The sequence below is a fragment of the Phalacrocorax aristotelis genome, chromosome 16 (assembly GCF_949628215.1).
Source record: "Phalacrocorax aristotelis chromosome 16, bGulAri2.1, whole genome shotgun sequence".
Lineage (NCBI taxonomy): Eukaryota > Metazoa > Chordata > Aves > Suliformes > Phalacrocoracidae > Phalacrocorax > Phalacrocorax aristotelis.
Genome location: NC_134291.1, coordinates 11,579,917 through 11,843,338, shown reverse-complemented (window position 1 = coordinate 11,843,338; position 263,422 = coordinate 11,579,917). Strand labels below are relative to the sequence as shown.

The 263,422-nt window shown below is 40.1% G+C and overlaps 1 protein-coding gene across 2 annotated transcripts; it reads right to left on the bottom strand.

Moving 5' to 3' along the window:
- Positions 1 to 29,656: 29,656 nt before the first annotated feature.
- Positions 29,657 to 237,163, bottom strand: CA10 (carbonic anhydrase 10). 2 transcript variants are annotated; one of them, XM_075111227.1, is made up of 10 exons: positions 236,818 to 237,163; positions 235,686 to 236,171; positions 197,752 to 197,826; positions 154,612 to 154,754; positions 75,953 to 76,138; positions 43,841 to 43,936; positions 41,706 to 41,778; positions 34,266 to 34,420; positions 31,751 to 31,925; positions 29,657 to 30,893 (listed from the first exon to the last, which is right to left on the bottom strand). In XM_075111227.1, exons 2-10 carry the CDS (start codon positions 235,744 to 235,746, stop codon positions 30,871 to 30,873), a joined length of 987 nt encoding a protein of 328 aa, XP_074967328.1. In that variant the 5' UTR covers positions 235,747 to 236,171; positions 236,818 to 237,163; the 3' UTR covers positions 29,657 to 30,870. The 2 variants fall into 2 exon arrangements, with proteins under 2 accessions (XP_074967328.1, XP_074967329.1); XM_075111228.1 differs by lacking the exon at positions 236,818 to 237,163 and adding an exon at positions 236,631 to 236,730.
- Positions 237,164 to 263,422: the final 26,259 nt, after the last annotated feature.

Genomic DNA, 263,422 nt, shown 5'->3' with positions numbered 1-263,422 from the left:
GGGTGCAGTGATTTCAGTGCTGCATTTACAGCAAGGCCCAGCTTCCTGAAAGCTGATTTCTCAACCTTGAATGTAATTGTCACAGACAAACAAAACCAAACATCCCCCCCGCGAAACCCTGCAAAGCCCCCGCAATGTGCCACCACCTAATACCCTCCACTAAAAAAGCAGTTGTGTGCTTGTAACTTCCCCCCCCCAAATATATATATATGTGTGTGTGTGTGTATATATATAGATAAAATTTAATTCCCAGAACAGAATTGTTTCTGTAGAGGTGAGGAAGAAGAAACATGCTTTCTATATAATTTCTGCAAATTGTTCATACTCTGAATGTTGAGCTGTTTATAAAGAACAACTACAATATACCTCTAAATTTACTAATTACATTTTGGCTATATGCCTTGAAGTAAAATGACACACTTCCAAAATACACAGCTTCCGTAACTGCACAAACAAGTTGTTTTTTATAGTCCATTTCCAATGTGATTTACCATCCAATACATCATCTGTCAGTGTGACAGTGACAGCATTTAATGAAGAATATCAAAGGGGGTAAAATTTTAGGCTTTCCAGAATCTCCTAGGGTTACTTTTCTATTTATTTTTTTATTTTATTTTTTTTCTTCATTTTCTTCTTGAACTTACCACAAAATAATATAGATCATTTTGTGCTGAAGGGTTTGCTTGTTTCTACGTGCTATAGCCTGTCATGTTATCATGGTGTTGACCTCAGCACATTTTATTTATTTTCTTCAGACTTGGTGAACTACTATATGTGCTATTCAGTAGCTGTCAAATACAATAGGATCTGATTGATGAAGGACAAACCTGCTTCATAGTCCTCCTCCTAAAGAGTGTCTTCAGTGATTTAAAGGGCACTTAAAACTAGGAACAACTCTTAAATATGTGTTCTGGGGCCTTAAGCAATTGATAAGAACAAGCAGTTGTGCTTGGTAAAGAGGTAATAGTGTTAAGCTTTGTCATTTACGATTTTTCTTCCGTCTACATCTGCCCTCGTCTCTGCATCCCAGGACTTGGATTTCAGGGTAAAATAGATTGCCAGCTTAACCAAAAATGCATGATAGAGCTGGTTTTTTTAGTTGGGCTTTTTTCGCCCCTGCCTTTTTTTCAGTAACTGCTGCTATGTTTGGAGCTGACTCTGAAAAATCAGCTGGACCTGGAATGGGAATAGTTTGCTTTCTGTAAAGCCACTGCAATGTTCAATTAACTAATAATACATATATTTAAAAAATCAATAAACTGCTTTGAATGACTCTGTAATGCTTTTGATGTTTAAAACATTTGAAATCATGCAGTGGTCATCATGTGTAGACAAGACTATGAGGAGCGCTTTAAAATAATGCCAAAAGGAGTACTGTATCTTCATCAAGATCTTCCTTTTTCTGAAATGTATATATTCAAAATGTGCTTTTTGAGACAGATCTTTCCTTTGTTGTTAATGCAGTCTTTATTAGGCTGACAGTCTATTTTACCTTAAAATCTACCTGTATTGTACATTAATATTGTATGTACAGCAAGCGTAAAGGTAATTATCTGCTCATGCATGCGTATAGGCTAAGCAGAAGTCTGGGTGAATCACCACGTTCAGAGCAGCTGGCAGAGCCCGCAAGCAGCCATGGGGTGTTTTGAGAAATATTTTTAACTTGTACCTGTTTCCAATTAATCAGTGCAGAGCCAGGAGGGCTTGTGAGGTACTGCTAAAGAGGGCTTCTTCCACAGATGTGAACAGTGCCGGCTTTATCTCCTGTTACTGGGAACACTGTCAGCATTGAGTAAAACTTATACTTTTAAGAAGCTTTTTTTTGTTAAGGAGCTTAAAGCAGATGCCTTCTGACTCTTCAGCAGTGTGGAGAATGCTAGTGTGCTACCGCTCACAAGGAAAATGGCAAATATTTTAGAAGTTAGTTTCATTTGCGTGTTGCTGTACTTGTCCTCTGCCCTGTCGATATTTTTATTCACAGCTGTAAAACTGACTAGAATGTTAAAGAGGGGAGGAGTCCTCATCTGAATGAACAAATGTAGGTTTTAATTCAGCCTTTTAAAAATTTTTTTTAAAAAAAGTATTGGTTACAATTAAGGATGCTCCAAACAGCTTTGAATTAAGTCATCTGGCTAGAAATCTGGAGGCTTTCTCTTTTAATTTCTGAAGTAGTAATTAAATCTTCCCCCCCCCCCCCCCCCCCCTTTTTTTGGGGGGGGAGGGGGGAAGGAGGGGGAAAGCCTCAGACTTCTTTAATGAGTAAATGTATTTTGAGTTTTGGAAGCCTTATGAGTAGAGAAAGGCTAATATTTTAACCTTGGCTGGTTTTCCTGTTGCTTTCTCACCAGAAATTTAGTTAAAATGAGTGAGAATTTCTTCCTGAGCGTAGAAATCTAAAGTGTCTTTCTGTACCCAGTTTTTGGTAACATTTTGTTCTACGGCTAGATTATAATTTAAGTTCCTATTATAATTAGTGTCATTTGATTTTAAGACTGTTAAACCATTAGAAATGCTCTAAGAGCTTAGAAGATTACGTAGTGTTTAAGCCAGCTGGCAAAAACTAAAAACGGAATATCTGTTGTGACGGTCTTGGAAACAGCCAAGTCCCTTGCTTGTATTTGGGTGGTTTCTAAGGATTCCAATTCCTTCACAATAAGGTGTATGAGCCATTTTAATTGGAACATTTTTACATTGGGAAATGTTTTTATTTTCTATCTTGACATTTTGAATATTTGAGATGAGGAGAACTTTCAACAAGTGGGCTGTTTTCCCCTTGTAATTCCCTGCCCGAAGGTACCTTTGTGTATACTACACTGAGTCGTCTGGTGTGCTGATATTTATTCAGCTTTTCTTCTGTTGGATAGGCCTGGCAGAGCCAGTATGAATGAAACTCTCTTGAATTTCTGAATGAAAGGAAATCTTATATCACAGAAATGAAGCCAAGCTGGGTAGTCGTATTCAGCTTGGTGGAGGTGCTTGGCAAGTAGATTTTGCTCTGTAGTTCAGATGGCTCAGGTGTTATTCATGCCCCTGGCTCCTTATTCATAGAAGCAATTCCTCTGAAGTCAGTAACATTATTAATGTGAGTATTCCTTATTTTGTGAAGAGGTAAATTCTCAGTTCATTCCACTGCAAGAATAAAACCTTTGCTTATTTATTTGCATATGTGGGAGGGCTAGCATTGGTGCTGCTGTGCATCTATTTTATCCACTTGAATTTCTCTGTAAATTATATGTGTGAGACTGGTTATTTGTCAGTTGTAATCCAGGCAGGTCCTGAGCTGCTTTTGTCTTATGGTCATGCACAATCAATAATAGAGCGAGCAACTCCTGACAACTATTAAATGAATTTTGGCCGCTTTCTGTTGGCAAATTGCTTGTGAACAGATGGCAAAATTTTAAGATTTAGTCAAACATCAAAGTTTTTCCTATTCTGCCACCTGAAACAATCAGATCTGAAGCCAGTTAAGTGTAAATTTACTGCCAATGTGTGGTGGAATAATTTATGCTCTTCAGTCTTCCAGATGACTTGAATGCATAAAAAATACCAACTTTTCAGCAAAGGAAGATTTTATGAGAGTTCAAGTTCCCTAGCGGTTAGCTTTGTGGCTGTGTCTTGGGTAGTTCAATCTGTATTTCATGAACTTTGATTCCCATGCTTTTCAGTATACTCTGATCTAACTCCCACTGAATTAAAAACCCATTACCTTTAATGAAAAATGCATTTATTTAAGTTGTTCAGTGTATATACCATTTCTGTGATGACACACATTGAGTCTCTGAGGCACACTTCACAGGTTGGGTGTGATGGACAGGAAGAGAAGGGTAAAGTGCCCTGTGCCCTAGAAGTCCTGTCTGAGCTGAGATGTATTTTTTGAAATAAGGTTATTTATTGAAGTTTCTTAATTACTTTGTATTTCACACTTTGTGAACAGGATTAAAATAATGGGATTTAAAGTTCTTAATGTAAAATTAAACAAACATTTTACTCTAGTTCTGTAAATCATTGCATATTAACCCTGTTATTCCTCAGTGTATTTCTAGGGCATCATTTCAGACCTTTATTTCCTCACACACAGTCAAAATGGTGCTCAGGGATACAGCTGATGCAGGTAGAGATGCCCTGCTATGTGATATTTTGATGAGACTTTTGGATGAGAAGAGAAGCAAACAAAGCCTGGCAGAGGTGGTGTGTTGCATAACAGCATTGCAAGGTGTTACGGAGCAGTTGGCAGCAGGACCTGGGCCCTACCTGAGCTCTTTCACTCGCAGCTTTGCCCAAGACTGTACTTGGCAAAATTCTTCAGTGAGATAATTTTAATTGCGAAGTATCTTTGTATGTTTTTTGGTGGATGGGATTTTTTTGCTGGTTTGGTTTGGGTTTTTTTTTGCGGGGTAGGGGGTGTGGTGTGGTGGTTTTTTTTTTTTTTTTTAAATTAGTGAAGAGAACAGAAAACTTCTGAGGAAACAAGCCCTAATGTACAGTCAAGGGAGAAATTGAATTTAAAAGTGAAACATCTTTTTGTACATTGTGTACATTTTTGTGTTTACATGGCATTTTATCAAAGATCATAGTCTCCATTGCTGATATCATTGAGTATGGAGCCATTTGTAAGATAATTGTAAATTACATGTAGTCGCTGTAGGGAAAGTAATACGTGTGACAGGTGCATTTAGATGAGGCTGGACTTCAAACTAGAGGCTGTATTGGTAAACTAAGATACTGTTTCAGTGCTGAAGGTGACACCACCGTGGAGATGTCAAGTGCGAATTACCCAAAGCAACTAATGATGTGTATTTCCATTCTCTCTCGTTCTTCTGTGGACTTTGAAGAATCTTAGTCTTTTAAAATTCTAAGATACATCTCTGACTTGCATGATAAATCTGTGATTATCTAATCCAATTTATATGGTAAGAGGGTAATTTCTTTATCCTCTGCGTAACAATTCTTGTCTGTGATTTGTTAATTCCCTGTGGAGGATACATTGTTTTATAGGGTGCTTAAATCTGATTCTAATCTAATGTAAAATCTAAAAGAACTAGGAGGCTTATAAAATTATGCTTGAACACTAGCAATAACTGTATGGATTATGTTAAAGCAAATTGTAAACATTTTTTTTCTGCAACACCATAATGTAATAAACATAGCACTAATGATCTTGATAAACTTTAACTTATTAAGCCTTGATCACTGTATTTCAGATGGTCTGCACTGTGCACAGGAAGGTTGTGAGCGAGTGGCTTAGCTTGACTGCATGTTCTGCAACACCCAGAAACAGTCCTGGGATCTGATTTTCCAAGGAAGATTGTGAAATAAGGACAGGGGATTGGGAGGCTGAGGAAATGGAGACATGACCCAGCCTTGTGGATCATCTGAGGGTGGGGGATCTGGGTTTGAGGAGAGAGAGAGAGGCAATAAGGGGGAGTAAGACAGCATGAATGTGGGGCCCATGTTGAAAAGATGAAGTCTTTGGGAAGGCTGTGGAAAGTGGTCTTGCTGCGTGTTTTGGGGAGCTTGTGAGATGGGACTTTTTTCTTTTTTTGGAACTACCTGTTTTAAGGGCAAAGCAGAGCCCTGTGTCCAAGTCTTGCTTGGATTGCTGCTGTCTCACAGGTCATGAGTACAACCACAAGCCTGTGTTCTTCCAGACTGGTATTTAGAGCCTCTAGTGACCACACCAATACTGCTTCTCTGTCTAGCAGTGTTCATCTTCCTTATGAGCACATGCACATATTCAGCTGTCAGCTCTTGACTTTCCTCTTCCCCTGTCTCTCTTCAGTTGTGCCACATGTAGGTTGTACAAGATTTATCTACTTGTCCTAGGCTGTAGGATGAAGGCACCTTCAGTGCTGCTGCTGATAATGCAGAAGCATCTGCCATGAAAATATATGTGTGTGTCCTTGGGGGGGGGGGGGGGTGTGTGTGGGAGAAAATTATAGGGAATAAAGTTATAAAATTAATGGGTTTTTTTTCTAAGAACTCGAGTTGATATGCATGGTCATAGCGAACTACACATACCTGATATATCTTGTGTGTGGTGAGTACTGCTTATGTGTGTTCTAAACATAATTGCATAAAATAAAACCACAGAACAGAAAAAATGGAGAAAATAATGCTATTTTCAGCACAAATTCAGAGTCCATGTTGAAAACAGCAATCATTTCCTGAAACTCCCCATCTAGCTCTTAAATATCACAAGGGCTTTCAAAGAGGGCACTGATCTTACTGCTGTGGTTCTAACATGTGGTGGAAGAAAGAGCCATTCTAGCATTTAATATTTTAGACAAGATCATGCTTTCAAGTGTTAGGAAGCTATTCTGAAAGAGTGGTGAGGTAAGAAGGCAACCAGAGTCTAATAATATTGCAGATCTTTTTGTGCCTGTAACTGCAACATTTTTCCTGCCCTTCTGCAACTCCTTGTGCCTTTCTATTTTTCAGCTGCGCATCCAGCACACACATAGCTATCTGTCTTTTAAAACAGGCTGAATGTAGCGGCTAAGTAAGCTTGCTAGCCTATAATCTAAACATGCTCAGCACATACTTCCCTGTTGTCGTTCTATTACTAGGCATATGCTGTAGGTGAATGAAACAATGGAAAGAGAGCTTAAATACAGAAATACTTAGATTGCAAAAAGAGATCTGTAATTGCAGGGAAAGACCTTTAACTACACAGGGGCTAAACTTTTGCTGGAAAAGATGTGGCTCTGTCTTAGGCACTGCTTTGAAATGCTGCAAAAGGTCATGACTTCTTGTAGTAAAGTCAAGAAAAACCAGGCGACTTTGTAAGTGACTTGCACTTACATGAAGTCTTTGATTTGAGAAGGTCAGAGCACCTGACAGATATTAACAAAGTCTCACAACCCTGCTGTGACACAGCTGTACGGCCTTGCCCCCATCTACAAGATGGATATTACCCAGTGTAACACACCCAAGTGTGTGATGCGATGGTCTTCTGAGCACAGCGCTATTGAGAAACTTGCAAAATGGGAAATTCTTCAGAAGTTTGGACATTTTCCAATAAGTCTCTTGATTTTTCCTTTTACCTTTTTTAATCTTACACCCCCTCCACCCTCCCCCAGTATGTTCTGGATGGAGTCTGGTTTGCCAGTGGTCTTTGATTAGCAGGGAAAACAGGTCAGGGAAGGAAATGTAATGATACTTTGAAAGATATAATAGATTAAGATTTAATCAGACATTTTTTGCCTTTTCCTAGCATTTGTTGATCTAAACAAGTCTATCGTTGCAGATTCCTTACAGGTGTTAAACACCTTATATTTTATTTAGATCACATTGCTCAGCCTTCCTTTTTTTGTCTGTTTATGTCAATTGAGACTCTGCTGTTATTTCAGTCTGAAAACCTGAGGAAGAACTAAATGCGTAGCAGCAGTCCAAAATGAGTACTCTGCTTCATTTAATCCCATCACACAGCCATCATAGTTGAACAAAGAGGTGTATGTACTCTTTCTGTCAAATCACTGAAGCTGTCGTTTCGCTGATGCTGTAAGGTACTGAAGGTGGCACTTCTGCTATTTGTGTCTGTGCTCATTCTGCCCCATCCTTCGTGCCAGCAGAGGTTTTTACTTAGAGGGCCAGGTTAGAACTAAATACATATTTTGATGGACTTACTTTAATTTGGTTTCCTCATCTAACTTGCGTGTCCATCAAATGCCTCTTGAGATACAAGGGTCTGAGGCAATACTGAACAGTTTGGGGAGGGGGTAACTGGAAAAAGGCTGTCGTCAGAGTTAAAAGCTGCTTCTAAATTCAGTGTTGGCTTATGCAGTTTAAGGTGTTTCCCAAATCATTGCCTTGAAACCAGAGGAGCTGTCATGGGCCAGGTCTGTCCTGTAGCTACAGTGATACTTGTGTACGGGAGCTGAGTGAAAAAGATAGTGATACAAAGGGAGAAAAAAAAAAAACAAGCAGAAGTTGCTCTATGCATAGAGCTCTAAGGAGCTCTAAAGGGGTACCTTGTTGTCTGACAGTGGAGCATGATCAGTTCCTCCTTCCTCAAAGATTATTTGCTGTGGTAAGAAAACCGATGCTTACATATATTGACTTGAAATCTAATCCATATGTTCTTTGTAAAACAAGTCCTCTGAAAATTCTTATTGCATACAATAGAAAATGAGACTTTGAATTATTCCTAAACATTTAAATTCCCCTTTGCATCAATATATTTTTACTTCCTTTGTATAAACTACTTCATAAATTAATTGCCTTATTAAAGTATGCTGGCTTATAGAAGTTTATCATCTTGTTGTACCTGGTTTTGCTCATAAACAACACTAAGCACACTGATTTACAAACGCTGTAGATGACTTATCACGGGTGAATGCAGCTCTGTGTTTTTTTGTGGGACCTGTTTGGATTGTAGCAGGGCAGTAGTTCACCTGAATACATTGCTACAGCGCTATCAAATTCATGTGGTGTTTGTGGGTTTTTCTTGCAGCTCATGTCTCTCTTTTTTCTCTGTGTGCTAAATGTAACCCCTGGCTGTTTAGGATGAACTGGAAACGAGGCTGGAAATGTATAAGCATATGTTCCTTAAATGATGATTACAGACAGTAGTTTGGCAATCAATTTTCTGTACCAATGCAATTGTTTTGAAGCCAGATGGTTATCAAAAATCCTAGCAAACCATAACACTCATCGGTTTGCAAGATTTATTTTCTAGTAAATGATCATGCTCTGTATTTAAAAACAGAAAAATGTGGTAGAAAATCTCTACGTTGATTTAGTTTGGGCCATGTCAGAGGTTTCTGTATGGAGAGTCTAATGTGGCCCTACTGAGACAGGCGTAGGTACCATCCACCGTCCACCTTGCTCTGGTAATTTATGCAGACTCTGGTGTTGCACTGCTTGGTGTCCTCTCTTCACTTAAGGTACACCATGGGCTCCAGTATCACACACTGCATGAAGCCTGGATTTGTACTGCCGAAAGAAGCTTTATGTACATCTTAGGACACCCGATTTTTCCTTCTCCTGTGATTCTAGGTACCTTCACATTTGTATAAATAACTGTGTATAATAAAGATGGCCAAAAGTTAGAACAAAAGGTACTTAATTAGCTTTTGGAACAGCTGAATGTCTGATTACAATGTACTGAGCCATTATTGCCTTGCAGCAAACCAGAGAAACCTTGATGTAGTCAATTGCTATAGTTACTGCATGGGGCTTTCTGTTTAGTTAATGAAATATGTTGATATATTCATGTACATTTTGTAAATGCTAAAACAATATCAAATCCCCTCTTACTAAAGGCTATATATTAAGGATGTTGCAGGTTGTTGAGACTTAGTTCACCAACATTTTGGTGTTTGAGGACCCTGTACGCCACATTCTACGAGCGTCAAGAGAAACAAGATTACAATGCTGAAGTGGGGTTCAAAAGTAAAATTTATTGCAGTAGCATCTAGATGTGACTGTGAAATTGAAGAGCTGTTTGCTTTTTTGTTTAGGGACCAGAAGTTTTCCATTCTTGTTACGTATCTGTTTCTTACTGTGACAAATTCCCTTTTGAAGTAGCTAATGAAGTAATATTGTCCAGTATGGATCAATGTGTATCTCCTACACTTACTTCTTTTGAGTACTGGGCACATGTATTTTCCATTTAGGGTGTCTTGGGTTTGATCTTGCTGGCCAGTACTAGTTCTATAAAATCAGTGTGATGTAAAATGACGCCCCATGTGAAATTTAAATTTCTGAGAATATTTGCTCGGTGATTCATTTGTTCTTTATATATAAAATTGGTCAAATACCATGATGCTAGGAACAGAGTGATGACACGTGCATTGGGCACATGAATTCAAGGGCATAGCTTGATGTTTTTAACAAAACAGAGGGGTTTTTTAAGCCCTTGCCATACCGAGCATAATTATGGTTACTGTTGGCTCTTATAAAATTCAGACTTGTTAAAGCTGTCACTAAATAATATTCAGTTTTGACTGCAACAGGAAAAATATTTATGTTTATTGTTTATACATATCCCAAAACAACAGCCACCTTCTGTCTCTTTTAGGTCCCTACTTATCCAAACATTATGTGACAGTACTGGCTTTTTCCTAGAGTTTTAATATTTGAAAGAACTGCTGCATGTTTTTCCCCTTAAAAGAGAATGTAAGTGACTGAAAACCATCTACCTTTCAGTTACAATAAAGTGAAGATTTTTATCTTCAGTGGAAACTTTGAGGGAGTGACCTCCTCTGTTTTAATTCAAAGAAATGTGGACTGCAGGTTCTTGGTATCACATGGGCTCCAAGCCCTTAAAAATAAAGGATGTTTCTATGCTCATGACAAAATCTGATGCTTTATGCCGGGGAGAGTACAGGTGCTCAGCTCTAATCCGAGTGAGCGCGCGAGCACTAAGGAAGCTCTGGGTAGCACTGTGTTTGCAGCAGGATGCTTGATGGTTTAATGTCATCCAGGTGTGTGCCTGAGCGTATGCAGAGGGACGTAAAGGAGCTGCTGCAGGGGAGGCTTGGTACTTCCAGCTTTACTGTGGGTTTTCTGGCTAATATAAATGAAGTGATAAACCATGTTGAGCAAGTGATTTATAGCAGGTTGGAGTCCAGCAGGGTGATTATATCTAGCACTTGAGGGAAGCAGAGGGTATGGAAATAAATGTGTCAGAAATATAATTAAATGTTTTGTGCTGCTGCCGATAGATGCATAATTACAAACACCACCAACATCACCTACCGCAGGGAGGGAACAATGAACAAGGCTCTGTTTGTAAGCTTACTTCTGGCTCTATAGGAATTCCCCAGCTTTTCTCTTACCTCACATTCCTGCTGTTTTTCTTTTTAATTGAAAGGGAATAACAAAAGGTTTTCTCTACCACAAATACAGAGTAGATTAATTCAAACCTATGTGACTTTTTCATAAAACAGTAAACCAAAAATGAAATCACCACCAACCTGAAAACAAGCCATTAGCTGTGCTGAAGGTGTAACCCACTGTCTGTTATGTGCTTTGGGTTTCTTTGCCGTGGCTTTAACCTGAGCAGTGCATTTGGATACTAAAATTGAAAAGCTGTCCTTGCTGAATGCAAATAAGTGATGCTGCCCTTTTGAATACTTAATTAGATGACAAGCTGAACTATGACTTGAAAGTATTGTGGACCCTGGAAGTCCAGTCCTTCAGCTCACAAATACTTGAATGATCTTATTCCAAGGTCGTTGCTATGCTGAATAAAACATTTTTTGGTCGTTTTGTGGTTCAGGCCACAGTCAGTAGTCTAAGTGAAGGCAAGATTTAGGCTTTTGGGAACATCTTTCTGTCTTTCTCTTCACTGTCCATCATCTATGCTTGCAGTTCAGCAGCCACCCAATTCTCCTGTTTGCAGGATTTTTCTGTTCTTGTTTTGAGTTTCCAGGCATGTTGGAATGAATGATACTTATCTGGAATTCTGGCAAATTAAAATGCACATTCAGTCTTTGCGTAACCTAAGCCCATCCTTACCCAGGATCCATCAGACTGTAAAAAAGTCTTTTTGGGGTGACAGTGGATGAGCGTGAACACTAGGGTTTGGGACTAGCCTTTTGATTAATCGGAGGTGGGATCTTGATAAACTAACTATAGTCACCACACCTCTGGTATTACAAATAACTGGCTGAATCTTCTGTGAATCTGACTTAGCTATTGTCCTTGAAACAAAGATACGTGATGATACACTGTAAATGTTTGACCAAAATGTACATTTAACACCTTTTTTTTCCACTTTGCTGAATGAGTATTTCCATAAATCTGGGATAGCGTCAGTGCTTCTGAAGATTTAAAAGGGAGTAGTATTTTTACTCTTCACAATTGCTGAAGCAGCTACTATTTCAGGGAAAGTTGGAAAAATATTTCAATTATTGTGAAGTCCCAAATTAAACAAAGATGCTACATCCAGCGCACATACCTTTGATACTAGAATGGCAATTTCTGCCTCCCACTGGCATGGCACCTTGAGTTCTGCATGAACAATGATTGATTATATTTTAGATTATGGTTAACTACCCTAAAACCAAGGCGATGCATAGGTAAAGATGCTGTATGTTAAGTGTTTTAATGCCATAGAAGTGGAGGATTTGAACTGGAGATTGAAAGGTGAACAGGTCATGACATCCTATGCTTAAATTTCTCAGCGCTTTGAGGTAGAACAGGAGGGTGTGTGTATCTCAAGCATGGGCTTTTTTTTCTGAAAAGCTTTTGCCACGTTGCTCTGTTTTGGAAGAGGATGGGCGGGATAAAGGTGTTTTAGCCAGAAGTACATTGGTCGTGGTATTTATGGTTCATCTGCTGCCTTACCTCTTAGGACACATCATTATTTCACTACTCAAAGAGTGATTCTAAAAGGGTGTGTAGACACCCTAAACCCTTGTCTTTCATCATCTTCCCTTTGAAGAGAAGGACTAGATCCTTGCAAACTGTGTTGTATTTTTTTCCAGTAATCATTTGTAGCAATACTGAGCACCTTCAAAATATGCTTTTAAGGTGTCAGTTTTGCTACAACGCCTTTTGATTCACTTTGCAGCTGTATTTACTGAATCCTTCAGCAACCAAGAAAAGTTGGCTTCAGTGTTAATTGTGTTATTGAGTATTACCCTGTATACTTACTGGTATCCCAGGCATAACTTCAGTATATCATACAGTTGCACAGACTTATAAAAAAATATCCACTGAAGTTATGGCACGCTTCAGGTCCTTTAGTCACAAGAGACATTGTACTCAGAACGTGAAAATCAATATCCACTCCTCATTCCTTACTTATCACGTCTGTTGTTCAGGTATTAATACTTAATCATTAATTTATTCTAATGTGAACACCATATAGAATTGATTTGGTAGGATATGACATTCCTGTTAAAGGTAACAGGATATAATAAAAAATATTTCTACAATTTGTAAAATACCCAGCAGGTTAAATGGCTACATGTGCCACTCAGCTGATCTGCTTGGTGAGCAGGAAAGAAGAATGTGAGATGTTTGGTTTTCTTCCTTACTGAAATATCAGACCTAGCTGGATTAAATCATTCATTTTCAGCATTCATTAAATTATACTGTGACAGGAGTTATGTTCTGCTGAATTAAGGTGACTTAATTAGCTGCTGCTTAATGGCTGAGAACTTAAACCCTCCTTTAGAAAAACAAGTGGCGAGAAAAAAGTGTCCCACAACATGTTTGTGTGTTTAAAAGAAGTAATATAAATCATGTTCTATAGGGATTTTTCCTTTCCCACCCCCCACATGCCATTTACTCTCTATAAGCGCCTTTTATGCTTTAGTGGTGGTTACATTTGTTTGTATAATGAAAGAGTGATTGTAGTTCAATAATATTAAGTATTTGCTAGACTCTGCTTCTCAGAGAAATTATATGACCTGCCCTTTAAAAAACAAACAAAACTGAGTAAATGTTTACCCTGAAACAAATTGAAGAATACTATTTTTTTTTTGATCCTCCAGATTATTTTTGCTGGGGAATCAAGGTTGCATCCCATGGGGCTCAAACCTTAACACTAAAAATGTTATACGCATCAAATCTGTGGGGGAAATTGAGGACACGAACTATTTGAAAAGGCAATATATACAGAATCACAAGGAGAAAAAGGAGATAAATGCAGAAAGCAAAGAAGATTGAAGGTCAGACTGATCATGCTTTCAGAGTAAGTAAAGGAAAAAGGTATTAGTGGCAGAGATTTGAACTTTCCTGGAGACATAAGATTTAAAAGCCTTTATTGAAACATCAGTTCTTTCCTCTATGCTGAGAGCATGGAAATCCTTCTCACAGATATGCATAATGTCATCAAGTAAGGAGAGATTTAGACAGCGACAGCTGTAACTTTTTAACTTACTTTTTAAGACACATTGGGGTTAGCTTAGATTACAGAGATCTTTAATCAGAAAGAAGAGATTCAGCCAGATGTTGATCCTAGCAAACTGTCCAGCCTGGACTCTTTTCCCTTCCATAATGGGATCAACGGCTGCTACTTTACCTTAACGTGGTCCACAATGTGCTCCCATGGATGTCACAGCTGGCACAGGATGGAGGCCTTTAGGATGGTTGTTTGGGGTTTGTTTGGGGGTATTTTTTGTCGCTTGAGGAAACAATTTTTGGTTTTAAGCAATGTGTTCAACATCATCTGATCAAAATGCATGTTTGCTGTATTTTGGAGAGCTCTGGCCTTTTTAGCTCTTGCTACATCCTGTTTAGCTTAAGCTGTCTAGGTTATTAATAGTAAGGCAGTCAACCTGAAGTCCTTTCTCAGGTAATGCTTGCATGACATACATTTATTGAGCTGAAAAATAAGGCCTTTGGGGGTGTTCCAGAGATGACATGTCAATGTTGGGCTGGGACAGAGCGTGAACAGAATCATTTCCATTGCATTTAATGCATTTAGTCTAAATGAACTCACAAGAAGGTGTCCGCTGTCATTTCCTCTAAAAAGGAAAAACAGCAAACCATTGTCACCATGAGGGTATGATGGGTTGGAAGTTTCTCCATAAATATCAGCAGCTGTTTATTACAAACATAGCCATCTGTGGTAGAAACTGCCGTGCATATGTGTACAAGCCTACAGTGGTTGGTTGTTAAATGGTCAGAAATGATCCACAGTAACTCTACAGATTTTCCTTTCAACAGAGAACGATGGTGACTATTGAAGTCACCAGGAAATGGTAAATATTCCCCAGAGCTGGCATTTTTTTCAGTTTGTCACTGAAAAATAAAAATCAAATTTCAAAAAACATTTCTCTTAGTAGGTTTATTCTCATGTTGAGAAAAGCTATTCCATGGAAACGGCTTCATGTCTGAACAAACTCTACCCCACACCTTTATAAATAAATGAAAGGAAAATGGGAAGATTTGATTACATGTGAAGGCTCATCCCAAGTGAGATTTTTCATATTGCTAAATAATCAACTTGATTAGACATTAAGATTACTAACAAATTATGAGTGTTTTGTAGTTGTCATGACCAGTTCAGTTTCAACTAAAAGGCTATTTTGTTGTTGAATTATTGGTGTTATCCTTGAGGACTAGCCTGCCTCCTTCTCAGCTGAGCATCTTACACTAGTCCCTCTTTCTGCTACCTGGGCATCTACTGCCATATGGTTTTCAGCTCTAGTAAATCTGGTATTTGGACTCTGGTTATATGTTGCAGTGATTCTTCATCTAAAGAGTTGTTTTGAGGAAATATCACATACATTTCTGTTTATTGGCTGTTGAAAGGAAGGAGGAATGCATATTTTTGCTCCCGAAATTCACCCACAGTATTTTTCATTATGGTAATATCTGTGATGGGGATTAGTAAACTAAGAGTGCTAAGATACAGTATTTATAATACAGAATCATAATTTTTCTACTGCATGAAACTGCAGAGAAAGTTATTTAATAAAATAATCCACTGAGTTCTCATCTTCCTAAGTCCTGGACCAAAAAACTGTGTGTTGGTTAAATGCCTATGGGCCATTTGAAAATAAAGCTTCATTGGAAAGGAGCAGCTAATGGTACTTGTTGTGGTTTAATCCCAGCCGGCAGCTCACCCCCACCCAGCTGCTCACTCAGTCCTCCCTGGCGGGATGGGAGTGGAAGGCTAAAAGTGAGAAAACTTGTGGGTCGAGATAAAGACAGTTTAATAGTAAAGCAAAAGCCGCGCACGCAGGCACAGCAAAACAGGGAATTAATTCCCTCCTCCCCAGGGGCAGGCGGGTGCTCAGCCGTCCCCAGCACAGCAGGGCTCCATCGTGCGTAACGGTGACTTGGGCAAACGCCATCACTCCCAACGCCCCCCCCCTCGCTCCTCCTTCCCCCAGCTCTATGTGCTGAGCATGACGCCATACGGTGTGGGACACCCCTGGGGTCAGCTGGGGTCGCTGTCCCGGCTGTGTCCCCTCCCCACCCCTTGTGCCCCCAGCCCCTCACTGGTGGGGTGGGGTGAGGGGCAGAAAAGGCCTTGGCTCTGTGTAAGCGCTGCCCAGCAGGAATGGAAACGTCCCTGTGTTATCAATGCTGTTTTCAGCACAAATCCCAAACACAGCCTTGTACCGGCTACTGTGAAGAAAATTAACTCTATCCCAGCCACAACCAGCACAGTACTATAACAGAAATAAATTTAAATGCATTGTCTCTATTTAATTTATTTACACCTTAAAGGATAAACTGTCTCATAATTTGAAAAGCTTTGAATTAACCGAGGGAGAGAAAATAAACACACAAAAGGCAGCTTCTTGACAGTCTTGTCAATACACGTTTGGAGCTGACAACATGAGAAATTATGGTATCAACCTAAAAAATGAAAATCCTCAGGGCTCGGAAAACATGAGATGAAGATGATAGCATCTGTATGCCAGAGCTGTGATAGATGAATCCCCCAACCATTATGGAATAATCAGTAACTGTCACATGCATGGCACTTTGTGTGTTTGTGTGTAAAAATATATATAAATACAAGTTATAATGTTTTGAGCAGGAGGGGAGAGAAGAAGAATTGCTATCTCTCTATTAACTTTGGTTCCTTAGCAAATGGGCACATGGGTGGATACAACAAAAAACCTCACAGATTTAAGAGAAATCTGTAGTCAATTTTAACTTGCATAATACTGTAAAGCACAAGGTAATAACCTAACAAGCTTTTCAGAAACATGTTAATCTTGTACTTTAGAATGGTATGCAAATTGTGGAAAGGAACTTACCTCAGTTTAGAATTAAAAACCACATTGGAATATACAAGGAGAAGCAAATTTTCTATTAAAAAAAATGAATAAATGTAACTCTGCTTACAATGCCCAGCTGAACTTCAAATATGCTGGCTTGAGGGATCTTAAGTGAGGACATAATAGTGATCTGACGCTGCTGTTTGTTTTAAAAGCTGGGCTGTTTTTAGGTTTATGTACTGTAGCATAGGTATGCCGTGTGGGTTTATACAGGAATGTTCTGTTTCACCCAGCCTCTAAGTCTTCACGCAGGTTCTGCAAAGTTTGTAGGTGCCTGGGGTTTGTCACCTGGGAGAGTTTCTTGAAATAACTCTTGGCTGACTCAACGAAGGTGGAGAAAAAAGGGTTCTCAAGGGTGGGTGATGCAACTTCAGCTTGGACAGTGTTTGTATCTGATCTCTATTAGTTTTTGTTTTCTGCCTTTAGGATTTGAACTTCTGCTCATCTGCTTTGCATGACAGTTTCATAAAACTGAAGACATCCTGCTTCCTTTCCAGGTGACATGGAGTTGAGGATACAGTGCTGATTTATCAAGTTTCAACTCCCTGCAGGTAACGTTGCTTCTTTCAGCAGTTCTGTTATTGGGATTCGTGAGACTCTGTGGTCAAATCAGGATCACTGCTGTGGGAACTGGAGAGCCCCCTGTGAAGTGTAACAGGTTATGGTGTCTCTTTCTCTTTGGCCTCTTCTAAAAGAAAGGCCAGGCGCAGGATTTGACTACCTTGCTGGGATGTGACCACAGATATCCCATGAAAGTCTGAGGGAAGAAAGCACCATCAGGTTTGAGGCATTCTTGTCTGTAACCCAGTCACTGTGAACACTGGCTAGTCTGAGCTCACATTTTTATGTTTTTCCTCTTAGACTCAGCAAGCTCCTCCACAAACCTGTATGTCCATGATACTTTATAAATGAGTACAAGCAATGTGCTCGCTTTGGCTCTAGATTCAAGTGTCAAATGAACAAACTTGAATATGAAGGTTTTGCACAAGTCGTCTCCCTCGTGTTTTATATTATTAGAGAAGATGAGCGTGGTGCTTCTGTGTCCTTTCCCAGGTCTATGAACATATCGGGTATGTGAGAGAGGGGATGGGCAGTGCAATGCCCTGGCTGCCGGCTGGCCACATGTCAGTGATACAGGGTGTGTCAGTGCCAGTGATAAGACCCTGGGTTATTTTTCATTCGTTAACAAGCGTGCCAGCAGCGTACGTGATGAGGTGTGTTAATTTTAGCTTGTTGTTTCTCAGGCATTTGTAGGCACACAGGAAGTTCGTGTGCAGTGTCTGGGGTCTTAGTGCCAGTTTTTCCCGTTACTGTACCCGGGTGGGCTGCGAGTGTTCTCTCACTGCCCCTACGTCTTGCATTTCTGTGTCACCTTCCATTCTTTAGAAGCACAAAACAGTTTGTGGATTAGAGGGATTTTTCCCGGTGGAATCAGATGCAGATACTTCTGGGGTGCTGAAGTATATCTGGGAGAAATGGGTGCTTCATCTCTTGCTTAGATGAAGGGGAAGCAAAATGCAAGGACATTAATTTCAGCCTTGAACTGCAATAGTAATTGTGCAGCTGCTGACAGAAAATAAAAACAAAAGTAACTATGATGGTTCATGAGAAAAGGCCTTCTCTGTCTTGCCTAGGTAAAGAATGCAATAAATAATAAAGCAAATAAAAATAATGCTTGGGAATTCTGGAGGTGTCACTATTTACTGTAGGATAGCTCAATTTTAGAATTACATCATGCACATGCTGTAGAGTATTAATTAAGTAATTGTTCACAGTGAGGCATTTTAATGACTGTGGTACTTCATACTTTTCATTCTTCAGTAAGTATTGTTCTGTAATTTGTATGTTATCGCACTTGCATATTGTGTAATCTCTGTAAAGTGACTGTCAAAAATTGATCATTGCTGAACTTGGGCCTTCAAATATATGAAAAAAAATTGGCAACATTTGTCTCATGGCAACGGCTCTTCAGTGCAGTGAAAGATGATACAGAGGTCTGAAGAAGAGATTTCTTTGTTTCACTAAACATAGGACATCCTTGTGTACACGGTTTTGTATTCCACTTCCCCTCAGGAAAGCGTCCCCCAACTCTAAATATTGTGTAGACATGAATATTTCTTAAAGGTACTGCTAATTAAGCTGAACTTACACTGGGCTTCTTTTTAAGCACTGAATTTGCACACTTTTTCTATTTGCTGTCAGACATGGTTAGTTCTGTCCTTCCCGTATTTTGCCAGTATTAAATAGCCTCCTGAAAGGACACTATTCCATGTTAGAATGTTAATAGAAGGATTTGTTACCACCTTACTTGAGTTATTCTAAGCAACATGACACATGAATAACTACTACTGGTTTTGTTTTACAGTTATTTCATTTTGCTGTCCTCTTTCTTTAACCTTACATTTTTGCTTTTAAAGGAACATTGTCCTTTTCTCATATTTTGTTTATCTTGCTGTTTGTGGATTTTATGAAAGCCTCTTCTAGGCTTTGATGAAACAGGCATTGGTATGCTTTGATTTTTCTCCCTCCTCCCTCCCCCCCGCTATCTGATCTTGCTCAGCGAGCTTTTCAGTGTGCTTATCTTTATGTTCACTGTGGGGAGTGAGAAGATGGAGAGAAAATACACAAGTGGTGAAACAGAGTGGAAATGGAAAACAACTATTTGAGGGTGCAGCCTGGGCACAGAACTTGGTGTTAGGCTGGAAGTAGTTTTTTGAGTAGCCCTGTCCTAGCCATTGAAGTCTACCTCGGTTACCTCATCTGGAAAGGGCAGTATGTCATTTTCGAGGCATCTGGAAAATTAACATCATTATCTAAACTCTAAATATTGCTATCTAAACATTGCTGGCTGTATTTTGATAGCTCAATGCTTGCTGGTCAGGCAGATCTGGCAATTCCTCATGGCATTGGATGGAGATTAAGGTTTTGCTCTCCGTATCCCTGGAGGTATTGTTAAAAAAAAAAAAAGGGGGGGGGGGAATATTGCATGGCTGCGGCTGAGCTGTGAATCTATCCAAAACTTTATAAGGCCTTCCATTGCTGCAGTATCTGAATTGTTTATGTGGTTGTTCTTATATCAACCCCTCTCTATTGTGCTATGGTTTTATCACTTTTTTTTTTAGGTGTGAACAGAGACATAAGAGGGGGCAGTGATTTGTCACAGATTGCACGTACAGCCTCTGGTGGAACAAACATCTCACAAGCCCCAGGCAGTGGGGAAGTCCCAGAAAGCTGATTACTTCTCTTGAATGACCATATTTCCTACTGCCCTGCTGTCAGCTTCTCATTCTGCTCAGTTCGCCTTATAAATAACACTAAAAAAGCGGAATATTTTAAAACATGGCTTCTCTTGTTGAGCTCTATTCCCATGAATAATACTGATGGCTCTTGAGGCGAGCCAGCCCTTTCAGTTCATTTTTTTGTATGGTACATACCCTGGGTTCTTTCCCCTTCCCCCCCCCACTTGGATTTTTCTTTCATCAATGTTTCTTTTTCTAAAATGTTAATCATATTTGATCTTTCCATAGCTTGTAGGTTACTTTAAAGTTGAGGAAAATTATGAATATTTTCATGAATTAATGTCTCAAATTAATGTTCTCCTCACCACTGAAAAGGGTACCAGAAGTTTATGTTAGTGTTTTATCTGTGTGTTAATATGGCCCAGCACTTACTTTGACTGCCGGTGTTTCTAGGTATCAGTTAGAAGATATATTCAAAGTGAACTTGATTTCCAGTGACTGTGCATAATAGATGGACATATGCTAAACATAATTACATATTTTAATGCACTAAAATGCAAGTATGATTGGGGATATTTAAGCAAAGCTCGGTGAAGAACTATGGTAACTATCTACGCTAATTGCTCCAGATTTCATTGTACCATTAAAGGCGTGGTTGTTTATATTGTAACAACATGATCTGTTTTAGGAAGAACTTGCAAAAAGATGGCAAGTAATTGTAAGCTTTCTATGGCTAGTATTATTTGTAGCTGTATTTTTGTAGCAACACAGTGATATCCCTATGCTTGTGGCAAGTGGAAGAGTTCCAGTAAGATATAATTTATATTTATGAAGAACTTATTTTCTGGAAGCATAACATTTTTGACATAGAATGGGTCAGATTTTTTAGAGCTTCACGTAAGCCTTGAAGCTTTTGTTCAAATCGTATAGGGGAAGCTGTTCACGGAAGAGAGGCTCTAACTGGCAAGCAAGTACTGCCAAATAATCCTTGTCTGAAGTTAGTGTTTATAAAAGGTTAAAATATAGAGGAAAGGGTTTCTTTTGTTTCCTGAATTAGCCGGGTGTAGGGCCTCAGTAACAGACCTAGACATAGACTCTCTTAAATTTTTCTGTCCTTTTTTGCACGGATTGAGCTGGAAAGACTGATGTTCAGAAACAGTGCAAAGCTGGCAGCTGCAGCAAGGAAAACCCGGTCAGTGTGAGCCTCGCGCGTCTGGGTTGTGAGGTTATCACAATGCAGAGAGGAATTTGAGCTTCAGGCTACGCAGGATATAAAGAAGTTCAGTGTTAACCTTCAAATAGAGACACTTTAAACCAAATTCAGCCAATGGCTGGTTAAAAGTATTTCCAAATACCCTTTTCTATGTATATGGTGCATTTAATGTGTGAATAGACTTAGGAAGTAGATGTTGCCACAGCTATTTCTTTTTTTTAAATAAGCTTCTGTAACTTTTTTTTAAAATTTGGAAAAAAACAGAAAGGAAAACAAACAAAAAGCAATTTGACATAATTCTGAATTTCAGCAGTATGCCACTAAGCCATAAAATAAGCAAAAGGGGTTTTTTTTGTCCCTGTGTTCGTTCTTCTTTTAAAAACCTATTCAAGGTCATGGTTTGAATAGAAAAGTAATTGGATTTGAGACACCATATGTTGTGGGATGCTTATGACATCCCTAATGAATGTTACAGGGTACTACTTCTTCCAAAAAATCGTCGACATTAGCATTGAAATGACTGTTGACATGAAAACTTTCATTAAGAGAAACATCTTGAAGTCAATTTTATCTGGGTGTTTTTTTTTTTTTTTTGTCCTTTCTTCCCCACATCATAAGATGCTGACTCCCGAAATGCAAAGGGGTTGCTTACCTTGCTAAGCTCCTGTCACAATCACTCACCAAACTTTACTGCCCTTTCACAATACCTTCTGATTCACAGTGACAAATCCTGGACTATAAAAGCAACTAGATTCCATTGCCGCGTGTCTCTTGTTAGTCATTTCACAATATTTATGGAGCTGCTTGCAGAGAACATTATTCCTGTGCTCTGTTTTGTAAATCAAATAACGGTAAATTCTATTAAAAGAAAATATATTTTAAGGCTGTAAAGTTTGGAGAAGTATTTGTTTTGTGTTTGTCCCTTTCAGCGTTTTTGGCTTTGGGAAGCACAAAGGTGACACCAGCTATGTTACCTTCTTCCTGTACAGTCTAACTTTGAAGAATCCTCTATGTAAGGAACCTTATATCATTTTCATTAGGCACATTCTTCCTCCAAATGCCCCAAACAAGCAACTTCCTAATTAACTTGTGAAAATTTATTATAAAACTGCAAATAAATAACAAATATGAGGAAAAAGAACTTGATACTATTATTCTGAGATATTAAAATTGAAGAGGTAATAAAACTTAAAAAAAAATTCACTGCAGCCACACAAACAAATATAATTAGAAAATAAAGCTGTTACAGTCTAAATGATCTAAGCTCATTCCTGCCTTTAAGATATTGTTTCCTTTCTCATCAGTTTTATGTGGGTAGCGAGATCAGTCCTTTCCAAATCACAGTGCAGCATGAAGTAAGATGTAAATAGAGCACTGAGAGTTTTGTCATTACTGAGTGCCGTTCCTCTGAACTTGAACTAGGCCCCCGATTTCCCACGTCTTTTGGTTACACGGCTGCGTGCACTGCTTGCGTGCCCTGCTTGCGAATGAAAATTGATTGTCAAAACAGAATATGTAGTCTGTGCTTCTGCACAAACACTTCTGTGTTGGAAATCAAAGTCAATAGGTGTATATAAACACTACGACAGAGGTAAGGAAGGCCAAGCTAATCTGCTTGTTCCTAATCCCTGCTTTGCTTGTCCCTAATCCCTGTTTTAGGTGTAGGCAGTAGGACAGGCTAGTAGTAACTAGCTTTTCTCTCCGATTTAGCTGATACTGAAATGAGCATGATGAAGACTAGCGTGGACCGTATCGAGGCATGGAGGCAGGGAAGCAAAAACCTAGTGTTGTGCCTGGATATTAGCAGTCGGTGTGATCTCTGTTTCGCTTGATTTGCAGCGCAGCGGCATGGTGAATCACAACTGCACACCCATATATCAGCTTTGTGACGTGTTTCTGTGGGCCAGGCAGTCGGGCTGCTGGAGGCTTGCTTGCTTTCAGGCTTTGCAGCCTCAGGCACTGGTCTGTGCAGACGAGCCTCCTGTGACACGTAGCTCAGGAGAAAGCATAACAATCCTGAGCACCAGTCACAAGGGTGGGCTGCTAGATTGCCGTGTAACGGTACGAATCCTTGCTAGAGGCACGAGCTTGCGATTTGCCCTTAGCTTGAAGGTAGCCACGTTTCACATGTGCAGTGGAAATCCTGACACTGCTGTAACTGCTTTATGGGCCAACTTCTTTTATCTAGTTTAGAATTTTTATTTTTAAAAGATAGGTCTAATTACTCTTTAAACAGAGGATGTGAAAACAGGGCTCTAAATGATTGGTGGGAAAATTACACCCCTGCCCTGGGAATTATTATCTTGCTGTGCATGGCAAGTACGTGGGAACAGAAGAATCTGAAAGACACACTAATAATCTGAAGGGCTGGCTGAGCTGCCAGAGCAAGGATGACCCGGGGGAGGACAGAGGTGGGCTCTGAGCTGAAAGCCAGCACCAGGGCTGTGCATCCACAGTGAAGCTGTACCCCAAGTGCTATTGAAACCTTTGTGCATTGCCTCCCTGGGACAGCGTGGTGACAAAACAGAGGCGGAGCTGAATGGTGTTGGTCTTCAGTAGAAATAACCTGTTTATTAGAAGAATGGGTGAATTTCACCTGCTTTAATTTCTTTCACTTTTCCCTTGGCTTTATCAGCCCACCAAAGAGCAGAGGTCCATTAACATTTCAGTTCAGATCATTTAGATTCCCTACAGAAATCTTACCTAGGGTAACAACTGTGTCCTCTGGCATTTTCGCTGCTTACAGGAAAGTATGTCACCTATGAAGGAGTTCTCTCTATTTGTGTGTAAGACAAGTGATGTGTAAGAAGGTGGGGGAAGAGTCGATTCCCAAAATTTGAAGGCTGGAATTATTCTGTACCTGCTTCATCATTTGTATTCTGAATTATGCTGGGATTCATCAAGACTTTTAAGAGTCAAAGTCCTGGTTGTCCATAATTTGGGCTAGGTCATTTAAGATCGCAGAAGGGGATGTTTGCTTTTGTTAGTTCACGTGCTTTGAGGAGAGGCCATGTAGAGCCATCCCTCTTGCCGCTGCTTACGGTACAACAGAGTTTCAGTGATTTAGTTTCTAATGCAAGCGTTTCAGCTGGCCATCTGTGTTGGAGGAACGCGGGCAGCATTTGGGTGAGATGTTTGTCAATGGAGTTCCATTTCTGTAAATTTTTCTGCAGGTCCTAGAACACAGATATAAATAAATGTTTAATGAACGAGGCCTCCAGTATGGCACAACTTTGGTATGAATATCTGAAAATGTCACTATTATTCATATTGCTGTCAAATTTTAAATATGCCTGAAAGAAGGCAGAAAGCTGAAATCCGCTCGCTGTTACATTATTGTATCATTAAGGGAAAAATTCAGGACAGAGGGAAAAGATGGATCTTTTCCCCTTGTGATTCTCCTGAAGTCTGTTTTCTGCTGTTATGCTTATGACTTTCTATATTTTCTTAACACACCTTCATGAGATTTTTTTAATCACATATTTAAATATTAATATGGTGTTTCCTCATCATGTTGACATTTACCCACCTCTTTACCATGTATAGTTTACAATCACTTACTCATCTTGCAAGTTAAATCTGGCAGTTATCCCAGAGGCTTCTAGGCTGTGAGTCTGAAGCGCTAGTGTCAAAGAGGGGTTATCTTTCCCTATCAAACGGTCAACTGCTTAAAAAAGAAAAGAAAAAAATAAAAAGAATTGAAAAGCATCTTGTGTAGATGTAGACATAAATGGCCACTCCTCATCAACTTGATGATGATGAATTTACTAGTCCTGTTTGTAGAACTTCATACTTGTTCCTTTCTGTTATTTATACTCTGGGGGGGGGAAACGCAACAGTTTTTTCGTAGTTTTCCCAGTGCTATTTTTTGTCTCTTCCCAAGGACTCAGTGCACAACCAGGTGTCACAAATTTCCTGTGATTTCCCCCCCCACCCCCCAGCCTAGAAGTAGTTAATCTTCTCACTCAGTTCTGGCTCTTCCCTGTCCTCTCCTTTTTCCTCCTCTTTCCACTATCTCATAGTTTAGCATGCCAACAGATTTTAGTGTAAAGGATTCTGTTTAACATAAACTGTATGACTGCAGCCAACGGACCCTTAGCCAAAGTGGGGTGTTTAAACAAACCTTTAAGTTTGACTCAAAACTTGCATACCAAGCTCAATTTCTCAGATCTTTACTTTCCCCCCACCTGAGAAACACTGCTAAGGTGGAACAAAAATAGCAGGAACCATCTAAACCATCTAAAAATGTGGAGTGTTCTGAATCCTGGCACTTGCGAGGTGTTTGGAGATGAGGCACTGTCAGCAACCCATTCTGTGTGCCCTTCTAAGACATGACCCCGATGCAGGTGAGTTGGCTTGCACCAATTGTATTTACAGTGGTTCATCAATAAGTCCTTCCTCATGATTTGTACTTTGCCCTCTCCTTTCCTCAGCTAATCCTACCGTCATTGTAACTAAGAGCGAGGTCTGCCTTGCCCTTTGGACATTAGCTCTACATAGCTTAAGTTCCAAGTAGTCTCAACTGCAACATACGTGTGCAGCAGGACAGCAAGCGAAGCAAAGCCCGAGGGACTTCTGGCAGACTGAGTTCTTTGCAGAGCCCTGGAGACAGGTTCACAAAATCACCTGATACAGCACTGAGGAGGCACATCCAGAATGGAGTCGGGGGACGGGAAGGACATTCTGGATGTGACTCAAGCAGTGCTTTCCCTTGATCAGGCAAAACCACTACACCTGTGCATTTGAACATATGCCCTGGATGCAAATACCTGAATGTCTCAGAAAATGAGATCTCCTTGCTACGTGTTGACTGTCTCCTTCTGCTGGGATTTGCCAGCTGAAGTTCATAGCCTTAACCTTTGTTCTGGGGCAACTATAGTATTTTGCAGCTGTAACTTTGTTCCACTTGGATTTACTTCTGACTCTAGCTGTTTCTTCCTGTACATGTGGAAGCACCTGCCTAAATTCATAAAATGTGTTGATTTTTTCTGTTTTTATAACACTTCTTCTAAAGATCTTATTTTTTTTTCTCTAAATACTGAGGGTTATTTTCCCATCCTTAGAAGATTTATTATCCTGTTTTTCATTTTCTGCTCTGAGTGTGTTTGACACATCTTTAGTTATTAGAATAGAAGCCTGACACTGTAGGAAACAGAAAATGTTTGCCTGCGTTATGTTTCACATTATAAATGGTTCTTATTCTTTACAGTACAAACAGGCTCCTTGAATAATTTTACAGTATGCTGTCGAGAACTGCGGTAAGCCATTTGCTAGTAAATCAGCATTTCTTACAGCAGACTCTCTATGCTTTGTCAGCCATTATATCTAGGGAATAAAATCGGGGCGGGGGGGGGAGAGGCAAAAAACAAACCTCAGAACATGGAGCCGTTACGGCTGATCTCTCTGAAAAATTTATACTGTTTTGAGTATAGGAACCAAACATCTGGGATTTTTTGGGTAGCGCCCAGTTCTAAAGCTTTGAGATATACAGCAGAACATGCGAAACATCTGCCTTTTTGCTGCATTTCTGGTATTTGCAATAAAATATACTGATCAGTTACAGTTTTCACTTCGGTTCTTGGCTTTTGGGGAAGGTTCAGCTCCTCAAAGCAGCGGCTAAGGGAAGTTTCAGCTTTATTTTCAGATTGTGAAAGAATTTCAGTGTTGTTAACCCTGAGTACTTTAAAAAATAGAAGAAAAAAATGAAAGGCCCTCCTCTTTAATATTAAAGGTAATGAGGAATACCTTAAATGTTGGAGGGGTTTTGCTTTCTGGTCTTGGCCTTTCAGGTGCAATCATACTCCACTTTCTAGCTTGTCTTCAGCAGTTAATTTTTAAGTTCTGATCTTTGCTGGCCAACTTACCTTTTTGATTGAATTGCTCGTCTGAGTGTGAGTTTCTGGATCAGCCGAGGAGGCAGCAGCCTCGCGTGCCTTCAGGTGGAATTGTTCCCAGCCTTGCTGGACACTGCCAGTGCCTTCATCTTGGGTCTTGGTTTTTCAGCACCATTTCCCTTGCACACACACCCACACACACACCCCCCCCTTCTTTCACAGTGTATACTTCACAGAGAAGTGAGATGTTTTAAATGGTGAGAAAGGATGGGTTTTGATTCATAGGAGTTTTATAATAAAATATCCAAGCCTTTAGGCAGATCCTTGAGATGTTTGCTTTCTGGTTCAGCTTTCAAGGCTGGAATGGAATGGTGGAAGGACAGAAATGCGTGTGATCTGTAGGTACAATTATGCTGAAGGTCTTTGCTTTCTGCCTTCATCCCACTGATCCTAGTTAGTTGTTAGTTTCTGTGTGGAAATGAACTTTCCTTTTGATTAAAGGAAAAACTGATCTTATAAAATTTGGCTATTGCACTTCTTGGAATATGGCTTGAAACAGAGGCTTTTACAGTACTGTAAATTTGAATTTTCTCAAGCTGATTATCATCAAATGAGCTGGATAAGTTTGGTACCTGGTTCAGTATCATATTCTTAACCATGGTAGCAGAAGATCAAATCTGAGCATTTATTCTCAGTATTATAATTTTAATGTCTGTTATCATTGTGGCATGGCAACCTCGTCCTGCCTGTGGTGTTGAGGACGGCTGCCAGGTTTATATTCACTGCCAGGTAGCTCATGCCTGTGCTGAGCCTTATCACAAGTGAAGAATCTCACTCGTAATCTGAATGGCTCGGGCAAGGATGGTATCGCAGCCACAAATTCAGCTCCTATTCCCGAGTACTGAGTACAGAGCTCCATGTGCAGCCAGGCATCTGGTGAGCGCTGCGGATAGAAAGCTCTCAGGTTGGAGGGATTACCGCATGCATGTGTGGCCGTGCTATGTAGACTCTGAACATCGGAAGATTGTCTCTGGGCCAGCTGTTTGATACTGAAACCTTATCTTTTTGCTTAAAGGCTTTGTGATAAGGTGTGGCTCTTTTTGGATGCTTGGTGTCTCTTGACACAGAGATACGTGCCTGATCTGAAAAACTGGAGCTAGATGTCTAGATTTGAGCACTAGTGAAATGTGAGGAACGTGCAAGATATTTAATTCTATGCTTTGGTTTGGTCTATTTCTACTGCAATTTATTATTAAAACAAAAACCTAAACAAATCATGGCAAGGTAGAGTTAATCAGTTCACCAAATTGAGTTGGAAATGTTGACAAATATATTTGCAGTGTCCCAGTATGATTGCTCCATTTCTCTATTTGCAGGACTTCTATACTGCAGCCTCACCCTATCTGAAGCACAGCATGACTCCTTCCTAGGACTAGTCCCTTCTATCATATATCTCCCTCCTCTTAAATCCCTTCAAACAGCTTTCAGTAAAATAGAAAATAGGTTTTATTACTTATTAAAAGCTTTATAATGGAGGTCTGGCTTATCTTCCCTACCTTCTGTCGCTGACAAGCTTGGATCAACAACTGCCAGATATTTGTCCAAAAAATACAGACTGAAGTATTTTGGGCTTTGTCCTCTCAGTAACTTTACTCTGTAATCTTAACAATCCTAGGAGAAGCTCAAAAAAACACAAACCACCCAAACAAGTAGTGGAAACAATCCCAATACCACAAGTTAAAAAGTTATAGATCACTATGGCAACGAAAAATACTAAATGTGTATGACTTGCGTAGTTTTTACATATTTTATTTTTTTTATTAGCCAGGTAAACCTAAGGTGATAATTTTGCTTTATTTCAGCTGCAGAATTTGACAATATTAATCTACAGTGTAATAGTCACTGCGTGACACCTCTCTGGTTGTGTTGTGGATTTTTCAGATCGCTGCGCAGGCTTGAGCCGGTATATGGAAGTAATTTGAAATGCTCAAAATGAAATAACTTGAGGATCAGGCACTGTCTATCTGCTACCAGGGCAGGGGTCATCAGCCCAGAACCCTGCTCCAAACACAACGCGACCGTGTCACGGCCCATCTAGGCCAATCTCTGCCCTCTCACTAGTGATTCCTCTGCGCCTTTCACCGAGCAATTGAATTGTTGGCAACTTTGGGTTCATTTACAGGTTTCAGTCTACATCCATGTACCTACTTTGAGAGTCCCCTGAATGCCAGCCCATGCATGTTTTCGCTTTCCTGATAACTTTCCCTTTCACGTCACGGATGAAGCCACACAAACTGTCATGTTTCCAAACCGTTGTCTACAACATAGGCTCAAGGGTTCCCTGTCTGATGCTACCTGCACTGTTCTCTTCTGCCAGAGATGAAACAGTGTGTTTGCCACGTTAAAGGCAGCTGGCCTTGCAACACCTGTAACTTATTTACAGTGGTTCAGTTCCCTTTCACTTCTTGTAGTGCCTGTTATTCCTTTTGGTATCAACAACTCATTGGTCAAGCAAGGTGCTTCCTAGCTGCATCTTATTTTCTGTGACCTTTGACATGTTATGGGTTATAAAGTGAGCATTAGGGGGGGAATAGGATAGGTCTGCCCCCTTTCCAGATTAAAATAAAATTAAAAAATCCCTTAATGTGCAAGAAGGTCAAACGTGCGCTGTGTGAACTTGTTAAACACATTTATTGAGTTCTTGACAGTAACCAAACACAGTGAATGACCATTATAAACAAGAAAAAAGGCATTCGCTTTTATTTGGTCAGCTCCTGCTTTATCTGTAAAGAAAATATATCCCTTTCCACCACCAATTTACAGGGTTGAATTTGTTTGTCCCAGTAATGGATTCAGCAGGGGAAATGGCAATTTTAAACGGAGATGTTTCAACTGCTTTCAGCTTCTGAGCCCAGCTTCTATTAATGATGGACCATAAAGTGGAGTTAAAGTTATACTAGCTTTAAGTGAATTCCCAATTGCCATTAACTCACTTAAATTGGCTGCAAACAAATAAATGAAGTAAAAAACCATGGAAAAGAAAAAGGGAAAAACCCCACCCCAATCCACAAATAATGCAGCCACAAGTGGTAGAGGCATATTATTTCAGAAAGGAAAAAATAAATCAAAGCAAGTTTACTAAATTAATTTGTTAAACACATTTATTGAGTTGTTAATAGTAACCAACACAACGTATGACCTGTTGTAAAACAAGAAACAGAAAATGGATCAGTTCTGATTTTGGCAAATCCTACTACAGATATGTGACGAAGAGGGAAATATTTCAATTTCCTTTATATTCTGCAGTGATATATTTACAATACTTATCTCTCGAAGTCTGTCCCTTTTTTAATTAAATGAACAGAAAGATCATAACCTAGAAATAAGTCTCCTCTACAATCTTCTTGTTCTGTCTTGTCAGTATCCATTAATGATAGTGAAATAATGAGAGCTTTCCAAGGATTACTTGGCACACAGAACACAACTCCACTTTGATGCTGTACCGAGCCACCTTTTCTCTTTTTTTTTTTTTTTTTTTTTTTCCTTTTTTTAATTTGAGGGAGGGGGGAGAAGAGGAAGAATTTCGTATGTACAAAGGCTGAAAAGTCTTTCTTTGTGAAGCTAAATTGTTCAGGAAAACTGTATCAAAATCGTAATCACACTTACTGTAATGCTGTCTTTTTTTAATATTTTTTTTTTTTTTATTTACCACCAATCATATGAATGAATTTTGAGTTGAGTTTCCAACATGGCAGCTCTTTTCCTACAGCACATTTGCATGTGCTGTCGCGAACCCACAGAGAGTGAGGTTGGGTGCATTCTAGATTATGTCAATTCACAGTAGTAGCATTCCACTGAGGTTATGGGTTCTGCCTGCTCTGTCTTTCTTACTTGAGGAGCCATTCATTTACTGAAAGGAGAGAGAAACAAAACAATCAATTAAGCTTTAATAAACTCCAAATATGAAACTGGCTGGATTTAACACTGTATTAGGCACTTAAACAATATGTCTGGAAAAGCCAGGAGGTTCAGTTTCCTCCTCTTCCTGGAAAAGAATTAAGTCTGAGTGACTGTTTCTTTGAAGTACTGCAACTCAGTCACCAGCCCTGCTGCTGAGGATGTGCTTTCTTTTCCACCCTTCAGTAGGACTCCTTCATAACCATAACATTATTGGTAAGAAGGCACTTTTACACCACTGTTGCAAGTAATATAACTGTGTGTGCATAGGCTAAAAGATGCATAAGACACATTACAGCTCAGTTGTGAGCCCACAGCTGTGGCAGTGTAAGACTCCACCAGCAGGAGACCGGCTTGGTTCATTTGTTTAATGTCCATTGCTTTCCAATTTGGGTGTTTGTTACGGGTGGTGCACCTCCAAAGTGAAATTTATTCTGTTGTTTGAGATCAGCTGTCACCAAGACTAGCTCATCCCCCCTTTTTTCTTTCCAAGGTGGGTAAAACAGAGCAAAATGCACTTTGTAAGGTAAGAAGACTTTTAAAATGAGGCTAGAAAACTGAAGGCCTGTCCTATCTGCTTTTAAAAAAAAGTTTAGATGCCCCAGACTGTTTTTTGTTATGCTTTTCCCGCATGTTTCTGGGCAAGTTTCCTCATCCATTTCAAATATGTCATGTTTGACTCATACTGTTAGTCCCCTAGATCTGGAGCTTCATCTGTTTTTATCTGTATGCTTTGTTATGCCCTTGGGTTTCTCAGAGAAAAGAGCTCAGTGTAAGCATAGAAAGGATTATTCTGGAGGTAGAACGTACCTCTATACTGTAGTTTCTGTGCTCTATTGTTTGGACAATCTTTTCCCTGTAAACTAAAGTTGATATTAGTTCGGATACATCGATTGTTGAGAGGCTGGACTGGTCTGAAATTGTCGCTCATGCTCAGAAATATCTGTGATGGCTGATTCTGGCTTAGCAGTCGTAAAGAATGCATCTATACAAAATACAAAACAATGGGTTTTAGTACTGGTCTTTCCTGTAAGTAAACAACATACAACACTGTTCAATAGACTACTTAATACATGAAAGCTAAACAGAATTTCAGTGAGTGTGGTCAGAGGTGGGTTGAAAGAGTTAACCTGAGGTAAAACTGTTCTTTCCGTGGTCCTCTGTTTCTGAGCCCCATTTTAAACAAAAGTAACTAGTTTTGTGTGGAGTAAACGGAAATGGTATGAGGTGTCCTTGTCTGATCAGGAAACAAATGGAATACAGAGTACTGGATGGCAGCAGCTGGTTCAGAAAAAATGAACTTGATGAATGACAAGAGCTAATTTCCTAAGTTTTGTAGCTATTAGTGTAGCTCCGAGTTGAGAAGACACAGTTTTGGATGATGGTGCTCAAGAACCAGGTATGGCCAGTTGGGATGGAAAGGAGAACTGACGGAGTCATGCTGCTGAAGTAATTAAATTAATGATGTTAAAAAGTGAAATCCTCTCTCCATTGACAGGCCTGTCTTGCTACTGCCTCTGCTGTGTCTACAGTGTTCTTCTGGTAGACTCTGGCCTTCTCTAGAGATGGTTTCACAGGTCAGCAGAGAGGGAATTACTGTATCATCCAGGGTTTTCAGTGTGCCCAGCAGTGGTTGGATGCAAACTACAAGCAGACAGCAATGGTTCTTATGATGGCTACATAACTGTGCTAAAAGCATGTTAATTGGCTTAAGTCAAAGAAAATCTCTCAAATTTTTTATGGGAAACTGGAGAGAGAGGGGAAAAAAAGAAATGCTGCAATTCGTAAATCAGAAGCCCTCAAAATATTTTGCCTTAAAAATATGAAAAGAAAATATTTTCCATGTCAGTGTACCATTTCACAGGTTTGGTTGTGGCCTTTAATGCTTAAATGGGGAAATCCAGTCGCTGGGTTTTACAAACTGAAAATCTTTAACAACTTCCAGGGAAAACTTGTGCATTACTTTTTCAGTCTGAGTACAAAATGTAATTATTAAGTATTGCATGAAATCAATTTGCAGCACTACTAGTGGAGGATGTAACTAACCAGTAAAGCATGACAAGGAGTAAGTGTCATGAGATTATAACCCGTAGTTACTCGCATAGACTCCAGAAATATTCTACACCTTGTTTTGTACATTAATGCTGTAACTCAAAATGTTGCTTGTGGGAAAACGTTCGTCTCCTGCTTGAAAAGTTCAGAACGTACAGCGTGTCTGCCTGCGCTCAGCTGTGCCGTTCTCCCAAAGTGCCCATTTAGAAAAGAAACAAAGTACTTTCTCTGCATCTAGACAAAATTGGACAGAAGGAATATCACAAAGATAAAACATCTCTCGGGCTTTTAAAAGTCATCTTATTTACAATGTTAATATGATTTTTAGATCCCAAAGTAATATTTAGGGTTGTTTTATCATTCCTCATTTAATTTCTGAGGCCAGATTGCTGCATGCTTGGGACAGGCAGATGGCGGTTCAAATATTCCTTCAGGATTCTAGTATGCAGGAGAGTAGGTTTTAGCTCAGCTCACGGCTCCATAGGCAACTCATTGATGGAAGCTCTGGAATAGACTGCAATTGGTGGTAAATTTGTTGTGTTCTGATGTTAGGCCTTGGATTGTAAGCGAGTCATGTAGAATATAGTCTTTATGGCTTTCCACTGGTGTGTTACCTCAACAGCATAATTTTGACTATGAAATTAATTGTGTTTTCTTTTGCATGATTTATCCTGCTGCTTTCTAATAGAGGCTTCAATTTTTCAGTCTGATTTTTTTCTGAAGACATTTGCAATGTCTATCCTGTCATTCTATACCAGAAAGCACTAGCTGATTCTTTTCAAGAAGGCCCTATGTATTGGATCTCTGTCACGTTAATGTGCTATTGATGTGTATTTAAATGGCCACAAGTCTCATTCACAGCTTGTCTGTTTCTCTCTGACCTAAGAATGGTCTCTGTTACACTTAATAACCTCAGTTATTTTTGTACAACACTGCTGTATTTGTTTTACAATTCCCATATATCTATTCACAAAATAATTTAGGATGGAAGAGGCCGCTGGAAACCATTTGGTTCAAACCCTCACTGAAAGTAGTGCCCACCTCAAAGTACATTTGTGTGTGTGTAGATACTTAGGGAGCTCTAAATAGTTAATATTTTTATTCTGCCAAAAAGCTATTCAATGCTTTTGCAAACTGTATAAATTGCAGGCAGAGATCCCTATGGCAAAAGGTTGAATCTGATTTTGTACGTCAAGCTACAAATATATATGTTTAAAATATTATTCTGTACATATATTAGATTGAGTCTTTTTAAAATTATTGTTATTTTTACCTGCATCCTTGTTATGTAGACAGGCTTGTTCATTATTATCCAGCTTGCTGTTTCATAGCAGGGTGGAATTGTCATTGACCCATCATACGTAATGAAACTAGACGTCTCTGGATAAAGTTCCTCAATATTAAGCCCCTGTAGTAAGTATGCATCATCTGGAGAATAAAGAAGGAAAATAATTGAGATAAAACCATAGGTTCACAAAAAAAAATCCCACCCTTTTTATGTACAATCTTTATTCCAGCACATCATCATCCGTTTTACCAAAATATGATGTATAATGAACACACATTCCTGAACACTCCAGCAGTTTGGACAAGAACAAGTAACACGAATCCAGCAATCCCTCTTGGGTTGAGTTCTACTCTGAGATGCCCATGCCGACCTTCCGTGATTTTAGCACAAGCATTCCCGTTGAAAGTCTGAATCATGTTTAAGACCTAGAGCTAAAAGCTTCTTGAAGTTGCAGTTATTGATTTAGACGCAGCAGCCTTTGGAGAATGTTGACTAACCATATTTTGGAGTGATTAACAATTCCTGCTCAACAAAGCCTTGGGAAGGCCAAGAGTGTTAAAACTTAATTGCCCTGCTACCAGAGGAGGAAGTTAAGGTTAATGCATGATAATAAAGCTGCTCAATGAAGCCTGCTGGCCTTTCATGTGCACAGTGGGGGTGGATGCAGTGCAAGCTCGCTCAGAATGCTAAAATCGGGGTGAAAAAGTACGCTTGAAAGCAGCTTACTGTGGTCCCTGCTTCTATAAGTCTCCCTGGGAATTAATGAGGTATCCCTCTGCAACAGAATTCACTCTGTGGACATGTACCAAAATATAATGAGATATGGTTATGTCTTTCAAAATTCATCAAAGTTCCTCAGCATTTTCTATACTACGTGCGCTATTTCCCTTGTGTAATGCCAGCCCTACAATATATTTGGCAGTGCTGTCAAAATTGCAGCTCAGATTTTCCTGCGAGATCTTAGGCTGTAGGAGTTCCTTAATAGGAAATACTCAGGGATATACACACTTTACTTCTTATATGCTACTGCTATCACGAATCTAGGAGAAAGCTGGGCTGGTTACAAGCCATAATGTTGTGAAATCGCTCCATGTGCTTTCGCTTGCATGTGGTGTGTTCAATATGGTTCATTTGCAGAGAAAGCGCTAAAATGCAGGCAAGGAAAGCTGCATATTTAGGTGTGTTTCCCCTTTCGATGCACAAGACGAACTGCCATTGATCTTAATGGAAGGCAAGGGAGACAGTACAAATAAAATAGTAGATGCTGCTCAGACTAAAGAAAAATGTTGAAAGTGTGTCTTTTGCGTCAGTGTCAATAATTCAGGCATTTCTGTTGGATTCTCTGATGTTTTTCATGTATCATTCACTGTAAGTTCAAACAGGTTTTGGTTTTGTGGGTTTTTGGTTTTGTTTTTTCTTTTTTAAAGCTGATAAACAGTTCCTCGGCCATTGGGAAAAGATTGTAAATGGAACCAAGGGAAGAAATATGAACTATCAAGGAAGCATATAAGAACAAAAAAGAAAAGAGTAGTTTAACTTGAATTTAACATCTATAGCTGAAGGACAAAACTTAGGTGAGCAAAATGCTTGTCTCATACTATCTAATGGGAAAAAAAAGGACTGCAGACGACTGTCTTGGGCAACAGAAAATCAAAGAACACAGGCAAAGCAAATGTGACCTTTTTTTTATTTTGACATAGTGCACTCAACATGCTACAGGCTTCTAGGGTAGCGATGTTAGTGGCTACGCCATCAGTTAAAGTGTCAAGGTGAGAGTGTAACATTTATACCACATTGACCAGTGCCTTGCGGTTATGTCATATTTTAAATGTGTTATTTTACGAAATATAATCTTGGCATGCCCTTTCAAGTTTTTCAGAAATACAGCCTTCTGCCATGTTTTTGTGCTTCGAGCCAGGGTAATTGCCATGCTGTGCAGCTGGATCCTCAAGTAGAGCGGAAGGTACTGTTGGTGTCTTGTAGGTGGCTGGCTGTCACCTTTTTTAACATGCTCAGCCTTCACTGGCCCGTGGCCTGGGACACAGAGTCTTTCTAAACCCAGAATTTTCCAGACAAAACTGCAAAACCATCGCTATAGTGTTAGAGCGAAAATGCTGTTAAATTTTAACAGCTAGAGATGACTGAATACACCTGTGTCCTATTCATTAAAAACATTATTTGCAGTGCAGCAGTAATTTTGCCAGAATTACATGAGAGGAGAATGAATGCATTTTTTTCAAGCCAGTGCCTGTTTTCAATGAGTCATCGCACATTTTTCCCTTTCCCACATGAACATCCTGTTCATTATTTATGAACCATGGAGAGTGGTGTGTTAGCTCCAAATGGCACAGAGTCAGTCAGAATAGATAGTTTCAAACTCTAAGGACCAAATCTGCTTTTTCACACCTGTATTGACTTCAGTTGGGCTAAAATGATTTAAACAAGGTAGAATTTGCCCTGAAACGTTTACGAGGAGCTGGAAAGCTAAGTAAAGATTAATACAGATGAGGGGTATTGATGCTCTATATATATTTTGCGTGCGCCACATTCTAGTTGACTAGTTTGTATTTGGAACAGTGCACAGATTATTAACAGTAGGACTGCTTATCAAATAGAAGATACAGAAACAGATCTATTGTGCTAGCATTAATGCAGGTAATCGTGGGTTTCGGAGTTGCCTCGCATTGCTTTAATAGAGAATATAATTAATTAGTTTGATATGGGTTTCTAACTTTTGTCTGTGGAGTTAGTGTTTAGTCATTCTCGGAACATAATAATGCTCTGAGGGTGGAATATGGCATGTAACAGTGTGGGCGCAGCGTGGGGCACAGTCCTCCTACTCATTCAGGCAAGCCTGACGTATGCTAGTGCTCTCCAGATCAGGAGAGGTGCCCTCTTTAGCCTTACTGAGCTTCGGATCAGCTGCTTAGGTTGCCTTGTTTTTGCATACTGAGGACCTACAAAATGTGTGGCCATCTCCCCCACCAGCACCCAGCAGTGAAGCGGCTCCAAACCTGGTTCGTTGCCTCTGTCTTCACTCAGAATATGTTTTAAGGAGAGACAGCGAATTATGCCAAGTGTCAAAATCCATCAGTTGTGGTTAATGGGAAACTGGAGAAAAATATCACTTCAGGAAAAGGGGGAGATAGGGATGAATGAAATAATGAAATAAAAGTTTGGTCAAGTAAAAGCAGAATTTATTCGTGCCTGTATATGGGTTATATTCCCACGGGAAGTCAGATGGCTCTGTGAGAATGGCCTGAGAAGAGACTCCAGAATAAGCATTTGGTTATTGGCATTTTTCCCATGAACAGCTCTGCGGTTTCCCTTTCCCCACGTCTTGATACAGGTTTCCCATTCTGGAACTGAAACAGAACTGGTGGGTTTGTGCGAATACTAGACTGCACCAATTGAATGTCTTGTTTTATATTTATTGCAATATGTAGTTCAGAATTGTCAAAATCACCAGGTGTGATCTCTTGCCAGTATCAAAATTCCTTTAATAAACCCATTCAGCCTTCACTAGATTTTCAGCATCGTTCCTGTCTCCAGCCCACATTGTGTTTATCTTGATCTGCTTGTGCCTTAGGGTGATTTCTGAACTCATGAGCTCTTCTCTATACAAATTAGATTTCATATTCGTTTACATAAAGGCCTTGACTCTGACAATTTTCTTAGCAAATGATGGAAATCCTCTTCTTTTATCCCCCTATTTGTAACAGGCGCGTGGGGTTTGCTTTTGCAGCAAATTCCATGTATGTTCTCTTTAAAACAATAGTAATTGTAGGGAATATACTATTTACTGAATGAAGAAAGGTCCATTTGATTTGGAAGTTCATACCATGCTATCCAGAAAGGGGAAAGTACAGTCCTAACCAGATTAGATTTACAGGGTGAGGAATGTCGTAAAGGTCAGTTTTTTAATCCTGAAATAGAGTTTCTCCATTTACCAGCCTTCACAAGGTAGTTAGACCCAGCCTGACAGAGACTTATTCTGAATTGCTGAGGTTAGTCCCTTAGGGCCTGGTTTGAGACTGCTGAGCTTTTACTGCATGTGACAGGAGCTGCAAGAGCTCAGTCCTTCAGAGAACACACTGAAACATGAACCTTGAGAAATTAATAGTCTCCTATTTCCAGAAACTTGAATCTTAAGCTTTTTCTGGAAAATCTCTGAAAATGGGAATACTTTATTCCCTTATACGTTATCTATAAAATAGCTAAAAATTGAATTTGAGGAAATTCAGAATTTTACAGCTCTTCTGCCTAGCTGAACCTTCGTCAGTATTTTGGTGGAGAATGAGAAGCCCAAATTTTCATATGGAATTTTGGGAATCTAAAAACGTTAATTCTTTCCAATGTTAAGCAAACACCGGATCAAAGCTAAGGTAGCATAACTGTTCTGAAAGACAGCTAACTTACCCCCTCAAATGTCCTACTTAAAGGGGAATATTAAAGCAGTTTTTCTTCAGAGATGTTCACAGAGCTTCTGACTAAAGCCTGTTTGAAAGAACACTTGTTTCAACCAGTTCACAGTAGATTCTTTGGGCTGTGATAACAGAATAAAATAAGCATTTAAAATGCGCTCAAAAATTCCTTGGGGTCCACTTCACTGTAGCCATTAATATCTAAAAGTAGAAATTCCCCTTTTAATGCGTTTTGCCCATGGAAATTCCATGCAGCAGCACAGATAGCTCTTAATTTTGTTGCTGTTCTTTAAAAAAAGTACTTTAGTTACGTTAGTACCTGTCCTGACTCTGAACCTATGCTCCACTTGCTGTTCGCTCCGTGCCCCTACTGGGCACCCTGGCGCCGGTCATTTTGTCAGCAGCCTGCTGAGTACTGGCTTCAGGAGTGGCCCCTAAAGTACAAGCTACGAACTCCAGCTGCTAAAAGCAGAGTAGAAATCTTCACAATGTAAGAGGTAAAATTAGTTTTCAGCAATGATGCTATAATCCATCACGCCAGACAAGTGCAAAATTACTTTCAATACTTTCACGTTCCCAATTTACACAAAAAAATTCCCAGTCAATACTTGTTACTACAGTAAGTAACCCAGTGCCCTGCAGAATGTTATGTGCGTTGTATCTACCGAGGATTTGACTTTGAGAGAAACTCATTAGTGGTTAAAAATTAAAACTGTTCTGTTAATCATTGATTTTGCAGCCTATGTTATGTGCTCGTCTTCATGGGAAATTTCATTTAGTAAACCCAAATTAGATGTGATTGGAATTGCATTTTCCTTCTAAAGAGGCAAAACAACCAGCGAAAAGTTGTAGGATGCTGTCAACTCCAGAGGGGAGGAGTGTTCACTTGGAAGTGCAGCGTACAAATTGTACAGCTCCGTATTGGGAAGGTTTGCTTGCCTGCTGGTGTGGGCGACGGCTGCTTGCACGCTCAGGCAATAGGGGAAAGATGCTGCCGGTGCCTTCCCGCCCTGTGGAGCTGTATGTCCCCAGTCATGGCCTCTGCTCTGAGCTACCACAAGTTGTCCAGGCTTTGCTCTGCTGGCCAGCTGCTGTAGCATGTGGGCTGAGGATGGGTAAAAAGAGGCAGGAGTCCTTTCTTCTTCAGTGTGTGAGACCTGTCACAGTGTGAAGGTCTGTGCATGTGTACATGGGGAAAAGCAGCTTCTCAGTGGTGCAGTCAGAGATCTTCTGGCTGGTCCCCAGCCAGAAGCCAGGAATAAGGAATATGGGAGTGAGAGAGCCTGAAAAAACACATACACTCTTTATGATAACTTCCCATCTTTAGGACTCTGCAGCAGCACTGGTAGGCAGGAAGCTCCTACAGAACAGTATTGCTGTGTTTTTGCATGGAATTAAGACAGGCAGTTTAAAACCTGAGCTAATGTCCTGCTTCTTCCAAGCAAAGATGACACTGCATACTGATAGAGCAGTCTGGAAAAAGTGTTCTGAGGGGAGCCTCCTGTCGCCTTCCTTCCTATAGTTATAGTGGAGAACAGAGTTTTGTCAAAATAGAGGCCTCTTATTTAGATTAAAGATGTGACAAGATTTGTTAACTGTAGGGTAAAATTAGACAAACATCAGTGGGAAGAAAGGTGCATGTTATAGGCCAGGAATTATCTGCTTCAGAATGGGCTTGGATGGGCTCCCTCGTTCAAATTTGGTGTTGTATGGCAAGACTTGAAATCTTTCTAGTGAGCTCGTGTTCAGGAATTAATGGGTAAAATTCTTTGCTTTCGCTTTACGCTGGTCTCACATCGCTTTTTGTTTTCACAATCCTGGCTTTGCAGGGAGGGGGAAAAGATGGAGTCTGTGGAAAGAAATCAGACTCTGTGCTCTGGGGGCGTGTACAGAAATCTCTCCAACCCCTTCCATCATAAACCTGAGGTTCAGTGAATTTTCTTGAAGTTAAAAGGACATTTGAGATTTCCCAAGTTTCAGATGCAAAGTTCTCTGATTAACGCCATGTTGTTGGGGGGTATATCGTATGATGTGCCTGATTTACATGGAGGTAAACCAAGGCAAACCCTAGTAGAGTTGTGAACCGAATCCTGGAGTCCTGACAACCAGTCTCATTCCGGTTATTGTGAACAACTCTGTCCCAGATTTCATACACGAAAGCAGAATTAATGACGTTTCTGTAAACAATGACTTAACAGTTTTCATAATAACAGCCGAAGGCTGAGTTTTACATGACTTATTTTTTCAGTTTGCTGTGTACTTGCTGAAATTTAAATTCTGGTATCATTTAACTTACTTTATCAACGTTACATCTGCTTGGAATGCAAGTGAATATTTGACAAAGGGAATAAGGTTTTCATTACTTTTTTACATAAATTTTTCATTACTTTCTCTAAACTAGCCTAACTTCACTAACATTTAAGCTCCAGTTTTCCACAAGCTCAATATACAAACATGGAATGATTGAGCATTATTAGTTAAAGATTTTCCAAATGTGAGTACAAGAAACATAGATGCTTTGTTGACGATCTCTTTATATATCCATTAAATACAGCAATAGTTGAACAGAAATGTCATAACTTTTCTGTACAAAAAGAAAGCATCAATGAATACCAAATCCACAGCTGATGATGCAGCATCTTGGCGTAACTTGATTTGATATAATCCAGGCTGCTCCACACGTTACCTTTATTGCTAACAGTAGGCAGTTTCTCCTGAGTATTCTGTGTGAATACAGTATGTGTATTTGTTAAGTATAATTTCATTAACTTATTGCTTGTTCAAACATAAAATAGACTTTGAAGTTCAAAATTCATTTAATGCACTGATGACCTTACTAGATTTTCCAGGTTCCCAAACTTCTCGTGCAGAGTTGCTGGCAATACAAACTTTGTATTTTTTGCCCATAATGAACTGCCTCTTGTTTCAGTGCATCTCTAAATACGTTATTTGATACTGAAAGCATACAGCTGTTAGCTGTAGTAATTGAAAAGGAACTTACTTTTATACGTTATTCTCGTGATGGTGTCTCTGTTAAGCATACGATTTAGAAATGGATTTGATGATTCAGACACCTACAGAAGAGAACACGTACAACGTCAAAATCTTCTCACAAACATTTCCTTTCTGGAAGCGTAGCTGTTCTGTGCGCGCGCACACGCGCTCAGTCTCTGCTGCCACTCCAAATTGTTTCTGCCTTTTTTCCCCACTGTTGTGGGAAGAGGAAATAAGTACTTAAATATTTTTCTAACAGAACTTGTTAGAAAGTTAATATCTACAAATAGATAAATAAATAAAAACAGGGAAGGGAGAACAGGATGAATGGAAATTAATGCCTGAATACTCGTGTGAGAACAGGTTTCTTCTCTAACAGCTCTGACGGGATATGCAGGTGGTTAACATAAATAGGCAGAATTTTCATATAGTATTTATTATTTTTCTGTTTATTAAGAAATATACTTTCCTTGCAGCAGACTATTTAGGGTGCAAATAAAATCTGTCTTCCTGTTGTTTTACGTACCAATATGAAATGCCTAAATTTCACCCACATGCACTCATGAATATGTATATGTACATGTATACATACACATAAAATGTTCTGCCTACATTAACATAAGAATACCTGAGGAGGATTCAGAGGAAAAATGATAGAGGGCTTAGAGGCATTGCTGTTGTGTTGGGGGTTTTGGGGGGAGGGATGAGGGGGTGTATGTGTGGGAGGTGTGCATCGACAGTATCATTGTTGATTATCAATGATAGTTTAACAAGAGATTTTATTGCACTGCAAATGGCAAAATTATTACTGGTTAGCAATAAAATCAGTGTCACACTTTTTATGGAGACATTTTAGTAACTCTGTAGCTAGCCTTGTAATATCCTACCTACCTTTCAATTATTCTGTGGGGTTTTTTATCAGACACTGGATACTGCTATTATACATCTAGCATTTATCCAGAATGAAATTAATTTACTTAGAAAATGGAAAGCTTCACAAAAAGTTTAATTAAGATTTAGAATATAAATGGGCTATTGGACAAACTGCAGACTAGCTCTGTTTGACAGGCAGCCTTCAGGAAAATTCAGCTCAGGTTCCATTTTATGGAAATTGAGGTAGTTACTTCCCCGCTCAGAAGTTTTGCTAACTACTTTGGATATTTAAAATCGAACGTTTCTTTTCAGGCCAGTGAGAGAGGCCTAGAGAAAAATATGGTGAGGCAGATACTAAATTTCGTTGCTGATTCCAAGAGGCATGCAACTCTGCAAGTACGAGTGATGTGTTACTCAGGCAAAACCGGCACGCTGGGCGATCTGAAGGCTTGCTTCAATCTTAGCCCTTTTGTGCGAAACCAAGTCAGATCGTTGGGTTATAATACAATACATTTTAGATGAAAAAAGGTAACCGAAATTTCTTTCTTAAATATTAGATCTGTATAAAGGGGGCAATTTTTGTATCTAATTATTGAATATTCTCTGTGAAATGCATATTTTAATTCGGAGGTTAATGCTTTGTCAGGAACTTTACCTTATGAAATGGGATTAGAGCGTACTAAAGGGAATTAATAGATATCCAATATGTAAGGCCTGATGATGAAAGCTATTCACTTCAGCAGGAAGCACCGATTCAGAAATATATGGGTTTTTTAGACTGATGGCAGAATATGAACAACATTTTTAGGGAAAAGGCATTCGTCATACAAAATGAGAGGAAAGGCTTCTCCAGTGTAATTAGGGAGGTTTGCGTAAACTGTAAAGTCCTTAGTTCAGTGCTACGTTGCTGTAATTTACAGACCTAACTATGCATCCTGAGCCAACAGGATGGAGATTAAAATATGACAAAATATTCACACGTCTTCCTAGCTCAGTGCAATGGAAGATATTGATTACACCTTTAATGTATTCACTTTCCTTACATTACATTGTAACCGACTTGGAGTAGAGATGATGTGTTCAGTTCCTAGGACGACGCTGGCTCTGAATTCTGGATCCAGAGCCTCTTTGCTAGAGTATAACAAGGAGCCTAATTCCTAGATTTACATCTAGGGATCTATCCTATGTAAATCTAGGGATTTACACCTAGCTTATGGGAAAAGTAGTCCATTGTCCATATAGTAGGTATTGATAATACTGAATACTTACTTTCATAAATATGGAAACTACCACCAACCCGTTAGGACTCTTTGCAGCTTCTGTGACATTTGTGTACAGCTCATGGTTATAGTGGATTAGTTGAACCTAGAACACAGGAAGGGGAAGATTACAATTAAACAGTAGCAAGTCATACCGTGCACTGTTTGCAAATACTCTCTCTACACCAATTGGTTTGTATTAGGATCTTGTCTATGCTTAGGGTATTTTGTAACTGCAATTTTTCAGAGGTTTGCAGCACGCATGATTTTAATAATTTCAGTCACCATCTGGCTCCAACTGGCACAGGACCAGCATGTTTTCTTCTAAATTGCCAGTAAGTGAATTCACCCACATCAAGTGACGAATTGCACTGCAGGGGTTGACATCATTTCCCTGTTGCAACAGCACTTGCCATGGGCATCAACTAATCTGTACTTCTCAGCCTCAAGCCAAACACAGAGGAGTCAGGGGTTGGAATATTTGAAGAAACATATGGGATACAGGTTTGGAACTGTTTAAACCAGTACTCGCAGAATTCAAAATAGTAATATTCATTGGCCTCAGATTTTACAAACTCAGTTACAAAAGCTCCTACAGTTAGGCACTTACTGTATTATTGTTAACCAGGTTTTCCTTAGCTCCTACAGATTTCCTGCTGCTTTTTAGTCTTATGATTTGCTGGAACTTCTAAATTATGAAGGCACAGTTCATCTTTCTCCCTGCATATGTAAATGTCTTGCCCAGAACAACAGTATTTGAACTGTCTGGGATCACTAGACACTGTTACCATTTACATTGCAATTTGTAGGCTCGCTTTTTTTTTTAAAAGATGAACAACTTTAATGAACTTGTGAGTTAGAGCTAAGTACTTCTAAGAATTTGAAAGGCCAGTTAACTTTATTTAGCCTACAGATAGCTTTCTTAGTGTTCAGATGTCAATTAGAAAAGTAAGGTCATTGTTCTGGCATTTTCAGAATTGCAGCAGCCTGATGTTTGTATTTAAAAGTCAGGTGTGGGCTCCATGTGCTGGCACGAATCTAAAGGCTGCCCACTGAAGTTTCTGGACTTACATACTGTGAACAAGATCAGTATTAACTCTGTCTACGTCTGGTAGTCTCTTCAACTGTACAGATGCCAAAGGCTAATACTGCCAGTAAAGAAATTTCATCATACTGTGCTTTCCATGTTTATAATCAGGAAAAAAAAAATCCTCAAACCCACTGAAATGGGGTTTAGTGCCTGCTTTGGTGACTTTGTCTTTTGGGTGAATGCAATGCCTGGTGCTTCAGTAGTGAAACACGACTGCAAGGATTTCTCTGCAGGAATGACCTCTTTACATGATCTGCAGTGCACAATCAAGTTACAAAGTCTTGCTTTGCCATCCAAATATGTATGTCCACCACCGCGCTTCTAGTAGTGATCTGAACTGTAACAGCATCCCAATTTATGTGTAACCTAGACCATTATTATCTCAGTCTATGATAAGCTGAGAAATAAATGATGCGTCCAAACTCTGGGGGTGTTCAGACAGTTCTATTTCTTATGCTCTGCCCTGACTGCCAAATGTATTCTTATAAATAAATTACTCAGAATCAGACCTTATTAGCCTTCCTAACATAAAAATCTACTAAGCATTGTCCCTCACCACCCCCCACATCCCTTAGCGATGCTGTTCTAGTGCTGGATATTGATGTAAAAAGGGATTTTGGAAATTCTGAAAGAGAATATTTGTGTAAGATGAGGTGGTCTTTGGCACATAGCTTTACTCTTTACAGCTAACAGTTCACAGACCAAAAAAATAAGGTAAGGGTCAAGATCACTGCCAGAATGTGTTAATTTCAGCTACTTTTGTCCTGTCTGGATTGGGAGCTATTGGTTGACCTTTTTACAATTCACACAGTAGGCATTTTTTAAGGCAAGCAAACAAACCAAACTGGAACGAAAAAGTAAAAATGTCAAAGTAGCCAATGAAGTCATCTACTAAATTCTGACAGCTAGGAAGCAGGATGAATGCAGTGTGTTTTCTAAAGGTCTTGTAAAGAATTAATGAGAGCATTTACTCTACAGCACATAGTGGTTATAGGCTCATTAGTCATCGCTCTGTGGTGCTGCTGCACTTCGATAACATCATGGTTCGGAGGACTGCGCGCTCACTGAAATTTTTAGGCTTAGTAACATATTTTTCTTTTTATGTACAACTATTTACTATGGCAGCCAGACTAACTTGTGAGTTATCAAGGAAATAAGTGATGAAATCTGCTTTAGACTAGAATTCCTTATGTACAAAGTGCCGTAGCACGTAGCAGCGTCCCGGCTCTGTTGGAAACCTCTCTCGATGTCAGAAAGGGACACAATCCACTCCGTGCAAAACTCACACCCAGGCTGCAGGCAGGCAATAGGTGGTTGTGGGAATGAGTTAACAGACTTGAACTGATTAGAAATTAGAATTATTTCTGTTGCTGATCTATAAATGATCTCTCCACCCTGCATTGCATTGTCTTTACAACAAAAGTACTTGTCTGAGAGCTTTGGAAGCACTGGAAAACCAGTGGTTTTCGTTTCAAGTTTCCCACTCTTGCGGGTTTGTGTGCCTCTGCCCCATTCCGCCTCTCCTTATCACTTCTCAGTTTGGTAATGAACTGTTTTGGAGAGTGTGCTTGACAAATCTTGCTTCACTGTAGTTTGAAAAGATCCCCTTGCCTTGCTAGGTATTATTGTTTCCCCAAGATGCCAGTGCTGAATGAAGACAGACTTTTTTTTCTTCTGAAACCTGTCACTTTCTCTGTGTTAGAGTTGCGTCCTTCCTCCCTCCACCCAAACTAAATTTAAAGCTGTTTCCATGGCACCATGGTTAAATTCATTATATTTTTCCTTTTTTTTTTTTTCCTAAAAATTGACAATGTGTTGTGGTTTAACCCCAGTTGGCAACCAAGCACCACAGCGCCGCTCGCTCACCCTCCCGCCCCCATGGGGTGGTAGGGAGAATCTGAAGAGCAAAAGAAAGAAACCCCATGGGCTGAGATAAGAACAATTTAATAATTAAAATATAATAACAATAATAGAAAAAAATTTAATGAAAAGGAAAAAAACAAGAAAGAGAGAAACAAAACCCAGGAAAACCAAGTGATGCAACTGCTCACCACCCGCCAACCAATGCCCATCCCATCCCCAAGGAGTGATCGCTGCCCCCCAGCCAACTCCCCCCAGTTTATATACTGGGCATGGCATCATATGGTACGGAATATCCCTTTGGCCAGTTGGGGTCAGCTGTCCTGGCTGTGCCCCCTCCCAGCTCCCTGTGCCCCTGCCAGAGCGTGGGAAGCTGAAGTCTTCGACTTAGCGTAAGCACTACTTAGCAACAACTAAAACATCAACACTATTCTCACCCTAAATCCAAACCACAGCACGGTACCAGCTACTGGGAAGAACACTAACTCTATCCCAGCCAAAACCAGGACACCATACAATGAGACATCATTTTCAAAGTTTCTCATACGGAACAGACTAATTTAGAAAAGTACAAATGAATAAAGATGCCTTAGATATAGACTATTACATGCAGGATAAAAATCATAATTCCTCATTAATTTTCTTCTTTTGAGAATAATTTCTTTAAAGTTGCCTGAAATACCTGTAATCTTACAGTCTGCATTACATATTACTAGAGTCTTCCAAGAAAGTGAAGCTACACATAAGTAAAATTGCTCATATGTGAAAATCTCACTTTTTCAAATAATGATCGTATATTAAAAATGAAGTCAAACAAGAGCAAACTTGCAATGCTGAAAGTACCCTTTGATTTGAGTTTGAGTTTCAGGGCTCAAACACAATACAGAATCTTGTTATAACCTATTGATTTTCTTTGGAAGATTCCCCCTTTAAGATTAATTTGCCGTAGAACAACTGATAGCTCTTTGTTTTCCTTGAGCTATAGAAGTTCTATTTTTCAGGGAGGAGAATTAAGATTAATTACTCTCTTTTAGCTAATGAAAACGCAGATTGTGCCCTTGTTCCGTCACCCCAGAATGTGCATTGGACCAGGAGGAGACACAGCGCTTTTTAGACACCTGAGCTTGGTAGTGTAGGGAACGTCAGCAGGAGCTGCTGACAGTACGTTAGGGGTAATCGACTGGGCACACTCTCCTCAGCCTGGCAGGCTGTGTCGTCGGGGCAAAATAATACAGATAGGCTGATATGATTGCTCGCGTTCTGGCTGCTGTGGGGAAAACATCTAATTTCCCTTTCCCAACGCACGTGCGTGTGTGTTTATAATGGTAATAACCCGTTCCTTGCCTGTACTCTGATAAAGTTCAGCCCTGTGCTCGTAGTACTCGTATTGTTAGTGCTGGTTTTCTTCCGCAGTTTCTCTCGATCCTTCACCCAGCTGAAACGTGCACCTTTGGCAAAGATATTTTCTGTGTGGTATTTGACTGAGGCTCTTTGGATAAGCAAAAGGAGGCAGTTTGCTGGGTTGATGGTTATGGGTGCCAAAAATTCCAGGGACTCTTTCAGCAATCTTTTAGCAATTTTTTAACTTGGACAAAGATCCTCTGTGAATTACAAAGCTCTGATTGACCACGTGTGCGTAACCCTTTTATAAATGTTAGATCACTGTGAGATGTTCTGCTGCAGTGAGACACGGAGAAATATGAAGCTGAGGGAATTTAGAGTATCGCAGTACTTCACACACAAAGGTTTCCATAGTCCTCTTGGGATTAATGAAATAACCTTTATTCTCACTTGGAAGTGTTATAATTGAGTGTGTAAATGTTTTGCTTTGAAAATGACAAGGGATCTGAACCACGAAGCAGGCAACAGCTAATCTGTAACTGTAATATTTGTATTATGCTGTGCCGCCTGATAAACTGTTGGGATACCTGATTGAGAGCAAGCACAAAACATGTTTCCAGCACAGCAGGGAACAAAAGCAAATGAAATCGCTCAATAAGACGAGTTAAATATTTGTTTTGATTTAGAGTCCTTGTAAAAAGCAGCTAAGATCTCATTAAGGAAAACAAATTGTACATTTTTGTTTATCCAAAGTTTAATAAAAACAGCAAAAGAAATGTAATTTCTGCATGGCAGGTGTCCAGTGAGGAAAATAATTTTAATAAGTTGAAACCTATTAATAACAACAGTTGATATTCCAGTGTTAAAATACAGTCACTCTCACAGGTCTTGTAAAACCCCTTGGAAAGATCAGTAATGTCCTATCACCTAAGAATTATTTATGGTATTAATTTTGTGGATCTGAATAGGTATGAGAGCTGAGGTCCTCATTTTGTGAAAGAAATGAGGTTTTTAAATGCCCCCTGGTTCTAGGATGGGTGATTTGTATAGCTGACAAAAACATTTTTAGATTTGTCTTAAATTAAATATACCCTTCTGTGAAGCAGGAGGTAGAGCCCCGCTTGTGAGAATGTGTGCCAGGCTCCTTAGAACCCGTGGTCCTGATGTGTCTTGTTTCATAGGACCGAGACATGACAGCGATGCCGTGGAAATTCTCCTATCTTTGGCAAGCGATGAAGGATTTTTATGGCGTGTTGCTGAATAACAGGCCTAAATATTGCATAGACTATTCAAGAAGGGAAAAAGTTAATTGCCGTTTTTTCGTAATTGGTTAGGGTTTGGAGCTGGATGTTCACGTTGTCTTTTGCTGAATTCTTAAAACGATCAAACCTTGTTTGGCCACACACACGCTCACCCATACGCAAGGAGAGCGCACTAAGACTGTGCGTATTTCATTATCGCATCTTGGAGGATACTCCTGGCCTGCTCAAGGCACAAGTCATTACAAATCAAGCAGGGTAAGAACTTCAACTCCCTGGTCCTGTTCTCAGTCCCTTTCTTGCTTTCAGTGAGCCTGTGCAAAGCAACAGCTAGAGAACCGGGCTGTTAGTGGGCTCAGAAGAATGCCGTTCAAGAAGACAGAAATTATGATTCACAGTAATTGTCTCTGAAAAGCAAAACCATCTTTTTCTCATGCACAGGGCACTCTATGAGGAAATGTTAGGATATGCAACATACTTATTAATTAGTCCATAGATCTACCTGTCTGTTCTCTTTTATGTACAAGTCCACAGCAGTGAGGTACTCTTACATTGTTGGTAAATTGATAAAATAAATTTTATGTGACCATCTATGCTTCCAGCAGTTTACTTAGCGTTTTAGCAAACTACTGTGGTTTTAAGATTAAAATCGGTTAAAAAGATTAACTTAGCTTAATATAACAAAGGAGAGAATTGGAAAAAAAGAAAAAAAAAAGGAATTTGTTTAAAATAATTTTATACTCTTGTCCTTTCTATTAAAACTGAGTTTCCTCAGGCTGTTGCTGACAAATGTGGTTTGTGGGGTTTTTTTACTGCTTTTGACAGTTATTTTGTAATTTAAAAGAAATGCCTATAAAATACTGGTTTAATAGAAAAGCTTGTCATCCACATTTATAGCAATATGCCTGCAACTGTATCCTAGATAAATAAAAAAGATTATAATTCTTTTTTACTTAAAAGACTAGGACTAAGAATGCAAGGCAGGCACTCGGTTTTCTCCTGCTCCTGAGCAGACAGCTGTGTAAAAGCACGTGTGGAGAAATGCAATGATGCAGCATGCAGTGAAGTGGAAACACAGTCAAGGGTTAACTATACTTGGCTGCAAAATCTACTTTACTAGAAATAATGACATGCTAGGAATTAGCGCTTAAACTGCAAATGGTGTCTAATGCTTCGTTAGAGCAGTTGGTAACAAGAACCAACTTGCAATACCTCCGTTCAACAGCCAGCTTTATCCAGGGTCCCTGGTCAGCAGCTACGTTCTGTGCTCTTTTCAGCACGCATTAAGAGGCTTAAAAGAAGCAGCATCACCTGCTTTAGGTTTAAAGTAGTTATCTCTAGGTGCTGACACACAAATGAAAGGTGACTGAGAGGCTTATGCATTCGGGGGTGTCTGTTCTAGGATGCTCTAACTGGGTGTTTAATAGTACTTGGAAAAGAGATCAGTGAGAATCAGATCTGGAGCAGGACAGCCATTTTGGCTGCTGACCTGGTATCTTACACCGATGAGGCTACTAACAGCAAAACATACCTATTCCTTGTTTATGTGCAACCATCACACCTAAAAAATGTGAAAAATATGACCTGAATAAAGTGTAGAAGATTTTGAAGTATTTCTCTTTAATATTATTATATATTCTTATTTCTTTAGTAAGCCTCCCTTTAATTCATTTGCAAGTAAGAAAAAAGGCTACTTTAGAGAATATTTAATATTTGATGCTTCTTTTAAGGATCCACAGGACTACAGTACAAAGTACAGATTACTAGCCTAAGAAGTCAGAGACTGGCTGTGCGTGTCTCAGAACTTGCTATTAGGACTTTTCACCTTGGTGCTAACACCCCCAAATTAAGTAAACGATAGGCTGAAGAAATAAATGCGAAAGGTGGTGGATTCCTGCCATCCAAATGCTGCTGGAACTGCTGCGAGTGTCATAATCATTTGTACTCTTTTCCAGACAGTAGGAAAACACAGTGAAGGAAAAACCCCGACTGAGCCCCAGAGGTAGAGAGATGTGTCTGTGATGCTGGTTGTTGTGTGACTTCAGGAGAATTTTTGACAGGGCAGTCATTGCTGAAGCCTTCCACTGCCAATTACTCTAAACATTTTTGGCTGACCTGCCAGTCAACCACTCTTGTCATTCATTGTTAGCAGATGAGTGAGAGCTGGGTAAACATAAATAAATGACACTGTTCTGCAATTCGCTTTGTGTGAGGATCAAAATAAAGTCTTAGACTCAAATGTTTAATGTTGATTATGCCTTGGCTGATGTAAAACTTCATTGCAAGCTGTAATTTGGCACTGACCCAATCCATCATCTACAAAAGTTACGTCTTAAGACAGAACAGGGGTAATATAGGGAAAGAGGCTATTAGATGAGCGTATCATCGCTTCTGGATTCGCGCAGGACTTTCTGACTAAACACTACATTTAACTTGTTTTCTCATTTTAAATACAACAGATGCTCACACACCATGATGATGAATTCAGTATAAACGCTCCATTTGGGAGATTCAGTTATATAATGGTGCTCCGAGTTTCTGGGATAATTCTGCATTTCTTTAGCCATCAGTCCAGAAAGCAGCAGAAAATGGTTCCTGCAAATCAAAAATGTGGTGAAGCAGCGATTGACACTATATTTGTTGTTCACTGTGTTACCCTGAGACACTGAGTCAAAAGGCCGCACGTGCAAGGTCACTGAATGGTGCGACAGAGATGCATTGGCAGTTCAAGCCTTCTCTAACAACACGTGATGCCGCTACAGTTCTTGGTCTGCCTTGTCAAAGTACCATTAGTAGCTGCATTTCTGTTCAAAGGGTGGCCACGTTGGGCAAGAGCAACAGAGAAACGTCGCAGACTGATGAATAAAGGAATGAGCAAAAAAATGTTAATAGAATTTGGGCTAGTGAAAAGCTAGTTGTTGGTCTAGGCCTTGTCCCTTTTGGCCTCCTTTTATAATCTAGTAGGAAAAAAAGGGTCAGGCTTAATATACCCTATGTTAACTAATAAGTAAAGAAAAGGTTAATGTTAGGATTACAAGGCAGTTATCAATTTTACCTGCTCTCTTGAGCATAGAAGTATATTGTTAAATTAAGAATATATTTTTTGCATGGCAAAACTGAAGCATGGGATTTGATATTCTTAAAATGACAATAAGGCACGTACGCGAGGAAAACACAGAATAACATTGAGGATCTATTTTAAGAAGCCATTGGTGTGGCTGATCTGAGTTTTGTGGAAGTCCTTGCCCAGCCCGTTTGGGCAGCAGCTCCTGCCTGCCCGCACGCTCTCTTTGGTTGCTTGGCCTCAGCCTAGCGCAGGCATCCCATCTGTCGTTACGGCTCCTGCCGCGGTGCGTGGCTTGGTGACACTTGGATTTTCAGCACCTTGAAGAGCGATAACAGGGAAACATTTAAAGCCTGATAAAAGAGGAAAATAATTTGAAATGGATATAATAGCTAGTTATTGTAGCCTTAAATCTTTGAATGTAAGTTGAGCACTCAAACAGAAAAGTTTGAGGAAGCGCAGCTTGACTCAAAACAGCCAAAAGCATTTCTGGAATGAATGTTTTATTGAATTATTGAAGGTCCTTTAGGATATTAATGCTGTGGTAGATGAGATGGTATATTACAGAGTGAAATTTCTAGAAATCATTTGAAGAAATTTCACACCAGCATTTCCTCTTTAAGGTGCAGAGTTAGAGACAGAGGAAAGAAGGCACAGATCTACCCTGCAGGCTGAAAATAAAGGGGGTTTTTGTTTGGGTTTTTTGTTTAAGAATATCCTGGAAGCTGCTTTTAAAGCTAAGGAAAGTACAGCTGCCTTTTGTTGTTCATATGAATTGTGTACGAGACAGTCTCACACCTGTAGTTTAAAAGGTAAGTTTAAAGTTGAGAAATAATGAACACGGTCAAAACAAGAGGACATGAGTTATCTAAGAATATGAGATAGTACAGCTTAAGGCAGACAACTATAAAATTATTTTGTTTCTAAATGAATTGAGCGACATTACCCTCAGTAGGAAAGATAACTGGCACTTAGAAGGCATAACTAAGCCAGTTATCTTTTATAAAGTAAGCCTTTTAGCTCTATCTGCAGATTTGGTGAAAGAAAGCAGGATATTGGCAAACACCACTCAACAAATGCAGTACAGCATATATTAAAAGGGCACAAAGTTACACGCAGCAGCATTTGTTTACCATAAGAACACATTCTTCTGGGTACCTTGTAAAGGGCACTGAAAATTGCCACGAGGCAAGAGCAGTTCAGTACAGCCACATGACGGCGGATTAGTGTGATTTACAAACAAACTGAGGAAGATGATCACAGAAGCCTTTCCAGTAGCCATAATTATACTGCGGTTGAAGTTCAAGGATCTAACAGTGGCTTTCTTTGTTCCAGGCATTTTCTGCAATTTCCTGTTTTATATCAAAGCTGCTTCCCTACCTCTACAACAAATAAATGTCTCAGTTTTACATAGACAAGAAAAGAACCCCTCCTCTTGCATTTGTTTCAAAAACTTTCTAATTATATATTTCAGCACAGTACTGACCTTCTCCCTAACTCACTGGTCATTGTCGCCGGACCAGCTAAACACCAATGACCTCTGCTTGTCTTGTCTGTATAACGCCAACGCTTAGAAAAAAGAAGCCATCTGAAAAATCCCATCTAGGCATTAGGAAGTAAGGCTGAGAGATAGCCTTTGGGAGTATGCCCCAAATTACACTTATTCACAAGTTTTTAAAGTTAATAGGCAAAGGTCAGTGAAAAATAATGAAAGCCAATAGCAACTCCAACAGAAATATGGTACCTGCCATGTCTCTGTGGGCTGTTTGAGCAGTGAGAGGTGAATATTAAATGGACAAAAGGGCAAAGAAAAGCAGTTATGCAGACAGCCTCACTGTAAAAAAGTGATTAGTGCTTCAGTTGGGAATTAGACCGAGGGGCAAACGAACAGAGGGCGAAGCCATGGTGCATCATCTCTAACCTCAGAAGCAGACCTGCCTAATGGGATTTGACGTCTGTGGAATGGGGGTTCCTGAGCACAGAGTGCTTCGGGGATCCTGTGTCTGAGTGTTCGTGATACAGTCTGCCTCGTTATGAATCTGGAATCTTTTTACTGGTAATTCAGCTCTTCACTGGAAAGGGTGATGAGCGTAGCAACGGCGGTTCAAATCTGCTATGCAAGTGTTTTACATGTCTGTCCTTAAAACTCAGATGAGTCCAGAGTCCCTGTAGTACTCGGAATACGCCTCTTGGACACGACGGTGGTGAAAGGGGCAGCAGTAAAGTCACACTTGTAATTTGTATCAGCAGGCTTTCTACGCTGCACAGCAGAAGTCAAAGCTTTTTTTCCCCCCATTAGAAAACTGTCTATCCATTCGCAGCTTTATCTATGTAGCTGAAATGCCAAAGAGATATTTTCCCTTCAGGAAAGATAACCGGGGAATGTGCCATGCTCCAAAATGCTGAACTCCTGAAGAAATCTTTAGTCTGTTGGACTTTCTGCAATTAGAAAAGGTAAATTTGGGTGATGATCCAACTAAAAGTCTTCGATATTCATTTTGTCCATGTGGTAAACTATTTTCTGCTCGCAGAAAGCCTGGCCTCAGCCAAGCTCTGAAAGCAGCTCCTTATTCTCGCTGGCAAAGGGCCTGGCCTTCAAAGCATTTCTGTCTGCCATACAAATACCACACGCTATTTATTTCTTGCTGCTTCCAGTTATCACTGGAAGAGCTGTTGACCCCTGAAACACTAACTGAATGGGGCTCTGCAGTGTCACCTCCATGGGGGATTAACATCTGGATGGGGTGAGGGGTTGTGAGGAGTGCAGCTGTAGCTCTGCAGCAGCCAGCTTTCAACTTGCCTCATCACAGCACTGCTTCCTTTAGCGGCATTGCCGATCGTAAGCGAGGTGGGGAGCAAGGAGCGGTGGATGGTGCTTGCCCCTCTGCCGTCCCCAACAGCACCACCTCTGCTCGCCAAACCCCCCGGGAGGATGGTTGTTTTAGAGGGGGAATCGTGGGTCCTGCCTTCCCCGTGTAGTGAGGGAGCTGCGTCCTCACAGCGCGACGGTAATGCTGGGCTGCGGCAAGTACTGTGGTTAGCTTTGAATTCGTGCCAGTCTCATAAAATCATGCAAATATTTACGAATGCTGGCGCACAGTGACTGGAATGGTACTGCTCTTCGTTAGATGTGCAAGGAAAGATCGCTTAATACAAGCAATGTCTCCTATGGGTTTTGTCTTATTTTTCCCCCATGAAATTACTATTCACAAATTTGACCAGCTGTAGTCTCTTCAGTTAGTCCTAATGTTGTGCCTGCCACCTCTTCCTTCATTTAATTTCTTTGTTATGTACATTATCCTGTGCTATGGCTCTTGCACAGTGATACAGAACCTTTCTCTTAGTGCACAGATGAAATGGAGCTGAAAATTACAGCAGATAAAAATGCAGCTCTTTGAACTGTAATGTTAAGAACTCTTCAACCAAGCAGACACCTAATTGAAGATAATGCTGACTCTCTCTATTACTTTATTACTTTGTCAAGCTTACATCGTTAAGCATGTATTTGATTTCATTATACTGCAGCAAACAATTTGTTGCTGTGTAAGATGCTGGTTTGCAATGTCTGTAGGCGAAGCTGCGTCATACTTCAAATGCAGACAGTGCTGTCTTCAGATTCTGAGTTACGGAGCAACAATGTAATTATCCTATTATCTTGCTAAAACATCTAATTATTTGTCAATGATGCCAAAACCTGGGAACTTAAATGTGAGACATTGTAATATGAATGTAGCTATTATTTTTTTTTTCATTGACACTTTAACAATATCAATTTGCTGGGATGTTGTGAGGAAAGGACCCCATATAAAGCCATGGCAATGGGAGTTGCGTATCACTAAATGATACCTAGCAAAAGATTGATTTCTGATTTTAGTAAGTGTAGTATACACAAAAAGTATGGGTTTAGCTTTATAATTAATTTAAACATATATGATTGCATTCTACTGCATAACAAACTATGTGTTACTATTCCTCTAGCCTTTGCAAAGCCTATCATTGCAAGTTTAAAGGGAGACACAGATAGAAAAAAGGTAATGAAAAAAGCTAGTTCTTCGTACTTTTTAAAAAAATGTCATTGAATTATGAGCCCAGCCGAAAGTCAGAATTCTGTCTCCAGTGTGCCCTGATCTCCTCAGGAAAAGAAGTTCCTGAATTCTATTAAAAAATGCTGGTTTCTCAGCAAACAACATGAAGAATTTTTCCTGGGAGAAAGGTTTTAATAATTAAAATTAGTCAATACTGAAGCGCAGGAGATTATTTGATCTTGTTCAGAAACTGACACTTTCTAGAAGGAGAAAAAAATGCAATCTCTCTAATAAATCACTTTGTGCAGAACTGGGAGTCAAGTAGAAGAAATTTGCTGCAGAAGAAAAGAGGGCAACTCACCAGGGAAATAGGTTTGCTCAAAATAATTGTGAGTTTGAACATCAAGGTTGAGATTTTTAGGACATTTCCAGCATAAGACTCTCAGGATGAGATGTAAAAATGCGTTTGTTAGTACTTCAGGGCGTTACATGTCTCAAACATGTTATATAAAGTTGCTGTTGGCTCTTGTCCTCCAGTCCAGATTTCAATTTGTCAACTTTTCCCCCTGTAATTTCAGCTGAACTCAGCTGTTTTATCAAGTCAGTCTGTATTTCTGCGCAGAACTGAGGATGCCCACCTTCATTTAAATAGACTTAAATTTTGCTCCAATAGCCCCTGTCAACTTTGGTTACTGCCAGCAGATGAAAAGATGAAATAAAAAACACGCTAGTGGGTGAATGTGCCCAGCACAGACCGGATTCCTTTTGAGCCATGCTCTTTTTCAGACTTTCCCTCTAATGATGCCTGTGCCACCTAAGCCCGTGACGTGTTCCTTGCCCATATTCAAACCCACGTATCCCCCTGCTTTTATGAACACCAAACCTTTTTCCTGCCCTTTTCTGTCCTGTTTCTTCCTGTCACTTAGTATCTGTCATTCTTCTAATGTTAGCACTGCTATCCAGCTGGGCCGTTCCTCACTGCGCGTTTCCTAGAGAAGCAAAATGGCTCTTAAATATACCCTGGTTTCCTTTCTCATTGCTGTTCAGAAGTTAGTGAACGTATGTCTAAAACCAGACTGCTGCTTTTTCAAGGGGACATCACAGCGGGAAAGGGCAGTGCTGCTGCTCTGCTGTCTCCATCATTCCGAGGATGTCACGGGTTGCTTTTGCAAGTGTTTCTGAAAGCACAGAAAAATAAGTTTGGACGCTCTGGCAGGTTGCAGTATCGCACCTTTGCTTGTTACTGCCAAACTGTGTCTTTGCATTCTGTTTTTTAGCTCTGATGTTGCATAGTTAGAGTCATGAAGTTTCATAAACGCAAAAGATCCCAAATGTCACATTAACTTAAATGTTTTAAAAATATTATTCTATAGCTTTGGATCATGCGAGGAGGGCAATGTTTATGTACAACCTAAACGTAGAAAGTGATGTTGAAATTCAGCAGAACTGATGTTGTGGCTGAAACCGCTCCCCCCCACCCTTCTGAATTATTTTGCCTTGTTTGATTCACCCTGTTCGATATCTCTTTGTAGCAGATCAGATGAGAAAGTGGAGAGGGAGGCAAAAAAAGACTGTGGGCAAGCAAACTAATGGATGCACACCAGCTTTTCTGTTCCCATTTCTCAACTTCGGAGCACTAAACTTTTACATTCTATAATTTTTTAGCAGCTTTTATTCTGCGTTATCTGGAGCACCACAAAGTACAGATGCTGCTTGTATAAAAAAAATGACACAAGAACTGCCTTTAATGCAGGACGTAGCTGGGAGAACAGACACAGGCTAAATCCACTCCTGCTCTGAGTAGCGATGCAAAAGTGTTCGCACTTCTAATTAATGATTTGATGTCCTTATTATCTTTGCTAGAACTTAAAAATTTTAGCAAGAAACAGTAGAACAGAACTTTTTTATTTTTATTTTTCATGCTCTTGCTTCACTTTACAAGTAAATTATTCAATACCCAGTAGTAGAGGAACATCTCAGAGTTGGGGTCTGGCCTGTGGTAACCACCACAAATCCTCCTGATATCAGGGGGAGTGTCATGGGTGGGGCAGGGATGAGTTACTACACAGGCCTAGATGGTCAGCACTAGCTTGCTCACAGCTCTGTGATCACAGCTCACACTGGTCCCAGCCAGCTGAAAGTCTGGTGAATAAACAATTTCATAATGAATAAAAATAGATCTACTATGACAATGCAATTCCCACTACTTAAAAAGACCCAGATAAAACACTACGGTCCCTTTGGCCGAGGTTCAATTACAGGTCACTGTTGCAGAGTAGATGAGACAGTTACGTGAGTGATGCTATTGAACTGCTCAACTGCCAATGACGTCTGCAGCGCCTGCTTGGATTTTCCAGGAACTCTGTTTCAACACAGTACCTTTGACCACACAGGCCCATCTATATTACAAAAGCAAGCTCCGGTCTCAGTACAGACAAAACTTTAGAGCAAACAAAAGTAAGAATAAGGTGCTGCTGCCATGACAAACTCATCTGCAGTCCATGAGTCAAACAGATCAAAGACGGGGGCAACCAGCAGCTGGGGTTCTGTCAGCTCCTCAGGCACGTGTTTCCTTCTGGCTCCTCCAGTGTGAGTAACAAATAGGGAGAACGGTAAAACTACTAGCAGCATAAAAAGCAAAAAGCACTTTAGCAATTCCACCATACAGTCTACCTAAAGCTGGAGCTGCGAGCATTGCTTCAGAACAGGAGGAGGGAAATTTTTCATGAATCAAAACGCTGAAGACAGCTTCTCAGGCAACAAAGGAAAATATTTTCACCTAGCCAACTATTAATAGCGGCTCATTCACTCCAAGCAGCTCAGCATTCAACTGCTGCTGTTTTTATATCATATATATGATACGATATCATGATGTCATATAGATATAGTTTGCAGCTCTCACTGGGCTGACCACGTTAGAAAAGTTGTCCCAAACCCATGAAAGCCAACGCATGGCAGCAGGTCGCAGCCTTCAGACTGCAAAGGCTGTGCTAGTCTTTCTCAAGGCATCGGCAATAGTTTCACTGTTTGCAGCTGGAGGTGTTCATACAGCTATACGTGGCTTTTTTTTTTTAACACATAGTGCCACTGCTGTAAGTTAGATTTCCAGTTATAAATTAAAATTACAAGGGAAGCCTATTGTCATTTTGCTCTTGTAACTGTAGTGCAGTTTGTTTTGTAGAAACTGGTGAGGCTCCGCTTTCCACACAGATGAATGGTGTAAGCAACGTATACAAATGAAATGTGTGCACGTTAAGGATAAATTGCTTTATTTGCTTCATTAACAGCAATTTGATAAACAGTTATTCATTTACAGATCTACTGATTAGAATCAATCAACATCTCAAGGTTTGAAGACTGTCAGAACAATTAAATCTAAGACTATACATCCAAAGAAAAAATACTATATATTTAGAGACAGTTTAAAGATATTTACCATATCAGCATTCCGTGAACTTTGAGGATACATCTTGTAAATTATTTTCACTACTTCATTGACTTCTAGTATTGTCAATGCTTACAGCCCTGCTGCGATTCAGAAGAAGGTATTCTGAGGTTTACATAGCTTGGCACATTCATTATGCTACAGTCTTCTCTAGTCGGCATTGGTCTTATCTGCCTCCTTTGCTATATTTACGTTACAAGTTTGGAACTTTAAAAAGTAGCTGGTAAGAGACATGTTGAGGTATAGATGATAAAAGATTTTCTGGGTGGAGGAATGTTGTGCATATATGATAGGAAATTCATGATGGTCCTTGAATATAGTTGGACGTCGCAGTCTGCGCAGTGCGGCGTGTACTGGGGGGATTAACTTTCGCTATAGAAATAGCAATGATGAGACCTGCCTATCTGAGATATCCACCTACCACTGTGAATGAGTTTTGAGAATTCAGGTGGCCAGAATTTCTGGGACTTTGAAAATACCATGAAATCTCGTGTTCTGGTCTTCGCTGTGCCGTGGTCTGCTGTCGTGACTGCAGTTGCCTCAGCCTCTCTGTCTCAGTCCACCCATTTGTAAAATCAGCAAAATAATTACACTGCGAGGTAATTGATAGTTAACGGGGAACGTGTTAATGACCATAAAGCATTTGACAAAAGGCATTACAAGGGATATCATTAGTTTCTGTTGTGAGCAGCTATCAGCAGTTCTGAATATCCAAGGGGACCACGATGTGACCGCTTCCAAACCCCGGATGTGTCTGAATTAGGCTTTTGGTTCAGGCCCAACTCTAAACAAAAAAAATGAAGTAAAAGGAGACAGATGGTCTCTTCCAGCTTTTCACTGCACTTTTATTTTCCTCTTCACAAACATTAAAGGATATACTTTCAGCTGATATAAGTTGATACAGCTCAGTAATTCTATTGGTTTTCTAGAATTCCCCATTTTTTGAATTATTTTTTATTTTAAAGGAAGTACCTCTTTAGATTTAATAAGGGATATTTGCTTTGAGTTGTAAGCTGCCACTTTCAGAGCACAAATCAAGGAATACCATCTAACAGTACACAGGTAAAATCAATCTACTTCAAGCTGCCCAAAGACTATTTGATGATCACAACCAAAATGTTGATGAGTTTACGAGATCATTTGGAAGACGCAGGGCATCACAAAGCTGACGTGTTCTTCTTGCTAGTAAAGAAGTCTGTGTCTTTTTAAAAGTTCTGTTTTCATGCTAATCACTTGGTAATCACCACAGTATTAGCAATTTCTAGATACTTGATTATTTGCTAATACCTTATGGACATCAAATAAGAAAAAATAAATGTGAAACTCGTATATAAGATCACAGCGGAGCCAAAGCATTTTAAATGTAGGGATTGCATCCTGCTTTCCTTGCATTGTGACCCTCTGTTCTCTGCTCCCGACAGTAACAACTGCCTTGTAAACACACATCCTACCTTTACAGTTGTTGGCATGCCTAGGGTTTCACTTATTTCAACGGGGTGGTTAATGTGTGTGATTTGTGGGGACAGACCCCAGATGTGCTGCCTGAAAGCTCAGCATTCTAACAAAAGATTTCCAACTTTCTTTGAAGTATTCATCCCCAGTACTGAGTATATCTAAAAAGTAGGTATGTATTTCCAAATAGGCCACAAGGAAAAGGCTTTTGGAACTTCAGATACTGATTTTTTCCTTTTTTTTTTTCTACCCTGCCATTTTTCTTTTCATCATTTTCCTGGATTTCTAAAAGAAAATCCTGAGAATGAAACAGACAGACATTCATTAGAATCTGGAAGAATAAGGGTGATTTCCCCACCCACCCCCAGCCCCCGCCCCCAGTTAACTGCCCCAGGGAATAGCTCCACCAGCTAGGAGGAAGAATAGTTCCTCTATTGTGCCTTTTGTGACAGTAGACAGGGAGGCTCTAAGCTACAAATCAAACAGTGAAAATCCTCTTAACTGAACACACCCTTGGGCTTCACAAGGAATAAGGCCTTACGCTAATCATAAGCAGAACTAGCTGGGATTTTTGTTTTGCTGAAACAGGGGTTTGCTGGAAAACGCTTACGCGTCAAAACCACAGTACCTTGTGGAGGGAACTTGATTTCAAAGGAATTTTGCTGCAGCACAACCAGAGGCTATCAGAAATCTCCCTGATGTCCTGCCAGTTTGTCTTGTGATTTAGCCAAGAGCCTGGAGACCCGACGTCTCCATCGCTCTAGCTTACCTTACAGGAACTTGTTGGTTTTCCTGTGATGTCCCTCCCCTCAGCAGGGCTGTAAGCGTGTATGAAGTTGTTTGTGGGTACAGGCAGATTGTCAAAGGGACTGTCGGGGTACGTAAAGCATGGGAGCTTTAAGGCTGCTATAGAGAACTCTGCCTTAAACCACAACTCCTGGGGTTAGGCTGCAGTTTGCAGCCTTGGATGTGCATGGAAATATTCCTGTCTGATGCTTCTTCTATGGCACTAATCCTGCCTAAAGCAGGAATGGTCAGGGATGGATTGTGCTGTTCAAAATCACAACAGCACCACTCTCTCAAGCTTGTCTGTTAGCCACGTCACTGGATATATGCCACTGGGACCGCTGCTCTGATGGTCAAATGGAACAAAATCTGCCAAAACCTAGCTTAGCTGCAGCAACCTTGATGTAGCAATTTGTAATTTGGGTAAAACTGGCTCCACAGGTCAATGCCAGAGTGCTCTCTAGAAACAATCCACAAACCTCAAGGCCACAAAGTGATTTCACAATATGCAGAGTTATTGATTATAGTTTTACATATATATATATAGTTAATACATATATACATAGTTAATTGTCTTTGATTATTAGTTCCTGTCTTTGAAGTATAGGCATGTCCTGCTAAAGAAATGTGTGGTAAAGAGGGCTTTAGGTTTCACCCACAATGGATTGTTCTGCAAATACTTTATGTATGTATTTTTAATTATGCTTTTATTGGTAGCATATTTTTATGGTATTTTATTGACCTTTCCCTGGTTTTTTTGGTGAAGAGAGCAAGTGATGAACAGCAACCTGTCTTCTCTCAAAGCACTTGACAGTAGTACACTTAGTACTAAGAAGTCTTTTATCCTTTTCTGAACCAGATTTCCTTGTTTCAAACAAGTATGCTAATTCATCATTTATGCATGTCGCCATAAGTTTTTTTTTTCTCTCAAAAATAAAAAAAAGGAATAAAAAAAGGATAAAGGTTTGCTTCCTGCTTCTGGAGAATCTTAGTAGAACCACAAACAGAAAGCCGTGCTCCTCTACTGCTTCATGTAATAAACTTCAGTGCAGTGAAATGCCCTGTGTTGATAGTTTGGCGGATCGGAGCAGGAGGAAGAAACTACATAACCTCACCGGGGTATTTCAAACTTATATGGTATGAAGCAAAAAGCAGCAGGTAATGAGAACTGGGTGGCTGAGTTCCTGTAGCCATGGATGCTGTAAGATTAAATCCTGTATAAGCACGAAAAATGGTGGGCCTCTCAGGACCACAGCTACATGCTTTGCTTTGGACGTAGACTTCAAAGTAGCAGGCTGGGTTGGAGATAACTGTATGGGACTGACAGCTCAGTCCTTGATCACTTTGTGCTTAGACTGTCGGAGCAAACGGGAAAGAAATTGCTAAAGGTGAAAAGAGAAAAAATTCACGTAATAAAGTATGCCAAATATACAGTTCACATTGATTATGCCTTGAAAAATAAAAAAATATATGTTTTTTGCTCAGAGGAATTATGCATTTGAGAATGTGACAGCTGTTTCTGACCAGTCCTATACTGACGGTTAAGCAGATTAAGACTGTGTTACCAACTGATTCTGTTATTAGCAGACTTTCCAGGGACTAGATGGCCGTAGCATGTTTGTATTTTGATAAGAAAGAGTAAATAAAATCCAAGATGATGGGAAGAGATGGGCAGTAATGGACTTGCCCTTTCTAGCTAAAATCCAGAGTGCTCTCTGCCTTTGATAGGACTTTCAGGGTAATAACCTGTATATGGTGCTTTTCTAATGTGCCTATGGCAAATCGTCAGTTAGAAAATGTTTTCATGGCGATTAGATTAAAAAACCAACCGAACTACTGAAAAGTAACTGAATAGAATGAATTAATTTTTACTGAGTTTTAATCCAGCAAATCTTGGCAGGTGTGTGCAGTAATGCCCAGCAAATTTATACAGAGATGAAAGTGCAGACAGATAAAGGTGAGATATTAAAAGATAAATGGAAAGAAAACGGACTTCAAAGAAACGTGGTTTAACCTTGTCAATTCTAATTCTCAGCAGTGTTAACATTGATGCTATTGTGCCTACTGCCACTCACATCCTGTTTTACAGGCAGCTCTGCCTGAGACACTGATCTGATTGTAATAATTTAAGAAAGACATGCTTATGAAATGATAACAAAAACTTGAGTTTGCTTCCCTTTACAGTTAGTAAAATACCCTATTCCGTTATCTACCACAATTTTGTCTTAAGAAAACAAGATTTAGAAGTATTTCCTTCTCAGTATCTAGGTGGTTAAAATAAAATACCTCAAATTTAAATTATTTTGGCTTTCTGGAGGCAGTGTAAGCCTGTGTGCTTTTAATTAAGGAAAGGTCTACAGTGATGGCGGAAGGTCAAGTCACTATGCTAAATGGAAACGTAACTCTGCAACCTCACAGTGTTCCCTGAAAATGTAATAAAAAGGCAGCTAGAATTGACGTGATTTAGGTGGGTTTTTACTAAGAAACTAAAATGCCTCATAAGAAACTGTTAAACGTAAGGTAAGGGATAAAGACCTATCAAAGGAGTAGCCGAAGCTACAGAAATACACTGAAGGTTAGGGAGCTAATGGTAAGGGTTCACGGCTGCCACTGTGTATTAGAGAAAACAGTAATTATTATCAGGGAGGAGGGAGACATCTGGGCTGGAACTCTTCCTGAGCTAATTCTGTCCGAGGAGGATGCTGTCCCCCGCCATTCAGGCCCCAAGTCACAGCACCAGAGCACCCACATAGGATGTAAAGACCTTTCATGCCCCCCTGGCTGCCTCCTTTGCCCGATTTGGATGTGGGTATGAGCCAGAACTCCTGCCTCCCACAAGTGGGTTTTCCCAACAAGTTTCGGCTGTTCAGAATCTGGGTCCCACTCGCTGTGTGAAACTCTCCCGTTTGTACAGAGTAACATAAAAATGACTGAAGACAGCAGCTTGCAGAGTGAATCCCCGCCCTCTGGGCTGTAAGGGCCACGCTTGCTCTCAGAACTAAGGGGTTTTGGCTCCGCTCAGGCATTAAGCAAGTTGTTGCAACCAAGACGTACGTGTCTACGCGAGTGCTCAGCACCAAACGTGCGAGTGCCTGAGGAACTTCACTGTGTGACGGCGATGGATCAGTAGCTTGAAAGTGTTGTGTCTCATCTGCTATTAACTCGGGATTCTCCTGTCCATGATCCGATTGCCAGCATTCATCCTCCAGCGCGCAGGCTGTGCCAGTTAAGAGAGGCTGGGCTAAAAGAGTATTATGTTCTTTTACGGTCCAATGTATGTGGTTAGAGTATAAATAACAAATCATACGGTGTTACCTCAGATGAAACTCTATTGCCTTCATGAGAGTTTTGTCCAGGGTAACGTTTACAGTAATTGCTCACTGGTCTTTTTATAGTCTTGGTAAATTGCAAAGATAATAAAAATTCACATACATTTGCTTTTTATTTTCTTTTGTGGTTGTCCATAATAGTGGTAACAGCTTTTGTATAAGACGTTAGTCTGATTCTTCCTTTCTCTGGAATGCTGCATTAAATGTATTTGGGGGAAAAGTTAAAATTTACAAGAAGTGTAGTGGAAAAATCATTACCAAGTAACGTAAAAGTTTCAAAACAGGTGTAATTTCATGGCTGCAGAGGTAAATTACTCTTTAATTAAAGAATCATCATCCCATAGCAAGTAAAGTCACGCCAAGCAAATGATAATAATTTGGAATGAGGCAAAATGAATACTTCATAAGCGATGCTGGAGGTTTAGAGTGCTGAATGTTTTAATGTCCCTCTGGTTTAAAACAGCAAATCCTACAGCTGCTAGTCTAAGCAGAAAAACTCCACCTTATTGCTTTATGATGCTGGATTTTAAAATTTAGGCACCAAAGGGATTTAGATTGTAGTCTGTGACAGACTGTGCTCTCAGTACATGAACACTTCCCTCCACTTCTCCCTTCCCCCCAAAAAAACCAGTTGGTAACTGAATGGTAAACGTGCAAAAATGTATTTATTATGATAGGGATCTGTTTCACTCAGGATCTAAGAACTTCAGTATTTACTATTTGTGCCACAGATATTTTGCTGTGTCACGTGCTACGTTAACATAAGCTGATGTTGTCACTGCAGTTTGTTTGGACAGCTCCTACATTTCTGCCAAGGGATGGGCAGTCCATGAGATTCAGAAGAGCAGTTTCCAAAGAAGGAAAGTTCTCTGGGAAGGAACAGCCACATATGTGTAGATAATGAAAAAGAAGAAAAAAAGCCCAACTCTAAAAATCTGCCTGTATGGTTTCTTAAATTTCAGTAATAGCAGCCTATCTTTGGAGCTCTTACCACAAAGTCTCCAGAAGGCAATATACAGAAGCAAAAAATACTGGGCTCTAGAGATGGAGCTCCTTGTATCAAGCGCCTAGAATTTCCTATGCAGAATCCAGGAAGAATAACGTGCTTCAGTAAAACATTGAGAAATCTGGGGAATTTGGATGCTTTCAGTCTCGGGTGATAGATAAGCAAACGTTTGCAGAAACATTTCTGATTCTTGCTATAACTGACTGGAGAATCCTATTGCATGTCAGTGGATATCATGGAGAGAATTTCAATGCCACGTAGCAGCTGGTGCTCTAACTTCAGCAGCCCTTCATTCGTTGCTTTAAGAATTAACTCGCTTAAATGTTATATAAAAAAATTTCAAATACGTAAATATCTACCAGTGTTTCCTAGAAAACAATTAATAATCTACAGAAATCTGGTGATGTCTGTGTCATTTGTTGTCTGAAATGTTAACGTATTCAATTATTCCAGAAAGACTTAATGCAATTTGTTTTAGGCACTTTTACTGGGTCTAAATCATCAAAATGATGACATACTAAAACACTTCTGAAAAGGTCCTTCATTTTTCTGACATGACAGTGAACTGTCATTTTTCACCTGCAATATCTACACAAATACCTCAGTAATCTGATAAAATGAAAAAGTGCAAGCCTAAACCAAAGACCAAAATCCTGCTCGGGTACCTGAAATTTAGTCTTAAATATTTTAAGTGGTTAAACTTTTGTTCTAAAGCATCATTCAAACTCCAGATGGTATCTAATGATCGTTTGGGATTATAAAATTAAATGACAGTTCCTTTCAATTATATATAATGTTATTGTTAGTCTTACTGCTAAAAGAAGTAAATACATAATTCTTCCCCTATCTTTTTCTTAGTTTGTATTCTACGAAGAGCCACAGTTGTGTCTTGGTCCAAGCCTGATTCCCTGTCGGTGCAATAACTAAACTTCCACTGCTTATACACCAAAAGAAACAACCTGTTACAACCTGCTTCAAATAAAACCATTAAACTTCTCCAGTTTTATCCGTGCTATCACAAAATGCACGCTTAGGCCTGTAGTACAAACTGTAAATTCTTCCCCTTGCAAAAAAAAAGTCGTCAAAACCTTATTTGTATTTCTACTGCTAATCAAGTTTTAGAAAGGTGAAAAAACAGCATGAATGGTATTTACGATAGGAGAAGCTGGTTAGACATGAAGTAAAATTCTTTATTGCTGTTATAAAGTTTGGACATTATATAACTTGATTTGTGTAATTAAGGCTTTTTCCTAAGGGAAGGCTAAAACAGGCTATTTCTAGAGTCTAATTTTCCTTTAAAAATGGCAGTATGACTACACAGCACTAAATGTAAGACCGTGACTGAAGAGCATACTGGCACAGCCTAGTGATGCAGCCATTCAGACAAAAATGGGTTTCACTTGCTGTGTATTTTTCCTATTTGTTTATGATCAATGATCTATAGTTGCTATACCTTCACTTGATTCTACAACTTCTCCTGGCTGTTGAGTTTTGGGATTTGTTATTTAACAAGCGCATATTGCCCATGACTTGCAGATGACTGTCTAGCCAAAAAAATACAGGAAGGAACATAAGTTAGAAGTCAACTATTCTCCTTCAGTAGTGTTAAAGATGAAACTGCTTTTGAAGGTCGCTAAGTGTTAAGATGCATTTTTAGCACATAGCCAGTGTAGCAAGTTTTACTGCATTTTGATGTAAAACATACCACAAATATTTCTGTTCTATATTCCTGGAAAGTCATCTTTCTCGTGGTTTCCAACAGAGTAGTTCAAAAGGAGAAGCTTCCTCGACAAGAAACGCCAACTGCATTTTAAATATTGCCCATTCGCTGCTTACAAAATATCTGGGCATCAGCATGTTATTCTGACTGGTGCTCTGAAATTGTCATTACTGCCATGTAGCCACGGGTGTCCGGATGGTTCCGTCACTGCCTGGCTTTCCAGCCGTTTTCAGCTTTGGTTTTCAAGGAATCACTCTCTGTCATCTCCTCTCCCACAATCCTGTCCATAATTCATGGAAGCGTACATAACGCTGAACATCTCCCACAAAAAAAAAAAAAAAACAAAACAAAACCAAAAAACCCCAAAAACCTAATGGAACATGAAATCAAGTAAATGGAATTGGGTACAGCAATTAGTTAGCATTTTTATCTGCAGACCTGTTTCTTATCCATCCACCCAGTAACAGTTAAATGTGTGTAACTCAGATGCTTTGAATTGTTTAAGGAGTGTAATTACACAGGGGTCAGGACAAAATACTGTAAGAAATCTGGGAAAAAGCCCCTAGCGTTCAGATTTTCAGTATTAGACTTTGGGAAATCATTTGCAGTATCTCATGAAACCTGCAGATATTTTATATCTTGTAGCTTGCCTCTTTATATATTCCAGCATAGCCTCTGGGGGATAAGTTTACTTGTTCAACCGCTACGTGCCCCAAATTTCTTTATCCTTCACTTCCGTTGAGACTCTTCCGGCTCAGGCAGAAGGCTGCTGCTGAGCTGACTTGCAGGACTGCAGGAGCGTGGTGGCACTGCGAGCTACGGGGACTCCGCAGAGCTGAGAGGCATGGTGGCCCCTCTTCCTACGGGAGCAGAAGGCAGCTGCTGCTGCTGTATTTGTAGATGTGTAGAAGACTTGCCTGAATGCTGCAATTTTACAGGGAGCATAAGGGATGTTCATGTTTTCTGCTTTGCCCCGGAGTCTCAGAGTGTTTTGACCTGCCCCTCTCGCTTCTGCTCGCTCTCAGCTGCGGTCCCAAAAGTGAGGCCACAGCCCGACAGTTTAACACACTATGTAGTCTAATTACGTCTTTGCACAAGCAGACTACAGTTAATTAATTATTGTGTATTACCTCATGCAGTGGTTCTGGAACAATATGATCCATATCTGACAGAAAACTATGCAGTAAATTAAAGCGTTAACTTTTATCTTCCTATTCTATTTGTACTGTTCTATGGTCACCTCCTACTTTATTGCTGGCTTCAGGTACAGTAAGTGCGTTATCCTTAGTACCTTAATCACAGAATCCCAGCTTGGGAGGGACCTCAGGGATCACCCGGTCCAACATTTCTAGGACAAGCACAGGCTAGACAAGATGGCCCAGCACCCTGTCCAGCCGAGTTGGCGGCCGAGCCAACCCCCTCCCTGGGGAGATTATTCCAATGACAACTGTCCTCACTGTGAAAAATTTCCCTCTCGTGTCCAATCGGGATCTCCCCAAGAGCTTTTAGTCAACAAAACTTTTGCTTACCCTCTTGATTTATCATCTCATTTTTTCTTTGGGAAGTATTTTGGGATCAAAAATGTTTTTGTTAAGTTTCACTGTATAAGATAACAGAGGTTTCCAGTACGCCTCCCTGCAGGCTTCACTGTATAGATTATCTCGGCAGCGCTCTTCCTTAGACCACACTTTTTATTTTTTTCCTATGGACCATGCTTTTAAATCCACAGGGCTCTGTGGTCCAGAAGGAGAGGCAGCCATTTCATCTCCACATAGTTTTAGAGGGGAGACAGCCCAGGCAGCCTGCTACTGAAACACATCTCTGTTCAAGAGCCTAATTTCCTTACAAAGTCTGTAGAGGGTGGAAAGGAATTTCCATTGGATGATTCAGAGCTCTTAAATTAGCAGACCACAGGCAGGCATGAATACCCCTCAATTTGTGCTAATATATTGTTCAATCCTATTTTCTTTTATATTAACCAGCAATAAAAGCCCATTTAGCTTAAAATATAAAATTGATTTTGGTTTAGAAAAACACAATAAGCATGTGTTGGTGAATAAGTGCCCTTTGGACTTCAGCTCTGCTTTTCACAGATATGAATATTTTACAAAATTTTGGGTGAAACCACCTGTAATCTTTAGGGTGGACAGAGGTGCATTCTTGCAACTAATGCACCTGTTCATCTCCCACTGATTTTGAATTACTCATGTGAATAGCCTCCTCACACTGTAGTGATGACAATATCACCACCTCTTCCTGATTTATATTCTGTTCCTATAGCAATTTAATTAATTATCCTATTGCCTTTCTCCTCTGAAGCTGAACATTAATCTGAAGGTTATAGAGATTTTACTAAACCACCCTTCCATTAGACATGTGTTCCCTCATCTGGTACTCTCCTCAGAGGCTTATTTTTCAACATTAATAAGCACCGGAGTACAGTAAACTTATCTTCTGGCTGAAATACTTAAAAATGACCTGCATCATTTCCAATAAAGTCTCCAAAATGTAATACAGATGGCCTGTGGCAACTGACAGATCTGAGTTTCAGACTTCCTTCTGCAAGCTGTTGGCAGGAGAGCCAGCACTTCGAGGCGCAGGAGGGGCTGGCTTACGGCGAGCTCTGCTTTGGCATTGTAACCACCTGCAGGAACGCGCTTACGAAGAAGCAGGACACTCCTGTCCTCTGCTCAGGGACATCGCTAGCTGATTTAATGCTCCTTTCCTGAGGAAGAGGAAGGTTGATGTGCTTGCAAAATTTGATGAAAAGCCACACTAGACTTGCAAATCCTCACATCAGTGAGGCTTCCTACAGACAGCAAAACAAAAAGAACTGGGAGAGGAATCTGAATATTGGGTAAGTGTAGGGAACTGTGTGGAGAAAACAGGGGCTTTTGTGCAGAACTGACCCATAGCCTAGAAAAGGAGGCCGAGTCCCGAGCCAGATGTCACTTGGGAGGCGCGACTGACTGTTCACCTTCTAGGTGATGAAATTTTTGGGAAGAAGATAGGGCCTTATCAAACAAAAGGAGATATAAACGGCTTGTAACAAGCAATACAATACAGAGTTCGCCTGTACTTGCTCTTTCTTCCGACCCGCTAATTGGCCACGACTTGTTCTGGTTTGCCAACGAACTCAAGTCAGAGTACGTATACATGACTTTATTCCAGTAAAGGTTTTTTAGTTGGGTATTTTTATATATATATATATAAACAATACCAACATTAGGATTTTTGGGGAGGCTATTTGGAACCACACAGGCAAGTCAAAGGTGTCCAGGAGGCCTCAGTGGCAGAGCCACTGTTTGTGATTTAACGACTCAGACTGCTCTAATTCTGCAGCAGGCTGGATTAAATTATTCCATCTGGCCAGATGCTTCTCATAGGCTGTCTATCTGACAGTCCTGCTTCTAAAAATACCAGAAGTTGGATTTGCAACAGTGATCTCTCTGATCACTAATCCTTTACTATCACTAGAAGTTCCTCACTCACATAGAATACGCAAGCAGTTAAAGAAATTGCAGTAGTAGGAGAAGGCTGGCATTTCGGAATTTCCAGCCTCCCCCTTTGGTTCCTATTTTCTTGTATTTTATTTGGTTTTCTTAGTAGCTTTTAGCAGCAGCAAAAGTAAATCTTGGTTCCAAACTGTGTGTATAGCTCACAATATGTATTCTTTTAGACAGTATTCTGGCTTTCCTTTTACATCTTATGTAGTGGATGAAATTGTTGTGTGTTTATAATCTCTGTAAATGGGTTTTCAAAGGATGACTTGGAGGGCAGAGAAAAAGAAATCTGTTTTTTTTTCATGTGTTGTGGACTGTGGTCTCTTGTTTGAAAGTCTGCAGCTATTGAGTTTGTGGAAAGTGCATAACACCAAAAAATTAAGCTCCCTGACTTTCTGCCTTTACATTGATAAGGCCGCTACAGTGTACGGCCATCAAGTGGCTGGAGATCTCCTGCAGCACGCTTTTAATTTTTCTGCTTAGGAAAAAAAAATGGTATGGGTTTTTATGACTTTGCTGCATGGTAAAGTTAAAGGGCCCGTTTTCACCATCAACCTTTTGGAGATTTTTACCTTTTTGTTTTAACAAGGTAGACAGTGCCTGGGCAACAGGACTCTCTTAAATACTGCTGTATTTTGTACTGCTGCTGTCTGAAAGAAGATGATCTTTCTCATTAAATGATATGGACTCTGAAGCATTAAGACCTGTTTTGCATAGAGGCATTAGGCAGCAGACACAAATGATTGGTGTCTTAGCTGGGGACTTTGCATGAGCCAAGATTTTGTTTTAATTGTTAAAATACAGTAGGATGCTTACGCAAAGAGTAGGGAAAGAAATACACTCAGGTATGTATCAGAGGGACAAGTAAATGCTCGATTTATTTATTTAAGCATTCCAGAGCCTGCCTTTCTTTCCACCTTAGCAGTGCTAAACATATTGACGATAATCTGATACATGGTTTTAAAGCCCTTACACTCAAACTGTTTAAGCATTAGTTCAGTTATTGCGCCTGCTAAAGTGATAATTAGGGGCTAAAAGGTAACCATATTATTGTAGAGATCTCCCTTGACAGCCTTTAACACCTAGTTAAATGTTAAAGCCTGGGAATTACAAGCCTTTTGGTATCATTCAGACCACAGTATATTTTGAAGCAATTTGCTATTTCTGGATTGTTTTTCATGCCACGGTACCTCTCCAGTGCTCTCTAGCTTGCTCTGAGCGCCTGCCCACTTGCGGAACATCTTCACTAAGTAAAAAAAGTCCCTAAGAACAACCTTGTGGCTTAGTATGGATGTTAGGTGGGATTTCCAGATGTGTAAAGAGCATTGCAGCTGACTCAAGTTATATTGGGGCTATTTAAAAGCTTCTGCCTTGTCTGCACTGGGATTTAATTTAGGTCTGTTTGAGCCAATCTAATAGTTTGCCAGCGCTGTGAGGGCAGGGTACTGCTCTGTCCCCGACCGCTCCCCAGGTTCCCCCTCCCTCTCTGCAGTGCGCTGGCTTCCATGTGCATTGGAGACCTCAGTGAAATGAGGGGGCAGGTATGAATGGGAGTGGAAGGAAGGAGGAGCGGGAATGAGCTGGTCGTGATCTACTGGGATGGGTCACACTTCTTGGCTAGCTTCATCCTTGGGAATTATTTCCACGGCAAAGCAGAGGTTTCAGTAAAACCCATCGTGGGTTTGTCCAACGCAAACAAGAACAGCAGTAGCAAGGCAGCGTCATGGAGTTGGCGTGTGGTAGCTGTCACTGTCATCCTGCAGTGATTTTTCTCTTTGCCTACACCTGCTAAAGCCGAAGCCAGCAAATATTCATTGCGATTCCTACCTCCACGAGCTAAATGAAAGCAATGCACTTCTGCAGCTATTTTTCTTTATCCCATCTCCTCTGACAGCATTACCCAATGCAGAAGTGATAGTAATTAGCAGCAACAGTCTTGAAAGCATACGTTACATTATAAAGACGTGCTCTATCATGAAGTCAGCTAGCATGCCTACAGTTTTCTTACTGTAGTTGCTGGGAGCTGTAGACATTATATCTTCCAGTGCTGAGAGCTTATCGAAAATCACTTATTTATACAGACAGCGCTTGTATGGGCGGATGTATATTCTAAGAACACTGTCAGCTGCCATCCTTCACTGAAAATTTGCACCCGTGCTATTCAGCATGATTGATTTGAATCTGTGCTTGTACTTTAGAAACAGTATGTGTTCTATAAATAAGACTTAACTGCAGGTTCAAATTAGTAATTAATACTTGACCTTATCGGACCTTTCCTGTCCAGCTGCCCAAAACAGCTATCTGAAACTCCGAAAAACACCTCCTCAAAGGACAGAAATAATCTCGCCATCTGAAATGAAGGTGTCTAGTCTAAGCTGCTAGGCCTGTTGTTTGGCCCTGCTCGGTTGTCAAGGGAGATGCACCTCCACAGAGTGATCTGTCCTGTCCTGAGAGATGCTCTCTGGCTATCAGGAATGATCATCCCCTGAGGATGCTAATCTCTTTCTATTCACTGCAGGAGGAATTTAAATAACTAAATGAATCCTGCATGTACTGTGGATCCAGCTGTGCACAACTGACTGACAGCAGTTTCCACTTAGCTAGGTTTTCTGCTTTTATTAAGAAAAACTTGAGGTCTCTGTTAGCAAATAATACCAAATGTTAGTAGTAGTTCAAAACTCCTACTTTCAAAACCAGAACAGCCTAGTTAAGAGTTGACATTAAGTATTGCAAAACAATGCTCTACATTTTTACTTTTTGTTATAGTCTACAACTTCTGAATTTATAACTTAAAGTCTTCTAAGAATATCTGAAAGTATGCTGATACATCATATCAAGTGCAATGGTATGTTTCAAGAAGATTTTTGCTTTCTTGTTCCGTCAACTTGCTTTTGTTTGAATATCGCTCTTCTGTAAATCTGATTAGCAAAGCAAAGACTTTTATTTACTGCAGCATACTTAACTTTCAGCTCTTAGAGGAGTCATACATTATATGTCCACTTATCACAGAATTTAACGAAGGCAATGAGAAGTCAGCTGTGTAAGACATGAATAATTCCAGGAAAAAGCTGCCATTGGATATATTATACATCTATGTAGCTTATAAAACAAAGCAAATTATTACCATCAATTATGATACCATCATTTGACAACTCTGCAATTAAATTCCTACTCTTACATAACTGCTGTTGCACAGTGCCAGAGAAAGTGGCACGCATTAACTGACTCATCACCAGTCTGGGATAGATAGTACAGATAGTAATTTGATTATTCATCTCCAAGAAAATAAGTGCTTTATTATTAAGAAGTATTCATTTTGGTCTTCTGAAAGAATGGTAAAAGGATACCTTGAGTAGCTTTAAAAATAATCCTTATGGTAATATACAGTTATTCTGAAGCATTATTTTATTTCTTAAGATCTGTGGAGCAGAGCCGCGTGCTAGATAGTTCGCAGACAAGCTGATGAAGGATGGGACACTACAGAACCTGTGCATTTCTTCTACGTAAAAATGCTCCTACATAAGGAGAATGGAAAGATTCTGCTTTGTCTACCAGAAAGCCTGCGAACTTTACTATACATCTTGAAAAAGTACTCCATATACAAGACTATAATATTTACCCACCAAGAGTAAGGGACTATCCTGCACTAGCTATGAGGGTCATTACATTATGGTCTTTCTGGGATGTCTACAGACATGTATTTAAAATACAAAGCAAGCACCAATTCTGCCAGTGTTTACTTGTGGGGTTTACTTGTGGAGTTAACTTTATTTCTTGAGCACAGACTTGGGAGCAACCATCTCTAAAATTGAGTATCATCTTATTTTTACATGAATCAAAGGCAGAATGATACTCAATGTAGTGTGTTACACACCAGTGAGTAGCAAAAGTAGCACTTTCATAAGAACCTGAAGCACTTTCAGTACTACTTTGCCGTTAATCTTGTCCTTGTATTTACTAGGGAGATAAAGGACCCATCAAAAGAGACTTGATTACTTTGTAAGTAGCGCGTGTGAGAATATAGGGTGTCTATGCATACAATGCATACAACAGTTCCATTTTTAGGTATGAGTCACAATTTGCAGTGCCTCGGCAAAACAAAAAAGTAATTATCTGTTTTTCAGAATGGATAAAGGGAAACACTTTTTATGAGTACAAATTAGTCTGCAAATACCTTCAGGCAGAACTGGAAAGTGAGTAATTCAAACGGGTTCATTTGTAACTCCAAACACGTTGACATACCTCTCCAGAGAAAGCCTGTCCGTTGAGTAGGTGCTCTGATCCCTGGCTGTCTTCACTTCCGAAGTGTAACCGGATTTCCTCTAAGCGGTGGCTGTATGTCATCGGTCCTCCAGAGATGTTGACCAAATGCTCTTTGTCTAATCGTAGAGATACATGTCTCCCTGTATTATACATCGTCCCGCTGACCTAAACAAAACAGGGGTAGAAAAAAAAAGAATTTCTAAAAACAATTTGTAAAGCCTAGAAACTAGTTATATGTACTTCAAGATTTTGCTCTTTATGCACCTTCATTTGAATGTAGCAATAGATCTCATTGTTGTGAGATGAAATACACAACCTGAGGTTATACTTCAACTTCTGCTTTGAATCTTATACTGTATGTTCAAATATTTTGCTAAATCCGTATGTACATATTTTAGCCAGGGACGCATGGTTAGCACAGTGACTAGGATTACTATACTTCTAAATAAGCAGGCTTTTAGACAATTTTTTACCCAAGGTCTGAATAATGGCTTCATTACAGAAGTTCTGCACTGAAAATGGGAACATTTCAGCTGACATAAATTATTAAAGTGCACTTGAACAAATCTGAAATTTAACTCATTTTTTCCTTCTTCTAATATTTATAACAAAGTTATCCAAAAGTAAAGGTTCTGCAAAAAGCAGAAATATAATTATTCATAAATAGGCAGCCCTACTCCTACTGGAGCTGCAGGTAGAAACTTTCATTGTCCTCCTCTGCAAGTCTCTTTGTTTTGTTATGAATATTTTATGTTTACAATTGCCAGCTATTTTAGCCCTAGCAGTACAGAATTAATTACCGTTTGATTATGTATCTGCAGTTCCTAGAACACCTCAAATAGCTGTAATGCTCGTCAAGATTCATCTTTATTTTTAAAAAGACTGAATGTTGTGCTTCATTTGCAAACTGATTTACAGCTGCTGTAATGAAAAAGAAAATGATTGTGGAAATTTTTCAAATGGAATATAGTTCTGTCATAATTTCCACCATCACAGGAAAAGTTCCTATAGCATGAGGTTCCTTAATTTAGGCCATTAGAAAGTGAAATATGCCAGTTTGAGTTAAAGTAGAATTGTGATTTATTTAAAAACATTCTGCACGGATACAAATGGTACACTTGAGTAACATTCATTTACTTTAAGAAGAGGAAGTGCAGCAATAATATGCTTTGTTGCACTTCAATTTAAAATTAAAGACATGACTATTATGTATTATATCCTATACTACATCAGTACTATGGTAATTAACATTGCCGCGGTGTCATTTTATCTGTAATACTAATTACTGAGTTTAAATGACCTGTTTTCTTGCACAGTGTGTTGTAAAAAGTTACACGGAACAGACTGTGCAATAGAACGAAATGGATGAGATTAAACAGCTTTTGATCGTTGTGTTTTTTAAACTTTGATACAGATGTTCTATTTTTGGTGTTTATTCTGGTTAAAATTTTTTATGAAAAGTAATAAACAAATATTCCCATTTGCAAATGAAACACAATGATCTTATTTGTAAATGCTCCTTAGTTTTTCTGCTTGACTTTGCGAGCATAATAATTAACTACCCAGTTTGGTCTGATAGGCGGAAGGTCAGTTTATTGAATTCAGTTTCAGTACGCTGCATATGAATGACAGAAAATTGCTAATCATAAGTAACAAATGTAGTTTAAAACCAAATAGGGGAAAATGGTTTAAAGCCTCTTATTCACATTTGGAAGCTCATGCTTCACTGAGCACTCAGTTAAATTTAGCAACTATGCAAAATATTCAGAATCCATTTTCTTTCTTAAATTGGTACAAATCTCAAATTAGGTTACCATTATTTTCTCTCTCAAGGTAAAAGTGACCCAAATAACCCCTAATATGAATCAAATAACTCTCTGTAGAGCAGAGAGGGGAAATGATAACAGGCAAATTCATGGACAGGAGTAACATTTGTCTTTCTGATTTCCCCCCTCATAAAAATGCAGTGCTTGTAATGAGACTGTATTGACTTTTAAAACGGAACTTCCCCACGTAACTGCAGATAAAGAACGCCAGCAATGGTGTTCCTCATTTCTGACCTGCGGGGAGGGAGGAACGCTCGAAGTGGGACTGTAACAGTGTCCCGCATGGGCGCACAGGCTTGTCACCAGCAAGGACAAAATCCAAGATCTCCAGTGTAAGAAACGCAAGGTCTTGTCCTTTGATCTGCTGCCTCTGGTTTAAGTGAGGCAGTAGTTCCCGGATTGTGAGTGTGTGCCCAAGGGAAAAGTAGCCACGTATGCCAGGCTAGATTCGGGACCAAATTGCACCTGACATGCCTGTTTCTTTTCTTGAGTGCGTCAACATGTACCACCATTACCAGCCACTTTTAATGGGCACTTCTTTTATGGGCGTTTGTTCACTACAGGAAGAATAGAAGTGTACTATATTTGTCATCTACTCAGATTACATCTGAATGAAAGATTGCAATGGTTAGGAAACATTTCTTTTTTTATTTCTGGAGACTTTCTGACTTGCCAAGATTGTATAGTAGGCTGTGCTTGACTATGGGAAGTCCAACCGTAACACTGCGTGGAATTATTGTGGTTCAGAATATCGTCTGTTTTATAAACGAACCCCGTATCTTAACGCCTTTAGAAGTGTACATTTCAAGTATAACCACTTACAGTTGTAGGACATAGTATCACCTAAGTGCAATCACCACCTGTTTGCAAGCTCAAAGTCCACAAATGCATTATACTCAGCAGGAAAGTGTCATGCAAAAAACAACGCAAGAAAAAAGAGTTGCCTTCCATTGTTTTCCGTGGAAAACAATGCATTGTCTTTTCACCGTGTGCAGTTTTAACTGCTACTGGAGAAAAAGAAGGTTCTGATCTTATTCACTATGTGAACCTACTAATAAAAGAAGGATCTTCCATATTTTATGGTACTAAGCCATGAAAGTGATGGTGCACTCCCATTTTGGAAGATCAGCTGAGCTGGTTTTGTGGAATGCAAAGTTGCGTGTGGTCTTGTAAGAGGCCACAGGCACAGAGGCTAACGAGGAGCTATTTTCTGTATTTTGTACATTCTCCTACAAGGCAAATAGCATGAAGACAGATTGCCTTATGGGAAAGATATTGCCTCTGCCTGGTACAGTCAGCAACAGCTGCTACTCCAGAAAGCATAGTATTTATTTTTTATACCATTTGTGGATTGGATAAAATGTTATAGGATCGTTTAAAAGGAGAATATAAAAGATCTGTTAAGATCTACATAACTATTTCCTTAACGTGTCAGACTACTCTTTGGTGCCAAGTCCTTCATAGCGATGGCCTTTGTCTTGCTTCTTGCTCTGCTGTTAAGTAACCCTCTTGTTCTGTGTTTTTGTTTGACTTAAAAGTTATATAAAGATGAAAAGAGCGCAAACAAGCTTAGGGAAAAAAGAGCACTGAATCTCACCCTCCTGTTTTTCAAAAGGATCAATATTCACATTTATCTTACGCCCTAGAAATGAGACTATACTAAAGAAAGCATATATTAAAACATCAGGAAAAGCCTGTCTGGGAAACCAGCGAAGTCCAACGTTGCCAAAGTTAATGATCATACCGTATCTTTAGTTGGCCCATTCTCCTCATACATTATGAAACGTTTCCAAACAGGTAGTTTTACCTGTGGCAAAATCCCCACATAGAACTGAGCGTGTTGATGGGCTTCACCCTTAATTGTGGAATAGTTCAACTTTGGTAGACTTTAATTAAATTATTAACATATTCCTGATGTAGTTATTTTCTATTTAATCTCATTCATTTTAATTTTTGCTTCACAGAGCTTTGTGCACATAATTCCCCAGCAGCATTATTCTGTCTCTTTATCTTGATGCAAGACAGCCACACAGGCACACGCTGCTAATATATTCTATACTGTTTGTAAGTAAGATCTGAATACTCATTTGGTATCCGTGTATAATTTGCTGGTCTTGTGATCACAAAAAAGTCCCAATTCTGCCCTTTGACAGAAGGAACACAAGCAAAGTCAATGAAAATGCATACCTAGTAAACACAAAATCTTTGATGCATGTTTATCTTGAAATTCTACAGACCTTTATGACTGTTAGGAAAAAAAAAAAACCAAACGATCCCAAAATGTTTTTTTCTAATGATCGTCTTTAACCCTGCCATTTGTGGAAGCATTTTTGTTGTGTCCTAGTTAACTGTGTATCTTGTTCTCTTCAGTTTTTCTCCTGCAACTAGTCCTGAACTAAATATTTTTCAGAACTTCCTTTGTGGCCTACATCTTTACATTACAGTCTGTGCTAAAATAGCCTTCAAATCCCTTCAAAAGCAGAAGTGACAGAAAAAGAAGCCTGTTTCAGGGCGAAGCCGTGCTAGAAATGTAAGCAGGGAATGCAAGAAGAAAGGAGAAGGAGCTGGGATGGATTCTTTGCCTTTCAATCCAATGCTACCTTAGCAGTTCACTGTCACCTTTCTTCAAGGGGTAGCACAGGCTCTCTGCTTCCCGGGGGCCTTCACAGAGCAGCGAGAGAGTGCATGTGGATTTATTCAGGTAAAGAGTGGTCTGAAGATTAGTTCCAAGAACGTTTTTAAACTTGTATCAGTACCTGCCAGTGGAGCAGCACCGAATGTGAGGAAGCAAGAAAATCAATTGTGTATGGCTGCCTGCTGTGGTGTCCTTGGATCTTATCTGCAATATTAGATGTTCCTTTCTTTAGGATGAAAATAGATACGGTCCAAAGAAGGCCTAGTACTGTGTAGGGGAGCAAATCACCAGTATTGAAGAGTGTTTTGAAGGTGTCGTAGTGCCCTGGTTTTATATCCTGCAATAATGAAGTTTCTATCATCGGCCACACAGCTTCCATATTTTCCTCTTGGAGTTCTATATTCAGCAGAACAGCAAAGCAGCTCTGCAAGCTCCGGGAGCGGTGGGCTTTCCTGCCCCATTAGCAGCCCCGAGCTACTAAGGCCACACACTTTGTCATGACCTTTGTTGCTGTATCGATGTAGTGACAGCAGTGGGTGGCCCTGTGAGTGCAGCACGGATCCTAAGGAACCTGTAATGTGCTGCTGGTTTTAGCTCAACTCCTCTCCCTGGCAGGTTCATGGAGGCACAAATACTCCATGGAAACATTAAAACATTAACACTAATATTAAGCTGTTCCTAGCATCTGCCATCTAGGGGTTTCAAAGTGCTTAAAACCTGCAGAAATAAAGCTGCAATTGTCTTTTGTCTCACTGGGGTAAGTCAGCATTAATGGCAGGTGGTTTTATTTTCTCCCTGACACTTAGACAGGATCGTCCTATGCAGAATTTCACTCTGTAGCTCAGGTCACCTGAACTTGAGTTTCACAGTGCAGTGATAAACTGAGTCATGTTCTTCTGAGTCCCTCAAGCAAGTTCCTTTCTTTTAATATTTTCTGATTGTTGTTCATAGAATCTTGACCAGACCATGTTCTGTGATATAAAGTACTGTCCTCGCTGATTTAAATTGATTGTACTGCAGTAAGTACCTTCTCTCTCTCTTGTGCAAATCAGAGACTGCTTCAGGGTTTGGAAAGAGTTCACCTACACTTCAGGGCAAGTCTGTGATTTGAAATCTGACTTCGGGGACAGGGACGAAGCATCATGCCAAACTAGAATATCAAATGTAACCTACTGAGGCACACAGCTTAGTTCTCTGCAGCAGAATTACACTGCCTATTTCAAAGCAATGGCCCCACAAGAACATTTATTTTCTTAATATTGTGCTTAATATTGTGCTTATGGCACCCAGTTAGTTTTAGAAGTAGTTTTATGCTGCTGCCTTGATTTTCTAGAGGGGACCCAAGCTGGAAAATAAAATGATTTTGCAGTTATTCCTCTAAGTTATTAAACAGTTGTTTAAAAAGGGTATTCTTGGTTTTTTGTCTTCTCTTACAAAGGAGATTGATATAATCGAATAGGAGACAATTGTTCTATAGATTTTCCAAACTTCTGAGAGCTCTACCCCTGTCCTGCACTATCCTGCAGGGTTCTCTGTGTGTCTATGCACGGAGACACACGCACACATATTGTTTGTGAACTCTTGTTTTCTACAGAGCATTCAGTTTTATTTAAGTGCATTTGATGAATATTTGTCCATTTGAATAGTTATTTTTTCATAATACTTTTTCCCCGCCTTCATCTTTATGTTCAAGTGTTGTAAGCAACAGTATGTAAAGAAATTGTGGAAACGCTGCCAGGACAACTTAATTTTCAAAATCACGTTTGCAATAAACAGCAAGCTGCTTGACCTTGTAGATCTCGATCTTCTATAGATCTGCGTATAAATGTCTCGGGGGCCTTAGACAGACATAGATATTCAAAGTATTTCATGCTTTATTTTTGAAGGCAGTTTTAAGGCAAATCCCAGCTATGTTTCCTGCAAGCTTTCTGCAAGCTGGCTCTGCTGCCAGCAGAGCGCACTGTTGACCCATCCCATATAGCTTTCACCTATATACCACGGGGACTTCCACAGCCGGGAAGAAAATTAAAACTAATCTTTTTTTGTATGCAACAACTGTAATCCGTGGTTTTAGTTTCTGAAGTGGTGGTTTCAGCTGGGGGACAGAACTGTGGGGTTTGCTGCATCGGTCAAGCAGGTTTGTAGCCTACAGCCCAGTGTTTGGAGGAGACAGGCTCAGCAGGTTGCTTGAAGGCCATCAGATAAGCAAAATATCCAGAGTGCCTTTTCTGGCAAAAATCTGATAGATCTTGTTTATTTAAAAAAAAAAAAGTGAAGGGGGGAATTAAAGATAAGGAAATACCAGAGTTTTGATACAGTGGCGCTTCCTGGGAGGGAGCTGCAATATAAATGCTGAGCTTTGAAGAACAACAGGCATCATCATCAATATTTGATTAAAAAAGGCCCATGTGAAAAATGCAAAATGTAGGAGAAGTGTAAAGATTAAAATAATCTTTTCATCTTCTCAGCTGAAAAGTTTTAAAAAGGAAACGATGTTAATGAGTTCAATTAACCCATTTACCTGCCTAATGTAATGTCATGTATCTGCACATGGCATGACACACTTTTTTTGCTTTTTAAAGCACCATTTTCAGTAAGAACCTTTCCCATTCACTGCTCTGCAGTTTTGCCTGTTTACTTCCCGTAAGTGACTGAACTGTGAAAAACTTGGAGCAAACCTCATAAATTAAATATTCAGGCTCACTGGCTAATGAGCACAATATGTCAATTTTCAGTGATCAAAACAATGTGCTTCAATAATGTATACACCATTCTGTAACAAAATTATAATTTTAATAGAGGACCCGCAGGGTCATGGTTAGTCTGGGATAATTATATGCCACAGGATGTGAATGAATGAAACTGCTCCTAGGACACTGGTAATACCCCACAGAGTCTATATGCCACATGCTGCCTTTTAGGGATAATAAAGTGCTTTATTGTATTTCCACTAGTCCATTAATGCAATGATTTTTGCTTGTTAGTAACTATGAAGCCTAAAGCAGATGCAGTCAAATTTATGGTGTCTAGCATTAATAATTGCTGTGCGTGTTGACGCTAGCTTTACAGTGAAACACTGCTCTCCTTAACTTAAAATATTCCAACTACATTTAAACCTTGCAGAGGTGGCGAATTTCATCCCAGAGCTTCCATGGGATTTTTTAAGTTAAAATCAAATTATTGTAATAGGTAAGCAGAAAAACTGGCTTCTGTAACTGGACAAGGGATCTGCTTCCACCAGTACTGGCTGAAGGCCTGAGGGACCAGAAAGGATTTTAAATGGGGGATGTATCTTGATGCTGAGAGCTTCATGCATGGAGGGGTCCATTACATGCTGTTTGGGGTGAAAAAAGAAATAATGAAGACTGTTTTGCTGTAGGAAAGCAGGCTGGATCTCAATGTTCACCATCTTCTGCTGTGTAGTACCTTGAAACCTACGGCCTGAATATTTGCAGGGAAATGGAAGCCAGGGAAGAGGGATATGTGAAAACAAGTCATGGTGCAATGTGACCTTAAGAGGCTTCTTTGCGTGCAGCAAGAACTGTGCAGCACGCAGTTCCCTACAGATAAGGCAACAATAACCACAGGTATCTTCAGCCAGGTACAATGGTGTAAGGATTATGTCAAGTTCCAAGTTCTTTGTGGTCGTACCTAGAATGGGGCGCAGCCTCCCTGCTGAGACCACTGTCGGGTCTTTCTAAATAAACACTATTAGTGCTTCAACAGCAGACACCGATGCATTGTTACCGTGGTAGATGCTGGAGCGACATTGGTTTATTAGCAGAGAATGCAAGTTCATTTTGAAGTGTCGTGTGCCTCTGTCACGCTCTAGTATTTAAAAAGGCTGTTTTGGATCACTCTAAGCTGGACTTAATACCTTATGGTTGCAGAACTAGACTCAGCAATTCACAGTCCTGTGTTTCTGTAGCCACCTTTTTACCGCTGGTGACAAGTCTCATCCTGTGTCACAGTTATGAGCATTACATGAAAGAGGGAAAAATTATATTTGCGTGCTGCCTTCAGTTTCTTAACCTTAGTTTAGAATTAGGCTCAGTCAATAAGTAATTGAGAGACTAACTGGGGCTTGAGAACTCATTACCCTAATTTAGTCTAGCAGTCTGTAACGAGATTTTAGTTTGAAGAATCTGCATTAAAAACTGCTCAGGATAATTTTGTCTCTGAAAAAGGGATGTCAGAGGACCTGCCTTTTTAAAATCTGAAGGCTTACGTGAATTTTCAAAAGGTTGTAAATGGTACAGAATCCTTACAAAGTTGTGAGAAATCCAGAGAAATGAAATTAGTCTTTCCATTTTTTATGTGGGTTTAAAATGTAAAATTGAATATGTTAAAATCCTGAGGTTCTAACCGAGTCCTTTGTTAGTGAGTGACACTCAGATGCACTGACCGTTGGTAGCTGCCTGGGCCTCAGAGCCCTTCTTTCAGAGAGCTCTTTGCCTGAAATGCCAGAGGTTTTCCAAGGAAAGCCAGATCAGATAGAGATTTATAGGTCATATATTGAAATTACTGTGTTTTGCTTTCCTAGTATTTTCCAAATAGCAAGACAGACTTCAGACGCTTAATATCTCATTAGATCAACTGCATATTAATAAATGTATTAAGACTTTCTAATATCTTTATTTTGCTTGTACATTTTCTTCAGTACTTTTGTTCCTATCGCAACTTTTAGAAGAAATTTCCCTGCTGAGCAGATGAGACATAGCTAGCTGATTGATGTAAATTGGTTTTTAAACTGTTGGTGCATCTTCTACTTTACTATTTGTATGTAGCATTAACAAAAAGGCTGTGCTAAATTAATCTGGGAAGTATCTTTTAAGCCAAGTGGCCAAATAACACTGTAGTGTTGTATAGATTATTAACACACTCACCACTCTATTCACCTGCATCTATATATCTTTATATGTAGATAAGCACATCTCTCTCTACATGTATGTATCTATATATAGACATATACAGACATAAATTTTTTTTTTTACCAACTTCTGTGAATAGAAAGAGGAAGAAAAGTGTCTGGCAAAAGGTTGGCAAAACCTTCCTGCTGTTGCGCAGCCAACTGAACCGCCATCTGAATGCCTGCGAAGCTGAGCCAGGCTAAAGGATGCACACTCAAAGTTCATCCGTTTTACACCGCAATCAAACATACCATTGTTAAGGTTAATGATACAATTTTACAAGGAGCTGGAAAACCCCATTTGTCGTAGTTCTTAATTTCTCTAACTCCTCTGCTGCCAGGAAGTTCTATATTTGCACCCCTGTTAAGTTTTCATAAGCCCTCTAACATAATGAAGTGACCACTGCTGCTTTTTTAACCCCCCCGGCCACTCTGGCCATGCACTTCCAAGAAGACGCAATGTACTGATCCCTTCTTAAGGGAAATTGCAATGCCTGAGTCATGGGGTAGCCAGAGAGGCAGGGTCATGCTTTACTGACGTTGTAAGTCAGTGGAAATGAAAAGAAGAATCCATGAAGTTCAACTTTTTAGCCGTGAAAGGGACAAAAGTTTTATCAGCGGTTTTAGCAGGACTGTAACAAGTTTCTGAAAGCAGAATATTTCATGATACCAAGCTGCTTCCCAAATCACCGCCAAGGAAAAAATGCAGCGTTATTGCAAAAAAATTTCCTGAGCCCTGTATCTCTGGAGGTAAACTAGTGTTTAGATAACTTGAAATTTGACCTCAATAAAATTCATTATGTGTCAAAGCAAATCCTTTGTGGCATGTGAAAAACCATGAGCTGTTCTGCCTAGTAGCACATTTCACTGGTGTTTTTTTGAGCAGCAGAAGAGAGCTGTTGTGCCCTGGCCTCTTTTTCTAGTTCTTTAAAGAAGGTGAATAAATTAGCCTTTCCAGTTACAAATATTACTGCTCCTGTTTAAGAGAGGACTGTTTTACTTTCCTCATTTTACTTGCCGCAAAAGCATTCGTGTACCGTTTTATCTTGAGAAAACAGTGCAACTGCAGTAGAGGCAGAAATAAAAGAAAAAACAAACAAACAAATCCTATCATGAACTTATCTTTGCTTTTCCCGACATTTCACTCAGTTCCAAACCTCTTTTTTTTTCTCTGCCCATGCACTTCAAAAAAACCTACAAACCCTTTTTTTTTTTTTGAAACAGAGCTCCCTAAAGCCAATAATTATCAATTCTACCTTAACTAGAAGAATCTTCTCTGTGTTCCAATATGCCTCTAATTCCAGCGTGTCGGGCAGTCAGTGTGATAGTTGGGAGGAAGGCTGGGAAATTTGGGCCACGGCAGGACCCGGAGCTCCAGGTGAAATGGCAGCACAGAGGCAGACCTCACCTCCGAGGTGTTTCCAGACCCCATTCCAGCACGTGTATATACAAGTCTCTTTCAGTCAGAAAGCTTGCTAAGACTTCACTTATGAGCACTCTTCTGCTAAAGATTGGTCAAGAGATTTGGTGTTTATTCTGCTGTTGGTTTGCTTTGGTTTTGTTTTCCCCCCAGTCCACATTACGTGCACTGCTCCTGGATTGCAGGCTACGGGGGAAGAGCTGTTTTGTTGTTCGCATTCTAATCGTCTACACAGCTCCACGTATGCTGGAGTTGTGTAAATAAGTATTTCTACAAGTAATCAAAATGACACAAAGCTTGGAATACCAAGAAGCATTTTTTTCTCTGACATCATTCCCAAGCACGTTTTATTCCACCTAGAGTGAAAGACACTTTCCTGCTAGCTCAAATCATACAGGAATGGTGAGAAACTATTCTGAAAAAGGTGATTAGAAAAACAGTTTTTCTGTCATGGCAATTTGCCATCAGTTTCCCTCTGTTTTCCTTGGTCACTGTGCTTACCAAAATACAGATTTATCTGGCTCTGCAGAGGAATCTGTAAGGAAAAGAAAGGGGTTATGGGATGAAGTCAGCTAGGAATCAGCACACGACTGAACGCTCTTCCAATAGGGATACACCTTAGACTAGATAGGATCTTAGCTTTCCACACAGAAGAGACAAGTTTCTTTTTAAGGAGTGTTTTATCATTTAAAGAGTTTCAAGAATGTTTAATCTGTTGAAACAATAACATTGACAAGTTTATCTTTATTATCTTCCCAGGAAGAATCTTTTAAAACAGTAGTTCATATTCAGCTATGGATCAGCATCCCATTTATTAGCAATTGCTTTTTGTCCTATTTTTAATACCTTTTTCCTTCTCTGTAGCATGCAAACCGGAGGCTGAATGCTCCTCAACGCCTCCGACGTGGTATCTTTCCCAACTCTTGGGTGTTTGCACGTGTGCTTGTGTGTTCACATTCCTACTTGTGAGTAATTATAGCTGAGAAGTTGAGAGGTACTGAACATCTTATTTACAATGTGAAGACAGCCTTGCTCTCTTTGTCCTAGATGAAGACAAGTTTTACAGTTCATTCTCACACTCAGGTTTGTTGTTCTCACCTGCAGCAGAGGAAAGTACTTTAAACCTGTGTATGTTCTTACTAGCGAGACAGGACTTAGGCAGAAGCGGAACTGGAGCTTTCAGAAATTAACTCTTGCAGATCAGAGTAAGTATTTCTTACGAGCCGTTAATGACAATTTCAGCACATTTGGTATTTTTAACAATTATAAATGCACAGATTATGCACAATGGGTCTGCCCCTGAGCTACTGAAATCCGTGAGCAGCACCAGTTTTTATTATGTAATTGGTGACTGATGTAGTCTATGGTAAAGATAGGAAACGCTTCCAGGCCTTCACTTACAGAAAAACGTCCAGTCCCTGATGTAATTAAAAGATTTGTAAGTCTATTGTGGCTTATGTCTTATTATTTTCATATCAACTATTTCTAAAGTCTAGGTGATGCCCAATAAACAAGTCCTTTAATCATCTTTAAAATGACAAACCTGTTGATAAATTGAATTTTCTCCACAAGATATTGCTATATTGATTTCAGTACTCCATCTTTAATAAGCAGAGACTGTTCAGAATTGCTTGCTATGACAGTATTGAAAGTAGGGCATCAACTGACTTGGCAAACAGCTGAATTTATACAGGAAGTTTTTGCTAGAACTCTAATCCATTATCCTTCTATTGTTGACATTCATTTGCAATAAGGACCTCAGGCCAAATCTGCTGCATATAAAAACCAGACAGGCATGGCTACCTGAAGTTTCTGTGGTAGATTTCCTCTTTTCAGAGGTGATTCCAGTCCCCAGACTGAATTACGCGTCCAGCCTTAGTGGCAACTTCCATCCCTAGGCATGGGCATGTCACTGAGCTGGAGCTGTGTGACAGGAGTTTTGGTTCGTGTGGGCAGGGAACGTGCAGGAGTTTTCAGAGGTATCGTAAGAGGTAGGCAAGGGTGGAGAAAGGCGATGCTTTTGTCCATAACTGGGAGATGACCCACCACAGTAAGGGAAGAAGAATGCTATTTTTCTTAATTGCAAAGAGCTTCCAACAACTGATTTCTTCACGTATAGAAGAATAACTTAAGCACCTTCAGCATTTAACAGGCAGATACATTCTCACCTTTGGTCTAGGTCATTTTGCTAAAGAGATATGGTACTCACAATACTTCAGGATACCATTATGCCTAATTGCATTACTCAGAGAGGAAAGGTGATGAAAACCCAGCGGCTCGGTCAACATGTAACATTTACAAAATTGCCTGTAATTGCAAAAATATTTTTCATCGCTGTTGGAATTTATTTTACTTTTGTTGACCCTATGAAAGCTCTGCACGTGTTAAGGAATATCACAGTGTCCTCAAACACTGTCTGCTCAGTCTGACAAAGGCTTACAGGCCCGAATGACTAGATTACCCCTCGGTTAAATAGGCAGAAGGTTTATATGATGATACGTAGCTGTTACTAAAGCAAGCAAATAAATGGAAACAATACAGGCTTCTCGCACACGTTAGACTACAACAAAATACATGTAGGGGCAAACATCCTAGAATGTTTCAGTTTGAAAGAGAAAAATGTTTCTGATATTCTAACTTCCACCTCAAGAGTAAGTGTAGCTTGTGCATTCAAACTGTGTTTCTGTATATATACAAATCCATTCTGGGACTAAAAGCATATACATAATTATCCAAATACATAGGTGCCTGTGCGTGTCTGTTCAGGGATGTGTATTCAGGGCGTAATGCCAGCTCTTTTACAAAAGCATTCTTTTTTTTTTTTTCTTTTTTCCTACAAGCTTATGCTTCCCTAGCACAAAAAAAAAAAAAAAAAAAAGACATGCAACATAAATTTATAGAGGATAAAGCCTAACGGAACCACCGAGGGATTACTGAACAAAATGTGATATATACAAGCTGACAATTGACAACATAGTAATAGGTATTGAGTAAAAACCTGAATAAAAATGTTATGGCCAAATCACCTTTAAGGGATTTCAGTTTTCTGGTTACAATACTGTTGCTTGTTACCTTTTTCATTTATATATTAAAAAAATGAAAAAGGTAATACTCTTAAATCCCCGCCTTTCATTCCTTGTAGGTCCTGTCACACAAAAGCAAAACCAAATCAAGCCAACGGCTTCTAAAATAAAAATTCTACACTCTGGGCCGAACAGTGTTCCTCCAGCTGTGGGCCCTGATGCCATCGCTCTGAGCCGAGGAGGCACATAGCGGCAAGCGTCAGTAACTCCATGCCCCCCGGGTGGGGTGCTGCTGGCTACCCTCCCTAGCTAGCAGCACCTGAACCCCTTCAAGGCAGCGGAGTCCTGTGGACCCGCAGACACACAAAGACTGATGAACCAGAAGTGGCCCACACATGCTGCATGTCTGAGAAACACTGATCTAGGTCAACTTTTCCTACATCTAGGCACCTTAGCAGCCGTGACCTCATTCTCAACAGTGCTGAGTAAACAGAATTCTGTAAGTCATAACATTTCAATAGAGAGGCCTGCTTTTAATAATCTGAGGAAACTCCCAAATGTGTCCCTCAGGCTATTAGGAAAATGTTAATCCTAATGTTTTCATCTGTAATTGTGTAAAGTGGTTTTTTTTTTCCCCTTCCTCTTTCAGTGATTTGGTTAGTTTGCTCTCTTTTTTACTGTCCCATATATATGGGTAACAGTCAACACAGTTATAATTTTAAGTCTGCTTTTCCTATAGTACCTGTTCCTATGTACTGCTGCAGCGTAGGAGGGTCCCTAGGGTCTTCTGCTCTGCTGGGTAAAACCATCATCTGTTCTGTGGCTCCATTCTTTGTGTTTGCAGAAGAACAACTGAATGCTTTTTGCCATTTGCTGTCTGAAAGATGCCTAAATCCTGACAAAAGCGTGTAGCACAGGAATGTGTGTGTTTTACTGAACTGAACATGCTCAGTAAACGTTTGGCCTTTCGTTTCCATAGTGCAGTGTCTCATCCAAGCTAGTGAACATGTTTTCCTCCTGATTAAGGCTGTGGGACAGATTATAAATTCTTATCTGGATGTGGATCTGGTCGTGCTGTAAGAGCACATGACACAGGAACAATTCAAAACACATTGTCAGCACTGACCTACCTTCATTTCTGAGTCTGAAAGGATGAACATGACGTTCTGTGTCTCTGCTGTAGCTACAGCCAGATATTCTCCTGTTGGAATCAGCAGAAGGAAGATCAGCTGATACCTGCCCAGACAGCTGTAAATTTGACTAACTCCCTATTGAACTCCCAATCTTTATGGAAAATTCCTATTTAACTCTAGGGAAATCTAGAAGCTTCTCTAGAAAGCACTGAAAAAAGCCCATTATGATCCTTCTATAGGATCCTGAAAGTATTTTGCTCCAGAATTTTATAGGGACAAAATTCTCTAACATACACATTTCAAATGTTCCAAATTGAGAGACTTCAGATTCTGCTACAGGGGATCTGTGGGGGAGGGTGTTAAAAACTTCAGTAGAAAAGATTAATATTTGTCTTGGTAAGTTATAGGGCCTCGCCATTCAGCATGCACTGCTGGCTGTCTTTCTTGCATCCTAGTAGAAGAGGCCCATCCATTTATTTTCTGTACTCACATCATAAATTAGAAGATGCTATACCATTAACTCAGATGGAAACCACCCCCCCACCCCCCCTTTCGATTCTAACTGGATAACTAATATGTACTCAGGGTATCTACGTGCAGTATTTTTGTTCTTGTTCCTGAAACGTGCCCCCTGCCCCAGCCACAAGGCATTCAGAAGTCCTGCCCCCGCCCCAGCACTCCTATATGCAAGGCCTAATTCTGGACTAAATGCACAACTAAAACAGCTATGACAAAGAGATAGAACAAACCCTCGTGAAGCACAGAACACAGCATGGATTAAAATCCTGGATGACTGGACCAACTTCACATATTTTTAATGAATATTTTAGCTGAATATATCAGCGCAGACAGAGTAATCCTGTGGTATTCCAGTACGAGGCTGCAGCAATAGCTAACCTACCGACATGCTGCTTCTAGCAAATCAGAGACCTAGGATTTAATCTACATCATCTAGAAAGCATGTGTGCAGAAAATGTGTAATGCCAGATCTTACTATGAAAAAGAAGATTAAGGCTGAAAAAGGATTAGAAATTAATTAAGGAGCTTCTTCGTGTTCCCCGATATCCTTCTGACTGTGACCAGCCCTATCTTCAGGGTCTCTGCTACTGATGCAGTTGTTAGCGATAGTTCAAACCACAAACACCACAAAGGATTATCATTATGCTTTAGGAAGAGCCGTAGCTTGGTGGCTTGGGGTTTATTTTCCAGTTCCACACTTTCAGATCTGTTGCGGGGATCAGTGGGGGAGCTGCAGCCTGGAAGCTCAACTTTCAGGGCTCACAGTACTGGATGCGAGCAGTCCTGCAGCGGTGGGCAGACGCGGGGTGTTGCACCACTGCAGGACCACAACAGGGAGAGGACGAAGTAGCTCACAGAGGCAGCAGGAGAGTTTGGAAATAGCCCCCGCTGAGGGAGAGGGAGGTGGTTAGAACCATGGACTGACTAACGAAACAATGGGGAGATACGAGCTCCTCTCTGTTTACTATCTTCTGTTTTCCAAAGTTAAGTAAAATTAATCCTGGGCTCAGTTTTGCGAGCCTGGCATCTCTGGGGTGCCTTAGCAGCCTACAGCATACCCCGCAAAGGCAAGAAGTTAGGCACCAGCACAAAACCCGCTGCATCTTAGGAAGTTTCATCCGAGCTTTGCAGTGTGCTCGCTGAAAGTTTTAAGCCACGTGTGTTCCACTTACAGGATAAGAGTATGCAGCAGAGAAGAATTAATTCTGATTGCTATTAATTAATTCTATTTAATAATAATTATTTTTAATTAATTGTGGCATTTACTATGCAGACAGTTTCTCATTTATGACGTGGGTTGTTTCCATTTTCTGGAACTTGATTATACTCTAAGATTCAACCTTCACCCCAGCGAGGCAGAAGGATTATTATTTTGTTTGGAATTCACAGCTTAACTCGCACACAAATGGAATTAGTACTGCATGACCGCAGGAGATACCATATGAACGGGGCGCTCAAGCTTGTTTCAGTGAAATCAAATGTATTTTATCACCTTTGTGAATACACAGCTATGGGCAGGTTCTGAAGAAGAGAGGGTATCATGTGCACTGACAGCATTTATGAAAGCAAGTGGTGATAAAAGAGCAGTAAACAATTTTTTGAGAAAGATTAGACAGTTTGGTTTCAAATGAAAACTCTAGAAATGAGCAAGGAAAATCTGACTTGTCAAGCAGAAAGATTTTTACTGATTGTGTGTATTCTAGCACAAATGAAGAACATCCCCCGATGCCCCCCTAAACTCATGACACTGGTAAATTAGACAAAAAAGAAGCCGTGCATATTAAATAGTTGCTTCTAAAAATGTTAATGGTGTCTGAAAATTACTATTGATTATTATTACAGGGTGCAGCATGATTCAACGTGAATTTAGACAAAATCAAAGCATTCATTTCTTCTTACAAAATCTGAATAGATGAGTATCTCCATACAGCTGTCATGCTCGGCTCTGTGGCATTTAGTACATTCTCTTTTCCAGGACAAATTCACAGGAGGAGCCTACCCTATCTTGCACACATCTCAGGAGCTGCTTAGATTTCCATTTTCAGCTGCAGGTTACCACATTTCCATATCGCTATGGGCTGGTTTAGCAGAGCTGCAAATCTCTATTCTAACTTCTCTGTCGCAGTGTTTGGGGGATAAAGCAGGACACTTCTTTGCATCCACACCGATACTTCATCAGATCCCACAAGGCCTTCATCCTCCCTTCCCTCTGCTTAACTCACTGTCACTAATGCGTGCCGACCACCGTTTCCAGCTCTGAACGTCAGCGCTGAAGCCTTTGGGCTGGGTTTTCATGAGCTCTCGGTGCCAGACTTATCTGCTTCCATTTAAACAGCAGCATTCCAGTGAAATCAGATCAGTGGTGAGGATGTCCATGCTGCCTGGTGTTCTCAAACAGAGGACTTGGAGCTGCTGCTGACAGAGGCAGCCCCAGCTCCAGAAACAGTGCGATCCCACTGGCAGATACTTGGCCCTAGTGAGCTAATCCTAGGAAGTTGTTTAAAGCTGTCTTTGCTGAAACCTCTGCAGCCATGGATTCACACCACCTCTGACGTGCAAGAGGTCTGTTTTCAAACTACTGCCAAATTATGTTATTTTTGCCGAGAGCCCCAGTATGGGAGGTGTTTGCAGTCTGTGCAATACACTGGATTGATGACTGCAAATTTCGTCTTGTTTTAAAGCAAAATCCTATTTACAGCAAAACCTGTCATTTCACAGAGTCCACATACTTTTAGAACGAAAAACTTTTGCTTACTACTGAAAATATATGGGAAAGGATAACTTCAGGGAATATGTAACAGTACCTGCACCATACAGGAAGGGATGCAAATCTGGTATCAGTACCACATATAAATTCCTATGAACTTTTTTATTACAGAAAATACAGCTAGCAGCTGTTCCTCTTTGTCTTCTGACATTAAATTAGTAATTATTGTGTGGCATGTGTGTGCAAATATTTATTTATCATTAGCTTTATGATTCTCTTTTTTTTTTTTACCACCACAGCTAGTCAGCTCCTCTAACAATTATGTAAAGATGCCATTTGGGAACCCTAAATTGTACTTTTGCTCCATATGTGACACACCCAACCTCCTGTTCTCACATATACATATAGATGACTCCATCAAAGTATCTTATATTTCATGCAGTAAACCAGTTTCTAAGAATTACCACATAAACATCAGGTGAAATATAACACAGCTTAAAAGGGCCTCATTAAAATGTGTTTACCAAATAACTTTTGCCAACTGGACTGGACTCAAGGAAGCTTCTTGCCATTTATTTACATGGAGCCTGGTGTGCTTTTCATCAATGTCAATGTGAAACTAAGTGATTCTTCTCTCACGTTGGATTTACTGTAGTATAAATCCACTGGCTTCAGTATAGCTGCTTCTGATTTACGCTGTTGTGAGAGGGGAATCAGATCTAGAGCTTATAGCAGAGAATTTGTAAGTGACCATTGAAAAGACAGAGTATTCAATATGCACAGGGAAGGATGCCTTGCGAAGACAAGTAGTCATTCTTTACGTACAGTTCACTTGGTTTTCTGCTTTGAATACTCAGTCAATGATCATTCATAGCAAAGCACATATAAATCAGGCTTATGAGATATTAAATCAATTTTAGGGTAAATTTTCAACATGCCCTAACTAACATGGTTGAAAAATGGTGGGTCTATTTACTTATGCAAGTCAAGTCCTACCCACCCCTTGTTAGCATATGTGCACACAAGACACGAATTTAAGCAAGTGCATTTGCCTGAAAACTACAGAGGTCACTTGGCAATTCAGTCCATATTCCCAGAGTTTTATTTGAAATAAAATACTTCATCATGTCCAAATAGTTTGGGTTTAAGATTCAGAACTCCTTGGTGTTTTTTTTTTTTTTTAAGATGAAATGGCACTGTCTCCTGGCAGTATAGGAGATCTGAGGATCATTGACAGATGCACAGTTTTGCAGATCTGTGCAATGTTTAAGAATTCACAAGCTAATTAACATGCAGGTTGCCCTGTTAAAAAAATAATCCAGGTTTTGGACTCAAAACCATAGCAAGATCAGCCAGAATTAGGTTATTTCTACTGGGGAAAGAGGCACCACCCTACCACAACTTCTTGTGAAATCTTTGGCTCTAAGCAAAGCTTAAGATCTTATTTGGTTCTGACAGAAAGACCCCATCAGTTGGATTGAAATTACATCATATCACCTCTGTAACAAAAGGCCGTCTGCCGCAATTAGCAGTGACTCTTCTTGTGCCACCCTGTCTGTTGGTGACACGAATATCAGCCAGGGTCCAGATAAAGTGCTCTTTGTGGGGCATCACAAAACACAGTTTAATGCCCTGAGTATACCCCTTTGTGAGTGTCGAGGAGGATCTCATCTGTGGCCTGGTTGATGGGGGCTTGATGTGAACACGCTCAAATGCTCAATCGTTACGTCTTCAGTTTCAGAAAGTGCTACAGATACCAATAAATTTATACGCAAGTTAAGATGTAACGCAGCTCTTGTTCATAGCGTAAGACGTGTGATTTCACATAACCATATGTATGAGCAGCACTGTGAGGTTAAGTTAGCTTCATGTTGGGAGAAATCTGTAACGAGTGGGTTGGGTGCACCAGGTGGGGTAAGGTATTCACGGGAAACAACTCCGTCAGGCATCATCTAATCAAAACTCTTGGCACAGCAATCTTATTCACAGTGTGATTTCCCTTTGCCTAATACTCCTCTGCTTTCTGCACCCTGCCAAATTTAGAGCTCTTAAACACGCTTTCCTCTTTCCAATTTGTTTCTTGTGAGCTCCCACCATTTTTGTATTCCTAATATATAACGCACAAAATATGTGTGGGGGTGTGTGTGTGTGTATATATACATGAAAGACTTGGTTAGTTTTAGATCAATTTAATTAAATTGCTTCAAGTCTTTATCTGGAAACTATGCAATAGTTTACATGGATTTATTTTTAACTGATCCTAAATACAAGATAGAGAGTGGTTTAAGAGGGGCTGTGTCTACGTAACGGAACTGATTTACTGTTAAATGGGTACAAACTGCGGTGTAGACAGGACACTTGCGTTCGGAGTTGTGCTAGCATCAGGGGGAGCTGGGGAAATTTCAAGCCAGGTCTTTTTCACGCAGATGATGACAGCAGAGGCACATATCATTTATTTCATTTATCAAGGGAGATTTTAAGAGGCCTGATCACTCAGAAAATGCAGGCCCTTGTCTTCAGCTGTACTGAATAAAATGAGCCTTCACTGAGCTCCTGGAGCGTGGTAGTATAGATGGCTGAAGATTCCCCCCAAATGACCACAAACCTTTCAAAAGCTGGCAGCTAACAACATGCTGCTCTCTAAGGCAGAACATTTATGTTTGGATTCCCACATGGTCCTTTCCTACCCGTCCCCTTATTCAGGGTATATTTTGAACTGCTAGCGACTTAAATGCCCGCAATATTCACAAGACAGCTATCTCCACATCAATAGAGACAGCGCTACTAGGCGAGCTTTTCAAGTCCTGGGAGACGTCATAACAGCATTTCTGTCTTGCCTTGTTCCAGGCAGCTGAATAGAGGAATATGGCTAAAAAAAAAACCAGTCAAAGAACCAGAATTTTACTAGCAAACGAATAACATTAGGCACCCAGCGTAGCACAGTATGCATTCTGAGAGACCTTAAGGACACTACCTCTGTTCCTAAACACTCATGTGATGTCAGCAACCAGAATACGTAACAAGCTATTGGATCTTCAAGCATATTAATAAGGTAAGGTGACACGCTCCAGATGTGAAAGACTCCCCTCCAGCTGATGTGGGGAAGGAACGCACTAATGATCTGAGCAGTTGCAATTCTGTGACTTTTAATAAGCTTCATATGGCTAAAAACTTAAATAAATACCTGCTTGAACCAGCCAAGTAGGAATGCACGTAACAGCGATGGTGTGGGGCAGAACTGCAGGATTTTAAGAAAACACACCACTTTTTCGCACAGTGCGGAGGCAAAACCCGTAAGATCACCCTGTGCACCAACACGTAGCTTTTGGGGCACGTGTCCCCTGGAGCCTCGGCTGCTGTTGTCCAGCACCCAGCTCCCTGCAGGGCGAAGAGGCGTTTCTGGAGGAATATCTCCCTTCCTGCCCACCTCCAGCCTCTGCAGAACATCCTGCTCACACGGGCTGGGCTGACAGTACCAGGTAGGATCGTCAGTCATGACGACGACTTGGAATGCTTTCTTCCCCCGTTGTAAAATGAGATTGTAGAAGAAAAGATATTTGGTAGATTATTTAAAATTGAAACGAAGCTAATGCCTGTTATGATACAGAACCCTGTACAGAATAGTCAGGCACATCTGGCAATTTATAAAGATATCATTTTTTGCTTATGCACTCCCTAGGCAACAAGTTATAATAATCTAGAAAATACTCTGGAAGTGTCTAAGCAACAGAAGAGAACTGAAAACGTTTACTATACAACTAACTGCATTAGAGTAATTGAATTTCCCTAAATCAAGAGGAAGAATTAAATTAATGGAGCAATAGTTTGACAAGTTTGGCTTCAGTTAGTAGACATAAGCAAAATCATTATTTAAGCGTATTGTTAAATATGTTTGGATCAAGAATAAATTGAGTGATAGCTGTTAATTAGGCTTGTGCACAAGAAAATAAAACAAGCAATAGCACTACAGCAGGCTATAAATATGTGCGTTTGCACAATACTGCTATAGGTGTGAGATGTGGGTGAGGGAGAGGGGGGTGCACGTGGGGTGCATGCGTGGAGACTGGGAAGCAGGCGCCTTGCCTCCTTCGTTTCAGGTTGAGGTTCTTTTATTGTTTAATGTAGACGAACGAATGGAGGCTCCAGTTCTGCTCAGTTCACTGTGGGCCTCTGGTTTACCCATTTTTCAATTAGGCATGCCAGTGAGGACGCAGAGAGAAGATCCATGATCTTCCTGAAGCGCACCCTCATGCGTGCTGCTACAGCCAGGGTCAAGGATCTTGGTCCACAGGAGCTGATGGCCCAGTCAGTCAGGAGGAGGGGTGGGGTGTCACGAGAGGGTAGATTCTGCTAAATATGTTGGACCCTTAAATGTGTTGCCTCCTGCAGACTGTAGTAAAAGGCCATGTAGGTGTTCAGATGGCATTAAAGTTCTTGATAAAGGGAAAATATTTGGGTCTGAAGAAATGTAGATCAACTCGTGTGAAACATCTTTATATCCCTGGCTGATTTTCTGAGCTCTAAGTCACCCCCAAATGCACTTGTGTCCACATTCATACATGTCCATAAACAGTCTAGGAAACGAAAGATGAACTTACATCAACTGACTGATTCTGAGAATCAAACCGAACCATACTGCTATTTATGTATACAGACGTCTTAATTCAGCAGTTTGGCTAAAAGGACGGAACCGCCCGCGTGAGCTGGGTACGCTGGGAGAGCAGCGAGCGCAGCAGCAGCGTAATCACGTAGGCGTCAGTTGACCTAAATCTGCATGTCAGCTACACCGTACTCACAGCAATGAGAATGGGACGGCCCTGTAGCTAACATCATCTGTGAAACAGGTCTTAAGAATTTTGCATATGAGTTGTTAAAATTTTAGCCTGGGCTGACTTGTGGTCTGCGTGATTTTAACAAAACCAAGGAAATGTTGTAACTTTCTTGGGGTGAGGGGAGGGAGTAAATCAGAAAGTTACACACTTTTGTGCCTTCCCATGTCCTTTTACCAAATCCTGCTCAAGTGGAATCTCACTCACTGCAAGGGATCATAGTCGTTCCATTGCCAGTTACAAAAATGCCTTCTGATGCTTCTGGAACATTTGCCCGGTAAGTTATACTGGAGAAAGTTAAGGGTACAATTTAACTGTGCAAAATAAAACAAGCTTAAATACAAAAACGGGCTGGTATTAGCCTTGGCAATGCACACATGGTAAAAATGATCTCCTTTGGTGAGAGTTCCTTGAGCCAAACCACAGCATTACACCTCAAAACCAAAACCTTCATCGCAGTGAGCCTCCCTCCTTGTGGAAGGTAACGCAGAAGTGCAAGCTAAAACTCCTGGGTAACTTTTTACAATTGCACCTCGACTGCCAGCTCCCTCCCATCCGCAGGCTTTTCATGAGGCATAACTTAGAACGGGAGACAGGACTAGCAGCACAAATTGGAAAGCAGCAATATTTAGTTCTTGTAAGTTAGTGCTTGAAATAATTTCCAAAGTCACAGGTTCCAGAGACTCTCTGATATCACGGCTGTAACGGTTGAACAGCACATAAAAATTGAACCAAGGGTAAAAGAAGAAAGATATGGCAAGTACTGGGTCCACATTAAAGAATGATTTGTTTCTCAAACATGCAAATAATTTAAAAGAAATGGGTTCTAAAGCACTTATTTATACTCATGTTTTAAGTAGATACTTAATTCTGCAGAATATTTTCTGCACTATACCGTTGAAGAAAGGAACCCCAAAGCCTCAGGCCATCAAACATGCTGACTGAAATGACCCAGGCTGCTGTGCCACAGCAAACTACTACACAGAGGACCTTTTTTGTGTGTGTGGACAGACAAAATGGGTAAATCGGCTGCTCAGAAACCGTTTGGTCTTCCATAAGAAAGCTCAGAAACTTTAGTCCACACCAGTCAGTGGGACATGCAAATCCTTAATGTTCTTCAAAACTGAGCCATTGATCTAGGGTAGAAGAGATCTTACTCCACACAGCAATCAAAATATTAATCACGCACAAACTAGCGCCAAAGAGCAGTTATTGCAGGAAAACAAAATGTTGGAAGCCCTCACCCATTAACGCTCTCATGTGTTACAGTGCATGAATGCACTTTTTTACATTTTTCTGATAGGAAGTATTTCTAATGTCTGCAATTTAGTTCTTACTATTTTTGTTTCCTGTTACATTATAAGGGTAGAAGAAAATTAAAGGTTATCATTAAACAGCATGAGTTACAATTTAAAGAAAATGTCAGTCAGCATTAAAGTAGTTTAAAAACTGAATAGATGTTGAAAACTAAATTATTATATGGAAACAACGTGTCTGCAGAGAAAAGCCAGTTTCCTCCTCCCCGGTGTCATTATGCACACGCTCTGCATTACTGGTGACTTCTTTTCTCACAGTCCCTGACCTTCCTTTGACAGGTGCTCACTGAGGGTGAGGTTTGCATTTATCTGCCTGCTGGGCTCCCATCTGCTTCTGAACATGCTCACACCTGAACACCCTCCCGGTCACAAACCTGACAGCCACGGTCGGATTTTGCATGCGCTTCCTTATTTATCGCAATCAGTGGCAGCCCCTAACTCTTTAATAAGTAGGGAAAAGTGAGCAGGTTTGAGATTTACCGCTCAAGCTCCTTCCTGTGATGGAGTTCAGCTGCTGGAATGGTAACTTCTCCCTACCATCCGCGGCTCTGTTCAGCTGGCAGCAGAGCAGCTTCCCGCTAATGTTTGTGTCTCTGCCAGCATGTGGACAGTACCTGTACTCTGATCAGTTCTGGGAAGTATCCGACAAGGGCCGCGTTTTCAGAAGTGTTTTCAACCCAGGAACTCAAACTGAGAACAACAGAAGCTACGGGCAGGGGGGAGGGTTCACAAAGAGTGATGGTTCCCCTATTTGCTAACTGGGAACAGAGCTACTTTGAAAATCTAATCAAGAAACCCAAACACATCCAAAGTACCTATGACTATCTGTTAAGGTATGACTGCTAAAGACATTAAATCCTCAGAAATCCAAAGAGGTCACTTACACATTGGCTTAAGGAAAAATAAGATGCATTTAAGCAGTTATCACTAATTATGTTAACTTTTTAGCCACTCCTAAAGTATTCAAAACTCCCAAGAAACACACTGAAATAATGAGAGTGGCTTAAGGAATATATGGAGTGATTCTTTTTTTACTCTATGACTTCTACTGTTTTCATGTTATATTTTCATTTTCTCACAAATCTATTGGGAATAAGCACTTCTTTTTAAAATAGCCAAAGCTTCGTTTTGTATATATCCACTTCTTGGACCAAACTGCAGCACTTGTAGCAATTACAGGGAACAGGGAAGCCCTGTTATCAGCACTCACTGAAAATCAGGCTCGTACACTGAGGCAGGGATCAGAACCACCAAAATCCCAGTTTGCACTCCAGATATCACTAGGAAAGGGTATCCATATAAAACAAAAAGGACATAACTTAAAAATAAAAATCTATTTAAGGATGTGAATAGTAACCCCTGCTATTCAAAGCACAACTTCAATAACTATAATCAGTAAAGTGAGGCAAAAGCAAATAAACCCAAGCATAACTCGTAAAGAACCAAGCTCAGCAAAACTAAATACCCATGAGAAAAGAAAGTAATACAAAGATTGAAGGAAAAAAGTAGTAATAAACTAAGACATATATTTAAAGTCAAACATGAGGAAACAAAACTCTGGTTTGAAAACATTTGTGTGAATGTGAATGTCTCTTAGAAAAATCAGAAGGAAAGTAAAATCTTGATTACATAGTGTTAATTAATTCCTCTTCAGGAGGAAAACAACCTATGGTTAAACAATGGAGTTCAATTAGTAGTTACTATCCAAGCTTTAGAAATATCGTGCTGTCTTGGAAATGCAGATTCATGGATTCTGATCCCTGACACCCGAAGGTAAATGCAGAGTAACGGCAGCAAAATTCTGCGGACTCAGCCAGCCATAACTGAAAGTAGAATTTGGCTGTCATCTATTACTGGTAATTCCCACTGAGTTGATTACGCTATTTCAAGCTCAATCAATGATGTGCTAAAAGGAAAGTCCCTATAAAAATGTCAGTGCAAACAAAAGGAAAGATGGGGATGATTTCCCCAACGCTGATGGAGCTCCCGATACTCCAGACGCTTCTCTGCTGAGCAGCTAAAGACTTTCCTCTGCTCCCTACGAAGGGATTTCTGAAAAGCAAATATTTTTCTACGAAATTCACTGAATTGCACAAGATCACAGGTATTTTGAAGGCACTTCCCAGGGTGATCTCTCACCCTGGAAAGTCACAGTTTTCCACCTATTTGTTTCAAACCACACAACGCCTAAGTAAATACTAGTATCTGGAGGATATCTGACACCTGAGAGGATATATTCTGAAGGAGTGTTTCCAAGGGATGTGCTAACCGCGTGCCACTTTGTGCTGCTGGACGCTGCTACTGGTAAAGGTTACCTCAAGCTCAAAGGAAAGTGGTTGAAATAATAGGAGAATGAAATTGAGGGCCCATCTGTACTACAAACTATAGCACCGTGCTCAGACATCACTGGAGACAGCTAGCGAAAACTGTCCAGCCACAGTAGCGAGGATCTCCATGTGAGGGTTCTTTTTAAATTTTGTTTCAGTTTGTATTTTATCTATGGAATAAATTAAAATCCAAGGCACGGCACCAACCTAAGCAACCCAGATAAAATGTCAGCAATAGATTTATGATAGCTAAAAATGAGAAATGAAAATACTTAAAGAATTATTTGGCTCTCTTTCTCAGTATGCCTCTGAAATGTCTCTCTTGCTATAGAGTACCTTTTCCCAACTGCAGGACCTTGGGTGAGAAGACGCACTGTCCAAATACCAGAAGTTTGGGATTGCTGGAGGGAGGAGCTTGCTGTGAGAAGGGTGTGTTTCAGATGTCTTTGAAACCCCCTGCTCACGCCCACACAGCCTCACCCGTGCTCTTGCCCCCACGCACACAGTGCTATCAGATTTTTGTATTGCTGCTATCAGTTAGGGGGTTCCCTGGATGTGAACTAAACCTCAGTAAATAGAGATGAGGAGAAGATTTGTTTCAAAAGCACACTCCTGAGCTGAACTAAAACTCTGAAGTAGATGTGTGTTTTAAAAACTCCACATGATTTTTATAGGACCGGGCTGTTAAAACAGGTACCTGTTTTTGCTGAAAGTATTGACCTGCTGCTTATTGCCATTACAGAGTCTAGCCAATGCTAGCCTGGCAGCTACAGGTGATTATACAGCTACCAATGGGTTATTAAATCTCCTCCAAATCAATGCCTCATCTCCCGGAAATGGATTTAAAAAGCTGGGGAGGCACAGAAACACCAAGGGAATTATACAAAAACCATCCTGTATTTTTTAAAAATCTAATTAACTGTAAAGTAATTTCACTCCAGTGAGACCATAACAGCAGATGTAAGAGAAGCAGTAATTTGCTTTCCTGCCTATTGATTTCTGGAAGGTAACTGGAAGCAGCAGGTATTTTTAGTCCATCTTAAAAAAAGTAGTTTATAAGTAAAGTTTTTTTTGGTGCTCAATCTAAATACATTTAAATGTCCTGTTTTGCTGTATGCTCTATTTGCACTTTAGAGTTTCATCAGTAAGTAGGAATAGAGAGTTAATAGCTCTAAAAATGGGTTGGTCTGTGCTTCGGAGGTTTCCTTCTGATCCATCAGGAATATTGACTTTACATCCCCCGCACCTTCCCAATATTATATTGATGGAAGGCAGCTGTGCAGGCCAGCTGGGTCACCCACAGAGGTGTTGAGGAGCACGTTTCGCTGCACATCACACCCTCTTGTCTTTTCAGTTAAACTGTCACTATTTTGCAAGGAACACTGAAAACATCTGCCAGCGTCAGTAGCGGTGGGAAGGCCCTTCCACCCCGCCCAGGCGCCCGCCTGTTTGACAAGGATGTTCCAGCACCCGCACAGCAGCCTGTTAGGGAGGAAATTCCAGGAGCACTGAGGCACGTCTTGCACTGGCCACCACCGCTGCTGATGAGGGTTGACACATCCATTCTTGCAGAGAATGGCTGCCAAGGCGTAGCAGGCTGTACTGAATTTTACATGAACCTGTCAAAATAGTACATAACGTTACAATTTTGGCGGTCCTTAGAGACTTAACTCGGCAAGACATCACCTCATAATTCACTGCAACAATGATATTTTGTCTAATATTAACTAAATTCTGCTCTGGTTTATGCCCTGTTGGTTTTGTTTTCAGAACATTTCATACACATACAACAGGAATGTCGTCGCCGTACCCAATTCTGCTCTCAGTAACAGAGCAGCAACATTGATTTAAGCGGTGGTGGTCTGGCTTTCTTCATGTCTAAGGACATGTGTAAAGACAGAAAGTTCAAGGAATTGAATCCTAGTCTCAAAAGAAATACAAAATCTCTATTGATTTCATTCTGGGATTTTAAAGCTAGAGAGATGTGATGATAAGGCATAACATGAAAAAGGGCTTAATTTTGGCCAGCGCATCTTTTTCAAGACTTGAACCAGAAACCTGTTGTAGTTTAGGCTTCTTTGTGGGGATGATGAAAGAATGGGACCAGGTGCTGAACTAGTGAGAGACGGTGTGACTGGACTGGCAGGTCAGTTTTCAAAGCAAGCTCTAAAGTTGCAAGGAATGCGGGGTTTCTGAAACACCGTGTAGTGATGCTTCTAAGCAGATATTTCATTCAAAATATATTTGCAGAAACTAGGAAAGTTACTTCTGATCTTATCTGAATCGGGACGACAAACACAATTAAACGGGAAGATTTGACCACGTTTTAATGGTGTTTCTTTAGGTTTGACCAGATCCGGTAGCATACCAGGCGGGCATTTTCTCTTGAAACAAAATGAGCTTTCCAACTCAGTGTCATGGTATCCTTGGCTGGGCTGTAGCCGTAATTCCAGGAGAAAAATTCTGGTTTGCTATTTTAAAAGTCACCTTCTCCCCATTACATTAATCTGCCAGAGTCCGACCGCTGCAGTTAAACTCAGTCCCACAATTTATCACACACAAACGCGCACAGAGTCTCCCTCTCATACTACTCCAGCTGGCTTATTCCTGGCAAGTAATAGGTTTTCCTTCACACTTAAATCTGTGTTTTAATTTTAGTTCACTCTCTTTCAACACCAGAAGCCTACAGTCTCCCTAACCCTAATTTTTGTTCCATCTGCATCTAAACTGCAGGGTAGATATTCAGTGTTATGATAAAGTGAAGCACTTAAGGAAAAATTCATATCAAAAGTCTTGTTTCTCAGAAGTAAAAGCTAATACGCAGTTTTGGGAGAAACATTACAGTTGCAATCCTGTGCACATAATGCGACTATTTATCATTGTTGGGCAATTCTGACTGGATGATTCAAGATTTACTTCATAGTTTCAAGACATTTGCAAGAAGATAAAGCAGAAAACATTTGGTAAAAGATGATCCCATACGTTACAAATAATAACTTCTGTGGTGTCACCATAAAATATCTTATAATAATGAACCAAGGTGAATAATTTACACAATTTTCTATTGGCTTAAAAAATTAGATTATTTTTTAGGAGCTAAGTGAACAATAAATTTCAGTTCCAAATGAGCAGCACTGCAGATAGCCTCCAACCTTTATGCAAATATCCACATGAGTGAGGGAAATAATGGTCAACCAAAGTGCACGTTGCTGTACTCCGCTCATATATACTATGTCAAAGCAAAATGACCATCCAAGTCACCGGTAGGGTATGCTCCGGCAGTTTAATAATTTTTGAAGGCTTTTAAAATAATTTTCAAATCCCCCTGAAGTGGTCTGTCCGTTCTGTTAGCATTATAATTACTGTTCCAACGACAACTAAAGTATTAGAGCACTGCAATCAAGTGGTTTGCTCACGTGTTCCAAACTTGTGCTTTATTTTTCCATAGAAGGTTATTTTCCTTGCAGAGTGGTTGCTGCCCTAAGTTGCTCAATAAATGTGAAGATTTGTTACTGCATTCAGTAGCAAATACATTCTTGTAAAATACACTGTAGTTGCAACTAAATAAAGGTAAAGGCTGAAACTCTCCCTTTTTATTGTCAGCAGGAATGACACGCTATATGGGAAGCTCAGAGGTTAATCCAATAATAAAAGCAGAGTCAACCCCAGCCATTTCGTCTGATACGTCGTCTACTAGGTCTGTGTAACTCTGTCCGGAAATAATAATCCTATTTCTTGGAATAATGAGTATTCATGTCAGTGTCCTTCTTGTGAATGGTTATGTACAGACATGGAACTGCAAGAGAATGACAAACTAGGAACCTAAAGAAGGAAAATTCCTGTTTATTTAAACAACCTTCATATTGGCAGGATTAAACCCCAAATATGGAAAAGCAACCTATTTACAACAAAATGACAGCCTACAAGATTAAAAGATTTTTTTTTTTAAGCAATATCTGTTCATTGTTCAGGAAACATTATTTCAGCCTGCTGTGTTCTACAATTATGAGTTTCAGTCTTTAGTACTGGAGAAAACCTAATATTCACTATACGGCATGAAGTACATATTAACTTTGGTCCCCGTCACACGCCCTCCACCCCCTCACTGTATCCAGAAGTTTCCAGTGCACGGGGATGCAGGCTTAGTCCCCATGGGGTATTAAAAATTAGTTATGAGTTAAGCAGATAAAATGCTTTCTAATAGTGAATAGTTGTTTCAGTGGCTAAATACTGGGCTACAAGGACTAAATCAATATAGACAAACTGATCTGGGAAGAGCAGCTCTTCGGGTGCCTCCGAATATCTTGTGTTTGGGTTACTACTCGGATCTAATGTGCATCATCCAGCCTGTATTTTAGCCGTAAAACATATGCCAAACTTTGGTGAAAAGGTGTCATTTACTGCTAAGCGATATGTTTAATACGGACATGCAAAGTGAGGTTGCTTTGGGCATTCTGGGATGGGAAATGCACGCAATTCTGTTGAGCTTTAATCTTCCTTTCAACTGTAGGAGTGATTAGGGCTTGTGTATATCCTCCAGGTAAAGAATCCTATTTCTAGTGTCAGTACTTGATTTCATAGATTACACCTAGCTGTGCTGATCATTCCAAAACAACTGTAATGTGTTTTTCAAAATACAAAATAGGTTTCTAAAACATGCTGGTGCAAACATGAGCCCTGTGCTACAGGATTTACACCAAAATCCCTTGGTCTGTGATGTTACTGTACATCAGGTGCTACTTTGATGGAGTCAGTTTGTACCACAACACCATGAAGAACTCAAAAACAGGTATCAAAACATGCATTACTCTCTTAGCCTCTTCCAGTAGCATAGGGATTACTCTGTGCCCAAATGAAACAACTAAAAGGGGAATTACAGAAAATCACTCAGAGCTTAAACTTGCATGACAACTATTCTGTCATGACAGAAGCCCCCTTAATACCACTGAGTGAGGGGCGTGAAAGATGATCATGGCTGAACTACCAACTGTGGTAGTTTACCTTGCTGGTACAAAAGCAGGTCTTGGTCACCAAGTCTGCATGCCAATTCTACTCTGATATGTGAAAGGGGCTTTTCCAGTAGGAAAAAAAGGTATTCAATGCCAAATTATTTCAAAGGGTCCTTAGGAATGTGAGTCCTCCTTATGGCTTTGGAACATGTCTGCTGTAATCTGGCTGGAGCTGCAGCTGCTCCCAGTGCCTAGGGAGCCAGGTGCAAGACTGCCATCTGCTACTGGGGGGACAATAGGCTCCTTTGCCTTCTCCCTAGCACAGATAACAGGATTTTATTCTTAATGTTTAGCTGTTGTCTATGTAGCTGCAAAATATACCTACCTGCCTCTTCATGTTTGAGGTCTGCTTATCTTTGCCTCGCAGAGTGGCTGGAGGAGGGATAGAGACAATCAGAATTTCACTTGTGCAACCAAGACACTCATCTCAGTGCTTGTAAATACATGGCAGCAGCTGAGCTGAGCCCAAACCAGGAGGTGTAATACCCCATGCACAGTAGCCTCCAGCAACAGCGAAGCTGTTTAATGACCAGCACATAAAGCTGCACACTATGAGCTCTCAAATTCTAATGTTACATCAATAATTCTGTCAGTAAGTAGTATTTGGGTTAATAGGAATATGAGGTAACTGAGCACTGACTTCTCTGAGCTCTGGATGCAAACCCTTTCCGCAGGGCCTGCCCACGGCTCAGCACACAACTTCAGAAATTCTCCTGCTCCCTCATTACTACTAACATCTTACTTTGACTTATAAAATTGTGTCCAAGTTTAGTTCTTCTGCTAAAAAAGAAGTCGCATTTCCTTGGCACTAGGCAAGAACAGTCTCCAAGTTTCCCTTGAAAATTAAAAGTAGAAGTGGTTTGCTTGAGATAAATTCTCTAGATCTCCGTTCAGCTACAGGAGTAATTCCAGGAGAAGGAGCTCCCTCCCCCCCAACTGTAACAAGATTTGACAGTAGGAAAACAATTCGGTACAAACAGAAGCTTTGCAACTGCCAGGAATGCAATCCTGGCTTCACTGAAGAAAAAGAGACTTCTGCCATCGATTTCAGTGAAGCCAAATTTTCTTTCCAGGTCATTTGAATCCATGTCTCACAGCTGGTTGCCCAGGTCTAGGAGCACCACAGAATGGTTTTTGGCAGTCGGGTGCTACTAGAATACCCAGCGTCTGCCTGCTACTTTGGCCCGTGAATTTCACTGAATCAGAGCTGGTATTGCACAGAGTCAGGCTGCACTCTGCCAACGCAGAGAAATTTCCCGTTCAGAAGAGGACTTTTTCAGGTTTAGGTGCGTTACCAATCTGTAAGCGTGGCTGTTTGTGTCTGGAGTCCCAGTACAGCGGCAGCTCATTCTGCTGCCAAACATATAGCATGTGTGATGCACGGCTTCTCTAAGGAGCCACCGGTTTCCCGTATGGAAATAACAGGAGACTCAACTGCTCACAGCTCTCGTTATTTACTGACCCTCGGCATAAAGAACGTCCTCCGTCAACACGGTAGGAGATTACAGCAGGCTTCCTGTTGAATATTTCTATAATCAGTAAGTGATTTTTCATTAGTTTTTTCAGGAAGAGAAGTGGTTAGTGTTACTCCAATAAAGCCAGCAGGTCTTCTGTTGCTTTTAGCTCTTTACGGTATTAGAACTATTAACCAGTTTTACAGACATTAAAACTGAGTTTTTTCAGAGGAGCCTGAGGAAGTTAGACATCCTTGAACTTCAGGAGGGACTTGGCACCCAATTCTTAAAAAAATCTAGCTAAAACATGAATTTTTGTGACTCAAAATGTCTTGAGAAATAGAGGCATCTCTGTTATCCTAAAAACAGAATTTTATGATATCCTAGAAGCATTAAATTCTGAAGCATCAGGACAGACCTGATAACTTCAGTGGATGTTCTACAAACTATGAAGAATATTTCCAAGATCATTGTTTCTCCTGCAGCATTTTCTCCTTTTGGACTTCTTCACATCTAATTCGTAACCCTTTTTTCATACTGGTATATATTATCCTTCTTCACATGAGAAAAAGCCCCCACCCTGAACTGTGTGAAGTGAATAACACCAGACCTTTCCAATCACCTACAGATGTTCATTAGTTTTCTTCCTCTTGTCATCCTTGCTTGGCATTAAAAACTCTGTCCCGCTGTTCTGCAACAAAAAGTCCATTCAGGATGTTCATTTGTACATAGACACTATTCAGAATGTTCACCTAGTGATTCCCCTAGACAGAATACTATAAGGAATAAAAATAGCTTCAGTAGTCTGAGCCCAAAACCTTAAAAGAGATTTAAGGAAATGTGGGTGGGTGATCCAGTTACTAATGCAACGGTCTGCAATGTCTGCGTGCTCTGAATTTGCATGGATTTTTTGCTGCTGCCTCTCAAGTTCAGAAGCTGTCTCACATTACAAAGTGTTCTCTTTTAATTGTTAGGACAGGTTTTGTGTTCTTTTGAAAACTCTCAGAAAAGAGGATTTGGAAAGATCCCTTGAGTTGTCATGTTAGGAAGTTTATCAAAAGTAAATTTTTCTTTATATTCCATTTTGTTTCGTAAGTTGTTGTGGATGACCTTGCCAAGTCAAATATTTTCTGTTCCATAGTTTGCAACAGAAATAGGCATTTATTGTGGAAAGAATTTCATGTTTACTGTAGTTGGGCTTAGCGCTTCTCTGGTCCTTCCCCTTCTTATTCACTCTTCTGCCTAGAATTCCTCTTTAGACCTGTTCAGACCTGAATTAATAAGCATAAACCAAAAGAAAACAGAAAGCACCTTGTCCAAATCTGAAGTTACTGCTTACAGCCTAGCTTTGGCTGCCAAAACCATGAGGTGCTGCTGGAGAGTCCTTGAAATCCATTAGGATTTCTGCAACTGCGACTGATTTCATATGGTTTAGATGAGTTTAGACACTAGAGCGATAGGTGGCCGCAGAGCTGCAAATAGAGTACTGCACCATGAGAATTGATTTTGTTCATTTGGCCGTCATTGACTCAAGATTTGGACATTCAGGGGAGCAAGCTACTCGGCTGCCATTGAACTTCAATTAGAAAAGGGTACCCAGCTCCACTAGGGACTTCTGACCTAACCGAGCCTAAACGGTTAGGACCAAAGCCAATGAGTGGTCAACTGCGTATCAGCCGCTCTGGGAGCTCTGAGCACCTCTCTGAATCCTTGAGCACACTTTAATGTAATCCTTCACACAGACCCGTAGAGAAGCAGAATCAGCTGCCTTTATTTACTGAGCTCCCTGAAGGAATTTGTGAATGAACTGCATTAAGAAGCTGCTGATGCCTTGTGGGAAATCTCTGAAACACATTTTGTTTGGAATCGATTCTTTATGTGCCCTGTAGCATATTTTCTCTGTCTCTTTTCTTTTGCACTGCAATCCTTATGAGAAAAGTTGTTGTCTTTTTTGGGGCAAGATTTCCATTACTGTCTCATCTCAGGCTGAATTTCCATGTTTAAGTATATGCTGTTTGAAGCAGCAATTAATGCAAACTCTATTCCCCAGAAAGAAGAGTTTGGGATTTTTTCTCAGGGAGGATGAACGGAAAAAAAGGGAGAGGCTTGCGTTTGCTCAAAACTTCTGTTAGCTTGCCTGATGAGGGTGCAAGAGACACGTGCGAGAATGAGAAGAAACCTATTCCCTTCCCTGTAGATCCTAGCTAGGAATTTTCTAAACAGGTCTTTCGGTACTACTGAGGATGTCCTGAGAGGGTTTGACAGGAAGACTGTATACTGCAGTACTGAAGTATGACAATAGAAGCGGCATTATTTAATTTATTTTAGCTTCCTACAACACAGCGTAGCACAGTAAGTGCATTAGATATTTTGGGATTCTACCATCTCGCATTTCACTGCTGTCATCTCAGTTTGTCAGCAGAACAATATTTTAATAAGAATGAGCCAAGAATATTGAATGGCATCCAGGACCCTAACTGAATTTTCCCTCTTTCACATGCCTACAAATGCTACAGATAGAGCCAGACGAGCTTCGTCTTCAATTACACATAAGCAAGAATATTTTCCTTAGATTGTACTTTGAATTACTGCCAGAGAATATTAGTCCTCCTCAGTGTAAGGTGGCAGAGGAATCAAGTGCACACAGCCCACGGCAGTGCTTATGCATCATCGTAACAGAGAAGTTGGGGCGCTGGATTGACCGTCGTGGGCCTGGCCAGCTCTCCAGAAGGGCCGAACCACTGATGTTGTAATTAAAGTAATTAAAGCCGATACAGAATCAGTAAGATGCACTTAAATCTGGACGAAACCCTCACCACTGAGAATTGCCTTTCAGAGGTGAAACACTTTAATGAGCATAGAGTGACACAGAGAACTATGATTTCTTAAATTTTTGCTTTTAAGGGTAACAGTGACCACCGAATAAAATAATGGCGGTTGCATTACAAAGTTAGACATGCGTGTTATCTCTGAAAATGAAATTTTAAAGCTGAAGGAAAATCTTCCCTCACATGAAATACACAAAAGAATAATGATAATTTTTAAATGATGGAAATCATATTTTAGGCTTAAATTTCAGTCTTAAATACAGGCAGATGATGCTAGTGATTTGGGATCGTGTGTAATTGGAAGGAAAAAGATAATCTTTACCTTCACTGATGGTTATTAGAGCAACTCCCAGGTGGTAGCAAGAGTAACCGCATTTGGCTCTTTATAACTGAGAAGTCTAATAAAGAACTGCATTATCCTGTATTTGCTGCAGTTTCATAAAGCTGAACTGAAATCTCTAGTAGCTTTATGTTTGTTCAAAAATATCACATGATATTTAAAGGTGTGGTACTAGAACTAAGCTGCTCCTGTTGCCTGACACTGTACAATAGCTCCCATTGGAGCTACTATTGAAATAAGATCATTTTCTAAAATAAAGGAAGAAAAATGCATAAAACATTAAAGCGTATGAAGCTAAACAGCTCCTATTGTTGGAGCACTACCTGCACAGGTGATTGCCCAAGCAGTTAGAGATTTATGCCTTCATTTTGAAGTTGCTCAGTACCTTAAGTGTTACTTTGTCTTTAATAAAGAATGCCTAAAGCCACTGGGGGACCTATTTGCACAGCTACTGCGCTGATTTTTACCCCATCCTGGCTTTATAAGGAACTTCAGTGTTGGAAGCACATGCTGTTCAGATAGACTGAAGCGTAGCAGTGCCAAGTTCAGAGAACTCTTATTTTCCAAATGCTACTGGTTAAATTCTCTTTAACCAGTGATTCCAGTTTTCACCGAGCGCTTATGCTGAAATATTTACCATTTTCAAACCATTACATTGTAAAAGTGTAAATGACAATTTTGAACCATTCATTTGCAATTAATTCAAGCTTTTAATTTCAGTTTTTTAAAAGGTTAATAGGCTCCAGTGACCATAAATATTAATTTTATTTACACATATACGTCGGAGCCTTTCCTAACACAGCAAGTGCCAGGACCTCATCACCTATAATCAACATTCAAGAATGAAAACAAGCACTCTGCTGGTCCTGAGACTGTACTAACAATTTTATCTTTTAAAAATATTTTTTTCATTAATAGAGAGGCAGATTGTAGAAACAAAAATACGGATGCAAAATTAGTGTAACATTAAAAAAGATGGTTAGAAGGGCAGAGAAAATGTCACCTTTGGTTTAATCGCCCGTTGTGCACTCAGTGAAGAGAGTGAGCGAGGGAGGAGTGGAAGGAGGGTGAACTGAGGCGGTTACAGCCGCCCGAGGGCTGCTCTGTGCCGCCCCGATACCATTTCTTGTGGTAAATAGCTGCTGGATGCATTTTGTATGCTTGGGTCTCCCTTCTGCTTTTCTGATGTTTAGGTGGTTTTTTAGCTTCCTTCAGTACGTGCAGAGCTTTCTGTACTAAATACAAAACCCTGGCCTGTGTGACGGGACGGCTCCGTGCTCCTCCCTGCTTGCTCCAGCCATTGCTGAGCACCTCGGGAGCAGCCCCTCGCTTTACCCTTGATATATGTCCCAAACAACTGGGAAACCTCCAGTCTGCACTAGAACTTCAAACGCTGACTGCTGCGGCTGGTGTGCTCACACTGTGCCCTGCTTTCACCAGTATGAGTTAGCCGAAGCTTCTCTGAGCCGAGGTCCATCCATTTCCGACGTGACTGCCACCTACGCAGCTGAGGACCAAAAGTCCTGCCCAGTTTGGTGGTTTGCTGAACAACCTCTGTAATGCTGGACAAGGCCAGATCTGGTGCAAAGCCAAAAATTATCTTACATTCTGATACCTTCTTCCTCTCTCTGGAAGTAGCAATTTACAGGGCAGACCAGTGAAGATCTCCCTTTGCAGCAGCAGTGGTTGCTTCACGCTCCTTATAACTATTTTGAAGCAGTATTACCACTTCTGCAGCGCTCTCCTGCGATACGGGCACCTCCCTTCTCCGTTGACGTCCTGCAGACTTCCACACAACACTGGAGTGTAAAATTTTTAGACATGTTTTAATGACTTTGAAACAAAGCTGCTTTCTCTGAAACACCTGGGAGGTCCGTGCAGCCAGGGCTGGCGGGCTCACCAAAAATAGCCAAGTACCCGTTTGTGTATTTACTGCTTACGCATTGCTTTGATAAGCACAGCTACTGTTGTCAGGTGAATCCTCCGGCGCCCTCACTTCCTGCATGCTCCTAACGGAACGTGTAGCGGGACATACTCGAGATCGGCGTAAGTGCACTAAACTGAGAGAAATTACACCAGCAATTATTTCTGTCCTTTCAGTCTGCTTTTTCACTACCTTTTGATGCGATTCACACTTTCATTTTGTTTTTACATCTTCAGGTATATTCTTTTGCATGACTGATTGAGTCTTCTGTTTTAGAAAAATATCATGGCAACGTGATTTTTAATGTTATACAGAAGTACGCACTTCGGAGAAGCCAGAAACAAGGCCAGAAAGAAAACATCTTAAATTACTATCTCACTTTTGAGTCCTGAATATTACCTTCAGTCAGAAGCGCCAAGGCAGGAAACCATTGGCTTCTATTTTTTAAATAAGTGTCTTGAAGAAGCTCTTCACAGAAGAATAGTTTACAAATTTTTTACTGATTATTTATGATGAATGTTTAGTGACTTTTATCTCAGCAGGAAACTCGCTCTAACGGTGACTGTGGCACAATGTAAAATAATATTACAGTTTGCTGACATTAATTTATCTTGATTATTCTAATGATTTTATATTTTTATTGGTGTACTGAATTGCAAAAAAAATGCAGTATAATTTAATTTTTACCATCATATGAGGAGAAATCACTGGAGGCATTAAAATGATGAAAGAAGAGTTATGCTAATACCACAAAAAAGGATGCAAAAATGATTTATGTTACTTTCTTCTCCTATTTGCAGTTCATTAAGTCACTGTCTTCTTGTAATGACCAAGTGAAAATTAAAGTACTTCAGAGAAGAACTTTAGGTTCAAGCATCATTAGAGGAAGAGAAATGGGTTCTTTGATGAACTTGACTGCAGAAATCTATAGAGCACAACTTAATCAGACTGCACATTGATCTTTGATGCTAGAAGGTAGACCTAAGATCGAACAAATCTTTTTAATGCATATTTTTCCTTTAAAAAGTAGCATATGATGCATGAGAATGATTTATATTTAATATACTTCAAGTTTATAAGGTCTAAGGGCACACTGCACTTTCTTTTTCACTCACTGCAAGCTGAAGTCTAGAAAAAAAAGGTACCTATAAGGCTATATATTTATACATTCTGTATTATATAGGATCTATGGCTCTGGGAAATGGCATATTGTTTCTTAACTAATGAACTCCCAATTCACTCGAAATGCATAATTTACATTCCTTTGAAACGCGAACCATGAGTTACAGTTAGTAGATAACTGCAGATGACAAAAATACCTTCAACCTATTTGCCGTCTCTCCCCCAAGAAGATTTTCTAACAACTTACTTAGATAGCAGATTGAATTCAGCTCAGATATTTGTAATGCCTCTGATTTTGTACGGTTCCTGCAAGGCTGAAATCCATAGAATTTGGTCCTCTGGAAAGCATAATATGGGGTGGCACGCAAGGCTGCGGTGGAGCGTAGTGGTGATTCTGCTCCAGCTCTTAGTGTTCAGAAGAAAAAACACCTAACTTCTCAATTCCAAAAGCAATACAGAAGGTTAGAATGTGAATGTAAAAGGTTTAAAGGTTTTTGTCCCTTATCGAAATAACAAAGATTAATACCTCCTCTCTTTCCAAAATGATCACAAAACTTTTTGTGATACTAGTTCATAACACTCGCCTCATATTTACCACATGGCAGTAACTCACAGGTTTATACGTGCTTTCTTCCGGAAAGATCCCGCAGTACTATTCATATCTAAAGAAGTTATCCTAGGGCTGTATTTCACATCTTCCACTTGTTTGTTCCACTCGCAAAAATTAGATATGATAAACCAGCAATAACTGATTTTTAACATGTTTCAATTTCTTTCGGAGTTCAGAGGTTAACCCGCGTTGAAAACCTCATCCCTGCTCCAGCTGACTTTTTTTTTTTTGCATCGGGTGTCACTGTAGATATGGAAGTCGAAGCCAAAAGCGTTGCTCCTATATGTCACTGTAAAACAGCTGTACCGGGGCAGGATGGAGCTTTCTGAGCCTCCAGCAGTTTGTTCCAATTACATGTCGTGCCCAAGAATCTTCCTTGAGTTGTCATCTCAGAGGAAAAACCCTCCAGTCCTTCAAGTAATTTCTAAAGGGTATTCTTCCTTTCCTCCCATGAAACTGTTATTGCTGGCCAGATAAACACACAGGAAATGAAATAACCACTTCTAAAAATACCAACTCCTTTTTCACTTTCAACTTCTCCAATTCCCCCTGTTTTATTTGCTGCTGAACGTGCCTGTTTGACAGAGCAATCCCTCCTCAGCGTAAACCAATACTGCCTCGGCAATGAAGCTGCTAGGTATTAAATATAGGATGACGGAGATAATTTTTAATCAGGTTAATGTGCTTTAATTACTATGAATTAGATTTTATTTCTCTAAGCAAGCAAACAGTATAATTTGGGCTATTTAAAACACAAACTCTTTAAACAGTCCAAGTCATTTAGAAAACAGATATATACTTTCAAGAAAAGCACATCGTTGTTCTCGGCGTGCCAGAAACCTAACATACAGAGTAGCATTCTTCTGAGAAGTGTCTTACAAACCCCGTGAAATGACATTTAATGCTCATTGATACCAAGCCTCCTAAAATTGTAAAGAAACAAAGATCAAGCATGAACAAATAGCGAAAGTGACTTTTTCATATGGAAAATTCAGTTCTTGAAACAGCAAGTACTGCCTGGGAACCACCTGCCTTCTGCGTTTCCAGTGGATTAAGTACTGTAGGCAGCACGCCACCACCATGTCCTGCAGTTGCATCCCCTTGGCTGGATCTTTGCACCAGTGGAACCTCTTTAATTTTATCTGAGTACAGAAAACGCACTCCACAGGATGGATTTTTGTGCCAGTGAAGCCACATTTAATGAGCAAAGTGGTTTTCTCTAGAATCATCTCAACAGCTGCAATTTCAGACAACGTGAAAACACTTTGCAAATGGCATTACTGATCTGCCAGTGACACATTTTACCCAGAAATATCCTATACTTAGTCTTTTTTGTCCAAATTAGATGTTGAAAATAGATTTTTTTTTTCCCCTCAAAATGGGTATCCAGAGCTTGCCTAAATACAAAACTAACTAAGCCTGCCCTTAATTTCAAGCTAGGGGCATATGATAGGCACGAAACACAAATCCCGTGTGTGATGGGTTTCTGTGGCAGAAGGCATAACAAACACCTCATCACGGTTTAATAGAGGAATCAAATAGATGGGTTTCATAGCTAGATAATGTGAAATCTTCATCTGTGACAAGCAAGATTTTGTCTTCTAGCTGAAGTAACGATAAGCCTAGTTTAATGCACTCTGTATGATTTTGTATATGAAAACAACAGATAAGCACTATGAAGGTATACCAAAGCATGCCCTGCAGCTTTCCTGACTGTTCAAGACTCTTCTGGACTTACACATATTTGGCATTGTGCATGGTTAACCGAACCTTGGCAATACAAATAGGATGGGAGCTGGGAAGACTTTAAAGCTCTTATATCATTTAAAAACAAATGCGTGTGAAATAAAAGTGCAGAGATGGACAAAAAGTGATTTATAAACTGAGAAATTACTCTTAAATTGCTTAATTTTTGCTGGATTCTGATAACCGGTAGTGTTGTCCTTGATTCCCATCTCCCCGGCCTCTCCCCTCTTGGCTTGTGGGAATAAAGGAAAAGCTTATATGAAAACCCCTCTGATTACTTTAAGTCTGAGGATGTGAAAACTTCGAAAACTTTCCCCGCTTGCTGCGTAAGCCTCCTCAGAGTAAGTGAATTTCCAAGAAATGGTCAGCAGAGACACCAAAGTACAGCAGTGTTAGGTGCTCTGCTGTTAAGAGATTATACAGGTGGTCTTTGCCTTTGCATGGTGGTGGTGTTGGCACTATTGCTCATAGCTGGACTAGAGGGCCTGAGTTACCCAGCATCCCATGGTTACTGAGGTGAATGCAAGAAGCAAATCGTCAGGAGGCCCAGCAAGAAGATCCGGCAAGCTGAACATACTTAATTTTTACTTTGGCAGTGATTCGTGGAAGGGTATCTGGCGTATTTAATATCCAGGCAGAAGAGCATGTGAAATCAATAGATAGATTGTAAGAGTATATCATGGACCTCTTGTATGTTCTCTGTCAAGTATGTTTAAATATTAAACCCTTCTCTATCACAGGAGAACTATCTCTCTGCCTTACAAGCCCCCCCTGTGATCCTATGATTCTATTTCACTGCTGTGAGTGACAATGACAAAGCTTTTTGCTATCCTTCTGCCTGCTTCCACCATGGCCTCTTTTTATCTCTCTGTAACATTTATGACTACTCTTGTGTTAACAGATTTTCTAAATATTATTCATGATCAACTGAATTTGAAAGAATATTTGTATTGCATAATAAAAGAGGATAATTTTTATAGGTTTTATATGTTAGGTAATCAGCTTCACAGATGATCAAAGATTAACTTTAAATGGATGCTGCTAAGAAAGATCTTCAGTCTTAAATCAGCTTTTCTGCTTTAAACCTTTCTCTTTAATCCTCAGCTTCAAGTAATTTTATAAATAGATAAAATTGGAAAATCTTTTAAACTACAGAAGTATAATATAATCAGATGAGCCCCAATGCTATCTTTTCTTTTCTTGAGATAACGGTAAGAAAACATAAATAGTTTGTCTTTTTATAAACCGCACTGCACATCAGCAACGATATGAATTTTTAAATAAACAAACCCTGGATCATTTTAAAAAACAAACTAAATCAACATAAGTCCTTTCCCCCAGTTACATAATATTTCAGAGTTGTTTCCATATCAGGATTTAAAACCAGGCTGTAGAGCAGCGCCAGCACCTCCCGGCACACGCGTGCAGCTCAGGGAGGCGTCTGAGCTAACACGACCCTGGCCCGGGCTGTACTGACGCTGCACCGCCCAGTACTGCTGGGCGCGGAACCGCGCGGGCCCGCAGGCTGGAGGGCGCTATAGCAAAGCTGACCAGTTGCAACAATTATCTCGTACGCAGTCTAAATGCTTCTGCAGTCACACAAATATCAGCCAAATGAACAGTCTTTCAATTGTTTTTTTGAGAAAAGTGTTTGTCTCATTTGTATTTAGCAGTTTATTCCGATGTTAGGGCCCGGAGTCATCCTGCCCTATTTTTGCTTTTTAATACATAGTTGTTGTCTTTAAACTAATAGCCTTGCCTACCACTACACTTAGAGGCGAGTGAGGGGCGCCTACAGAGTGTAATTCATTCACCTATCTTTGACAGCTAGGTTAGAGCAGGATGAATCACTTCTGGAAATGCCCCTCTCTTGCATTGATGCAGCTTAAGTGGAAGTTGATGGTTACAGTCACAGGAGATGAATCCCACTTTAGGAATCAGGTCATTAACTCGGTTGCACTAGTATGACTCTAGAGCACTTTGAACCGCGTTGCTCAATTTATGCCGTGCGACCCACGCCAACCCAAAGCTTAGGACACTTTGATCAACTTGAAATATACACCTTAATAAGAAAAGTTTAAAACCAGTTTTGATATGAAAACGTTTCCTGAGATCCTTGCCCATTTGTGCAGTTTCGTATTCACAATAATGAATATTAAAAGCAATAACTGTGAAATGCTATCATTGCTGCTGCTGCAAAAAAAATCCACATAAAACGAGAGAAGTTGATTGTAAGAAGTGTTGTTAAATGAAAAAAACAGAAACTAGGATTTAGAAAATATTTTCTGCCAGTTTTAATTACTTTTGGCTTTGCTGACAGCAGGGTAAGTAAAAGTTGAACCGTTTTCACAGTAAAATGTGATCTTTAAAACTACGGTATTCTTGTATATTGAATTAGTAGACCTGATTTTACTGATATTTAAATTGGGTTTGCAGCAGCATCAGTCCACCAGTTTCAATGCGGTTACTCCCAATTTCTATGAGCGTGAGAATACAATCCTACCCTCTTCTTTGTTTTGACAGTATGCATATTTTTCCATGCAATTTAAATAATCAAATCCCCTTTCCTCCTTATGCATTGGTTACATCTCATGAAGTCGGTGAATACTTCACAACTTCAGTAAACAGTAGAAAAGGCATTTAGAAGAAAAACTACACATAATCATTAAAAAGACAGAGCATAAAAAACTACCAGAGCTGCAAGGCAGCAGGAGTACTCACAGACAAACTCTGCATCTGTATTCAGCAATAAAAATAAAACCAGATAGAAACTGTCACATCCTGCGCTATGCAGGCTACACCTGCACACACCAGACTTGAAAGAAATGCACAGAGGTGATAATAAACTGGGTTTGGAGTGTCATTAATAAAACCAAAAATTGCTCTGAAAAATGCTACGGAGCCCACTTAACTATTTTAGGTTAAACCATTCGAGATGAATGGTACAAGACCTGTTACCAGAGAGAACACATAAAGTAGGGGTGAGAGAAATTTCTGGTTAAAAAATAAATGCGTCTGTTGTGGATAACGGACACTGACATGTGCCAGCAGGTTTGTGAACACTTCTCTTGCAGCAACCATTGATTGGTATGGGGAGAGAGCAGCCAAATGTTTTAACCTCATGTAATAACAAAGGCAAGGAGCACCACTGACGTGGAAAGCAAAGGAACAGGGACTTCCTGTAAGGCCACAGTGACTTTTATATTTTCTCCGAGTGCTGTGCGTACCTTGGGAAAAAAGATCAGTTTGCAAGGCTTATTTGGGATGGTTCCTCACGGAACACTCTGTCCAGCTCAGTTTTGAGATTCTCAAGTATGAAAAGCATCTACTGTTTCCCACGGGAGACTCCTTCACTGTCTAGTAGCTCGCACTGTTGGCAAGTTTTTCCTGATATTCAGCTTCAATTTTCTATTAATTTCTTCCCATAACTCTAGTTATATGGTACTTAAGGCTCAGCGGTGTAATCCAGGACCACAGTCTTGGTCTTTCCCTTTACAATTTTACTGCCTTTTTATAATTAACAACCTGCAAAATTCTCTAAGGGGATACTCAAGTTACCTCTCAGGAAAGAAAAGACATTTCAATACCTTGGGATTGTTACCTGAGACAAGATAACCTGTAATATATCACTCCTCTGGGTAAGGATATACTGATAGGCACAGGATCTGCTATCCTGCCTCTGTAACTCTGCCCATGGGTAGCATGAATTTTTTGTTGTAATACACATCCAGGGCTAAATTGGACTCTGGTTCCCCTTCTCAGAGCTGGGGGTGAATACCGCAGAAACGAAGGCTCTGAGCGGCAGTACTTGGAGCTATCGGGATGGTTCAGAGCAGACAAGTAACATTTAATTTGCCTGAAACCTGAATCAGCATTTGAATCAAACTCAGGTGCTCACAAAGTTTTAACTCTCCCCTCATGGCTTTTAACATGGGCGTTTGTCTTTTTCCCGTACCGTCAATCTAGTGCCAACAGATGCACTCCACAGAAACAATAAAGGTGCCACGGCAACTAGTTTAATTTACGACTGGCGTTTGAGTCTCCTCTTGATGGTGCAGAATATGTTGGACTATAAGGAAATACAAACAAAAGCAGAATGGTAGTAATTATTCATTCTGCTGGCAAGGCATATAAGTCAGGCATTAAAAATGAACACAGACCTGTAAAGATTCTTTTGCAAAACTAGTAAGTTTTTCTGAAGTTCTGCATGATCAGGAATCCATTTACACTAGTGGGTTTCTCTGGTGACTGCGCAAGTCTACGCCATGCCACGTTTGTCTCGCTGACCCCTTGCACATCCCTCCCATTTTTATCATTTCCTTGAACAGCGAAGTATTCCTTAATAGATTCCTAGATTAATTATTAATGCCAGTGTTTATATTAGTAAATAAAAATGGAAATCTGGTCTTCTCTTTTCAGACCTAGCATTTTTAGCCTAACACTAAACCTGTGGTACTCTAGCACTTTATTCATTAAAGTTTAATATGGTTCCAGTGCATGTTTCAAGCATTCTTTACTCAGCCATACTAAAAAAAAAATAGGACACTAAGTTAAAAAAAAAAAAAGTCCCATAAAAATCCAGGTTTTATTAAACTAAAAGCAAAGGAAAATGTCAGTGAAGATGAGCCACACTTTTTGTTTATTAAAGCCAGGCAGAGTTTGATTTTAACCCACTTAGGCTTTGGCCTGTTAGATTCCGATGATTTGGTTTGGGGCCAATTGCTAACTCATGGTAGAAGCCCGAAAAAGAAAAATCTATAGATCCATCCAGACAAAATATTGTCACTCTGCTTTCCAAACTCCTAACCTGTGTGCTTCATCAGCAGTTTATTTCCTACTGAATCTTCTCAACCCTACAGTTATTCTCCACTGTAAAACTTTATTGCCAGCTTGGAGGATGCCAGCCGATCAAGCTGGAGCCCCAGGCAGGGCTCCCCTCCCAGCCTGCGCACGCTCCTACTGATTCATCTTCCTCCCTCTCCCATTCCCGCCCCAGAAAAGCACTGGCGTCAGGCATCAACGCTCTTCAGGGCAATAAACAGTATTATTGCTTTGACGCTTATATTTTACAACTCGGTGGAGCAGGTGCAACCGGGAAACAATGCTGCTTTATCTCGGGAAGTTATAGTGCTTGCTGGTTTTCAGCTTTGTTATCTCAACTAATTTGCTTCAGAGATGCAGGATGAAACAGAAGGATCAGGCAGAGCTGAGAAATATTTGCTTCTATTTTAACCCTCATAAGAGGGCAGATTATCCCAGTTCAGGAATTTCTGAGACAGATCCAAGATAAGTATCTCAAAAGGCCCTCCTATCAAAAAACCCAAACATTCATAAAGTTTCAGGTTCAAAAGAGACTGAAGGACAGGCTCTGCGTTCATTACTTGTCGGAGGGAATTGGGAAAAATTATGTGAAAACAGTTTTTGACAGCTTTTTCTCATGTATTTCCCTCTTTTAGCCCTGGCTCCAGAAGAGACAATGTGACCCTTGGATTTTGTTCAGCCTTCCCAGGATACGTTCGGGCTGTTTTCAGGTGAGAACCCCCCCAGAATATCAAGCTGGAACTTCTAGGTGTTCTTTTCCTTTGTCTTAAGAGAAGTTCTGGGAATCAAATTAGGACAAGCAGCACCATATCTAAGGAGCCTGACTGCACAGGTATTTATGCAAACTGCCCCAATATTGCAGTTCTGCTAATCCCCATTATACAATCCTTGAACCTTTTTTTAATTTTTAATGATGTGTTTGTGGTCTCCACAAAGCAGCTGCTCACTGTTTCTGTTTCTGTCGTGCCTAGGGACTGCCAACATAGATTGGGCATCACCACTATTGAGCCAGGTGCTATGAAATATGTAAAGCTATTTCCCAAAGAGACTGCTTCCAGTATCCTGGTTTTTTTAAAACAACTGTTAAAATCCTTCCTGTAGCTGTCCGCCATCTCAGCTCACTCTGGAATGCGTTTCTCAACCTGATGCTTCAGGCTGCCTTAAGGAATGGCCGCAGTGTACACATGAGCACAAAGAACAGTGGATGAAGGCCACAGAATTGAAAATTTTACTTTTACTTCTAGTAGTATGAATCTGGAGTAATCTTAATGTCTGCACCGGATGCACTGATGTATGTAGGATTTGACCCCCTGGTGCTTTTGGTGCTGAGCTCTGCTGTCCTTTCCTTCTTGAGCACATCAGCCCAGACTGACCTCAGCAGTACCGCTAATGAGACTGTTGTGACTTTACAGCGCTGCAAAAACTGGGATCATGTGTTAAGTTCAACTTTTTTTTAATGGGTTTTTATTTTGGATACTTTGTGACTACATACAGATACTATACCTATACAAATGCATAGGAGAGCATCCCAATATAAATATATACCGCAAAATAATGTTGACAAGGACAGACTAGCTCTCTGAGGAAGTAGTGATAAAGAAAATACATAGAAATGGTGCTGTGGGCAAAACAGATGGCTAAGGGTTTGTCGCTTTTTAAGCCAGTTATTAGAAATGCAGGCTTCCTTTGTAAACACCTGCTTGGATATCTGAAGAACTTATCATAAAGAGTCTGATACAGGTTTACATGAAACTGGAAGGGCTACAAGGGAATGAGGGTTCACACAGGCAACACACATCCAGCTCCACTGAGAAAAGATCATGTGCGTAGCAGGCCACTGGATGAATCAGACTGTTGACATCTTCATGTGCAGAGTTCCAATTAATTCTGCTGTTCATGGAGGAAATACTTGTTTTTAAAATGGACAAACATGACAATATTCACCTGATGCCTATCTGCCATGAGCATGGCAAAACCGAGGACGACACACCCATGGCTTCAGCTCCCCAGTGCCCCTCCAGACCAAGGCAGCTGCTATTTCATCGTTCTATGATTTTTCCAGAACTAGCTGGGATGTTTTATGGTGCCAAACGTACACAGTGCTGCTTTTTGTTTTTACAGCTCAGCTCTGAAAAGTTGCCAGCAATCTTGATTTCTCCTCTTTCTTTCTATTTGGTGGGTTTGGGTTTTTTTGTTTTTTCCTGCCATCATCACTCGTAATGTGGCAGCTGTGTAGTGTGTAAAGTCATGGTTTTACTTCTCTTGATTTTTGTATAGGCCTATCAGGACAAATCTGCTCAAGAAGGCAGTGAATTGCCACTAGTGTCTCAGTGGCATGCCCTTGGCTTTTGAGCTGTTACCGTGGTGTCTCCATCTGCCCATATAAACATGAGAAACTGTATTGGCTTGGTTGGATTATAAGGAGCTGATCACGAAGGTAAAAAGGGACTTTCATCAGGACCGTTCTTAGAGCTGATTGCAATGGGCTCAGCTGCTACGTCAAGATGTCTGAAGGAGTACTTGAGAAGACAGTAAGAAATGTATCTTCAATGCCCATCTATTCAGGTGGGAAATGTGCTATTAGACCCTTTTGTATTGTGTTACATTCTCAGACGTGACACCTGGTAATTTCTTATGTGGACACAGGGACTGAGAACTGGATGTAAGGTTTGTAAGTGGGCTACACTCACAAGCTTATTTACCGATCCCCGCGGTGGTCTGTTCTGGCAGTAGGAAGTTGTATTCCCCTTAGGAGGCTGAACGTGATTACAGATCAGCAGTTGTCTTCCAGTTCTCAAAAGGGATGGAGATAAGGGCAAGCCTCTTACTTGTAAACTGTTGGTGCTGGGTCTGTAAGCTTCACTGAAAACTGATGAAATGAAGGAAAAAAGGACAATCGTTCTGCAGATGGGTTTTCCCTTGAGCGTCTCCCGATGTTTCTTCACTCGGCAGATAAAGATGCAACCCTGATGAAACCTGAATGATGGGTAAAGGGTGGACAACAGTCTCCTTTTCCCAAATCTATCTGCGTACTGCTGCTTTTCCATAATTTCCCCTCTATTTTTCATAATACTTCCTTTACATTTTCCTGCTTTCAAGGCCAGAATTCTAAAAACTGAATTGCTGATTAGGGAATAGTTTGCCTTTTGCAGATTTGTATTGTGCCTTTAACCTTGATGCAAGACGAAGACAGCAGAAGCAGCCCCTGCAGTGAATGTTTGAAGCACATTTCACTGCACCTGGCATAGGGTCCACGCTTCCAAGCGCTGAAGTGATTTGGGGTTACATAATGACAACTTTCTGCAAAGGCCGCACACAAGCTCAGGCGGAGTAGGATACATGTACAGAAGTTATATGGCTACTCTGCTGGTCAAGCTACTGCCTTGAGAGGCAGTCGCAAATGCTCAGAGTGCAGTTTTCCACACAACCAGCAGACCACTTCCATTAGGCACTTGTTTGTTCGTGTGCGCGGCCACTTAAAATAGCCTTCTCTCCCGTTATCTGGAAAACCATTCTGTCCTTCTTTGTCTGTGTTTCCCTGCACTCTATTTGTTCTCTGTATTTCTTATGACCTCCTCACATGAAATAGAAACACTCCCTTGACATTCTCCTCTTTCTTTTATGGTTCCACCTTCTCTAGTCTGGAACATGTCTCTTCTTGCACAACAGATTTGTTACTGACATATCTTTCACCATATTTACTAGAGAAAACTCCAAATCTGTCTTGTTATGAGATGACAGCAACAGCATGGCTATTTTACCGTGGGATAAAGTGGGTATGTGAGAATGTGCATCAGGGTCACCAATTTTAACTGGAATATTAGGGGGAAGTATAAAAAGGGTGGGATATGCTGTTCTAGAAATGCCTGCAGTTCTGCGAAGGCATGTCTGTAACTGTCTCTCCAATTAGCTAATCAGTCAATTGTCTACCAAAAAGAAGCTGAGCATGAAACAATCTAGTCAGTGGTAGGATGAACAGAGAAGTGGAACAGGCTCTTATGGGAATATTCTAAAACACAGATTTCTGGCACTCAAGACAGCTGTGAGAAAATAAGTTTGGTTTGTGAATGTTCAACAAAGCTGAAGTCTGTCAGCTCAATAATATGACAGGTTTAGCCCAAGCACTTCTAAATGTATCTGCACTGGGAATTTTTTTAGCATTGTATTAATTCAATGAACAATGTAAACTTGTAGTGTCAGAGTAAAACTGTAGCCATCTATATCCCTGGATTTACATCAGTTAATGTCCATGCCTTAGGGATTTCAGATAGGCTTATCTCATGTTTTGGGTTTTTATTTTTTTCTAATTAGTCATCTGTGGATTGTATTTTAAACAGTTCTTCCCTGAATTTGAGACATATGCAATGGTTCCAACTCATGACCCTGGAGTGCGGTCAGCATACTTTTCATTTCTGAATGAAGTATTGGCCAGAAATATCCCACAGTACCTTTTGAAATATTTACACTCTCTTGACACCATGACTATTGATTTCTTAATCCTGTTAAAAAAGTGGGTCGTGGCACAAAAGGCACGGTATGTGAAAACATCTTGTTTTACAAGTCAGCAAAGATGCTTAGTTTGTGTCAAATTATCTGTGGATATATTGCAGGAAAATCTCAGTTCTACTGAATATCTCCAATACTGAGCAAAGCATTTGACTGAATTGTATTCATAGCTAATTATAAGATGATTCTGGGTCATGTCCTGATATTTCATTATTCATATGAAAAATGCATTGAAATAAATGCAGTAATCTGTATAAGGAGGAAAAAGGTGGTTTTGGCCTTATATACATCCATTAATCTTCTGCAAATCAACACAGGCTACAGTTAATTGAGTTTATATTAATGTTGGGCCCACCCTTTCAAAATCTACCCAGGGGAGTAGTTCTCCTAACACATATCACCAGTGATGCCGAGTGTGTGTGGGAACCATAAGCAGAACAAAACAGAATATGCATATACTTTTCCAGAAATTTCAAGAGCACACAGGAACTGGTGCCCTGACCATCAAAAGCTGCTAGTTCCTTTTATCTCCTAGACACGTAAACAAACTACCATTTTCAGAAGTGCTTACATTTCAGCAACCTTCATTGTTCTGAAATCACAGGTGCCAAAAAAAGAGTATTTATCAGTTGTTTTCCAAATACAGGGCCCAATCTCAGAAACACTCATGCAGGAAGAAAGGCTTGTGGGATGATTTATCACACATGCAAATTCGAAGCAACAAGCCTCTTCTCCATTGTCCAACTAATTATTTTTCATAGCATGAAACAAGCACATTTTGATAGGTGTAAACATCCACCTCATCCAGGTGGGAGTGGAAGGTGAGGCCCCTTAGAGAAAAGCTACCTCACAGGTAATATCTAATAGCCATATTTGAAAGTAATATGTCTCTCTGCTGATGGAATAAGGAGTGACAAGATTTCCTTGCAAAACTTCCAACAGTCAGTTCTAATGCAGTAATGTAAGAAATAGTTTCTGCCATTTACCTTCTGCAGGATGCAAATTAACTCGAAAGCCACTGCAGGTACTTAGACTGTGAAGTGAAGAAAGGAGGGAAGATAAAACAAAAGAGAAGAGCAGCCTTGACTCCCGCAGTGAAGCACAAACACTCCTCCAATTAAGCTCTACACTGTGAATTTCTGTAACAATCCATAAAGCTGCTCTGGGCTTCGGAAAAATGTCTCTGCATTCTCTCAAAAGCCAGGCTGCATGCTTCACAGGCACCTTTCAGTCCCTGGCACTTAGAGAGTGCTATGAATATGCATGTGCAAAAAAAAAAAAAAAAAAAGCCAGTATTTTCTGTATCATATCTTGCTGTGGGACGCTGGGTTGTGTGTATGAGCCCCCTCTTACCTCCCGCTACATCTGTGGTGCAGGTTTCATCCCTCTGCTGACACACCCCGCTGCAGTGGCATTTCGGCATGGATCACCCTACAGCTACCTCTCTCTCAGTTCAAGTCCCCAGCTCCGATCCGGGCACGCTGCCTGTGATGTCAGCTGCCACGCAATTTGGCAATATTTTGATGGTGACAATTGTTCTGCTAAGATGGGGTCTGACATTTGCCCGTCGAGGAGGCTTCGTGGGAAAGCTGCAAAGCCCTCTGGTGAGTTTTAAAATCCCTCCACCTACAGTGCAAGCAATTAATACTTAATCGTCATAATCTGCTTGTAAAATAGGTAAGTACTGTCATTTGCACTTCCCATAATCCAGCCTAAACCACTTCCAGTGCTTTTAGATGCCAACTAAGCAGCCCTGAAAAAGCTGTGCCAGGTCTGGGAGAGGGAATTCCCTCCTAGGTAAGCAGACAGGTCTCTCTTCACCTCCAAGTTGCTGGCTGCAAAACTCCTGGAAATTTATGCTCTCAGGTCAGGGTAGGTACCGAATGCGACTCATCTGCTGTGCTTGTTCCCTCTATTTTCCAAATATGCTACAGGAAAATCTGGGTCAAACTAGATGTAAAACGCACTCTTCCAAATTACACACCACATGAACAAGTGGAAGTCCCACTTGCATCAAAAAGAGTTATGCTCACCTAAGCAAAGCCGTAATTTGGTTCCTCCATTCCCAGATATTCCTCTCTTAAGCAGCATCTTTTTAGAAAAAAATACTGGTTTGGAAAGCTGACAAAATAATAAAAATGCATGGGGAACTCACAGTCAATGTCAAACGTATTTGAGAATATTCGTTTCTCTCTAGTTCACAATCAGGCAGCTTATTTACATAAAAAGTGTAAAATGAGCAATGGACAAATACAGGTTGAATAAAAAACAGAATAAAAGACATTTTGAACCATACAGCATATCCCTAACCACTTCAAAAATCATATAAAGTAGAACTGCATGATGAATCGCCACAAAATTCCCATTTAAAAGGATGGATTTTTTTCCCTATCTTCCCATGAAACTCTGACTTTATTCCTCTGAAAGCGCTTTAATGAACTCTATAAACTGTTTGCTTGGCAGAAAACTATATAAAAATGAATCACCAACGATATAGAAAGGGGAAAAGAAAATTGTAACATATGCAAAATACCAAAACGAACAGACTTGCTGCTGCTCTAGTAGAATCCACGCAACTGGGACAAGGGTTGCTGGTGCCGCACTGCCTCTGACGGTCCGGCAGCTCCGGGAAGCTTTACAAGTCTGCTCCTATGGTGTCGCCAGTCTGTCTTAAAGGAGGACAGGGCAGCTTTGGTGACACTGTCATACACTCCTAAGAGACTTTACTTGAACAATGAGCTATATGGGACACGCTCATTACAATTAACATGGAAGAGGAGTAACAGTCTGACCAAAGAAGCCCAGTGAATGGAAATAAAACAAAAAAAACCCCAAGCACTATACTGACCAAAGTATGTTGTTTTAAAGGAATATATTCTAAGACGCAAGTTTCTGAAAAAGTGGAAAATATTCATGGGAAAAAGACTTGCTTTTCATCGATGACCTTGAATGTCGCTGCTGGTTACCCCTGGCAACAGCCAAAGAACAGCTGGGTTTCAATAAAAGGAAAATGCAAGGGAGAGCAAGGACCAATGTTGCCAGTGAGTTTAATTATCCACTTTCATGTTTGTATTAGTAATTGGTTTCTGGGGTGTTGGGTTTTTTAATGTTTAATCCATATGGATGGTAATACCCTGTGCTACTGCTGTTCCATGCGCATGGGCAAGCGTCTCTTTTAAGAACAAACATGGAACTCCGCAGCTGCCGAGAGGGGCTTTGGCATACCTGGCTCTGCACGAGGCAGCCATCCCCCTCCCCGTTCTGCTGCGCGGCCCCTCTACGGGGGGCTGCCGACCCCACCGGGCTACGGCTCGTCTTGTACAGATAGCAGCGACCGTCTATTGGACAGCACTCTTAAGAACAAAGCAAAACGTCTTTTATTTCAGGGAAGATGTGCCTGTATACCAGAAACCCCAGGCAGGGACTGATACCTGGCCTGGTAAGCACGGTAGATGTTTCAAGGTCACCATAATTGCCTATTGTGCTTTCCTTTTTTGCCCTCAAGAAATAATCAAATTAATAGTCCCATTTCCTGGCAAACCCAGAAACCCTATTAATTTTACTGATTCATCCTAATATAGTGATCACTGCCAAAAATTTATTTCAGTGTTTGGTGTGCGGTGAAGCTAATGTAATTTGAAAATTGTAACATTGTAAGATATGTAGTGACATAGGACTGATTAAACACGCAATTTAAATGAATCATATGCTTGTTCCCTGGAAAGATTAGTTATGGCCAGTAGAAAAGAAGGAGATGAGACTGAAAACCGTAGGGGTGTGGGTGTGAAGCGACTGAGCTTCCCCACGTTGGCTTGTCACTGCTAATCCAGGCTGTAGCTCATACTGTGACGCCTTGCGATCACCGCGCGTGTCCGGGTGAAGGCGTTGTACTTGGGCATGAGCAGAATAACATCTAAAGAAGGTGTTCGACTGATCTGTAATGAAATCTAACTCTTCCCATCGCTAATTCTACATAGTTACAAGCCCACAAACATATTGGTGACCTGCAAGCTTAAAATTAATCAGCTTTGAGGAAAGCTGGAATTGTTTGTCCTAAACAATTCAGTCATGTGATTAAAAGGAAACAGGTGTAAGATGCAAGAGTTGGGGAAGAGATTCTACTCTGGGTTTTTGTTTTATCTGAAAAGCCAGCCATCTCATCTGTTGCATTCATTCTCCTTTAGGAAACATTAATCTGCACAGATGGTGAAACCCAGTAATCTCTGCTACCAGCTGCAGAGTGGAATTTTTAATGAAATGGGAATTTGAAGGTTTTTACAGAAAGCACTAGAATCACTCCTATTATTTCCCGTGATGCCAAATTGCTTTGACTGTTATTTGACATCTACTGTACTGTAAATGTAACAGCCGCATAGCTTCGGTCATAGCCCAACCACAATCATTTCGGAACGGCCTTTGTTTGCAAAAGCCAGATGCTGAAAGCGTTTCAGTCAAAGAGAAATAAGTCATCCACCCTCAGCACAGCTACTGCAAAAACGCCGAGAACTTATAACCTGCTATTTGGAAACTTTATTCTACCTTTCTCTGAGATTTAAAATTGTTTTAGCATGTTTGTAAAGTAAAGCGAAGCCAGAGATCAAACATAAAATCAGAGTTGGACTGAAAGACACCACCTAGAAACACAAGAGTCACCATCCGTTTTTCACCCCTGTGATGTAAAGATTTTGGCTGAAGAGTGTACTCCAGCCTGATCTAGAAACTCCGGGTACTCCAGGCCTGATCTAGAGAGAGAGTTATAAAGTAACAGCTTGGGGTAGCAATCCTAATCGATACGAACTGAATCAGCCTAGAACTAAGTATGTCAATTAACAGTTTGAAAGTCATAACAATATAGGGAGATGAATTTTATCTTGAAATTTTTGTTAACCATGTGATTTCTTTATAAGCTTATGATCCCTTTGAGAATAGCAGTAATTGCTAATAAAGAATTCCTCCAGTACTTATAATATACGAGCATTACAGTGCAATTCATCAGGTCCACTGAAGTGAGCAGGATTTTACGCAGGTGTGCAGGACAGGTGTTAGTCTTTCCAACGAAAGCTTATGAATTTGCCTTTCCGATGTGTGGTTCAGCACAGCCTCCCCATTAAGCCAGTTTCACTTCAGGGACTGCCGTCCTACGGCCGACTGTAGTAATAGGTCACACAGCTAAGGCAGAGGTTTGTGTTTGTACTGGAAATAGCGCACACAACGTGTATGTACGAGAGCAACCACAAACACCAGATTGTTCTTGTGTAAACTTGGTTTGGGAAAGTTCTGAATGAGCCATAACCTCAATAAGAGAATCATTCACATCTGTGAAAAGCAGTAGGAAGTTTATTGCCAGAAGGACCAAATCCTCTGATAATATGCTGATAAGCCAAAACTCTTTTATTTGTGAGATGCAGAAGTGTGGCGAAAAGAGAACAAAACAGAAAAAGGGAAAAAAATCATAATATGCCCAGGTTTACTTTGCTATTTTTTCGAAAAATAATTTAAAGACTTTTTTCTTTTTTGGAGCATTTCTATCTAGGCTCCATTTCTGAGTAGTTTACTAAGGGTTTCTAAATGGTCAGTGCCTGTTTGAGGTACAGTAGAGTTCTAAATTGTTTCATAGTGAGGAAGGGTAATACAGAACATCTGCCCGTGGGAGCAGAGACCCTGGCTCTGCTTCTGCCTAACTGTCACAGATACTGCAGATAAACAACTGAGCTTTTGGGAATAAAAACTTACCTTGCCTTTCTGTGTCACAAAATGGGCAATTTCAGACGTGGGCGAGAGCCAATATTGTTCATTTGACTCTGGTAGGGATGAAACCACTGATGCCAGGCCTGATTTGCTCCTAGCACCAAGAGGTGCTTTGGAAATTAGACAAATTCAGGCCTAAACTCTAAAGTCTTTGCTGCGTTGGTATGAATGGGCGAGTCGATGAGTACAACTGTAGTGTACAGCACTGTAAATATGAGGCTGTAAGTGAACAAGGCATTTACCCCTGGGGACTGGGGACTTGTGTTTTACCTGCATTTACACCAGTTAATATGGTCAGAACCAAAAGGCCAGAAGTTCACAAGATAACCCAAGGGTCAGGTAAATAGTTTTGAAATGAATCAAGTAAATGATTTGTGTTATATGCGTGCAGCCTCCATGGCAAAGGTGTCATGAAAGTGTTGGGTCAAATCAAATCAATCAGTTAAAGTGCTATAAAATATGAATGCAGAGGGAATGGATGAGATCTTGATGTGAATAATAAAATAGCCTACAAACTACCTGAAATAAATCAATCTTCCTTTCATCCAGCAAATACAAAATGCAGTATATTTCATACTAACTGTGGCTGAAGTGAAAATATATTCAGATGAAGATACAATATTAGAAGTCTGTTTAATCTAGTGGAGGACAACACTGCCTTAAGTGATCATTTACTTCACAGAAGTCTAGGGGTCAGAGTTTTAAAACTAACTCAGTCCTTAAGATGCAAGTAGACGCTTGAAGTGATTTTGAACAACATAGACTCCTGAGGCACTAAGTGCTGTTGATGAAAACGGGGTTCAGAACATTTGTACACCTTTGTTAGGTGTGTAACTGTCAAAAACATGGTCCCAGAACTCCTCCTACAAGTTTTCATCTGAAAATTCTGTCATGGAAATGGCTTTATGTTTCAGCAAAAAAAAAAATTAATGGAATAGCTTTATTCCTCTTGAAACATTCTTTACTGTGTTATTCATCCCTGTAGTGCAGAAAATAATAGATTAATGTTTTTAATTAAAATAAGCAACAAACATTTTGATGGAAAGTGCAATAGGGAAGGAGCCCTACCAAATCTATCTCAACCAAAAAAATCCAACTGAAAGCATCTGGCTTTTCTGACTACTCATCAGGAAAGCATTCTTTTAGTTATATATAATCCACTAGTCAAATTCATGTACGAAAAATGTTATATCTTTGGCAAAAAAAGAGAAAATCCATTTACAAACCCAGCCTTGGTTAGCTCAAAATGATTTAAGAATTACAAAATGCAAGCATCCTATTCTATTTCCTTCAAACCAGTTATATTATTCTGAGCAGATCTGAACGTATACAATAAATATAAAAAGCTACCTTAGTATGTTTATATTCATTATGGAGATTGACAAGGCAACGGTAAATGGAGAACAGGATAACCTTTGTGAGAAGCAACCCAAATCAGTCTGTGAGAGCTTCTTTCCTAACCTGAAATGGGAAAAGACTCATGTTCCTTTTAGAGGGAAATGAGATTTCTAAAAGAAAGGCAATATGTTTACTATCATTAGCCTTAATTCCTGTTCCAAATGTGACAGTTGAAATCCTCAGCACATCTTCAAATGACACCTGTCTTCCCAGAAAATCCCCACAAATCCTGTCCATTCTATTTTTTCACATGCAGGGGCTGACACCAATCCCTGCACTTCATCATTCCTGCCCTGCGCAGGCACGACATGTGCCTGTTTTCCCAAAGTGGCACAGCATGATCTGCAGATGAGCCGTTACCTCTGAACGTATTCCAGCGACAGCAGGTGAAGCACATATTTCCTCTGTGTGTCTCTCCTTATAATACCGGTGTGTGCTCTGAGCTTGCCTTCCCGAGGAGCCGTCACAGAGCAGCGTGCTCATACATAGCTCCTGCAGATTCCCCAAGGGGCTGCCATGATGCGACTGCTCTCGCCGGCTCTCGGTGAGCCTAAGGAATGCCACCTCTCCCTGTTTAGCCACCATTTTAGTGATTTGGGATTTGGCCTAGATAAACTTAACGGGACACAATGGATAAAGTTACTCAAGGATAGATTTGCATTTCAGTAATACTGGTGCAAATCCAGAATTATAGTGGATTTATATTTATCTGAGACAAGAATGTAATGTACACAGGGGTTTTTTTACAACACTTTTGGAATGTTTTTGTATGCATAAATGAGTAAATATTAGTTTCCCTAAAACATATTGCTCTTGTAGAAATGATTAAGGGACAAGATGAAAGAAAAAAAAAAAGCCCTCAGCCAACTACTACTTGGAACTGCTAACCAGATTTTTTCCTGACTATCGCTTTATTTTATGAATTCTGTTTTACAGCATATGGCTTCAGTCTAAGCTAGTTACCAAAATTCTATTATTCCTTTCATATTTTGCTTTCATAGAAGATACTGCCTCAAGGTCTAATTTATAAATGAGAAAGACTCTGCTTCAATTCTCAGCAATAAACAGCAAAAATGTTGTCTTCATGAACCACTGCAAAATATTAAATATTCTGTCCTTAGACTGTAACTTTCCTTCCACTCATATTCATAGAAAATTACAGTCTTCCATGAGGGTTATTGACCTATGACTTATTTTTCTGTCATACAGTTTGTGCCAGCAGTTAACTATAGTATCACTTAAGTGTCTAACTTGCACAAAGAGCCATGATGATATCTGACTGCAATTACGTGTGCCAGTAAGTTGAGGCTGAAAAATTGCAATTGCAGTTGTATTCACTGCATTTGATAGGAAGCCCCACAGAAGTCTGCAGGAGTTTATCAAATGGCCCTCTGTTGGAATAAAAAAAGAGAGAATCATCGCACTTTAAAGAAAATACTCTTGATGATCACATGATTTAGTAAATTATAATTGCTAAAAAAGGCTGTTCAGTTTTAGATAAGTCATCATTACAGAAGCAGTACTATTTGTGTAACAGAGATTCCCCGGCATTGAAAATGTTGTGACTCATAATCCTCCTGCTTCAAGCCTCCTCCTTAAAGTGGCTAAATGTTTCTGCCTCAAGCATTCTTGTTAGGAAAACTTTGAAGTGCTGGGGAAAGTAGAGGTGAAATTAAAAAAAAAAAATCCCACCCCAAAAAACCAATCATGAAACACAGACGAAGGGAGTAGTAGCAAGAGGAAAAAAAGGAGTTGGGAATAAAGGGGGCCTCTTGTGGGGTGGGGAGAGGAGGAAAGGACTATCATCAAGAGCCTCCACAGCTATTTGAAGAAAGACATTTTGCTGCTTTTATCCCAAGCAATTACACTGGAACCATCCCCTGTTATACTGTATGTGACACAATGAAAGCCACCCACGCTATTAAAAATGAGGAGGGAAGGTCTGTTCGGTGAAATGAAGGCAGCACTACAAAACTTCCCGGTCCTTGCAAGAGAAGGCAAAGAAAAGCTTTTATTTAACGTTGTGGCTTGTTGAGCACAGCTCCTCTTTGTGACGTGTTGCCGTGCTTACAATAAACAGCTTTTGGGGTTTTCAAATGCCTCAGCTTTGCTTCAGTGTGTTTAATCACCTGCGAAAGCTGTTTATTGCCTTGTATACTTCCCCCATCATGAACATTATCCTTTAAGTATAAGGCTTTATGGTGAGTCTAAGCAGGCCAAATGATGCAAGGGTACAAGGCGCTATCAAAGCTGTGTGCAAGCACAGATGAAATAAATCCATATGAGAACTACAGACCATGAAAGTAGAAAGATAAGCTATAGTAATGCAGTGCAATGATTTCACAGGCACTCTGCTTATCCTTTAAAACGCACCCTTGTTTGTTGAGAGCCACACTGGCAACCTCATATGCAACCATCAAAGAAAGATGTATGCATTCAAAGAAAATCATGGGGGATCATAGACAAAGGCAGAAAGGCCAATAAAGGGCATTTGTGTGTACTTTACTTCCGAAGGCTTCAGCTAAGGTGCTTTAAAACAGCTGCAAACATAATAAAAAAAAGCAGAACGCTGAGAACGTATTTAAATGAGAAAATGTGATACTACATGGAGCACTTCCTTTATCAACAGAGGATATGAGCACTTGTAAAGAACCTTTTCTAAAAGGATATCAAGACCAGGAACGATTAATCAAAGGCTTTTGTACTATAACAGAGTTTTTCCTCCTGCGATAGGCAGAGATAGAAAGATGGTTGAATTCCATTCAGATATCCTTAAAGATTTTTGCAGATATTTTCACTTTGGTTGAGAACATAATAATACCAGGCTTGCAGCAACTGAGTTCGATTACAAAGATACAAAATGGTGGCCGGCATAACATCAAACAAAGCGATGGCGGTGACACACCTTTCTATTTCAAAAAAAGTCTAGTCTCACTAGAATTCCTGACTTCTGTGAGGCCATTTTTTTACACAGAAGATGGAAAAAACCCGATGTTTTTAAAAATGGAAAGATAAAGCTGACATAAATTGTATATTGGAGACAAAAGCATTGGGCCAAATACCTTTCCTTGCCTTTAACATCCTGAAATATTTCCACACAGAAGGTATTTTACAGCCATTGACAAGCGGTTTGCCAATTCCTACTCAGTAGAAATTATGAATTTACTACTCCCCTGTGTAGTTTTTAAAAACTTTATTTTCTTTTATTTAGGACTTTGGCTGCTAAGTGACTTTTCCATGCCAGGAAAATTCTAACTTCTAACTTATTTTTTAACCAGGATTTTGTGTATTTCTCCCCCACCCGCCCTTCATTAAATTACTGTATTCAACTCAGTAACCATTTTTTAACTTCTAGTGATTTCTCAAGCCCACACTCAATGACTTGAACTGTAGGAACATAATTCAACAGTTAAAAGCTACAGTTTCACTATGTTATGCTCTTTTTTATGTGTTAATCTGTTTTCTAATTCAAATGTATTTGCCAAAATCAGGTTTTTTTACTCCCTAGCAGTATTTATAGTACTTAACATATCCACCGATTCCTCAACGAGAACCAACTACTGCTTGCTATCCCCTTCCAAATAGTTTCCTCTGACTGCCAAAAGCAACTCCATTGAATGCGATGAGATTCTACGCTGAAGTAAATGAAGCAAAATTTGGTTAATGAAAAAGATTAACATTTAGGCCAATGAGATGTGTTGGATCCTCAACTTCAAAAAGCCATAAAGAAACTCAAACCCATACCAAAGAGACTCCAAAAGTTGCTTGCAAACATCAACAGGCCAGAATAAAAATCCTACTGGCTTCTGTAGAGTCAGTGAGTGGTGCTTCAGGAATTCAGGCAGAGAGAAAGCAAAAGGACCAAACCTTGCTCTTTCAATAAAGAGATCTTTGTAGAAAATTATGAAACATTTTGTAGGTAGGCAGGTCTTGTTGAGAAAAGATAATTTGGACAATCATGACATAAAAGATGTACTAATTTCATTGTGTTATTGACTTTTAGGGATGCAGCATAAACATCAGTGTCTAATTCTGGTTCTTCATCTACATGAAATGACTTGGACTTTAAAACTAAATACTGCCAGCTCAGCCAGTGAGAGTCAAAGCCATAAATACTGTAATACGTGTTTATATTGTGCGAAGTGGCAAAAATAATTAAATAATCTCTTTTTAAGAAAAAAATTATTTTAAGTATATTCAATGTAATTTCACTGTGCTTATAAGATGATCAGCTGAATTAGTAAGCTAAAATTTATGACATTTGAAGCAAGTAGTGTTGCAGATGCTAAATAACAGGTGCAGTTTCAAAGTCAGTAAGGGTTTCCATAAATTCCAATCTATTATGAAAAAAATTAATTTCCAGTGAATGTTTTACCCTTTTCGACTCATCAAATTCACTGAAAATTTGTCTAGCTACCTTTAATCTACAGTGTATTTACTCAGGTGTCAAAGACAGTCTGAACTGCTTTATAATCAAGAAATATGGGGGGAAATTAATTTCATTAAACTGCAGATACCGAAAAGCTAGGTTTTCCTTACCAAGAAAAGCAGCATTTCCTCAGGCTATGCTTATCTGTGTTAAAGCAGAGGAATACTAGTTACTGTTTCTGGAGAGAAGTTAGGATTAAAGCAGCCAGAATCTGTTCAACAGACAGACTCAACACAATGTTGGCTGCCAGAGCTTTCTGGAGGTCTCTAGTCCAGTCCCCTGCTCCAAGCGCCTCTGTTATCAGGCCTGCACAGGGCAACCCATGGCTTCATCCAGCTGAGTCTTTCTCATGGATCTTGTGCTGAAAAGGAAAAAGCAGGTGGACCTTGCACACAGGCCATGTTCACACACGTCTCACTGACTTCAGTTTAACAAAGGGTGGCTTTTCCTGCACCTTTTGCATGCATTTGTGAAAGCATTGCATAGATACACACACATCTACATGAAAAAAGATGGTAAATTTTCAGCTATGGTTAATGAAATTCCATAAGCAGCCACAAGTTTTTTGCCCGGTCAATGACTCATCTGTGCCCTGAAGCCACCAAAAAGCAGGACCTGTGGCAACTCCATTTTACCAGAACTGGGACTGTAATGTACCCTCAAGACTTATATATTACAACTAAGTGACAGCTTTCGGTCACATCTGACCTACTTTAGATGGACAAGCTTTTTCCTGCACTTCTAAATCCATCAGCAGTATATACTGAAAAGCTAACCAACAAGTGCTTAGCTAATTTATACTTGTTGGCTAGCTATACAGAACCTCCTCTCTTTTCTTAGAGGTAATACTGGTAATGTCATATTTGTTACCATATCTTGCTAGCGAATGAATTAAATTTACCACTTAACCAAGCATGAAATTATGTTTTCAATAATAATTCAATAAAAGCTGCATAAGCTGGGAACAATTACATATCTCACTGAAGAATCCGGTATCACCAAAGGTGTCCATTTTAGTCATTAAATAAAGTGTGATTGCCCATCTATAGTGCATCAAGACAGAAAGCTGATAGCCCAGTTAGCTTCAATGAGCCAACAGAGGATGCAGGTAGTAAAGCTTATTGATTGGGCTCAGAATACCATAAAAAGCTAATGAAATGTAACCTTCATTTTGCAAAAAATTGCAAAATATATCTCTTTAATGCTTTGGGGACTCTTGCTACCATGGCAGATCTTGAGATGAGAACTCTCCTCCTTATTCTGCAATTGCTGTTCCAGTTTCCTCCTTGTTTGCAGCCAGTTTCTGTCTGCTCTAATTGGGTGCTGCTCCTCGTGCTCTCTGTAATAGTATCATTCTTTTTCATAACATTTGATGTGCAGAACTCCTCTCTCCTTCTGTGTTCTCATGCTATTAAAAAATGACTGCAGTCAGACTAACGGTAATATTTATAAAGTTTGTTGTAATAATTTGACATACTCAATATTTCATCTAGCAGAGCTGTTTTTTTCTCCCATTACATACACCAGATGCTGTAATATTGTTCCTAATTTATGCACGGAGTGTTCAGTTAAAGGCTGCTGCATACTTCCACACCGTGCAGCACCAGCTCACAGCTCAACAGCACAGCTCACTCTCTCCAGTAATCACCTCTCTGCTGCTCACAGGAAAAGGGTAGTCCCAAACCTCCCGAAGATAACAGATGGTATCTGGCAGAGGCAGGAAGAAAAGTTAAAGTGCTGGCATGCATTTCACTCCCCCTAGTAGTTCCTCTTTTTAGGAATCTCTTTAGTATATAGTTCACTGCACACCCCTTTACTTGTACGATTAGTTATGCAGGGCACAATGGTGCACTAAAAAAGGACAAACATTACTAGACAAAGGATTTTAGCTGTTGAAACGGGTATGTGGTTTTACAGCTAAAGGGCTTTCAGGAAAAGACAAGTCTAAGTGGAAGAGAGGATATGAGCAAAATCCATTGGCCAAAATAACAATCCTTTCAATGAGATAATCAGAGAGCCCAAATCTAGCTGAGGAAAGGAACTGGACTGAGAACACCTCGTTATCAACAGCATTAGCAGAGATCTGCAAATCAGGTTTTTACGCAAAGAATGATGGAGATGTAAGTGTAATACTCCCTGACTTGTGGTGATTTCTGGGTCCTTATCTTGTGCCTTGTAGAGGTTTTCCTTAGCGCAGCCTTCAATGAACAGACACATTTTGGTGTTCCTGGTGAAGAACATATTCACAACTGTGTTTCTAATTTTACTTTTTTTTGCTTAGTTTGTAGGGGATGAGGGATAATTGTAAGCAGTCCAGGCAGCAACACATACAACATGCAAGTCATCAAGAATGAAGGATTGGTCCTTTCATGCGGATATTACGCCTTCAACTGCAGAGGTGAGCATTCATCATGAAACTGGTCTAAGACTTCTTCCTGCTAAACAATTTATCCTCTTCCCTTGCACTGTTTTGGGAGAGCAGGAACAGGAGGTGATAAAGCAGCTGGACACATATAAACATCTTGGTGATATTTGCAGTGATATTCTAGGGGGAACTGAGTAAACCTTCAACTTCAAACAGCATTTAAAGAACATGACATTTGGAAAAATATCAGCCCATTCAAATATCCTGAGCTGTTTAGGCAGAAGTTTCCCCCCAAACCACGAAGACAAGCACAGAGATGCCCACCATGGCTGGCTGAGCACTAGACCAGCTGTGCAGTGCCAACTCAGATACCCGGTTTTCATAATTTAAGTTGATATCTCTACTTGTTCTTCTCTGAGCTAGCTTTGGTACTTTTGAGCAGATTCTCTTGCAGTGCACCTTTGGCCCGTGAGACTTACACGTAGCTGTAAGAGGATTTTAGCTGTGACCTTGCTCAGAGTAGGTACCGTAGTCCTTACCCGTGCCCTCACGTTGCAATGGTTCTCAGAAGGCTTTGCAATACTTAGCTTCCTAACTTGAATTTACGACAATAGTAAGAAAACAGCATACCATTTATGTTCAAAAGCTGCTGGATCTTCTAAAATAAGTTATTCTAAAGGGACAAAAACTCCTTGGGTGAGACACTCCTTGTGGTCATTATTAAGAATTTTTATCCAAGCAATGTTTCATTCTTATTAGTTTATTAACTTTATTTTCCTTATGATGTGGAGTTCTCAGTGCCGTACTCCCTGAAAGATATTGAAAATGATGCATTTCTGCTGGAGAAAATAGCAGCCTAACACTGACGTGCAAAACGGTGCTGTTATCAGTGGCAATCTATAGGATATGCAATTTCGTTCTTTAATATACATCTACCCATGATATTCCCTGTTGGTTACATGAGTCCTTAGCTTTGATAGCTCCTGCCCTCACAGACACATACTGCTTGCAATAAGATGCCAATGACAAAAGGCACTGCAAATAATTCATTATAACAGTAACAAACTGGTTGTTGACCTGTTTCCTGCTTCCCCTGCACTAACTCCAGTATCTGCTGGCCAGTTCCATCCAACTTTGACACAGAAGAAGATATCTGAGTGTTTTGTGAAAATTGCGTAGAAGAAAGGACCAAACCAATTTTGTACTGAGGAACAGGCAGGTAAAACTCAGGTATTACAGGCTGCTGTTAGCAGCAGTCAGCTGGGCAATCAGCAGGAGCATTTGCAGGCGAGCTGGCACAAAGGAACTTGGAAATAGCTGCAGCATTTTCTGCCTTTGCCTTCTAATGGGGGGGATCTGTGGAGTAGTGGAGAAGTGATAATGGGGGAACGGAGGCTATAAAGAAACTAAAATGAGATGCTGTAGGAAACCAGGCTGCATTATTTCTTCTGTTTACGGAACACTTTGTGTTAACAGCAGATTTGTCACAAAGAGGCCTCCCAAAAGGTCAAACCATAGAAAAATCATTTACGACCAAAACGTAGCTACCTCGAGGACTGAGGACATTTGGGTGATGACAAATGGGTAAGTAGATGGCACAAGACTTTGTACAATAGCAGAGGACCATTCCATCCGAAATTTGATCATAGATGCTGGCGTACACCCCTGTGCTTCCAAACCATATCCTTCTGTAAATATATATATAAAAAAGGAGTGTGGTGTAAGCACTGTAAAAAGCCTAGATACAATATCCATCTGGTCACGGGTAGACAGCGGCTTACTTGCATTGAGAAGATTTCAAATAGACAAAGTGCCAAAGTTTTAAGCCTAAAGTTGAGATTGAGAGGCATGGATTTACTGTTGGGTGGCTAACTAACCTGAGAACCTCTCCAACGTCACTGCCTTCTGCCCATGCCAAATCCATCTTGGCAGTGAAGTTCTGGGTGCAGAGTTTCTCTCTCCAGCGTTCAAATCTGTCCCTCGGCAACATCAAATCAGGAGACCTGTTTAACGGTGTTTCTGTGCTTGTAATAGAGCAATACTTAGCAAACAGCCTCATACATGTCGAACACACAGTTATGTCCCAATCCACCCTCAGGCTACCGAAACCATGGCAGCCTGTCCTTTTTAGTAACGCACTGAAAGAGACGATCATGAATGTGTATTTGCATCAAAAGCTTAAGTCACTTCAAAGTAGCTATTAATGTCCATCACATAAATAATATGCTTTACAAAACTAAACACAAAAATACATTTATTTAGAAGGGCTGCAATGGTAACAGAAGTATGTTTGTGTGATTGCAAATTAATCATATTTTAATCTTTTTTTTTTTCAAAGGCTTCTTTGCACAGTACGTTTGAACGCTATTTTGGGTAGAGGTCTTAAATAGTCCTAGATGAAACAGGACTAGATGAAATACTTAGTTAAGGCTAGATACTTAGTTAAGGCAAAGTATCTTCAAAGGCGCTTTTAAGTGCCACCTCAGCACAGCTGTGCTGCCCTTGGCATAGCCCTGGAAGATGCTGTGATTTAAAGTCATATCTGCGATACATTTCTTTGCACTGTTTGTGTGGCAGGGAATGGAGGACTGCAGAACGCGAGTGTAGGGATTTAACGCTATCAGTAGCAAATTATGATGTTGATATGCTGCCTCCAGCTGCTGGCTGGGGCACAGAAGAAAGGATGTGGAAGTAAAGTGAATACACATTCCTTTTTACTATGCTGCCGAAGAAAGCGCAGTTTGTCCTTATTAACCCTTGCCTGCTCTTCTCCTTCCCCTTCCTCCTCATCCTCGATATATACCTCAAATGTAGCTGTGTGGCAACATGCCATGTATGTTAGTGTAGTCTATGCAACATCATCTTGTGCTGAACAGCTTCCCTGAGACAGGTGGCACGGAGTTGTTAACATAAAGAAGAGCACGGTATATTTGTTTTTCAGAGCACTATGTCACAGGCTAGAGATTAGCAATACTTATATTTATACGATGTACATTTTCACCTGATCCCAAAAGTGGCTTTGAGGCAATCAGACCTTCTGAATTCATAACACTGACATAGAGAGTCATTTTTCTTGAAAAAAACAGAATTATCTTTTAATAGTCACTTTGGGTGCTCCAACAGCCTTTGTGAAACCATCCCCTCGGGGTATATCAGCAGCCATATGGACTTCCTTCAAGTGGTTTTAAGCTGTGATGCAAGTTGTACAGATTTAAATTCAAAATCACTCTACTGAAGCCATGCCTTTCACAGCAGGAGCTGATGCGATGGAGACAAAACATAAATTCAAAAAATCAACAGTTTATTGATTTCCCTTACAAATGGTGCTGTTGCGTCAGACTGATGCTTTAATCCAATGTCTTACCGTGAGCTTTCAGATTCTGAAAAATTCTGGAAAACAGACTGCAGAAGAAACCTTATATGCTCATTCGCCTTTATGTGACTGCTGGAATGACGAATGACAGGATACAGCTTCAGAAAAAGGAGGGCAGCTGAGAGTCTCCAACACATACACACAAAGGCATACATACAGACATGCTTATTCTTCCTATAATCAGACGTTCTAAAACTGAGACAGGAAAGATGAGAAGACTCACGAAAATGGGACTGTTATGTGTTTGGCATTTTCTGCTGATGTATCAAGATGCTACATTTTTTTTTCTATTCTTCTACACAAGATTACAAAAGGAAATGTTTATTTTAATCATCATTTGCCAGTTAAAACAAACTCCCCAATGATTTTTGGAAGTCAAGTTTAACTTTCTTCTCTTTTTTTCATTTTAAAAGCTAAAATTTCCATTGTCAGACCTACACTGATATTTTGGGACTGTTCCTCATTCAGGGACACAAGCAATAACTTGATAAAGAAGCTGGAGGTAAAACTGCTCGGTTATAATTGCTTTCAGTTGAAAGTTACACAAAACAAACAACAGTTCCAGATTCAAACCCTTACCTAAGCGCCTCCAAGGGCTGCCACACATCTAAGCGACACTGCGATGAGCCATGATTTTCTGTCACTTTCTGTGCAGGAACAACATATCCCAAATAAAACAAGGGTACATGCAAAAGGATTATTTCTCTTTCCAATTTTCTTGCAAGGCCTCCATCCCCGTCATACACGCTGTCCCTTATATTAAGAACAGTTTCTTACCCCCAATTTGTACATTTTCCTCCTCTGCTCCAGAGTCATTTACTGATGGTTTTCCTCGGCCTGTTGAGTGACGTGCAGCTTAAATAACCCCACTGCGCTACCATCCAGATCCCAGTTTGATGAGGAGCTGCTGATCCACAGATTTGTTTTTGATTGTTAGATACAGTTCATTGACTACTGCTTCATTTTTCTCCCTTAAGCTCCTTTCTAGCATCTAATCCTAAAATACATATTTTAATTCTCCTATCTAGAAGCAAACTGTGCCTGCTTCAGTCTTTAACAATCTGCAATTAACAGTACCAGGAGGAAAAACAATGACCTTGCACTCCTCTCTAACACCAAACTGCTACTCAGAATTCTGAATGGCACATCTGACTGCCACAGCAATTTGTGTTTCACCCTGGCAGCAGTGTTATTTATCCCCATCTTTTCTAGTGTACAGCAGAATTGACGTGTCTATTATAAAGTACCTACTCCAGCTGCAAGACAGGCAGAAATCCCTGCCAAATATATGGTGATTTCTTGATTACATTCAGTGTAAAACAATACAGGGACATGTGACTAAGACAACCGTTATCTGTTGTGCTGGAGACACAAAACCAAAACCACCAGACTTGCAATTATTTTGTGCTTACCACTCCAGCCACAAAGCAGGCTTACTTTACTTCCCTAACTTTTATGGGAATGAACTGACTGTAAGTGAGGTTGGATCTTGGTTTATTTCCTGATTGTTTTCACTTATTTGCGGTTGCTGCAACCCGAAGACAAACCAGTCTCTAGTCCATAGCTTTAACCACTTTGGATGAAAGTGAGAGTTATGCCTAAAAAGGAGGAGAACCTCTTCCCCAAGTTCCTCAATGGTTGCATCCGGTTCCAGTTTGTCAGGAACTGTGTCTCCTGCAGCTCACACTTGGCAGCTGCCACCAGCAGACCACAGCAATCAGTGCCTGCTGTCTGCGTAACTGCTCGGAAAGCTGGCTTAGTGCCTTACTGCGGCCCAAATGTACCTCCTGCCTAGATGGGCAGCAGGCAGCTGACATACATCATGAAGCCTCCTCTCTTCACATATAAACTGGTTTCCTAGTCTGCACTCTGATAAGGAATTCTAGAGCAATTTGTAAACCATCTTCAGGAAAAACAGGTTGGATATAAATACATACTTGCTGGATGCAGGACATAAAGGTTGATCGGCTAACAGTCAGCTTGCCACCAACTTCAATTAGTTAAGAATCAAAACCACAGTCAACATACTGTTAGAAGCACTATTTATTATGCAATATACTCACCTGCTGGCTACGAAGCTGCAAAGCTCAAATGTTTGAACTCACACAGGAGAATAAACTATCAGTGAAATAAAAAGAACTGAAGAAGAACTATTTTGAACTGTTGATAAATAATTATCAGTTCAAAATATTTTCAAGCTGGACTTCCATGGATTACAAAGAGAAGAAAGAAAATCGGTCTCTGGTGGTGCTGTGTAAATTACGCTTACATGTTCAAGTAACTGTTGCAATGCTGTTTGTAAACACAGGATATGTTAGCTCCTATAGCCATGTAGCTATTTAAAGTTCTGAATATGTCACCTTCCTAAAGGACCGATAACTAAACATCACAGGTACCTAACACTTGCTTTCTGAGAAGAAAAAGAAAAGCCTCCAACATATACAGCCAGTGATCATAAAATCGGCTTTATATATTGCAGCCTTTTGCCACTGAGCTGAGAGCACAAGACTGTAAAATGTTGAGGCCAGGATCTCCCAGGAGGAGAGGGATGCGGATTCTCATTAGTTCTGCTTGGCATGGCAAGTTCCTTGCCTCAGATGAACTGGTGGCAGATGAACAGTAACCTTATATATGCTAGCGTCTTCCCCAGATCTCGACTTTGACAATATGATTCAACTTCTGTGTATAAAACGACATCCCCATCCATTACAACAGGCTTGCAGTAAAAAGCAGCTCTTTGTACCATAAATACCCGCTTTCAAGAAATATATTTTACTAAGTTTCAATATATCATACATTTATTATTTTATGTCTGTAACAAAAGAAAGCAAAGAATGAGTCATCCTTCTGAGAGTGGGAAATGTGTTTTCACAATGCTAAAATACAAAATTATATTCCATTTAAAGCATAGGGTGTTACGAGATTTGCATGCCTTTACTATGACAGCAGGACCAGTGTGAGAGAAAAAACATCTCCAGCCTTTTCATACCAGTGGTTACAGCCCTGAGTACAGAATCAAGGACAAAGACAAGATATATGTTACTTTTACTTCTGCAAGGCTTGAAATAAGTATCTAGGTTTATAAATAGACCTAAGCGCAGGATGAAATAAATCCAAATAAGATACTATCAAAACAATGCATGATGTATATTAGAAGATTGAAAAAGGGCATTAAGACAATTTGGTACTTTTGAAAATTCCTTTGAACATATCAAACTATTTAGTAGCTGGAGGCCAGCTGCTGCTCTGATCTTTTTTTGAAGCTACATCATTAGGAACTGCAAGCAGGAAAGCAACTTATTGAAATAAACAATCATGGAGGGAAAAAAGCAAGCAATTTTCAAGACCTTTGGCTACTATCAGTTAGCCCAGCTTCAATATCACAGACTCCCTAACGTTCTAATGGATCTACTGCCCCATGTCCATAACAGCACGTCCTCTTGATGTTCCAAATAACATCCCACTGAATGTATTTCCAGGGTTAGCACACCCACCTTTGCAAGGATACCATGGATTGCTTTGAATTACTACACAACTGCAGCTGAGATACAGTTTAACATGTGATTTGAAATGTACTGCTGCCAAAATGAGAGCACATCCTGAGCTCTACAACGGGGTACGATATAGCCTGTGGAATAAGCCCGCTGAATCACTGCTTGCCAAATCTCGGGTCTCCTAGGAAATTTCCCCTGGCAGACAAGTGAGCTTGTTTTATGACACTGGACAAGATTAAATGTCAAGCAGGGTAGTTATACTGGGGCAAAAATCCTTGACACCATGAAGATGCCATAGGAAAGCGTTCTTGTGCCCATTCAGGTCTCTTCTGTGATGCAGTGGTGCTCCACTATCACAGACAACCAGAAATTTAAAATACGCCAAGAAGCACATCTGAGTCCCCACATATTCCAAATTCATTCAATGTCAAGAAAGATCACTGAAGTGATAAGGAAACAGAAGTCCCAGTATAGAGGCAGATCTAGACCCCGAATATGTGTTTTTCCCTATATTTGGTCTACTAACAGCAAAGTCTGCAAGCACCTCTGAAATAGTCGTCAGCATTTTTTGCTGTTCTAAAGTCAGTGACGAGGACGAATACACAAGTTACTTTAACCTCCTGGTGTCATCCTGTGCTCACTTACTAACACATCTGAGAACATGCAATGCTGTAGAAGTATTAGAAATGTTAAACAATTATTTAAGCAGCAATTCTGGATTTCATTTTTTATTCATTAAAGTTTTTGACGTTTGCATTGGACTTTTGACTTTCTAAAGCCGCTCTAAATCAAAACATCATATTATTAAGCCCTCTAAAAATTCATCACAAATCAGTTTACAGATGACATCGATGTCTTACTGCTATCCATTCCTCCTGGACCATTTCTAACAATTCATTTTTTATATTCCTGCAGTGCTGAAATATGGTTCACACCAGTATCTGTCCTTTTAGTAATCACCAAAGCAAAGCTTGGCAGTTGTCATATATTGCACTCTTGAGAAAAATGCTAGTAATACTCTGAATTGATTGAACAGCATGGAATCAGAACTAGCTGGCAGAGAAACCATTTAACTGATTTCAATTCATAAATCTCTTTTCTCCTATCCTGTTTTAGTTTAGGAACTGCTAAATATCACCATTATCTTGTGATGCATAGAAGGAACCGATTATTTATAAAGATATTAATTTAAATAATACGTGATAGCACTCATTAATGTCCCATACGAGAAGGAAGACTTATGGATCTTACTGAGTAACTTTCATTTATGCCCACTGAGCTAGAGCAGGTATGGAACAGCCCTCGGCCAGCAGACATCGATTTGTTTATTTCCCCAGAGGTCAACTTCAGGTACAATGGCCAGCTTTGTCTTCAAAATAAAGTGATTTTAAACAGAACTTTACCCACGTTAACCCACAATCTAAGTCCTTGAGCATGACCTAAAATTATTAGTAACACATGGCATCACTTAGTGACAAGGTTTAATTATTTGGCAGGGATGCACTTAGTGTCTAAAGCAAAGGCTAACACTTAACATGTTTTTAGGAGAAAAGAAAAAGTATGGCCCAGAACTGTAGTTCAGTCTTAAAGAATCTTGGAAATAGGGCTCTTGAAATGAAGTCCACAGAGATTGAGGAGATGAAAGGCAGGTGGGCTACAGGCAAGTCAGGGGCAAATCTGGGGGGGCCGAGAGCAGAGCTTTTGGAGAGGACAGACTGCCAGCACTGGTGAATGGAGGATGAAATGCCAGCGGAGGACGAGTTCAGCAGGAAGGGTGGTGGTTTGTTCATCCACTGCTGTCATCCGTGGCAGTCCGGAAAGCCCTGCTGTGGAGACCGAAACCCACAGTCCTTGATGCCTACACGACACCAGACTACGCCGGCTCATCAGTAAAGTTATTCGGTTTTCCTGGTGCTGATTGCCTTGATGCTTATGTGAATCCAAAGGAAAAAAGCAGAGGAAGTAAAATGGTCTTTTTCTTTGTGACAGAGTGGAGGACTGTGATTTGCATATTAATAAGAGTTGGTATTGTTTATTAAAAAAGGGCTGTTTATCTGAAATGGGCTGCATGTTATATTCACTAAAATGGATAATCAAGAGACAAAGCTGAGCCTGAGAGAGAACTGAAACTTGGGGAGCTTCCTCAAAAGCAGCATTTCTTCTGGGGAATTTATTTGCATGTAAACTCATTAAATATCTTGTGCCAAGATTCTGGATCTTGAAATCCAATTATCTGTACCAATGATATTCAGCCTTCAGGACCTGAAAAGCCACTGTCTCAGGAAATGGAGAAGCACAAACATACAAAATAACACAACACAATCCAGAATAACATCTGATGATGCTTGAACTGTAAATCGCATGACCCGCTACCGCACTGCAATCACTGGACAGCACATAAAGCAATACATTATTGCTCACCGGAGCTTTATTGTGAAAAATTGGATCAAAGCAGTATAAATATTTGGCAAATTGCATTGCCATCCCTTTTGCTCCTGAATGGAATGAGAAGTTTCTTCTCAGCCTCAGGTCAGAAGTAACTATTAAGTCACCCGCTGTGTAACAGGCCACAGGCTGTACTTTCCTCCCCTTGTAGGCTGCGATATTGTCCTTCACACTCCCCTTTCAGACCATTCCTTTTCTTTACGAACAAGAAAATTATATTTTTATTCCCAAGTGCTCTAAATAATTGTAGGAAAGGCTCAATCTAGTTTACTAAAACACCTTCCATTTCTAATACTGAAATAAAACACACTCTGCAATGGAATCAGCTAGGAAGGTACGTACTTACGGTGCAATCCTTAGCGATAAGTTCTGTAATGGAATGGTTTGGAACAGTTTTTGGTCTGCTGATGTGGAAATTGAGAACTAATCAGTTAACTGGTTTACAGAAATTAAGCAATGCTCCCCACCCTCAAAAATAAAGGCCGAAGAGAAAGGACTGCTAAGGAACGAAAGAGTTAAGAGGAAGTACTAGGTCAGTTCTGGCATCACCCAGGCGTCCTGGTTCAGCCCCGGTCAGCGTCTCAGCATCACAGATCCCCTTGCTCACTCCCCGCACTCTGGTGGGATGGGGGAGAGCATTGGAAGCGTAAAAGTAAAAACTTGTGGGTTGAGATAAGAACACTTTAATAATTAAAATACCATAATCATAATGAAAAGGAAAATAATGAAAGAGAGAGAAATGAAACCCAGGGGAAAAAAAACCCCAAGTGATGCAACCACTCGCCACCCGCTGACCGATGCTGCTGGTCCCCCAGCCATGATCGCTGCTTCCCCCAGCCAACTTCCCCCAGTTTATATACTGGGCATAGCGTCATATGGTATGGAATATCTCTTTGGCCAGTTGGGACCAGCTGTCCTGGCTGTGCCCCCTCCCAGCTCCTTGTGCCCCCTGCAGAGCGTGGGAAGCTGGAGAAGTCCTTGACTAGTGTAAGCACTGTTTAGCAACAAGTAAAACGTGTGTGTTATCAACGCTGTTCTCATCCTAAATCCAAAACACAGCACGGTACCAGCTACTAGGAAGAAAACTAACTCTATCCCAGCCAAAACCAGGACATATGTGTTATTTGAATTTCTATAGACTGGTCTTGGATTCTGTTCCTGTGGGTGAACCTCTTCTGTTCCTTCTCAAGTTAATTTCAAAAGTGAGGCACAGAAGTAGAAATGTTGTTTTCAAAATCAGAACTCAAACTGATTTCTACTTTAGTAGAAAAAAAATAATAAAAAGTTGAAGTTACGGTTCCAAGACTAACTGTACTGAAGGTTTCTTTCCATCTAGCTCTCTGTTAAGGCTTGACTCTCCTCCCAGCTCCCTTTTCAAAAGCGGTGTACAGTTTTGACTCTGTGTGCAACTAGCTGTCTCCCTTGTTCACTATGCATGTGAGCTAGCTTATTACAACTTTGATTTGAAACCATATCAAATCCTTTTTCTATTTATTCACAATTTTTTCATAGGATCAGTTCCATAAAATCCTTTCGTGTACAGCACAATCAGTTACGTCTTGGCTAAGAAATTCCCTGGCTGCTAAATCAATTGGTTCATTGCCCTGAAAACTGAAGTGCTTCAGCCCATATGAAACACACCTCCATTTTTAACATATAAAAAGCATTACCAAAACAGTGAACACAAATATACTACCTGCCAAATCAAATCCTCACTGAAGCCTTAACTATGAGCAACGAATGTTTTTTAAGGCATTAAAATTGCAATCTGTTCCTCAAAGAATTTTGGTTCAACCATTTTAGAAACCTCTTTAAAACAGACAAACCACAACCAGAACAAATCCTGTTCTTGTCACCTGATAGAGGCCACCCCTGTTTGACAGCAGCAGGATAATATTTTTGAGTGTGGTACGAACACCTCATTACTGACATAGCATCTCCCGGGCCATCGGTGCTCTGATATTTTGTTAATAATCAGATATTTGCTTCATCCTGAGCTGGTACAAAAACCCAGTTGAATTCTTAGAATTGCTAAAGATACCAAATATTCTGAAACTCCTGGCTTTGACCCACTGACTACTTCCATGTAATTTTGTTCTTGACTTTCATATTAAGTCACACTGTAACGTAGAAATAATCTGAAATCAGCCTTTACATAAATAGCAGAATCAATAAAACTCCTTCTCACAAAAATGGAAAACCTCAATGCATTTCTGTTTAAAAAGCAAAATGTGTGTGTTACCCTGCAATTTGGGCCATAGCTGGAGGCATTACGGTCCTTCAGTAAGTGTCGATACCCCCATTTTATCATTTCTGTGATGAAGCTTACATCAATTCCAATGTATGTACACACATGCCACCAGAACCTCAGTGGGACGTACAGAGCAAATTCCGAACATCTCATGCTGTTTCCAGCAGAAATCTCATTTGTCAGGACAACAGGAGGAGATAAATCGTTTTGGAATAACCTTTTGCTAGAGTCTCTGCTTGTTCCGATATTGTAAGTCACACCACCCTTTCATCTGCATTGTTCTGTATTACAGATTGAATGAGAGAGAACTGCCTGCGTGAAATAAGCAACAAAATCTCTAAAATATCCTGTAAGCACCCCGACATAAGGGCAGCAACACAAAGCCATTAAGAACTAATGACTACTTCCATGAATGCTAACGGGTTCAAGGCGTTTTATTTATGAAATAATTCTAGAATTGAAAAATATCTGCTCCAGTTGGATAAGCAGAACCGATAACTTAGTTATGTGAGGATTGGCCTCAAACATCCGTACTGTGAATGCATTCTTCAGTGAAAGAAAAATCATTACGGACAATCATTAGGATCAGTTTGTTTTCTGAAATGTTTTGAATGGCAATTTAGGAGCCAAAATTTTCTTGCGCGCTATATCTAAAATTTGTCTGTACTCTTAATTTTTAGGAAGTATAACTATTTTAGTAAACATAAAGAGAAAAAATGAATTAACAGAAAATAATTTTTTAAACCATGTAAGTAGAATGTCCCTGACTATGCTATTGATACGAGCATGAGATTATTAAAAGTGAAACATGCTTGCGATCCAAATCCGCTTTCATTGTTTAGGTTCGTTATCTTTCTGCACTTTTTCACTGACATACAACAGTTTCAGTCCTGCTTCTGAGCAGTGGGTCAGCAAGCACAAATGCACATGCTTGAATGTTTTTCAGTTTCATAGTCAGAAATAATTGCTTGTGAATTATTTTGACTTATACACATGCATTAGCACAACGCTTCAACGTCTGAGTTGCGAAAACTTGTAGAAACACTGAACTTAAGGTTTTTACCACAATAAAAACCTTGTAGCTCCTAACCTAACTTAGATATAGTATAACAAAGGGGGGATATGATCACTGATTAGCATCTATCAGCAGTGGCTCTATATGTACACATACCTCAGGCAACAATCTCCACCCATTTGCAGAGCATCACTGTGTCAAGATTGTTTCCCGCCTCCACCTTTCATCTACATGGACTAGCCTAGAAGCCTACGTGCCTCAGGCACACGTACACACATTATCTAATCCAGAATGACTCTGGTTTTGTACCTCAGTTTATTAAGAAACACTTTCCAAATCTGGGTAAACAAGGCAAGGTTTGGTCAGAAATAGAGATTAATAAACCAGTCGGCTCTGGCAGTCATTTTTCAACAAGAAATCATCATGCTGATTTGATATGAGTAAGATAGCCTTTGCTAACCTATCATTTCCATCTGATCCAGTATCCTTGGAGATTTACTTATGATCTCTTAAAATAAATGTTGCCATTTTGTTTTCTAATTAATATATGTGAGGAGAAGTCCATTAAAAAAAGTCTTATGAGTGCCAATATGCTGCAGATAACACAGGAACTAGATTACTTTCTGAACACGTCTGTCTGCCTGTCCCATGCTGAGGTGTATCTCTCAGTTCCTTTTATTTCATAACATAAAGATTCTCATTCATCCTTTCCTACCCCTTAATGTGTTTGCCCTGCAATGTTAACCTCATTTAGATGAATAAAAGAAGGTCCTGGCCTTCTTAAACAACACCTTTAAAATGCCACTCAGGATGAACACCAAATTTAATTATAAACGTGGAGTTTCTAAGTGAGGTGCTATTCTTCCAGACAGCAGAGTTTCAAGTAACAGTTAATATGAAAATATAAAGATATGCTAGAAGACACCTAACGATATATGGTTGCTCTCGCTCCAGTAGTGCTGAAATTGTGTGATTTGCAAAGCACTATGTTGTTATTCTGCCTCAGAGCTGACTGAGATAAAAGTGTAAATGCTTTAGAAATATAAAGTATTGCAAACGTTTGTAAGTCTACTAACTTGTTGTGTTTATACCAGAGCATGACATATACACACATACCTTTCTTCCCCCTGTGTTTATGCGAAGTGGAGTTAAGAAGGGATCAAAAATCATATGGCTGGTTTCAATATTGACAGGTGACTGCCTTTTCCCAACAGAGCAAAGATTCCAGGCTGAGTTCACCAAACCCCAAAAGGAAGGAACTGCAAAACAGAAAAAAGTGCAAGTTTAGAAGTCTGGAAAGACCAGAGGAATACATGCAAGGCAGCTAGCTAGATAATTAAACTTGTCATACTGTCTACATAGATACACTGAAAGTGAAAACTGGCAAATTCATTTAGTGCTTGAAATTTAAAGCTTCATACACAAAGACCAAAACACGTTGTTTCATACATTTTTGTACCAGGAGAGAAGGCGGGGTTTTTCTCCTCTTCTGAAGGTACCTAGATATAATCCTAGATTCAATCATAAATAGCTCCTTTGCCCTTAGTATTACAGAATATTTATCAAGCAATAGGGATGTAACTCATTAGTCCTTATGCTAATTTTGCATACTTACAATGTGGCCTTGGCTGAATCTGTTCCATTCTACTCAGCTTTTTAAAAGTGCTCATATTTAGTAGAATTCTTTAAAAAAACTAGCAGTATTTTAAGAGAAGCTCACACATTGTGATCCCAGAGAACAGGCCTGCTCTCTAGACAGGTTCTACTAATTTCTGTTCTGTTCACCCAATCCTTCCTGTAGCCAAAGTTTTATTCTAAAAAAGTCTTGTTGGAAAATACATACTTTGATGGTGAAGAAGGATAGTTCCTTCCCTGTACGTGCAATGGCTTGGAACATGGAGTGACGCCTGATTTTCTGACAAGCTGAGCTACTTTCAAAGATTCTGTGCCCCAAATTGGAAAAAGAAGTAAAACGTGATGTAACGATATACAGCTGCTCATTAGGTAACTGCAGGCTGGAGGTTCATCTTGCATCTAATCTGCAATTTATAGACAAGATCAACCTGAACTTCTCTTTGGATGCTGAAAAAAAATTTCTGACTAAACGAGGAAAGAGCAACTAACAAGATACACAAAGCACTTATTTACATTTGTTTCTGCACACTTTGTCCTGGTCTAAAGTATACCAGCCAACTTTGACTTTATCAGAATTATTCTGTAGTTTTGTGTAGCAGGTGGAAATTTCACAGGTGCAAATGTTGATGCATTTTTTGGCTTTTTCTTTTTACATTTTGTTAAAAGTTTTCATAACCTTTGAGCCTCAAAGCATTCTTCTAATCTACAAACTGTTGTGACGAAGTCTATGAACTCAGACTGGGGGAAGGATCATGTGGCTGAGTCCTTGGGCAGGAGCACAGGTGTTTTGCCCAGAGGGTGGAGCTGAAAACAACCCATCAGCTGCTTATAAAAAGCTTTTCAGGTGCTATAACTAGTTGTATGCAGGATTTTGTGCTGTGAATGCTTGCTTCTGCTTGCAGTTTCTGGTTAGTCTGTTGAGAGCCCTAGAGAGCATTGCTTGGATTTGAACCTCACATTTGTACTAGACTTAACCTGTTGGGAAGATGTTCCTTGGAGGGGAGACGGGTGGAAACTATCTTCTGAGGGGTGCAGCCTCAGGAAAGTGGCTGATCTTGGTGAGTGTTTTCCTGTTGTGTTTTATAAAACAGCCCAGTTCTTTTTGCCCTCAAAGCTTGAGAATACTTAAGGGTAAAACTTTGGTTGGGTCATGTAACTCTTCTACAGAAGTAGATAAACTTTAGGGACCTTTGGCTATTGCTTGTAAAGCAAAACTTCAACACAAGTATCTACACAGAGCGATGGGAAGTGTTTTGCAGTTGTTGAGTAACTGCCTGTTCCAGTAGTTCATAAGCTATCTGCCACTAATGTTACTTTTATTACAAAAGATCTGAAAACTCAATTTTCAGCTGCAGCTTTTACCTTCTTTGTGCTAGCCTGTCCGTGCACCTGCAGGTGCTACTCATGCTGGTGAGCTCAAACAGCCCTGAAGGGATCCAGCCATAATGGACATGATACAGCCAGCAAAGCTTGAAGTTTCCTTGCATACAGTCTTGAAGTGAACATGCGCTACTAATACCTTAAATTCACTGGTGAAATATTTTAACACCTGACATGACCAGTCAAACCAGCTCACATGCAAAGCCCAAAATGGGTAACTACATGAGTATGGATTGCATGAAATCTATCAGGAGGGCTGATGGTGTAATGCTCTCTGGCTCTAGGAGAGCAAAGACCAGGGAATAGCACCCAAAGTGGCCAGAATGGCAAATGGCCGGATCAAATATTGTCAGTAACCTCTTATTCAAATAACAAACCCTGTGTGCAACTACCCCCTAGAAGGTCAGTTGGAAGGCCTTTAAAATAAGAGAAACCTTGTATGAGCAGAAAAATGAACTGGCAGTATGGTCTTAAAACCTTCTTTGGTTCCCCTCTTTACTCTACCAGTCAATTCCCATTTCCACTGGAGACTTACAAGACTATGGAAGCTCCCAGAGTATGCTAAATGAGAGTGGTAATGCTTTGAAAAAGAATAAAATAAATGTAATGCAGTTAAAAATAAACCAGAGCACCCTTAATTATTTGTGCTTTTTCTTAAGAGAAATACCATAGGATCTCACTTCAGGTTTTGTCAGAGAGAAAATCCCTCTTTATACAGAGGCCTAAAACAAAAGTTCAGGTTAATTGAGATAGCCTGATTTCCCTTGATAAACCCCCCTGTGTTGTTATTTAAAAAAATAAATGAATGATGAAAGTGTAGAGGTGTAGGTTCAAGAGGGAAAATATTAAAAGGGAAATCTTGCTTGAATATTTTCTAGTATTACTACAAAAATCTTCCGGGCAGAAATACTCTTGGTACTGGTATAATAATTCTTTAGCAAGCTTCTTAAAAATAAACAAACAAACTAGACATGGTAAGTAGAATAAAATGGCAAGCGAAACAGGGCAGTCCCCATTATCTTCAAGTTTCTATTGCTTAAAGAATTTATGATGTAACTGGGATTGTCCTAAAAGGCTGCACTGGAAAATAGCTGCTATGAGGGGATGGTTTATAATGTTTCTGTTTTTGACAGGGAAACCTTGCCGTCCGGGCAATGCCTGTCACACCAGCCTGTCACCTGAAAGTCACAGAGGTGGAGCTCCAACATTGTGATGTTGCACTGCAAAGGTTAGACTTGTCACCAGACACTTAAGTCTGTGTTGCAATCTTTGATTTCTTTCTAAATGCCTGGGAAGCTCATGCTTAAGAATCTCTCCGATAGCTTCTTGTCGCTAGCGCTGTTATGTACGGCTAGTCAGAAAGAAAGTTCAGCAACGCTAAATCTACTCCACTGATCAGAATGACTTTGCTTAGGCTTCAACTGGGGGTCAATTAAGGATGACTGACCTAAGACTGTGTGCCTAAGTTAACTAGTGGATGGGGATATTATGCAATATTAATGTCTGATTACATTTAATTAAAGTAATTAGTGCTGCTGCTTAGATGCTCAAAGTAAAAGAAAAGTGTTCAGACTGTAATGGAAAAATCCAAGGAGGCTTCATGTAGGAAACCAAGGCTTAAATTAAATACAAGTACTGAATTAACTGTTTAGTCTGAAGAAATTACTGTCTGAATCTAGGAAAACATAGGAAAATATTTATTTTATTAATCAAGCTCAGCTAACAGACGAGGTTTTACTAGGGGTTAAGTCATTAATGAAACGGTATTTCCCTCCCCACAATTGCGCTGGTGTTTCCATAATAATGTAGTCACGTATGAGTGGGAATGTGCCGCATCCGTGTGTGTGGACCCCTGGAGCATTTTAGACAGCAGCCTGGCTCCTGTGCTGTACAGGAGCTACTCTTACAAGCTCGTTTACATGCAGCCCACATCCCAGCCTACAGTCTCATTTAACAAGGTTCTCTAGCTACTGGTTATTCTACTAGAAGTTCTTGCAGACTGATCATGTCAACTCTGCCTTCGTCTATAAATCCTGCTGAATTTATACTGCTTGAGAGCTGATTTGTTGCAAACATGTTACACACATAAGGTGATAAGTTTTTGCCTGATCAATGTCATGCCTTCAGCCTTCTCATAACAGAAGGAAAACTGGATAAATGCGAAGTTTATTTCTGCTGTGTGTTGGCACACTATGGACAACAGCCTTTGTGTGTTTTATGGGGAGAAGGTGAGGGGGATTACTTGTATTTTATGTCTATGCAAAAATCTCTGACATCCTTATTCAGTCTGTATCTTATTGCAGCTGCTTTTGTGGTTTGGTTTTTTTTTCAATTTACTGGGAACAACTTCTACTGAGATATATGAAGATGCTCTAGTATCAGCATGACACAATAGAATGAGGGATTCTGATAGCTTTTACCAAACCTATCCATAACAACAGTGAAATAACAGCAGCTGGAACCATAAAATAAGGATTGAATGCTATTCTCCTAGTGGTGAGCACCAAGGATTTGCCTAAACAAATACAAGCCTCCCCTCTCCAGAGAAAAGGAATGACTGAACAGTGGCCGAGAAGGATGCCCTTCTCTAGCTACAGCAAACTTGCAGATAAGCATAATGGTACTGCCTACAGCGTGTGGGGATGGACATGTAACAGTCCGCATCCATGTTGTGAAAGGAGGCAGTGGTTTTCCCCAGTATAGGATCAGAGGTGCATGCTGTGTATGACACCTTAAATATTACTTGATCTTAGGAAAAAAAAAAGATGCTGGACTCAAAAGTCTAGGTCATGAAAGGGTTGTGGACAGTTAAGCAGTGTCTCCTAATTGCTTGCTTGGCTGTCAAGGGCCTACTTATAAAGAAGTTTCTCAGAGTTCTACCTCATGCTCTGTTTCTGCGTCTTGCCCTTAGCAAAGCCATAAAGAGTCTGTAGCAAGAATTGCTCTGAGCCACTTCCCAAAGAGTCCTTGTGATGTGCTGACTGAAATAGTTTGGTCTGGCTCAGAAGAGAACAGATGTGTCACTTGGAGTGGGATGAGATGACTCTGCGCTTCCCAGCACAGCCGGCTCGGGGGACAGAGTGCTCCTGGGGCTTCATCTGGCAGCCAAGCCACCCTGGGCGCTGTCTGTCTGCTATGTTCAAGTCCTGGCTGTGTTCTCCATTCTGAAATGACTGTGAAAGACTAGAAGGCTGTGCCCTACCTGGTGCAGCATTACCCCATCAGTTCTCAACTTCACAATCTAGGGAGTCCTTAAAGATACCTGTGTTTACTTGGAAATGTGCCTGCAGTTGCAGAGAGTAGCTCTGCCAGGTTTCTACACCAAAATCATCATCTTTGTATCTAAGCTATAAAGCATACGAGAATTTATTTAGGATAAAACCCCATCTCTCTCCCAGCTTTTTGTCTGATTTAAGGCTCTGTTCTCTATTCTGTGCCTCAATGAACCGCTGGCAGGAGCCATTCTTAGTTGTTCAGTTTTCAAAGAATCCTAAGTTTCCCCGTCTCCCTGCTCTGCGCTCCTGTTCATACACTTGTGTTACCTTCCTGGCTTCTCACATCCTCAACTCACAGCTTATGTTTGTTAAGCTAACTTTTGTTAAGTGCTTAACCTTGCAACACACATGACTTATTGCTGCTCTGGGAACAGAAGCAAAGGGCAGGCAGGTTTCGTGCACTGTAGGCAAATGATTTCTATTATTGCAGAGTTTTGTAATATCCAGGAAATATCCCTGTGTTTCTCAGTACGGCTTCCAAACTGAGGGAAAAACACTGTAGACTTTCTACTATGTTCCTTGTGTTCCCTGATATAAGTGAATGAGATAAATGAGATAGCCGGAAATAAATAGATAGTAAGATATCTCGGAGAAAATCATGTTTTAAAAAAGGTGCCATCCTCAGAACTAGACGCAAGTGGAGATTGCCTTGCTCCCAACCTCCTGTCTACCCTGTGTCTCACTGATCTGATGATCATGCTTCCTGCACTGGGCACTTGGAGGATGTCGGACATTAAAATAGTGTTAGCTGTGCAAACCTTCCACTGAGGAAGCAACCTCCAATTTAGGTCTGAGCAATGCAGGGACCCTGTTTAGGAAGTAATTAGATAAGCAACACTTCATATAATAGATCTACTACCTTGAATTCAGCATCTTTATATGAATGAAAACCCGTAAGTAGTAAATTTTTATGTAATCCAATGAAAAACTACATAAAAACGAGGAAGCTTGGTTAAAAAAACCCCACCTAAATGGTAAAATGGACAGTGGGATTGCCAGAATATAAACTAAGTCTTAAGGTGTTATGTGTTTATTCCAAGCCTTTGTTTAAATAGGGCCAAGAAGCCAGCAAGTTTCAACAGAAAATTAAAGGAGGTGGCTAAGAAATGAGAGTATCCTTCATAAAATGGGGTCCAAATAAGAAAAATGGAAAAGATTATAAGCTCTGACAAGCTAAATATAAAACTAAAATACGACAAGCAAAAAGAAGACACTGAAGTACAATTTGCTAAAGGCATAAAAGCCGCTAATAACTCATTTGAAATATATGAGAGGCAAGGATTCTGCCTGAGTCTGTAGGGCCAGCTGATGATCGAGGTGCAAAAGGAGCATGTGAAAGACAATGCAGCAGCAAAGCTGATTCAGTTCACTCCTCATTGTTTACAAAGGGAGGTGCCCACAGAGGAGCTTCTTTATGGGGAATAAATCTAAGACATTGTCTCAAAATCAAGCATCAGAAAAATGACTTCTAGTATCAATTGATAAAATGAACAAATTCATTAGGGTCAGTCAGAATTCTGGGATCAATCACTATCACAGTCACTTGAATTGCCAAAATACATAAAATCTGCATCAGTCTGACAGATAAATAGTAATGAATATGATCCAATTTTTAGGGTGCTTATTTTTCCCAAGGTATCTGCTACTGGTCACTGTCAGTAATAGGAGACGGAGTCTAGTCAAGACAGTGGAGTTACTTCTGCGTTGCACCACACTAAGACTGCAACATCGGCTTTGAAGTTTGTTCAACTTCAAGAGCAAAGATTTGCTGAATTTAAGTTACTCTAGAGTTTGAGTTTAAATAAAAGGAGTCAACTTATTCATGCAGCAGATCCTTGTTTATATACTTAAGCTTTAACGTCAGCCCTGGCAATAGCATAAAACACAATCAGATTGTATTTGTGCAGCAATTATTCTTGCCCTGTGTAATTACTGGTCCCTCAGATAAAATCTCAAGCTACTTTATTGAAGCTGGGAATTGAAACCACAGAGAGAATCAGCTATCTATGTACATCAATAAAGCAGTCCATTAATTATTTCCACCTACTCAACTTGAAGAAAATTACCATACTAATGCCTCTGGATAACCACATGACCTGTTCTGCTTCTACATAAAAGCCAAACGTAAAGTCATAAAGGCTTTGAGAGATAAATCAGGGACACCAAAGAAATGACAGAGTATAGAATGGCATTCATGTAAGTAATTGGTCACAGAAATCTCCAGGCTGCAGTAATATTAGACAGTATCACAATGGTTTCGAATTTGAGAACTGAAAGTATTCTGATTTCTTTTTAAGAAGCAAAAAGTTGATAGCTGAAATATATCCTCAAGTGTAAGACAGCATTACCATTATTCAACAGATGGTAAAAAATATTACATTTTTTCATCAATAAATCTTGAAACATATCAAAAAAATGAAAATTGTGAAGAACTCTAACAGCATCATGTTGCATACTGCTAACTCCATACTGGTCTGTTCAAATGTCCTATTCCTTCTGTATGAAGGACTCTCAATGACAGGAAAAGTTCAACAACTGCACTGGCTAAATGAGAAAGAGCAGAAAGCTGGAAGGGGGCAAGGAGGAGTTAAGATTCTGGCAAGACACTTTCTTTTAAAAAAAGTGTTAATTTTCTGCTGTGCTTTTAACAGAGAGATCCTGCAATACCCTCTTCAGTTTACCTTTTAAATTAGAGCTGCTTATTTCTGCCTAATTAAACATTGTCTTCAATTAAGAGTATTACCCGGGAAAAAGTATTTAGCCATCTCAATTAGTGACCTCTAACCTTGCAAAGCTTTTGCTTATTTTCACCTACACGTTGGGGATGATACCAGAGTAGAAAACACTGCCACTTCTTTCATTACGCTCATTAAACCAGACTAATTCACCTTTATAAACTACGTTAATCTTAGGGTAAAGAGCAGTAACGCAACAGCATGTAATTACATTTTTCTTTGCCACACTGTGGTGAGTTAACACATATACTAAATGTATACAATCAAATACTACTTTAATGTTTCCCAAAAGTGTAGGTCAGCTGTTTAAAAGGTTCTTGTAGATGCTTTTCATGTTATCTCTTCTTTTTGCATTATTAATATGGCAGGAGTAGGAAGGGGTTTATCTACAGGCGGAGGTATATCCAGGTCCAAAACTAAGCAACTTCAGTAACGATCTCCCAGGGCCATTGTTACTACTATTCTGAAAACAGAATGTACTTCTCTCTCTCTCATTCAATCACAAGGATATGCAATCTTGGGGAAAACTTTCTGTGTAATGTTGGTGAAGTTCCCGCTGCTGAAGGGATTAGCATAACTATGTCAAGAAATTGAAGGGAAAACAGATTGAAGGTTAGCTTAGAGGTGAAAAAGGAACTGGAATGTTTAGTGGAGTCGGCACTGATTGCTCATTGCAATGTCAGTCTTGGGTAAAGGAAATCCTTCTTGGTAAAAGAGCTAAAAATGAAAAAGGGGAGGGGAGGAAGGCAACACCCTCTCCCTCTTTTTCTCAACACAAGACACTGAGCAGACACGTGGACTGGATCAGTGCCTGTGTCTGCCATTCAGTCATGCATTGGGCTCCCTTATCTCCGCCAGTGCCTGGGATGCCGGTATGAATAACTAGCTGCATCAATTACTTGCCACTCAGCTGGCAGTTTCTAATCAAGTCTGGTCAGTCCCTCAGTCATCAATCGCTGCCAGGGCTCAACAGATTCCCCTTGAAGCAGGCAAAGAACAAGTTGGCAATCACAACTGAGTAACTTTGCCTGACACTCATAGTAGTTTGGGGGGTGAAAAAGAGGAAGAATTTTGTCTGGATTTAAATGTAGACTGAAAGAGAAAAAGGTGAAATGCAAAAAATCTGTGATGGTTGTTCTGCCCTTTAGGGCTTGGCACAGAATGCAAGAAACCCAGGTCTGGAGCTATCAGATGATCTCTAAAAGTAAGCTTTCCTCTTCATGTTTCTTCATCTTTCATTCTTCTGCTTCTGCTGTGGTTCATGCTGTAAAAAAACAGGGACTTTGGCTGTTACTGTTAAAATGAATGACTGTTCTGAGGCAGGTGACATCTAGGGTTTTAAAGAAGATCCAGAAGAGAAGTGAGGAAAGCTTCACATAGATGAAATTGGAACATGGGAGAAAGTTGTTCAGGGAAAAGCAATTTGGAACTTATTGTTTTAAGGAAAGGGGAAAGACTGCTTATCCAGCAGATAACTTGAGCTCTGTTCTGTAGATTCAGCTTTATTTTAATGTCTTTGGGATAGTATCGATCCTTTTGCTGAAAAATATAAATGAAAGAAGGAACATAAAATTACAAAAGACAGCATATTTATTCTATCAGAAGTGCTCTTTCTGGATATCCCAGTGCTTCACAGCATACTGTCACTAAAATAAACATAACGCTCAGGTAGTAAGTTGGAATTTAACTATTTCTTGCCCCATTTGGTATCTGTCAGCACTTCCTTCGTTAGAATGAATATAATGAGCATCACATTCTGAAACTACAAGGTGTTAAGGGATTCAGTTTGGAGAAGGCAGGCACTAAGGTTTAAGGGTTATGTACAAGGAGCGTCCAGTAAGGGTTAACCAGTCCGGTTCTCCAAAATGCCTCTGTGTGTGACAGAGGCCTCTTGAGAATTTCGTGTAGCGATGTACTACTTTGGTTTCCCATGAGACTCTTACAGCTAATGACAGCAAGTAATGCAGAAATGTCCTGGCTCTGCTGACTTGCAAAGACAAGTGAGGAGCAAGCAGAGAGTTCACCACTGAGTGCTGCAGTTCATATCTGTAATGACAGTTCAAGACAGAAACACTAATATTCTGTGCTCTGGTATTTTCTAGAGTAATCACATTTCTCTGACCCCATTCCACGGGGCTCTGGCCCTGCCTCAGGATGCCATTTCCACAGTGAGATTACCAAAACTCTAACTTTGTTCTTAGAAAGGCCAGACGTCCTTAGGACAGCTGACTAGATGCACTTACTGGCTGAAAAAAAGAGCTGTCTGGGTAATACTGATCTCTTTGAAATCCAACACTGTGCTGCCCAGCTACAACTCTAGACAGAGGCATTACTACAAAATATTTTGCAATGGAAAGGAACCTTGGCCTCTCCTCAGCTGTTACATCAAACTGTTCAGTTAACTGCTGTCCAGTGACTGATCTTCCACTGAGTGATCCACTGCTTTTCCTAACCACAGTTACATTCTGAAGATCTGGTATTTCTGATAGGGAAGAATCTAGTCACAGTGCCCTTGATAATACGTACGTATAACATGTGGCATGCAGCCTCTGCAGGTAGGCTGCGGCTGTGCACAGAAGCCAGCTGAATGGTTACCTAGGAAATCCTGCGTGTTTAGGGAGAGTCTAGCGCTCTCCTACCGAGCGATTCTGTCGAAATACTGCTGGGATGTTTCTGCTGCCCTGTGTGTGCAACAGGCAGAAGCACAAAAGACTTAGTGGTCCCTCCCACTCAGGATGAACCTGGCTGGATGGGAGTCCCAATGACTAAGGCTCTTCTAGAGGAGTCTCACTTGTCTTCTCCCTTCCTTCTGAATAACAGTGTTTGTTCCTTACTGGTCTCCACAACATTTTATAAACTCTTCACACAGGAATTACGGCCTGAGCTGTAAGGGGATAGCTGAGTGCAAGGGTAATCTTTCGGCTGATGCCGCATTAACTGATCTCCGTATTCTGCGTGCAAACCGCGGCACAAACGCACTGCACAGGAAGCGTAACGGTTTCCTACCCAACAAATCCCTGCATTGTCAATCAGCTGAATGCCAGGCGGTAACCAGTATGAGTGTAAGTCTGGTCATTATTGGCCTAATTTTCAGAAATGGTGAAATGCATTCTCTGAATTCTCTGAAATTGGGTGAAAACAAGAGAAGGTGGGAAAGAATTCACTTTTTCTCTAAAAACTGGGCTACTTAAGTAATGTGAAAATACTATCGGTGTAGTGTCTAGTCCAGAAAAATCCTGTACAAACAACATAAATACTGAATAACTTCCTAAAGGGGAAAGAAACTGCATTGGTACTGTAAATTCCCTACAAACTAGAGAAGAAATGAAATTATTAATATTCACCAAATGGCTAAAACATAACAAATAGCTGGAGAGACATCTCATGGTATACACACCTTTCCTCTTCAAACTCCAAACTTGCTTCTGCTTGTTAGAGCTATTCAGGTGGGTTTGTCCGTCGTCCCATTGGTTTTTGTAGCAAACACAAGGCAAATAGTACATGATTACTCAAGTTTTTGCATACCTATTATCCAAGCAAGTTTTCTAGTTTTAATATCCTTTATGAACTTGTCATTATTAGGAACTCCTCTACCATCGCATTAATTGCCATATGTGTTGCTCAAATACACTGCAGTGTTTTTAATGGCAAGGTCGTATTTCAAACCTTTTGGTCAGTTAATGCATTTGGTTTTGAATTCTGCTGTGATCTGAGCTTCCAAACAACCTTGCTGATCTTGCTGAGGCTGCTTTTGGGCAGAGATTACGGTAAATGAAACTGCTGAATTCTGCTGTCAGTGAGGAAACATTTTGGAAATATATTGGTTTCACAAGGCTGTGAAGGTTCTTAAATACATATTTAGGTGAGTATTTAATCATGCCAGTAAGTGTGTTCTCATTTACTTTGAAGTTTCTGTATTTGCAGTCAAATACAGAGGAATGTCTTGCAGCACTCCCATCAGACAGGCTAACTGGGAGGGTTTTCAAGCTGGTTTTGTCTGCAAACATAAACCCCCCCAAACCCTCCTCCAATCCCCCAAAAAACAGAAGGGGGGAAAAAAGCAAACAAACAAATACTCTAGGCATTGCTTGGGAGCGGAGACGTGGAGGAGAGAGTGCTGGATGCAAAGGAAAGAGGTTTGGGCAGGAATCTGCAAAGCAGTGCAGGGAAGGGCAGCACAGAGTGTGGAGGCAGCGCATAGGTGAGGCAGGGGGGACACTGATCCACTGCTGTTCTACTGCCTTGTAAAAAATGAAGGTAGCCTGCAAGTTTCAGCAGCTACAGGATTCAGCCTGTAGGGGCTGAAATTTATGATGAACTTAGCACAGACTACAGATTTTGATCTCTACTCTCATGCCCTTTTGCTGCCTAAATTTTTAGTCAAATCTCTGTAAAAAAAATAGGTAAATATATTTATGTATCTTATTTAGTTGTATTGCAGGTACTAGACCTTTGGTGTTAAGAATTGAAAGTATGTAAGACCAGGACACACATGACTTTTTTTTTTTTAAACACTTGCATTTGTTTAAGAAAAGGCTTTCTCAAGTGCTACAATATATCATTAAATCAGAAGTGATGAGTTAAACCATGCCAAGGTATTGCTGTTACTTATTCCACCTAAAATTAGCCACCAGAGGGCAGATCATGTGTTCTTAAAGGGTTTGAGTGTTGTGCCTGGGATCTGAATTGGGCAGGACCTGATTAGTGCTTCCTCTGAAGTCAGTGTCTCCAATCTCCTTGTAAATGGCTCTTCAATGGATGGGGAGAACAGGCACGGGATTATGTAAAGAAAGAGCCAGAGAAGGACGGCCACGGAGGCTGTGCAATAAAGCAGGGCTATGCATCGTGGCAGTCTCCCAGCTGCTGGCCGGAGGCCACAGGACTGAGCATCAGGTCAGAGCAGGCCCACAGGACAGGGTGTCCAGAGAGGGTTACCTGCAAACAGCTCAAGGAGACTCTCAGTGTAAGCCAAAGTGCCAGGACAGCATGGATACTCTGAAGATGGAGGCTAAAGGAGCTATCTCCTCTGTTGTAGGGCAATGCTGTCATAGCCTTGTGTGACTCTGATATAATGCTATTGCTGTTTCTAATCTGATCATGCGTGATCTCACTGCTAACACATACTGTAAAGACACAAAGAGCAACTCCCCCAAATTGATTTGGAAGCTTCCAACTGCAGTCAAATGCACAACTCCATCTCGCAGTGGAATCCTGAGATCAAATTTGCTCTGAATGCATCAGCAAGAATTGATGCAGGTAACAGGCAAGGAGCGAACGCTCCCTCTTGATGTAAGACAGGGTTTGGAAATGCGCTGCTATGCTGCCATCAGTGCATGGAAACGGAAGTGCACTGCCTTGATGCGGAAAGCCAACAGGAGTAACTGGGTTGTGAATGTCAGGTGTGTGCTCAAGGTTAGATCAAACAGCCGCTGCAAGGAGAACCCTCATTATTTCCAACTAGCAACTCCACAAACTCTGACTGAAAAGCTGTTTAGCATGGCAGGAATCTTTCCAGAACCGTTCCTGAGCTGATGGTTCTCTTAAGCTGTGGGTGTGTATGTACACCTCATACTAGTGTCAGTCAGAGCACTACGAAAAATGCTGCTCATCTGACCAGTGCTGGCAGGTGGCATAAGTTTGTAAGGCAATAACCATGTGACATTTTCTTTCTGCAGCTTGTAATGACTTATTTCAGCTCATGAAAAATGACAGTAGCATGCACACTATATGAGAAATACAGCAGCGCATGAGCATTATCAAATCTGCAAGGTAACTGCTCCACCTTGAAGAGGGTCACAGCAGCACCCAATACATTTTATCCAAGCAGTGGAGAGACCAGTCAGAGGGGCAATGCGCAGAATGCAGGGTTGTACAATCTTTCACAAGCACAAAGGCCATAATCTACTTCCCAGTGTGTCATGGGGAGAACAGAGGGCCCGTAGCTCTAGAATGCTCCTGACAGCCTATTTTTCTCTGCCAGAGACTATAACAGCTCAGAAGGAATGAGCATCAATTGCTTCCAAGGGAGATGTGTAAAAGATAATGTATGTTGCCTTTTTGGCAGCAAAGATTCACCGAAAGATAGTGCCTTGGAGGCTTTATTACTTGTGACCTTCACACAGAACCAAATACATCTTATTTTCTCAGTAATTTCAGCCTGTGGATACAGCATTTGATGGTCTTTTAGCAGCAGAGGAATAAAACCACACCTTCCTTGAGAAAAAGAGGTTTAGGAAGAAAAGTGTTAAATGGTTACATCCAGATGGAGTAGAAAATTTATGGTCATGCACACGGAAAAGGCTGCATAGATGACTAATGTCAAAAGTACCTTCTTCTGGATCCAAGCTCTTAAATCAACTCTAAAATTTATTACAAATATGATTATGAAATATATCAAATATACATCAGAGTCAAAATCTGAAGCCTCATAATCATTGAAAATCTTAGTCTAAGTTGACCTCTGTGTCACAGGCTTGTTAATATTTTTAGAAATCAAAATATGAACCGAGTAATCCTGGAAATAGGGCTAATTGAGCTAGTTAATTGTAACTTTGGAACTACCAGCTCTTAACCTTTCCTACCTAATTTTTTTTTAAGAAAAAAATTCTTCTGGCTTAAGTTCCCACTTGATTTTTCACTTTTAATTTGCATTAGTTGAATAAACATACTGAAGTAAATGTTCCCTCTGGCCCAACAGAGAAACTGCACCTGTTGAAAGGTCATTTAGAACTATAACAAAGTGCTTCCATATATTGGCCAGTGTCTTCCATCAGTGCCCCAGTCTGGCTTTAACACTAGCAAAAAATAAAGTACTCCTTTTTAAACACTAGCAAAAAATAAAGTACTCCTTTTTAAACACAAATTACATTAGCTGATCTGAATACAATTAGTGTTCCATGACTTCAGTTTGCGTGCTCAGTAAAAAAGTGAACACAGACTGTGTTTTCATGAACATGCTGCTTATTTTTCTATAACAGCCTTATGTGTTTTAGGTATATGGCAATGTGCTTTACTAGAAGTGCATAAGTAATACTAGAAGTAATATCCAGAAGGCTCAGTAAATACAGATTAGCTATCTTTAGTGTTCTTGCTTCTGTTTAAACTTCCTCTAACACAAAGCTATGCATAGCTAAGTCAGTAATCAGAAATCCTATTAAAACTGCCGTGTACAAATACCCTTTCCCTATAGATGAAGTTTACTCTCAACAAGTTTTTCCAGTATGATCTGACCAAATAAAGAAAAGTAAACACCAGGCTCAGAATCAAAATTGTATTTCTTTCCAGTTTACTTAACCAAGTTTCTGCGCTGTCCTGGGCAGACAGGAAATGGAATGATTTTTTTGAGACTTGACAGGACAAATAGATTTTTTTGTTTCTTTTAAGAAAAGCCTTCTGTCTTGATCTCTCACAACAATATGTACGATGACTTTTCTGTCTAAGCTTTAAGAAAGGTATTTCAAGAATCAAAACAGTTCAGTTCCTACCCTAATTTTCAAACAGCTGTAGAAATTTTGCCCAACTGTAGTGGTACACAGCAAAATAAAAATCCCTCTTGGTTTGCATTCAGCTTAGCAGAAGAGCAACAGTGGTTTAGCAACAATAAACTTTGTGCAGTGACTGAACTTCAGTCTGCATGCCTTCTTAACAGGAAAGACTGAATATGTTACAAGGAAAATGGAAAGTGCTTATTTCAGAAATATTTTCTAAGTAAAAACTTGAATGTGAATCACAAGACTGTAGCAAAACAAACAAAATTTCTCATGGCTAGTGTGAGCAACATTGCCTTGTCTTAGCTGTTCTCCCCAGGATTACCTTGCTATTTAATTGTGGTGCAAGAGAAACAGGGCGAAGTCTGCATTTCAGGCAATTGTCATTGGAAGGTTCGGCTACATCAGTAGCGATGCTTTTTCTTTGTTCTGCCCTATTAGCTGTTGTCAGCTAGGGTAACGGATATATCTATTATGCTGCTGAAGGAAACCAGCAGAGCAATATAATGACAATTCCTGGACCACTTATAACCAGCCTACCACCTAATGTACAAGAGGAGTATTAATTTATTTTCTGTAGCATTAACTGTGGACAATTTAATATAAAAATGGTCTCTATACATCATTTCTTGGGACTTGGCCCAGTGATCCGCTCCTTGGTCTTAGGAGGTGAAGTAATACTTTTTGCTATATTTGCGTGTGAGTTATTTCATAGCATAACAATGCCTGGTGTTCTTGTTCCTCTGCTGATTTGCTATGATTGTGATTTTTTGTAATAAGCACTCTTTTGAAACATCAGTGGGATGATTTCAGCAGCAACACATCCTAAGTTTGAAAATCTAAACAGCTTCAAAAGGGAACAATCTGAGCACTGAATATTTCCTAACAAGGAAGAAATAGCTAACAATAATAAATTATCTGGCTCTGTAGAAAACAGTTTTGCTCTTGGTGATTCAAAATGGATGTATTGCAGGTGTTTTGGTGGAAAAACATCCAGGTTTAGATTATCTAAAGTTCCTTCTCATTTCTTCTTTTGTGCATGTTTCAAAAAATTTTTATCATTTCTTCAGCAAAACATGTTTCAGTATTTTGTCCCCTCAGAAAAGCCGTAGTTATCAAGTCATCCCTTTCTTCTCCGGCTGAAACACTTTCATTAAAATAGAATTAGTGCTTGCAGTTAAATGCTTCCCTGAGTTAGACACATTCTGAATACACATCACTTGCCAAAAGATACTGAATAAATTATCCACATGTAATTCCACATTTATGCTTAATGTCTTTTACAATCTCTGAAATTCCCCCTTTAACTTCTGCTTTTTGGCATGTTTCATGCATGTTCTATTTTTGCTAGGTAGCATATAAAATCGAAGTGGACACAACCTCTTACACAGAGGGGATATTTGCAGGTGGCTGAGGAAGGATCTCTGGTTTTGCTCACACAACTGAGTTTGCCCATTTTCAGTCTCTCTTCCTTAAAAAAATACACTCCAGTGTATTTCATTAAATATTATTTATTAAATCAATTAAATTGATTTAATTAAATAATACAGATTATAAAATGAAAAACTCCACAAACTGTAACCTCTGGGAAATTTCTTCTCTGGTGCCATCAGAAGCTGCTTGCTGCCACCATTGGTGGAAGGCTTTTGTGATGCATTTTAGATCAAAAGTTCTTATGAAATGTTGCCTGGACAAAGAAGTTCAGATGGACTGCCTAATGTGCAAGTCCACGGCAGTCATCACAGACCTGCCTGGGTATCTCCAAAGACTTCAGTGATTATGAAGTCTCCAGTTCTACAAACCTCTTTGAAAAAGAAGGAAGCACAGTTTGTGCAGCCTAGTGAGGTTTCTTTAAAATAGCTTTTCCCTGAGGTAACGCTTCTTATAACTCCTTAGAAGTCCAAAAACACTCTGTAACTCATTAAGCAGATAAACCTCACTTTCTGCAGTCAAAATAAACCTATTCCTTCCAAGGCAAGTGCCCCTCTCCACAGGCTGAGATGCATTAAGCTCACATTTGAAACAGGCATTAACAGTATTAAAACCCCAACACATTTTGATGGACTCAGGTTTCCTCCTGTGAACTATTCCTTATGTGTATGTAATAGGTGTTCTTTAACACATGCATTACATATCTACTTCTAACTGCTCATGAGTCACACTTCCTGGTAGAATCATGCTTGGTCCCTCTGTAACGGAGGAGAAGGTGCTTCTCCTCAAATCTTCTGCTGGAGATGTCATTCTCAGTCATGTAAAACCAGCTGGATGTTAAATCCTAGATCTCCAGATCCCTGAAAACTCACTTGGGTATCGCAAAGCAAATTGAAACCCAGTCAATGAGAAACTCCCCCAGTGAGGACACCCAAGCCTAGATAATAAGGTAATTTCCATTTCAGAGATCTGATATGAACTCTCGCTAGATCCTTGTCACATTGTGCTTTTAAGTAACACATAAGGTTTAAGATGATTCCTGTAACTCACTAGCCTGTATACAAGAAAAACTTCGAGATATTCTTCCTTACTTTGTTTTCAAGCTGAATATTCTATATTTAACTTATTTTTGTAGTCTAAGGTGCATGAAAATTTGATTGTGACAAACCATTAGGCAAGTTCTTGTGCATTACCTTGATAACGGATGAATGCAGACAGCTTCTCTACTTCTGTCTGCTCTCATACTTAAATACTCTTTCCTAACTCAGCCATCCTGTCTGAACTCCCTTAAAAAGATCTTTGGATGTTTTCCTTTAAGCTTAAGCAGTATCTGACAGGATGCTCTGTAGCTAACATTTAATAACTTTCATGATGAAAAAAGCTGCTCAGCATGGAAGTATGGAAACTCATAAATATGTTTAGCTTCTCATGTCTTGTCTTAGTCATGAAGGAGGTGTAATTAAATAAATTGAAACTCCCAAGTTTGTCAAAAGAGTTTTAAAGTTCTTTCTCATTTTCCCTAGTTCTTCTTATCCCTTGTGTATTAGCATTTCTAAATTTTAAAGAAACCCTATTAAATTTTGCATTAGAAAACAACTTCCACAGATCCTGAATTTGGCAATGGCTGGTCTGGCCACTGACTGCACAGGAGCAGGTGGCACTGGGAACAATAAATAGATTTAAAATTAAGTAAGCTTGTTTTCAGGCCTTAAAAACAAGATGATGTCAACATTTCAGGCTTAGGCTCAACATTAAACAAGACATAAAATTAGGGCAGCTTCCCTGAAACTTTGCCGTAAGGTAAAAGCACCTTAGCGGCAAATACCTGCCACAGCTCTTAACAAAGCAAAATACCCAAACCTTCACAGGCATGTTTGTAGTTACCATTTTTACCTTTTCCCTTGACTTTTCCAGCAGGAAGAGAAATTGTGAGTTCAAGTGGGAGAAAAATTCCTCCATTTTGAATCTCTGAATCTGGGTGCCTCTGAACTTGCGCAACTACATAAACCAGGCAGGCTTGTTAAAATGCTTTCTTCGTTACCAGAATGATCACCCCCTCTTAAATGTTGACAGAAGCTGTCATTTACATCTGCCCATTATTCACTCTATACATAATGCTAGTTAAAATTAACACCAGCACTGGCTTGCAGCTTGTCCTTTAACACTTACATGCAAACCTGTCAGTTCTGCACATTAAGATACATTTACTCTTTTCAAAACACATTCAGGCTGACTACTAATTCTACAGTCCTTGACTTCATAGGCAGTATAAACTTTTAAATGGTAATTGAGTCATCTTTTGATGAGCTGAAAGGGAGAGCAAAGTATGATGTTGCCAACAGCGTGCTGTTTGCTCAGCAGTAAAGTTTATGGAGTGCTGCTTTATTCAGACAAATTATTAGGTTCAGTACAGGTGGTAGGTGGATGACACACAGTCATGATATACAGAAAATCCATACCCATTATCTAGCGGCATCTTCTAGCCTTGAGATCTGTGAATTTACAGCTGACTTTGGAGCTATGGCTGACAGTGACGTTCAGCATGGAGTCTATGTCACTGCCCCTGTGGAGGGCATAAAATTCACAAGTAGAAAAGGTTGGTAGGGGGACCTATTCCTCATTTTTTTGATAACTATTAAAATTCTGACATACTGGGGTTTTTTTGACAATGTTACTACTAAGAGTACAGATGGGAAAATGAGACAGTTTTCTACATGTCCCCTCATGCAAGCACCATATTCTCTTTTGCTATAGTGAATTGCATGAGCTCCTTATTCTTTTGTTTTTGAACCCAGTATGTCAAGACTGCATAAGTCAGCAGTGCATATTTCTGCCAACTTTTTATACCATTGACAAACAGAGCCACTGCTGAAAAATATCCCAGGGCAGACTATTCATAACCAAGTCTTCTGTTTCCATATTGAAATACTACTTGCATTAGCACTTTTTGCATCGTATATTGCCTGCTGATTTTTTCTGATCAGTCTTTTATTTTGAATGTCACCAAAAGTGTCTGAAACTTAGAAAGTGAATTAGACAGTGGTTCTCCTTTCTCTGTTGACTTTAGTGCTTGTAATGGATGAAAGCCAAAGTGCCTCTTCGTTAGTCTAAACCAGTTTTTGTGTAGACATTGTACTTTTCCCTTTATATGATCTTTATTTCTTTATTTTAAATAGAAGGCAAAAGGAGAAAGTATGATTTAAACGTTATCAGAAGATTCAAACTATTTTTTTCCATGTGGACGTAGCTCACTTTATGTTCCTTTAAGAGACTAACTTTTACCAGCTGTGAGGCATTTGCACAGTGCTGAACCCCTGAAAACCTGCCTGAATTATCAGGTTCTAATAATTGCATTGGATCAGGAAATACTTGCTGTCACCTTAGCATTTCATCTTCTGCTGTTAGACCTCCTATCAAAAACATGGTAAAAGAGAAATACTAGCTATATGGAAAAGGTTCCAAACTGGTGAAGCTTTGCTTAATAGAGCTGCACTGACTTTATTAAAATGTGAGGGTTTGGTTCTCCACTATTTTCTGTTCTTAAAATATATCCAACTTAGCCTAAACCATCTAACGTTTTTCAGATGAACTGCTAAATCCTCAGACAGCACTACCTGGCGAACACAGAGTATAAATATCGTTCCTTCTTACAAAGTACTTAATAGACCCAGTTTCTCTGTTCTTCTGAGAAATTCCGGTTGCTGTCTCATGCTTTTATGTATTGCGCTGCACTTTATAATCCTCACTTGTCCTAAAGAGACTTGATGCCAAATTCAGTGCTAAAGCTCCCAACAGAATGACACCACTTCAAATTCAGCCTTGCCTGGTTATTTCACCTCATGAATTAAGGAACTGAATGGTTATGACACCTTTTATTTCGTTAGATTTCACATACTCCAGATGACAGGAATAATTTTCAAAAGGCAGAGTAAAGGGTAGAGTCTGTTCAGGTGGAATCCAGTCAAGTGTGACTTGGACATGCCTTTCTGCCCCCCAAAACATATTTTTGGATGATCTACAGTTCCAAATTCCGTTTGAACAAAACTTCCCTCCAACCTGTGTTGTGGGCTCCCGCAACTATCAGGCCCTTGCTGTATACAAAAACTGTATTCCTCTGACATCTTCATTTCTTTCCTTCTGTTAAGATTAAAAAGGAATAGGGAAAAAAAGCATGCTCTTCTATGTTTTCTCTGTAATGTCATTTATCTTATTCTGATCCTTCTGACAGCTTGTAATGCTTCCAGAGCTTACATTTCAAGGAACTTTTCAGCAGTTCAATCTTCTTTTGGGTGCCACGGTCTGGCCTCAATTCACCCAGCTGAAACATGGCCAAGCGTTTTGAGGGGCAGCAGAGATTTCAGAAGAGTTAAAGTGGAATAAGCAGCATCAGGCTGCCTCCCCCTTCAGCACTTCTGTAAGGTTGGGCTCAGCTCTTCTGAAGTTTCCTAGATGAGGCTGGCCACAGGTTGCACTGAACATGACGTAACACCAAAGCATCATTTGATCAGCTTCTGCTGAGGCAGCCTTATCAGCTTCTGAGAAACAAATCTCTCAATGGCAGAGGGGAAAATATTTTGGCAAACTTCATTGTCCCTTCCCTCTTCCTGGAGTGAGAGGAAGCACAAGGAGTCCTAGCAGCAGCAAATGGTGCTGTCTGGGTTGTTCATTGTAACTGAGGGCGAGATCCTTGTTATGCCTAGAAAAGCACAGACCACAATAGAAGTGTTCTTCAGAACAGAAGCAGAAATGAATTTAGCATCCTTATTCTTCTGACTAATAGAAATCCCTCCATGGCACTCTGTGCATCTGATTAAAGCTACTACTGTGTTTGAAAGCACATGGATACACCATTTACAGTTATTGCTCAACAACTTGAGTGATCCTAAGGACGTCATCAAGAAAGTGATAAGAAATTTAACTTGTTCTACCACTGTACACTAATTAAACTGTTTAGTGCAGAGATCAGCATAAATAAGGAATCAGGAAACAATGATGTGAGCATTGGATTATTTGTAATATCAGCACATTGATGCACTAGGCTCAGATACTGTAATTTGATTGGCAGTGCTTTATTAAGTTTTGGCAGCATTTAAGTAGACTGGGAGTGCTGTTATGAAGCTCAATCACATTAATCCAAGCTCCAGCTCTCGTTAATACTCATGAGTGAAGGCAGTTAATTGAATTATGTATGAAGTACTGCTGATTAAATAATATTTCACTCCTTGCTATAGAATTAACTCTGCGTTATTAACAGCCACTGTTGTCTCTAATTGTGAATGTCAGAGGGACCTTTTCTCAGCCATCCACTTTCATTTTTTTTTTAACCATCTGTTCAGGTTGCTTATGGATGTCCCCATCTATTCCTACTTGTACTGGCCTTTGAAATAAGTATTTTTGGTTTTCCCAAATGTTGGTGTGATATTGGAAAGCTTTTATTCCTTTACAGGAAAGGCTTCAATGAAACTTTCAATTTATTTTATCATTGACATTCTACAGAATACATAAACACGTACTTTTGACTGACGCTATCTGAAGAATGAAATACAACATTGACTGACTACTTTCATTTTACTTTGTTGCTGATTTCCACTTTCTACTTTTTTCTACTGTTTTAAAGTATTGCACATAAAACCAGGGACACACTGTTAATGGGGGAGAGAAGGGAAAAAATCCAGGCACAGAACCTGAGGTTACAAAGAAATTGTAAAGCAGGGTTTTAGAAAATAAACTAATATCCTTTCAGGAATGCTACTGAACAACTACAGTCTACTGTCCTCACCAGCTGGCAGATGTTTACAATCAATCTCAGAAACTGAGACCTTTCAGGTGTGTTGTCATTTAGCTGTTTGAAGACAACATGACAAAAGCTAATTAGGAAAGTGGCAATGGTTTAAGAACAACTATAACAAAAGCCTCAACGTCGTCACGACGCAAGTGTTACTCCTGGACCATGCTGTCAGAAGGCCGGATCTCAGTGTTCCTTCATCCTTTGCTAAGACATGCTATGAGTTGGCAAAACATAGTGACATTACACTCACTGACATTTGGTACTAACATATATATTAAAGAATATGGAATACACTATGCAAAGTGTATAAAGTCATAAGCTTCTATAGTTCAAAAAACGATAAGCATTTTTAAAATATGCCATGTTGGAGGTCTGACAAAGAACTACTATTTTATTTTCAGTGCAGAGGATGCATAGCCCTTTCATGATCATCCTTGAAATATTCTAATAATAAGCTTTCCAGTGATGGTCCCATTCCTGGCCATATGTAAAAGGTTTTTAGTGAAATTAAATGAAACACTGAAGCGCACAAGTGACGGTGAGAGAATACAGAAAACATATTTGAATAGTAGCAGAAATCAAGGATTATTTAGTTTTAATACATATCAAAACTTTGTAATCTATTTATTTCATAAAGACAACTGAGGAACAGTCTTTTTCAAGCATCTTTGGAGAATAGAAAGCCCAGAGCAAGTACCTTTGCGTTATAATAATTTTTTTATTTTCATTGCTTACACTTGTGTGTCCCCAGGAAAATAATTTTTTTATACTTAATCCGATGTTCTAACCAGAAACAGTGAAGGAAATGCTTCTAAAACATTGTTTAATGAAAGTAAATCAGGTATTTCTTAATTCGAACTTCAAGAATACCATCAGTTAGAATCAGACGGTAGAGCAAGGCCTCTAATTACGGTAATTCATTGCTTTGACATGTTTTTTCCCTTGGTATTCTTATAATTATGATGTTCTAAAACAAAATTCCAAGAATGCAAATACTGCATTTGAAACCCTGTTTCATGATACAAGTTTACATTTTGATACTGAGATGTCTCTTCCAAAAGAACGATAATGATAACGGTGATCTGCACATACAGTTATGAATAATGGAAATGGTTTTTGGATGGAGCACTGAACTCCCAGAACCAGAAAATTTGAATTTCTTCCTATTTACCTATGAAGCCTTGTATAATGTATGTCACGGATGCACAGAACTGATATGCTAGTTTGAAGCAAGCCTTTCTCATGTGGGGTTAAGACTTAGCCCTGTGTCAGGAGTGTTGGAAAGAATTAGGGGAGGGAGGTGAAACCAGCTGAGTCTGATCTGAGCTAGGGGTAAATTTCTCTTAGCTCACATGGAAACCCATATAACAATCTCAGTGACCTATTACGCAAGTCTGTTAAAAACCATAGGGGTGCCCATAATGTTAGCTAGTTACAGGATAGGATTAATCTTGATATTTCTTCCACTCAAATATGATGGTGACGTAGCCAGACTAAAATGAAAATTCAGCTTAGCCAGTGCTGTAAAAGACAAAGTATCTTAATCAACAGAAGATAGGAGGTCCCTCTCTGAAACCATTGATTCTTTCTGTATTTTGAAGGATGGATTCAAGGAACCCAGAACAAGGACCAAAGGCAAACGTGCAGAAACTAGAACTAGATAATGATTTGTTCTTCAAGTTAGAATCTGAGTCACTTTGCCATTGCAAAGATTATTTCTTTTGCTTTGGTAGATGTTTTGAGGAGAGCAGGGTTCCCTGAAGACAAAAGAGGCTGGATGATGCAATAACTTCACCTTGGAACGCACAGTCCCTGTTGCTTGTGGGTGAAGACTTTCAACACCAAGAACCATTGGCTAAGACCATGTGAAAATGGAAGAGATGGTTACCAACAGAGGCTGGAAGAGTGCATGTCCATAGAAGGTCCAGCTGGAATTTTGGGCTGCCTACGAAAATATTGATTTCAGAGTCACAGACTGAGGAACGAATGAGTAGGAGGCTGATAGCCATCTGTGGAGGAAGTTCTGCTTGTTTCTCAGGGGTTCCAAAGATCATGAAGTGCTGTGGAGGATGCCAGCTGGTCTGCTGCCATGAGGCTTCTCTGTTCCATCAAACAATCTCTGGGAAGCTTGCCTGTGAAATCATAGCATATATCCCAAAACAAGTATCACTTGATATTTCTTCACTCTCAAAGCTGGTGAGAAGCAGATCTTCTTTCCAAAGAAGCTCAGACTTCTAGGGTTTCTCTTGACTGGTTGTGTTGGGGGCACGGCATGGCAAGTCCCAGGAGAGCTGTTTGCAGTAGTACTAGAGATGTTTACTTAGGACTTGGTGCCTTTTCTCCAATCTTTTTGGCTTGCCTACACGAACGCTTCCACATGATCCGTTCCAAGGACTATGGCTGAAGAATATCTACTGATTTACATTGTTTTCCAGATCCTGGAACCTCTGCAGTACTGTGAGGACAGATGATGGTTTCTCATGCTGACTGTTACCTTTCTGTTCTCTCAGTCAAATAGGGCTGCTTCTCTAGTGGAGAGAAATGGAACCCTCTTCTGTCTTGAAGAGAGAACTGAATCTTGAGGCTCACTATCTATTGTTTACTCTTACAGTCACATTTAAGACTGAATTCTTACTGAACTAACCAGATATGAACTTGCTGATAATTAAGCTGAATATGTTTTTTTCTCCTTCCACTACTTTGAAAAAAGTTACTGGAAAAGTCTCGTTAGTGTAAACCATTGAGGGCCCTGGTGTAGACAGCTAGGCTTTAATCAGTTGATTAGCTACAATATCTACAAATTACTTTCAACAAAACTGAGTGGCAAGAAAGCAGACATTAAAAACTGTAGTATCTTGTGATGAGGCCGTGACAATGCAAAAACACTACTGAGAATATGATTACAGTGACGTGAAATATGTACAGGCTTCTGTGACTCGTGCCTTAAATACCTGAACACTGCTTAAGTACTTCCAATACTGTATCTTGTTATTATGTCCACTGAGTGGCAATACCATGCAGAGCTGAGAAAAAAAAAGGACCCAAAAACCTCAGACAGGCAGTTAGTGATTTTGGACAGAGTTCTTTGGGATGCTTTTACAACAAGGAGTTCTTATTTCAATTTATTTATTTATTATCATCTTGAAAATGGAGATCAGAATGGGAGCTACATACCAATCTTACATAATTGTACATAACGTGCACCTACAAACAAAAGAGTAGTCATTTCTACCGATCAATTTTTATTTTTATACCTCATATTACTATTATTTTGGTTGTAGTAGAATCCTAAATCAGTTTCCCCACACCCAGATTATTCCCCACACCCTTTATACTAGGGCAAATCTCAAGTAAAAATTGTGAGAGGAGACTTAGTCTCATGGACTCTAAATTTAGAACAAGAAATACCTACAGAACACGGTGAACTCAGTAGGTGATTCATTTCCTGTCGAAGATGATTCCTAAAAGCTCAAGTATCTCCAGAAGGTCACTCCCACCTTCAGAAAACATACACAACAACTTATTTTTAGAGTTCTGTAGAAATGCCTTGCCCACACAGTAAATTGGACATATGTTCTTGGATTTAGCTGCCAGTTTTGTGAAAGTTAAAAAATTCTGGGCTGTTTTTACTAAATAAAATTTTCCATTTATTTCAGTCAGAGCAAAAACCAATTTTGCATAAAACTATTGCTCACAGACCTAGCAATCAGAGAGAAGTCTGCTGTTGACATTCTTATGCTTCATTGTGGGTTGCTGGTCCTCCTACAAGTACATTCCTAACTTTAGATACAGCAGCTGGAAGGAATGTTGGATTAAGTGCACACTAACTTGCATTGCTAAATCGGAGTGCAAATGGTAGCTGTCTTCCTCTCTGTTGCTATCCTTTGCACAATACGGTTATGCTGTTCCTCCATCCAAAACATCCTATTCTCCCTTTGCTGATTAGCCCTAGTAGCTCTCTACTGTGTCTGCGGAGGAACACTGCAATGTTCGTTAGGTTATAAATGAGAAAGTCAAATACCCAAATTCCTATGATCTTTCAGCAAATGAATTTCTTGCAGTAGATTTAATACTAGAACTCTGTACAAAATCTCTCATAGTGCACAACTCTAAAGTTGGCCTGTATTTCTGTCAATGACAGTAGAATTGGGCTGGTTTCTTGTTTGAGGGTTCTACGATTCACATTGTGTTTGAAATTTAAAATCAGCTCAAATCCCCAGTTCAGCTATCACTGAAAACATTGTTTTGGATGCAATACTCTAGATTATTTGCTAATGGCAATGCACAAGCTATTTTAAAATAACAATAACAATATTCTGAAGGTACATGAAGATAACTAGAGCTGCGCATCACATACAGCCTGGTACCCAAGCATGATGAAACTACAAAAAAGAACGGAGTGAGGATTCTTTAGAAATAATGAGAAACAGGGTAAAAGTGCCAGAGAGACATCAGAAGTTTCCAGATGACCCATCTTCTTGCATCTAAAAATAAGACAACAGGCTTTTCCCAGTATTGGTTGGCTGATATTAATGTAGAATTATATACTATCATCCTGGTTTCCTGTTGCTTATTTCTAGAAACCAATTTTTAAAAGCCCAATCCTTTCAGAAGAATATTCACATAAAAATGTAAAACATTAAAAGCCATAAAAGAATGCATAAATAAGGTGACTGCCTCTTGACAAGACAGTGCTAGGAAAAAAGGTTGTGCATCCCAATGGTTGTTTCAATTCTGAAAAGAAATAAAAATAAAAAACAACCTGTAATTATTTGTGCATCTTCATGCAAAGACCTCCGTTAGCATTCAAGGAGCAATTTATCCATCTCCACACCTCATAAAAATCCACTGAATTAATCTTTGTCTTGTAGTATAATTTACATCTGCTGTTCTTCAACTACTAGATGAACTTCTACCACAGATGTATTATTTCATTCTATTGTTACACAGCTGTAGGTCTTACATAAGGAATGATATAGATAAACATTTTATATATCACACATTTGAGTGTTAAATGTTAAAAATGTTAAAACTCTTTACAGCTATAGGTGTAGATACACACACGCACGTACGTGTCTGTATACACCTCACTGGGAGAGCCATGTAGTAAAGAAGGTGGTTCAGAAAAATTTACTGGGGGAAAAAAAAAAAACAAGCAGAAACCTAATATCTGCATGAATAGAACAATTAATTTAAGATGTTAGAGGCTAGTGAAATTTAGTATTGTGATGATCGTCTTTGGTATTTTGGTTTGTACTACACAGTAGCTGGGTCTGTTTGGAGGCTTTGGTTGTTTTAGGGAAATAAAAGAAGCAGAATGTCATCACAGTGCAATGACTAAAGATAGAGCTATTTCTGCTTGTTCTTTGGACCAGGTGGGTTTGTGAGCTCTGCCAGGTGGCTGTGTGTCTCTGCTGAAGCAATGGGGCTCTCAGGATGAAAAGTCAAACTGAGCTCATGAAAAGTTTAGACTACAGTTTGATCGTTTCTGTTAAGTTTATAGTGAATTCAGACTCTGACAAAGAACAAATTTGGGCATTAGCTCAGATAGGCAATGAGAAGATGTAAATATATTTAGTTCTCTATATATTTAACAGTTACTTTCATGCAAAGTACGTCACGGAGAGAATATAAAATAAAATTGTACTGTGAGATTACCCATAGCCATTCGGAGGTGAGGCACAGTATCATCTTGGGGTCACTGAAAATATCTATCATGAAGTGAAGAGGCAAGTTAGGGTGTGAAAACACATACCAAATTTAGAGATTCTCTGAATAAGGACACTTGAATCTGGCTCTATTTGTTAAACTTCTGCTGTAAATGGAAAGTACTTCACTAAAATATGCATTTTCCTGCATGTTTAACATTACAATATGGAGGACCCCTGTGCAGTTCAAGACAGTTTTAAAAGTCACATCAGTAAAAACTTTATCTCATAATCATAGAAGAATAGGCACTGGGCTGGATTGCCCAGTACACCGTTTCTGACAGGAGCTTCTGCCTATAAAAGCAAATATATTAAGCCACAGAACAGGCCACCTGGACGGAAGGTGAAGCTTTCCTTTGCTGACACCAAACAAGACAGAGGTTCTTGTGCTTTTCCTTTTGACTTTAGTACAGCAAAGCAATACAAAAATGTTCATTTACTGTCTCCATCCAGGGATAGCAAATGGCAGAGCTTTTGACAAGTACTCTGTCTATAAAAGCACCAGAATCGCATAGAATGCAAAGAAGAATCCAGTGTCCCCCTTCTACACCCCGATAGCACAACCGTAGTGTTTGCAGACAGGTCATTTTACAAGATTTAGTGCTCTGTTTCTCTACAGAGGCAGATGTAACGCAGAGGATGATATTCTGTAGTTTAATACCGTTTGGGAAATCAGTGTGTGATTGGTAAGCAAAAATATGTCTTTAAAATCCTTGTGAAAATATTTTCTTATTAAAGCCAGCTGAGGTTATTCCAACAGCTTTGTATTTAAGAGCTTGCAACAAAGAATTCCCTCTTCTCCAGTTATGAACAGCACACACCACAAAATTCTTGCTGTAAATATATGGCCCAACAGTATTATGTACTGAGTAGCTGAAGGTGTCTTTATGTACATTACGCATGAAAATCAATGCAAACTCATGTTGCAGAACAAGGTCAAACAGGAAATTGAAAATTAAATGCTGGTATCTCAGTAACAGCTTCCTGAAGGGCAAATTAGAAACAGTTTACCAGAAATCTTCCCAGAAAGAGGCAAGAAACAAGGACGTCTTTCACTTGAACCCATTTCTTCTACCTATACTGCTTTAATGTCATTTAAATTTCTCTGTGTTTCCATTTATTATGTGGTAGGGTTTAGGAGGTCGGGGGTTAACTAATACTTCAGTTTTTTACCCCGCTTTCAACCCCTAAGAGAAAAGAGAACACTCTTCCAGGGACTGAAGTTCTTATTTAAATATGATTTAGATACTTTAAAACTTTACAGTCGGAATTATGATGCTCTTCAGGCAGGTACCTCCCGGGATCTTACAGTCTTCTTGCAAGTCGGATGCCCAATTCCCAGAGCCTTTTGGGAGAAACTCTATCTTACATACCCAGCTCCTTTTCCTTGGCCAGGTGTTTGCATTTTAAAGCACATAAATAGAGTTTGTAGATCTGGCCATCAATCTTAAAAAGCCACTGGGACTTAGACTATAAACCAGTTCTGAAAGCGAAAACAGTTAGAAAAAAATATTCTATGTTTCAAACTGGACTTTCTAAATCAAGAAGTGTTGTTTATGAAAGTGAGTAACTTTTTTTTTCTTCGGTGTTTTATAATATTCATGTTCTGGAGCTCCTTCATGTCTTTAGCTTTACAATCTAGTGGTGTTTTAGGAAGAGTTTTGACGCAAAAGCCATGAAAATGTAAAGTGCTTGTTATAAATAATGGATACAAATAACCATAAATACTCATTATTTGATGCAACAAGCTGGGAGAATTTCTATGTTATCTTCTACAAATATTACTTGTAGCTCTGTACCCTTCCTTAAGCATGCATCTGTACCTGCCCAGATGTACTATTAATTCAAAGGTGGCTGTGAAAAGAGTAGTTACAGAATCAGCAACAAAGGAGAAACAATGGTAAGACAGACAGAAACGTGAGCATCATTATTACAGAAGAGCTTTGCCTCTTTCAATTTGATGCAATTTTGCCACTTTAATTAGTACTTTTCCTTTGGTCCTCTCCAGAATTCCACTGCGGTTACATGAAGTTAGAGGTGTAGGAAGACAGTCATATCTCTGCACACAACTCATCTCATTTCACACCTCAACAAACACATAATTTTAATCTTTTTTTCCTCTTAATTATTTTTTCACTTAAACTAGGCACAGGGCATGAAAAATAATGTAAAGTAAGTTGGGACACAGTATTTAAAAGTCTGTCTGAAAATGAATTGGCACTGGACAGTGTTCTTAGCTGGGAAACTAGATCCAAGCAGCTGACAGTGAGAATATTGTGACTGCAGCCCTGAGACAGAACCTGTTCAAGTCAGGTGGAAGGATCTCCACTGATTTCACCAGGCGCTGAGTGAGGCACCACCATCTTACTACTATACTCTCTAGAACTAAAAAGCCACAAGTCCTGCCACAAAGCAATAAGCCCATAAACGTGAAATTACAATGAGCAATAAAATCTTGACAGACTAGTTTCTCTATTACTTTAATTTATACTCCTGTTAACCAATTTTAAATGCACATTAAAATACCCGGTAATTCTAAAGATGTCAGTATGTGGATAATAGAGCCTGCCAAGGCCACGCAATGTAAGTGTTTCAGCCATATCCTATTAGACTTCAGTCATTTATTTCTTCTTTATTTTAAGAAAGCCTAATTTAAGACTAGGAAGAAAAGCCATTTGAAGATGCCCAACTGCTGGATAGGAAAAGCAAAATGGTCAGAACGCGCTCCTGGGAAATGGCCTGACAGGCAACAGCGAATGGGTACTCTGTAGCCATGGCCTGTGCAGCCTTGTTTGAAAATACAGCAAGGTTGACTATGGTATCTGAGACACTTTCTCCTGTGTCATATGCTATATCCTCTGAGTCACAGAACAGCTAAATCTCACAGTTCTAAATTGGGACTAAAGCTGGGAATTAGCCATCGCTCCTTTCTGCGTGTTGTGGAAGGGCAGCTCTCCTCTGGTGTGGTTTTAACTGCATCTGACTGAGATTCGAAGGAGCAGCTCCTCTCGGAACTGAGCATCCCATTCATCCTATTCCTGTTAGCGCTGTGGCAACATGAGCACGATCCCAGGTACAAAGGTTTATTCCTCCATTCAGCCCCTCCCCTCCATGAGAAACAAAGGATACAGTACTAAAATGCGGTACCCTCAAAAAGCACATTATTAATGCAAATGGAGTGTAAATGCTCTGGAAGAAAAGAGATGAAGGCTACACTGCACAGCTGTGTAAATAAGAGTTTCACCCCACCTGAAGAAGTTGGAAAGAGATAGTTTTAAATAAAACCATTGTAAAAGGAATACAATCTTGTAAAAATTTATTTTATTTGTTTTTAAAGCCTCAGCTTCTGATGTCCTTATTCAAGGGGTGTAGCCCTTGCCTCAGCAAGCAAATCCCACTGTTTTCAGTGGGACCTATTTTCAGACAGAAGTAATAACCAGGGATTTTCAAAACTCGCAGTGTCTGCCTTTTGCAGGGAGTACTTCAGCCAGACTTGCTTTCTAATTATTCTAGTGTAGAAACAAAAGTAACACCTGGATTTCAGAGACATTACCAAACCCAACCTGACCAAAGTATTTCTTTTAAGCGGGGAAGAAAAATTTCATCTTCTCACCGTCTGACTGAAATGTCATTGTTTAAATGTTAGTGCTTTTAAACCTTTGGGTTTCTTTTTAAACTGCAAGACAGTGGCTGTGCAATTGGGTATTACTTTGCCTACAAACATCAACTCTTCTTCCTTCCTCACCTGTGAAGTTATAACATAGTATGAGATAATGCCAAAATTTCACTGCAAATAATCACATAACATTCTTCAATTCTATTAAAATGAGCCTTTGAAATGGAAAATCTGGTAATGCACATGGAGGAGGGATGCTAAGCTCACGGTGCCCATCCTGTTGCCCACTGTTGCTTCTCTGTTGGGGCAGCTGTACCACTTCATTTTAATCAGCCAAAAGACATGGGTTTCTCCAAAGGATCTGCAGGAACATCTGTTTTCTTTCTTAATCAACAGCATAGGGACACTGGGCAGACTAGCCTGATGATGCAGGTACCTGAACTGGTGGTTTAATTCTCTCCCAGCCTCTGTACTGTTGCCTTGAACTTGTCTTATCCATCTTTCTTTACCTACATCTCATTTAATATTTGAAAAATTACCTCTCTGTGTAAAGACCTTCATTCTTCACGTGAGCCCCCGTAACTGAAGCTCCTCAGTATTAAAGACACAGAAAAAATAAGTTAGGGGGAGGTCATAAAAAGGCCCTGAAGAACCACCTCTGTGTTGGCGTAGAACACCTTATCAGCAGGGAGCTCTGGTGTCAAGTGAACAACTTCCAGTGTGACCTGGTTATTTTGTGCTACAGACTTCCCTGTTTTTCTCTTTCAACCAGATACTGAAAGGCTGTGGGATGTGATGTTGTCTACATGCACTTGTGAATTATAGCAGTGCCATTTGCACAGCTGTAGTTAACGACCTGTCAGGTTTCCCATTATGATGTTACGCTGTTATTTTCAGGGTTTATGTCCTGACTATAAAGTTGGTGACTGCTTGGTCTGGAAACAGTAATGCATTTTTGTACATTTTAAAATACAAAATGAAAAAGTGCCCTAATATAAAACCACACTCTATTCAGAAAGGAAAAAGTGACGATTTTAAGCAATATTTTCAGTAGTAGAAAAATCCCAATCAATAACATTCAGGAAGCTTCCTTCTTTGGCCAGAGTCATTAACTATAATGCGATTTACAGCTCTGAGCAGGGTCAGCAGGTAGCCGGAAATGCATTAAGTAGATGACTGTATTTTACAGTGAGTTTCTTTGTAAGAGATAGTAAATCTCTCAATGACCACAAATAGCATGTGCCCAGAAATACCATGGTGGGGTGATGTTATCCGATAGCTGTATTCTAATGTGTGTAAGTAACAGCAGTAAAACTTCTCCAAATAATAATTTCACATGCTCAGAGGCAGGCAGACATGGTGAATGATGAGCATGGATTTTGCTCCTGAGCTTGTTCAATGGATTCATGGTTCAGTGAATTCACAACTGACCTTTTTAGAGAGGTGTTACAAGAGGAGGAAATTTTCACTGAGTACAAATGAGTGGTTTCAGACTATCAAGTCAACAGCAATCCCCTAATTGAAGAGCCTAAGCAATCCTACACATACATATACATGGTACTTCAGAGAGAAAGTTCTTGCAGGCTACTGAATAAATACTGTGATATAACAATCCCCTGATTCCATATTCATGATTTAAATCATAGCAGTCTATGAAGGAAGTACTTGCATACTCTGATGTACCTATCTTCAGGTAAGGGCCTCACTTCCTTTTCTTTTTGACCTCTTTCTCTGTTAGGCAGGGGACAGGATTTGACAGGGAAGTTCTCTGCGAGTAACAGTAAAGCTTTCATTGACAACAGCCAACAGGCAGAGTTACTCCGTGTAACCATACATAGAGCAATGCTGTGATCTTATTTCACAGGAGTTTATTTTAACCACAGATACGGGTGTAGCTGCCGTGACCATATTTTCCTCTATATGAAGTGGCAAATTCCACCCTAATGACACCAAATTGTACTAATGAGGTGTACAAATTGAAAACTGCATGCTGTATTAATAGAAAATCCTCAGTGGTGCTGGGTTCACCACCAATGGAACAGTTTGGAATGATTATTCCCTGAAGTCACTAGAATATCCTGATGTAAATAGTCTCAGTGAAAGAAGAGGTGGATTCCTAACTGATAATTGCAAACTGCAATTGTAGTACTCTTAAAATATAATTCTCTTCATCAAAGCACATTACAAAAGTATTTTTTGTAAGTAGGATAATGACAGGAGGAGCGGTGAGGCAGCCCCTTAGTATCACTCACTATCTCTGTTTCCATGCTATACTGTGATCCCTTCCAGCTCTACCTCATCGTGTACAGATTTATGGGAGAAGTACCTAAGCAAATACAAGCTGAAGCACTGTAACCCTTCTGCGATTAAGTCCAATTACATGCTACTACAGAACATTATTAGCACAGAAAATACTATTCATTGTTATTCTCAATAAATTCCTTCTCCACGAGACACTAACTTATTTTACACTAGACAATGAAAATCTATAAAGAAATGGTTTTTTTTTAATGTAGGGAGTGATGACTGCTACTATCTGTCTTGTACAAAACCACAAGCGCACACATGCAAAACGGCTACCACTACAAGGTAATTAATAGCCAAAGCTCCAAGTTCCCTCCTTACATAATCAGCCATGACAGGTGCCATTACTCACTTTCAGTTTGGATTATTAGCTTAGAAAAGTTCCTTGGATCTCTGAGCAGCCTAATTCTTCTGTCAGATTTCTTTGTGCTTCCATTCTACTCCTCTAAGACATGGATACCATCAAAATGCCTACTGCCAAAGGGTGACAAGTACTATTAAGATATTGTGTGAAGAGTAGCCTATCAAGGCATAAGATAAACTTCTTGAATATACCAATACATACACTCAGAACACCAACATGCAGCAGCCTCGCTGTCCGGCACTTAGAACTATCCTGCATAATCCTTCAAAGGATTTACAAGTTTTCAGTTATTAATGACTTAGTCATGTACCACTGTTTCAACTGTTTTTATACTTAGCTTGTCCAGAATATAATAAACCCTTTCCTACATATACCAGTTTCTATACTTGGAATACCTTCCTGTGCTTTTAGGTCACAGTGAAGAACCTAAGAAAAGAAAGATACCTAGTATTAGCCTTACGTTTTTATTCCAAACCCCAAAATTTTGATGATACATCTGAGGTCCTGCACAGGAATGATCCTCCTCTTTTTAAGCAAAAGGTTAAGAGGATGCGCTCTTCATGGAATGATGAACCCTTGAAAGATCACAGAGTTGGGCTTTCTTGCCTTTCATTTTTAACAAGTTCAAAGTGGGCTGGGAAAATAATAAAAGCATTAAATTTGCAGAAAGAGCAGTTACTTAACTAACAGTAACTGTAGGTCTTCAAGATTCTGTAATGTTTGTGGACTCCACACTGTGCAGGACAGCAGATGTTTTGGATACTGCTCCCTGCTCTCTTGTTTGAGGATATAAATGCCCAAATGGTGACCACCATCTCCTAAACTTTCTCCTAGCTGAAAGCCGTCATCCATGTAGGTTATGGTAGCCCTACCAAGTACAGCTGCCTCAAAGAATTAGTGTTACTCAATTGTTCTTTTTTCTTATAACCCATACTAGTGTCACCGCAAGGTAAACAGCCATCATTTCAGGATGGGGGAAAGAGGATTTTCAACTTAATCAAAAAGTAATTGGAATGCTACTATCCCTAAAATTGGCGTCTAACCTAATAGCGAAGTGTGAGGTACAAGAATTGACAAGGATCTGCAGATTACCACCTTGAAGGTCTTCCATATTAGCACGTTCCTGAAGGAGAAGGGGGATACTGCTTGTGCCCTAGCAGGTGGAACCTGCAGGTTCAGCAGGAGAGGTACTAGACAGCTGGTAACACAGCAAGACATGACACGCTATCCAATGCAGTATTTGTTATAAAGGGAAGACTTGACCTTTGCAGTGCCTGACTGTGGCTAGAAATAGACAGGAAGACAACTTGAATCATTTGGTCCTGTCAGTATAACGAAGCAAAGTCCAAGATACACCTGTTACATGCAATTTTTCTTCTGTGGATATTAATCGTAACAGGAGGGAAAAACACACCCAAGGAAGATAATTAGGCTGTTAAGGGAAAAGGGATCTGAGACCACTTTAGCAAAGAACTGTGGTCCAACCACAAGTCTGGCAAGGTTTAAAATTTTATATTTTCAGAGTTCTTTACTGTGGTTAGTTTAGAATGCTCCCCCCCTAAAACTTGTTTTGCTGAAGGAGTGAAGGAAGCTCAGGGAGAGAAAAAAATAATCAAAGATCTGTTTGCAAAATGGTTACAGCTACAGGCCACATATAAGACAGTAACTTAGTCTACTCAAAAGGCCCTTGTAAAAAGGAGACTGCATAGATGGGTATTCAAAGGAGTGGGAAGGACCTGAAGACAGTAACTTCTTGAGTTCCATGCTGGTAACAAAAGCAGCTGTAAAGGATGATCCCCAATCCTGGGCTCCTTAGTCAAGTGAGAAGGGGGCTGTGGGAACCAAATCACCGTGTCACCAGGTGCTGTGCAGGGGAGGTGGTCTGTGCTGCAGGCAGGGCTGCCCTCTTCTGAGTGTATTCCCTGGAGGCCTTCTGCCAGCACACCTCCTCCACAGCCAGACTGCCCTGGAGAACCACACCATGTAGTGTCCTGTGGCCCTGTACCTCTTCCTCTGCATGGACTCAAAGTGTTGTTATAGTCTTCCTTCATTGCTAAACAGAACTAATGGAGAAAATTATAATAAACTGAAGCTATTTCCTTCTGATTAAGAAACATTCTACCTATTACTATCGAGTATAGAGCATCTACAGACAGTAGGTTCTCTTTGACTCTGCCTGTTAAGTGTGAGCTTAGACTACCCACCCCTGGAACATTAAAGGTACACAGGCCATAAATAGGGGCAAGAAGCTGATATGACTAGGCCTAACGTAGTCTATCACAGCTTTTACAATGCAGTTTGGACAAGATAATATGACTAACCTACACACCCCATCAATCTCCTGTTTTCACTCCCTTTCCTCCTTTTTGTTCCTCCCTTTTATTCCCTTTAGAAAGGGAGTTTTGAAAAGCCTCTTGCTGCCCATCACCTTTGCATCTCTGGATAAGACACCATTCAGAAAGCTGTAGCAGCAGTTTTTCTTCCTGGCTTGAGACTGACCCTAGTTATTCATTCAGGAAACAGTCTCACAGAAAGCTTTTAGGGAGATTTCTAGGTAATTCAAAGCTAGCTAGAAACTAGGAACCAATTAGAAGAAAATTTCCTGTGCATACTGGGAAGTCATTGCAGAATTTGGATGTAGCTAAAAAAATTTAACATATTGCTAGTTAACACAGCCATCCTTGTTGGCACCTTCTTCTAAGGGCTGGTGACTGGCAGCAGGAATGGCCCAACTGAAATTGCAGCAAACAGGGCTGTCCTATCAGCCAAAGTGGTTTATGCCTTTGAAGTGAATATTGCACTTCTTACAGGGTAGATGAGAGTTCAGGACTCAGCTCGGCTGGCAATGCCAGACAAGAATCACTACCAAAGCATTTAAGACAAAGCCCTTAATCCTGCTTAATTACTAAGAATTACTGGACAGACAAAAGACGGCTGGACCATAGCCAGAGGAATGAACACCTTGTGTATTCTTACCTGAGCTTGCTAAGAATGTGCCCTTTACACAAGCAAGGCGTCCCTAGTGCACATCCGGGAATATCATTAAATTGACACTTTTGTTCAGCAGCCACTTGTAGCATTTTCTTAGTAAACAAATCCCTTTCTCACACCTACACCTTCACAATCAATGTCAACTTTGATTCTTCTACCACTGCTACGATTGCTATTGTAGGAGAACATTACAGATCACGACTCAAACATAGTATCGTGCATTTTTTCTCCATCTATTCATGACAGCAAGCAGATTCACATTTGTATTAATAGCAGCCAAATTCTTAAAACAATGCACAGTATTTATATTTGCTTAAAGCTTTGCATGATCAGAAGTTCAGAGACCTAGATTGAGACTGTTAAATACACTTCTTGCTATAAACAGGTACGGCATGGTTCTCTCAGTTATATCACTGACTTGCCAAGGGATGTTTCATCTCCCAGTAAAATGTGAGTATCCACATAACAGGCGCATTGGAGGCTTGGTCAGGAAAATCCATCACGTGAAATCATTCATCTGGAAAACTCAGCTTTAATTCAGACATAATACCCATAAAACTCTTAATAAGACTAAATATTGACGAAACCTGGAGCCCAAGTTGTATCACATGGAATTGTACTTCCTTGTGAAGGTGCAGTATTATGTAGAACCTAGAGCCAGATCCTAATATGCTAAATTGCACTTTTTTCATATTTAAGTTCAGAGGTTGATCAAACCTTTGAGGTGTGAGTCACTCTCTAATGAGCCTCTTTACATTTTTATGGAAGATTCAAAATTACAGACTCATGCTGATAGTCTCATTAGGTAGAGTAGTACTACTAATGTGAGAGTGTCTCAAACTCAGTGCTATAATTTGGTTACAATTCATATGAAGATGAGAAAATGTTGCCGTATCTGTATTAGAACTGAGGCCATCAAACGTCTCCCCTCAGTAGTGTTCCTTTCTTCTTCCAAATTAAAAGCATTCAACTCATCTGTTCCCTGCTATTCTAAAACAATGAATTGTATCAACAATTCATTGAAAAGTGAGACAATGGTTTTACATTTTAGTTATATTTAGCTCCCATGCAAAAACACAAAAAAGATCTAGTTTCCTTTCTGGTTACATGATTTGCAGACAGTCAGTTTTTGCAGAATCACCAAAGGAAGTGAGAAACCAAGAAAATATTTGGTACCAAATATATTTCTTTCAAGCTATCTGTAATCGACAGCTAAAGCTGAAATATTATACATGCTAACCTAAGTTACAATCAATAAGTGATTGATTTCCAGAATCTCTGCTCTATCACCCTGAAGAAATGAAGTGTTCCAATATATTGCTTTCTAAAAGAAAAACTGCTGTTGTTGTTCTGATAAATAATTATATATGGCTGGTTAATTCTTCAGAGTCAGCACAAGACTAAATGATTTTGAAGAGTGTGTGCAGACTGGTTAGAACACTACTGTAGCTCAGGCAGCACCCCTGTTTTCACTGACAAGCAAAATGCACCAGACAGCGAGTGATGCTGCAGCCTCCTGAAGGCTCAAAATAAGACCGGAAGAAATTTTAGAGTTATTACAAGAGGGAGCAATGCAGGAGTAGCAATCAGCAGGTTTATGTTTTGTATTATTGAGGCAGCCAAACTAAGTGATCACCAGTCTCAATGTATGAAGCAGACTCCTGTGGAACTGGAGGATGGCATAATACATGAGCTTTCCAGAAAGTTTAAGATGTGTTTGGGTTTGAAGTTTCATATCTCTCAGTTCCAGGCCATGGACAAACGGTTCATGGTTCTTACAGTGACCTGCCCATCAAAGGTTATTTTTGGACATGTACCTAAAGAAATTTGTAGTTTAAAAGAAATCTTAAAGCTGTAATAAAAAGAAATCTTAAAGCCCGCACAGGAGGAACTAGGGACACTTAAACAGCCTGTGTGGGCCATAACAAAAGCACATGGTGATAGCAGGAAGTTTAAAATCAGGTTTTGGCACTCATAACCGAGACCATCAATTGTTTCAAGCTTCTTTTTCCTTGTAAATCATCACCAAATTCATGCATGTCCTCATGGTTTCTTGGTGCTTCCCAAACAGTGTCTCTGTGCTTTTGAGTCAGCATAGCTTTGCCAGCTGGTCTACGTTAGGGCATAATCCCATCAAAATGATCCTTGCAAAGGGCAGGAGCAGCATTATCAAACTCTAGCACTCTCCCCCCTTTTATAGTAAAATGAGTTGGGAAAGGAACTATGAACAGGGGATTTCTCATCTCAGAATATCAGGGAAAAGGGTAGCCTTTGGTTTGGTGATCTGTAGCCAATAACAAGTCATAGTGGATATAGATCTTTATCTGGAATTATAGTTGTTTTACAACTTTATAAGGAAGGCGAACATTATCTGTTCCTTCAGCAAACTTCACTCAATCCTTGGTAGAGATGGACTTCCTCCTCTTAGCTAAGACTAGCACTATCACCTTGTAAACTAACTTTAGACTTGGTATAATTCAGGAAGGGTCATGATGAGAGTGTCTTCTCTGGGCAAGAAACACTTATGCCCTCACAAACTAGATTTAACCACCTCTATATTTTACACTTACCACTTTTAAGATGCTATGAAAAAACCAGGAGCATTAGGAAGAGAACCAATACAGTCAGATGCACTAGAGTATCAAAGGTTACATGCAGCTGTTTGAAGTAAACGGAATGGTACAGAATAGTTTGAATTATTATTGCATTTGCCACCCTGAAAATACTTGTGCTACCTCAGTGACACAACATATTCATAGTCACAACAAAACCCAGCCAAACAAAAGAGATAAAAAAGGTTATTTAAACGTATTTTATCTCATCATGAAAAAGTCGATGTAGTGAAAGTATGTAACAACACAGATTATTTGATTATTATGCAAATCACCATGCATAAAGAAACTTATTCATTCTTCATCCTTGAACATTCCCTGAAGTTTAATTTGGAACCTGATTTGCATTCAATTAACATTTTTTAAGCACTATGTACTTTCTGTTTTGTTTGCCTACATGATTTAAAACATAAGAACAATTCTTTGCTTTTAGAAAAGGTGAAAGATGGCAGGGTGTTTCATGCATCACTAGTATATGCACAGATCCAGCCACTGGTGCACCCTCCTTCCTGCACTTGACAGCTCTGCTGCCTCACTTGGAAGGCTTGGCACTGAGACAGATGCGAGCCACAGTCACTGTGAACCTGTCCGTCGCCATTGCTCTCTTCTCCGCTGGGCAGTGCAGAAAGGGAGCTGGGAAAGACAGTGTGATGGGTCTTGACCGCATCTCTGCCTATATCCTCTCCCACCTGAGATACACATCAGTGATTGTAAGCTGCTGGTTTACAACATGTAATTTGTGAATCCCAGAATGGGGGTGGGGGGTGGGGGGTGGAAACTCTGTCCAAATGAACATATTACATTGGAAAGGGATTTAAAATAATTTTTCTAAAATCTGTCCCAGAGTACACGGAGTCTGGGATTTGGGGAATGCAGTGAAGTATGGTTTGATTTTATGAACTGCTCAAAGGGAAATTTGCACAGGATCCAGAGCATTTGTTAGGACGTGACTTAAATGCATCCAGAACAGAGTATTAAGCGGAAAAACTTGCGAATGGCATAGTCTAACGTAGGAATATTGTGATACACTCCTAAACGCATCTTTACACAACTGTACGTGAAAGAAGAAGTAATATTTCAAAGAAAGACAGTGACTTTGCTTTGAAGTAGGTGAAAAGTGTTCACACAGCCAAAGCTGTGACAGACAAACTCCAGCAACTCATCCTGGAGTGCTTTACAACGCTCTTACTCCCAGTTAGTCAGCTCTACGCCTGTGGTTGCTCCCCCAAGCAGCTAAAGAGCTGTATTCACGTCAGTCATATTAGCTGAGATGCCAGTTTTGAACTGCAGTGACAGTCTTGGACAAATATTCCTTTCTAATATCTTTGGGGGTGGTAGCTTCCAGCCCCGGGACAGGACAAACAGACGTGGAAAGGAAACATCTTAGCAGATGGCTATAGCTGTTTGCTTCGGTGCACATCAGTCAGCAACTTCAGCTAAAGCTCCTCAGACCGCCTCGCAGCTATCGCTTCTCAGGTGCTAATTAGCATCTCATGCAAGATCTGATATGTGACTGCTAACATTATGGATAAACTTGCTAACACATGTGATGTGTTAGTCTGAGATCATAACCATAAAATGCATCCTTGAAATGCTTTAAGTAAAATCTAGGTGCTGCTGAAAAAAATTAGTTGGTTGTTCTGTAAAAATTCAGGGGATTTTTCTCTTTTGCTGAGGCTTACAGGTTGCAGAGTTGAATCTGAAAGAAATATGACAGTCTGCAAGAAAGATGCCCCCAAATTACCCTTGCTTTCTGCATGGCTGCTTCAGTGAGCTGTTCATAATTGTCCTTCTGGACCAATTCTTGAGAATGTGTGCTAGGTTAGTCTGATATTCAACATGCATGGGTAATTCAGGGCACTCTCAGAAAGGAGGTGTCTCTCCACACCAGTCTAAAAGGCCTTCCTTCTTGAAAGTTTGAGTCATGACTCTTTCCTTGTTAATCTTCTAAGGATGTTTCCAAGCCCAAATTTCTCATGGTACTAAGACTAGAACACCACAAGCATTACCCGATCACCTGTTTCTTTACATGCTGACAATTATTTTTCTCAATAACTTTAAGCTGAAATCATTAGGAGGTACGTTAAGCAAATACTTTTTTCATTCACCTTCTACTGGGCATCCACCTGGATTGTGCAATCAGGAAGGCTGAAATTTCCTGAAAGCAGGTGATTATGTTCTTCAGGTTTCTTCCCCTGCTATCAACATCAGGTACTAAACATGCATAACAATACACCGCAATGTCTTTGACAGGCCCAACCAATCTCAACTAAATCTGAAAAGCTACTTTATGCTACAACAATATGTAATTAAGCTGCAGGCTTGTAGATATTGATTTTCATACGTGCTTTCCCCAAGAATTTCAGTGCCAGAAACTTGTGGGTTGAAATATTTCATATCATTTGCACGACTGTTCCTATCAAGGTAATCAGCATTTTGGGTATTTCGAATGACTGTCAGATTGTAACTGTTGTCACAACAGTGAAAATACCTGATGATAGATCGAACCTACAGATTCTTAGGACTAGATGACACAATGGCCAAGTAATATTTTCTAGTACTTTGAGGAAATAAAGATCATGTAGATCTTAAATTTGTAGAAGTGTGATTATCTAGAAGTGCCGCATCTGATAAGTAATTTCATCCAGTTAATGATACTGCTTTTCAGTCCTGCCTCTCTCTTTTCTATACATTGACCACACACATTCATGAAGTAGCATCATCCTTCCCGGAAACCAGCCATGGTCTTTGGACGATGTACTGACAAAAACCTTTCTATGCTTCACTATAAGGTGATGTTAAGTACTTGTGTATTTCAAATCTTTGCAATGGATAAAAAAACCAAAACCACAAAATACCTGCCAAAACCAACTATATCAATTCCAATGAAAAATATTTAATAAAACCTAAGATTTTTAAATTACGCTTACCTGGAACAAAGCTTCCCTGGACCACCTCCTTATAAGCCCACCAGCCTTCATGGATTTTTGGTGAATTTTGTTGAGCTAGAAAGAAATAATCAAAGAAACCATAAAATTAAGGCAAGGCATAGGAAATATTTAATTACATAAACTCTGCATACTCTAAACAGGGTATCATCTTCTACAGAACAGCCACTCCTCAAGTTCCCAAGTGATGTTTATTCAATTTATTGAATTATGCTATACATCTGTATCTTAGAGCACCTCGTCCCTGTTTCTCATACAGTAAAAAATACTTGGCTTCTGAAGAACTGATCACTAAACTCAAAAATTCAGAAATGAGAAAATGAGGATTTATAGCACTATTGATGGTTTCTGTGCCACCCATAAATTCAGCAGAGAAAAAGAGCATGCTCATGTTCAGTAGTCAATATCTGAGTCCAAGCTGATGGACTGAAAAGCAGTGTCTCCCTTTCCTTTCCGAAATTCTCCAATAACCTCTCACTTTGAATGGGCAGAAGTGACAGAGTGAACCACAGGCAATAGCTGTGTCTGTAACTGCTTCTCCTCTCATCCCATGTGCTCTGAGCTCCAAAGCCAGAGCAAAAATGCACAGCCCACAGCTTCACAAATGGTGGCTTGTGCTGTAATGCTGAGGCAGGAATGCAAGTTTTTTCTGCTCTATTCTCTGCCTGCAATGTAGCACCTGCTGCCTATCCCCCAGCCATCCTGGCAGCTAGGCAAGATACTTGCTTCTGATACCCATATGTGACATGCAACTCCATTACCGTTGCGTTTGACAGCACAGTGCAGTTACACAATGAAAGGTTTCTTTGACCAACATTCTGAAGGCTGTAACGATAACAGTCTAAGCTGTGGATAAGGTTTGCCCCTGATGAGACTGTTGCTTAAATGACCTCTCTAAATTCCTGAAAAGCCAAGAGCAGAAAGGTCTTGATCAGTCTGTTTGGTACTTGTACGGACATTACATCTCTTTGTCTTGAAGGAAATCAGAACTGGAGCAAATTTTGTGGTCAAAATATAAAATCTCTGCTAATTGGAAATACTTTCAAAGGGCATACAGACACACAGCAAGACAAACGTGCAGTTGATTTCCATACGATAGCAGATCAGAGCTGATATGCAAATATGTTCTGCCTTCACTTTTATTTTGCTTGGTATTTTCATACTTAGAGCAGCTCCCACTGAGCTACAGAAAGCTCAGCTGCAGCTACCTTGTGTTTCATTAACTTACATTTCGGGTGGGTTCTGTTTTATAAGATACTTTAAATCTCTTGCACTAGGTCCAAGACTTTTTTAACATAAATATACAGCTACGGAAGATGCTGGATTTAGCAGCTTTCTGCTGCAGTTTCATTTCTAGATTGCATATTATATACAAAAGAGACAATTACCCCGGGAAAAGTTCCAGCAATATAATAGAAATTGTTGTAGTCATTAAAAATTACAAAGAGGATGTGACATTCAGACTAAAAAGGATACAAGATGAGGACCATTACATAGTGTTCTATCAGTTGCAAAACAATATTTATGATTTAACTGACTGTAAATTGCAGAAACAAAAGTAAAGCTGAAGATAATTAAACATACTGACAGAAGGACCAACACTCTGCTTTACCAGAATTCCAGACACGCTAGTGGAATGGGGTATGTGTGGATGCAGATTTATCCCTGCAGTGCTGATGCTCGTTCCATTAATTGAATGGTGACAGGTTAAACTGAAAGGACTGTTCCACTGTGCACTCTTTACAGCTTGCACATGACATTATCTGCATTATTTTAGCTTTTACATCACTGCCTAGAGAACTCAAACTGTGTATGGCTTTGTTGTGCTGGACTGTGCTATACAAATATTTTGAAAATGGCAAATCCCAATCCAAAATCAAAATATCTGAGCAACAAAATATTCATATCCAGTCTGATTTTTTAGTTTTTTGAATCTCAGCACTGATTTATGCAGGTTGCTTTTATGCATCTGTACTCTGCAACAGAAGTCCTTCAAGATTTCAGGATGCTTCAGCCTTAGGAGAGGATACAAATAAGTGTGTCCCAACAAAGCACAGCAATCTGTCTTCTACTTAAAATTTCCCAGAAAATTATATTGCACTAAAGTGCATCTTGTAGTAATATACACAGCTAAAGCTGGTTCAGCCAACCAGAGGCAGCTGCATTTTAAAAGTGGTGACAAAAGTATGTGTGTAGATAGAGGCAAGTTAAGAAGACTTCCGGCAGGATGGGTATTTGCAAAAGCCACTGCTTACGTCAGCATTCATAGAAACATACACAACTGAAAAATGTCTTGCCTTTGCCCACTCTGTGGCTGATCTAAGTGATACACGCCAGGTCCAGAAGAAAAAGCTAATCCATTTTTCAGAGTTTAAATTAAACCAAAATCAAAAGAAGCTAGGACTCTGCAGCTCTGTTTCAGTGTGTTGTCCCAACGCTTAGTAAAGCTAATTCCAAAAGGAATAACAGGAAAACTAAGATTTTTTTTTCATATTTTTGGAAATCTGCTGCACTAGTATGGAACAGACTGCATGAGATGAGCAAGAAAATTAGATTATCAAAGCTTTGTGCTAAATAATTGGATGCCTGTGCAATTGCTTCAGTTATCAGAGAAGAGCATGACCTGGCATCACTCTGCACATTCCACAGATATCAGATCCTTATCTCTTCAATACACATGAAAATGAAGCACGTAAAAAGGAGTACAATAAGCAAAATGAGATGTTGTACCATAGCCATATAAAATACCTAAGACAGGGCAAGAGCAATGCTGCCCTACAGAAAAGTGAGGCCACTGAGGAAATCAAGAGGAAAGGCAGGTGGTTGTGTGAAGGCAGCTAGGGAGAGAATCCCCAGGGCCATATCTTTCTTGAACCCTGAAACCTCACTGTTTTATACCAGTTCAGGTAAAACATCCTGCAGAATAGTGCAGAGAGTGACTGAACACAGATTTCCACTCTGCTGTGCATATGAAATCTAGCTTGGTGCCAAAGATTTACTCTGATGGATCCTACAGGGACTTTGCTCACAAAGGGAAAAGATCTATAAAGCTCTAATTTCCCTGAATGCAGAAGGAGGGGGTTTGGTAAGGCCAGGGAAGAAAGTTTGTTTTCCAAAAACTTATCCTAAACCATTACTCCAACCTGTGTTATGCAAGTGGGTAAGAGGTCTCATTAAAGGAGAAAAAAGCTGTTCTCTACTTTTGAAATATAATCAGACCCGTACCTGGATGAGTAATGGAACAAGGGAATATAAAATTAGAATGAATAGACATATGGACAACCCTTGCTGGGAATCCTATCTGGGACACTTACACCTGATGCACGTACAACACGGGGTCTCTACAATTGGCTTATCGATGCCATCTGACAGAATGGCACTGCGCCTGAGTAAACAGGTTCAACCTTATGGCTCAGGAATTGTTGCCAAGGAAAAGGATTCTTCATATGTGCCACATCATGACACTGAAAATAGCAAAATTCTCTCAGCATCCTTCTTATTTCAGTTAAAGTGAAACTGTTGTACCTCTCATTGCAGTTCTCCCTCTTGAGGGCCACAGAGACAGACGTGTGCTTGCTTTGTAGATCCTGATGCCCCTATGTTCCTACCAGAATACTGCAGCTCCTCCATGGCACCTCCTTTTTTTGGCATGACCTGTCACATAAGATACTGAGGAGGCAAAAGGTCTAGAATGCAATTCTGTATTCCTAAAGAGGGTTAAAGAGCTAACAAAAAAAAAAAAAAATCATTTCTGATTCGTCAGATATTTCTGCTTTTACCACTAAAACCTAGAGTATGCCTTTTGCTTCCAAGAAAAATAGTTGCTTCTGCAAGGCACCAAAATAAACAGGTCCATCAGAACAGACGCTTTGCTGTTAGGAGCCGGTTACCTGCGCAAGTAGCTCTGCAACAGCAATGTTAGCATCAGCACTGTATTCTGCCATTAGTGGGGACAGTCCAAAACACCACATTTGTCCAAAGTGCTAAAGGATATTGAATGACCTCCATTTGCTACAGCGTTCTCTCCCTCAGTACTGAAATCACTAGTATCTGAGATTAGTAGCTCTGCTGGTATAACACCATTATGTCAGATCTCTTTCAATGCAGCTGCTGTAGAGGAGAGACAGGATATTTATTTGGAGCTGATATGACATGTGTTGCTTTCATTTTGTCAGATTATTGTAGGTATGTCTCATTGCGAAGCATAAAATTACAGGCTAAGTTCTGCAAGATGTCTTTCATTTTTGTTTCCTAGTGACTTCCATGTAGAGAGAAAGAGCTTTGTACAGGATCATAAAAATGTACAGTAAATGCAAACAGCAAAAGATGCCAATGCCCCACAAAGTCACCAGTCAACTGCATCTAGCTTAGAGGTTAAAATGAATAGGCTTATGTTTCAAAGAGAAGATGTTCCTCAGTCAGTAAAACTCTCTTAAAATCATCAGATAACATTGAATCAGATACCAGGTACCGTGATGCAGATGCTCAAATATCTGCAGACAGTTTGCAGCGCAAAGAGGTCTTCATCGTGTCGGAATGCTAATGCTGGCGTAATATAAAATGCTATAATTAATACAAAATATCCCTCAGTAAATATGTTTATGTGCAAGATATAAACAAGTCATTCTACAATTATTTACTTTCTATACTTAATTAAAAGATAAGAATGCTTGTACGTGATGCCATTGTTTATGCCATTCACATCTGAGCATAAGCCAAGAGTAGAATCCTGCCAGATCAGAATTCTCCATTCACTTTACTGCCATTTCACACAGATGAAAAATGCTAGATTGTGGAGAATCAGGCTTCCAGCAGTTAGGGAAAAAAAAAACCTTTTTTCATCTGAATTTTACTGATTTGATCTCTTCTAATTGCCATATTAATCACTTTGCATGCTTATCCCTACTCAAATTATACCTTAAGAGTCTTGCTTGTGATAAACTGGCTAGCATTGCCCTGGCATTAAATATATGATAACATTTTTATCACTGTTACCCTCTTCTGCTTAGTTATGAGATTAAAAAGAAAACCAACTACAACTATGAGCCATATAATTTTATAACAGACTTAGTGCAAAGCATTAATTCATTGCTAATACTTTGATATGAAACACAGAAAAATGGCATAGTTCTTACCACAGGAAAAATAAATCCTCAAATCTGCTATTAATATGGTGAACACTGAAAATGAAAGATATATGTATAAGGTATTAGACGCTGGTGTGATCTTCACTTATATCCGTGCTTTGCATCCCACAGACTTATTGGCTTTATAGGCCTCATCCTGTTTCTCTCCCAGCCAGCAGAACCTATTGCTTAGCTAAATCATGCTATTTGCCTTTCCATGCAGAGTTCCATAGTTTGCTCCAAGCGGCTTCATTACTCTCAAGGTATCTTCTTCAGTCATTGACACGTTATTCAGGATGGCTGTGCCTTATGGAAGAAATTAAAATTAAAGGAATTCTCCTGTACTGTTTCAGGAGATCATGTGTTCTAATAGAAAATCAGCCCTACAGAGAACAGTGCAGGTTGGTTTTTAAAAAAAAAAAAAAACAACACACACCAGTAAGAAAAAGTTTCATCTTTTTTGCTAAACTCCATTTCCAGAATCTTACGTAATGTACATACTTTGTGATTATTTTAAATAGTTTTAATTACTACACTTTATACGGATATTTTGCACACTGTTAAACGCAATGGGTTGCCTAAACTTTGGAGGGAACACAGGCTTAATCTAAAAAATTAGTTTCAACATCTTCAGTCATACAGGTACCAGCTTTTGGCTCACACCACCAAAGGCCTCTTAAAGCAAATGGAATACACATGTCTAAAGTGGACCTGACAGCAGGGGAACGAGGCAGATGGAATTAGTGGAAGATTCAGCCCTCTATAATTAATGTTCAGTTTGTTTAAAACAACTCTGTACATAATTGCAGCTATTATTTAAGATGTTTTTATGCAGCCTTTCTATATTAAAAGAACCTAACAACACACACTTCAGGCACTATGCAAAACATCATTTATAAGTGATAGTTACAGAACAAGAAAGGTTAGCCTGCTTATGAATATTACAGCCTACACTGTATGCATCACCATACGATGAGGGAGGAAAAAGAAAACAAAGGATTATAAAGGGATCAATAAATAAAATGCTTTCATCAGCTATGCCAGGGTTTGTTTGGGTTTTTTTTTTTATAACATTTTGCTCAGAAAACATGCAAATGCTCTTTCATTAAGTTAATACTTTCCAATTCCATAAATCCTTCTTCCACGATCCCATGTGTAAAAGCAGTAACTGCTGCTGTGAATTCCAAACAGTGTTCAACATAAGCAAAATGGACGTGACCTGTTTTTATCACGTCAGAGGGCAAAAGTAAGGCGCTATCACAGGAACTCTGCTATGGCATGGAGTCCTGACTATTCTGTGTATTTTCTATTTATTGTCATTTTGTTTCCTGATAAGATTTCAATTAAAAACGTGGGCCAAAGGGTGAGATTTCATACAAGCAGACTCCTATGTATGCTCGCAGTAGTGACAAACAATGTGGTGTAACATTACAACATAGCTAACAGCTGCATCTACTGTCCCTATGTAATTGGCTTTTGATGAGAGCCACTGAGTGTCCAGAGTCACTAAATGCTGCTTGAAGAACAATAAACTAAGATGTTTACAAGTTCTTAAGCCTGCATTAGGATGCACAATCTGCTTACAGAACTCTCTCACCAGAACTCTGCAAGAATTTGGTATTACTAGCAATTGGTATTACTAGTAATTACTAGCAATTACTCAGTTTGCAGGAAGTAAAAAGTGTGTATAAGGCTCAGATCTGTCAGCAGAGAGAAGGATCTTGTGCAGATATTATTCTCACCTCCTCCAGTCAAATATACTTATGAACGCTTTCACTAAAGAGTTTTAAATCTTAAAAGGCGAGGGAAGGGGCAAAGGCAAGGGAGAGCCAATCTAAAGGCCACTGCACAGAACTGGCAGGCAGGACTCCAGAACATCCTTTCTTCCTCTGCTATTAATCTTGCAGGTGACTGTGCACTTTCATTTATCTACCTGTAAAAACTGCCTTGTAATACCAGTTATCATCCCACTGTTCAAGAAAGGAAATAGCAAGGTTCAGTGGAAGGGATCCCATAACACTGTGCTCATTAGGCACTTACAAGTTGTGCTTCACTCAGCTGTAGAAATATAATTAGTTAACAACTTCCTTGCTTTCTGACCTCTGAATACTACCAAAACAGTTCAAATAAGCTTATGTGTAAGCAGGAATCATTCCCAATAATGTTTATGAAGAACATGAGATGAACATGCAAGGTAACTCATGCTATATCATGCTATTAAAGCAAGCTGTATAAATACACATTTTTGGGTGGTGAGTCCCAACTTGAAATAAGCACTTTTCCATAGAGCATATATGCCCAATCATCAACTGCTATTTAAGTTCTAATACTAGTGAACAAAAGCATGGGTTGTATCTAAAGCTTTTAGTCAGAAAAAGCTAAAACTATTTTGACTCGCTCTCCCCTGAGCACCTAAGTACACCAGTGTAAATAATGGATTGCACTGCAGGGTGAATTACTTTCCTGTTAAACTGGGTGCAGTGACATAAACTCTGCATACTGCTCCTAACTCAATTTATAGAACATAAAACATCCCTAAAAAGCTGCTGTCCTTTTAATGTGACTAACACACACATACAAGAGTTAGACCACGTAATGTAAAAGATAGTATGTTTGCCCCCCCAAGTATTTTTTGGCTAACATGACTGGAATAATAAGGCAGTGTCACGCTTAATGTTATTTGCTTCCATTTTTAAAGTAATACTCCTTTCATAATTCCTTCTTTAGCAAAACTTCATTTCTGAAATGACTGAGAGACAGGGAACTTCTAAATAGCTCTCTAGGTGGTCTGGGAAAGCCAAGCAGCTCTGTTTGGTATGAAAGAATGCCAAAGGTTCTTCCTACAAATTACTATAAACTAGGGATGCGAGCTTCTGCTTCCTCAGACCCACACGTACCTATGGGTTTCTCATTACTTCTGAATGAGGTACAGTCCTCTTCCTTCTCTGGCACAAGAGTTAAAACTGCATCAAAGCTGAACTACTGCGAGAAATCAAAGCAACTAAATTAATGCAGGAGAAAAAATACATATCTGTATTGCAGCAATTAGAACATAATACTGATTGCATACGCAATAGCCTACTCTGTGTTGTGTTAGATGGGATAGTTTCTCTCCAATGAGTTTTTTAATCATTCCTAGATATAAAGCCTGAAGACCTCTATAAAATAATGCAGTAAGAAGCAGCAAGATATCTTGTGATACCAGCTTCAGAATAGCTCTTACTTTACATCGCACTGCATGCCCTCCACTCCCATTAATTTCAGTGCGGTTTGGGGACACTCAGCAACTTCAAAGAAATGGCCTCAATATCCTTGAGCCTTTAAAGTTCAATACATTATTAATGCTAAATTAATAGGGCTTCCTTTAAAAGGAAACCACTAAGTTCCTTCCTCAGAAGCACATATGATACTAACGTCTCATCGGGTTTCTGACCCTGGCTGCTCTCTGCACTCTCTAAACAGAAAGTTACCCATCAGTAATAGACCCAACAGTCGGGGACTGTCGTGTTAGCTGCCACAGGCAGATCTTTTTTTCTTTTCCCAAATCTTTGGCTCCAGGAAAGAGAAATTATTTCTTCAGCAGTCTTCCCATGAGGGAGCTGTGTCTAGAATTTAAGTATTCATCACTGCTTAGGCAAACTCAAGGGGAAAACATAAGGTCTGCCAATTAACCTAAAGACTAATGGCGTGGCATCAGTATTAGGTGCTTGATCCTACAAAATACACAGCAGCCTCAATTCCCACGGAATTCTACAGCACATGAAAACTTGTGGTCCAGAACGTGATATGGAAACATTCTAAAGAGCTACATCGTATGCAGAGAATTCATCATGCTAAGCAATACTACGATGTGCATTTTCCACAGTCTTAACAAAGGGACATCTGAAAAAGAGGGAAGGCGGCTGCCTTCAGTGTCCCTTGAACACTCAGCAGAACTACAAATGGCAATCTGTAGGTCTTGTACATACATCACGCTAACTTCTGTCAATGCAAAATGATGCACTTCCCTGAGACAGGAAGTCATTTTCTCCTGGCTAACCTAGCTACATACAAACAACCGCAACACCACAAAGTCATTCAAAAGCCAACGGCAAAGGGGAGGCAAAATTATTTTGATTATATTGAATTGGATTCAGAGACCTAGATTTCTGGTCATCCTGGGGTTGACAGTCAGGGCACTAATCCAGATCATCTCTCAGCTCACTGGACTACCTAAATCCTCAGCTCTTAAACCTTATGTCCTGGCGCTTTCTGAGATCACAAAGTCAAAAAATGTTTTTCTGGCCATATAATAACAGCTTTGCTAGCATCAAGAAGAAATCTAATGTCAGAGGATAAGCCGAGCTATGGATGCATTTCAGGCAGTGGCATCATGACAGAAAACTGAACCCATCATAATGTGGCTTTATTGCAATTGCTCTTCACCATCACCACTGCAGTTTATTAGCTTCTTAGCAATAGTTGGTTCTTGGTTACTAGACATTTCTTAATAGAATGGGGGGAAAAAACCCCAACTTTCTAGTTAATTTTTCTGAATTGATAAGTGACACTCTTTCTTCCAGTAAGGAGCAGTACTTGCAGTGGTGGTAAGAAGATTGTGATGTATTTTTCAACATATTGTATCAGACTAAAGCAGATCTTGACTTTCTCAAAATAATGTTTCTACATCATGGAGATTTTCAGAAGAGCCTAGTTTATGGATATTCCCATTACCATACACGGCAAGTACAAAAAAATCTTAAATAGCAATGAACTCATTAAATTCCCTTCAAACTGCCAAAAAGGGTTAGGAGCACAGGGTTTATTTCTGTGTGCTACCAAACAATAAGATGCACAGACTATCAAAAATTCCAAGGTCCATTTTAACAATGCAGGGGTTTTATGTAAGTTCCCTTCACTCACATTGCTGGAAAAACTCTGGAAAATGAGTGTATATTACTGCAGGCAAGAAAAAGGACTAAAGGATATTTGCTTCTGAGATAGGTGGGACAAGTTAGAACAACTCCCAGCAAGATATGATTCTTAGAGTCCCCAAAAAGCAAGCAGACACTCTGGCCCTGCATCATAAAAAGTTACCTGAGGTTGCAAAGTGCCATTACACTTACCCAGTACATCACTAGTGAACCCCAACTCATTTAATAAAGCAAAGTGCACAGTTTCAAACTGGCCACAAGACAAACATGAACTTTGTGTATCACCAGCATTAACTTACTTTGTGTAAGTTGCATTACAACACAAGAGGCAGCTTAGGAAAGTAGAGAAGAAAATAAAGTAGTCTTATCCACACCTCAGTGTAACCCAAATGATGAAGAGTCAACCCCTATGAATAAAATGGAGTACATAGATTTTACTACTACCTGTTTACCCTAAGTAACCATCAATACTAAGGTGAAAAGTTATCCAAACCTAGAAAAAGTGAAGAAAAGCAGCTTTTTTTTTTTTCCCAGACTTCTAAAATAAAAGACGGGAAATAATTGCAGAAAAATGGAACTGCAGTGGAGGAACTGAGGAGCAACAAGAAGGAAAATCATTCTAGCCAGAGCAGCTGCCAGGATGAGACAAGACAGATCAGAAAAGAACACATCTTACGCATCTCAGTTGCTAGCAATGTTGTATTGTATCGATATTCCAATTAATTAATTACCGCTTAGATATTACAGTGATGACAGCCATATAAATACCTGAATGTAGAGCTTACATCCCTAAAATTTTTATTTGTTTGGAAGCATTGTTTGCTTACTCCACTTGTCAGGTGAAGACGGGGAAGAACTTTATTTCCCCCCCATTATTTTGTCATGCTCCCAATCTTGACAAGAGGCAAATCACTCTCCATGCCTCCCCCCACCATTTTTTGCTTCCCTGCAGTTCTGTGGAATATCCCTCAGAGATTACTTCTATCACCCATCTGTCCATAGTTGTGTTTATCCACTGATCCTGGAAGAAATCATACCCTTCCCCCTCTCTGGACTGATTCCTGAGACAGCAGTGTTATTCTGGCACTCTGCTGCTATCCTCTTCTTCCTATTTCAACCAACAACATTCTCCGCTGGAAATGATGCAGCTCTGGCTACCTTGGGTGACTGCAGAGAGCAGCTTATCCTTCTGATCCCTACTGAATTTCTTGGCTTCCTGGTCCTTGCAAAGGTGTCCCCTATTCATCCTTCTCAGCCACTTTAGCCATTAGTCAAAAGCAGTGATATGCTGTTTTTCTCTCTCTCGTTCAGTTTTGAAGTTGAGATGGAAGATATTTCACACTGGCCATGATTCCTGTACCCGCTTCATTTTGCTAATCTATAATTTTAATCACTTTCTAAATTATTGATGCAGAAATCCCAGGTAGAAAAAAACCCACCTTCATCTGGGTATCTGTTGTTTATAGCTTGCTCTCCCTGCCTTTGAGAGATGAGACATCAGACACAGATAAAAGAAAAATAAAAAACCACCAAAGGTAAGAATTTGAAACATGTATTTAGTTCGAGGGAACTGTATGGAGAAATATGCCACTGCAAAGATTTCATCAGGGATTTCCTAGCTTTCCTTCTCTTCACCGTGCAGTCCTGTTTCTTCCAAGTCAAAATCCACAGAAGTTGCCTGGAGCAAGAGGACATAATTTTTTTATTTATTTTTTTTTTAGTGAGGGCAAAACCAACTCAGGACTGACAATGGAAGTTGTAGATTTTAAATGTATATGTTTCCCTTCTTATTGGCCTGGCATATCTAAAGCAGAGGCGCGTGCTGTTTCCAGTGTCCTTTGAAAACCAGACAGCATTGCATCTGTTACCCAGGTTTCTTCCATATCTTATTTATATTTACCTCTATTCTAAAGACTTCTGAAGGTCTACTTCTCTTCTAACCCTTTTTATTGTTCAGTGTTCCATCTTTGGCTAAGACAGCGACTGAAAAAAAAAAAAGAAATCCTAGGAGCTGTGACAGCCCTCCTCCTGCACACTCTACGGGAAAACTTCTGGTGACAGGCCGCAGATAGGCTCAGTCCAGTAACTTAGCCGTAAAGCCCAGCTGCCTGCAACTATTGCGTGAACTACTGAACATGACAGCAGTACAGAAAAACCTGTCCATCGATAATGCTCATTGCCTACATCATTTAATTTATAAAAATGTTAAACCATTGTCCTTCTATTAATATATATAAATACTCAACTTTAAAAACACAACCACAATGCAATAGTTAAAAGTAATATAACCCAACAGCAGGAATTCCAAGAGCCTCAGTACACCAGGTTCAAAATATCAGAAACGGGGAAACATCCTTGAATTCAGGTCAATTCAGAGAAGCTTTGTTTCTTTCAGTTAAGATACTTATTGTATTCAATTTTGATCAGTGAATGCTTCAAAGAACAATTCAGGATAACTCTGGCAAATTCGTGGCTGTGCAGCTGCCTGAAGAACACACTGCATACCCTGGAGACACAGACATCCCATACCTGATTATCCACAAATAAATGCCTGCTGAGTCTTCCACATATGCTGAGCACTGCAGATGGGAACAGAGAACAGTGGGATATGCAGACCTATAGATCTATTTCATAAACACAGCATCTAACAAAAATCATGTCCGCATGTCCTGCACCTGTTTCCTTCCCTGTATTTCAGCCTTTGCCACTTAAGCCTTTAATTTATGCATGGAGAAGGGGTTGTAGGTATAGATGAAAAAGGCATGGCCAACCAGACTGCCCACCTGCGGTCCAGAAAGGAAAGTATCAACCACTTTCTGCTGACAACTGACTTGTCATTTCCTTTAAGATTTGCCTGGTCACACATGGCATATACACCCAAGCAGATATAGACTGCTCTGTCTCTCAGCAGGTCATACAAGTTACAGCACACGGTACCAGGCTACCCTGGCTCTGGGGCTGCAGGATCACACCTGGTCTGTGTGTGGGTGGTGAGGAGCACAAGTAGATAAGGAATGGGTGGAAAGGTGTGCAGAAGTCAGTAGTGCTGCTGATGGGAGAAGTCAGGCTCTGTAGGAAGTAAGTTACTTCCAGTGCTTTGATCTTCCCACTGGAACACACTCAATTTTATGCGTAACATCTCAGCTCTTCTATAAGCTCTTAAGTCCACCTGAAATAACCTCCTGAATGCCAGGCAAACTAGTCAGGAGATCAGCAGTTTTTAAAAAAATATTTGAATTACTGAAATCGATCTAAAGCAAACAAACTTTTGTTTGCGTCCAAAACAAATTAAGAAAGTTTTACTTCAGTCTCATAGACATTAAAATTGTCACAGTAGCAGCCAGGAGAAACCGACTGACTTGTGCACACTTTAGTTCTTCCCTTCGCACAAATGCCTGCCTAGCTGTTCAGGAAACTCTACGCTATCCATCAAGGAAACCCAGTGAGGGCTGACGAATAACACACACAAATCAGAGTCCACTATATCTGGCTGGGTGGCCACACAGTTATGCAATGAACAGTACTACCGACTTTGTAAAGTTGATTTTGAGCCCTGTTAGATGCTTAGGGTCAAAATTGGGTGACGAAACTGGATGCATGGAAAGGATCTTACACCAGGGTCCTTTGTCCAGCTTTCAACTTCATACCAGGCCAGATGCACTGCAACCAGCATGCCTTGGTGCCAGGTTTTCACTCAGCTACACAGGAAACTAAGCTCAGTACCAGAAGATGCCAACTTATTTTACGGTAGTCAGATTGATCTCTACCCTTCCACACATGCTTGGAGGTGATCCAGCCACATACCTAAAAGGAGTCATGTGTTTCCTTATATCCTTATGGCACTGTGTATGTGGCATCTGTTTATTTTTTCCCCCAACACAACTTTGTGCAGCAATATGTTTATAAGACTGCTCTTATTTATTTTTTGTACTTTTTGCAGCACCAAAAAGTTGTAGAGGTCATATACTAGAAACAGTACAAAATACAGAAGATCATCTCTATTTGAGAACTTGAGCGACCCCATTATTTAGCTGGAGAACAAACAGTTTAACCATGGCTGCACCTGCTTCAAAGTATTCTACTGACCTTCAGACTTCAGGCCAAATCCTTTCTGTATGTGGCTCCATTTTGCAATGTTTGACCACATCCTGTCCTCACCTCCTGGTTCTCAAATTCAGGCATGTTTATGGTCTTCTTATTGGTACGTCATCATCCATAAGAAGCTTGAGTCTCTAACTCTTAGTCACGGAAGCAGACTACGTAACTCAGAGAGTTCTCTTGTATGAGTGAATATTAATAAAATTTAACAAGACTGACACAGCACTCTGCAGAACACGACATTTTATAAGTGGTGCTCTAAGAGCAGCTCATACTAGGTGCATTCTGAAACATTTAAACTGATAGGAATTATTCTGACGACTTCAAATATGCACTGAACACGGTTCCAGAGCAAACACAAGTTCTTTGTGACACATCTGTACCACAATCTTTCTGAGTAAGGATTTCTTTAACTGATTTTCCCAACTGCAACCCCAAGGTAGATACGAAGCACATGGAACTGGTCTTGTACTATTGCTACACAGCTCAGCTGGTTAGATATGGGGCTATACCACCAGCAGGTTCACCCAATGGTGATGATATTTACTTTACAAACACTCACCATTTTTTCTCATTATTTTCTGCCATTAGAAAGCAGCCTGAGTGTGTGGGAGATGTCAGGACAGTAAACAAAACAACCACCTCTGATATTAAGGAAGTCAGTAAGGTCTGTTTACTCCCAAAAAACCAGAAGACTACTCAAACAAAAATAATCAGTTTTGGGTTCATGCTTTCTTGAAATAGGCTTTTCTTCAAAGACAATCCAATAATTCCCAATATTCATCCTAGCAGTCGTAAGGCAATATTTATTCTAACAGTCTTTGTAGGGATAACTGCGGATTGGATTTGAGTTGAAAGGAGATCTACATCCTTCCCTCTCCCCTCCCCCAGAAGTAGCTCATAGTAAAAGAAGAAATTTTCTCCTTTGGGTGGTATTTAATTAATTCAATTGCAAAACTTTTTGGTAAATTTGGCATGGGTAAAATGACACTTTGGCAGGACTGGCATTTAGCAAACTGTATCTTTACCACATAAGGATGTCAACATTTTCTTTCCTTTAATTCTTTTGGTAGCTATTCTACATCAAAGAGTGAAAAAAATATGTAAGGTTTTGTTGTGAACCGTCAAGCTATATTAGTGAGTATTAAAACAAAAACCCTGAAGACTAGGCATTCCATTTTTGAAATTAAGTCAATAATCTAAAAGCGATCACTAATCACTTTTCATCATACATCTTTAAAGAATTTTCAATACACAATTATAGACTTGTCACAGATCAGAGGCTAAGTACACATCATAATGTTAGGCATTAACCATTCTGTAGCTATTACACACAGCTGTAATCCACAGGTAATACTGCTGTAATTTGAGTAAGTGTCAAGGTGATCCAGAAGCTTAGCAAATTTTCACTGTCTCAAAAAGCACAACAATTCCGAAATCATCTCACCTCCGATGTCAAGTGCCAATCTTTCTCCTCTCCCCTGAACAACTTTTCTTTCAGCCCAGGTTTAAGTAAAATGACAAAGAAATGCTAAAGACAGACTAACTAAGGCAAATATTAAACTGTAAACTCCAAATGCCTGCTTAGACAATAGCACCGCTTTCCTTCCACCTGCATTCAGCCATGTTCTTGAATTTAGCGTGGCACAATGTGCACAAGTGCTGTGGTGAATTGGGGTTGATAGTACCAAGTGACATGAGGGACATATACTGGCCTGTTTCCTTAGGACAATTATCACCCTGAACAGGCATTTTATATTAAAGCTGCTACTTCATCATCCAACACCCCCTACCCTTCTCCCTGGAACTGTTTCCCAGAGAAATCAGTGTCTTGTCTGCAAATCCAGGTGCTCCATCAATTCATGTGAAGTCAGTTGCTAGAAACTAGTACAGTACTAGCCAGGCTGGCGTCACAACTGTAAACACAATTTCAACCATAAATCAACATAAATGAGGTCAGAATCCACTTAAAATGCTGACACAGACATTTGCATTGGATTTAACTAATGTAATAAAAAAGCAGCATAATTTACGCTATTTCAACTTTTGAGTATCAACTAGCTGTAAGCTGCCCTGCCTCACATAAATCTGCATTAAGAACAATATAAGATTTGGACCTGGAAGCCTCAAGACCCTGAAGGCAGTTTTTTCATTGCTTTATAGTTTGTCTGCACAATTATCTCTGTGAAACGCAGTGCAAAGCCCTTCTATTCTGTTTTGGCAGTGAGCTATGAGTCACCATGTCTGACCTACCCAAAGAGGGCTCTACACACTGAGCAGCAGCATCTCTTAATTTCTGTATAACAATTAGTGGAAAACATTTTGAGATACTTGAGTTAAAGGTACTACAGAAATAGAAAGTACTGTTTAAATAAATTACATTTCTGTAGGCTTTGAATTAAGAACCACAGTCACTCCTAATGGATTAAAACATGACTTGTTTTACTCACCTCCTACATGTTTGTATCTTTTTTCAAAAGGCTAATACAGAAATTCTTTAATAGCCTTCCATGCATTAGAAGAGCTAGATGGTCTATGATCATCTAAACAGAGATTAAGAAGCACTTCAGGGGCTGGATGAAGCCAGCCACCTCATTACATACGGCCCACAGTCACATTAGCATTATCCTATAGACATGTGACAAAAAATAAGATTCATTTTAACGTTTGCACTTTCCCACCAAAAAGATATCAAAAAGACCTGTTTGGACTTAGGAAGGAAAAGGTTTCCAAAGTTCAGTCTAAGCCACGGTAGACAAGAGGACTGCTGTCGTTACAGAGCTGTGGTATCTCTGGGCATTGCTTCCTTCTGCGCAGATAGCGAAAGCTGTCTTTTTAGGGGGCTGATCTTCTTTCTCCTCCACTGCAGTCTGGTCAAATTGCACAATGACTTCAACAGAACATGATCAGAACCCAGACCTGCACCTAACGATTACATAAGAACCTAATGGTTCTTAGGTTAGATATGTTAGTAGAAATTCAGGTGGGGCCAACACTTGGAGGTAGAAATCTGAGTAAAAGGAGGGGACCCATTTTGCTTTGCTTTCCTTAAAATGACTATTTGAGTACTTTTCTTCCTCAGCCTAATGCTTGGGAATGAAATAGAGAGAAAGGGCTGCCACTTAGACCCTCAGTGCAGAATAAAACCCTTAAAGGCTCATTAATTGGAGCCAACCAGGCAGTGCCGTGAAAAGCCACTTCAGCCATTCTTTCTAGCACTTCAGGGTACATGTATCACGGATTTTTTAGCACATGATTCAACCTCCCAAATTGTTTGATTCCTGAGCATTCCTGAAGAGGTGGTGTCCCTTTCTATAAATGTGCAAATGACTGCTGGAGTCAGAGAAGGGTATTTTCTAACTTTTATTAGCCAAACTGTAGCCCCAGTGTACAATTTTTACAGTATTTAGACTTGCAGAGCATTTGATACATAAAAAACATTTCTCCCGTTGACCCGTTTCAGCTGTAACTGCTCAGTGCTTCTGCAAATCAGGCCTCAGGGGAATCAAGAAACATACAATTAGTGACCACCCTTGAAAAGTTTGATTAAAGTGTGTTGCCAAGCAACACAAATTCTGGCAGAGACAGTGATAAAACTCTATTCTCTAGAGAAGCCTTAAATTTCTTTGTGACTATTTTCTCCTCTTCTTGCAGTCCCCTCCTTTATTCACTGTCCCCCCAAACCTCTGCAATAAAATGAGAATGTGCTAAATCAGTGCCTTTTCCCGCACAACCCTGGCTCAGGCGATCATACTGCTGGTATTTCTAAAGAGTTAAGATAACTTTGGATTGAGAGTGTATATGAATTCCTCACTTGCCTCTCCCCTACTCTTATTTTTTATTAAAACTAAAAAAGCCACATTCTACCGAACAGCATAATTCTTGCACCTACCAAAGTGATTACAAGGTTAGGTCTTTCCCCTCTTGTTCCCATACCTAACTGGCTCTCAGACCTCATTTTCTCCTCTCTCTCTCTCTGCCTCCACCACTCCACAGCACCTCATTTGGGTGCAATCTCCCCCGCACCAACTGCCTGCTTGTCTTCCCACCCCAGCACCTAGCACAGCTGTCTTCACCCAGCCAGCCAGTCCCAGTTAAAGCAGATAGCAAAATCCAGCCCAAAGCACTTCATTTGATAAAGACGTAGGCTTTGTAACTTACTTCAAGTTTATCAAGGAAATCTGTTTCTCTCAGATGCTGACTCCATTTTTATAACACTTATATATGCAAATGTATGTATGTGTGTGATGTGGTATACATCTGTGTACAAATGTGCATAATATTTGCAACCATAATAAATGTTAATGTAATTTATATGAAAGACAACAGCAAATCAGATCAAACAACCTGGGAAGAACTCTGTAGATGAGACATGAGTGCTTCCTTTACGAATTGGTTGCTGAAGAGCTTCTGGCAGTAGGAGGGGGAATATGCCTGGGGAGGTGAGTACCTGGGCCAGCAGCTGCAGCAGTAGAAAGGAACTTGAGGAAAGGGGCAGGCACTGCACTTTGCAAGGACAGACCCATGGGCCACAGGGATTGAACTGAGCCCATGCTTTTTAGCAAAGGTCCTGAAAGAAAGTCTGTGAAGCAGTGGTTAAGCTCTAAGCTTGTAACACCCATGGATGTTTCTTGTTCCAGATGTTTCAAACTCTCACCCCTTCTCTGGCAAAGGATTCTCAGAGCTGCTCCACCCCCCATTACCCCATACCCTAGATGCAGGGGAAAACAAGTTTGGGAACTGTTGATCTGCAGCAACAGTCAGCAGCAAAACTGCTGGAAAAAAGAATACAAAAATAGGCAGCAAAGAGAGATCCTTCATCTAAAACCTTCCAGCCATTACAGCTAGGGGTTTAGGAATTTCTCTGAGCCAGAGGTTCCACTGTATTAATGTGGGAATAACTGAGAATAATAATCATGCCTCCTCACACTTGCTTCAAGTTCCCTTAGTACCTGTAGAGCAAAACAAGGCCCATAGCTCTCATCTTTGGGAAGAGACAGCCTACAGCTAGTGTGGTGTGTATTTAGCAGGATCAGTGGAGCCGAGCTGACTTACTATGCACAACATCGTCTAGGTTGGAGTAGCATCCAAAAGCTCCAATTAGGAGGAGAGCTCTATCCTGTCAGGCACTAGATGAATACCTACAGTCACGCATGCCCTAAACCAGGGAGGCCGGCCAGACTGCCTTCATGTGCTTCTAATTGTGCTCTCCTTGAAACTGATCTTCAATCTGCAACATTTGCAGAACGTAGCTGTTTGTTTACTCCGCTTGACCGGAACAGAATTACTTCAGTCTATCCCTTGCGAAACGCCAGCCTTGCCAATATACCAAAGGATAGAACTCAAAGCCTAATGATAAGGTGTAAAACATACCCTCACCCTCCAGGCTCTACGTATTTGACAGGCTCATCAATTTCTGTCTATCATAGAAAAATTTTATCTCAGCCCTGTAGGCTCAATAAATAGGACATTCATAGTTCAGACATCTTTAACTGCCTATAGAAAGTTTCTAGCTCCATCCAGCTTTTTCAGGTGACATTCTGACCTTTGTCTCATTTTGGGGAGGAAATTAGGGGAAGAAGAGAAAAAAAGAAGAGCTAGCGTACATCCATCTTCCCCCTTTTTTATCCTGGATCAGAAAGAAATTGACGTTTTCCTGGTGGCCACTGTAGTTAATCTGCTCTTGAGCCGGCCATTTCTGATACTGCCTTTCCTTGTGCTTTTTTCGTTGTGATATTTATATGTTATTTTAGACAGCTTGTACAAGTGGCTGCAACAATGCATAAATGCTGAACACCTAAATATGATACAAGATCCATACTGTCATTTACATCATAACTAATCAACTCTATGAGAGGGATCATTAAGCTCATCATAAACATCTTTAAAAAAAAACTGGTTTTGAGGCTGATAAAAAAATGAAAGCAAAGTCAAAGTCCCAAGTTCAAATGATGTATAAATTCCACCCTGTAAGTAACAAGGAGAACATTCTCTTCGGGGCTGTGGGAACTAAAACCAACCGTTACCCTTCTTCAGGAACAGCTATGTAAGGTAAGGCACAAAGGAAGGGAGGCCACATAAAACATTTGTAATATTTCAGCATCACCCGAGTTTAACCCGGGAAGGCTTTTACTGGAAAGCTTCCAACTCTGCCAGCTCTTTGTTACATGGTGGATTTTAATCCACAGCTGAAGACCTTCAAAATAACAAAACCATGCAAAGGAAAAGCAGACTGACTTTTTGGCAGGAAGTCAATGTGCAAATACCAATGAAGAAATCTCAGTATGCAGTCAGAGTCCTCAAAGGTCAACAGCTACGTAGTGAAGGACTTCAGCGTTTAAGTTATTAACAATTTTGTTTTCAAGGATTCTGACAGTTTCTGTGCTCTAAGTTAAGGGTTTAAAAAAAATAAAATCAAGATTTGGTGACTGAACAGTCAAGCTCACTGTATCTTTATCTCTGTGATTCTGCAGACAAAAAGACTGTCTTGTTCCTATGGAAGCTACCAAAGCTACCAACCTGATTTCCATCTATTTAGGACCAGAACCAAAAGCAAGTAGGAAAGTGGACTGTCACCAGTGCTCTTTCTCATTTGTTCCTGGCAAAGTGCACTATGACTCTCTTCCATTGCCCACATCCTCCCTGTTAGTCTCTATCCTCATTCTTTTCTCTATTCCTCTACTCTTCTTTTATTCCACCCCTCACAACCAAATACTCTTTATCCCCCATAGTGGTGTATTCCTGTCCTTTTTCTCTCCTAACTCAGAACTAAGGAATGGATGCAAGCAATGACAGAGGGTGCAGTGGAAAAGATGATTATCCTCAGGAAAGAAAGTGAATTACCTCAGACTGCCTAAGCTCTGAAATACCTTAGGTGAAAGTCACTTGCTGTCCCTGCAGTCCAATTTTAGTAAAGTTAGTGGTAAAACCTTCAGGAATTTTATTGGGATTAGAAGCAAGACTCCAATAGGAATTAAGCACAGCTTAGGTCTTCCAGTTACTCAGAAGAGTGGCTTTAGTTCTCATTTGTACCACTTTAAATTATGGAGCACTCATTAATTCACTGTCTTGCACCTTTAAGGATCAGACCAGTGCTACTGACAAATACAGTACCACTGGCATGTTGACAACTAACAAAATGACATATTTTCATGCTTGAGGACACCACTTCTATGAATCGTATATGAAAGAGCATTTTGTCCCACTCTTGATTGTATTAGTTTTCCTTTTCTTCAGTTGGGAACTTAAAAAATCTCTTCTTTTCTTGATGCTACTTTAGATGGCCCCTTCATTTTGCAAATTTCCATGAGTATAATATTTGCCTCTTGTCAATCACAAGGAAAAAATGTGCATGTAAGTTAGGCAATCTTCTTGTCTGTGCTCAGAAATTGTATTGGATAAATTTAAACAGGGTTTACTAGGTTCACTTTAGCCTCTTCTAAATAAACAATCTAAATTAATACAAACCAGGCTAATTTCATTTTACCAGTGCCTATGCAGCTTTTTGTAGCCCTTTACTGAAATTGAGTTATTTTAAATCACTTCTTATTTGGAGTTTGCTTTTAGAACACGATATATCCCTAGCCAACAGAAAATCATAAACAGAAATGCAAAATACTAGGTGACATCACTGAATTTCCACTCCTCACTGTGCCCATTTGGACCAGCTCAAACACAGAAGGATTGAAATGTTTCTTTCTGGAAAAATGGTAGGGGTAGATCTCATTTCCACACAATGTACTATCCACTTTTTAGCTTCCTTATCCCTAACACAGGTCAACTATGAAAGAAATGTGAACTAAAGCCTAACCTTCCATGAACCATGGAATCAACAACTTAACCTTTCTGATCCAACACTTTACTAAAGAAAAGAAAAGCTTAAAAGAAACAAGATGGGAGCACCCTATTTCTGGCTATATTGATGTGTTTGGGATTGCTAGTCAGATCCCATCAGTTCCAAATCAGAGTAATAAAGAAGCCGAAATGAGAATTCTTATCTGCCGGTTGGATTTCTGCATTTCTCACCAACAATTTGAAACATACGGGAAGTGAATTTCACACTGGCACAATGCCCCTTCGACTTGCACATCAAAGCGCTGCCTCTTCAGACAAAGATGCATTCAAGCCTAGAAAGCCTGAAAGTAACATCTATATATGTGTCACCTATTTAAAGAGTTTCATCACTGCAGACAGGACAAAAAGAAGAGCTAAGCATTATAGAGAAAGTGATCTCAAGGAAAAGCAAAGGGGCCTCAGGTGACACATGTAAATGGAGGAGGGAAACTAAGTGTTACAGATATATAGGTTTAATGTCCAGCATTAAGACACTTATATGAAAGGGAAGAGCTGTTGACTATGATACTACCAAAGCGCAGAGACAGCAAGTATGAAAGAAACAGAGATGTTTTACTCAACCTGTGACAAAGTGGCACATACCTGGACGTGGCTAAATTAGACACATCTCACCAATGTATTTGTAACTCGACTGCTATAGCACTCAAGACACACTGATAGTGAAAACTGCTCGTGAACAGCACAGTAAGTTCCAAGCTTCTAAGCGCTTACTGCAGTAACATGGTCTGTTTCCCAACATCTTTGCAGTCCTTGGAGAGGTGTAGATGGAGATTTAATGAGCAATCCATACCATCTGTTAATATTGCCTTTAAGAGCAACTGAGAAAAAAACAATTCCAAGAGTGCAAGGGATGGCAGAAGCTTTAAAAACATGGACCATCAATAATAGGGTTCTATGTGTATGATTGCTGTAAAAATAAATCCCCCAAAACGAGCAGACTACATGTTTATTTTGCAACTGGTAAAATATTTAAGTCAGTTTTAAACCTGGATTAGAACCATACAATAAACATTCAGGTTAAACAGAGCTAGTGGGCATATTACTTCTGACCAAAAGACAAACTCACCAAAATGATGCATCCCAGGACCTGATCCTGCAGTAGACCCATGCTCTGCGCTAGCTCCTTTCTCTAACAAACTAGAACAGATCTTTTGAGTTACAGTGATTCACGTAAATACAGGATCTGGCTGCTTGTTAGTTTACACTCAAACTAAGCAGGTAAAAACTGCCCTCATTCTAATAGAGTAGTATTTCTCACTTACTTAGTGGCATTATTTATAACTACTTTGGATGCTAGACAGTGGACAGTCAAGCCCCTGGTCCCTAAAGTGCCTAAACAGAGAAAGCTGAGTCTGACAGCACAATAAATTTTCAGCTACTAGCTAGGGCAATTCAACTTAACCCTGTGAAGCTGTTCAGTAGGCAGTCACAAATGCATTACAGGAAGCCAGAGAAACTATCTGGGAATGCTTCATTTGTTCACAATATGAACCTGATTAGGTAGGAAGAATTGCTCAGTGGCTGGCCTAAGTGCTACCTAAAGATCACGGTACTGTTCTCCACCCTACTGTGGGCCTAGAATTTACACCCAGGTCTAAATCACTTGCAACACGCAGCTGAAGCTTCAAAGCCTGTCTATGAAGCTGCAAACATTAACTCTCTTATGTTGCGAGTGTAATTCACGTCTAGTTCTCACAAATTAGTCTTCTATAGAGAATGACCTGAAGACAGGCCTTGTGTTTAGCTGGTATCAGGTATTGCTGTCGTAAACAAGAAAGAGCTCACCTTTTCCTTTCAGTTTCACAATAACTATTCTCTTTGACCTATTCCCCTCAGTGACTGTTGTTTTCACTTAGATGGTGAACTCTCATTTCCTAATAGCTGGCAGGACAATAACTTCATCTTTTTCATCCAGTCATATACATTTCAGTATTACATTAATATTTCTTCTTCCTCAAGAGAGCTTTGAGAAATTGCCAAAAATCCATTTAAATGCTCTGGGTTTACTTCCACAGTCCCAGTTTTATTTGAACACAATATTAAATCTGGAGGGAAAGAAATAACTGGAGGTCCTTAGTTTGCACGATGAGTTATCTTTGGCCTACTTTATCCTACACGGCTTTGTGACAAGAACAGATGTAGAAGCTCTTTGCAGTCCTTAATCAAGACACACTATTACTGAGATAGCCAGAAGGCAAAAGAATAAGCCAAGTCACCAGGGTTCAGAAACAGAGATGACTCCATGAAATAAAGGGTTTATTTTAATCACTAGAATTTTCTGACAGAGTTGTAAGTTAATTATAAAGTTAAGGCCATGTCACCTTGCTGTATGTTAGTATAAACATGTAGAATACACTTGTAGTAATTTAAGAATCATAAAATTTTATGACATACCGACCCTTTAAATCAGAAATGCATTATTTTTCAATTATTTTAATGGGTTATGAATTTATACAAATCACAAATGCAGCTTGCTCCCCTCTCCCAAGCAGATTAATGCAAGTGCAGTTAAAATGCAGAAGTGTATTTTCCTATAACTTTTCCGCATCTTCTGTGGTGAATGCAAAAGCAAAAAAATTTCCACTTATTTTCAGCATATAATGATAGGAATCAAAACCACATTCAGAACAAGACATAATTAGATGATAATTTAAGCTTGCTCCCTATGAAAGTGGTAGTCACACTGCAGTTTAAACAAGCACCAAAACCTACTTGTTGGGAGCTAGACTGTTGTCTTTATTTATTCAATCAAAACCAATTTCTTCTTCTGTATACCACGTAGACATTGCGTATGTCCACACCAATCTGGCAGGCATCAGGTACTCAACTCCTTTCATCAAAGGAAACAATTTTTAAATGAATATATTTTACATTCTTCTAGAACTCATGCTCTTCTTTTTTTAACTACACAAAATTACAAACACCTGAAAGTCAAAACAATTCCAATTTGCAAACTTAAAGCACAAATGTGGTAAATAGGACCATACATGAGAGGCTCCATCCCGCCCACTGCCTAATCTGAAGCTATCCACTCAGATTAAATACTCCCAGAACTCTCCCAGCCACAATCAGTCTGATTTCTTCCACATGCTATTCCCTCTCCCCTACCTCCTGTCTCTCCCATACCATACTGATGGAGACCTGTTAAAACTCTCTTCAAGCATCTTGTTTACAGTTCCCTCCTGAAACCCAAACCACAACACTGTTGGGCCTAAAGTTTCCTCGTGTCTCAGTAGGTGGATGAACTGTTTCCTCATTTCTTTACTTTTTTTTTTACATTGTTTTTCACCTGGGGAAAACATACCTGCACAGGAAGTAAGTACTGAAATTAAGTACAGAAATTCCATCTAACTGTGCTACATCTCTGGGAATAGCCCTGAGCACTGATACTCCACAAACTACACTAGTTTAGAAAACATAGTTTTCCAAAAGCTTCAAAGCCATTGTGCTTTTGGACACACCTTCAAATGTCAGCGAAGCCCACTCGAGGGGACAACCACCACTGGTAATGGCAGAGAGACTGGAGGGAGAGAGTGGCTATTTTGACAGCGGCCACTATTTGTAACAATGAAGTAAAAACAAGATTTAATTTCCATTGTTCTTATTTGAGCTTCTACTAATGCCAGCTCATAGCCAAGCGCAGTAAAGCTTTCTTCATCCATGGTCATTTAAAATGATACACGCTTTCACTGTGCTACAGAATAGTAAAAATAAAAAACTACAAAGTTCACTTCCATTCAAGGACAGCCAAGATCCCCATCTCAAAGAGCAATACGTAACAGGATACTGCTAACACCAAACATCAAGAAAGATAGTTAAAACCATTACAAATCCATATCCCTCAGTAATTTAACAATCTACAGGTTCTAGGAACAGGGGTTTAGTGGATTAGTAACAACAGACCATTAATCTCTGCAGCCTCAATTTTAATCCAGCAATGACCAAAGTGATTGAAAATCATTCTAACCACATGACTAGCAAAGCTCCCAAGCACGGTCCTCTCACATACCTGAATCCCAGCAGCAGAGGTCACAGGATGTTTCTGATGGGACTATTTACCAAGAGACCTCCACTTAATAATTACCTAAACTCAGTGCCGACATTTTTGGCAGAGTAATTCCACTGCACACCACCCCTGTGAACTGATTTGAAGATTTTATTTTCCACTTTATTTCAGTCTCTATTAGCAAAGCCTGCTTTTTTTCCCCCGGCAAAATAGCCAAAACAAGCTGTGTAAAACAAATACTTTTTTGTTTCTACATACAATTTTAAACGAACGTGTAGGAATTGATGACTGTCATTCCAAACAAATGCCAGGAGATTATTTCTGTACAGTTTATATAATATCAGTGAAAGTTACATCCAGAACACTCAAGAGTTTTAAAAATAATGCAATAGTATTGTGTCATATACTCTGTTTTTATACATAAGAATGCTCTATTGCAAAGATTTTAAGTTCTGGAGTATTCAATGACTAGAATTAATTCTTAGGTGTCCAGCAACGTGATGATATTATGTGATCAAGACTCATTTCGTCATTTGGTCCTCCATGCAGTTATCAGGGTATCAGTGAGGAGGCCGTTGAAAGGGAGACCTTTCAAAAAGGATTTAAATTCAACTGTTATTTGCTGTGGTCTGAAATCTGAGTCACAGGCTCTTTTTCAGGAGCACTGAAAGCAAGATGCTGGCTACCTTGCCAGATATCTTCTTTTATTACTGCAAAGTAAATAAGTACTTAAAAACATAAGAACACAGTAGACACAGAAGGTCCCAGTTACATAGAGTAAGGAACTAAAGATGGGAGAGTTACAAACATGAGTTATGAGAGTTACTTGCTGCTGTTTGTGAAGCATCAAGTAGAGCCAAAGCAGGTCCAATGGCTGGGGGAGGGAAAGGAGAAAGTTTGCAGGCTCTGCGCCCTTTGGTAGATATAGCCCAAATACATAAATATGATGTAAATGTATTGTAGAGCTTTGATGAGACGTTTTTATAAATAGTGCAATACTTATGTAAAATTTCTTGTCCAGGGTGGAAATTTATTCATAATACCATATATGAAGCCTTACCTTAGGAATTTTTCTAATGATACATACTGAATATGCTACCACCTTCTCTCAACTGTAGAGAGGACACTTTTGGCTTGTTTAAGTCTCAGATGGAGGGACAGACAGAACCTCAAGTGTTTTTATATATCCCCCACAAAAATTTTCCTATATCGGTCTGACTAAACTCTGCTTATGCAGCCTGGACTAGGCCAGCTGCTTGCCCAGAACTGGCACGAGGTTTCACTGTTGGCACCACCTCGTAGAGTGGGTACAACACAGCAGTGCCGCTGTCCCTCCACCAGTCATGCCACGCAGCCCCACAGCCCAGGTCTGTACACATGATGTCCTCTTTACATCAGGACTTGAGGTCTGACCAAAATAAAATTAAAATTTTTGCTGGAAAAAAAGTGGAACAGAAATTCACATATGAAAAGCATTGCGTATTACCATTCATCTCTTGTTATTTCACTTTTTAGTTTTCTGGTTTTGTTTACCATAGTCCATGGGAAATCTGTTTACTATTGTGAAAAATGGCGTCTGTTTCATTCAGGGCATCCATAAAGTGAGAATTAACAAGTTACAATCCAGATTATTTTAATTCTGATCGTACATTTTCTCTTGCTATGTCAGTCATAACAGAAAAGTCCCTATCTTCACTTTACTACACAAAGAACTGACATGATTTTACCTGGATAAAAAGCTATTTTCTACATAACTGTATCATTTAATTAGATATTATGAAAATTTCTGCTCCTCTTAGCTGGGCTTTTCCAAAGATTTTGTATTATTCATGTATTATACCACTGCTACTCCTTGCTTCAGCAAAGCACTTCGGCACATCCTTAATCTAAGTTGTTTTATACAATTACATATTAAGACTCAGATACAGCAAAACACTTAAGCATGTCTTTTAAGTTTTGCACTTTGCTGAATCTGTGTATTAATGTATCACAATAAAATCTAAAGAGGGTGACTAAGTTTTTAGCTCGCAAGTATGAAAACATGCTGCCTAATAAAAATAAATCATATTATTTATTACTCTATTTTGCATCCTGTTCCACAGTGAGCTAAATACCTGTGACTCTAGAGCAAAGGCACAATTACAGACTGGCAAAGATGAATTGTAAAAACTTGGAGAGTGTGCCAAGGGGGCTACTGAAGATAAAAATTATGCACCTGCAGATAACTTTAAATCCCACTTGCAATTACTAACTGCCACATAGTACCCTCAGGACCATCTGGGCAAATGAGAGAAGACTCTGGAGTCCTTGTAGACTACTTTGTTTTCCAGCAGGTGCAAAAACATACTGTAACAATAAGATACTGCTTATAAATATGAATGTGAACCAAAAAAAAAAAAAAAGGCAAATGATGAAGCCAGGTAAATATACTGGAAAATAAAAAGTGGGAGTTGCAGACATCATGGGTGAAATGCCCTGGGGCAAGGATTTCACCCCCCAAAAATGGATTCACAGATGTGTACACAGCATATCCAACCACTGCATCAGTATGTAAGGGAACCTGTGGTCCACTGAAAGAGCAAATTTCAAAGAGAAAATTTAGGGCCAAAACCCCTGGTGCCCTTAACTTTCTGTTGTCACCCACACCTGTGCCAAGCGGATGTGAAACACGAGGCAGGCAAAGCACTGCACTTTGAGGAACCTGTTCGTTACTCATAGTCACAATAAAAACGTAAAGAGGCCAACTGAATGAATGTTAATAATTTAAGCAGAATTTAAATAACATACGTTTATGGGGTGGGTCCGAATTTTACCTTAATATCACACTAACTCCTGGAAACCAATTTAAATTAAACTCTAATTGATGTAATTCTTAAATATACCATAATTATACCTCACGATAACTTCACTGCCATTACTATGAAGATAAAAAATACCTTGTAATACACAGGTGGAGAGAGAAGGAGGGATCCAGTCTCTGAGAGGACACACCAGGCCCCATTCTGTGACCCTTCGCTCCTGGGGAAGCCACACAAGTTTAAACACTTAGGATAAATCTAGCTGAAGCAAACTCCACGGTCAGGAGGCAAGGGAGCAGACATGGCCACAAACTCGCTGCTCAGCTGGGCTTCAAGTTCTAGAGTTTTAAAAATGGTTGTTTCTTGGGGCCAATCTGCCAGGTTTCATTGTCCACTGAATTCATCGAGTGTGCCCAGCTGCAGCCATCCCCCCTCCAGTCAGAACTGGAAAGGCAGTGTTAGCATGTAGCTCATAAAAACCATTTTCAGGAAGGTGTTTCTAGCAGTTTCCAGGGGCAGGCAGTGCCACAAGGGTAATCACCTTCCTGTGGGGCACAGCCTCTCAGTCCCCTGACAGGAAGAGCAGGTGCAGTAGAGCCACGCAGGTCAGCCACCCTTCTGCCATCCCCAGGCACCTCTGTGGTGAGGAAACACGTCCCCGGAGAGGAGGTAGGTCCGCTGTCAAGCTGGTTAGTCTGGGCAGTGAGGCGAGGTGAGGTGAGGAGCAGGCGGGCACAAGGCTGAGGGCAGGCAAAGGGCCGCTGAGGCACCAGACATGGCTTCTCACAGTCCTCTCCACAGCCTGAGCCAAAGCTACTCATCTGTGCAGGATCAGAGCTGACATGGACAAAGCAGCTGGACTCCGGGAGTGGGGGACGAGGCCGCAGAGTCTGTGGGCTCGTCCCAGGGCTTGTCCCTGCCTTCCCTCCTGACCCTGGTGCCATGGAGGCCTCGTGCTCCCTCATTTCAGCGAGGTGATTCACTGCCTCAGTGAGGTGATTCAGTGTCATACCCTGACCAGAAACAAGGTGTAAGAGTAATCATAGCGCTGCAAGGCAGAAATGAGAGTGAAAATGGACTGTAATTACTTAAATTGCTGCTGGGTGACCTTTCACATGACATTTTACCTCAGTTTCTCCATCTGGGTAAGTGTGGCCAACACTACATGTGCCCTGCAAATTGTTCCAAGCTCTGCCACCAAAATTAATCTCTTTTTTTTCCTTTTTGACAGAAATATAATGCAAAGTTCCTCTCATTCAGGTCTTTTATTCTTAGAAAAATCCAGACTGCACAATCCCATTTAGAGAAATCTCCCATCAGCAGCTCTTAACACACTCCCAAGCAGCAGGATTAGGACCAGCATAGGGTCAATCAAACACCTTTTCTTTCCAGCAGCAGCAGCCCATCCCTTCATCACTGAAGCTTCCCACATGGGAAACAACACACCTTACCCACAAAAGGCCTTCCACCTATGTATGAAAAAATAGCTTGTTCTCCATAACATTTCACTTTCAGGGGACGCTACTGTTGTTATCCTTTCCTGCCAGCAAGCACAAATCTTCATCACTACCTTTCTCCTAAAGACAGAAAGTTTTTCTCTGCAATGCTGTCAAACAAATTAATGCTCTTTCTAGTGGCCCAAGTATGTCCCCTTGCCAAACAAAATGTAGCTGTGGAAGTAGCAAGCTTTCCTGACTCGCTCCTTCAGTTACCCAACCGCCATCCTACAAGGAGTACAGCTACAGGCAGGGTTTGCTGGAGGACATTGTCATTCCAACGTCACTTCAAATGGTGCAGTTTTCCATAGTCACACACACCAAAAGACCTTTCTCTATTATTCGTTCTTTTTCTTTTAGCATTAATATGGCACAAATCTTTAAGAGTCCTGCTGTGCTAGTCTTTCTACCCATGGTGGAACAAAAAACCTCTGTTCTGATGACTGTTCTTGAAGCAGAACAGGGCACCGTAATAGTTAACAGTAGGGAAGAACTTAAAATTGGTAACAACCCAAAAACCTGACAAGATGATGATTTTTTCAGAAAACCATGTTTCCCTCTAAATCCATCTACTTGAGCGCTACTTCCAAAAGCTGGAGATGTCAACACATTTAGAGGGGGGAAAAAGGATAACGTTGCTTAGCTTCCTCCTCCATGCTTGTGCTTACAAGCCACTTTGGACCAATCCGTGCACAACTCTAGCTGTTCCATACTTAAAAGCCATGCAATATTCTGAGCTTGATCAAGTTAAACACTAATGATAAAGGGAAGAAGAATGTCAAAACGAACAGATAACATTATGGATATTATCTTATCTCTACACTTATTTTAGTATCTCGTTAAAAAGTACATTCTAATTAGTTATTTGTGAATTATAGCTGCTGTGATATTCTGGCAATAATATTACAAAAGATAAAACCGTGGGCCATTTAAGTTTAATACTGATTTTACTACAGAAATACAAATGTTACATATCCACGAATTTAAACCAGAAATGTTTTCATATGGAAAAATACATCAAACAATGAAAAAAGCATTTATTTTTGTTAGTTCTGACCATTGCTTTCAGTACACTATATATGTGGGAACTGATCACCTCCCATTTTTCAAGATGACTAAAAGAAAATTAAATCTTTTCGGGCTGTAATCCTGGATAGGCTGTACCTGGCATTCCACAAGATCACAGAGACCCGCCGTCTAAAGCTTTTCTCATTGTCAAGCTTCAAGTTTTTGCAATTTATAAGGCCCAGATCTCAATTACACTAAAGCCACTTACAAGATTCTCAGAGTTCCAAGGCCTCTTAAGGTGGTGTAAATCTAGGTTTCATTATGCCTTTTTACCTCAACTGTCAACTGCTCAGCACTGCGTGAAAATGTTTTCCATATTGACAAAAAAGAAGTTTACACTTATGGGCACCTAGGTGCCTATGAGGCTCCTAGTGCTTGTCTACACCACCAGAAAGGCTACTATACGACACAGAATATAGGTCTAAAATGTTTCAGTCCTCTATTTTTATTACAGTAACAACAATGTGCTATTTAATCTTCAAGAAATTCCATTAAAAGACCCTTGACAGCTTTTTAACTATAATGATTAAACCAGCAATAAGATATTCTACTGCTTTGAATTCAACTGTAAACAGGTTGGGCCGCAAAGTCTCCTCAATGCCAGATTATTATCCTTTTTAAAAATTTATTTCCTATTTATTTATGCTTAATGTTTCGATTCATCTATCACAATGGAATTATTTTGCTAACTGATATTCTCCACTGCATGGACAGGCACTTTTGCACTTTCTGATGGTATGACAATGGAAATGCAGTCACACTGTACAACCTTGCCTCTAAACAAGCCATTTAAAATTTGATTCCTATTTTCTATTCCTTCCAACATGATGTATAGTTGAGATAAAAACAAGATAGGAGCAAAATAACACTTATCACAGTATGTCAGTGTTGTCCATAACTAACTGTCATCTAGTTTTGTCTGCTGCTTGAGCTGGTAATGAGATAATGATAAAACAGTTTTAGACAGTCTTCTATTAACAGCCCAGATGGGCCAATCATCCACTTCAGTCTTTGCCATGTTAAGTTTAGCCATAAACAATCAGCAACGATGAAAACAGCATCTCCCTCCTCAGCTAAATTACAGCCTTTCAACCAAGCAAGAAAGTGATACTTTGACCAATAGCAACAAGTAAGCAAAACAGCCTTTCAGGGTAAGCAGGAATTCCTTGTTCACTGGTATACGAGGAATATTCATAATGCAAATAGAAAGCCATTTCAATCCTCGCTGAATTTAAAACTGAGCTGTTGTAGATTTAAAAATTGAAACCTTTCCAAGAACATCTGGGTGAAACTTGTCTACAACATCAGTTGTATCTTAAAGACTTAAAGAATACCCTTAAATTGAAAGTGCTTATTTGCGTTGGGGTTTTATTCCTGGTTTTAATAGTTTTGTCACAGAGGCTTGGCATCTAGTTCATGTGCATTAACAATGCGGCAACACAACAAGGCAAAGAGGTCCCTTTGAAAACTGGGTATCTTCACCACTAAGATCTGGAAAAAAATAGCAGCAATTACCAGTTTCTTTCCATCAGTTTATTGGATGGAAAATAGCTCAGCATGATACGTGCAAAACTATTCATAAACGTTCCCTTCTACTACCTTTACATAAGCTAAAAATATGTGTGTTGTTTTGACACTTTAGCGCCTATCTGGTCACGCTCTAGCTGTAAAACTAACAATAAAAATAGAATGATGAAAAATACAGGACACACACACCAAAAAAAAAAAAAACAAACCACCAGACATTTATAGGAGACTACAAGGCTGTTTCCATAGAATTTTAAAGCAGAAACATCTTCACACTTTTTGGAAAGGCAGCAACATCTCTGAAGTGAGAACGCGTTCAAGTGCTAAGGAACTGAGAGTCTTTGGATCCAACATATGGCCTCCATCCTGTGTTTGAATATGAGCAGGAGGATTGAATCCACGTGGATTTTCAGTAACATCAACAAACCCCGTGCAGGCATGAAGGTTTGCCCACACACATGAAGCTGTGGAGATGGGACAAAGCAGGGAAGAATACTATAATGGATTGGGTGCCAAAAGCTCTGTTACCAGATGCACCAGGCTGCACGTTACACCTCCCTGTATGTCCAGTGATTACTCTCTCTCATACTTATACATCTGTGCTATGAATAATTCCTTTCCCTAGGATATTACATTTCTTTGTTAAAAGCGCGAGAAAAAGATATTTCTGTGACACTATTTGAGAATAATTAACTTGGCTTCAACACTTTTGTCCAAACATCCCAATGAACCATTCACTGTTAGTTACTAATGAACATTAGAGCCTTGGTATTCTTCTCTTCTACAAGACCACTTTAGCTTGAATTATCTCAGAGAAGAGTTATCAGACCTTGCAGCCCATCATTCAACAGTTAATTCAAGCCCTGGCATAATTTAGAGTTCCTATAGGACAGCTCTGTGTTATGCCAGGTAATACAAGCTCAGAGACTTACAGAAGCAACAAGACAGAAAATGAAGTGCAACTGTGCCCAAATACACCCCTAGACCTCAGCGCCAGGAAACGCTATGTCAGATGCTCAATACACAGTGGAATTCCCTGATAGACAGGGGGGTTTATACCCTCTTATTTGTTCATAATACATGATTTACGACCCCTCTGTGCTGCCAAACAGGCCGAAGAAGTTACGTCATAAAAGGGATCGGCCCCTCGGTGACTTGGGGACAACAGCAAAGGATGAAAACCCTTCCAAATAATAAGAGAGCTGTAGGGATTGTATGAATTTCATCCATATTTGTTCCTGCAAGCCAAAACAATACGAGGTAATACATCAATTCATACGAAGCCACAAAGATGTTGAACAGGGTTTATAAATCATTTTGTTGATGGATTAACAGAAAATGTACATAGAAACCTTCTTAATCAATGCTCAGGACAAGAGCATTTGCTTATTTAAATGAAGTATCTTTCAAGGTTTTGAAAACAAAACCCCGGGTTTTTTCTTGAAATCGATTGTTAGTATCTAGAATCACAAAAAAATTGCTCATGGTTTATACAAATGAATATGTAGGCAAAGGTGGCAGCCATTATGGATCAACAACACCCCACCTGAGAACACTGATACCAATTAATCTTTGGTGGTATTATTACCAAGGAAGGAAATTTTCGACATCATACCAACAACTACGATCCTCTTTCTATATAAGCAGTAAAATCCCTGTGCCACGATTATCTGCATCTTCAAAGGAACAACAACCAGAGAGGTCTTATTTCAGCATTCTATGTACAGGACATCTTTACTTCCACTACCCTGTGTTCCTTCTACACTCTAGTATCATCAAAAGGAACAAAACCTCAAAAGTCGTAATGCAAATCATGACTATTTTTCCTCAGAGACTACAACTCAAAGGAATAAATATGCATTGTGACTTAAAAGGAAAGAGAGGGCTTTCACTTCTTTCTAAAGGATAGAAATTGTTTTCTTGGTCCTTCAATCTGTTATTTCTCATTTGCATCTTCACAAAGAAGCTAGATTCTCCTTTCAAACAAGCAATTTCAAGTAGCAGAAGCCTTAATTCAGTATACCAAGAAAACAAAAATATTCAGTTTACAAAGTTCACAGGTAAATTCTTTCCCAAACAGAAGGGCCAGTAATTAAAGAGAAAATTATTCCTAAATCGCAATATAATTTCTTCCCAACCAAGCAACCTATCATACACACAGGTAACAGACTGATAAAAAATACGTTAAGTATAAAATATTTTGAAAATATATATCTCTCTTTTTAATAGATGAAATTACTTTCCATACACTAAATCTCACAAAAATTCATGCATGTGAGACACACCAAAAAGCCAACTGTATAACTTCATTATTTAAGAAACACTGCGTAGGTACTACTTTCAGCATAATTTATACGTAAACGTCACGTAAATACACAGCAAAAGACAATGTGACATAACACTGAACCTATGTTTAATAAGTAAGTTTACTAATAACGATAAGATGACTTAATAGCCTATTCAATTCAGTGACTGACATCATCCCTTTGAACAGCAGCCCTTAACAGGCCCTAATCCAAATAACCACTGGAATTAGTAGGAGGGCCATCACAGGTTTAGACAGACACGAATCAAGCGTTTACTGATGTTCAGGAAAGATCCATGCACAGAAGACTGGTCTTGTATCTTCATTGCTGAAAGGACTGACTTAATAAGAAAGAAAAAGAAGACAAATAATAGCACCACATTCTTTAAATCACATCCCTGTAACGTGCAGCAGTGTGCTCAACTAGTGGGGTTTTTATGTGACATGTTGAATGAACGACCAGTGCTGAAGTGCTAAAAATACAGTTTCTGGAACCCAGTGTTGAGGCAAACCTGAACAGGCTTCATTACACCTTCCCTTACTTACACTGTTATCCAGACAGCCCAGCTAGATAATATGCTACAAAACATAGTGTAGAAAGCATGACAGAGGAAAGATACAAAGCATTAGTGCCAGCCAGAGATCTACAGATCTTAATCCCTTTTACCAAGATGACAAATCCTAAGGATTCAAAAAAAAAAAAAAAAAAAACACCACACCAAACCCCAACCATCCTAGGAAGAAAAAAAGAAAGCCTAAAATGCATGCACACATCCTCCGTGTGCTTAAAATTATTTGAAACCACAGGTTTAACCATGCAGCAAAAGAACCCCACCATTCATTTATTCACTTTATTCCCCCAAAAAGAACAAAAAAAGAGAAAAAGAAAACGGAGACGGCTATCAGTCTGTTCTCGGTGCTAGAGGGAGAGCGATGAGAGCCCCTGCAGGACTGATTGCACTATCGGTTTCAGAAGCCTGGGTTCCTATGTTTGAGGATGAGGAAAGGAAGGGGGGAGATCAGGAAACACTGGCAGCTGAATATGTGCCATAAGGACCTGCACAGAATGGGACAGCTTCTTTCTGTCGCAGGATATTACTGTCAGAATGGCCAAGAAAGCTATGAGCTTCATTTTTCCATTCTCACTGTGATACTTTAACAAGTACCTAATTTGAAGGGAACCGGACAGGTGGCATATCACGCTGAGCTAAATAGATAAGTGTGAGATTTAAACGACAAGAGGCAGCAGGTTTTGCTGTTCTGAAGAACGAGAGGATGAATTATTCCGATGGTACCAATGGGCACAAGTGGAAGGTCAGCCTGGGGTGCTGCCAGCGTCACCTGGGGGCCTGGCAGCAGACAGTGCAGGTCTGCAGGGATAAAAGAAGGGCTTATGTACCCCACGGGCCGACAGCAACGCTATTTGCTCAGGAGCAAAGTTTTGGGGCAGGTGCAGGCAATACAAATGAACACTACCACCCCAAATGCCAGTGTAAGCGTCGCCAGACCGAGGGCTGTAAGGGAGGATCCATCAGGAAGCGCTGCAGAAGGCGCAGCGGGGGCCGGTGCTGCCAGGGTGAGATGCTGCCGGGGCTGCTGGCGGGGAGCGGGCCCAGGCCCATCGATGGCTGCACAGTCCCAAGTGAGCTTTGGAGCTCTCTCTCCACCGAAGCACCTCCAGGCTGGACGCTGAGGTGTCCGCCAGGACCCCTGCCTCCCCCCTGCAGTGCCGTGCCTTGCCTGTGCTGCTTGCGTTCCCATTTCCAGACTTACGCAATGACTTGAGGGCAGAAGCAGCCTGCAGAGCAGCGGAACAGCAGGAGACGCAGGCAGCCTGGATCCCCATGGGGCTCCCTGAAGTGTCCCAAACTAGAAAACTGGCCACCTCCCCACTCCTGCCTCCTGCAACATAATTATTCCAGCATGACTGACGTGACAAATTAACCAGGCAGCCAGGGCTTTTGCAGTAGAAGGGAGTGTTTTCCCCAAGAATAAATTGTTCCAATCCTTTACGCTAGACACCCGGCCGTGCCTATTCATTAATTGGACAAGCTCTGGTGACAACTGAAATTACCTGACTTCTACATACTGGAGAAGAGAGAGATCTTTGCAAGCTTAAAACGAGAAGCCCAAAGCTGGAATCCCTGCCACCAAGGAGTTCTTTGAACGGGGCTATTTTCTTTCTTTTTTTAAAAAAATTCATTTTCAGAGCACGGCCACAGTAAAGCTCCTTTTAAAAGCAGAGGCACGTTCTCCAGTGTCATTGCTTCCTTTGCAGTCCCTGAACTGTGGCAGCCAAACAAGACAACACCGCCAATGAACCGCAGACCTTAAGATCTACATATCAGCTGAGTTTAAGAACTTCAGGAGCTCTGAAATTCTGGGGTTACCACAACGTTGCGATTAATTATCACAATCAGCTACATTAGGAATGATAAGCATCTGCTTAATCAGTACACTGTGATTATTTATTGCAATCAGTGCATCATAATTACTACACAGGTATTGGGATTAAGGGGGGGGGGAATGATGTTTGTTGATTTCTGTCACAACCCACTTGCAATACACCCTTCATGTATTTTTCAAGTACTGTTTTGATTTGGAATTTAACAAGAGGGTGTACCTCTTGCCCCTTGCTGAGGGGGAGCCCGGGAACCCTGAATGGTATTTCTCCACACACACACACACACCCCCAACCCCCGCCCTTTCTGTGCTAGCTGCGTACCTGAAATGCAGACGATGAAATTCGCTTGCAGAAGAAAAAGCACCTCCCAAACAATTTCCATCCTCCGATTCTCATGCCAAGTGCATCCCTCGGCGAAAAAAAATAACAAAGATCAATATCGCAGTTTGAACGATCCCAGCAAATTTCCTTTTGGACTTGCAGACTGTATTCCCCAGATGTGCTGACAACACATGTCCGAGCTCTCTCTCTTCACGGCTCAAGCGCGATCCCTTCCCTTCCTTCGCCCTCCAAAAAAGACCACGAAGCCAACTACCAGCACCGGGCTCTTCCTCCACGAGTGAGAAAAAAATCCACCAGATTTCCCAACACGACATAGACAGCAAACCCCAGCTGCTCCGGTCCGGGGAGTCCCTCTTCCAGGGCGGCCAGCCGCAAGTTAACCCCAAACTCCGCACGTCTCGGCGGGCAGTGCCGGCATGCCGGGGGCAGGCGGGCGCCGGAGGGAGGGGGTTTCCCCTCCTGCTGCTGTAAAAGGAGCGGGAAGAGATTAATACCCGCTGCAACGCGTTCCCGCACACACACACACCCCCACACCCCACCCCCGCACCTCCGCGGCGCGGAGCACGTAGCTGCAGCCGGCTCCCTCCCGCCCTGCCGGGGCTTCTGCAATTCGCGGCGAGCCCAGGCGGCTCCGCCGCCCGGCGACTGCAGGGGTCGTGCTTGCCCCGCGCACGGAGCTGCCCTGCCCCGGCCGGGATGGCCCCGCCGCCCCCCGGCTCCGCACCCGGCCCCGGCCCCGCACAGCGCCCCGGGAGGGGGGGCAGCATCGGGGGGCTGCGTCCCGCTGCCGCTCGTCCCTCCCAAGCCGAGCCGCACAAGCCCAGAGCCCGCAGGCAGCGGGGCGTGCGCGCATCGCCGGCCGGCTGCGCTACGAACGCCAGTATTTTAAAACTTATTTAAACAAGAAGAAAAACAAACACAAACTTCTCGCGGTTTTGGTGGTAGGGAGGGCAACAGGGGGATACAGCCGAGAGTTAGCGAGGTCCGATCTGCAGTGCGATCTAATTGCGTTCCGCCAACCACCGTACTTCTGCAGAGATTCCTCCCCCCCAAAAGAAAAAAAAAAAAAAAGAAAAAAGCAGTGTCAGTTTTGGGGCAATTTCTTACTTACCCCCAAATCCTCCTGCTTTTTTATTTTTTTCAGCTCATCGGATTTGCCACTCCCGCCAGCAGCCCCAAAACCAAATCGAGGTCAAGCTCCGAGCCGCCTGCTGCAGCCACCTACCCCCGCCTCAGCGGTACCGAGGTACCATCTCCCGCCGACTGCCCCCCCCTTCTCCTCCTCCTCCCCCTCCCCAAGTCCCACTATTTCGCCATTTCCCCGAGTAGGAGACGGAGCGGCGGGGCGCTGCGGGCTGTTGCGGGGAGCGGCGGGGCGCTGCGGGCGGCAGCGCGGGCACGGCGCGGCTGGGCGCGGCGGCGCGCACGGCCGCGGGCTCCGGCGCGGAGGCGGTGCCTGGGCGGGCGGCGGCGGGGCCGCACCGCGGCAGGGGGGTCTGCGGCTGGGACCGGGCCGGCGGGAACTGGGCGGAGGGCGAAAGGAAACCCCTCCCTCCCGCGCTGCCGCCGCGGCTGGCTGCCTGCTCAGGCACATTCCAGAAGCTGCTGCTCACTTGGTTTAAAATGCGGTTCCAATTTGCCTCCCTGCCCCCCAAAACGTGCACCTGGCGGTCGGGGTCGCCTCCGTGCACCCAAGCTTTCCTTTCCGCGGACAGGCAGCGTGGCAGAGCCGAGGGGCTGCGGGCTGGGGAGCTGCGCGGCGCGGTAGGTGGGCAGGGGGTTGGCCCGGGCCGCAGCACCCTGGGAGGGGGCTCGGTCTGTCACGAAGGAAGGAGGGGGACGGGGGCTTTGGGCTGCAAACGAAAATCCCGGCTCAGGGCAGGTGTGAAAAGGTGATCCTGCAACTGCTCCGACTGCGGATGCCTTCATTGATCGGTGTAAGGCAGAGGGAAGGGGGAGGGAGAGAGGTGCTTTGGGCTTCAAGCTAAGATCCCAGCTCCTGGCAGGTGTGCAGAGGTCACATTACCGATGCTCCGGCGGGGGATGCATGCATAATAGATTGAACATAGGTTGGTTTATAAACAGTTCTCCAGCCTAGGGCATACTTGTAAAATGCACCTTTGTCTGGATTCTAGCAAAATGAGGACGCCTGGATCTCTGAATGGGGAAGGCGAGGATCTTTAAGAGAAGAAACCACAGGCTAGGTTGTTATTTTCATCAGCTTTGAGAAATGTGTAGGAGTCATGTGTTTCAACTCATCCTAACGGTATTTAATTGCTGTAGATCAGATTTCTTGAGTGCTTCAGAGCAACTGGATGGGACAAAATCATCAGTATATGAAAGGAAGAATTGGACTGCAGGCACTTAGTCAATGTGATTCTTTTATTCATTTTGCTAGTTCTCAGGGCAGTGTAAGTGCTTTTTGCACTGCAGCAGTCTCTGCTGATGTTTACTCTGTCTCCTGATGGGTTACAGAGACTCAGGATTTTAACAAACTCATTGCCATCATCTGCCCAGTGAGAATAGCGAGGCTGGACACGAGGCGCAGTCATGCAAGGCTTTAGGGACAAATGACTTAACTTAAAGAATTGCCATATTTTTTTGATGGATTTTCATTAAACGGTGGACTGTGCAGCAAGAGGGATTTCTTTCCTTGATAGGATTGCTGAATGCTAAGTGTCATTTGAATACTTAAGTTCAGGCAATTGAGAATTATCCCTCTTGGGCAAAATGAAATGCATAGGATTTAGGGAACTAAGGCAGCCTGCGGGTGAGCAGGCATTTATCAGGTATGCCATTATATTATATGCCTTTGGGCACTGAATGAGTTGTCCAGAAGCACCAAACTAGTATAGATTTTTAAAGAGGTTGAAATATGATTTGTATCTGGTTCGTGAAAAGTTAATGAATTAAGGGCAGCAGGGAGCCCTTCAAAGTCATTCCTTTAAGATCATGTTATCAAATGAAGGCTCAAATCAGCAGAAGAAACAGCTATTACTGAAACTGAGACCTTGTCTGTTGAGTGTTCTGTGTTTCCAGAGTCATGCAAACTAGCATATGCAATTCCCTCCTGCCTTTTTAAAATCCAGGTTAATATCTCTTACTCTGGTATCGTAAAACACATGAGTGGCTTCCTCTAGCTGTAGTCTAGATGTATTTAAGCACGCTTTAGGAAGCGGTCAGTAAATGTTTCCATTGATGTTTAGCAAACTCCTTTACTCACATAGATGAATGTTTGCCATGGATTTGCCCATAAATTCTCCTTTGGGCTTTCCCAACTCATTTCTTACAATATTGTCCTCATCCAGAACATAATAAACTCACAGAGACCCTTATCTTTTATGCTTATATTTACACAGACATCCTTGCTCCTAAACTAGTCTCCTTGAAATTATGGCATTACATGTGGGAAAATGAATGTCTCAACCAAGTGAGGTGACCTGTCATAAAAAGGTGTATTGTCCATTAAGCCAGCAAAGAATTGGTTTGAGACAAGAGAGAATGCCAAATCCTAAACAGCAAGCTCATGTTTAACTCCTGTTGATGCCTGTGGAACTTATTAATATGAGTTTAATGGCAGGAAAAAATGAGGTGGTTGATGTTGGCTGCTAGCAGATAGCCAGAAGTCCCAAATGTATTAAATTTTATGCATCCTTTTAGTGTGGCATGTTTATCGTCCTCATGTAAACCTTATACTTATTTCAGTGGCCTGTGATAAATAAGTATTTTGTGACTCAGTCTGAAAAATCTGAGGGATCAAAGGCAAACTGAAAGTTTTCTTCACCTGGAAAATACAGTAGTGAGCTCAGAAAACATGCAATTTTTAAAATCGAGATAAATAATAATGAGTTCATTCTGCTGTCATTTACTTGCTGTGGTGTTATTTGACTGGCAGCAGCCTTAAAGCTTGGTTTTGAATTCATTATAGCCATATTGGCTGCTGCAGCTCCACAGGAAAGCTTAGTTCAATAAAGTTGAATGGACGTCAATATGGGCCTATTCCAAAGCCCACTGAAATCAATTGGAATATTTCTGCAGACTTTGATGAGTTTTGGATCAGGCTTTCACTGTAGAATTTGGCACGGTGTATTTGATCCCAAGGGAAATGGTTTAATATAGTAGGGTGTATTTGGGGTAGAAGCAGAACATACCTCTCCTGTGTACATTGGTGTAGTTTTAAGTTCAAAACAGACAAAAATGCTGGTTGAAGCATCAGTTTTTTATTGTGTGAGTTTCCATTCAAAACTCCTTCTGTAACTCACTAAAATCAAGAGGTCTGATGACTGCAAAGTGGTTTTAGACAGGTCTCTGAAGCATGTTTGTATATTTTAATTCTGAGGATTGTGAGGATTTTACTGTCTAGAAGCTGTGGCTGAGATTTCTGTCAGAGTTAAGAGTATGTACCATATTAACTAGAAGCTGGACACCTAGTTTCTTCAGGCCAGATTTACAGAGATAGACTTTTTGGGTTAGCTATGTGAACAGAGTTCAAAAAGCACTTAAAAATCCACATGCTTAAAGGTTTTTATACCAACATAACACATTCCAATGCAGTAAAGCAGAATTAAGATTCGTACCTCCTCAGAGGAGCCAGCATTTTGACTTATTTGACTCAAAATTAGCTTGGATCATAAAAGATCAGTTGTAGAAAGTGTTTTTAGCTGGGCAACTTCTGAGCAAAATGGCTTGAACTGTGGTTTACCCTGCGTTGATGGAAGAGGTTGCTGCCATTCATCACTACTGTGCTGCTCAAGGTTCCCACTGATCTGGTACAGCAGCTTGCCTGTGCGCTCCCTAGCTCATTTCTGTCAAAATAAGTCAGATCAGCAAAGGCTTGCTATTGAAGTTGTCTGATGCTTCTGGCATGTTTCCAGCAATTAAGCCGGCAGAGCTGGAACAGTTCCTGCTCTTACTTGTTTTCCCCCGTCCCAGGGGCTGCTGGCCCCATGGCAGGGATGATGGAAGAACTTGTGAGTCAGGTTCCGAACTGCCACTGGGAACAGCCTAGGATGTAAGCGTGAACCAAAATCAATGTTAAAACAAAATCAAAGAAGGGACCAGTGCTGCGGTTCGCTCAGGTAGAAGAAAGCTCAAGGGTCTCCAAATCCAAATGGGGGTTTGAGGATCATCCAAAACCAGCAGTCTGTTAGTGTCCAGCTAAGGGAACTTTACCAATCTGTTTACCAGAACTGGAGCCTAGCTGCTATTGAAATGAAAGTGCTTGGAATAAATTATCATAGTGATAGCATTGAACCTTGCTGTCATAAACCACATAAATATGACACTGTTCCTCCTTGTCTTAAGTTTATTCTATATTTGCACTAATATTCCAGGTGGAACTTGCACAAGTTGTTTTTTATTGCAGTTAACTGAAGTGTTTGTAGAAGACAAAAAGGCCTTTTGTGTTTAGATTGTACATTTGAATGCCCTTCCATGCAAGTTCCTAGTAACTTCAGGTGAGGAAGTAAAATATCATAATAAATTGCAAAAACCTACCAGAAAAGTTCTGTGCATTCCATGCAAACATTTGAAGTTATGATAAACAATTGCATACATATTTCTTTTAAAATAAGAAGTAAAAATTTGTCTATTCAAACCTTTGGTACTTATTTATTTCCTGTTTTAGGGACTCTAATCTCAGGGAATAAGTATGGGATCCGGAAAGAATTTATAGTCCTCATTGTGCCAACATTGACTATGTGGCTGCTGACAACCTGCCTGTATCTCATTATCTTGCATTTATACAACGGGCTACAATTCAGCAAGGAGTTCAGTAAGACCAGGTTAATAATTTGCAGTAAGAAAGGCAGTAATGACTTTTGCTGCTTCAAGAGCAAGAATGGCTCACGAGTGCCCAGCTCCTTTGAAGCTATGTAACACCACTGGCTGGCATGTGGGGAGGCAGCCCAGGACTCAGCCAGCTTCCAGTCCTCCCTTGCTCAGCTCTGTCGATGCGTGGGGCATGCTGCGTTGGTGGTCCCAGTCGACCAAGGAGGGTGGGGCTCAAAAGGCTCTGCTTTAGCATTGTTGGGATTTCCTCATCGTGAGCGGCCTGCTGCCCATAAAAAGTCCCTATTTGTCTATGCCTGAACCTGATCCTCATAGCCATAGAATCATAGAGTATCTCAAGTTGGAAAGGACCCATAAGGATCATCGAGTCCGACTCCCTGCTCTCACAGGACTAAATCATATGACTAAGGGTGTCGTCCAGACGTTCCTTGAACTCTGACAGGCTTGGTGCTGTGACTGCTTCCCTGGGGAGGCTGTTCCAGTGACTGACCACGCTCTCAGCGAAGAAACTTTTCCTAATGTCCCATCTGAACTTCCCCTGACACAGCTTCATTCTTTTTCCTTGTGTCCTAAGTCAGTTAAGCAGTCACTAGCATCATCTTGTGGAATGCTGGTCCTTATGATGAAAGTATATGCATCAAATAGCAATTATAATGAGGCAAATTGTCTGTACCCCCAGTCTGACTTCAAGAAATTAAAAGTTACAATGCCTCAAGATAAAAATGAAATTCTGCAGATTTTTACAGTCTCTTGCAAAGCACCTTTGGGACTTACCTGGTGATGAAAGATGAGAGAGCAGACTTATGTTGTAAGCCTGTGAGTTTTACTCCAGAAAGGGCATTTCTAGGGTCGCATAAAGAGCAGTTGCACTGGAATCTCATTCTGATCATGGGTAAAGTCTTGCTGGATAGAGATTCCCTTTGCCTCAAGAGTTATTAATTGTCATGTGTCTCATTTTAAGCTTTTAGATAACCCCACCAAAATTACAAAAATGCTTAAGTACCTTCTTGGTTCAGAGGTTAGGGAAGTTAATATTAGAAAGGCACTAGCAACAGGTGAGTTGCTGAGAGTGTAACTATAAATACTGAGTGATAATATTGCCTTTTAATTTCTAGTTCTCCTGTTCCATATATTGTTACTGTCGTGCTTTCTTGTATTTTCTGATAATATCTTCAGTGCTTATAAATACTGCTGACCTCACTAAGGAAACTGATAAAAAATTTAACATATCATTGTAAAAATACAGCCACTAAGGATCCATCAGTGCAACGGACATTAAGGTAATTCTTTTCTTGTATTGATGGTCTTTATTAAAACTGAGATGGAATTTAGATCTTACTGAAGTAGAGGTAATGATGCAGTTTATCTGAAGTTAAAAACACCCCCAGCAAAGGAACAAGGAAAATGACTGGCAGTTAACTATTAAGTCAACCAGTGTGTTCTTCTTGTGAGTCAGTCTATTAATTATCATAAAGACTTATTTTCAGTGGAAATGGCTTTTTCATGTCTGAACTCCAGCAAACAGTGTTAAGGCATCAAGTATTTGTGAAATAACATTCTTCTAATTCAAAAAGACATATGTAAACTGCAGTGATTTAGCTTTTCTGGAAGTGAGAAATTACTCACAAAAGTGTTTAAAACGTCATGCTATCTTGTAGTTCCTGAATAAACCTCAGTAGGTTCTTGGCGAGTCTTGGCAGCTTTGCGCCCACAGAATTAGGTTTTTCTGAGTAGGCATCTAGAGTGGGAAAACTGATTTTTTTTGCTAGTATCAAACTCAGCAGATAAAATTGACTTTGGGTGGTGCAGTGATTCCAGTCCTCATGTTCTTATTTCCCACAGCCAGAAGTATGTTAGTGAACTTGCCTGTTAAAAATAATTAAAAAGAACAGGATTTGGAGGGGCGTTTGTTTTTGTAATAACTGAGTGCAGTGTAGTCCAAGAATGGTGGGTGATGAGAAGGGACATTCTTTTAATCTCGCTTTCAGCTTCGACTGAATTCAGAGACTCTAGACTGATGTAAGTTGTGCCAAACTCCTGGTGTTCCAGCAGGGTCATTCTGGCAAAGAGGGGTGTCTGGTCTGCACTGATGCCTCTTCTGTGTCCCCTTATGTTTATCAACACGCTTGGCCTAACAATCACAGGTGGGCTGGTTTAGCACAGTGCTTGCAATTAGACCTTGCCACAGAATCCATGCAAGACCATTTCTGCTGCATTCAAGGCAACTTTGCGTGGTGAAAGGGAGACAAAGTTACTGTCATGTACCTCAGCGTGTCACCCTATGTTTCTGACTATTTCTAAAGCCACCTGCAGTAGCTACAAAGCAGGGAAGAGAACTTCCTGCTTTCTGTTGTTCTGCCTCCATCCTTCTCTCTTGAAAGTTTGAAATAATTAAAAGATCAAACGCAATATATAATTTTTGATATTGAGGATTCTTTGTAATATCAATCTAAAAGAAAAGAACACACACCTTGAAAGTTATTCTGATATGGTTCTTACTGGTTCCTCATTACAGATTTTGACAGCTAGTTGTCACCTGGTGCCTGTTTAATATAATTTCTTATGCCACATAGAGTAATGGCGATTGCAATATCAGATTAATATTATGTATGTGTGAGCCAAGGCAACTATGCTGTAAATTTTCAGGCTATGCTGCTCTCAGAGTGGATTGAGTTGGGAACTCATGCTCCTGCTAGCATGTAATAGGTATCTGCTTGCAGAGCACTCTTCCCGTTGTGCTAAGATTTGCCACCAGGGCATTTGGTAGGAAAGAGGTAAACTCTGAGCATACATCATTTTCTGCATGCTGCCCAGGGAGGAGCGCAGGAACTCATTAGAAGTTGTTCTCTCCTGAGCTTTGTGCTTGAACCTAAAGGATGTATCTCTAGGAAAAAAAAGTCACATTTCCTGGCTTCTTTGTGTGAGGATATTGATTAGGTTTGTGCACACATGGACAATGAGACACAGTCTTGGAGAAATTGTTGCCTGTTTCTGTTTGCTGTTTTTCTGTACAAATGCATGAACCATTTTGCTTTTCTGGGAAATATATTGCTGTATTTTTCTGCAATTATGAATAGCAATTAAGAAGGAAGAGTAAAGATCCTCATTAAGTAGTATCGCTCTTGTCTCTCCAGATTTTTTTTTTACATTTTGTAATCAAGGTTTTCTTGAAACAGATCTTTATTCTGCAAGAAAATACCTCACTTCTCCAGTATTTTTTTAGGCAAAATCTGTTAAGTTATGAGATTTCTGAAACCAGAGATTAATATGCTTATCTTAGCATTAGATGTTGTTCCCTGCAACTTTTCACATGTTGCAAATGTCCATAAAGCATCAATTATGAGCCCGAGCTTCTTCCCATTAAAGTCAATGGGAGTTTCACCCTTTGATTTTTAACACATTTCCTTTGGAATTAAGCCTCAATTCATCCCTTCACCAGCTGGATAACTTTCATCACAAAAGTAATTCAGCAAATGGAATTATTCATGTGCTTAAAACAGACTGTGCACTCAGGTTTTTTTGTAGGAGGCTTCCAGAGGCACAATGTCTCATCCAGCACAACTACAGTTTATAGCCAACAGACTGCAATAGCCGCAGTCTGAATGGCACTTACTCAGCTAGAGTGTGAACTGAACTTTTGTGTTCACTTGCAATAGTTCAGAAGAAAATAACCCTCTCCTAACTCCTTCCCCTAAATCTTCCAAGTTCCAGGAAGAATTACTTGTATTGATGCCTAGTTCTAAATTGGTTTCATTTCCCTCAGTTTTCCTCTGTAAAATGGGGATACTCCTCATGAGGATGCAAAAATATAAGTTAATGCTTGCAGTAAGCTCTGAAGGTAAATACCATGGAAGTCCTAAGAAAAGCTGTTACTAAAAAAAAAAAAAGTCCACAATGGCGGATCAGCTAGTGCTATTGGTAGATTTATGGGACACGTGAAACCTATGCTTTGTATTTTTCTAGAAAGAGAGTGGAGGAATTGGCATCTAACACAATTCAAAAGGATGAGAACAAGCCCTCAAAAAGAAAATAAGACTCTTCTGACTTTTAGAAATCTTTATAATCGTCATTTAGTGTCATTTTCAAATACCTGGAAGGGATCATAAAACTTTGCTCTTCTCTGATCATTGTACCACTTAGAAGAGGGAAGGTATGAACAGCCATAACCCTGGCACATTTTTAACAATACCAAGGACCAAAGGGGATTGTAAGATGGAAGCTTTGATAACAAAAACATAAAGATGTCATTGTCAACTATCTCAAAATATACACGCTTGTTGTAAATGTCACATAAGCCTACAGCTAAGTGATGGATCAGAATTTCCTGTGTTCTCAAAGTGCTCCTGTTGATGAATACTTTAACTCCTTCATGAGCAAGTCATTCTGGGCCCCACAGTTTGCTTTCTGTCCTTGTGCTTGATAACACTAAAACAAAAAACCTTATTTAATGTGAGTAAGTTGCAAATACAGGCTAGAATTTCAGTTCTAGTCTGGACAGAGAAAACAAAATACTTGGAAAGTGTTTGGAAAAAACATGCATAATATTGCAAATTATTTTATTAGCAATAGTAAGACATTTTTCCTCTTCATTAAAATAATAGAAGTGGTAATAAGTGGTAAGCTAAACTAAGCGTTGGAGATGTAAGGGAAAACTTGTGCCCCAGTAGAAGTCTTAATTGAGCAAAGTATTTTAGCATATGATTAAAATTAAATATTTGATTGTAAGCACCTTGGTTGAGCTCAGCATGCAATAGAGCACTTTGCTGAGAAAAAAAGCATATGACACTATTAAGAACATCGGGTACATCAGGATAAGTTTTGACGTCTTAGGCCCTGACCTTGTGATCACTCATATTTGTGTGTTTCTGCCACCAGGGGAAACTGTGTCGGACAGCGACATTGATGATTGCAGAGCCATGCCCTTTTGGGGAGCTGGAGGTCTCCGAGGTTTAAATGCTTGAGGATTGCCATCTTCTGGTGCAACCAATCTCTGCTACACGCAGCCGCTCACTGTGTGACATGGAGGACACGCTGCGTGTTTTTCGGTATGATTAGGTAAGTCCTATGGGCTAGGGAGGGGAGAGGGAGTCATTTTTAAAAGTTATCTATCCACACTATTTCTGGACTTTCCTATTACTTCTTCATCTCAATCACCTCTTCTACACTTACCTTAACCAAAACCAAGAGCCACCAACCTACTATTCGTGTATAGTTTGCTCAGATAAATTTGCATATTTTTTGGCAGAACCATTGGCCTTTTATTTGGGTTTAGAGAGACGTTCATGCTATTTAGGTGGCCTGCTACTGAATAGAATCAAAATAATCATTTCTCAGTAGAGCTGCAGGTGCAAAATACAGGAACCATGTATTGCCAACATTTACTGAGTACATTAGGAGTTTGGAAGGAAACTTCATCACGTATTAAAATCTGTAATCCCAGTAAATGAAAAGATAATTTGAAAATTCCAGGCTGGTGGGTAGCCTAACGCAACTGTTAAAAACCTGCTCTGCAAATTGCAAGTCATTAATAATTAGTATTACAAAACCTATTACATCTTTGATTGGGGAGAAATGGACTGAGGCTAGTATTACATTATTCAGTTAGATTTAATTTCATTTGGTATGTGTTTTACTTTATTTCAAGTGCAGTCTGTAAAGAGATCATGGTAGCAACCATCCAAAATGTCAATTAATTTGTGTATTGAGCAAATAGCACACATAATAATTTCATCATATAGTGCAGCTCTGTTGACTGACAGTGGAAGTGCTGTAGACTTGCAGCACTTAGATTAATTAGATTTCTTTGTGCATTGTACAGTAGCTTTACAGACAATCATTTATAAATGAGTTCATTAAAGTTGCTGAATTCCTATAGGGAAAGCATGTTCAACTCTATTTCTTAAATGTTTATGATATCACCTTTGCATACTTTGCCTCTTCACTACAAAAATGTTAAAAGTCCCAAGGAAAATGTGAAATTAAGTAAAATCCTAAGTCAAAGCAGTCTATGAGTGAGCAGATCCAGTCAAAAGACCTCAGGGATCGGAGCACCTGCTAACTGGTAAAGAGGTTACTAAAAGCCTTGTCTTTTCTAGGATTTTATCTTCTGCTGGCTGACTTGAATTACATACATTCTCAATTTGTAAATATTAGTCATAACTATCTGAGCAGCTGAGAAGTTCAATATTTATTTCCCAATTTGTTGCATTTTCCACCACATTTCATTCAATCTGTTAGCACTGCAATAAATCTATCTTTGCATTTATTTCCCAGCTTTTCTCATCTGTTTCTTGTGTCTACTGTATGCTCATTAGGAATTCCTTGGTGTTACCATCTTGCCATTGTGTGAATTTCATTCTCTCTTCCTGCAACACCGCTTGCCACCATGAACAGAACAGCTTCATAATATGTATTTATATGGCAGTATTGCTATATGAAATGCCACGTAGAACATATTCTGTGTTATTGCATATTATACAGAAATCATCCTTTTTAGAATCTTGATCACTAGACAACTCCCTTTATCAATATAAATGTCTAATGCAAAAGTAACTGTCACGGTTAGGAGGGATATCTTTAAGATGTGGAGCAGAGAGTTCTTGAAAATTCTGCCTGCAACTGCTGTCCTGTCTGAGCTGAACAGTTCAGACACATAAAACAAAAAGGAATTGACCAACAAGTTTAAGTTGCATCTATTTGTTTCAGTCATTTTCCCATGTGCAAAGCATTGTTACGTAAACTTGCTGGTTAGTTTCCTCTGGAGATCCAGGAGCATGTGCAGTGGTTGGTAATTTATGGATGTAGTCAGGAATTACTTTGAAATCACAGTATTATGGGGAAAGCTCTGTAACAATTGAACGGAGTTGTAGTGACACAAATTGGTAAAGAAGGGGGCAACTGGAAGACCAAGGCAGGAGGTAACTTCTTGCTATTCTAGCCATGTATATTAATAGTGCTACAGTAAGTGAAACACCTCTATATTTAGTCTGGGGCAAAAAAAAGAGGCAGTAGAGGATTTAGTAACCATAATATAAACATTCTTCGGTACCATTCATGCATCCAAATCCTTTGGTTCCTGTTCAACACTCCTGTCTTTCTTTTGTCCCAAATATTAAATGTTTCATGCATGGTGTGGTTCAGCAAACTGCAAAGTCATCATTGTAGATAGCCTTCTGAAAGAGAATTGGTAACATATTTTTTATTACTAAACTTGTTTTGAAGAGTTGAACCATGTAGCAAATCTTTTGAACTAAGCCCTCTCTTCTGCTAGCTGATAGATATCTACGATAGTAGAGCACAGTTGAGCACGAGAGCCTTGACACTCAGATGTTGTTCAAGATGACAGATCTCTGAAGTGCAATAGGAAATTCTGGAATTAACATGCTAATTCCTTACAAATTCCTATTAGTCTAAGAAGGAATGGCCAGAAGATCAAAATCCTGTTGAAATGTCTACAGTCAGGGCCATTGTTATTGATTTTTCTGCACTGAGAAGCAGTTTAGCTGTGAGAACAGTGCTCAGGACACACCACAAACCAGATCCATACAGACATTTAGGCACTTAAATCTTACTGGGTAATGGAGCTGGCTCACTGTGATTACTAAAGCTCACACCCATTTTTCACACAGCATCAAACCCCAGGTTTCCAGAAATATAAATCTGAATCAAATGTACTGTCTTCTTGCCTTATGCTAGATGGTCTAATAATGTTACAGGGCAAGAACATAGACAGCTGCTTTATTTTTTTGCCTGTACAAATGCAGCCTTGGGCACGTAAAACGAGCATGGAAAAGAGGGCATTTTTTTACTACCTAAGATATAGTTGTAAAATATATATACTATGTGCAAAAGCTATAATTACTTTAATGGAGATAAACCTGAATAGAATTTTTTCTTTTTCGTTTATTTATTGCCAGTTCCTCACCAGATTACTTTGTAGACATGCTTTCACAGGTGGAGTAGTATTAAAGATGTACCTATAAAGTCATATAGCGTTTGCATACTTTAATGTAACGTGAGACCTGAGGCCTGTCAGACTAAGGAACCACCAACATGTGAAAAACAGAGATTTCTGTAATGTTCCATGAGCCCAGATCTGATTTTTTACTCATAAAATGAAAAAAAAAAATATATATGTAAGTTATCAGAAATCTCCCACTGAAAATATTGTGCCCTCTTAACTCTCGCTCTGTGGACAGCTGCATCCAAGAAAACAACTACCTCATGTGGAGGAAATTCATTCCCAGAATGCAGCTTTGGAAAAGGGAACCTGTAATGAACTGGGACACAAGGAAAAGATTTTTATCTCTTCGTGCAGTATGGGGTTAAGCTTAATACTCCATTTTACCCTGAAATCTCTTCTAAACAGTTGCCTTTCAAAGGTACATTTTGATTCAGGTTTTAATTTTAATCTGAAATATTCATTTATATTTGGGGGACCACTTTCAGACAGTCAAATATTGCATGAGGACAACTGGAACAACTGGTGCGGAACTGCCTGCGTAGAGAAGCTGCAGGAGGGGAGCGCGACTATGATATTTTCTGGCATGATAATTAATTACCTTGTTCTTTAGCAGAATTGTCAGATATGAGCCCTTAGATGCTGCTGGGAGCAAAGCTTTCACATGCATTATATTTGCATCACAAAAATATGTTTCTATGAATATGCCTTGTAGAATTCATGCCCTTCGTTCTCAAATCTGAATCCTGCTTCCTACAGATATTCGAATCACAGTTGCTACTAATAGGCTTCTAGCACAGGGTCTTATACTTCTTTAGAAAGCAATGGTGAATAGGAAGGAAGAGAACTCTTGATTTTTTTTTTCATCAAATAGCTCAGCTTTGCAGAACCAACCTGACTTTTGCTACCATGACATTTTTGCTCTGCTTGTTTGAGGCAGTCCTTTCACCTATGCTTTATTTCTTCTGCCTGCATCAAATTCTGTCTGGGTGATAGGCTCTGATGTACACAGTCTAGCACAGTTGTACCCCACTATCACTTGACACTACTTTAAGAAATATGGCTTCCTCTGCTGAAACTGGAAGTCCCATTGCTTTGGCTGGTATTTCCCTGACAAACGCTTGAGGTGTGTTCTGCCTTCTGGCAGTGTTAGCTCTTACTCATGGACATTTCCTGTGAAAATAGAGATAAGCTGTCTTTGTAGGGGCTTCTTTGTGTGAACCTCCAGGAGGGGCTGTGATGTAGACTGGTGTACACTGACAGGTGTGATAATAGGGCATGCTCCAATTTGTGAATCATCTACCACCTGGTGGAGGTGTGCTGGCCCCCAGTTAGGGGACATTTATTCCCTCCTGGAGATGCTTACCCTCAAGTTGACTTCTGTCATATGTCAGGAGTTATACTCCTTGCCATTACATAGATCTTTGGGGCATGCCGTGCAGAGGGGCTCACTCAGTAGCAGTTAGCCTCCTGGAACTTTAAGGTCTGCATGGAGACATAGGCTGCCACAAGTGAAGGCTAGTCAAAACACCTGCTTCTCTTGCCTCCTCCTTGATCCTTTCTCCAAGATGCTTTCTCTCACGTTTTTATTTTTTAAATAGTTTATGCTGACAGCTCAGATTCATCAAGTAGGCCCCTTCATTGCCTTTGAGTACACAATAGTCAGGTTTCTTGCATCAGAAGAGTTCTTGAAAAAAGGTCTCTTTCTGGCCACAGCATCACCAAGACTGATCTAATATTTTATAAATCATTAAGTATAGTAGTTACACAGCACTTACGCTGATATTCATCAAAAACTAGACACAGAAATGATGCAAATGAAAGACCTGGTGGTTAGAGTGCATCCAAGCCCCCTCCACACTTCTGTCAGATTTAGGAAAACATCTCATCACCACCAAAGAGACTGGAAAGCAGTAGCAGACGCAGCAACACAGAAAACGGGATTCTGTGGTGATGAAAGATAAGGATCCGGGAAAGGCACTGTGAAAATGATTGCAACTAATGGGCTTCTCTTATGATGGTGAAGGCGGCTAATTAGGTGACTATTCTCATTTCTGCATTTACCCTTCTGTCCCCTTTTATCCTTTGTGTCTCACTGCTGCATGACTTTTCTCTTTTCCTTAAAGATGCATAGCGGAGATATGGCTTTGTATGTTGCTCCAGAAGATACAAGAGAGATTAATTTCCTGCTGCTTTCTTTGAATTAGCCACTCTTTTTTTTCAGGAATTCCTTAATGTAGAACCTTTCTGGGAATCCCCCATGTTTTCTAGGATTTTCCCTGTCTAAAACCTTTCTAGAATTTCCCCAGAGCCTTTTAATAATTCCTAGCTGCAGACCTTTTCTAGGATTTCACTGATCTAGAATCTTTCTAGAAATTTTTGAACAGCTTTTCCGTTATTTCCCCATGGCTTTCCAAGAACTCATGGATCTGTTATCCCTGTCATGTTTACCTAGAACCCCTTCTGTGTTACCTAAAACCCCAAGGAGATGTAGACCTCTACTGAGATGGCTGCCTAGAACCTGTCCCTTGATATCTAGATCCCTTAGTACGGTTACCTACAGCCTGTCCCAGCACATCTACATTTTGTCTTACGGTTTTAGGGAACTTTCTAAAATGCAACTGGTGGAGTGAATGCTGAAAAAGTCCAAAATATTTCCTATCAAGCACAAGGATGATCTCTGTAACTGGCTTATGGGAGAAAGATTATTAAAAGAGATAAATTAACTTTTTTATTTAGTTTACGAGTTACTGAAACTGGGGAGGACAAAAGCAAGGAATATTACCAGAAAGGAGAATAAAATCAGTTCAGAGTATGTAATGTCACAGGAGCTGTTAAGAGCATCTCCACCATGCAGTGAGTATGGAGTTGCTGTTGACAAACAAAGTCCTGAGAACAGACCGGTAGTCAGAGCAGAACCAGAAGCACATCTGAAAGGATGAAAACGGCGTAAGTTCAAAACACATAGGCTTTCATTCCCCTGTCACTCAGTATGTGACTTGAATTAAGAGCTTACTCTTCAACCCTAACGTTCTCATATTTTATTGAAGATGCAATACTCCAAGAAGGCTGAGTATAGTATCAAGCAACAGAAATAACACACAAAAGCGCAGGAGAGCACTGAGATATATAGACAGAATTGAAGATAAAACACAACCATATTAAAGTCACTGTATTAAAAAAATAAGTAGACCTGATTTTCTTCTGCATAAGAGTTTCCTTACACCACTTTGTCAGAATAATGGGGCCATGAAGTGTGCATAACTGTAATTACTCCTGCTCCAAAGGTCCTTTAAGCTGACAGGCTGGTATAAATGGAGCATTGTGTAAATGAGAATTGAGTTCAGTGTGGAGTAGATTGCGTGTTCCTCTGAATTCCGAATACATTCTAAAAGTTTAAGTAAGAAAAGTGGCAGGGATATCACCCTCTATGGAAAATATGTGTATTTCAGAGTCAACATTTTGTGTGTAGGAGAATTTCATTGGACTTGGCTGTACATCTTTAGCCCTCATACAGGTACGATCATCTATGCAAAAGTGGCGAAAATGCTGCAAAAATCATACTGTTAAAATTTTGCACCAACTTTTGTTCAGCTATGACTGCAAAAGAAACTCAGATGCGGTGTCTTACACGATATAGATCAATTCAGAGGAATGTCTCAAGATGCTAGAGGAAACTGAAGAAAGAAAGGAGAAACACAGTCCAAAAATAGTGTTAACCCTTTTTGTCTTGCAAAGGGTCTAGGGCTGCCATTCCAACTGATTCATCCAACAGTTGTACTGAGACCATAGGATGCTTTAATAAAAGGTTCTCTCTACATTCCTTTCTAGACTGAAAGGCTGGCCTTCTGTGGCAGCAATTCGTAGGTATCAGAAGCATCAAATACTGTGTGGAGTATGTTCTCTACTTACATAATAAATAGATGGCAAGGCTAGAAAGATGGTTTTAAAATCATAAGATTTCTCTAGGGGTAGGATGAGGTCAGAGGAGCTGGGGATGTAATATAAGTTTCTAACAAGGAAATTGAAAAGCAGGTGAGAGAAACCGCCTTTCAAGATTCTCCTTTATTATTTCCCTTTCTTCACTGAAATTCGTATCAGGACAAGACCCACACAACACTTCGACAATCTCCTAAGTCTGCTACGGTATAAACTGTGCTGCTCTGCTCAGGTGAATTGTACCTGCTGTGTCTGGATAGGTTAATGAAATCTAATCCTCTACTTGTGATAAAATCCATTAAGCAGTGACCAGCTGTTTCATTTGGAATTCCAGCTCTGCTGTATCTCCCCTTCTCTCCCATCTGTCAGTCGCCAAGTTTTCTCAGGGAAGGTTTTCCATTTATCAGTCTGACTTCTGCAGCCATGCTGCTTTTGGATCACTTTGAAGAAGAATTGCTGTAAAATGCAATAATAAGGAATGTCTCTGGGACCTGATTCTTTATTTGGTTTGGGTTGTTTTATTGTGGGAGCAGGCTCCCTAGAGTGTATTTGATAGATTTAAATGGGGTTATGCCAATTATATACTATGTTGTTGGGAAATATTTCCTGGCTAGCTAGAGCTCTCACAGCCTTACTGGCTTCTCAGTCTAAATACGTGAATGGCTGCCCTAGAGTCTTTAACTGCAAACTTCACTAGGTAAATTATCATGATAAAAATGTATCTGGTATCCCCAGACTTCTGGCCAAATACAAACTTATATGGAAGAGTTTACTAGCTCTGATTAGTGTTTATGGAATTTTAGCTGTGAAATGACTGCTGAGCCAAGAGGCACCCACCAAAACACTGGTTCTGCAAAGCACTTAGTCATGATCTTAAGTTCTTTACTGAATTGGAGCCTGAGGCTAAACAAGTTTTAAATGGAAGCACAACCCTGACTGCCAAATATAAATTGGTAAGTTACATAGAGTAACTTTCACTATTATATTTTCATTCAGAAAATTCAGTGGAATTAGTCAAGAGGAATAAACCTGCCATCATCGACAGGCCTGGAGGATAATCCCTGATTAGAAATGTCCTCCAAGGCACATCTTTTGCTATTAGCCTAATTTTAAAAAATGAGGTTTTGTGCTACTGAGAAATATATGTTCTTAACAACAAAAGTGAAATTGAATCACATCCTGCAAAGAAGCCTGAAATCTGTCCAGTCCAATTCTATAGTCGTCCTACCTAGTTAGGAATATATTGTGCAATTGTGCTGTCTCAAAAGGCAGTGCTCATCTGCAAAACAGAGACAGTGGGAACAAGAATAGATACTTGAGAGCACTTCAGTGAGGAGCAAAAAGAAAAAAAAGGAGGCGATAAAGAAAATCCAGTCACTGCTTCTCTTTCTGCTGGAGAAATAGTGATGCTATGATCTCTGACCTTTTATTAACAAGCTAGTCACTTCCAGAGGACAGTGATTCATTGCAGGCCACCTTATCTGCATTTGAACAGGCTCACCCCCAAGGCATTCCTTTGTCATATACTGTAACTACAGATGGCAATAGATTCCCTGTTCTAGCGGAAATAGATTTATAAAGTTTAAAGTGCTACTTTATCCTATCTGCAATATGAAAGAACCTTTAATGAGATTTAGAAAATTATGGATAAAACCTAGTTTGACTTTTGTAATAAAACATACATTGACATCTCTAACTAATGTGTATTGTCGCAGTGTAAGCCTATAGAGAAAGCCTTATTTGAATTATGAATTGATAAAAGGAATATGATACTGTATTTGAAGGTGGTACAAAGGCTGAAATTTTCCATAGGAATGAGAAAGAATAAAATGTCTTTCTTGATCTGGCCAATTGTATTTTGCAAATCAAATTGAGGAAAAATTCCTGCTTTAAATCAAATGTTGGACAGTCGATGAGAGGTAAGAAACATTCTTTATACGGAATGGGGAAACGGTTCCACTCTGATTACCCTTTCAGACAAAGTTTGGTATGCCCTTACTAACTGTGATTCTTGGAATTATCCCGATGAGAAGTAATCAGGAGGCTGAGACATGGTTCATTTAAAAATCTTCTTAGGAAACACTCAGCATCAATATACAATCCTTTCAAATATAACCAAAACAACTAATTGTGTCTGTGTGGTTACAATTTGAAGGGGAACTTTTAATCTTGTAAATGTAAGATTGCTTTCTTTTACTTCTATGACATCTATCTAGTTCCTTAAATTATGGATGACTTTCATTCCCACCTACTCCTATGTATATTGCTTCAGAATTAAGTGTTGGATATAAACACAAATGCCCAGTGATCCTATCTGGAGCTAATAGCTTTTCTGTTTCCCAATCCTGATTTACAAATAATCGAATGTATGTAAATTATGTAAATGCCATTGCTGTTTCTTCCTTAGCACAGGCTATTTTCTTTGTTCCTAGGGACAGAAGGTTAATTGTCATGATACAATCTGGACTGCTGACTTTAAACTCTCCACATGTAATTTGGGTTTCTAGTACAGTCATATTAAATAGTTTATCAGACATAAGTTATACATGCATTGTTTTAATGCTTGTTATGATGCATTATCAATATCTGCAACTAAACAGAAGGACCTGGGAGTATCTCACAGCTTGAAGGTCCAGATATGCTTCCACACTCTCTGTCTTGCTTTCCACTCCATGACCTTGTTTTCATCAGGGGAAAACCCAGACACACAAACAGAGCAAGAGCCATGACTTATGTCAGAAGTTTTCCAGTTTGGCCATGGGAGGACTATTCTCGTTGCAAAGTGCGCCTTATTTGTCATTAAGATGTGGTGCCTAGAGAATGGGTATGACATATTTTCAGCCAGGATGAGAGACCAGCAGCACGCCACTTTCTCTACATAGTCCTCTCTCACACTTCACTTTCCTGTAGATTCTTAACTAGTGGATGCTCAGATTCAAGGGAGCTTGGTAATGAGTAAAAACATGTAAAAACATTTTGTGATCATTATATCTTGGATTCAGTACCTGTCCCAGTAATCCAACTGCAAGGCCAGTAGCTGAATTTGTAGTTTGATTTGACTTTCAGTTTCAACAAAGCTATGAAGGATTGAAGTGAACTGCCTGAACCTCATTTTTCTTATTCTAACCCCCTTACCACTTGTCAAAGAATATCGTCTTACAGATCACATTTCCAGCATCTGCAGGACTTATTTTCTGTGAATTTTGCCACGTCACTTAGATGAATGTAACATCTGGGGACCTGTTTGACTTGACAAGCTTAACTTTTATTGTCATCTATATGTATAAAGTTTTTAGCATTCCACTCTGAAGATTCACCTCTTTTTATACACAACACCAAATTCTTAAATTTATTAGGTAAATTTATGTCATGCAAATGGCAATCACTCAGTGCAAAGTCCATTTAAAGTGATCTAAGAAATATACTGGGGAATCTTCCCAATTAAGAGAAAATCTCTGCCATCAGAAAGATGCTGAAAGTAGCTGTTTGCACCCACCCTTTCACGTACTTCTAATACGCATGTGAGGAGGTAGCTTATGTCTGGAGGACTTCTGCAGGGGGCAAGGTGTGAGAGCATGGGATAGCCCTAATAGAGCAATAATCTGATTTTCTTACTGGCAACAGGTAAAGCAGATTGCTTGTAGACATCTGAGAATGTGGGAGGTGCCATTTACTCTCTGCTACCACTCTTCTCCAGCTCCAAATGTCTGCCCTGTTTACTTTTCTCTTGTTCTTATTCACAGAGAGCTCCGTTACAGGCAATAGGGCCTTAAATCTAACTTTTTGGCCTCTCTACTTGTATTTATGAAGAACTATTCTTGTGAATAAAGTTAAAGCTTGTGGTAAACAATGGTGAAGAATGCCAACAGCTTCAGTCTGGTTCCAGCTCTACCAACTCATACGAGCTGAAAACTCAGCCCTCTGTCAGACACTATCAGTTTTCTAATATGGAAAACTAAATAATTCCATGTTATTTGGAAACATTTCTTCCCCTAGCAGATTATGAACTTTCAAAGTGCTGCATAATTGGTCTTGTTATTTGTTAAGGAACCGTGGAAAGATGTGGAACTGCTGAAGAAGGATAAACCTGGTTATCAGAAACTACCGGGTTCCTGGGAAGGAGATAAAACAAAACTTCCCTGCTTTATCTTTGTATGACAAAATGCTTTCATCCCATTTGCGCTGCACATCCAACGTCAATATAGCAATGCTCGGGTAACAGGGGACAGTGCGGCTGACAAAGAATGTGATCGGAGGATCAGAAGCAGTACATATATTCCTTATTGTTGTTTGAAAAATATTGATTTAAAACCGGTGGTTACAGTAACTTTTGATGTGACATAATAACAGAAGCATATAGTCATTAGTCTGTAGCCCTTTTATTTAATTAAATATATAGAGATAGGTAGGTAGGTAGATAGATATCTGATAATTTGTGTTTTCTACCTCTCCTACTAGTAAGATAGTAGGTTTGGTTCTGGTAATTCCTGGCTGCCTTCTCTCCATTTTTGGCCTTCTGAAGTCTGCCAAGTTCAGGTGACAAGCAATTGAAGAATGGAACAAGCTATGTCATTATATTAACAATATAGATCATGAAGCTGTCTGGGAGAGCGGAAATATAACAGGCAGGTTTGGTTTGTTTGGGTTTTTTTTTTTTTCTCCTTTTGGTGTAGATTGTTCTCCCATTTCCAAGAAATAGACACAAGAAAGAAGCCCCCCAAATCTGCCATTTCCTCATAACTTCCATGACTCTTCACTGCTTTTGGCCATTAATATCACATTTAAGAAAGAAGTCTCCCTAGGAGGATAGCGTAATAGAAAATTAATACAGTCCAGTATTCATACTTTCTTGAAGGATTACTGGGTAGTGTGATACATTTTAGCACACTCATTTTCCTCTGGGCTACCATTCTTTCCATGTATAGCTTCTGGGCCAGGGCAAATGCTCAGTTAGGTGCAAGAAAGGGCTGGTACAGCACTGTTGGACAACTCTTGAGCCCTTCCCCTTCTCCTTAGTTCTACATCCCACTTCAGGGGAACACGACATGTGAACAGAGGGGCTTCTCTTCACACTGGTTTTAAAGATGTTCACAGACTGCACGTAAGCACTTACAGGGCTTTGTAATTTAAGAGGAGCAGCATTACTTCAGTAGTATTTTTAAAAGTTTGTGGGTGGGTGTCTTACGAAGGAGAACTGATTTCATTCCTAAGTCTCGTACAGCCTTGCAGTGTGACCTTGGGCAGGCCACTTAACACCTGTGTTCCCCTATTCCCTGCTGTGTAAAATATTGCTGATGCTTATCTAGATTAAAGAAGAGCAGTGAGGTGATGTTCATTAATTATTGTTGGAGTGTGTTCTGAGATCCAATCCAATAAAAGTGTAGGATACAATGCTTTGCCCTTCTAGAACGCATTCATTTGAGGAAGCTAAAGCATTATATCTTCCACTTTTATATGAAAAAGAAGAAAAGTAAAACACCACTTGGAAGCCTCATTTTAATTGGCTTCGGGTTTTTGGTTTTTTTTTTCTCCTGTATTGTACCCAAGGCTACATTCACAGAGGCGGTTATAAAACACGAAAAGATGCAGACCAGCACATTACACAATTTGCATAAATAGTCTGAGAATCTGCTCCCAGTGGAGTCAGGCACCTTACATGCTTGGGTGGCTTCATCAGTCCCAAGGGAATGCTCACCTACATCCTTAGGAGCCTAATTTTCTCTGGTAGCGAGGTCACTATTTGCAATGCTTAATGATACAGGGCAAACTCTCTAAAAATGTAAAAATGTTGCGAAGCCTTTTTACAATACAGCTCTCCCTGTCACGTAAGATTTTTTAAAATATTTTGCAGTATGAAGTTTTGGGGTGAGTCACTATTAAAGTATTGCCCTTACTTCTTTCTGCCCATTTCGTTTCTGAATTAAGTTACTATTGAAGGAGAACGCCTTAAGTGGCGCCTCAGATGTAGATCCTTTCGGTGCTATTAATGCACACATCCTCAGCTCATGTTTTGTCTTGGGAAATGGAATTTTTGGCTATCTTATGAGGCATAATGACAGAGACAGGGTGCCTGGTTTCGGCTGGGATTGACTTAATTTTCATTGTAGTAGCTAGTATGGGGCTGTGTTTTGGATTTGTGCTGAAAACAGTGTTGATAATGGGAGGTGTTTTAGTTGTTGCTGAGTAGTGCTTGAACGACACGTTCAGTTTGCCGTTGTGTCACCACTAGTGTGAAAACTGCTCCAAGAATGAATCAGAATTGTCCCATCTCTGTATTTCAGAAGAAAATATAAATCTGTGATTTATTCTTCATGAAATAGGTGGGTGACTCCTTTGGATTCGCTGGAAGAAAATTTAGATTCTTTGGGTATTTTAAACTTCAAGGCAATAGTTTGACAAGAACTTTTGTATTTGGAGAAGAGAATGTATCAATTACAGTGAGTTCTATTTTCTGCTCAGCAACACTACAAGGAAAAATACAGGCTAATGTCACAGCCTGTGACATGTACAACTTTCCTTCCAAAACAGACGAAGGGGAGTGGAACCAACAGTCCTGCCTGGCCTTCTGCACCGTGGGAAACGGGGCACTTCTGAGTAGAACAGAACATTTTGACAAAAGCTGGTGCCACAGTCATTTCTAAGTAGCGTGGCCATTACAGAGTTAATTTTCTGGGCCATTATCTCCCCAGGTGCAAACCCATCAGAGAGTACTCAGAGAAAAGGCACTGGGTAGGTGCCTAAAAGCTTTGATTGGATTCAGGTGGGTCCTGAATGCTGCACCAGATCGGTGGGTAAAGCAGAAGGTGGGAAGAGAGATGGCTGAGTCTGTATTTTTTTTTAAACTCTGCTGAAAACTTTCTGTACTGCAGGTATGATATTTTTTTTTAAGTTTCTCTCTCTTGGTGTCATGGTATGGATTTCTGCTGCTCTGCTTTTGAATTGCTCAGTGGGTAACCACAAATAATAAGGGAATTAATGGTTGAAGAATGGAAGCTGTTAAGCAGGATGTTTTCACTGTGGGGAGGGGGGAGCAGTGCTATCTATTGCATGGTGTTCTTAACACTTTATTGTTACAGATATTTCAAAAACTCCTCTTCAGCACACGGTGCTTTTCCACAAGAAATCTGTCTTAGTGGATGCGGTGTCCTGTTAAATGTGGTTTCTTCTGTAAATGTGTATTTTTACATGTTAAAAATGGTAAGCAAAATTGGAGAGTGTGTGATTCAAATGGATAACTCTGAATTCTGGTGTAGCATGTCAGAGAACCGAGTGTGTTCTTTGCATACAACTGTGTCCGGCCGTGCGGTTGATTCTGTGGGAGAGTCTTTGTCGGTGCTCATGGAGGCATTGTTGAGTGTGCAATTCACTGTGATGCTCTCAGCTTGTTCTACAGAGAGCTCATCCTACTTGAAATAGGAAAATAAAAGGGTGAAAATCTTGGGGAGGGGACAGGGAGAGAGGGGTTAGACTATGAGGGCTGCAAAGATGTGTAGAAGAGTGAGTTTTAACATTTGTGTGCGTATATACATGCACATACGTGAAAAGGCTGTTGTGTCGTCCAATCTCCCGAGGATAAGAAGAGCTTAACAATAGTGGCGCTGCTACTTGACATCCATTTTTGTTTGGATGATTATGGGTTCCTGCTCTGATGTTACACTTTGGCAGTCAGTGAGTACATGCATTTTCTCCCCTCCCACAACATGCACGCTTTTCTTTTTCCTTTGTGAGATGTGCTGGGAGTACAGTGATTGTTATCATCCTGAATATTTAGTACCAAATTAGAGGCTTTTTTTCTGAGCAGCAGCTGTCTTGGTTGGATAATAGCTTACTTTCTTTGATAAAGTTGGAATAAAATGGAAAAAAAGCAAGGAAAAATCAATAATTCTTCCTGTAATGGAAGGGACGTGTATCTAGCATAGTTTTTGGCAACAAGCATACTGAATCACCTTACATATGACCAAGTATTAGGTAAATTCCTTCTGCTCTTACTCAGAGGTGTAGTTCTAGGTAGCCAGGAAGTGTACCTAGAAAAGAGAGTTTAATTTTCATCACTGTGCTAGAGCTCCCCCCAACAGGTGCTGCTAAATTTTTAAACTGGCTGCTGCTGTTTGGATACTTGGTCTAAAAGAGGCTTTATTTTTTCTGAAAGTAGTCCTACCCAAAATGGCATGGTCTGCACACTGCTAAGTTCAGTTTGGAAATGTTAGGTGTTACAAGATAAGGATTGTGTCTTATGCTGATTCCCAAATAAATTCTTGGGTGTGGTGAGGTTTTTTTGTTGTTATTTTGTTGTGGTTTTTTTTTAATTCATAGTTTTATATCTGCAATTCTTTCCTTGCCTGGGATATAGTCAAGATCCTTTGGGATGAGCAGGAGAGGTTCTGAAGGAAAAAATTGGCAGAAAACGTTAACCTTCTCTGTTGTTCCCTTCCTTCCACAGAGAAGGGAACTGAGCTCCCTTAGTGTTTTGATTTGCTTCTTCTGAAACAGACTAAGTCACATAAACAGAGAGGTCAGAGTGGTTTTCTGTTGAACTAATGCTGTGTACCTGCAGGAGATGTCTGATGTGTGAACCCAGCTGGTCAACAGGAGTGAATTTATGAATTCTAAAATCTTTACAAAGAGACAGTAAAAATAATAAAAATATCATGTCAAATACCAGGGAGGAAAAATATTATTTAAAAATACACAGGAATCCAAGAAAGGGTTAATTAGGTCTATTAAGCTGTGGTGTTGCTTTTCCTTTCTAGAAGAGGTGTCCTGACTTCTGGGATTAGCCTGGACAAGAGGCATTGCATTGAACCACCCTGCACTGACAAGCAGATGGCTCAGATGGGCTGCTGTAAATAGTCTTCTGAAGTTTTTCCTTTGAGTAGTGATTTTTTCTTGCCTTAAATAATATTTGGGATCTTTAGCTCAAGTTAAACTTAGTTCTTCTGGAATCTTCAGTGTTGCTGCCATCACCCACCTGTCTGAGGACCATTCCCTGCAATCTCTTCCTTCCTTTTCCAGCTTATTTTATTTAAAATTTATCTAAAAACCCGTTGAGGTATCAACTTCTGTAAAAAATCCTAGAGGCACATCACTTAGAATCTGGTGCCTACACAATAATGTGGAATAAGGATGCTTTCCTTGTTCTTAGTTGTTGATTTTTTTTTTTTTAACTAAGGGGAAAAAAAATCCTTGAGATTAACAAGATATTTTGAAAGGCAAGTGTGAAATCTTTCCCTTTCTTTTGTCCTTTAGTTTTCCTCCTCCATGCTGAGGCTAAAATAAGAGCGTGAATCAACGAGACCAATATGATGAGCATCCAGCAAGTCATTAAGGATAGTATGGTTTTTTTCAAGCCCTTTTCTCTGAGGGTGTATTTCTGGTTTAATAGTACAAATTTTAAGGACAGCTGTTTGTGAGAACTGAAGGCATCTTTTCTATTATTTTTTTCCTTTTTTTTTTTCCTTTCAGAAATCTATTGCAGACTGCCACCTCTAAATCATGCTTAGAGGCTGCTGATCTCTACAATATACACTATGGTGGCTTGTGACACTGCCTTCTGTTGTAATGTAGTCAGTCATTTAACACGATAGTCCCTCCAGCGAGCTGGTGGAAAGTCTTCTTTAGCTTACTGTGTTTGGGAACTTGAGGCCTTGACTCTAAATGCAGGGATGATTCTAGTATGCAGAAAGCAATTACCAGCCTTGGAACCTGTCCAGAACAGTGAGGCTAACAACGTTCCTTTTTTCAATAGTGCCCTGGTAATATTAATAACCAAAAGCTCACTGTTAATATATTTTGCTGTGAGACATGCATTCTAATAGGCAGTCATGGTCATATACTTACTTTCCTCGGTGTTCATTTGAATATGTATGAATACATTTAACATCAGACAGAGCAGGTCGAACAGTGGATTTGCAAATAGACATGTAGTATGGAGACTTATAGAATGCTTGCCTTGGTAAAATTGTAGCAGGTAAATTATGGGTGCTGTGGTGTATAATCTCCACTATTATCATAATTGCTATCTGCATTA

Excerpts from the sequence above, each read along its gene's own strand:
- CA10 (XM_075111227.1), bottom strand. The coding sequence starts at position 235,746 with ATGGAAATTGTTTGGGAGGTGCTTTTTCTTCTGCAAGCGAATTTCATC. Across the intron at positions 197,827-235,685 it reads TTTCATCGTCTGCATTTCAG|CTCAACAAAATTCACCAAAA; the intron begins GTACGCAGCTAG and ends ATTTCTTTCTAG. Across the intron at positions 31,926-34,265 it reads TCTACATAACAAGGATGCAG|ATGCATTCTTTACGACTGCT; the intron begins GTAAAAATAACA and ends TATTTTGTATAG.